This window comes from Pongo pygmaeus, chromosome 2, assembly GCF_028885625.2.
Source record: "Pongo pygmaeus isolate AG05252 chromosome 2, NHGRI_mPonPyg2-v2.0_pri, whole genome shotgun sequence".
Lineage (NCBI taxonomy): Eukaryota > Metazoa > Chordata > Mammalia > Primates > Hominidae > Pongo > Pongo pygmaeus.
Genome location: NC_085930.1, coordinates 84444994 through 84688786, shown reverse-complemented (window position 1 = coordinate 84688786; position 243793 = coordinate 84444994). Strand labels below are relative to the sequence as shown.

At 39.4% G+C, this 243793-nt stretch overlaps 1 protein-coding gene across 7 annotated transcripts; it reads right to left on the bottom strand.

Moving 5' to 3' along the window:
- Window positions 1-428: 428 nt before the first annotated feature.
- TAFA4 (TAFA chemokine like family member 4) lies at window positions 429-237267 on the bottom strand. Of its 7 annotated transcripts, XM_063661409.1 has the most exons (8): window positions 237039-237267; window positions 234687-234804; window positions 177122-177187; window positions 169366-169501; window positions 164950-165065; window positions 27522-27677; window positions 7732-7856; window positions 429-1799 (listed from the first exon to the last, which is right to left on the bottom strand). In XM_063661409.1, the coding sequence occupies exons 4-8, from the start codon at window positions 169377-169379 to the stop codon at window positions 1788-1790; spliced, it is 423 nt and encodes a 140-aa protein (XP_063517479.1). In that variant the 5' UTR covers window positions 169380-169501; window positions 177122-177187; window positions 234687-234804; window positions 237039-237267; the 3' UTR covers window positions 429-1787. The 7 variants fall into 7 exon arrangements, with proteins under 7 accessions (XP_063517479.1, XP_063517477.1, XP_063517478.1 ...); XM_063661407.1 differs by lacking the exons at window positions 177122-177187; window positions 234687-234804; window positions 237039-237267 and adding an exon at window positions 216359-216644; XM_063661408.1 differs by lacking the exons at window positions 177122-177187; window positions 234687-234804; window positions 237039-237267 and adding an exon at window positions 216441-216644.
- Window positions 237268-243793: the final 6526 nt, after the last annotated feature.

The following is a 243793-nucleotide window of genomic DNA, read 5'->3' as shown; positions in this document are numbered from 1 at the left end:
CCAGAGATGTACCTTAAGGTGAAGTACTGTCATAGTTACTTGATCTTATTTGGGGTACGAGATCAGACACATGGGCTAAAAAATTAAGTCACTGTTTCGTGTACCATAAAATTTCCATAAAATATATGTATATATTTTATACATATACACATATATATAAAGAAGCATACCTCTCTCTCCATACTAAAGGGAGCAAAGTAAAGTATGCATAAAACATCATGAGTGTGCCTAATCTTAATGCTACATAGGTTTGGGAAAAGAAACTAAGCCACCCAAATGTATGTGCCAACTTTGCCATATAGTTCACATCCCCAAAGTTAAGTGTTATTTTTAAAAGGAGTTTTTCACGTTTAAAATGTGCAAGCCTAGGTAGGATGTTAACACAAAGTCTTAAGGCGTATAATAATCACAAAAACATGTATGTTTTTGGATGAATTTTTTTACTTATTCATACGATCATAACAAATTTAGTAAGCATCTAGTCAAATTCAAAAATTTAGCCAATAAATCTTTCCATTCCATATGCAAGAATAAAATCAAATAACTTTTAGGCTATAAACAACATTAAAGTATTGATTTATTTTCCCCCAATAAATGTGAAAGGACAGGGATAATTAACTTGGTGCAGAAACTATGATTTTGGCATTTCTTAATATATAAAATTCATCCCATATTTTTACAGTAGTATGTACTTTAATAACATTATACATTTAAAATCTGGGTCAGTCATTCTTCATCTGTTTCATACGTTTCCGCCTGACAGCATTTGAGAATATGTGGAGACATGTCTGCTGCAACATCATTAAGCCAATCAGGACTCAGATTTTAAAGAAATAAGATGGCTAACACAGATGTAGGGAAACAGCTAAGTTAAGAAGAACTCATTTACAGTCTAAAAATTCAGCACTGAAAGACTCCTGTCTAGGAGTTAACATATTTTCATATAATTGGCATAAATTTGATCTAAGAAATAACCCTTGATCTAAATTGTTTGTTTTATATTTTAAATGATTTACCTACATGACTACACAAAAGCCATAAAAATTCCAGCAAGTTTTATAAATATGTTCTGATAGAGCTTTGGTTATAAAATATTGGAATTGATATGCTTCCTTAGCACTCAGTAAAATGGTACATTGAAGTTAAAATGCTCTCATTTTATCTCTGCTAACTGGACAATGGAAAGCAAAAAAAAGTAAAAATACAATGCACACACAATAATCCAACTATGTCCTTCTGTTCTTCAAGGGTTATAAAATAAACGTTCTTTACCAGTTAATCAGTTGATCTCTAGCAGTAATTTTCTTTGCCGTTGATCTACATCTGCAAATATGTTTTGCCAAAATCTTTTTAGACCCCTTTAAAACCACTTTAATACAAGGGCAAAAGGAAAAGTTCAAAAGAGGAACAGAATGAGGACCCTTTGGAACATACATCCAAGTTCTTTTGTAAAAGCAGAAAGAAAGTGAAGAATGAACATGCCCTTAGTGGTGATCCATTTTGAAGACTCTGATTTGCTCTTCTCGGATTTTGGAGGTATGCTCCTTGGGAATCCAGATAGGATGTCAAATGTGTGGTGGCTTGTGGTTATAATTCAATGAAATAAAATCACGAAGCAGAGAGGGCTGGGCCAGTTAAGTGAATGCCACCTCTCACAGCTCACATATACAAATATGAAGTTGCTGAAATCCTAGACAATTTTCTGCAAAGGGGCCAGGATGGGAATCCAAGCAAAAGCACTCCGCATCCTGCTGCCCCTCCAGGATTGAAGCACACCTCTCTCTTCGCTACCGTGTTACCTAAAACAAATCAAAATAAGGGAACATTCAACACTCCATATCCACCAAAATAACCATTCCTGCCCCCGACACCAATAAGGTCCTGACTGTGAATACTTCATCAGTTTGTACATTTACCTATAACCGACCTCACCAAATCAACTGTTCAAATTCTGCTTTGCAGCCTAAAAGCAAGAAATATAAAGAATACATGAACAAAGACTTCCATAAGAGGGTATTATGCAGTCTGGCTTTGTATTTGTGAGGTTATAAAAATCCCGTCTGATCAGGTACACTCATCACCCATCAATTCATGCATGCTGAGCATGCTTTGTTAATGGCACTAAAATTTTTTCAAATAAATGGTTGATTAAAATCAGTGCATGTCAAGATAAAAATGTTGCCTTTTTTATGTTATTTTTTATGCAGTTAACTTTCACTTTTGAAAATAGGTTATTTTATAAAACTGCTGTATTATCCATTAAAAAGGTAGTGGTTGTATTTTTCAGACATCCAGCCTCATTGCTTATGATCTAAGAAAATAGAACAGCAGTTTCTATAGTTGATTGGTCATGTAAGAAATTTTACTTGTTAGTCAATATACCAGCTCAGGTGGAAAAAAAAGCATAAGACTTTAACATGCCTACACCACAAAAATATTTTTTCAAAGCAAATTATTTGATAGTATAGTCACCATACCCGGGCTTTAGACCCAATCAGCTATGTATGCAAATGTCAGCCTTGCTATTAACTGACATATAGCCTTTATGTATTCAACAATATTACGCCCCTTTTGTTTGTGCTCGGTAACTACAGCAAACTAAACAAAAACCCTGCCCCCATGGAGCTTACCTTCTAGTGCAGGGGCTGGAAAACTCTTACTGGAAAGGACTCAATATGGTAAATATTTTCAGCTCTGCAGGCCATACAGTCACTATAGCAACTACTTAACCCTGCCTTTATTTCATTCACAAAAGTAGCCATAGAACAAAAGTAGCCATAGACAATAAATAAATGAATGGGCATTGCTTTGTTCCAGACTTTATGTATAGATGGTGAAATCTGAATTTCATATAATCTTCATGCGTTCTGAAATATTCTGTTTTTTATTTTTTCTAACTACTTAAAAATGTAAAACGCAGTCTTAGCTCATGGCCCATACAAAAGCAGGCCAAGGGCTGGATTTGGCCTGTAAGCCACAGTTTGCTGATCCCTATTCCAGAGGAAGAGGTTGGACAAACAGGTAAAATTAATAATATGGGCAATGGAGAAAAGTAAGGTAGTATAATAGAGGAAAGAAAGGCCGAGGCAGGGAGGGTAGAGGGCCGCTCTTCTATACAGGATGTCAAGGAAGGTTGAAGGAAGAGAGGAAGAGGTAAATGCAATGACTTTGGCCTTTTTCTGAGGTTCAAGAAAGAGATGAGGAATGCATGGCAAGACTGAACTGTCAACTTAAAGAGTTGTGACAAATAGAACAAAGATGTAAGAAAAAGAGGAATCAAGGACAATTCCAAGATCTTTGGCTTGAGCAACTGAATGATGGAGTTGGCCATGTTCTGTGATGGGGTAGATTGTCTCTCTTTGCCTTAGTTTCTTCATCTGCAAAATAGAGATAATAGTACCTGCTCCCGTCAGTTGTAGCAAAGAGTAAATAAAATATGTGACTTGAATGACACAGCCCAGTGGTTGACACATGGTTTGTACTCAGGGAATGGTGGCTATTGTGATGTCAGCTCTTTCTGGATCTATCAATCTACATCCAGGATGTAATTGTCAAAAGCATCTTCTTTGAGGCAACTTATTCCCCATGCCCAGCTCATTTTGGACAACTTCACTGAAGGTGGATGATAAAATGCTCTCAGACTTTTTTCCTTTAAAATTATTATTGTACTGATTACATGTGGAAGATTCATTGCTACTTCTGAATTTTGATGGATACAAGGCTACTAAGATGCCAATATTAGCTCTACTCCCATTCATCAGGGTACCCTGAGCATTTCAAGGCTGACTATAGAGATCAGGGAAGACGAGGGTAAAGGAGTCATCTGAGCTGGACATTAAAAGACAAGTGGAATTTTAGAAGGGGAAGGGGAAAAAGGAGGCAGCAATGGTATGGGGAAATACATGGCCTGTACAATGATTGGCAGTGAAGGCCCATTTAAGATGCTTATAATCTATATTTTGCATCAGTTTCCAATGGGGATCCATTGATGATCTCTCAACAGGGAGGGAACCTGGGCAGGGAGTTTACCTTTGATGCAGAGAAAGCGAGGTATAAGCCAATTAAAGGTGAGAACAGGTAGAGAGCTCAGTTAGACTAATGGTTCCCTCATACTGCCTGTTGATCACAATCACCCTAAGAACAACTTTTTTAAAAGCATGGTTTTCTAAGCCCTATCCCAGACTTACTATACCAGAATATCCTAGAGGTAGAGTTCAAAACTGTTTTTAACACGTTCCCATGATAGCATTAAATTATTATTATATTGACAATGACCCATGGTGATGGCCCAAGAGACAGACAAATTAGACAGCCATTTGAGGAAGATACTGAAGACAAAACTGTTGCTTCCATTCTGTAGAAATTTTCCAATATGAAATATTGGAAATATTTAGACAATAGAAACTTTGAAAAACAAAATGAAGTAAAAGAATCAAGTAGGAAGTTTGCAAAGAGCTACTGAAAAAAATATACTATTCTCTAAAGCAGCTTTTCAACCTTCATACTATTGACATTTGGGGTCAAATAATTGTTGTAGAGGCTGTCTGTGCTTTGTAGGATGTTTAGTAGCATCCCTGGCCTCTACCCACAAGATGCCAGTAGCATCCTCACAATGTGTAATGACCAGAAATATCCGAGACATTGCCAAATGTCTACTCGGGGGCAAAATTGCCTCTGGTTGAGAACTGCTACTCTAAACACATAGCTTTTAACCCTTAGTAGAGGATTCAAAAATAAGAACATTAAAAAGTCTAAAATGTCTCACGATTCAAAGTGATTTGCTTCTGCTCACAAACAAGATATGGCAAATGCTTGGCTTCGTTGCTAAGAAGATATCATACCCTTGTTAGAAGGCTTAAAATGGCAACCCCAGATAGTAAAAAACTCTTTAGCTCAGAGAATGCAGCAAAACCCAGATTTCAATTAAGAAAAAAAAAAATTAAGGCAGGTCCACAGAGAGAGTCATATTTTCCCAAAAGAAGCAGTAGCTGCATCCCCTCTAGAGACACTGAAAACTATGTCGGCAGAGTAAACTCAGTGCCAATATTTTATACCTGGAAAAGATGACTAGTTAGGGAATTATCCTCTCTCTTTTCATATATTCATCTAAAGCTATTAATATTCAAGTTAACTGCCAACTATTTTCATATTTGCATTTAAATGGAAAAAAAAATTCTGACATAGCTGGCTTACTGGAGACCATCTTACTTTAGCCTTTCTGTGTTTTGATGCTGCTGTGCATGAACTATTTAAAGAAAATGGAAAATATTTTGTTATATAGTTTAGTTAATACGTCCTCTAGGGAGACAATTGCTCTGCTTTTCTAGGACATCTGTCTTACCTGTGGTGTAAGGTCAGTAACAATTTTAAGAAAAAGATACTACTGGAAGCTAGTCACAGATCCACAAATGAATTTACTCTATGTGCATAAGATCCATAAAAGACATAAAATGTTTTATGCAGTTCAAGTAACACTGACTTGGATTAATAAAGGGAACAAAGTTTTATGACTTCAAGATTATTCTCGAGTGACATATCACTAAAAAAGCAGCCCAAGTATCATGATGGCTTGGGGAACTGTATTATCTTTCTACAACTTTTCAAAGTGCTAAATGAAATGTCACTACCATTGAGGATTTAGCTAGAGCAAACTTACATTCCCAGCACAGAGCCAAAATACCCCTAAAGGTTTGCTTCCTGCAAATGCCTTCTCTAACTACACATAAATAGAGAGCTGTTCTACCAAGAGAACTACAGTTGGCTTTTGCTCATGATCTTGTTTTATATTTATATATAAAAATCAATACAAATATAATCTTCCAAAATATTATTCCTTAGCCTACAAGAAATATGATGAAAGAAAATTTTTATCACTGATGGATGTAATACCCTAATTCATGGGTTACTCCAAGATTTTCACTTAGGAAGGAATTAGGAAAAAATAGCTGAAATGGACCAAGGGAAAGATAGGGAAATTATGTTAAGGCAGGGTTTGCTTAGCAAGCACGCTGGGTCTATATAGCATGGAAGTTTATTGGGAATGGCTTAGAATGATACGAGTGTTGACCTCCTTGCACCACCAATAAATGACTCCATGGACTTCTGCTGCTCTGGATATAAAAGCAGATATCAGGTCGTTATCCCAGTCATCTCAATATCACTAACAAGGATAAATTAGTTGACAATCGCAATTCATGTTGAAAATGGTCTGGTTTTACCTAGAGAATCAACTGACAACTATTCCATTGATAATATGGGGTATAATTTCAGCTAAAGTTCCCATTTAAAATGTATTGTAGAATCATATTTTCTACTATTTTGTTTTAGACTTAATATCTTTATATTTTAATATATTTTACAAAATCTTAATGTAAAAGTTCATGTTCACACTTAGAAGGAGAACGGCCTGTTTTTGACCTCCATGGCTGAAGGTGAATTACTAAACACTTAAGAGTTCTCAAAGTATTCATAAAGGGGATGACATAAGAAAGGCAAGAAGCCATTCACTGTATGTACTTCCTAAGGGATCAAAGCTCAATAGCAATGAGAACCAAAGAGTCACTCCATTCCAGTATGTCCAACTCTAATGATCTTAGAATGACCTTGGTCATGTCATTTTTCTTTCAAGAAATAGTTACCAAGGCATTCAGCTGGCTCTGGGACTAGCAGGGAAAGCAAAAACAAAGCCAGGGCCCAACATCAAAGCTCTCCCATCAGACAGAAAGCTCTAGGTATTAAGCAAAATATGGATAGCAATCTATGTAAAATGTAACCATAATAAATGCTCAGAGATACAGGGGGCATGAATTCAATCAGGAAAGAAGTCCCTGAAAAAATGATGATTAACCAGAAAAGAAAGGAGGGAAACATATTCTATGAAGAGGGAATAGCCCATGCAAAAGGACCAGGGTAAGAGGGACTGACAAAAGGCCAGGATGTTTAGAGCAGCAAGAAGGAAGCGGAGGTGGTTTGGCCATGTTACTCATTAAGGACCAGGCAGAGGCTAGTGGACCAATCACCAGAGGGTGCCAGTGGAATATTTTGAGGTGGACTAGCTTAGAGGATGTGCATTTTACAAAATTATTGTAGTCACTGTGTAGGGACCAGACTGGAAGGCAGCAATCTAGCGGTCTAGATGCATCTCCATATGAAGGAGTAAGCACAGTGTTGAAGAATCATGGAAAAGTTGGGTAGTAAAAATCCTAAGGACAATGTAAACCAACTGAACATAGGAAGAAGGTAGGTTTCTGGCTGGAGAACTGGGTAGACAATGGTGTTCTTCAGCAACAGTGAGAATTGAAAAGAGGACCATTTGGGGAGAAAAGTGTTGGCTTCTAAGTCTTGAATAACCATGAAATCTCCTTTAAAGCAATAGGTATTTCTACTTGAGTAAATCATCTGGATGTGGATTCTTGCCATGGTGTTTTGACACATTGGCCTGTCAACTCTGAAACTTTTACTTTAAATCGGGCTTGTGAAGAAGCTGAAATGAATTTAGTGGCCCTGCCTAAAATAATGAATTCTCCCACAAAATCACTGCCCTATAAAATCTGACACACATAATGATGCTGGTAAACGCGCTTTTCAAAAAGGCCAAAGCCCTAAGGTAGCACTGCCCAAGCAGGCTTATCAACACATAATAATGTGTTCTTGATGGCAGAATAAAATCAAGGGGAGAAAGCCCCATAGTTGACAACTTGTAAATTGTAGTTGCATTTTGTCTATACTTGCCTTCGTAGTTTTGACTTTATTGCCACTGCTACAGGACCAACCTGAGTAATCTGGCAGCACTTTACAGTCCTCTCCTTCCAAACACGGATTCATGTGACACCACCATTTCTGAATCACAATGGAAGCTGGAAAACAAAAGCCAAATAATATTTGTGACACTGTTTCTTCCTCCAAAGATGGACAAAATAAGACTCAATACAGAGTAGTACACTGAGTTCAAAGATTGCTATTAAATTTACTGTTAGTAAATTTAAGGAATCCAATCAGGCATATACTCTACAAAATATTTCATTTTTTATTAAAAATTTTAAAAGCAACAGATGTTGGTGACAACGCAGAGAAAAGGGAATGCTTATACACTGTTGGTGTGAAGGTAAATTAGTACAACCTCTATGGAAAACAGTATGGAGATTTCTCAAGGAACTAAAAATCAACCACTCAATCCAGCTATCCCACCCCTAGCTATCTACCCTAAGGAAAAGAGACAGTTATATCAAAAAGACACCTGCACTCATATGTTTATCGCAGCACTAGTAATAAATAGCAAAGTGAGGGAATCAACATGTGTCTATCAATGGAGGACTGGATAAAGAAAATGTGGTATAGATATGCTATCAAATACTACTGAGCCACAGAACAGCATGAAATCCTGTCTTTTACAGCAGCGTGGATGGAACTGGAGGTCATTATCTTAAGTGAAATAACCCAGAGACAAAGTCAAAAGTCAGTCATTTTCTCACTTATAAATGAGAGCTGAATAATGTGTACACAGAGACATAGAGTCATGGAACAACAGAAATTGGAGACTTGGAAGGGTGGGAAGGACGAGAAGTTACTTAAGGGGTACAAAGTACACTATTTGGGTGATGATGGCTACACTAAAAGCCCAGACTTCACCACTGTGTACCCTTAAATTTATACAAATATAAAACAGATCACTTTTGCAGTGGACTGCCCAGTTGTAAAATGTAGCTGGTGAGATCTCAGGCTTTGTGGTGGGCTTGCCTGGGTTTGAATCTGACTGTGCCATTGTCTAGATGAGACTAGTTCTCGGACTTCTCTTAGTGTCAGTTTCTTCATTTGAAAAGTAGATCCTCACCCCAGGATGTTAAGTGGATAAAGTTAATCCATGTGTGAAAGTCTTTGCTGACTTTGAGCCAGTCACAATAGTCTCAGAAGATGTCAGCTGTTAATATGGTCATCATCTTTGATTGCAGGTTACAATGGTATTGCAATTGGTTCTTAAGTTTGATGCTCTCTGTCAATAGCAAACACTAAAAGCACTAAAAATTTCCATCATACATGATATTCATCTCTCCATGCCATTCTAGTGAGTGGACAGCAGCCACTTAAAGTCAATTACAAGAAGCCACGGGACAGTGGGAGGGCCTGGCATTCCTTCACCTTTTCATATGCCTGTTAGTCATTTGTATGTCTTCCTTGGAAAAATATCAATTCCGCTCCTTTTCCTACTTTTTAATTAGAGTATTAATTTTTGGCAATTGAGCAGGTAGGTTTCTTTTATATTTTGGATCTTAACTCCTTATCAGATATATGGCTTGCAAATATTTTCTACCATTCTCTAGGCTGCTTTTTCATTTGATGTAGTCCCAATTGTTTATTTTTGCTTTTGTTGCCTGTACTTTTGGTGTCATAACTAAAATATCTAAGATCAATATCAAGGACCTTTTTCCCTATGTTTTCTTCTAGGAGTTTCATAGTTTCATTTCACAGATTACATTTACAACCTTTTCAAGTTAACTTTTCCATATGGTTTAAGTCACAGGTATAACTTCATTCTTTTGCATGGGAATATCTAATTTTCCCAGCACCCTTTATTGAGGAGTCTATCCTTTCCCCATTGGGTAGTCTTGTCACCCTGTCAAAGACTTGTCAACTATAAATGCATGGATTTATTTCTCAGTTGTCTATTCTGTTCCATGGGTCTACATGTCTATTTTTATGCCAGTGCCATAGTTTTGATAACTATAGCTTTGTAATGTAATTTGAATCGGGCTGTGTGCCTCCAACTCTGTTCTTCTTTTTCAAAATTGCTTTAGCTATTTGGGGTCTTTTGTGGTTCTCTATTAATTTTAGGACTGTTTGTCTATCTTTGTGGAAAATGCCATTGGAATTTTGTTAGGGATTGTATCTGTAGATTGCTTTGGAGAGTATGGACATTTTAACAATATTTTTCCAATCCATGAATACAGGATATTTTTCTGTTTCTTTCATTAATGTCTTACAGTTTTTAGTGTACAGATTTACCTCCTTGGTTAAATTGATTCTTAAGTATTTTATTCTTTTTGATGCTATTATAAAAATAGGATTGTTTCCTTAATTTCTTGGATTGTTCATTGTTAGCGAAATGCAACTGAGTTTTGGATGTAGATTTTGTATTCTGCAGCTTTACTGAATTTATTAGTACCTGGTATTTAAAGAAGAACTAGGCTGGGCACAGTGACTCATGCCTGGAGGCCCAGGCAGGCAGATCATGAGGTCAGGAGATGGAGACCATCCTGGATAACAAGGTGAAACCCCATCTCTACTAAAAAAAAGCCAGGCGTGGTGGCGGGCGCCTGTAGTCCCAAGCTACTTAGGAGGCTGAGGCAGGAGAATGGTGTGAACCCAGGAGATGGAGCTTGCAGTGAGCCGAGATCACACCAGTGCATTCCAGCCTGGGCAACAGAGCAAGACTCCGTCTCAAAAAAAAAAAAAAAAAAAGAAATAACTCTCCACTTTCTCTTCCAAAGAATCGAAGAAGAGAGAACACTTCCAAACTCATTTAACAATGCCAGCATTACCTTCATGCCAAAACCAGATTAGGACACTACAAAAAAGAAAATTATAGGCCAATATCCTTGATAAACATAGATCAAAAATCCTCAACAAAACACTAGCAAACTGAATTGAACGGCACATTAAGAGGATCCTCCACTATGATTAAATGGGATTTATCCTTGGGCTGCAAGAATGCTTAATCAATAAATGTGATACACCACATTAACAGAATGAAGGATAAAAATCATATGGTCATCTCCTGCAGAAAAATCATTTGACAAAATTCAACATCCCTTTATGATAAAAACTCTCAACAAAGATAATTTTATGCAGAAGGAATGTACTTCAACATAATAAAGGTCATATACGACAAGACATGGATATCTATGCTCACCATTTCTATTCAATAGAGTACCAAAAGTCTTAGTCAGAGCAAGCAGGCAAGAAAAAAATATAAAAGGTACTTAAATTAGAAAGGAAGAAGTTAAATTTTCTCTGCAGACAACATGGTCTTATATATAGGAAGCCCTGAAGACTTTCCTGATAGGTTTGACTCAAACTATGCTGCCTGTGAAGTCAGAAACTCTAGTTCAAACAAAGCTTTACAAATCCTAACAGCTACTTTTTATTGAGGGCCAGGCACCCTGCTAATTTCCTTCCTGCATTTTCTAATTTAAACCTCACTACAAACCTGAGGTTAAAAATTATTTTTCAGGGCAGGGAGGTGAGGGATAAAAGACTACACATGAGGTACAGTGTATACTGCTCAGGTGAGGGGTGCACCAATATCTCAAATTACCACTCAAGAACTTACCCATGTAATAGAAAACCACTTGTTCCCCAAAAACTTTTGAAATAAAAAATATGTTTAAAAACATTATCGTGTACTTCATCAAAATGAAAAAACCGAGGTCCAGGGGCCTTAAGTGACTAGGGCAAGGTCACAGAGTCTGAAAACAGTCAAACAAGCTCTTGAAGAGAGGCAGTCTAATGCTAGAGCCCAAGTGCTAATGCATCTACTAGAAACAAATCCTTGTATGGAAGGAGGCAGCCAGGGCATTCAAACTGTTCCCCAGACAAACACTATGTGGCATGATGAGAGCGCAGGACAATTTCATTATTCACTGAAGGGGCCAGACATTGTAGAATCTTCTCCACAAGTGGCCACATTGTCCCTGATTCTGGCCGAATATACTGAGCTACTATCTAGTGATATCCATCAAAACAAATAGTACCTAAGTCAGGTGGATTTGTGATCTAGGGTATCCACTTGTTATTTAAATCAGGCATTGCCAACACCAAGAAAGGAATCTAGCCAAATTGGTTATTTATTGTGCCAGAGACTGCCACTAAACTGGGATGGATGTACATAGCAGGTAAAGCCTAATAAAGTTATATTCTTGGCCAGGCGTGGTGCCTCACACCTGTAATCCCAGGACTTTGGAAGGCCTAGGCGGGCAGATCACTTGAGGTCAAGAGTTTGAGACCAGCCTGGCCAACGTGATGAAACCCCGCCTCTACTAAAAATGCAAAAATTCACCGGGCATGGTGGTGTGCACCTGTAGTTCCAGCTACTCAGGAGGCTGAGGCAGAAGAATCACTTGAGCCTGGGAGGAAGAGGTTGCAGTGAGCCGAGATCGCACCACTGCACTCCAGCCTGGGTGACAGGGCAAGACTCTGTCGTCTCAAAAAAAAAAAAAAAAAAAAGATATATTCTTTGCAGCCTCAAATATCATAACAATTTCCCCTTGCAACTTCATAGAGCTGTGTCACTTTCAAAGCACTTCTACTTACTGTTCCTCTTTTGATTGTCCCAACAACCTTCAGAAGCCAGAAAGGGGAGCCAAATGGTACCACAAATAAAAACCAGAGCTTCCCTCAGAGTTAGTAAAGGGGTGGAGGGTGGTACTAGAATCTAGAATTTCTTCTTCTCTCTCCAGTAGTCTTTCTACTGTATCACAATTTACAATAATATTTTAGATTAGGAAGTACTACATAGAGTTTTACTGTACTCATAGTGTTGACCATTCATTCTTGTCTGAATACCATGGATTGGTTCCAAGTGGATATAAAAATAAGAGATGGTCCCCAGACCTCAATTTAAAATACCATCTGCAGGACTAGAAAAGTTACATGAATGTTGACAGAGCTTAGTTGTATTTACATAGAATTAGAGCTGAATTTAAAATACTTTGTCTTCAAAACTCTTCCTTAGACTAACTTTCTTCCACCCAGGAGTGAGAACCCATGTACTTTGGAAAGGTATCAGAGCTTCATGAAAGATTCAAAAGCAGTCTTGACAGGTGGCCAGAGGTCCACAACTGAAGACAGGAGCGACCGTGACGGTTCCACCCGGAAGCCAGCAGACGCATGTGGCTGAAGTGAGAGATGGTCAGGGAAGACCTGGACACCCAGATTAGGAGGGTGTCTGGGAAGGAACCATTAGGGGCTCTCGAGGAAAAATCAAGATTAGACTTGGGTCTCTCAGCAGCAGACAGCCGGGGAAGGAGTCTGAGCCAAGTAGTGCAAAAAGGTAGAGAAAACTGGGTGCCAGAAGTTTGAGAAGAAAGAACTCTAAAACAGAAGAGCAACCGAGGTGGGAGTGAAGTGAGAAATTGCGGAATAAATTCCCTGCAGACAAAAAGAATGAATCAGATGATCTCAACCTTTCAGCAGATAAATGCCAGCCAGCACTTACTTACTGAACCCATGGGGACACAAGGTACTTCTCATGCCAAAACCTAGAAAAGGAGCTGGAGGGGGAAATAAAAATGACAGATCCGGATATATATCAAAGAACACTATGCCACTTCTTAACTACAGAAAAAAAATCAACATTTACCTAGTGTTTAGGGATTTAAATACAAAAAATTAAAAAGGAAGCCTGAAAGACCAAGACAAAACTCGTATGAGATTATCTACCAGGTTTTTCGTTTAATTGGAAAATATGGAGTGATGCTTTCTTCTAAAAACAGATTTGCTTCAGATTCCTTAAAATAGCAAGCTGCCCTGAAATGTAAAGGAGTCCTATTTGCACATATATATTTTCCTATCTCACAGAAGAACACATTGTGAGGTGCCCCTATTCGTCAATATGTTACCCATGATGGAGTTTCTTTGTGAAAGGCTTTATGGCAAGTGCTCTCTCAGAAATGACAGAAGTAGAAGGAAACACCACAATAATCAAAAGACACATTGCAAATTCCATTATGAGTTAAGGATTGACTAAGAAACTGACAGCAAAGGTAAGAACCCACTGAGGGCTCGACCTGACAGAGAATAAGGTGATTAAACAGCCAGGAAATCTAAGCTTCGAGTACACCTTCAGCCTCACTAGCAAGGACAAAGGACTCAGAAGTAGGATTTTATTAAAGTTACTGGTGAGAACATCTGCCCACTTTACTGAGCCTTGTCTCCACAGGAAAATAAGTTTGTAGGAGGCATAGATATTTTTTTCCTGTAACAAAATATCATAATACACTTTAAATGAGAAAGTGTCTTGTCACTTCTATTTTTAAAATAAAATTCGTTTAAAAGCCCCATGCTTCCTGACTTATGAAAACACATAATACCCCTATCTTCAAGCTGCCAACCTGTAATGAATTTCCAGTTTTATGCAGAAAGAAAGAAAAAAATAAAAAGACAGTGAAGCCCTCCCTGGTTTTGTGGTAGCAACTGATATAGTCTATAATGCTGTTGTCAAGGTGAAAATTTCATGTGATAATTAGCTGTTTTGCTTCTGGTACATTTTCCTTACTCTCTATTGTATAAAATGAGTTTTATTTTGTAAACATCACTCGGTTAAACAGAACACAATTATGTATTCATACAGTTACTTAGATAAGCCAGACTTCAAATTATAATAACCAAGAACATGCTCACTTTTCTTGAGTTGGACTCTTACTTGTTGATTTAGTTTAGCTGTATTTACATGGTGTGATGGTTAATATTAAGTGTCAACTTGATTTGATTAAAGGATGCAAAGTATTGTTCCTGGGTATGCCTGTGAGGGTGTTGTCAAAGGAGATTAACATTTGAGTTAGTAGACAAGGAAAGGCAGACCCACCCTTAATCTGGGTGCGCACTATCTAATCAGCTGCTAGCGCAGCTAGGATAAAAGCAGACGGAGGAACGGGATCTTTCTCCCGTGCTGGATGCTTCCTGCCCTCAAACATTAGGCTCCAAGTTCTTCAGCTTTTCGACTCTTGGAGTTACACCCGTGGTTTCCCAGGGGCTCTGGGCTCTCAGGTCTTCAGCCATGGGCTGAAGGCTGCACTGCTGGCTTCCCTACTTTTGAAGTTTTGGGTCTAGGACTGGCTTCCCGGCTCCTCAGCTTGCAGACAGCCAACTGTGGGAATTCACCTTGTTACTGTGTGAGTTAATACTCCTCATAAACTCTCCTTCATATATACATCTATCCTATTAGTCCTGTCCCTCTAGAGAACCCTAATACACGTGGTGAAAGATATTCTAAAGAAAAATGTATGTTTCTACTGCAACTATGAACAGAAAAACTAAGTAAACATCTTCCTATAATATATGCTTTATAGAATATGCTCCAAGATTTTAACACTTTGTGTCTTCAGTTATTTCAATCCATATTATTATTTCAAGACTCTGTGTTTTTTAAAAATTAAGCCATTAACTTTTATATTTCTTGTTAAGAAAAGAAGCCATACCAACTTGACCCAGCTAACAGGCATAAGAGCAGTAGTTAGAGCACTAACCATTTTTTTCAAGGAATCTTACTTATTCACACATTGTGCAAATAACACAATATTGTTAGTTCCACAAAGTACACAGAGTACTGAGTCAGTGCATGAGTACACATACATTGATCTTTTAGAATCTACATTTGTCCTCTCTACTAAATGCAGACCCACACAAGCATATCCACATACATTGGGAACCTCTAAGTCAGGGTTTCTCAACCTCAATGTCATTGACATTTGGACCTGGTTAATTCTTTATCGTGGCGGTCAATCCTGTGCATTGTAAGATGTAAGGCAGCACTTCCGGCCTCTACATGCTAGACACCAGTAGCACCCTCTCCCAGCTGTCTTGAGACAATGTCAAATATCCCCAAAGGGGCAAAATCGCCCCTGGTTGAGAAACTGATCTACAGTTTGAAGGCATACTAACTCAAAATGAGAGGTTGTGCTAGCTCATCAGACCTGCTCAAAGCTCTTACTTATGAAAATAATTCTAATCCATGATAAACACCATGCCACCTCTATTTTATGTCTTCCTTCTTGCCCCTACCATGGGCAATTCCATTAATTTAAAGTTTTTGCACACCCACTTGTGAGTTTTCTCTCTCTCTCAAACACACACACACTGATATGGTTTGGCTGTACCCCCACCCAAATCTCATCTTGAATTGTAGCTCATACAAGCCCCATGTTTCATGGGAGGACACGGTGCAAGGTATTTGAATCATGGGGGTGGGTTTTTTTTTTTCCCCATGCTGTTCTTCTGATAGTGAGTAAATCTCAGAAGATCTGATGGCTTTATAAAGGGTGGTTCCCCTGCACACACTCTCCTGCCTGCTGCCATTTAAGACAAGCCTTTGTTCCTCCTTCACCTTACACCATGATTGTGAGGCCTCCCCAGCCACATGGAATTGTGAGTCCATTAAATCTCTTTTGCTTTATAAATTACCCATTCTTGGGTGTGTCTTTATTAGCAGCGTGAGACTAATACACACACATGCATGCTCACACACACAAATCCTGACTGTGAGCTCACCATGAAACCTATGCTGACGAGGTGACCTGTCAAATTTAGGCATCACATTTTTCCTTCTCAGGAATCTTACAGTGCTTTATATAAATTTTGTTCATAATACTTCACACTCTTTCTTATTGGCACACTCTCTTAAAATGCAAATTCCCAGAAGGCAGGAATTAAATCCTAAAATTTGACTTATTCTAAGGCCTCTCACATCAAGGGTTCTGTTTACCTTTCCAGTTTTGTTTTCTACTGTTTCTAAGCCAGACCAAGCTACTTATAGTTTCCGAGTTAGCCCCACTCACTCTCATATGCTTTGTGCTGCCTTGTTCCCTAACTCCCTCCACCATCTTATCCTTCTACCTACTAAATTTAGACCCATTGCTTCTCAAGGGGCAGCACCCCTCGACCACCTCTCTGTTCTCTCTTTGAGTCCTTCATTAATAAAAGTTTGTTTCTCTGAACTAGTAAACTCTGAGTTCCTTGAAACCAGGACCTGAGTGTCCTTATCATGCTTCCATCTGGCATCTAGGGCAGGTCAGGCACAAAGGTGCCAAATTAAAATGATGAATGAACCAACATATACAATATACATATCCTCCCAACTCCCAAAGTGTTTTGGCAAAATCCTCTCTGTTATTCATGTGTCTGCACTGAGAAAAATACGTTTTAAGTGGAAGGAGAACATGCCCAATGAAAACACATTGTGAAGACAGACCCTATGTCTCATCACACAGCCCGTAAAGCCATGAAAGTTGGCTGCAGTCCACACGGTAACTCTCCTTCTTAACTACATGAATTAACATCTTGAAAAAGTGGGCCGGGTGCAGTGGCTCACACCTGTAATCCCAGCACTTTGGGAGGCCAAGGCGGGCGGATCACCAAGTCAGGAGATCGAGACCATTCTGGCTAAACCCCGTCTCTACTAAAAATACAAAAAAATTGGCCAGACATGGTGGCACGCACCTGTAGTCCCAGCTACTCAGGAGACTGAGACAGGAGAATCGGTTGAACCCGGGAGGCAGAGGTTGCCTTTAGCAGAGATCACGCCACTGCACTCCAGCCTGGGTGAAACAGCGAGACTCCGTCTCAAAAAAAAAAAAAAAAAAAAAAAAAAAAAGTGATAGAAATTGGGGCATCAAAAAATTTTTAAAATAGCTTTGAAAAGTAACTACTTTCCATTTCTGAGCTTTTGTTTTATTAATCTTTTAAACCCAATATTTAGAAACCATTTTGACAAAATAAACTTCCTTGTACTATACATTTGTCTCATTTTATCATAAAACCATTCAGCATTATCTCTAAGAGCAGTATTTTGATAAATGTGTAAAATATAGTTTCCACCATAAAACAGACCTGTATAAGCCAGCTGAAGATTCAAAAAGAAGAATGCTTACCAGCTGAATAGCTGTCTGTTTTAGGACCCAAGTAACCACACTCTCACAATCAAATAATTCCCTGTCCCGTCTCCCAAATCCCCAATGTATATTAAAGACCCACTTCAATAACTCAGGGGAGGTTTCATAAGTTAATTATAACAAAAAAGTTTGGTAGAAGGGGAACAGCTAATTATTTTCCCTGTTTATATAATATAATCTATGGTTTTACAGAAAAGCAATGAAAACACTAGATAAGTATCTGTGGTGTGGATTAACAGAAATGCAAAAGGATATTCCAGTTTCTATATCAGCATTAATTAGTGCCCCATGCCAACATCTTCTTGCCTTTGTTTTAATTTAAATGTAAATTCAGTTAAATTTTATATTTTAGATCCTTTCTATTCTTATTGACAAATAAGATAAGAGGAACATATCAGCAGAGAATAGGTCTTCGCACATTCCAATTAGTGCATGATACTGCATAATTATTATGGGATAAAGATTAAGCAGGTAAAGCTAAAAAGCCCTAATGGAAACATATCCAGATAAGGAAGAGATCAAAGAGAGATGAAATCAGACATACATCCCAACCAAAGCTTAAACTTCCTACACTTCTCAGTGACTTTGATCCAATAAACATTTATTGAACACCGACTGTTTGCCAGACAATGTTAGGTATAGGAGACACAAGTTGAAAGACATGATCTCACCTTTCAGGGTATTGGCACTCTCTGACCACAAATGTTACACTCAAGTTACACGTTTACATCAAGCATAACCTGCACTGTCCAATGTGAAGCTTTAAGCCACAAGTCCCTATTAAATCTAAATTTACACTAGCCACATTGCAAATGCTCCATAGCCATGGGTGGCTAATGGCTACTAGCCACACTGCACATATATATCATCACATATAGATATAGATATCTATCTACACAGGTTATCTCCATAAATATATATAGAGGGAACATGTGCATCACCACAGAACATTCTAGTAGACAGCACTGCATAGACTCTGCTCAGACGCTCCATGACTGGTCTGTATCACTGATCCTGTGACACTAGGGAAACCATTTAGTTAACCTGAGAGTCTGTTTGTTTTGCCATAAACACAACCAAAATGTCCATCAATAAAGGAATGGTGGCCAGGTGTAATGGCTCACACCTGTAATCCCAACACTTTGGGAGGCAGAGGTAAGAGGATTGCTTGAGCCCAGGAGTTCAAGGCAGCAGTGAGTTATGATCATGCAACTGCACTCCAACCTAGATGACACAGCAAGACCCTATCATTATTTTTTAAAAAGGAAGACGAATGGCTAAATAATTATGGCCTTTCCATACATGGAATGCTATGGAGCAATTGAAAACACCCAGTTAGATTAATATGTACCAGCACACAAAGATTTCTGCAACCTAATACTGACAGAAATAAAGCAGGATGAGTGAAATATCCAATGTGATAGCATTTGTGTAAAACACACACTCATATTGAAATCTACCACTGTTGGGGAGAAGCCAAGATGGCCAAATAGGAACAGCTCCGGTCCATAGCTCCCAGCGTGAGCGACGCAGAAGATGAGTGATTTCTGCATTTCCATCTGAGGTACCGTGTTCATCTCACTAGGGAGTGCCAGACAGTGGGCGCAGGTCAGTGGGTGAGCGCACCGTGCGCCAGCGGAAGCAGGGGAAAGGCATTGCCTCACTCGGGAAGCGCAAGGGGTCAGGGAGTTCCCTTTCCAGGGGTGACAGACGGCACCTGGAAAATGGGGCCGCTCCCACCCGAATACTGTGCTTTTCCGACAGGCTTAGGAAACAGTGCACCAGGAGATTATAGCCCGCACCTGGCTCAGAGGGTCCTATGCCCACGGAGTCTCGCTGATTGGTAGCACAGCAGTCTGAGATCAAACAGCAAGGCAGCAGCGAGGCTGGGGGAGGGGCGCCCGCCATTGCCCAGGCTCGCTTAGGTAAACAAAGCAGCTGGGAAGCTTGAACTGGGTGGAGCCCACCACAGCTCAAGGAGGCCTGCCTGCCTCTGTAGGCTCCACCTCTGGGGGCAGGGCACAGACAAACAAAAAGACAGCAGTAACCTCTGCAGATTTAAATGTCCCTGTCTGACAGCTTTGAGGAGAGCAGTGGTTCTCCCAGCACGCAGCTGGAGATCTGAGAACGGGCAGACTGCCTCCTCAAGTGGGTCCCTGACCCCTGACCCCCCAAGCAGCCTAACTGGGAGGCACCCCCCAGCAGGGGCAGACTGACACCTCACACGGCCAGCCTGGTACTCCAACAGACCTGCAGCTGAGGGTCCTGTCTGTTAGAAGAAAAACTAACAAACAGAAAGGACATCCACACCAAAAACCCATCTGTACATCACCATCATCAAAGACCAAAAGTAGATAAAACCACAAAGATGGGGAAAAAACAGAGCAGAAAAACTGGAAACTCTAAAAAGCAGAGTGCCTCTCCTCCTCCAAAGGAACGCAGTTCCTCACCAGCAACAGAACAAAGCTGGACGGAGAATGAGCTGAGAGAAGAAGGCTTCAGATGATCAAATTACTCCGAGCTACGGGAGGATATTCAAACCAAAGGCAAAGAAGCTGAAAACTTTGAAAAAAATTTAGAAGAATGTATAACTAGAATAACCAATACAGAGAAGTGCTTAAAGGAGCTGATGGAGCTGAAAACCAGGGCTCGAGAACTACATGAAGAATGCAGAAGCCTCAGGAGCCGATGCGATCAAATGGAAGAAAGGGTATCAGCCATGGAAGATGAAATGAATGAAATGAAGCGAGAAGGGAAGTTTAGAGAAAAAAGAATAAAAAGAAACGAGCAAAGCTTCCAAGAAATATGGGACTATGTGAAAAGACCAAATCTACATCTGACTGGTGTACCTGAAAGTGACGGGGAGAATGGAACCAAGTTGGAAAACAATCTGCAGGATATTATCCAGGAGAACTTCCCCAATCTAGCAAGGCAGGCCAACATTCAGATTCAGGAAATACAGAGAATACCACAAAGATACTCCTCGAGAAGAGCAACTCCAAGACACACAATTGTCAGATTCACCAAAGTTGAAATGAAGGAAAAAATGTTAAGGGCAGCCAGAGAGAAAGGTCGGGTTACCATCAAAGGGAAGCCCATCAGACTAACAGCAGATCTCTCGGCAGAAACCCTACAAGCCAGAAGAGAGTGGGGGCCAATATTCAACATTCTTAAAGAAAAGAATTTTCAACCCAGAATTTCATATCCAGCCAAACTAAGCTTCATAAGTGAAGGAGAAATAAAATCCTTTACAGACAAGCAAATGCTGAGAGATTTTGTCACCACCAGGCCTCCCCTAAAAGAGCTCCTGAAGGAAGCGCTAAACATGGAAAGGAAAAACCAGTACCAGCCACTGCAAAATCATGCCAAAATGTAAAGACCATCGAGACTAGGAGGAGACTGCATCAACTAACGAGCAAAATAACCAGCTGACATCATAATGACAGGATCAAATTCACACATAACAATATTAACTTTAAATGTAAATGGACTAAATGCTCCAATTAAAAGACACAGACTGGCAAATTGGATAAAGAGTCAAGACCCATCAGTGTGCTGTATTCAGGAAACCCATCTCACATACAGAGACACACATAGGCTCAAAATAAAAGGATGGAGGAAGATCTACCAAGCAAATGGGAAACAAAAAAAGGCAGGGGTTGCAATCCTAGTCTCTGACAAAACAGACTTTAAACCAACAAAGATCAAAAGAGACAAAGAAGGCCATTACATAATGGTAAAGGGATTAATTCAACAAGAAGAGCTAACTATCCTAAATATATATGCACCCAATACAGGAGCACCCAGATTCATAAAGCAAGTCCTGAGTGACCTACAAAGAGACTTAGACTCCCACACATTAATAATGGGAGACTTTAACACCCCACTGTCAACATTAGACAGATCAACGAGACAGAAAGTCAACAAGGATACCCAGGAATTGAACTCAGCTCTGCACCAAGCAGACCTAATAGACATCTACAGAACTCTCCACCCCAAATCAACAGAATATACATTTTTCTCAACACCACACCACACCTATTCCAAAATTGACCACATAGTTGGAAGTAAAGCTCTCCTCAGTAAATGTAAAAGAACAGAAATTATAACAAACTATCTCTCAGATCACAGTGCAATCAAGCTAGAACTCAGGATTAAGAATCTCCCTCAAAACCGCTCAACTACATGGAAACTGAACAACCTGCTCCTGAATGACTACTGGGTACATAACGAAATGAAGGCAGAAATAAAGATGTTCTTTGAAACCAACGAGAACCAAGACACAACATACCAGAATCTCTGGGATGCATTCAAAGCAGTGTGTAGAGGGAAATTTATAGCACTAAATGCCCATAAGAGAAAGCAGGAAAGATCCAAAATTGACACCCTAACATCATAATTAAAAGAACTAGAAAAGCAAGAGCAAACACATTCAAAAGCTAGCAGAAGGCAAGAAATAACTAAAATCAGAGCAGAACTGAAGGAAATAGAGACACAAAAAACCCTTCAAAAAATTAATGAATCCAGGAGCTGGTTTTTTGAAAGGATCAGCAAAATTGATAGACTGCTAGCAAGATTAATAAAGAAAAAAAGAGAGAAGAATCAAATAGATGCAATAAAAAATGATAAAGGGGATATCACCACCAATCCCACAGAAATACAAACTACCATCAGAGAATACTACCAACACCTCTATGCAAATAAACTAGAAAATCTAGAAGAAATGGATAAATTCCTCAACACATACACCCTCCCAAGACTAAACCAGGAAGAAGTTGAATCTCTGAATAGACCAATAACCGGAGCTGAAATTGTGGCAATAATCAACAGCTTACCAACCAAAAAAAGTCCAGGACCAGATGGGTTCACAGGCTAATTCTACCAGAGGTACAAGGAGGAGCTGGTACCATTCCTTCTGAAACTATTCCAATCAATAGAAAAAGAGGGAATCCTCCCTAACTCATTTTATGAGGCCAGCATCATCCTGATACCAAAGCCGGGCAGAGACACAACCAAAAAAGAGAATTTTAGACCAATATCCTTGATGAACATTGATGCAAAAATCCTCAATAAAATACTGGCAAACAGAATCCAGCAGCACATCAAAAAGCTTATCCACCATGATCAAGTGGGCTTCATCCCTGGGATGCAAGGCTGGTTCAATATACGCAAATCAATAAATGTAATCCAGCATATAAACAGAACCAAAGACAAAAACCACATGATTATGTCAATAGATGCAGAAAAGGCCTTTGACAAAATTCAACAACCCTTCATGCTAAAAACTCTCAATAAATTAGGTATTGATGGGATGTATCTCAAAATAATAAGAGCTATCTATGACAAACCCACAGCCAATATCATACTGAATGGGCAAAACCTGGAAGCATTCCCTTTGAAAACTGGCACAAGACAGGGATGCCCTCTCTCACCACTTCTATTCAACATAGTGTTGGAAGTTCTGGCCAGGGCAATTAGGCAGGAGAAGGAAATAAAGGGTATTCAGTTAGGAAAAGAGGAAGTCAAATTGTCCCTGTTTGCAGACGACATGATTGTATATCTAGAAAACCCCATTGTCTCAGCCCAAAATCTCCTTAAGCTGATAAGCAACTTCAGCAAAGTCTCAGGATATAAAATCAATGTACAAAAATCACAAGCATTCTTATACACCAAACAGACAGCCAAATCATGAGTGAACTCCCATTCACAATTGCTTCAAAGAGAATAAAATACCTAGGAATCCAACTTACAAGGGATGTGAAGGACCTCTTCAAGGAGAACTACAAACCACTGCTCAAGGAAATAAAAGAGGATACAAACAAATGGAAGAACATTCCATGCTCATGGGTAGGAAGAATCAATATCATGAAAATGGCCATCCTTCCCAAGGTAATTTACAGATTCAATGCCATCCCCATCAAGCTACCAATGACTTTCTTCACAGAATTGGAAAAAACTACTTTAAAGTTCATATGGAACCAAAAAAGAGCCTGCATTGCCAAGTCAATCCTAAGCCAAAAGAACAAAGCTGGAGGCATCACACTACCTGACTTCAAACTATACTACAAGACTACAGTAACCAAAACAGCATGGTACTGGTACCAAAAAAGAGATATAGATCAATGGAACAGAACAGAGCCCTCAGAAATAACGCCACATATCTACAACTATCTGATCTTTGACAAAACTGAGAAAAACAAGAAATGGGGAAAGGATTCACTATTTAATAAATGGTGCTGGGAAAACTGGCTAGCCATATGTAGAAAGCTGAAACTGGATCCCTTCCTTACACCTTATACAAAAATCAATTCAAGATGGATTAAAGACTTAAATGTTAGACCTAAAACCATAAAAACCCTAGAAGAAAACCTAGGCATTACCATTCAGGACATAGGCATGGGCAAGGACTTCATGTCTAAAATACCAAAAGCAATGGCAACAAAAGCCAAAATTGACAAATGGGATCTAATTAAACTAAAGAGCTTCTGCACAGCAAAAGAAACTACCATCAGAGTGAACAGGCAACCTACAAAATGGGAGAAAATTTTTGCAACCTACTCATCTGACAAAGGGCTAATATCCAGAATCTACAATGAACTCCAACAAATTTACAAGAAAAAAACAAACAACCCCATCAAAAAGTGGGCGAAGGACATGAACAGACACTTCTCAAAAGAAGACATTTATGCAGCCAAAAAATACATGAAAAAATGCTCACCATCACTGGCCATCAGAGAAATGCAAATCAAAACTACAATGAGATACCATCTCACACCAGTTAGAATGGCAATCATTAAAAAGTCAGGAAACAACAGGTGCTGGAGAGGATGTGGAGAAATAGGAACACTTTTACACTGTTGGTGGGACTGTAAACTAGTTTAACCCTTGTGGAAGTCAGTGTGGTGATTCCTCAGGGATCTAGAACTAGAAATTCCATTTGACCCAGCCATCCCATTACTGGGTATATACCCAAAGGATTATAAATCATGCTGCTATAAAGACACATGCACACGTATGTTTATTGCGGCATTATTCACAATAGCAAAGACTTGGAACCGACCCAAATGTCCAACAATGATAGACTGGATTAAGAAAATGTGGCACATATACATGGAATACTATGCAGCCATAAAAAATGATGAGTTCATGTCCTTCGTAGGGACATGGATGAAATTGGAAATCCAGAAATTGGAAATCATCATTCTCAGTAAACTATCGCAAAAACAAAAAAGCAAACACTGCATATTCTCACTCATAGGTGGGAATTGAACAATGAGAACACATGGACACAGGAAGGAGAACATCACACTTCGGGGACTGTTGTGGGGTGGGGGGGAGGGGGGAGGGATAGCATTGGGAGATATACCTAATGCTAGATGACGAGTTAGTGGGTGCAGCGCACCAGCATGGCACATGTATACATATGTAACTAACCTGCACATTGTGCACATGTACCATAAAACCTAAATAATAAAAAAAAAAAAAGAAATCTACCACTGTTTTCTACAAACCTATCTCCAAATACACAAATATACAGAAAAATATATTGACCAAACAGATAAATGTAGTTACTTCTAGAGTGGTGGTCAAAGGGGATTTGCCCATACATAAAATTTAAAACAAGATAGTTTGGGGTAAGGTATTCATATTTTCTTTACTAAGGTAAAGATACTAATAGTCATAACTGCCCTATCAGTACTTTTTAGGTACCAATAAACGTGCTTTGAATATTGTAAAACATTATTCTGGGTTAGACAGAATATAAAAAGAGTTTGTTAGAAGACGTTTGAGGCCTACAGAGGCAAGCAAACACATTGTCTGTAGAGAGCAATCTGTGATTAGCAAAGTCCATTCTCCACAGTACTAAAACTTGTTCGTGGGCCAGCCAATGGGGAAAGATGAAAGTAAGAGACCACATCCCTATCCACAAGCTGTTTACATACAACTGGAAGGCATACATTTTTACAATAACATGGGATGAATGTCATGAACTGGAAGTCCAGGGTGATGCAAGAACTTACAAGAGATTTGAAAGGAGAATAAGAAGAATTAAGCAGACCAGGTGTGTGTCATGGGGAGGAGGGCAATGATTCAGGCAAGGGATATAAATTAGTAATGTGCAGAAATGAAAAGAAATGGGAAGAACTCTGGATTGCCTAGGGTAGAATACTTGAAAGAGAATTGAGACACAGATCTTGCAGGACTCGGCAAGCTATGGTAAAGAACTCCTGGAGTTTATCTTAAAGACAGTGGGAAGCCACTAAAGTGTGGTTTTCAGTATGGGAGTGACATAATCCATTCTGTGTTTGTAGATCATTCAGGCTACAGGACTGAAAGTGGAAGGAGAGGTGTGGCACACTCAGCAAGATCTAAGGGTGGCCCCTAGACTGTGGACATAGCAGTGGGGATGGAGAAAAGTGGGCTGATTTGAGAGACAGCCAGCAGAAATAATGGTTGTCATGTGATTTGGATTCAATTAATAGAGATGATAAATACATTAGACTTCCCCAGCTGGAGGTATAGAAACTTAGCATATTTCTTTTAAATGCCTTTTTTTAAATGTTAAAGATCTTCATCTTTTTTTATAGGTTGACAATCCTTTATCAATAATCCCCAAATCCAAAAAGCTCTGGAAATTGAAAGGTTTTCTGTAAGATGACAGCAAAACCTGACTTGAATTAACATGAAGTTCTTTATTCAGCCTTATCCCATTCTGCATGAATATTCATACATTTTACTGCAGATATAGTTAATATTTCTGTGATTATGGGGTGCAAGTGGAGAGTACAGTAGGTCTGTAAGGTAATAGATGGTATATTTACTATGTTACCCACATAAAATATGAGCAAAGTCTGAATTCAGCAACACATTTGGCCCCCAAAGTTTCTGATAAAGAACTGTAGGTGGAAAATTTCCACTTTCACTTTCGTGTTTTACAGGTGGCTGAGATGGTGCTGATACATACCACTGTAACCACACAGCCCATATAGTTGTGTATGTCTATATGTGTGTTTGGTAGGGGGAATGGGATGCAGGTAAATCAGCCATTCTGTGATCTGGGGTCACTGTGCAGTATGATCTGGAGTTAAGAATGTGTGTGTCTTTTAACTGCTGACCTTTAGACATGCATCAAATGAGACTGGAAATGTTCATTTTCAGGGAGGTTTCATGACACTGCAGAGCAACTGCTAAAGGACTAACCCTGTGTATCTGTTCCCCTGGGGACTGACACTTGTTTCTAACATGGCATCTGCTGGAAGAAGCCAGGGGTATCAAAAGAAATCAATCCCAGGCCTCCACCTACAACCATCAACATTCATATATATTTTTTAACTATTGGCACAGCACTCTGCTAGGGGATTTGGAGATTACAAATGAATGATACATGATTCTAAACTATTCCCAGGGAAGTTGTTCCAAAGAGACTGTCCTATAAATGTCTGTTAAAATGATAAACTAGAAATAAAAGAGAGGATACTAACCTATAACACCAAGCACGAAGTGAGAAAGTCATGCTGCTAATTTTGAGTACAGAGTATAAGAGGAAGGAGAACAGGGCATCAGTGGAAACAATTGCTTTGGTGAGTGAGATTTGGAGACAGGTGGGCAAAAGGAATTGAAGCACATCTTCCCAACTGCCCTATAATATAACTCCCCATTGGTACCCCTTGTGGGACATTATTGAAGACTTATCTTACCATCAAGACATTTTTGGAGTTGTATTTATGTTCACTTTTGGATTGACACTGATCTCAAAGCAACCCTAGGTTTCTTTGGGTTGCAAAGACAGTAAAGTAGGGAAATTCCTGGTGGGTTTTGGCCTTTTTGAAATACCAGAGATACTGACCAGAGAGGTCTTACCTTCAACACAAGAAGGTTGAGCCCGAGTTGTGCCGGCCACCTGTCCCGGGAAGCAAGAGCACTTGACTGTTTGTGACCGCTCTTCTATGCGGTTCTTATTGCAGCACCTGTGCACGGCGACCACCTCACAGGTCCCTTGCTTGATTTGGTGGTGACCTAGTAGGTAATGGGGGAGAAAAACAAACCCAGTGCTGTTAGAAGGAAATGACACCACCGAAACCAAAATGATGCTATGATGACATTTTCCAACTTCCTGTGCTATGCTGATGAGTCTTTGTAACATTTTATTTTGATAACATATTATTTCAAATTTATATAAAGGTGGTGAGAAGAGTGCAAAAAACTTCTGTGAACCTGTGGTAGGCAGAAATGAGGCCTCCAGGATCTTCAACCCCTGGGGTCACACTCATGGTTATGTCACATTAATTACATGATAAAAGAGATTTTGCAGATGTGACTGAGATTGATAGACTTTCTCTTTTTTTTTGAGAGGGAATCTCACTCTGTCACTGAGACTGGAGTGCAGTGGCATGATCTCAGCTCATTGCAACCTCTACCTCCTGGATTCAAGCGATTTTCCTGCCTCAGCCTCCCGAGTAACTGGGATTACAGGTGTGTGCCACCATGCCCAGGTAATTTTTATATTTTTAGTAGAGACAGGGTTTCACCATGTTGGCCAGGCTGGTCTCAAACCCCTGACCTCAAGTAATCTGCCTGCCTCGGCCTCCCAAAGTGCTGGGATTATAGGTGTGAGCCACCGTGACTGGCCAACTGATTGATTTTAAGAGAGGGAGCGTAGCCTGGATTATCCAGGTCGGGCCATTCAGGGCTCAAATGAGCCCTGAAAAGCAGACAGATGAAGAGCTCCAGGTGCCATTGCTGGCTTGAAGATGGAGGGGCCACATGTCAAGGAAATGGAGATCTCAGTCCTACAACCTCAAGAGCTGCCAATAACCAGAGTGAGCCTGGATGCTCATTCTTCCCCAGAGCCTCCTCATAAAGGAATGCAGCCTGCTGATATCTTGAATTTAACCCAATGGTGAGACGCTGATCAGAGAATCCAGCCAGGCAGTGGTAGACTTCTGACCTGCAGAAACGTGGTGCTAAATGTGTGGTACTTTGTTATTAGTTGGCAACTGCTGCTGTAACAGACTTCACCGAGGTTCACCAGTTAATATGTGGCCCCATTTGCTTTATCATTCACTCTCTCATGTTTTTCTAAGCCATTTGAGAGTAAATTTCAGACATGGTACCCCTTTACCCCTAACTACTTCACTGTGTATTTTCTAAAAACAAAGACATAAGGTTACATAATGATTAAAGATAGAAAATTTGACATGATACAATGCTACTATGTAATATACAATCTATATTCAAATTTTGCCAATGTCCCAATAATGCCTTTTATAGCTATTTTCCCCCTGCTTAGAATCCAACCAAGGTGCATGCATTGCATTCAATTGTCACATTTCATTAGCCTCCTTTATTCAGAAACTCCTCCTCAGTCTTTCTTTCTTGATCTTGACATTTTTCAAGACTTACATGCCAATTATTTTGCAGAATGTCCCTCAGTATGGATTTGCGTGATGCTTCCTCTTGATAAGATTCAAGCAATGCATTTTTAGCAGATTGTCCCAGAAGTGATTCTATATTCTTAGTGCATCATATCAGGAAACACCCAATGTCCTTTCGTCCCATTATCAGTGCTATTACCTTTAATTAAATGGTTAGGATGATATCTGTCAGCCTTCTCCATTGTAAAGGTATTATTTTTCCCTTTATATTAGTAAGCATTTTGAGGGAGATATATTAGTGAGACTATGAATATATCCCATTCTTTATCAAACTTTCACCTACAGTTTTAGTACCCATTGATGATTTCCACCTGAATCAATTATCAATATGATAGTTGTAAGACTGATTCTGTGTTAATGTTCAAATTGTCCCAGATCTGAGCAGGAGGAGACCCTTCAAATTGTCCCAGATCTAGGTAGGAGGAGCTGTGTCATATTCTCATCATTCTTTGAGAACTTACTAACCTTCTGACCCTCAAGATGTTCCAGACTTACCTGGTATTTTCCCTGCCCCCATAATTTCTTCAAGAATCCTTGATTACTTTTCATGGGGCATCAGACTTAGAAACCCGAAGCTCAATGTGTAGGTTTACTCATTACAACTAGGGAGTGATTCAGGCCCTTTCAGCAAACAGGTCAAGGAAATATGTGTGCAGGTACAGCATAAGTACACACTGACATCTCCAATTCCAATCAGCACCACAGTTTCTTGCTACTCTCCCAACAACTCTCTATAACTCCCATCACCAACCACCTGAATTCCATCATCCTGTGATAAAATAGTTTCTGTATTGCACATGTACTTAAGGGTAATTTACACTGGAATCCATTTACCAATTAAGAGTCTTTTGTTAGAACAACAGAAACTGATTTGAGCTAACTTAATGCAAAGAAACTTTACTGGAAGATCAGGAGTTTGTAGAACAAAGAGTGAATGTAGCTAACCGTAAGTGGAACTACTCTCATGGCTCAACCTGAATGAGTAATTCCACTCCGAATCTGTCATTCTGCTCCACGTGTCAGTTCTAGGAAAGGGTGCATCTGACTGGCCTGGCTTAGGTCACATGTCAACTGTGGCTGCCACCTTCTAAGATGCTCCCCTGTCATCCCCACCACCAAGTATTCACACGTTTGTGCAGTCCCTTTGCACATGGTACCAGGGTTGGTCTATATGACCAAAAGCATGCAGCAGATGTGCTGGTTTGTCAAGTCCAAAATTAGGTGGCTGTCATCTCCAGGCCCTCAGATCACTCACTCAGGGGAAACCCTGGCACGAGCAGCCCTACAGACAGGCCCAGGTGGTAAGAAACTGAAGTGTCCCGGCAACAGCCGCATCAGTAAACTTGCAAACAGACTCCTTGCGCAGGCCCCTCCCACATTAAACCAGAGTTGGTCTGTGTGACAACAGCATACCACAGCAGAAGTGATGGTTTGCCATGTACACGATTAGTTGATAAGACAATGGCATGCTCACTCATGTGTTCATCATCTGTCCTGGGGAAACCATGTTGTGAGCAGCCCTATGCAGTGGCCTACATAGCCAGGAACTACAGTCTACTGCCATTGGTCACATGGATAAGTGTGGAAGTGGATCCTACAGCCCCAGCCAACAGCATAACTACACTCTCATGGGAAATCCTGAGCCAGAACCACCCAGCTAAGCCACTCCCAGATTCCTGATGTGCAGAAGCTGTGTGTGAGATAATAATGTCTGTTGATTGTTTTAGGTTTCCAAGATTTCGGGTAATTTGTTACACAGCAGTAGATAACCAATACACCAACTCTGGCTATACCAGGCTGGGAAGACTTACCTTTGCTCTGATAAAAATAACATAAACAAGATTGTAGAGGTTCTGTTCAGAAATTATATGTAAATGGATGTATCTGAAAATCATGAACACACTTGAGGGTACTTGAAAAAGTTATCTTTCCTTAATAAATTGTTATGTGAATAGTAAGCAATTTCATCTACTCATTGAAAGAGGTTTCCCCGCGGATTCCCACTGGTTAATGCTTTGCTTGGTTTCTGTTGGTGCATGTGTTTCAAAATAAAACCAATTTTAAAATATTCCATGATTCACACTTCTTATCCATAAAGACAGGCTTTCCAAACAATAACCTCGATATTATTCTGAATGTTTTCTGGACCATCCCTGTCATGCCATCTTCAATGTTGATGGCAGGAAAATTCAATTACTGGTGAGAACAAATGCTAAGGCGAAGTTTCGTTTGTAAAATGCACACAGACAGAACCAGTACCCAGAGAATCAAACTACCAGCAAGAGACAAAGTTTTCAATCTACTACTTAAGAAAGCATGAATATGGAGAAGTGATTTGAATGATAAACCTAATTAAATGTTCATAACAAGAGCGTTGATTTCCCATAGGTAGTTGTATACAATTGTAAAATTAAACAGTAATTATAATGTCAGTAAAGTCGTATGAAACTTTAGCACTGAGTGAGCAGAAAAGTAAGGGCTGGGAAAGGTTGGAGGGGAGATCCTGTCTTTGGTTTCCAAATGCAAATCAGCAACTTTCAGTCAAACATTCCCTGACAGCTAATGACTAGCAATGAGCAGGGGCCAGGATGATTCTTTCACAGTTATCTCTCAGGAAATGTCCTCCCATTGGTCATTGTCTCAGTCTGCTTGGGCTGCCATAACAAAATACCATAGACTTGGTGGCTTAAACAACAGAAATGTATTTTCTCACAGCTCTGGAGACAGAGTCCAAACTTAAGATGTCAGCCTGTCCAAATCTTGGTGAGAGCTCTCTTCCTGGCTTGCAGTCACCTTCTTGCTGTGTCCTCACATGGAGGACAGAACAAGCTCTGGTGTCTCTTCCTCTTTTTATAAGGACACTAGTCCTGTCAGATTAAGGCTATGCCCTTAAATGACCTCATTTACTCTTTATCACCACCTCACAGGCCCTCTCTCCAAATATAATCACATTTGGGGTTAGGACTTCAGCATATGAATTTTGAGAGGATACATTCAGTCCATTACAAACCATCATGCCTTGGTTAGATTACTAAATGACCCTTGAGAGTCTGTAATGAAAGCAGCTTTAAACCCCACTAAGAAAATGAAAAATATATGTGTCAGTAACTTCTTGGAGCAGTCAAGAAACGATCTGGATGTTCAGTAATGCTATGATTTACTTAGAACTCTGTTGCTATATAACCATCCACAAGTACAAATGGATTATTTTCTATTCAAACTTAGAACTGGGCCACAGTGCCCTCAATTATCAGCTTGCCTGATCCAGAATTTTAATTATTTATACAGCACCAACTATTGTATTTCACTTATTTTAAGATACATTTTTTTTTCACCTTTTAACATATCAGGAGGTAACATAACTAATAGCACCTTACAATTATAATTGACACTGCTTTTCCTTCTTAGGAATACACATTATAGTGGTATATCTCACAACTGATGGCATCTTAGATTTGATAAAATATAGGTTTTAGGTACTGTTTGAATTTTTTTTTTTTTTTTTTTTTACAAATATCCTGTGCAATCTTATAAAAATGCTATGGGGTAGGTACTATTTTTTAATCCGATTTTATCTTTAAGAAAATGTACAAAAATTAACTAATTCACCCAGGGCCTCATAACTAGAGATTGAGAAGAGGTGAGATTCAAACCAAAAGATGAAGGAAAGGTTCCCCTCTTGCTTTATAGCTTGTATTTTACCAAGTAGAGCCAAAAATGGCATCTCCACCTCAGCAAGTCATGGGACATAGCTCAGTTTCCCACTGACAACATCTTTTTCTATTTGATGACGGTGTTTGTGTGATTCCACAGTCTTTTTAGAAATTTGTGTATTGGTGACAGTGGACAATTGATGTGGTTTGACTGTGTCCCCACCCAAATCTCATCTTGAATCGAAGCTCCCACGATTCCCACCTGTCGTGGGAGGGACCTGATGGGAGGTAATTGACTCATGGGCATATGTCTTTCCCATGCTGTTCTTGTGATACTGAATAAGACTCATGAGATCTGGTGGTTTTATAAAGGGGAGTTCCCCTGCACACACTCTCTTGCCTGCTGCCACGTTAAGACGTGGCTTTGCTCCTCCTTCACCTTCTGCCATGATTGTGAGGCCTTCCCAGCCTTGTGGAACTGTGAGTCCATTAAACCTCTTTTCCTTTATAAATTACCTAGTTTTGGGTATGTCTTTATTAGCAGCATGAGAATGAACTAATGCAACTATGATCTTTGAATAAGGATATATTTTTATTTCTTTGTACTTTCCTGGCACAGGAGGTAGGTACTCGGCAACAGGTACTTAAAGTTGCTCAAAGCCTGATGGCAGAAAATAAGGATCCAGTGTGAATGGCGCATAGAAATTGCTGCTTATAACTGTTTGAGCAGCTCATGTTATAACATTGTATTAGTTAAGGTTCTCCAGAGAAATAAGACCAATTGGATGTACACATGGAGAAAAAGAGAAGTATTTTAAGGAATTGTCCCGTGCAATTATAGTAGTAGGCAAGTCCTAAGATCTGCAGTCTGCAAGATGGGGACTCAAGAGAGCCATCTGTCTAATTTCAGTCCAAGTCCAAAGGCCTGAGAACCAGGAGAGCCAATAGTGTCATTCCCATCTGAAGGTCAGCAGTCTTAAGACCCAGCAAAAGCCGATGTTTCAGTTCAAGTCTGAAGGCAGGAAAAGACTTATATCCCAGCTCAAAGGCAGTCAGGCAGGAAGAATTCTCTCTTACTCAGGGGTAGAGCAGCCTTTTTATTCTATTCAGGTCCTCAGCAGATTGGATGAGGCCCACCCACATTTGAAAGGGCCATCTGGTTTACTCAATCCATTGATTCAAATGTTAATCTCATCCAGAAACATCCTCCCAGATACACTGGGAATAATTTTTACCAAGTATCTGGGTACCTCATGGCCCAGTCAAGATAACACAGAAAAGTAACCATCACAGATCTCTTACAACCATGTATGACATATAGTATTGTAGGATGGGAGAAAAATAAAAGCTGAAACAGACAAGCAGCTGAAACTAGCAGCTCTTGTTATAAACTTAATTCTCTAAAAAGGTACAGGGGGGATGCCTTGTTCAATAAGCCTGGTACCAGAGAGTGGCCACTTCAAGTAAATTCACTTAAAACAAAGATGAATTTTTCCTCTAAAACAGCAGGGGAACATAATGGTGTGGCGATCCATCTTGAAAACTGAAGCTAAATATTGAGAACATAACATGAGGCCCATGCAGTAAGTGAGAAGTTGCAGATGAAACTTCTCATATGGAGTTTACTTTAAGTTTTGAAGTGTGAATTGGAGCAGGCAAGACTGCGTTATCCAGAAATGGGGCTGCTCCTAGGAGGGAAACTGGACAAAGCAAAAAACAAAACACTGTCCCCTTCATGCTGTTAATCCTTTCAGTGGCTAAGCTACTTCCCTTCTGGCTTTGTCTGGGTGGGCAGATGGGGGGTAGATGGGTAGGTACTTATTTCTATTTATTTTACCAACTCTTACGTACAGCATACTATATGCCAGAGACTGTTCTTGGTGCTCTTTGAGACATATTTTTTAAGTGGGGAAACTTGAAACTGTTACTCGATTCCTTTCCACACTTCTGAAATTGCAATCGGGTTGCATATTTTCTGTTCAAAAAAGAAGACTTAAAATACTGGCAGGGCTGTAACATGCGAGATGCCTGTTTCCTCATTCACCAGAATAGTTGATGTAGACACCATTAAAAGTGTTATGATAATCCTTACAACAAAAATTGATTGCTTCAGGACTGCTATAGAGGATGGATTAACTTTATCTGAAGAGTAAATAGCTTAAATACATATCTTTTTTTCTTATTAAATATACTTTTAAGAAAAGTTTCAAACAATAGAAAAAATAACCATTTGTCCCAGTGCAGACAGGGCTTTTCTATCGTGAAAGGGATAAAATACAAAACCACATCTGCAATAGAAGTTCTTCAGGTGAAACTACTTGAAAGCTAATAGAGACACAGAAAGCATCAGATTAGGGAGACTTTCTTTATGCTATTATTTCCCTTGCATCCTTCTCCTTTTGTTCAAATCCTTTATCCCCTTCCTCCTCCTGCCCAGCACTAGAAAATACACCCTCAAAGAGAAGTCTCACACTCCACTGATCTTCTTAGAAGGCATTTGTTTGATTTGAGTGTGGTTTTCTGTATGGCATTTTCAGCCTATCCTCTCCACGGGAGCAGAACAGAGGAAAAAGAAGGCTAAATACAAGATTTCACGAAATGAAAGCAGAAAATGAGGCCACGGATAGTGGCTTCCCTTGGCAAACATGCCCAGTATTCCTAGTTGCAGTTCTCTCGTAAATCTCAACTTTCTTCTCTTATCCCTATCCCAACTTGGCTTTTAATCAAGAAGGAAGACATCACAGTGTAGAAGACGATAGTAGCCATTTGATGGACAAACTTGGTAGTTTAGTTGTGAAGACAAATATCCACTGAGCCCTTACTATGTGCTAGGGCCTCTGCCAGGTGTTGAGGATAGGACAGTAGAAAAGAGAGACACCTGTGGTCTCAACAAGTAGAGATGCCAAATGGAATTATCTGACTGTTCTCCTAAGATGGAAGTGGATTTATCTTTACCTGCTGGTAACAAAAGACAGGGTATTGAACTTAAGAGTCAAAAGAACTGAGCTGGAATACTAGCTTCCAGACTTAGGTAATTTGATTAAGCCTTTCAATCTTGTATTTCGCATATGTAAGTAGTATATGACAATTATGAAGTTTAAATAAAGTGCTTAATGAACACAGTGAACTACTTGAAACACTGTAGATACTGAATAAATGCCTTTTGGCTTTTATTACATATTTATTCAATAATTATTTGCTAAAAATTTTCTCTTTGACAAGCACATGCTAACACTGAACAAAATCAGCAAAAAAAAATCATCTTCCTTGAAGATCTTTCATATTTTAGTGACAGAAAAAACACAAAGCAAGAAAGGTGCAATTTAAAATAAGAAGAGCCTAAGAAACTAACATTTGAATACTGAGTGAAACATTAAAGCTGTTGAAAAGAAAAAAGCCTTGCAAAATCTGAGGGGAAATGCCCTTGTGACTAGAGCTGTGTCAGAGAAGAAACAATAAGGAGATGATGCCAGAAAGATAATGAAAGGTGTGTGGATGATTACATGGGCCCCATGGATCACTATAGAGGCTAGGGCTTTTACTCAAAGTGGGGTGAGAAGCCACTGGATATTTTGAGCTTATAATGACTTAATGTGTCATATATTTTAAAAGAATCTACTGTGATCAGAGCAGATTAAAGAGGGGCAAGGATGGAAGAAGCAGCGACACCATCTCCTGCCACAGTAATCCCTGGAAAGCTGGTGGTGGCTTGGACCAATGCGGTAGCAGTGGAGGTAGGAAGAAGAGGTTGGATTCTGGATGTAGAGGCTTCTAGATGTGGAGATTCTGGATGTTAAGAGGCTAACTCCAAAGTTTCGGGTTTGAACAAGAAGAATGGGGTCATCCCTTAAATAAACCAGAGAAAACTAGGAGCTTGGTTGTTAAATTTCATATTTTAATTAGACACCTAACTGAGAGAAGTCCAGACATTTAAGTCTGGAGTTCAAGAGACAAGTCTGGCTTTAGGAAAGACAATTGCTCATTATTGGCATATGTATCTAGTATTAAAGCCATGAGACTAGATAAAATCCCAGAGGGAAAAACTGTAGCTAGAGGATAAAGAAAAAGATTACCTCTATGTTAAGAGCTGGGAAAGCCATTGGTAGCCTTAATTTTTTAAAAAAAAAAAAAAAAAAAAAAAGGTGGCAGAAGAATGGAGGTAAATCTTGATTGGAATGGGTTTGAGAGAGAGCAGAACTGAGAAATTGTAGACAATAACTATAATGACTATTTGAGAAATGGTGTTATCAAGGGAAGGAGAGAAATGAGAATGCCACCAATAGGATATACAGATGTTAGCTAGCATTTTTAAGATGTGGGAAATTACAGCATATGTGTATGCTATGGGGGAAAATCTCATCAAGATGTCTGAATAGGTAGAAGGCAATGGGTAGAGCATCAAAGGAAAGGCTTTATAGGAGCATAGATAGCTTATTTACAGTCTTCCTCTCCCCAGTTTTTGATACATTACACTTGCAGCAGCTGGTCTATTTGCAGGGTATGGTTTTTGCTATGCACTTCTTAAATTCATCAGAATAAAGTATGCCTTGCCCACATAAAACTAGTCCCCACTCAACAACAGGTGCTGTCCTGTTAAGTCTGTCTATCTCTCAGTGACTGTCTAAAATATCCTATGATGCAAATATTACAAAAGATGAAGAATCTCATAAAGTCAATAAAAGTGATGTTGGGGCCGGGCACAGTGGCTCACGCCTGTAATCTCAGCACTGTGGGAGACTGAGGCAGGCAGATCACTTGAGGCCAGGTATTCAAGACAAGCCTGGCCAATATGGCAAAACTCGTCCGTACTAAAAATATGAAAATTAGCCGGGTGTGATGGCACATGCCTGAAATCCCAGCTACTCAGGTGGCTAAGGCATGAGAATCACTTCAACCCAGGAGGTGGAGGTTGCAGGGAGCTGAGATCGTGCCACTGCACTCCTACCTGGGCAACAGAGTGAGGCTCCTTTTTTTCCTTTTTCTTTTCGAGACAGAATGATGTTTGAGAGCTGCTTGAACACCATTCGTAGCTATTAACTGAGAATTTGGCAGATTTAGGTCAACTATTGAAGATGAGAAAGTCAACTGAAATATTCCAAAGAGAGTGATTTAAGTAGCAAAGGCCTAAAGAGAGACCTTTAGGAAAATTGGTGAGGCTCTTGAATGCTTTTGTGAACATCTATGATCATGTGGCAAAAGGTAATTGTAAAACGGAGGATGATATATTAGACTATATTACATTATTTCCCCTGAAAAGCCATGTAGCAAAATCCAGTCTAAGAATTATATCCCAGCTCTCTTTCGCTTTTCCACTTAGAGCCTTCTTCCTACACCCAAAAGAAATAATGTATTTCCTAACTTTGATATATTTCAAGGAAAATTTCTCATCTGCTTGGAACACTGTCTTTGTGAGATTATTACTGTTCGATTCTAATAGATATTACAAGAAAAGTTATTCAATGGGTCAAAAATCAACACACAAAAAAATACTATATTCTAACCAACATTCCTCAGTCACTTACCTTACTTTTTAAGATATCTAAAAACCTCCCAAGCTCATCACTTCTGATAAGTCTTAAAATCTGTCTTCCCTTACTACTCAAAACACTACCTTTTCTAAGGACTTTCTTTTTGTCAGTTTTCTTAATCAGAAGTCCACTATCTGTTTACCACTTTTTTTCTAATAATATCATAGATTTGAAAGTTCATAATATCTCAAGATGATAAACACCATGGAATAAATTCTCTGAGAGGATCTCATCATTAGGTAAACCTTGGTCTTTAGTATGTATGACAGACTACACACACATACAAGCATGCATACACATGAACTAGAAATAGCTTCCTCTTTACAAGAGTTGATTTAAATAAATAACATATACTTTCAAATGTTATACTGAGATACAACTTACTTCTTAGTGAACCTAATCCACTTATATTTTGTAAATATTCCATCAAACTGTGTTATGAACTGTACTGAATTTGTCCCCTACAAATTCGTTATGTTGAAACCCTAGCCCTCAGTAGGACTGTATTTGGAGACAGAGCTTTAGGGGGGGTAATTAGGGTTAACTAGGTCATAATAGTGGTCCTAATCTGATAGCACAAGTGTCCTCAGGGGAAGAGACATCAGAGAGCTCATTCTTCCCCATACCCACACAGAGAAAGAGGCTATGTGAAAACATAGCAAAAAGACAACCGTCTGCAAGCTAGGAAGAGAGCCCCCACCAGAAACTGAACTGCCAGAGGTCCAAGATCAACAACTTCTTGAAGTTGTCAGACTTCTAGCCTCTAGAACTATAATAAGATAAATTTATTTTGTTTAAGCTGTCCAGACTGTGGTATTTACGGAAGCCCCCACTGACTAATACACTGTCATTTAGTAATTATAACTTCATAGGCTGAAAAAAGGTGAAATGCTGCATATTAGGGAGTATCACACTGGAAAAATAATTGAGCAAAACAAATCACTCATGTTTCTGAAAAGTCTCTCTCTGTGTGCTTATATATGTAGTAAATTGGCTTTTTAACCCAATTCATTGTAGATCACTGGGAAATATCAATAAGATATGATCTTTGTTTAAACCAAGTCTGCCTCAGTTTGTATCAACATAGATTATTACAATAGCAAGTTGTATTAGAAAATGGTCTTATTCTTGAAAAACGTATGTGGTTTGTCACTTACCTTCAAAAAATTCAGAAATAAAAGAAAGCTAGATAGGCAGATATGTAATTAGTAGTTCTAATATGGTAGAATGTAAACAAGTGGCAAATCTAGTAAGGAATATAAAGATGTTCATTGTACTTTTAATGTTTCTTTAAATTTGAGAAATTTCCAAATAAAGAGTTGGGGGAGAAAAGTTAACATTACAAAATATAGCTAGAAGCCATTATAAAAGTAAAGGCCCCAGGCTCCCCTGTTTAAATAGCTGGTCTGCCATCTCTGTACTTCTACAGGATTTTCAACAAGTGGTTTCACTTCTCTTTGCCTTGGTTTCCACAGCTGCAAAATAATAAACCTTAGAGGTCTGATGTGAGGGTAAAGACTAATATAGATAATATGCTGAAATGGCACCTGGTATGTAGTAAGTGCACAATAAATAGTAGAATAGTAATAAAATTAGTAATAAAAATATCACAACTATTATTACTATAAGCTATTTAAACTACTAAACTGGTAAGATCTGGAAATAAATATAAAAAGAATTTGATTCAATTGGTTGTTGTTGTTTATACTTCTCAGAATAAAGAAAAAGTAAATGCCTTCTAGGAGAAAAAAAAAATCAATATTACAATGGCCCCCTTACCCAACTGCTGCTCATTGAATTTAAGATTTGAGATAGTTGGCAATCTTTAATTTTTTTCCCCACCTGGTGCATTACTTCCTTTATTTCCCTCCCAGGTATTCAGTCAATGAATTAAACCCTCAGCTCTCTCACCAGAAGCCAACTCATGCCAAATTTAGGGTATCTCCAATGATATGATACGTCCAGACTGTGATATTTATGGAAGCCCCCACTGACTAATACACTGTCATTTAGTAATTATAACTTCATAGGCTGAAAAAAGGTGAAATGCTGCATATTAGGGAGTATCACACTGGAAAAATAATTGAGCAAAACAAATCACTCATGTTTCTGAAAAGTCTCTCTCTGTGTGCTTATATGTGTAGTAAATTGGCTTTTTAGCCCGATTCATTGTAGATCACTGGAAAATATCATGACTCTCATCCCTGTTGCAATGGACTGTACTGGGTACTCCAGTTCCTGTGTGTCTGGCTCTGGTTTTACTATTGCCTAGTGCTTGTAAAGGTTTCAAACTCAGCAGGGCCACTAGTGGAGAGGAAATCAAATGAAGTGGCTCCCCATGCTCAGTCCATCACAGTGAATACCTTGCTTCCGAGAGAGCATAGTTGCAAAGACGCAGAAAAGACTGCAAAAAACTCTCTATTTGGAGGCAGTTGACAAGCAGGGCACTGACACTGCCCTTCACTGGCATCCTCCCTCTTACCCTAATCATCCCCCTTTCCCAGCATCCCTGCAAAAGCAGAGTGACAGCCAAGCGTGTGGTTAACCAAAAGACAAAGAAGCCAGAAGGAGCAGTGAAATTGCTTGTGTTCAGTTTCAAAGAACTGTTAAAAACCTATATATATCATGTTTAGAATAAAGCCAAATGGAGAGTTAGAAGATAAAAATAAACAAAAGGACTTGTTTTAGTCCTTATAAGTCCTTTTCAATACGTGCATTTGTGATTTCAGCAACATTTTGTCCACAGTTGGATAGATTTCTTATTTGTTCTTCTACTAAATTTGTATGCAGGACCATCTCAGTGAAAAAAATAAATAAATCTCTGTATGTATAATGTAGAAATTGGTGATAAGTTTCTACTTGTACATTTTAAATATAAAAAGTATATTTGTATCGTTAACATTTTCCCTTAGGAAATTTTGTTCTATTTTAGCCCTAAGTAAAATAGGCTCCAGCAATAAGCTGCATTTTTTTTTATCATAACCTAAACAATATTTTAGGTGTTAAACTCTCTCTTACAAATGCTATTTTTGTTTACACACTATACATGTCATTAAGTATCTAAGTCCAGAATTAAAATATGAGAATGCTACTCTCATGTGGCACCATGAATCTCTCCTTAATAGCACTTAGCAGAACCAGATTTCAATTGATTTTTAAATTTCTAATTCTAGTTAAAGATGGCAGAGTAACCGCCTGTGTGTATCTTCTCTCTTTCCTAAGACCCCACTAAAACCAAAGAAAAGGAAAACATAAGATCTGAACTCAGAAGAGCAAAGTACAGAAGTGGACACATCAGCTGTTGACAGACATTTAATAGCCTTTTGGAGGATGGAAAGCAGGTGGATTAGGAGTGACTGACTGAGACAGGCAGAAGTGGATACTGAGGGGAAGAGACTGACTCACTTTAAAGGACCTCAATAGGTGCTTCAATGCATGGGGCTGACAGCAAGAGGCCTAGCTGACCATCAGTGTACTCAAAAATAAGTCCGTTAGTCACTATTCCTGTCCATATTCAGAGAGTCCATGCTTCCATAAAAAAGGTACAATGCTGGGAGAAAGTCTCCAATATGAAAGAGACCAAAATAAATAAACAGAAAAGATAGAACTAGAGAATGGAGAATCAATGACAAGGAACAGAAAAGCACCTAAGCATACCAATAATAGTAGTACTACTCAAAAAGGAGAGAAAGAGAAGGAGAAAGAGATAATGATTAGCACTTACAATATGCCAGGTACCTAAAGTTTATATATACTTCCTCATGAGTTTTATATATGTGAAATCAAATAGAGAATGAATACACTCACCTGCACACATACACACACATATATAGTCTCATTAAGTCTTTGATAATAGGGACAGTAAGGGAAAAAGACAAAGTTTCATAAGGTCATCGTCAAATACTCTTAAAAAAAATCTCACACATCAAATCCAGGTAATAAGGATTCTCAAACAATGCTGTTAACCTTTCTGCTATGATACTTCTCAGAGAGATGTATGTACAGATACTACAAATGCTATGATGAAAAAATCAATCAGACAATAATACAAAAGCATTCTTAAATTTTTTAATAGCTAAAATCAATTTTTCCTAAAAAAAAAAACTCAGAAAATTCCAAAAGCAAAGATAAAGAGATGGAAATTATGAAAGCAAACAGAAAATACTTAGAGAAACAATCCAGATGACCCCGAATCCTATTTCAGAGATAAAGAACAACTATAAAAAGCAGAGTAAAGATACCACCAAAGAAAGAATACATATCCAAGATCAGAAAGACTTGAATTCAGTTAGTGCCCAGAAACACAGGATGAAGAGCAGACCTACACCAAGGTGTTTACTCATGGAATTCAAATTTTTTGGGATAACAAAAAGAAAATTGTGAGAGCTTTGAAAAGCCAAGGGAAACAAATATTAACATGTGGAAAAAGAAATAAAACAATTTTATTATACTTATCAAAAGTAACACTGTATGCTAAAAACCAATGGACTCAGGCTTTTAAAAGTCTGAAAAAGATTTCCACACCCAACAAAACTATCAATAAAGCATGAGACTCTTAGCAAATATATCACATCCTGCCTAAAAACTTTTATTTTTTTGTTTTTAATATTTTATTTATTTCAATAGCTTTTGGAGTACAAATGGTTTTTGGTTACATGGGTGAATTGTATAGTGGTGAAGTCTAAGATTTTAGTGCACCCATCACCTAAGTACTGTACTCAAAACTTTTATTTTCATTAACACAATTATTTAAGAATTTGCCAGAGGATATGCTATAGCAAAATAAAAGGGTAGAGTTAGAGAGAGATACGGGACCCAGGAATCAAGGAATCCAATTCAAAAGAGTGGCGAAAGGAAGCCCCAGACTCAGTTTTTCAACTAGCCAGTACAGAAGAGAAAGCCGGAATAGAAAAGAAAGCCAGAATGGAAATGATCTCGGGAACGATAGGAAATTTCATAAAATGCATAAGCTACAAACATTTACGCATGCAAATAAAGCAGTTAGAAACAGAAAAACTATCCAAGAAAGGTAACACTATATATTAATAAGAGGTTATAAGTAAAATCTAAAGTTGATGTATCAATAAATTGCAATGTATAAATATTGATTAGAAATATGGTGTTAATATACAATATATAAAAAGAGAGCAGTAATTGCAACTGAACAGTGGAATTTGGGACACAGAAAGATGAGGGAGTTAATTTTTCAAATATATACCAGCATAATTTTGATAAATCTGATTATAGATTTCAAAATCTAACCAGACAGATAATTCTCAAGCCATAGTATCTTACATTCATAGGTAAGTCCTTATATGTATACATACAAATATATATATATTTCCACATATCACACATACATATGTGCACACACATATATGCATACACGCACAAGAATTGATTCCTTTGCATTTGATAAATATTTCTAAAAATCTGTACATTTTCTATCCTTAGTACTTTTTTTCCTATACTGCTAAGGTTATTTTCAGGTTAAAAAAAATCAAATCTTTATTTGCTACACTTTTCAGATTTACTTAAAGCAGCCAAACACCCACATGCACACACAACTTGTTATAAGAATACTGACTAACAATTGTTAAAACCTCCAAAATACAAGATCCCCAAAGCACAGGCAGGAAAAGCAAAAATAGATAAATAGGATTACATCAAACTAAAAGGCTTCCATGTAACAAAGGAAACAATCAGAGTGAAGAGATGACCGCAGAATGGGAGAAAATATTTGCAAACCATACATCTGATAAGGGGTAAGATCCAGAATATATAAGAAACTCAACTCAATAGTAAAAAAGGCAAATAATCCATTGAAAAATAGGCAAAAGACGTAAATAGACATTTCTCAAAAGATGACATACAAATGGCCAACAGGTATATGAAAAAATGCTCAGCATCACTAATCATCAGGAAAATGCAAATCAAAGCCACAATGAGACATCACCTCACTCCAGTTAGAATGCCTATTATCAAAAAGACAAAAAATAATAAATGCATGGCTGTGGAGAAAATGGAGTGGTTATACACTGTCAGTGGGAATGCAAACTAGTACAGCCATTATGGAAACCAGCATGGAGGTTCCTCAAAAAACTAAAAATGGAAGACTATCTCATGTTCTAGCAATCTCACTACCTGGTATGTATCCAAAAGAAATAAAATCATATGCCAAAAAAAATAGCTGCAGTGTTTATTGCAACAGCATGAAGAACCAAGATATGAAATCAACCTAAGTGTCCATCAGTGGATGAATGGGTAAATAAAATATCGTATATATACACAATGGCATCCTATTGGGTCATTTAAAAAAGTTAAATCCTGTCATTGGAGACAACATGGACGAATCTGGAAGACATTATGTTAAATGAAATAAACCAGGCACAGAAAGACAAATCCTGCATGATCTGACTCATATGTGCAATCTAACCATGCTGAACCCATAACAGTAAAACGGTGGGAACAAGAGCTAAGAACAGGAGAGGGGAGGAGGAGATGGGGAAGAGATTGGTCAGTGGCTACAAAGTTAGTTAGAGACGATAAATTCTGGTGTTCTATTGCAGGGGTCCCCAACCTCCAGCCATGAACAGGTACCAGTTTGTGGCCTGTTAGGAACTGGGCTACACGGCAGCGGGTAAGCGGCAGAAAAGTGCTTCATCTGTATTTACAGCTGCTCCCCATTGCTTGCATTACTGCCTGAGCTCTGCCTCCTGTCAGATCAGCAGCAGCATTAGATTCTCACAGGAGCACATGAATCCTACTGTAAACTGCACATGGGAGGGATCTAGGTTGCATGCTTCTTATGAGAATCTAATGCCTGATGATCTGTCACTGTCTCTACTCACTCCCAGATGGGACCAGCTAGTTGCTGGAAAACAAGCTCAGGGCTCCCACTGATTCTAGATTGTGGTGAGTTGTATAATTATTTCATTTTATAGTACAATGTAATAATAATAGAAATAAAGTACACAATAAATGTAATGTGCTTCAGGCATCCCCAAACCATCCTCCCACTCCAGTCCCTGGAAAAATCGAGTTCGATGAAACCAGTCCCTGGTGCCAAAAAGGTTGGGGACCACTGTTTTACTGCACAGTAGGGTGACTATGATTAACAGTAGTGTATATTTCAAAATAGCTAGAAGAAAAGATTTTGAGCATCTTTACTACAAGGAAATAATAAATGCATGAGGTGGTGGATACGCTACCATACCCTGATTTGATTTTTACACAATGTATACATGTATCGAAACATCACACTATACCCCATAAATATGTACAATTATTGTGTGTTAGTAAAAACCAAAAAATTCCCCCAAAAAATGCAGAAATCCCACCAAGTAGCATCCTTATAATATTTAATTGCTTAACAATCTTTTCTTGCACACCATCTCTTAGGCTGTAAGCTCTATAAGGGCAGGGAACACAACTCCTTTATTTGTGGATGGATCCCTGTAGTAAACAGTAAATTCTTTTCAAATTCAGGAATTAATCTTTTTAATCCTCTTTTTCATACATGGCTTACACTAACACAGAAAACAACTGCCACATAAAAGCTCTATCAATGGCCACAGAACTGCCAGGGGTACCTTACTATCATGAAAACCCAGGAAAAATATCCCTGTGTAGGACTGTGCCCAACCTCCAAGCTAGTCAGGAAATCAGATTCATGAAAAAAAAAAATCTAAATATAATCCCATCCAAATGCTAAATTTGTTACATCCCAGATTTTGGGTTGTGGGTTCATTTTTGTTTTCTGTTTGTTTTTAATGCAATTCTTGGGAAAAACACTTTGTCAAAAATACCTCCCTCCTAAAAACATGACTGCTTTAGGAATGATGCCAAAATTAGGTCAGTTGTAGGGGTTATGCATTTTACGTGCTGTTATAAGGGTAGAAAAGTTTGTGACAGCTCAGGACAGGCTGATGATAGCATGTTTTGAAATGCCCAGAAAGAGTCTAGCAGGAAATACCATTGCTGATAACAGTGATTATCTGTGAGGAATGAGACTGGGGAGAAAATTTCTGAAATAAAAATGGAAATAAACAAAGCAGAAGCTCTCTTAACCAATGCTCTAAAATACCAGTTTTCAAACTAGGGTATGTGAACCCCTAGAAATATACAAGGAATTTCCAAGGGATAGATCCACAGACAGTTTTTAAGGAATCAATCTCCAGATTATCCTTCATACATTTTTAAAAATTGGGATGATGATGGAGGCACATGCCAGCTCTCAAGACCCACCTCACCTTCTCCCACTTTATAAAGAAAATATTTTTTTGTGCAACCCATCTCTTACTGATATAGGAGGAGGGCAGGGAAGTGCCAGGTAGAGAAGAGTGGGGTCCCCGGCGAGGGCTCCACCCGCGGGCCTGTGCCCATGGACCTTAATGAAGACAGGCATTTCTGTTTTTGTGCCAAAAAGTTGCCTTTTGGCCTGCCATACTCCCATCCTGTTCCCGTAAAAGCCTGAGACCTAGAGGGCACACACACAAGCGGCTGGACATCAAGAGGAGCAGGCCACACCACCAGACACCGGCAGACCAACAACAGCAGAACGACTCGGACGCCAAGGGGAGTTTGGCTGGGGGCGGTTGAAGAAGAGTCCCTGGGTGGCCTGTCTCCAGGGAAAAATCACCTTCTCATTCCATCCCCCTTCTGGCTCCCCATCCATCTCACTGAGAGCTACCTCTACCACTCAATAAAACCTTGCACTCGTCCTCCAAGCCCACGTGTGACCTGATTTTTCTGGTACACTAGGGCAAGAACCCTGGGATACAGAGAGCCCTCTGTCCTTGTGATAAGGCAGAATGTCTAATTGAGCTGGTTAACACTAGCCGCCTGCAGACAGAAAAGTTGAAAGAACACACTGTAACACACATCCACTGGGGCTTCGGGAATCGCAGACATGACACCCCTAGACACTGCCATGGGACTGGAGCCCAAAAAGTGCTCCCCATGGCCTCTGTAGCTGCCCATCTGCATGCTCCCCTTTGGGGTTTGAGCAGTGGGGCACTGAAAATATGAGCCACACCCTGTCGCACTTCCTGTGAGGGGGATAAGGGAACACTCCCATCTCATTACTATGGAACTAGGAGTAAACATTTCCAGATTAAAACCCATCAAAAACAGTTTAAAAATTTGTATTATCAAAAGTACCACCCCTCCAAATTTATTTCATTAAAAGATGAAATTCCAGTAAAATTTTACTAATGCAGAAGAAGTTTAGATGTCAACTTAAAATGTGCAAACGGATTCAGAGGTGTGAAGACCACTAACCACCCAACGCCTTTCTAGAATATTCTAACAGAATGCCACAGTATAATGAATGCTCTCACATAGGAAGAGCAAGAGGTGAGCTTCATATTCACCAAAATTGTGTTACCAAACCTGCTTACATCATTTGTAGTAGCTGGAATTATGCAACCTAATTGAATATTGTGTAAGCAAGAGAATTGCTTCTTCAAAAAGAAATCCAAATGCTTGGTAAGACTCAAAAGCAAATTGTAAAAAAAATGCAACCAAATGAGGAATGGGCAAAATAAGTATAAAAGGGAGGGATAAAGATTTTTTTTTTAATTCTGTAAGGCTTCACAAGTGTCTAAGGCCTACACCTCATTTTAACCAGAAAACTTGAAATTCAGGGATGACATAAAATAGATGAGCTTTATGGAAGCAAGACCATATGGAATTCAGATTTTCAATCCATGTTCAACGAAGAGCCTTGATCTTACATCAAATGATTGGTAAATGAGTTCATTTATGGGTATTAAGTTCAAATAAAATATTAAGGCATGTGTGATGGTTAATTTTAGGTGTCAACTGGATATTAAGGAATACTTAAAAAGTTGGTAAATTATTACTTCTGGGTGTTTCTGTGAGAACATTTCCAGAGGGACCTGGCATGTGAGTCAGTGGACTGAGTAGGGAAGAGCCATCATTAAGGTGGGTGAGTGCCATCCAATTAGCTGGAGGCCCAGATAGAACAAAAAGGCAAAAGAAAGGTAAATTCTCTCCCTCACTCTCCTGGATCTGGGACACTCATCTTCTCCTGCCTATAGACATCAGAACTCCAGGCTGTCTGGTCTTTGGACTCTGGGGACTTAACACTAGCAGCCTTCAGCCTTGGACTGAGAGTTACACCATTGGCTTCCCTGGTTCCAAGGCATAGCTTCATGTTGGGGCAGGCCATCAGAAAGACTAAGCACAGGATTAGAGGGTTGGAACTTCCAGTGTCTGGATGGGTAGAGGGAGGGGAGCTGGACTTGGACTGAGACATGCTACCAGCATCCCAGGGTTTCCAGCTTGCAGACTGCCTGTCATTTCTTAGCCTCCATCATCACATGAGCCAGTTCCCCTAATAATCCCCTCTCATCCATCGATCCATCCGTCAATCCATCCATCCATCCATTCACTCATCCTATTGGTTCTGTCTCTCTGGAGAACTCTGAATAACACTGCATGTTTCATCTTTTTAAAACAATAATTCCTTTTCCAAATGACTTTTTCTGTTAATCAGACAACTAATGATCTCAATCATCTATATGAGAGAGCATCTATTAAAATTAAAAGTCATGACTAACTCCAGCTCAGTCATTCTCAAAAAGGTCCCCTATAATAGGGGATATTATAAGCAGCTGGAATTATGCAACCTAATTGAATATTGTGTAAATATTCAAGACTGACCCCACTTTAGATGTCAGGCCATCTGCACTTCTGACCAACTTGACTACAAATTCAGGGGTTCCCACAAGCCCCTCAGTTTTGATAATTCACTAGAATGACTCACTGAACTCAGCAAAGCTCTATATGTATAGTTGCAATTTTATTATAAAAGATACACATCAGGCAAGGTCTGGAAGGGTCCTAGATGTGGAGTGTCCATGCCCTCTCCCCTTGGATTCAGGGTACAACACCCTCCTGAAACATCAATGTGTTCACCAACCAGGAAGTTCCACCAAGCTTTGGTGTCCAAAGTTTTTATCAGGATTTCAATACTTAGGCATGATTGATTATATCACTGGCCATGTGATTAAACCCGATCTCCAGCTTCCCTCCTCTACCCACGCAGACACTGGAAGTTCCATCCCTCTAATCCTGTGCTTGGTCTTTCTGATGACCTGCCCCCACCTGAAGCTATGTAAGGATATGACTCACTGAGTCACCTCAGTGGCATATCAAAGACACTCCTATCACTCAGCAAATTCCAAGGGTTTTCAAAGCTCTGTCCCAGGAACCAGATACATTATTTATTATGCCACATCAGGTAAATTAAAATGGTGGAATGGTGACAGTTAAATTTCTAATAAAATTTTGGTTTGACAGATGAAGATTAAGAGCAGAGGCGCTTAAGAAGACATGAGAAGGACAGGGAAACAAGGAATAATGTGTGATGAAAACAGCAATAAAAAAAACTTATAGCAAGCGTGAGACTCACTCAAGCAGTAACCAACAGCCTAAGATCGGAACCATATTGTCAACATGTTTGTCAAAAGAGTAGTTTTCATTCAGAAACAAAGCCTCTGGAGCAAGAGACCAACCAGAAATGGACCTTCCTTCTTCATCCAGGAGATGAACTACAGCAGTCAAGCTAGGCCTGGGGGTAGGCATTAGAGAGGCTAACAATAAAAATAGGGATCTTCTCCCAAGCTCCAGTCCTAGGAGAGGTAGCAATACTTGGAAAGGTAGCCTCTGAAAGAAGTAGTTTACTCCTGGAAATACCTGCTAAGATCAATAGCAACAAACCCTGGAATTTATAAACAAGGCCAAACGTTTATAGTATAATGTTAATACTACTGAATTCTTTCATTCTGTTGCAAGCATTAGATAGATGGAAATTACCCCATACTTCTGTAAGAGACTACATTTTATTGACTATTTAATACACATTATCTCCTTTGAAATGGCTCTTGAACCAGAGGGAAAGAAAGATAAGACCATGAACACAGAGGCACTGCTTGTGGAAAGGAAAATTCTCTCCACACTCTCTACTCTCAAGCAACATCAGAAAGAAAATCAAGAAATACAATTAAATGGAATATCAGTAAACATTGAGCATTCCACCTGAATCTTGCCTTTTACTTTTTAATAGCACATATGAGAGAAGCAGTAGAACAAAGATGAATTAATCAACAAATGGTATTGGGTCAACTAGTAGCCACTTGGAAAGAAATAAATTTGAATTTATATAGCATTTTATATAAATGCTATATATCAAAATACACTCCAGGTGAATCAAGAATTTTAATGTAAAATAATAAACTGTAAATGCACTATGAGAAAACATGAGAGATCCTCTTTTCATTCTTTCATTTAGTAGTAAGAAAGCCCTTTCTAATCAAAACATGAAATCAGAGGCATAGGAGAAGAAAACTGTAAGTGACTCTGTGAAAAGGAAATTGTGTAGCTAAAATTTACAAAAATAAAAATAAAGTCAAAACATAGAAGGAGGCTCTACATTTGTTCTCGGGATATTAAAAAGCTGCAAAAAAGAAAGCTATTCCCATCATAACAACAAAAGCTAGATAATGTACAATATCTTAACTATCTTGAGACCCTCAGAAAGTAACAAAGAATGAGTAAACTAAATTCCAAAGAATGTGAGGATGTTAACTGACATTGTCAGACCAGGGGAAGAAACGGTAGCTGCTATACAGGCAGATAATCAGAAAACAACTCAGATTTTAGCTATTTGTTAAAGGCCTTGCGTGAGCTGGGAGCCTCTGACACAATAGGATTTGGGGGAATTTGTACTCACTCTTTTCCAATTTCCTCCACTGGGTGCTCATGAGAAAGCTTGGGGACAGTGCAAGAGAAGAGAGAGACAGACTCACTAGGCAGTGTAGGTTTAGACTGGAGATACGCTGTCACTGTAAAATAGGCACAAAACACAACGCTGGGGAGAGTAATGTGGCAGGAAACCTGTTCCCTCCCCAAACCACCTTACCACTACACATACAAGGGAAAAATTCAGCTGCCATGGAGAGAGTACCAGGAGCATTGAGAAAGCCCCACCCTTGGAAGCAGAAGAGCCAAGAAACAGTACCCCTGTTCCCAACTCAAGTATTGAACTTATTCACAAGCAACTCCAGCCTACCTTTAGGGAGGGGACAAGAGCAAAAAGAGAGACTTCTTCCATGTTGCAGGGTGTTCAGGGTTTGCTCAAAGCTGAGGGTGAAGCAGGAAATCTTAAAAATGTACTCTGGTAATACAGGTCCCATATTGACCACAAGTAGCAACACTCCAAAGCTGAAGGCAAGGGAAGGCTGTAGGGGACCCGGGCAATGATAGCAACAACCAAAAAGAAATCCAGCTTAACTGCTGGCTAGATTGACCCAACTCCTGGCCTGATAGCAGAAGAGCTAGGCCTGTTTCCTGTCATAAATCACAAATAATATTTACTTCAGTCTCCTGTTCCACACATACTGTCCAGCATTCAATAAAAAATGATGAGATTCACACAAGAAAGCAAGAAAAAATGACCCAGAAGACAATGGAGCAAGATCTCTGAAGTACTAAGAGGGAAAAAGCAAAAAACTGTCAACCCAAAATTTTATGTTTAAAAATGAAGGCAAAATATAGTACAAAAATTAAAGTAGAATTTCAAAAAGTATTCAAAAATGGCAGAGTAACAGAGGAATGGAGGGACATAAAAAGAGAGGCAGCAAGCAGAAAACAAAAAAATAACCCAGTAGACTCAAACCTAAACATAATAATAATTATAATCCAGTGTAACAAACTAAATAATTCAATTAAAAGGTAGAGACTGACTGTCAGAATAGACAAAAACAAGACCCAAATATATGCTATCTATAAGAGGTTCACTTTGAGAAACAGGAAAATTAAAAGTAAATGGATGAAAGAAAGATACACCATACAGAAAGTAAGCATAAAATGACTGGAATCACTATATTAGTAGTAGATAAAACACAGTTCCAAACAAAAGGCATTATGATGGATAAAGAGGAACATTTCATTATAACAAAAGGGTCAGTTTAACAGAAAGATATAGAAAGCCTGAAAGTGTATGCTGTAAAGCTTTAAAATATGTGAAACAAGTGTTAGAACTAAAGGGACAAAGAGACCACTCTACATCCATAGTTTGAGATCCCCCCTTCTCTCTGCAACTAATAGAATAACTAGACAATATTAACAACACCACCATCAATCACAGCAGAACTATCAACCAGCTGGACTTAATTACTATTTATGGAACAGTACAACCGACAACATCAGAATACACATTATTTTCAGCACGTGGTAAGTTTATCAGAATAGACCATATTGTGGACCATATTATAAGTCTCAGTAAATTTAAAACTATTAAAATCACAAAAAACATGATATCTAAACACAATTTAATTAAATTAGAAACCAATAATAAGAAAATCAGAAAAACCGTTTGGAAATTAAGCAACAAATTACTAAATAATCATCAAGTCAAAGAAGAAATAGCAAAACAAATTATAATATATTTTGGTGTGTATGATAATTTTTTAAAAGACAAAATGAAAACCTTCTTGGACCAACAAAAGCTAAATAAATTATTGTCAGCAACTCAGCACAATAAGAAATAATAAAGGCATTTCTTCAGGCAGAGCAGAAGGAATATGACACTGCATGGACATTTCAATATATATATATATATAAGGAAATAATGAGTGCTGGAAATTATAAAAATATGACAGATATTTTTCTTATTTTTAATCTCTCCATACTATAACTCACTGTCTAAAGCAAAATAATAATACACTATGGAATTTAAAGTAGTAGATAGAGGCATGAAACAAAAGCACACTGTGGGAACATATTTATGATATACATAAGGCAGTATATTATTTGAAGGTAGACTGTGAGACAAAGTGACATATTTTAAGCTTCAGGGTAGCACTGTCCAAGAAAACATTCTGTGTAGATAAAAATGTACCATATTTATACTGTCCAATATGGTAGCCACTAGCCAAATGTGGATACTACACACTTGAAATGTCATTAGATTACCTAAGGATATGAAATTTCAAGCATTTAACTGTAAATTAATTTAAAATTTAAATTTAAGCAGCTACATAGAGATAGTGCCTGCCTTATTGGACAGTAAAGCCCAAGAATAACCATTTTTAAAGAAAGTACAATTAGGAGGTATAGATAATTAGTAATAATGGTGGGAAAATGGAATCATAAAAACTACTCAATTCAAAAAAAAGGCAGAAAAACAAATTAAGAATATATAAAAGAAGTAGAAAACAAATAGTAATACGCAACGGTCAGGTGCTACATAATAATGTATCTGTCGGTGACAGACCACATAGACAACGGTGGAAGTATGACGTTATAATACTGTATCTTTTCTATGTTTAGACATACAAATACTTACCATTGTGTACAACTGGCTACAGTAATCAGTACCATAACATGCTGTCCAGGTTTGTAACTTAGAAGCAATAGCCCATACCATATACCCTAGGTGTGTAGTAGTCAATAACATCTAGGTTTATCTAACTATACTCTATGATACGTGCACAATGACAAAATTACCTAACAATATCTTTCTTAGAAAGCATCTCCATTGTTAAGCAACACACGACTATAGATTTCAATTTACCCATATCAAAAATTATGTTAAATGTAAATCATTTACACACATTAATTAGAAAGGCAGAGATTTTGGAATGAATAAGCAACAAAACTCAACTATTTGCTGTCTATAAGAAACCCACTTTAACTATAAAGATATACATTAATCAAAAGCAAAAGAATGAAAAATATATACCATGCAATCACTCATACAGGTAACTTTGAATGGCTACATTAATATTAAATTACAAAGTAAACATCAGAAAAGAGGATTATTACTAGAAGTAAAAACAGGAACTTCATAATCATAAAGAAGTCAATATATATCAAGATAACAACATAATCCTAAACAGGAATGTATCTAATACGAGAGTTTCAAAATACACAGAGCAAAAACTCATGGAACTAAAAGAAATAGACAAGCACACAATTATAGTTGGAGACTGATATGGTTTGGCTGTGCCCTCATCCAAATCTCATCTTGAATTCCAACGTATTATGGGAGGGACCCTGTGGGAGGTAATTGAATCACGGGGGTAGGTCTTTCCCATGCTGTTCTCATGACAGTGAATAAGTTTTACGAGATCTGATGGTTTTAAAAAGAGGTGTTCCCCTGCACAAGCTCTCTCTCATTCTCTCTTTGCCTGCTGCCATCCAAGTAAGACGGGACTTGCTCCTCCTTGCCTTCTGCCATGATTGTGAGGCTTCCCCAGCTATGTGGAACTGTAAATCCAATTGAACCTCTTTCTTTTATACATTGCCCAGTCTCGGGTATATCTTTAGCAGCAGCATGAAAACAGGCTAATACAATAAATTGGTACCAGTAGAGTGGGTGTTGCTGAAAAGATACCCAAAAATGTAGAAGTGATGTTGGAACTAGGTAACAGGCAGAGGTTGGAACAGTTTGGAGGGCTCAGAAGAAGACAGGAAAATGTGGGAAAGTTTGGAATTTCCTAAAGACTTGTTGAATGGCTTTGCCCAAAATGCTGATAGCATTATGGACAATAAAGTCCAGGTTGAGGTGGTCTCAGATGGAGATGAGGAACTTGTCAGGAACTAGAGGAAAAGTTACTCTTGCTATGTTTTAGCAATAAGAGTGGCAGCATTTTGCCCCTGCCCTAGAAATTTGTGGAACTTTGAACTTGAGAGAGATGATTTAGTGTATCTACTGCAAGAGATTTCTAAGAAGCAAAGCATTAAGGAGGTGACTTGGGTGTTCTTAAAGGCATTCAGGTTTAAAAGAGAAACAGCATAAACATTTGGAAAATTTGTAGCCTGACAATGAGATAGAAAAGAAAATCCCATTTTCTGAGGAGAAATTCAAGCCAGTTATAGAAATTTGCATAAGTAATGAGGAACCGAATGTTAATCACCAAGACAATGGGAAAATGTCTCCAGGGCCTGTCAGAGACCTTTGTGGCAGCCCCTCCCATCACAGGCCTGGAGGTTTAGGAGGAAAAAATGGTTTCATGAGCTGGGCCCAGGGTCCCTCTGCTGTGTGCAGTCTAGGGACTTAGTGCCCTGCATCCCAACTGCTCCAGCCATGACTAAAAGGGGCCAAGGTACAGCTGGGCTGTTGCTTCAGAGGGTTGAAGCCCCACGCCTTGGCAGCTTCCACATGATGTTGTGCCTGCAGCTGTACAGAAGTCAAGAACTGAGGTTTGAGAACTTCTGCCTAGATTTCAGAGGATGTATGGAAATGCCTGGATGCCCAGGCAGAAGTTTGCTGCAGGGGCGGGGCCCTCATGGAGAACCTCTGCTAGGACAGTGAAGAAGGAAAATGTGGGGTTGGAGTCCCCACACAGAGTCTCTACTGGGGCACCACCTAGTGGAGCTATGAGAAGAGGACCTCAGAATGGTAGATCCACCAACGGCTTGCACTGTGCTCCTGGAAAAGCTGCAGACACTCAATGCCAGCCCATGAAAGCAGCTGGGAGGGGGTTTATACCCTAAAAAGCTCCCACTGCCCAAGGCTGTGGGAGCCCACCTCTTGCATCAGCATGACCTTGATGTGAGACATGGAGTCAAAGGATATCATTTTGGAGCTTTAAGATTTGACTGACTCACTGAATTTAGGACTTGCATGAGGCCTGTAACCACTTTGTTTTGGCCAATTTCTCCCATTTGGAATGACTATATTTACCCAATGCATGTACCCCCATTGTATATAGGAAGTAACTAACTTGCTTTTGATTTTACAGGCTCATAGGCAGAAAGGACTTGCCTTGTCTCAGATGAGACAATGGACTGTGAACTTTTGAGTTAATGCTGAAATGAGTTAAGACTTTGGGAGACTATTGGGAAGGCATGATTGGTTTTGAAATGTGAGGACATGAGAATTGCAGGGGGGCCAGAGGTGGAATGATATAGTTTGGTTGTTTCCCACCCATATCTCATCTTCAATTCCTATGTATTGTGGGAGGGACCCTGTGGGAGGTAATTGAATCATGAGGGCAGGTCTTTCCTATGCTGTTCTTGTGGTAGTGAATAAGTCTTATGAGATCAGATGGTTTTAAAAAGAGGCATTCCCTGCACAAACTCTCTCATTCTCTCTTTGCCTGCTGCCATCAATGTAAAATGGGACTTGCTCATCCTTGCCTTCCACCATGATTGTGAGGCTTCCTCAGCCACATGGAACTGTAAATCTAATTCAAACTCTTTCTCTTGTAAATTGCCCATTCTCAGGTATGTCTTTATCAGCAGCATGAAAACAGACTAATACAGAGACCTTAAAACTTGACTCTCAGTAATTGATAAAACAAGGAAGCAAATAATCAGCAACTGGCTGGTATTTATGGAAAAAGTATGCCCAAAAACATCAGAATACATATTTTTAGTATAATATGGAATATTCATCAAGACAGATCATATTCTAGGACATAAAAAAAAAAAAACCTTGAAAACCTAAAAGCCATACTTGGCAGGTTCTTTATCTACAAAGGATTTACACTAAAAGTAAATAAAAGAACAGTATTTGGAGAAATCGAAACTATTGAAACGTAAACAATACATTCCTAAATAATTCATGGCTCAAAGGAGAAATCATAAAAGTATCTTAGAATATGTTTTAATACCATGAAAATAAAAATAGAACATATCAAAATTTGTGAGACATATCTAAAGCAGTGACCAAGGGAAATTTACAAAAATAGATCCTTATATTCAAAAACAAGAAAGGTCCTAAGTCAAAAACTTAAGATTCCATATAACTTAAAACTATATAAAGAAGAGCAAATTAAATCCAAAGCAAAAAATTGAAAAAAATAACATCAGCATGAAGCAATGAAAGAGAAAAGAGAAAAATAATTAAAAACAAGTAATGAAACAAGTCTGCTCTTTTCAAAAGGCCAGTTAAATTGATAAATCTCCCCAAATTAATCAAGAACAAAAGAGAAAAAATATGTATTACCAGTATTAATAACAAAAAGGGAAACATCACTACAGATTATATTGATAATAAAAGGAAAAATGGTATATTATGAGCAACTTCATGCCAATAAGTTTGATAACTTGTTTGAAAAATTCCTGAAAAACAAACTACCAAAGCTCATTCCAAAAGATACTGACAATATGAGTATCTCTATATCAAATAAATTAAAATTATAATTTAAAACCTTCCCACAAAGAAAACCACATGTCTAAAGACTTTATTGCTGAATTTTTCCTAACATTTAAAGAAGAATTAATATAAAATCTACACAAACTCTTCCAGAAAAAAGAATAGGAGGGAACATTTACTACCTCATTTTATGTGGCCAGCATTACTCTGATATGAAAATCAAAGACATTAAAAAAGAAAATTACAGACCAGTATCTCGCATAAAATAGATGCAAAAATCCTTTTAAACACAAGCAAATCAGTAAGAACTAAAACCACAAAAGTCTTAGAAAAAGGTATGGGGGTCAATCTTCATGACTTTGGATTTAGCAATGAATTCTTAGATGTTACACCAAAACAAAAGCAAAGAAACAAAACAAATAAGTAAATTGGACTTCATCAAAATTTAAAACTTTAAGTATCAAAGAATACTTTCAAGAATAGAAAAACAACAGAGAAAATGGGAGAAAATGTCTGGAAAATCTATATCTGATAAGGGTCTAGTATCCAGAATACATCAAAAACTCTTACAACTCAACAACAAAAAAAAAAGGACAAACAACCCAACTTATAAAGGGCCTGAATAGATATGTCTCCAAAGAAGATACCAAATGGTCAAGAAGCATATGAAAAGATGCTCAACATCATCAGTCTTTAGGAAAATGCAAATCAAAACCACAATGAGATAACACTTCACACCCAAGAGGATGGCTGTAAGCAGGAAAACATAAGTGTTGGCAAAGACGTGGAGAAATTGGAACCTTCATACATTTCTGATGGGGATGTAAAATGGTGCAAAACAGATGTTCAAACAAAAACTTATACACGAATGTTTATGGAGGAATTACTCAAAATAGCCAAAAGGTGAATACAATCCAAATGTCTATCAATGGATGAATGAATAAATAAAATGTGATATATTCATACAATAAATTATCCAGTGATTGAAAAAAAATTGAGTATTGATACATGCTACAACATGAATGAACCTTAAAAACATGATGCTAAGTGAAAAAAGAAAAAAGATAGACAAAAAGGCCACATGTTGTACAATTCCATTTATATGAAATGACCAAGACAGGCAAATCCATAGAGCAGAAAACAAACTAGTAATTGCCAGGGCTAAGGAGAGGGAGGGGGAATGGGGAGTAGCAGTTTAAAGCCTATGAGATTTCCCTTTGGGGTCATGAAGATAGTCTGGAACTAGACAGCCATGATGGTTGTACAACATTGTGACTGTACTAAGTACCACTGAATTGAACACCTTAAAGTTGTTTTAAAAATGTGTATTTTACAACAATAAAAAAGCAAATCAATTCCAGCAGTATATAAAAATAATAATATGTAATGACCAAGTAAGGTTTATCCAAGGAATGCAGTTGATTTAATGTTAAAAATAGATCAATGTAACTCACCAATATGACCATGTCAATAGATGCAGAAAAAATATTTGACAAAATTCAACATCCATTCATAAGAAATAAAATTCTCAGAAAACTAGAAATAGAAGGAAATCTCTTCAACCTAATAAAAGGCACATGCAGAAAACCTATAGCAAACATACACAACTATGAAGATCAAATGCATTCCCCCTAAGACTGGGAACAAAGCAGGAATATTTGCTCTTACCACTTCCATTCAACATTGAACTAGAGGTCCTAGCCAGTGAAAATTAGGCAAGAAAAAAAATAAAAAGCAAATAAACCCATTTCTATTTGCAGATTACATGGTCATTCATGTAGAAAATCCAAAACAAAGGCAGACAGTCTCAGAACCAGATAGACAAGCACAGAGGAGCTTCATCCAGCCTGGGGGCCTCAGCACTGTGACCAAAGACCAAACTGAGATGGGGAGAGGCCTTCGAAGAATAAATTTAGGAAAACAAGAAAAAGATATTTGTAAACACTGAGGACTTTTCTCAAAGAAAATGGAAAGGGGACAGTGATCCAAAAAATGATGGCTCTATCTGTTTCAGAGTTTCCCACCTAGTTTTTTTGACTCTCCAGATGGCTCCAGAGTTTGCAAGATAAACTTCAAAGAAAAATCACAGACACACACACACACAGAGAGAGAAAGAAACAAAGAAAAAGAGATGGACTGAATAGATACCAAAATAACAGCTGTGATTGTCACTACATAAAAAGACTGGTGAGACTTCAGTTTTCTTCTTTTTGCTTTTCAGGTTTTCCCAAGTTTATTTTTATAATGACCCTGTTTACTCTTGCAATAAATATTTGTCTTAAATGGAAAAAAAAGGTCAAAACACAAATGACAAATTAGGGAAAAGATGTGCAACAAGACAGATGCAGCTATGTTCTTCAATACATAAAGAGTTTTAAAAATCAATTAAGAAAATGTTAAGAATCCAAAGAGTCACGTGTGAACAGAAACAGATTGCTTGTCATCATATGAAAAGATGCTCAACCTCACTAATAATTAAAGAAGCAAAAATTAAAATAATTCTGACTGGCAATTTTGAAAAGCTTTACGATTCAAAGTATTAAGAGAGATTATGAGGCGAAGGCACAACTTTTCATGTAAATGGCTATATTGTGAAAATATTGCAATAAAATACTAGTGTGTCCAGAATTGGTGGGTTCTTGGTCTCACTGACTTCAAGAATGAAGCCGCGGACCCTCGCGGTGAGTGTTACAGCTCTTAAGGTGGCGCGTCTGGAGTTTGTTCCTTCTGATGTTCGGATGTGTTCCGAGTTTCTTCCTTCTGGTGGGTTCCTGGTCTCACTGGCTCAGGAGTGAAGCTGCGGACCTTCGCGGTGAGTGTTACAGCTCTTAAAGCTGCACCTCTGGAGTTGTCCGTTCCTCCGGGTGCGTTCGTGGTCTCGCTGGCTTCAGGAGTGAAGCTGCAGACCTTCGCGGTGAGTGTTACAGCTCATAAAGGCAGTGTGGACCCAAAGAGTGAGCAGCAGCAAGATTTATTGCAAAGAGCAAAAGAACAAAGCTTCCACAGCATGGAAGCGGACCCGAGTGGGTTGCCGCTGCAGGCTCCGGCAGCCTGCTTTCATTCTCTTATCTGGCCCCACCCACATCCTGCTGATTGGCAGAGCCAAGCGGTCTGTTTTGACAGGGCACTGATTGGTGCGTTTATAATCCCTGAGCTAGACACAAAGGTTCTCCACCTCCCCACCAGATTAGCTAGATACAGAGTGTGGACAGAAAGGTTCTCCAAGTCCCCACCAGAGTGGCTAGATACAGAGTGTCGATTGGTGCATTCACAAACCCTGAGCTAGACACAGGGTGCTGACTGGTGTGTTTACAACCCTTGAGCTAGATACAGAGTACCGACTGGTGTATTTACAATCCCCTAGCTAGACATAAAGGTTCTCCAAGTCCCCACGAGTCAGGAGCCCAGCTGCCTTCACCCAGTGGATCTCGCACCCGGGCTGCACGTGGAGCTGCCTGCTAGTCCTGCCGCAGTGCGCCCACATTCCTCAGCCCTTGGGTGGTCGATGGGACTGGGCGCCCTGGAGCAGGGGGCTGTGCTCTCGTCGGGGAGGCTCGGGCTGCACAGGAGCCCAGGGAGGAGTGGGGGAAGGCTCAGGCATGGTGGGCTGCAGGTCCTGAGCCCTGCCCCACAGGAAGGCAGCTAAGGCCCGGCGAGAAATTGAGCACAGCAGCTGCTGGCCCAGGTGCTAAGCCCCTCACCGCCCGGGGCGGCTGGGCCGGCGGACCGCTCCGAGTGCGGGGCCCGCTGAGCCCACGCCCACCTGGAACTCGCGCTGGCGCGCTGGCCCATAAGCACCGCGTGCAGCCCCGGTTCCCGCCGGCGCCTCTCCCTCCACACCTCCAGGCAAGCTGAGGGAGCTGGCTCCGGCCTTGGCCAGTCCAGAAAGGGGCTCCCACAGTGCAGCAGCGGGCTGAAGGGCTCCTCAAGTGCCACCAAAGTGGAAGTCCAGGCAGAGGAGGCGCTGAGAGTGAGCGAGAGTGAGCGAGGGCTGTGAGGACTGCCAGCACGCTGTCACCTCTCACTAGGGCACTTTTCTTAAGAGGCATCTAAATGTTAAATGCACACGCTCTTTAACTTAGCAATTCTACTTCTAGACATTTGTTCTACAGATGTATTTGCAAACATACACAATGATCATGTACAAGGCTGTTCAGTACTCTTTCAAAATACCAACAAGTGGAAACAACCCATATGTCCATCAATAGGGGACTGGTTAAATAAACTACGTTAAGTCCCCACAATGCAGGAAGGTGATCTATATGGCTTGATATCTAGAATTAAATTAATAAAGCAAATTGCTAGATGACATGGAGAGCATTCTCTACTTTGTGTTTTTTAAAAAAAGTAGATATAAGTTTAGAAAAGTACTGGAGGACACCAGGGCACACGTTTATCTATATAACAAACCTGCACATCCTGCACATGTATCCTGGAACTTTAAATTTTAAAAAAAGAAAATTACTGGAGGAAACACAAGAAAATAGTTAACTATGAGGCCAGGTGAGGTGGCATGTGCTTACAGTACCGGCTACCCAGGAGGCTGAGATGGGAGGATCAGGTGAGACCAAGAGTTTGAGGCTGCAGTGTGCTACAATCACACCTATGAGTAAACACTGCAGAATAGCCACTGCATTCCAGACTGGGCAACATAGAGAGACTCTATCTCTTCAAAGAAGGAAAGAGTTAACTATGGTTACCTCTAAGTAGGTAAATTTTTATATACACTTTGTACTGTTTGAAATCTTACCACATATAAGTATTAGCTTTTATAATCACTTAATCTTAATAATGTACTGTATCTTGGTTTTCTACCTTGTAAAATGGTAATAATTGTCTAGCTCATCTCAGAAGGTAATTGTGAATACCAAATGAGAAAATACAGATTGCATGAAAGCGATTTGTAAGCTTTATATGGGTGATCCACAAACTGCATATAAGTTAGGTATTATTGCTAATCATGATTATTTTTTCAGCTACAGGAAATCATTTTATCACTCAGGATTTACAATTGGTAGGTCTGAGAAAATTTTAATTTACTGGGGAAGGATAAATGAGAAATAAAGGCTAAGAACATTGCCACAAAATGTATTTGTGGAAGAAGGTTTTTGTCTTGTTTTGCCTTTAAGGACAGAGGAGAAAAAATAAAAAGAGTCAGGAAAAAATATACAAAGCTCATGCAGAAAGTTATTTCTGTGCTAAATAAAAATGTAATCCTATATAACATTTTTAGGTCCTTAAAAATGAAGATATAAAACCTCACATGAAGTTCCACAGGAGCCTCATAATTAAAGAAGAGTCAATTGAGGCCAAGGTGATCCAAAGAGAAATATGTCCCCTCCATGCTGAGTGAATTTTAAACAGGTGTTTGCAGGTATCAATAAAGCTAATGTTAAGGGGAAACAGAAAAACAAGGAGACCTCAGAGTATTCAGCGGAGACTGAAATTGCAACAAACTAACCCCCTACACTCACTATTAAAAGCTCATTAACTCCCAGCTGTTCATCCATTAGGCTGAGAAGAAGAAAAAGCACATGCCCTAGCTGTCACATATTTATACCAGAGGTTTTCATCTCATAAAGGGGAAAGAGAGGGGAGATAAGGAGAAGATAACAATCATAATTATATCACCAGGCTGTGGAGAAAGCTGTGCTAAATATAATAAGCCTCTCAGGCAATAAAGTCAGATGAATGTCCAAAGTATGCCATTGTAAAGAAGAAAGAAGGGAGGAGGGCGAATGTCCATCAGCATCATGGGACTCGTCCTTGAGCCACTTACAAATCGGAGCCCCTTGGCTCATCTCACCAGGTCACATCTGATCTACACCACAAGCAGCAACACTTGCAAATAAAATTATTTTCTCCTAATCATTCACTATGGTACACAGTCCCTGACTGCATCAAATTAAACAAAAGAAGGCATAAAGAATACAAATCAAATTTAAAGCAATCTATGCACAAACCATTATTTTCCTTAAAGAATGATGGATTGGAGCTGGATGTTGTGTAATAAAGCTTCTAGACGAGCCCTCAAAACTAGCAACTTGTAACCCGAATCCAACCCACAGGTGTTTCATTTGGCTCAAAGCTCTGAAAATGTTTTAGTTGTTAGTACTTAAAAATCAAGAGATGTAACTCAATCATCTCTCTCCAGTGTGTCCAGCAAAATTGGAAGATTGCAATGCTAGATGTGCATTTGCATATTTCTGTAAGAGATAAGACTAGTTCCTTTAGGTATTTGAGGGTTTTGATCCATTATAGCCCCAGAAGAGTAAACATTTAAAAATAAAATAGAGCTTTCTCTACATAAATCTTGCGCAGCGGTGTGTAACACGTGGCTATACTTTCTCACCTCATTTTCATGGCAGTATCTCTATAGCTCCAGCCTCAATCATCTGACTGTATTCCTTACCACCTTCTCCCTCACTACCCCGGCCACCCTACTGCTGCTCCTCAAACATGCCAATCACCTCTGCCTCAGGACAGCTGCCCTCACTGTCCCCTCACTTGGAACATTCTTACCCCAGATATCATCAGGGCTGGCTCCTTCATCTTCTGTGAATCTTTACTCCAACATTTCGTTTTTCGGAGAGGTCATCTCTGACTATGCTATTTAAAAGCACAAGTCTTTGCTGTGCAGAAACTTTTAGTTTGATGGAGTCTCCACTCATTTACTTTTTGCTTTTGTTGCCAGTGTTTTGGTGTCATAGCCAAAAAATCATTGACAAGACCAACATCATTGAGCTTTTCACCTATGTTTTCCTCTAGGAGTTTTACAGTTTTAGGCATTGTGTTTACATATGTTTTTTTTTTTTTTAAGAGACAGGGTCTCACGTTGTCACCCAAGCTGGAGTGCAGTGGCATGATCATAGATCACTGCAGCCTCCAACTCCTGGGCTCAAGCCATGCTCCTAGTTCAGCTTCCCAAGTAGCTGGGACTACAGGCACATGCCACCATACCTGGCTAAATTTTTATTTTATTTTTGTAGAGAAAGGATCTCACTATGTCACTCAGCTGCTCTTGAACTCCAGGGCTCAAGCTATCCTCCTACCCTGGCCTTCCAAGGCCCTGGGATTATATATAGGTGGGAGCCATCACACCCAGCCATGTTTAAATCTTTAATCCATTTGGGCCTGGCGTGGTGGCTCACGCCTGTAATCCCAGCACTTTGGGAGGCTGAGGCGGGTGGATCACGAGGTCAGGAGATCAAGGCCATCCTGGCTAACATGGTGAAACCCAGTCTCTACTAAAAATACAAAAAATTAGCCAGGCGTGGTGGCAGGTGCCTGTAGTCCCAGCTACTGGGGAGGCTGAGGCAGGAGAATGGTGTGAACCTGGGAGGCAGAGCTTGCAGTGAGCTGGGATCGCGCTACTGCACTCCAGCCTGGGCGACAGAGTGAGACTCCGTCTCAAAAAAAAAAAAAAAAAAAAAAAAATTTAATCCATTTGGAGTTGATTTTTGTCAAGCACTAGTTGACCATATATTCCAGGGTTTATTTCTGGGCTTTCTAGTCTGCTAGCCTATGCACTTCTTTTTATGGCTGTATCATACTGTTTTAATGACAAAGTTTGCTAAGAGAGTAGATCTTAAATACTCTTACCACACACATACACACACAGGTAACAATGTGAGGTGATGTTAGTTAGCTCAACTGTGGTAATCATTTCACAACATATATGTATATCAAAATATCACATTAGCCACCTTAAATATATGTAATTTTTATTTGTCAATTGTGCCTTAATAAAGCTGGGGAAGCACATCTCTGACCCCAGCTTTATTTTTACCCACAGAATTCATGACATATTATGCTTTATTTGCTTATTTACTGTCTATCCCCCTACACATGATGCTCAAGAAGGCAAAAAAAATTTTCTGATTCGTTCACTGCCATATAATTAGTTTCAACTAGTGCCTGACACGCAGTAGTCACTGTAAAAATATCCATTGGATGAATTAACTTTGTTTCTCATCAGAAAACAAAAGAAATGCACACATTTAACACATACTCACACACATCAATAAAACCGTGGTAACCTTTCACCTCTAAAATGAGGATATAACTCACTGGCAATAGAATTGCCCTACAAGAAATGCTAAAGGATATTCTTCAGGCTGAAGGGAAACCACATGAGAGGAAACTTGAAGGAAGAAAATCAATGGAGGAAGAACAACAAAAATCGTTAATATCTGGGTAAATATAGTCTATTTTTTGCCTCAAGTTCTTAAAAATATGTATAACTGTTGAAAGCAAAAATTATAACATTTTTGAATAGAGTTTTCAATGTATGTAGATGTAATATATATAATTATCATATAAAGGGAGGAGGATAAAGAGATCTATATGCTTGTGAGACTTTACGTTTTGCTCAGTGTCAAAATATTAACTCTAATGTAGACTTTGAAAGATCAGATATGTACATTTTAAGCCCTAGAGCAATCACTAAAAAAGAAAAAAAAAGAAATATAAAAAAGTCAATAAATAAATTGAAATGAAATACTAAAAATTATTCAAATAAAAGAAAGCAGGAAATGGGAACAAAGAAGCAAAAGGCAAAGGTGACAAACAGAAAACAATAAAATGGTAAACCTAAGTCAAAATATTTCAATAATTACATTAAATGTAAGTGATCTATGCATACAAATTAAAAGAGAGATTATCAGATTAGATAAAGTGAGAATACGCATAATTTAACAAAATAAATGGGGAAAAAGGACCATGCTGAGTATACTCAAATGAGTCATGTTATACAGTAAATTCTCAGGTAGAAGGTCAGCATCATATTCATATGGATATAAGAATCCCCTAAATTACTAGTGCAAATGACCTCAAATCAGACATTTGTGCAGAGGCATCCCAACCAGGGAACAAAGTGGGACAATGGCATAGTAACAAAGGAAAATGTGCCAAGTGGGGAGAACACAGGAGCAGTGAGGCGTGAAAGGACCTCTCCTACCTTTTGTACCACCCTTAGCACTAATGAAGGAAGGAAGCAAGTCTCAGGAACCCTACTTTGGCCATTTTTGCTCTCTGGCCCACTTCCTCAACATACTTATTTCCTTGCAAAGTATTTATGGCAACCCCCAATGTGTGTAGTAGGTCAGGGGAAGGATAAGGCAAAGATGGATGGATGCAAACTCTTACAAGCACATGTGACCAAACAGGAAGAAACATGGTAAAGAACTAAAACAGTCATGGAAGATAGAGTCATCTTTCTCCTATGGACTGATCTCAGGCCACCTGGTCCACAAAAGGGAACCACCTTAACTATCTGACCACACATGGCCCTGGGGCACTAGTCACACTGTCCATGCTCTCTGCACAACACAAGTATTAGAAGTTGAACTGTGTCCCATAGAAGATATGTTTAAGTCCTAATCCCTGTAAATGTGACCTTGTTTGGAAATAAGGTCTTTCCATGTGTAATCAAGTTAAGATGAAGTCTAATCTAACATGCTGGTGTCCTTGTAAGAAGAGGAAAATGTCATGTGAAGACAGAGGCAGAGGGAGTATGACAATGGGGGCCGAGATTGAAGTGCTCCAACTGCAAGCCAAGGAATGCCTGGGGCTACCAAATGCTGGAAGATGCAACAAGGATCCTCCTCTAAAGGATTCTGAGGGAGCGTAGCCCTGCCAACACCTTGATTTTAGACTTCTAGTCTCCAGAACTGTGAGAGAATAAATGTTTATTGTCTTAAACCACCCAGCTGTAGCACTTTGTTATGGCATCCTTAGGAAGCTGATACAGCAGAGGACTATATTTCTCTTTATAACGTATCATCACTTAAAGACAAAGAAAATAAGAAAATAAATGACTTTGTTTCTGTCAGGAAGCCCAAGAAATAAACCATACTGTGCCTCACTCTCTTGTCATGAAGCAGAGATCTCAAACTTCAAAGACTACAAGGTAAATAAGAAAGGCAGCTATGTAACCTAGTGGGACACAGAAGCAAAAGGGAGCCCTGTCCCAGAGGAGCAGCAGCTTTTCAGCTCTAGATATATGAAACTTTCGTTAGAAACTAGAAATTAGGACTTTGATGTGGTATTTCCAGAATCTAAAACACAGCACAGTGGGCCAAACCTGGCCCACAGGCCACCAGTTTATAATCCCTGCTCTCAAGCATACTCCTGTACCCTAAGGCAGAGATTTAGATTCTAAAAAAAAACTCTGAGACTGTCAGAAAATTCAGAGGACTTCCGATATGTAATGGCCTACTAATGCATTTCATTAGTTTTCTAGATTTTCTCAAATTATTAAACAATCTAATTGTTCTTAGAAACATGCCAACAGCACCCATCTTTGCAAGCTCATTTCACTCATTCACAAAATGAAAGGCTGAACTAATACTATATTATTAAATAGTACTTATCAAGAATTAAGAGGTTAGCAGACTAAAAAGTCCTTTCATCATTAGTGGAGGGACATCATCAATTATTAATTTTATTTCTATTTTTTGGTTGAGAAAATTAGCTATGATTATATATATGGACTCACCCATTGACAATCATGTTCTCCCTCAATGAGTCAGTGAAAATTTTTGGAAGAGAGAGAGGTGATGTCTCAAACTTGCAGGGACATACTATGATTTCATAGTCTGGGATATGACCTAGGTGTTCCGATTTTTAAAAGCTTCCCCAGTATCTTAGCATGCCGCACAGTTTGCAAACCTCCACAGTAGACAAAAAAAGAAGAAATTTTTCTAACATTAGTATAGTATTCTTTCTCTATTTCAGATACAAAATATGACACACACATACTCCAAAGATAATCCCCTCAAAGCTCTCAAAGTTTCAGAACAGACTGATTTATTCTATCTCTTGCCCTGCTGTTCGTTGACAAAAATCTCCTGTGTTCCTAAATTGGTCTGCAGTTGCACATGTAATTTTGTAATTATTGTTCATGCAGCAATAATTTTCATCTAAGATCTTTTCAAATTAACATTAAAAGAATGCCACTTATGAACAAAATACATTCTGAAGATAAAAACAACTTTGCTTCCATTCCTAATGAAACTCAGAACTTTCATCTTAAATTCAAGCAAAATCTCAAGCACTAAAATGAGTTTGATACTTTCATATTTCTATTAAATTGATGGCCATCTATGCAAAGGTAAAAAGCCTTCTTATTCTCTTCATGATCCTTATACAGCTGTGCTACTGCTTCTGTGAGATCAAGGAGTTATGTTGTCTCTTAATGGCGGGATTACATTTTTCCTATATTTCTGCTTTTATTATTCTTGAGTTCACAAAGCATCTCAATTTTGGCAGGCAAATATAGGCAGTTAATCACTCTCTGATTTCAGGGACATAGAAACTGATTTATCCAAATGTACCCTGGGAGATGGATCTTTGAGTGAGATCGTCTGATTCCATTCAGAAAAAAAGAAGATGGTTCACTGGCACGAGCCCAACATTTACTAAATAGAAAAGGAGAATGGAATATTGTTTTTAAATTCCACCAAGCAGACTGAAAAATTAAAAGAATATATGGCCAATAACTGCACTCAGATGGCTATTGCTCTATTGAAAACACCCTCCGTTTTAATTGTTTGCTTGTAATTCATTTCAGGGTTTGGTTTTGCAGCAAACTGCTTCAGATAAGCAATCCTATTTGGTGGTTCATAGCTAGGCAGCCCAATTTGGAAATCCAATTGCCGCTTATGCGATAATTAGTCAGAAAGCTAAATTGCAAAAATGGCACTTTAACTTTGAGCTTATATTTGAGCAACAGAACATTAAAAACATTTAGTATAAATCAATGCTCTCTCCTGTAACAGTTAACTGAACTTCATGAAGAGTAACAATTATGATCTTTCGTGAAAGGAATGAGTGAAACTTTGAGCTGGTTTTTTTAAAAGGGAGCTGCCATTTTTATTGCTGTGCTTGAGTTACGGACTTTAAAAACTGCTTCATGCATGCAAGTTTAATTCACCCCATAACAATGAATCAAATGTAGGTGCAGAAAGAGGAATCACATAGAGATAAAGCGAAATTCAGAAAATGCCATCCCTTTACCTGCCGGTCTATATAATAACTCAAGATGTAACCTTACTGTGTTTAATGGTGTAATCAAAAAATGTGTCAAGACACTGGAATTTTGAAGCTGTTCCACGTACAACCCATCCCTGAGGACTCATTTAAAAGTGGGCAGGTTGTCAGAATCAATGGGACATAAACACCTTCTATTCCCTGAGGAGCTTCGAGGATCCTGACCTGTGTAAACCCTGACTTTTTTCAAACTCCTGTCTTTAGAATAAAAGGTATTCTCGAAAATTCTAATATCTTTTTGCCAAGCTTTGGTAGATACATGAGGATTTATTTTGCCATTGATGAGAACATGGAATTCATGTTTTAAGAGTCATTGTCCACGAACCCAAGCTAAGGAAAGATTACACCAATTAATTTATGTCACTTTTTTCCCCTCTACTTAACCCTTCCTGCAGAACTAATCATTCACATGGGGAGGTCTGTTTTCTACTCTGGCTGTTTTCATTTCTCCTGTCATAATTTAAAAAGCCACAGGGTAAATAAAGATCACTGTATTTCACTCGTGTTAAATACATGCTGCATTATTACAAAGTAATCTAACACCTGGCTTTAAAGTCCCTTACTTTCAAATAAATATAAACAACAGGGACAGCTCTAGCCTTCAGATGACTTTCTCTCCTCTCCCGCACTATTCACAGCTGCTCAGCTCTCCCCTCTTCTTAGCACTTTCATATCGCTTCTATTTTCTGTGACTCCCTCTTTTCATCATATTGCTTTCAAAATTCCACACTGTGTAGTGATCTCACTAGTGAAGAGCTATGCCTACCTGCAGATGCCACAGTTGGCATCCCTGCCTGCAGCCCAATAAGCCAAGAAGACATCTCTGTGAATCATTTTGGTGGGGTAAAATATATACACTCCATACCTCAGAAAGCATGATGCAGCACCATTATTTAATATGACCCAACAATTCTGATTCCCTTTATTATTTCTAATAGCCATTCTATTAATACCACTAATGCAGAGAGATAAGTCATAGGAATTGCTCCCGTCAAAAAGACAAAAAGAAAAAAAAATACAGCTGTTGCAGAACCAAGAGTAGATACAGATGAAAAAACATACCCTACCAAGTGTAGAAAGCCTAAACTAAGGCTGTTTTTGAATCACATTTGTGTCTCAATAAACACACACACACACACACACACACAGAGAGAGAGAGAGTCTTTCTGTCCTCGGCACACAGTGTCTGAGAGATAAATAATACTTTAGATGCTTGTAAAATAAAGGACAGGTTCCATAGTTATTCAGATAAATTAGAGATTATTTTGTGCTGGGAGTTCAGTAGGAAAGACTCAAAGAGGTGAAGATCTTAGCTAGATCTTAAAGAGATTCAGATACTGATAACAGAGAGGGTACAACACATTCTAGATGGAGACAACTTTGACAATTGTTAGTTTGGGGCCATTTAGTATCCATTACCCTCCAATTTCCCTTTAATAAAACACCCTTCCCCCATTCTCAATCTTCTGGTTTACATGAGGCCCTACCTTCCAGCTTCAGCTACAGATCATATGACCCCAACCTAAGATGGCCAACGCCTTGCATTTACCCCTAGCCACAACCGCTGATTTAGTCACGAGTTATTGACTCAAGCTTACACAAGCAAGACCTCAGTTAGGGCTAACTCAGGGTGTTCTGCCATATTGACCAGAGTTCATTGCTCTATCCTGCTAAACCAAAACTTACAAGGATGTAATGCTTGAGCTACTATCATCATCTTGCCACCACATGGAACCCAAAAATAAATACAAAATCCAGAAGAAAGTAAAGGCAAAAGATAAAGAAAAACTGAATCCTCGAGCTACTGTTTGAAGCTCAAGCCCATTTGGTGAGGCCATGTTTTCCTGGACGGTGTTGGTGCTTGCAGATGTTCGTTGGTGTCTGAGCATTGATGGGTTAGTTATTTAATGTAGTATTTGCTGTCTGAGTTTGTTTGTACCTGTCCTCTTTTGGGAAGGCTTTCCAGGTATTCAAACAGATGCAGGTGTTGTGATCTAAGCCGTATCTGCATTATGGGGCACTCCAAGCCCAGTAACACCATGATTCTTGCACACTTGTAAAGTACCACCTTGGTGGTCTTGGAGAAGAGCTGGAAGAATTCTCTGGATTACCAAGCAGAGACTGTTGTTCTCTTCCCTTACTTTCTCCCAAATAAATGGAGTCTCTCTCTGTGCTGAGCTGCTTGGAGCTAGGGGTGGGGTGACACAAGCACCCCTGTGGCCATCACCACTGGACTGCACTGGGTTGCTAAAAACTCAGGGCAAGTTCTATAGACCCTAAATAAACCACTTGCTGGTTGCAGTGGGCATATATAACAATGATTAGGAAATAAAGCAATAAATGAAAAATTAGTGACAAACTGTAGAATAACAAACACCTGATTATAAGGCTCAGATTTAAAGAAATTATACACTACTATGGTATATATAATTCTAATATAGACAATATCTCTCAACTTTTAAAGGACAGAAGAAATCCTTTGGCCTTAGGAACCAAAAAGACACGGTGCATCTATATATATACTGGAATTATACATTCCAAAAGAATGTGGCAGGGTTGCTACTCACTATTTTTAAAATCTATATATGTAACTCTAAATGGATCAAAAACCTAAATGTAAGACCTAAAACTATAAACTCTTAGAAGAAACAGGGAAAAGCTTCATGACATTAGATTTGGCAGTAATTTCTTGGATATGACCAAAAGCATAAGCAACAAAAGAAAAAATAAACTGAACTACATCAAAGTTTAAAATTTCCATGCATCAAAAGACATAATTAACAGCTTGAAAAAGCAACCCACAGTTTGAGAGGAAGCATTTGCAAATCATGTCTCTGATAAGAGGTTAATATCCAGAATATATAAAGAATCCCTATAACTCAAAGACAAGGAATCAAACACCCCAATTTAAAAATGGCCAAAGGACTAGAATAGACATTTCTCCAAATATATACAAGTGGCCAACAAGCACATGAAAAGATGCTCAACATCACTAATCACAAGGGAAATGCAAGTCAATACCACAAAGAAAAACCTGCTCCCTTTCATTACAATGACTACTATCAAAAAAAAAGTAAATAAATAAAATAGAAAATAACAAGTGTTGTTGAGGATGTGGAGAAAACAGAACCTTTGTGCACTGCTGGCAGAAATGTAAAATGGTACAACTACTGTAGAAAACAATATGGCATTTCCTTAAAAAAGTAAAAACAGAATTACCACATGATCTGGTAATCCCACTTCTGGATATATATCCAAAAGAATTGAAGGCAAGGACCTGAACAGATATTTGTACAGCCATATTCATAGTGATATTATTGCAACAGCCAAAAGATGGAAGCAACCCAAATGCCCATCAACCAATGAATAAATAAACAAAATGTGGTATGTACATACAATGGAATGTCATTCAGGCTTAAAAAGGAAGACAGGGCCAGGCATGGTGGCTCACACCTGTAATCCCAACACTTTGGGAGGCTGAGGTGGGTGGATCATGAGGTCAAGAGATCAAGACCATCCTGGCTAACATGGTGAAACCCCGTCTCAACTAAAAATACAAAAAATTAGCCAGGCATCGTGGCACACACCCATAGTCCCAGCTAGTTGGGAGGCTGAGGGAGGACAATCACATGAACCTGGGAGACAGAGGTTGCAGTGAGCTGAGATCATGCCACTGCACTCCAGCCTGAGCAACAGAGTGAGACTCCATCTCAAAAAAAAAAAAAAAAAAAAAGGAAGGCAGTTCTGACACATGCTACAACATGGAAGAACATGAGGATATTATCTAAGTGAAATAAGCTGGTCACAAAAAGAAAAATACCATGTGAGGTACCTAGAGTAGTCAAATTCATAAAGACAGAAAGTAGAACGGTGGTTGTCAGAGGCTGATGTGACGAATACCATCACCCTCAGTTATTGTTTAATGGGTACAGAGTTTCAGCTTTGTAAAATGAAGAGCACTCCACAGATGGATCCGTAGCACAGCGATGTGAGTATACACAATGCCACCGAACTATACACTTAAAAATTGGTAAAATGGTAAATTCTATGCTTTGTGCATTTCACTACAATTTTTTAAATGTTTAATGAAATAGTTGATGATATACAATCATGTCATCTGCAAACAGGGACAGTTTGACTTCCTCTTTTCCTAACTGAATACCCTTTATTTCCTTCTCCTGCCTGATTGCCCTGGCCAGAACTTCCAACACTATGTTGAATAGGAGTGGTGAGAAAGGGCATCCCTGTCTTGTGCCAGTTTTTAAAGGGAATGCTTCCCATTTTTGCCCATTCAGTATGATATTGGCTGTGGGTTTGTCATAGATAGCTCTTATTATTTTGAGATACGTCCCATCGATACCTAATTTCTTGAGAGTTTTTAGCATGAAGGTTGTTGAATTTTGACAAAGGCCTTTTCTGCATCTATTGAGATAATCATGTGGTTTTTGTCTTTGGTTCTGTTTATATGCTGGATTACATTTATTGATTTGCGTATATTGAACCAGCCTTGCATCCCTGGGATGAAGCCCACTTGATCATGGTGGATAAGCTTTTTGATGTGCTGCTGGATTCTGTTTGCCAGTATTTTACTGAGGATTTTTGCATCAATGTTCATCAAGGATATTGGTCTAAAATTCTTTTTTGGTGGTGTCTCTGCCCAGCTTTGGTATCAGGATGATGCTGGCCTCATAAAATGAGTTAGGGAGGATTCCCTCTTTTTCTATTGATTGGAATAGTTTCAGAAGGAATGGTACCAGTTCCTCCTTGTACCTCTGGTAGAATTCGGCTGTGAATCCATCTGGTCCTGGACCCTTTTTGGTTGGTAAGCTATTGATGATTACCACAATTTCAGATCCTGTTACTGGTCTATTAAGAGAGTCAACTTCTTCCTGGTTTAGTCTTGGGAGGGTGTATGTATCAAGGAATTTATCCATTTCTACTAGATTTTCTAGTTTACTTGCGTAGAGGTCTTTGTAGTATTCTCTGATGGTAGTTTGTATTTCTGTGGGATCGGTGGTGATATCCCCTTTATCATTTTTTATTGCATCTATTTGATTCTTCTCTCTTTGTCTTGCTAGCGGTCTATCAATTTTGTTGATCCTTTCAAAAAACCAGCTCCTGGATTCATTAATTTTTTGAAGGGTTTTTTGTGTCTCTATTTCCTTCAGTTCTGCTCTAATTTTAGTTATTTCTTGCCTTCTGCTAGCTTTTGAATGTGTTTCCTCTTGCTTTTCTAGTTCTTTTAATTGTGATGTTAGGGTGTCAATTTTGGATCTTTCCTGCTTTCTCTTGTGGGCATTTATTGCTATAAATTTCCCGCTACACACTACTTTGAATGCATCCCAGAGATTCTGGTATGTTGTCTCTTTGTTCTCGTTGGTTTCAAAGAACATCTTTATTTCTGCCTTCATTTTGTTATGTACCCAGTAGTCATTCAGGAGCAGGTTGTTCAGTTTCCATGTAGTTGAGCGGTTTTGAGTGAGTTTCTTAACCCTGAGTTCTAGTTTGATTGCACTGTGGTCTGAGAGACAGTTTGTTATAATTTCTGATCTTTTACATTTGGTGAGGAGAGCTTTACTTCCAACTATGTGGTCAATTTTGGAATAGGTGTAGTGTGGTGCTGAAAAAAATGTATATTCTGTTGATTTGGGGTGGAGAGTTCTGTAGATGTCTATTAGGTCCACTTGGTGCAGAGCTGAGTTCAATTCCTAGGTATCCTTGTTAACTTTCTGTCTTGTTGATCTGTCTAATGTTGACAGTGGGGTGTTAAAGTCTCCCATTATTATTGTGTGGGAGTCTAAGTCTCTTTGTAGGTCACTCAGGACTTGCTTTATGAATCTGGGTGCTCCTGTATTGGGTGCATATATATTTAGGATAGTTAGCTCTTCTTGTTGAATTGTTCCCTTTACCATTACATAATGGCCTTGTCTCTTTTGATCTTTGTTGGTTTAAAGTCTGTTTTATCAGAGACTAGGATTGCAAACCCTGTCTTTTTTTGTTTTCCATTTGCTTGGTAGATCTTCCTCCATCCTTTTATTTTGAGCCTATGTGTGTCTCTACACGTGAGATGGGTTTCCTGAATACAGCACACTGATGGGTCTTGACTCTTTATCCAATTTGCCAGTCTGTGTCTTTTAATTGGAGAATTTAGTTCATTTACATTTAAAGTTAATATTGTTATGTGTGAATTTGATCCTGCCATTATGATGTTAGATGGTTATTTTGCTCGTTAGTTGATGCAGTTTCTTCCTTGCCTTGATGGTCTTTACAATTTGGCATGATTTTAAAGTGGCTGGTACCTGTTGTTCCTTTCCATGTTTAGTGCTTCCTTCAGGAGCTCTTTTAGGGCAGGCCTGGTGGTGACAAAATCTCTCAGCATTTGCTTGTCTGTAAAGGATTTTATTTCTCCTTCACTTATGAAGCTTAGTTTGGCTGGATATGAAATTCTGGTTTGAAAATTCTTTTCTTTAAGAATGTTGTTGGTGGGACTGTAAACTAGTTCAACCATTGTGGAAGTCAGTGTGGCAATTCCTCAGGGATCTAGAACTAGAAATACCATTTGACCCAGCCATCCCGTTACTGGGTATATACCCAAAGGACTATAAATCATGCTGCTATAAAGACACATGCACGCGTATGTTTATTGCAGCACTATTCACAATAGCAAAGACTTGGAACCAACCCAAATGTCCAACAATGATAGACTAGATTAAGAAAATGTGCCACATATACACCATGGAATACTATGCAGCCATAAAAAAATGATGAGTTCATGTCCTTTGTAGGGACATGGATGAAATTGGAAATCATCATTCTCAGTAAACTATCACAAGGACAAAAAAACCAAACACCGCATGTTCTCACTCATAGATGGGAATTGAACAATGAGAACACATGGACACAGGAAGGGGAACGTCACACGCTGGGGACTGTTGTGGGGTGCGGAGAGGGGGGAGGGATAGCATTAGGAGATATACCTAATGCTAAATGGTGTGTTAATGGGTGCAGCACACCAGCATGGCACACGTATACATTTGTAACTAACCTGCACATTGTGCACATACACCCTAAAACTTAAAGTACAATAATAATAAAAAAAAGAAAAAAAAAGAATGTTGAATATTGGCCCCCACTCTCTTCTGGCTTGTAGAGTTTCTGCCGAGAGATCCGCTGTTAGTCTGATGGGCTTCCCTTTGTGGGTAACCCGACCTTTCTCTCTGGCTGCCCTTAACATTTTTTCCTTCATTTCAACTTTGGTGAATCTGACAATTATGTGTCTTGGAGTTGCTCTTCTCAAGGAGTATCTTTGTGGCATTCTCTGTATTTCCTGAATCTGAAAGTTGGCCTACCTTGCTAGATTGGGGAAGTTCTCCTGGATAATATCCTGCAGAGTTTTTTCCAACTTGGTTCCATTCTCCCCGTCACTTTCCAGTACACCAATCAGACGTAGATTTGGTCTTTTCACATAGTCCCATATTTCTTGGAGGCTTTCTTCATTTCTTTTTATTCTTTTTTCTCTAAACTTCCCTTCTCACTTCATTTCATTCATTTCATCTTCCATCACTGATACCCTTTCTTCCGGTCAATCGCTTCAGCTCCTGAGGCTTCTGCATTCTTCACATAGTTCTCGAGCCTTGGCTTTCAGCTCCATCAGCTCCTTTAAGCACTTCTCTGTATTGGTTATTCTAGTTATACATTCTTCTAAATTTTTTTCAAAGTTTTTCAACTTCTTTGCCTTTGGTTTGAATATCCTCCCGTAGCTTGGAGTAGTTTGATCATCTGAAGACTTCTTCTCTCAACTCGTCAAAGTCATTCTCCATCCAGCTTTGTTCCGTTGCTGGTGAGGAGCTGCGTTCCTTTGGAGGAGGAGAGGCGCTCTGCTTTTTAGAGTTTCCAGTTTTTCTGCTCTGTTTTTTTCCCCATCTTTGTGGTTTTATCTACTTTTGGTCTTTGATGATGGTGATGTACAGATGGGTTTTTGGTGTGGATGTCCTTTCTGTTTGTTAGTTTTCTTTCTAACAGACAGGACCCTGTTTGCAGATGACATGATTGTATATCTAGAAAACCCCATCGTCTCAGCCCAAAATCTCCTTAAGCTGATAAGCAACTTCAGCAAAGTCTCAGGATACAAAATCAATGTACAAAAATCACAAGCATTCTTATACACCAATAACAGACAAACAGAGAGCCAAATCATGATTGAACTGCCATTCACAATTGCTTCAAAGAGAATGAAATACCTAGGAATCCAACTTACAAGGGACATGAAGGACCTCTTCAAGGAGAACTACAAACCACTGCTCAATGAAATAAAAGAGGATACAAACAAATGGAAGAACATTCCATGCTCATGGGTAGGAAGAATCAATATCATGAAAATGGCCATATTGCCCAAGGTAATTTATAGATTCAATGCCATCCCCATCAAGCCACCAATGACTTTCTTCACACAATTGGAAAAAACTACTTTAAAGTTCACATGGAACGAAAAAAGAGCCCGCATCACCAAGTCAATCCTAAGCCAAAAGAACAAAGCTGGAGGCATCACACTACCTGACTTCAAACTATACTACAAGGCTACAGTAACCAAAACAGCATGGTACTGGTACCAAAACAGAGATATAGATCAATGGAACACAACAGAGCCCTCAGAAAAAACGCCACATATCTACAACTATCTGATCTTTGACAAACCTGACAAAAACAAGCAATTGGGAAAGGATTCCCTATTTAATAAATGCTGCTGGGAAAACTGGCTAGCCATATGTAGAAAGCTGAAACTGTGTCCCTTCCTTACACCTTATACAAAAATTAATTCAAGATGGATTAAAGACTTAAACATTACACCTAAACCCATAAAAACCCTAGAAGAAAACCTAGGCATTACCATTCAGGACATAGGCAGGGGCAAGGACTTCATGTCTAAAACACCAAAACCAATGGCAACAAAAGTCAAAATTGACAAATGGGATCTAATTAAACTAAAGAGCTTTTGCACAGCAAAAGAAACTACCAACAGAGTGAACAGGCAACCTACAAAATGGGAGAAAATTTTCGCAACCTACTCATCTGACAAAGGGCTAATATCCAGAATCTACAATGAACTCAAACAAATTTACAAAACAAAAACAAACGACCCCATCAAAAAGTGGGCAAAGGACATGAACAGACACTTCTCAAAAGAAGACATTTATGCAGCCAAAACACACATGAAAAAATGCTCACCATCACTGGCCATCAGAGAAATGCAAATCAAAACCACAATGAGATGCCATCTCACACCAGTTAGAATGGCAATCATTAAAAAGTCAGGAAACAACAGGTGGTGGAGAGGATGTGGAGAAATAGGAACACTTTTACACTGTTGGTGGGACTGTAAACTAGTTCAACCATTGTGGAAGTCAGTGTGGCGATTCCTCAGGGATCTAGAACTAGAAATACCATTCGACCCAGCCATCCCATTACTGGGTATATACCCAAAGGACTATAAATCATGCTGCTATAAAGACACATGCACACGTATGTTTATTGCAGCACTATTCACAATAGCAAAGACTTGGAACCAACCCAAATGTCCAACAATGATAGACTGGATCAAGAAAATGTGGCATATATACACCATGGAATACTATGCAGCCATAAAAAATGATGAGTTCATGTCCTTTGTAGGGACATAGATGAAATTGGAAATCATCATTCTCAGTAAACTATCACAAGAACAAAAAACCAAACACCGCATATTCTTACTCATAGGTGGGAATTGAACAATGAGAACACATGGACACAGGAAGGGGAACATCACACTCTAGGGACTGTTGTGGGGTTGGGGGAGGGGAGAGGGATAGCTTTAGGAGATACACCTAATGCTAAATGACGAGTTAATGGGTGCAGCACACCAACATGGCACATGTATACATATGTAACTAATCTGCACATTGTGCACATGTACCCTAAAACTTAAAGTATAATAATAATAAGAAATAAAAATAAATTTAAAAAGTTTTTTTGAATAAAAAAAAGAAATAGTTGAAGAATGAACAACATGTTTCTCAAAAAGGATATAATATAGGTGTATCTTCATCCAGTTGTCATTCAACATCAAGGATTTCATCACACAGTATCTCACAAGAAAAACCTAGACCATCCTGTTTTTATTAAAATGTGGCATGGCAATATTCTTTCCTCTTTTATGATACTTAGGTACCAAAATTTACTTGATGCAATTGGTAAATGGAGATATGCTGAAGTCAGGTGGTGTGCACAAAGGTAAATGGAGGGAAAGAGATAATGCAGAAATGAAAAAATATTCACCCAATTTGTCATGTTAATTGGTGTTTATAAATCTAAAAATATAAGTGTCTTGTAATTATGGAGCAAAGAAAATGGCTTCCTCTCTTCAACAAAATTATGAGCCATCGATTTTTTCAAAAGCATGGTGTTTTGACAATATAAGTGCAAACAAAATTAAAATAACCAGAAGTAATAAGTAGAACCTATTAGAAATATATCTGGAATCTGGACTTAATTTTTATAAGAGGGATATGTTCCAGCTTCATGCATGGCAGCTGCTGAACATTTAGTTGCATTCAAGGGACACTGCTCATTTGGGGTATGCACACCATCAAGAGCACAAAAATATAAAATCATTTGTTGTTTAGATTCATATAAATGTGTGAATAACAGCTTGGGATATAATTCATATACCATACAATTAAGTCAAAGTGTACAATTCAGTGGTTTATGATATATTCGGAGTTGGGCTATGTTTAAATTCTTGTTAAAACTTGTAAAACTGTTTTTTACTAAAATAAAACTACATACAAGATAAAACCATCAACTAACTTTTTTAAGAGAAGCAGAACTAGTAAAATTGAGTCATACAAAATTTAAAAGGAACAAGAAAAAATAAAATATGCAAATTAAAATTTCAGCGTGGTCATTGCAATTGAGTTTAAATATGTCACTGGTAAATTAAGATGAAAAGGAAACTGCAATCTGTTTTATTGTAGTCCTGGTTTGTTTTATGTTAAAAGAAAGACATACCTTGAAAAATGCTTTACTTTCTAGGCAACAGGGAGCCACTGAAAAGTTTTTGAGCAGCAAAGTATCAGGAGTTTGTGTTAGACAGAATAATGTCCCCCCTCCCTCAAGATGTCCACGTCCTAATTGCCAGAATCTTATGAATGTGTTGCCTTACCTGGTATCTTAGTCCATTCAGGCTGCTGTAACAACGTATCATAATTTGAGTGGCTTATAAACAACAAACATGTATTTCTTACAGTTCTGGAGGCTGGGAAGTCCAAGATCAACGTGTCTGCAGAGGGCCTGATTCCTGGCCCTCTCTTCCTGGTGGAAGAGACTAGCTCTGCAGTCTCTTTCATAAGGGTACTCATCCCACTGATGAGGCCCGTGCCTTCATGACTGAATCACCTCCCAAAGACCCCACCTCTTAATACCATCACCTTAGGGGTTAGGATTTCGACACATGAATTTTGAGGGGGCCACAAACATTCAGACCATAGCACCTGGTAAAAGAGGCTTTGCAGTTGTGATTAAATCAAGGAGCCAAAGATGGGAAAGCTATCCCTGGTTAGCCACGTGGTCCCAATTTAATCCCATAGCTCCTTATAGGAAGAGGCAGGAGGATCAGTCAGGAAGAAGGCAATGTGACAAAGGAAGCAGGAGAAAAGGCAAAGAGATGAGAGGCCACGTGCTAAGGAAGGAAGATAGCCTCTAGAAGCTGAAAGGGGCAAAGAGATCGTGTCTCCCCTAGAGCAGGTGTCTCCAACCCCTGGGCCATTGACCAGTGCCTGTCTGTGGCTTGTTAGGAACCAGGCTGCACAGCAGGAGGTAAGTGGCCAGTGAGTGAGCAAAGCTTCATCTGTATTTACAGCCACTCGCCATCACTCATATTACAGCTTGAGCTCCGCCTCCTGTCAGATGAGCAGCAGCATTAGATTCTCATGGAAGTGTGAATCCTATTGTGAACTGCACATGTGGGGGGATCTAGGTTGCCCACTCCTTATGAGAATCTAATGCCTATTGATTTGTTACTGTCTCCCATTGCCCCCAAATGGGACTAATTGCAGGAAGATAAGCTCAAGACTCTTACTGATTCTGCATTATGGTGAGTTGTATAATTATTTCATTATATATTACAACATAATAACAGAAATAAAGTGCACAATAAATGTAATGCACTTGAATTATCCCAAAACCATCCTTCCATTCCCCAGTCCATGAAAAAAATGTCTTTCACAAAACTAGTCTCTGGTGCCAAAAATGTTGGGAACCACTGCCCTGGAGCATCCAGAAGGAACCAGCCCTGCCAATACTCCAGCACTATGAGATGATAAATTTGTGTTGTTTTGAGCAACTCAGTTTGTGGTCATCTGTTAAAACCGCAGTAGGAAATTAATACAGAGTAACAGTGCTGACCCTGAACCCCAGTGAGCACAAGAACAATCTGAGTATAAAACACATTTTCTTACAGGGATTCTATCCCAGTCACTTACAGAATCAAACTTGTCGAAACAGATAGAAACATGGAGTGGACCTTACCCAGCCCCTCAATTTTGCTTATGAAGAAAACTGAGCCACAGAGTGGCCAAGCAACTGCCCCAACTTAGAGAGTGTGAGTTCTCTGCCTTCCTGTCCACACTCACCTCCCTAACTGGTCTGCTCCACACTTGCTTCTCAGCTCGCCAGGGACTGGCACCAGAATGAGGAGACCACTCTTGAAGAATTTCATTAAGGCACGTTTGAAAGCTTGTCAAAACTTAGGAGAAAAGAAAGTCAAGTTCTTCTACGCATATTCCACAAATTTAATGAGAACATAAGCACTTGAAGAACTAAGCTGGAATCTTTATTAACAAGACAGGGAACTGAAAATGAGGCTAAGGAAAAGGCAAAGCTATGAGATCAAAATGATGGGACATCAGCTTTGTCACCAAAGCTGTGGGCAAGAGGCAGGAATTTAAGAAGAGAGAAGATGCCACCCCTTTGACTGCTGCAAAGCTAATTGGGCTTTCAAGTGTTGAATGGCCAACAGCTGCCTGGATGAAAAAGCCCATCATTAACTTGCAAAACTCCCTCCAGACTCCAGAACTTCACAGCCAGACTTCTGGATTTAAATCCCAAGAAAGTTCACCCACCATGCCAGGGCTATTTGTTTTATTTTTACAGAAATAAAAGATTTAATAAATATTGCTTTTCTGACGGTCATAGACATGTAAGTTTCCAAGTGAAACTCTCATCCATGTCCCCCAGGCCAAAATATCAGAAGGGATTATTGTTTCGCTGATGCATTCCTGTTTTATTCTGTCTTTGTCTAACTGGCCATCATAGCTTCGAACTAGCTCTAGAATCCCTGTGAATTTTGCTACAGCCTTTGGGGGAAATATATAGGTCCAGGTTAAGAACCACCTAAATCTCTTTTCCGCCAGATGGCTGTTCAGTGGCTTACATAAAAAGCTGGGATTAAGTAGCTTCTCAGTTCTTAAAGCATTTCCACACACGGCACAAATTGCAGTGGTGCTTTTCTTACTACAAATATCTGTTGACACAACATGAATGTGACCCAGAAAGGCATTTTTACCTACTACACATCTATCGAGGCAATTCATTTAGGTCTTATCACCATAATCTAGCTCAAGGGTTAGTGAACCTTTTCTTAAAAGACCAAACAGTAAATATTTTAGGCTTTAGAGGCCAAACTGCAAAATCAAGGCTGTTATATTGGTACAATCATTTTAAAAATGACCACTTAAAAATGTCAAGATTATTCTTAGCTCATGTGCCCTACAAAAAGATACAGTGGGTCAGATTTGACCAAAGTTTACCAACCTCTGATCAAGATAATTAAGAAAGCCTATTTATAGGTGGAAAAAAAATCATTAATTTGAATTTTGAACTTGTCCCCTAATCATTCAAATAATTTACACAAAATTCGATGTATTTTTTTTTTCCAGAATCTAGAAATCTACAGTGTGGTACAAGACGCAAGACAGCCACTGGTATCTTCAGATTTTTCTTCCAAGTAAATGCAGCAAAGGAATATTAATACACATCTATGTTCACTAAGTTTTTCAAAATAACAAAATGGAGGTTACATTAAATTTTTACTCTGTTACAAAATAATAATGGTGGTATTAAGCAATAGGAAAAACTGTTCTAATTGATATCACCAGTCAGCTAACTTTCATATGCAGTTTTGCCATCTCTAATTGACATTTTATAAATGGTATCTTTTTCTAAGTGTTCCATTTTGATTCATACCAATCTGTTGGCATTACACACAAACTGGAAGAAAATATGGAGCATTCTAATTCAAGTATCCTAATTTACATGCTAAATCAGAAGGTCAAAATCAATCTGTCATCTTTAGAACCTTGATCATTGGCCCAGAAATAAAAGGTAGCATGCTGATTTCTTTAGGGGGCGGGGGGCTGGCAGGAAGGATAATTGTTAAAAAAAAAAAAAAAAGTACCAAGTTTCAACATGAGTTTAGAACACCAAAATTTAGTGCACTACAAGATAAATACTATGAGAAGTGCTTTGGTATGGTGAGTATGGCTTTGTTGAAGTTGAAAATTGTTCTTCATTCTCTGATAGTAGTTGAGTGGCAGATGGCCTGAAGTTATCATAAATATGTAAGCCCTAGAAGTACTCTGCTTTGAAGAGCAGCCAAAACACAATAGTGCTGAACAACATAGAGCACACAGAGAACTGTCTGACACATATAAAAAAATGAGAATCTTTCCACCGCACAGTAACATTTCTAAGCATAGAACATCCAAGAAATCACCTTAGCTTCTCCATGTAGAATTAATGCATATAGCAACCCCGTTTTTTAAAGGTTACATGGTTAGGAAGTTGGCCTTTCAATTAAATTACCACATTTTCACAATATAGAACTTGAAGTGGAGCTTCGAGTGCTTTCTTCTTTGGCAATTTGCTGTCAAAATCCAAGCTTACAGGGATGCTGAGCTGTACAATGCAAGAGAGAACTCTAAGAAGACGGTTTGTTCTAGCTTTTTTACCCTTGTTCCCTTCTTCCTAATTGAGTACCTGAAATGCCATCCAAAATGATCTCTACTGAAAATGTCCTTCATTGCCAAATTACAAACGTAGCTCATTTTCTATCTACTGCAGCCAGTTATAATATCTTGTAGTTACCAGGCTTCAGTAAATAAATACATGTGAGAGCCATCTATCTATTTGTTAATGCCTATTATGTTCTGTGCTAGATAATGAGAAATAAATAGATGAATAATTTAAAGAGAACAATTCCTCTTTCTGTGTGTTTCTACAGAATGGGTTTGAAACTGCTGCCTGCTTGCACTTGCTCCTCCAAATGGGAAGAGGGAGATTTGATTTGATTGGTGAAATGACAAGAGTCTGACATCCACTGGTCCTTAATTCTGTCCTGGGCAAGGCTGATTTATTGCCAGTTGCTGTGTTTATGTGGCCTTGCTTTGTTCAAGGGACATGATGAAACCCATGATCAGACATGATCGTTCATAGGGGCCTGTTTTGCCACGTGTAAATCCCAAGGAGAAAACTCAAGGCAGGGAGGGAAGTACTAAGAAGTCCATCTAGGCTCAAGGGTTGATTCTCATTCTCTAACCCAGTTTTACCAGTGGTGAAACTGAAGTTTTGATTCCTCTCTGACTCTGTGTTTATTTTTCAATAGCTTCAGTAAGTGAGAAAAAAAGAGGGATGTGACTCATTGTCTTCCTAAAGCCCTACCAAATAAGATTCCTGCCCTCAAGAGGCTCGGGGCCTTCAAGGGTCTCTACATCTCTGATTCTTTGTTTTTTTTTTTTTTTTTTTTTGAGACAGAGTCTTGCTGTGTCACCTAGGCTAGAGGGCAGTGGTGTGATCTCGGCTCACTGCAACCTCCACCTCCCAGGTTCAAGTGATTCTCCTGCCTGGGATTACAGGCATGTGCCACCACACCTGGCTAATTTTTATATTTTTAGTAGAGATGGGGTTTCTCCATGTTGGCTAGGCTGGTCTCGAACTCCTAACCTCAGGTGATCCGCCTGCCTCAGCCTCCCAAAGTGCTAGGATTATAGGCGTGAGACATCATGCCCGGTCTATTTTTCAAACTTTACATAATTAAACCATAAGTAAGAAACAAGGTGTAGCCCACAGCTCCCGGAAACATCATGAATTCAATTCAACCCTTTAAGGAAAACATAAAAGTAAATCACCAATCCACACTTTTAAAGCATATCTGAATAAATCATTATATAAAAGGTATCAGTTACACATAAAACAACATAAACCACTGCTCAATGAAATAAAAGAGGATACAAACAAATGGAAGAACATTCCATGCTCATGGGTAGGAAGAATCAGTATCATGAAAATGGCCATACTGCCCAAGGTAATTTACAGATTCAATACCATCCCCATCAAGCTACCAATGACTTTCTTCACAGAACTGGAAAAAACTACTTTAAAGTTCATATGGAACCAAAAAAGAGCCTGCATTGCCAAGTTAATCCTCAGCCAAAAGAACAAAGCTGGAGGCATCACGCTACCTGACTTCAAACAATACTACAAGGCTACAGTAACCAAAACAGCATGGTGCTGGTACCAAAACAGACATATAGACCAATGGAACAAAACAGAGCCCTCAGAAATAATGCCTTATATCTACAACCATCTGATCTTTGACAAACCTGACAAAAACAAGAAATGGGGAAAGGATTCCCTATTTAATAAATGCTGCTGGGAAACCTGGCTAGCCATATGTAGAAAGCTGAAACTGGATCCCTTCCTTACACCTTATACAAAAATTAATTCAAGATGGATTAAAGACTTACATGTTAGACCTAAAACCATAAAAACCCTAGAAGAAAACCTAGGCAATACCATTCAGGACATAGGCATGGGCAAGGACTTCATGTCTAAAACACCAAAACCAATGGCAACAAAAGCCAAAATTGACAAATGGGATCTAATTAAACTAAAGAGCTTCTGTACAGCAAAAGAAACTACCAACAGAGTGAACAGGCAACCTACAAAATGGGAGAAAATGTTTGCAACCTACTCATCTGACAAAGGGCTAATATCCAGAATCTACAATGAACTCAAACAAATTTACAAAAAAAAACCAAACAACCCCATCAAAAAGTGGGTGAAGGATATGAACAGACACTTCTCAAAAGAAGACATTTATGCAGCCAAAAAACACATGAAAAAATGCTCATCATCACTGGCCATCAGAGAAATGCAAATCAAAACCACAATGAGATGCCATCTCACACCAGTTAGAATGGCGATCATTAAAAAGTCAGGAAACAACAGGTGCTGGAGAGGATGTGGAGAAATAGGAACACTTTTACACTGTTGGTGGGACTGTAAACTAGTTCAACCATTGTGGAAGTCGGTGTGGCGATTCCTCAGGGATCTAGAACTAGAAATACCATTTGACCCAGCCATCCCATTACTGGGTATATACCCAAAGGATTATAAATCATGCTGCTATAAAGACACATGCACATGTATGTTTATTGCAGCACTATTCACAATAGCAAAGACTTGGAACCAACCCAAATGTCCAACAATGATAGACTGGATTAAGAAAATGTTGCACATATACAACATGGAATACTATGCAGCCATAAAAAATGATGAGTTCATGTCCTTTGTAGGGACATGGATGAAACTGGAAACCATCATTCTCAGCAAACTATTTTAAGGACAAAAAACCAAACACTGCATGTTCTCACTCATAGATGGGAATTGAACAATGAGAACACATGGACACAGGAAGGGGAACATCACACTCCGGGAACTGTTGTGGGGTTGGGGGAGGGGGGAGGGATAGCATTAGGAGATATACCTAATGCTAAATGATGAGTTAATGGGTGCAGCATACCAACATGGCACATGTATACATATGTAACAAACCTGCACATTGTGCACATGTACCCTAAAATTTAAAGTAGAATAATAATAAAATTTTTTTTAAAAAGTATAAAACCAGAGAAGAAAAATAAATAAATAAATAAAAATAAATTCTTGGAAAATAACTCAAAAACAACAAATTGAGTACAAAAGTTGGGTCTTGAATTTGGGTGACTTTAAGTACCTGACAACATTGTGAACACTGTAAAAAGCAATATGCCAAGGACTTGGGCAGTATTTCATTTTATAGTTTATGCCTCAGTAGTCAGGAAACAGAAAAAAAAAATACTTTCCCTGAAGTCTGTGACATGGTATTTTCTTGTTAAGTAAGGAGAAAAAATAGTTTTCCTCAAATTTACTAGTAGGTAGAAAACACTCTTCTAGCAGTTTCCACACATTCTAATTGCCTGCTTTAAAAACTGTCAAAAGCAATAAACAAGAAAAATGTTTTAATTCAAATGATATTTCTAAGGAAGTACAAGTAAACCCAAGCCATTTAGTTTATCATTCTATGTTATATATTTATGTCATATATTATATACTCTATTGTTAAGCCTGTTGTAATAAAAGTTTTTACCCTAACTCTTTTACATACAAGAGTTGGTCAAGAGTATATAAGACAGCAATGATACACAAGTGTCACCAACATTCATTCAATAGTTGTTTACTGTTATGGACTAAATCTTTACATCCCCCACAATTCATATGTTGAAACCCTACCCCCTGCAATATGATGGTGGTAGAAGGTAGGACTTCTGGGAGCTAATTAGAATTAGATGAGGTCATGAGGATAGAGTCCTCATGAATGCGATCAGTGCCCTTATAGGAGTCATGATTGAACTTGCTTTCCCTTCTCTACTCTCTACCATGAGAAAAAAACAAGAAGTCTGCAGTCTGTCACCTAAAATCTGACCATGCTAGAATCCTAATATTGGCTTCCAGCCTCCAGAACTGTGAGAAATGAATTTCTGTCAAGCCACTCAGTTTATGGTATTCTGTTACAGCAGCCTGAAAGGACTAAGACATTTACTGAGTGCTAACATGTACCAGAAACTAGCCTAGGAGCTGGCAATAGGAGAATGAACCAAATGAAGTCCTGCCAATGCACTTCTACTTTACTGATGAACATGAATAACTAAGCATATCAGACATGTCCAGCATGAAGCATGCTAACTCCTTTTCTCTGCAAGCCTGCCCCTTGTTTGCCTCAGCTGATCAGTCTAGGGCAGCTAATCCACAGGCTGGCTAGTGACTTGAATCATGTGCCTGAAATTTCAAAAACAAAATCAAAACAAAACCTCACCATGTTGGGTTTATCCTCTTCCAGTGCTTAGAATTTGAACAAAGATTACCAAAAGACAAAGGCAATTAGCAAAAGAAACTGAAGCTGATAGTTCATGTCTGTCTATCTCTAGGGCGGACAGTAAGGCCTTGTTAAGGCATATGCAAGCTGATATTACCATGCAGTGGAAGCAATGATGAAGAGCAATAATTCCCAAATCCAAGCCAGACTGGCCACAAGTAGACATTTTTGAAACATGGGGCATTGTAGCTTGTCACAAGAATTGGGTAGACAATGACATTTGATATCTTACAACGCTCCTGGAGTCCTGCAAAATGAAGAATCATCCCAAAATCTTCACTATTCTTAATGACCTGCAGGGCATTCACATAGGCAAAAACATGCTTGTATTTATAAGAGCTTAGAGCCTGACTTGACTTTGCACCTGAATACAAAGTATGTTTATCTAGTGTTAGAAATCACTGTCTATTAAACTTAGGAGTGCCATTATGTCAATCCAGAGAGAGTTGTTTTGTTCAGAGCTTTATCAAGAGACACTCACTATTTCATGTAGCTGCATCACCTACATAAGATTGCTTTGTATTAAGTTCACCAACCTAACACACCTTTGCTGAGCTGCATTTGAAGCTGTGTCATTCACAAAGATTTGACATATAATTGCAAGTATCTGGTAACAACAATATGTCCTCTGATGTTGTCATGCCGGAGCATCTACATATTGAGCTACAGATTATTGTATGTGTTTTCTTTTGTGTCTCCCTTATAATACAGTAGAGCATTATATTGGAAGGGTGTTTAACATATGCATATAGATTATATTATGTGTAAAATTTAGCACAGAACAGTAAAGGAAGTGCTACAAAATGTTTATTAGAAAAAAATGGGGTTGGGTTTGATGAAGTTGAAAATCACTGAGATAGAAAAGAAAAGAAAGGGGTTAAGTTACTAGTCAGAATAGTGAAGAAGGAACACACAGGAAAGCAGAGTCTCACAAGACAGAATTGTTCACATACATGAGCAAGCCCCTAAAAACGACCCTTCCATTGGCAGTTTCCAGTTGGTCCTGGGCCCTCAACCCTCCCACCTGAGTCTAGCCATTGGAAAGCATCCTTTGTCTCCTGTCTCATCACCTCTCTAATCCATCCTTCTATCATAAAAGTTGTCCTAAATGAAGCAGTACTAATGTCTTCATCTTATGCAAAAGCTTTCCAAATTTCCAAATTATCTTCAAGTGTTGATTATCTAGACCCAACCTATCTTAAAAAGAAATCTACTGCCTTCTTAAACCCTCTGAATGAGCCACCATAGCCTACTTTTTTTCCTAATAGGTTATGAGCACTCCCAAATTCTATCTTCATACCTTTGACTTCTCTGATTTCCCCATGACAAATTCCATTCTTATCTCTAATACTCTAAACTCTAGACTTTCCTTTATGGTTCAATTCAATTTCCACATACACACACCCTTAGTGAGCATTTCTTCCTCTAAAAACCTGGAGATAACAATTAAGTGTGGCACAGCAGTCAGAATAGGTTAAGTTACACTGCAATAACAAAAAAGCCCAAAATATCAGGGGCTCACAACAAGGGTTTACTTCTGACTTAATGTCAAATGTCTACTGAAAATGAGCCATGTCATCCTCATTCTAGTACACAAATCAAGGGAGTAGGCTTTACCTGGAACATTGCTGCTTATCATGATAGTAGGAAAAGAACATAGAAACCCCCACTAACTTTACACTTTTGTCCAGGAGGTACACATGTCACTTCCACTCAGATTTCATTGGTTAAAGCAACTCACATGATCAAACATGTCAATGAGGCAGAAAAGGGAGGAGCAACAAATATTTTCAAAAAAAATTAAAATCTATAATAATCAAATCAACTTCATAGTTAACAACTGCTTCCAAGGAATGCCCTTATACCCTAGAACACAAGTTCAAGTTTCATGGTTAGCAACAATGAAAGCAACATTTACAGGTATTCTACTCAAATATGATGATAGAAGTGAGCTCACACATTTTAAAGTACAGATCAAAACACTGAAAGCACAGAATGAATCAAAATAAATGTTTCATTGAAGCCACCAGTTTTTAAATTTGGTTTACCAATGCAATGAAATTCCAGTATAACAAAATAACTTGAACATTAAAGTTCACTATAACAGTATGGGAATAGTTATTTGTCTACAAATATAATTTGTTGCCAATATGATTTGTTTGTGATTTTTTTTAGTTTTGAAATATGCAAATTTTAAATAGTGAAATCTAAAATATTATTAATGTCTCCACTATGTTGATTTTTTTTTTTGCTGTGCAGAAGTTCTCTAGTTTGATGTAATCTCCTTTTTCTATTTTTGCTTTTGTTGCCAGTGCTCTGGGATCACAGACAAAAAAAAATTATTGCCCAGATCAATGTCATAAAGCTTTTCCCTGTTTTTTCTTCTAGCAGGTTTATGGTTTCATAGTCTTATGTTTAACTCCATTTTGAGTTGATTTTTGTACATGGTGTGAGACAAGAATCTAATTTCATCCTTCTGCATGTGGATATCCAGTTCTCCCAGCACCATTTATTGAGAGAATGCCCTTTCCCCACTGTGGGTTGGCACTGTGTTTTGGCACCTTTGTCAAAAATCAATGGTCCGTAAATGTGTGGATTTATTTCTGGGCACTTTATTCTGTCCCCTTGGTCTATGTATCTGTTTTTATGCCAGTACCACGTTGTTTAATTACTTGTTTGTAGCAGATTTTCAAATCGGGTAACAGATTTTCTAATCATGATGCCTCTGGCTTTGTTCTTTTTGTTCAAGATTGCTTTGACTATTCAGGGTCTTTTGTGGTTCCACATGAATTTTAGAAGTGATTTTTTTATCTCTATAAAAAATGTGATTGAATTTTGATAAGGAATGCATGAAATCTGTACATTGCTTTGGGTAATGTGGACATTTAAACAATAGTAATCCTGGAGCTGTTCCTATTCGGCCATCTTGGCTCCAGTCTACAGCTCCCAGTGTGAGCGACACAGAAGATGGGTGATTTCTCCATTTCCAACTGAGGTAATGGGTTCATCTCACTGGGGAGTGTTGGACAGTGGGTGCAAGACAGTGGGTGCAGCGCACCAAGCATGAGCCAAAGCAGGGCGAGACATTGCCTCACCCAGGAAGCACAAGGCATCAGGGAATTCCCTTTCCTAGTCAAAGAAAGGGGTGACAGATGGCACCTGGAAAATCAGGTCACTCCCACCCTAATACTGCACTTTTCCAATGGTCTTCGCAAACGGCAGACCAGGAGATTATATCCCACGCCTGGCTCGGAGGATCCTACGCCCACAGAGCCTCGCTCATTGCTAGCACAGCAGTCTGAGATCAAACTGCAACGTGGCAGCGAGGCTGGCGGAGGGGCACCCGCCATTGCCGAGGCTTGAGTAGGTAAACAAAGCAGCCAGGAAGCTCGAACTGGGTGGAGCCCACCGCAGCTCAAGGAGGACTGTGTGCCTCTGTAGACTCCACCTCTGGGGGCAGCGCATAGCCAAACAAAAGGCAGCAGAAAACTCTGCAGACTTAAATGTCCCTGTCTGACAGCTTTGAACAGAGTAGTGATTCTCCCAGCACACAGATGGAGATCTGAGAACAGACAGACTGCCTCCTCAAGTGGGTCCCTGATCCCCGAGGAGCCTAACTGGGAGGCAACCCCCAGTAGGGGCAGACTGACACCTCACATAGCTGGGAACTCCTCTGAGACAAAACTTCCAGAGGAACGATCAGGCAGCAATATTTGCTGTTCACCAATATCCACTGTTCTGCAGCCTCTGCTGCTGATACCCAGGCAAACAGGCTCTGGAGTGGACCTCCAGCAAACTCCAACAGACCTGCAGCTGAGGGTCCTGACTCTTAGAAGGAAAACTAACAAACAGAAAGGACATCCACACCAAAACCCCATCTGTACATCACCATCATCAAAGACCAAAGGGTAGATAATACCACGAAGATGGAGAAAAAACAGAGCAGAAAAACTGGAAACTCTAAAAATCAGAGTGCCTCTCCTCCTCCAAAGGAACGCAGCTCCTCACCAGCAATGCAACAAAACTGGACAGCGAATGACTTTGACAAGTTGAGAGAAGAAGGCTTCAGATGATCAAACTACTCTGAGCTAAAGGAGGAAGTTCGAACCCATGGCAAAGGAGTTAAAAACCTTCAAAACAAAATTAGACAAATGGCTACCTAGAACAATCAATGCAGAGAAGTCCTTAAAGGACCTGATGGAGCTGAAAAACATGGCACGAGAGCTGCATGACAAATGCACAAACCTCAGTAGCAGATTCAATCAACTGGAAGAAAGGGTATCAGTGATGGAAGATCAAATGAATGAAATGAAGTGAGAAGAGAAGTTTAGAGAAAAAGGAATAAAAAGAAATGAACAAAGCCTCCAAGAAATATGGGACTACATGAAAAGACCAAATCTATGTCTGATTGGTGTACCTGAAATTGACGGGGAGAATGGAAACAAGTTGGAAAACACTCTGCAGGATATTATCCAGGAGAACTTCCCCAATCTAGCAAGGCAGGCCAACATTCAAATTCAGGAAATACAGAGAATGCCACAAAGATACTCCTCGAGAAGAGCAACTCCAAGACACATAATTGTCAGATTCACCAAAGTTGAAATGAAGAAAAAATGATAAGGGCAGCCAGAGAGAAAGGTCGGGTTACCCACAAAGGGAAGCCCATCAGACTAACAGCTGATCACTTGGCAAAAACTCTACAAGCCAGAAGAGAGTGGGGGCCAATATTCAACATTCTTAAAGAAAAGAATTTTCAACCCAGAATTTCATATCCAGCCAAACTAAGCTTCATAAGTGAAGGAGAAATAAAATCCTTTACAGACAAGCAAATGCTGAGAGATTTTGTCACCACCAGGCCTGCCCTAAAAGAGCTCCTGAAAGAAGCACTAAACATGGAAAGGAACAACCAGTACCAGCCACTGCAAAAACATGCCAACTTGTAAAGACCATGGAGCCAAGGAAGAAACTGCATCAACTAACGAGCAAAATAACCAGCTAATATCATAATGACAGGATCGAATTCACACATAACAATATTAACCTTAAATGTAAATGGGCTAAATGCTCCAATTAAAAGACACAGACTGGCAAATTGGATAAAGAGTTAAGACCCATCAGTGTTCTGTATTCAGGAAACCCATCTCACATGCAGACACACACATAGGCTCAAAATAAAAGGATGGAGGAAGATCTACCAAGCAAATGGAAAACAAAAAAAGGCAGGGGTTGCAATCCTAGTCTCTGATAAAACACACTTTAAACCAACAAAGATCAAAAGAGACAAAGAAGGCCATTACATAATGGTAAAGGGATCAATTTAACAAGAAGAGCTAACTATCTTAAATATATATGCACCCAATACAGGAGCACCCAGATTCATAAAGCAAGTCCTGAGTGACCTACAAAGAGACTTAGACTCCCACACAATAATAATGGGAGACTTTAACACCCCACTGTCAACATTAGACAGATCAATGAGACAGAAAGTTAACAAGCATATCCAGGAATTGAACTCAGCTCTGCACCAAGCAGACCTAATAGTCATCTACAGAACTCCCCACCCCAAATCAACACAATATACATTCTTTTCAGCACCACACAACACCTATTCCAAAATTGACTACATAGTTGGAACTAAAGCACGCCTCAGCAAATGTAAAAGAACAGAAATTATAACAAACTGTCTCTCAGACCACAGTGCAATCAAACTAGAACTCAGGATTAAAAAACTCACTCAAAACTGCTCAACTACATGGAAACGGAACAACCTGCTCCTGAATGACTACTGGGTACGTAACGAAATGAAGGCAGAAATAAAGATGTTCTTTGAAACCAACGAGAAAAAAGACACAACATACCAGAATCTCTGGGACACATTCAAAGCAGTGTGTAGAGGAAAATTTATAGCACTAAATGCCCATAAGAGAAAGCAGGAAAGATCTAAAATTGACACCCTAACATCACAATTAAAATAACTAGAGAAGCAAGAACAAACACACTCAAAAGCTAGCAGAAGGCAAGAAATAACTAAGATCAGAGCAGAACTGAAGGAGATAGAGACACAGAGAACCCTTCAAAAACTCAATGAATCCAGGAGCTGGTTTTTTGAAAAGATCAACAAAATTGATAAACCACCAGCAAGACTAATAAAGAAGAAAAGAGAGAAGAATCAAATAGACACAATAAAAAATGATAAAAGGGATATCACCACCAATCCCACAGAAATACAAACTACCATCAAAGAATACTATAAACACCTCTATGCAAATAAACTATAAAATCTAGAAGAAGTGGATAAATTCCTTGATACATACACCCTCCCAAGACTAAACCAGGAAGAAGTTGAATCTCTGAATAGACCAACAACAGGCTCTGAAATTGAGGCAATAATTAATAGCTTACCAACCAAAAAAAGTCCAGGACCAGATGGATTCACAGCCGAATTCTACCAGAGGTGCAAGGAGAAGCTGGTACCATTCCTTCTGAAACTATTCCTATCAATAGAAAAAGAAGGAATCCTCCCTAACTCATTTTATGAGGCCAGTATCATCCTGATACCAAAGCCTGGCAGAGACACAACAAAAAAAGAGAATTTTAGACCAATATCCCTGATGAACATCGATGCGAAAATCCTCAATAAAATACTGGCAAACCGAATCCAGCAGCACATCAAAAAGCTTATCCACCATGATCAAGTGGGCTTCATCCCTGGGATGCAAGGCTGGTTCAACATATGCAAATCAATAAATGTAATCCAGCATATAAACAGAACCAAAGACAAAAACCACATGATTATCTCAATACATGCAGAAAAGGCCTTTGACAAAATGCAACAACCCTTCATGCTAAAAACTCTCAAGAAATTAGGTATTGATGGGACGTATCTCAAAATAATAAGAGCTATCTATGACAAACCCACAGCCAATATCATACTGAACAGGCAAAAATGGGAAGTGTTCCCTTTGAAAACTGGCACAAGACAGGGATGGCCTCTCTCACCACTCCTAGTCAACATAGTGTTAGAAGTTCTGGCCAGGGCAATCAGGCAGGAGAAGGAAATAAAGGGTATTCAATTAGGAAAAGAGGAAGTCAAATTGTCCCTGTTTGCAGATGACATGATTGTATATCTAGAAAACCCCATCGTCTCAGCCCAAAATCATCTTAAGCTGATAAGCAACTTCAGCAAAGTCTCAGGATACAAAATCAGTGTGCAAAAATCACAAGCATTCTTATACACCAATAACAGACAAACAGACAGCCAAATCATGAGTGAACTCCCATTCACAATTGCCTCAAAGAGAATAAAATACCTAGGAATCCAACTTAAAAGGAATGTGAAGGACCTCTTCAAGGAGAACTACAAACCACTGCTCAATGAAATAAAAGAGGATACAAACAAATGGAAGAACATTCCATGCTCATGGGTAGGAAGAATCAATATCATGAAAATGGCCATACTGCCCAAGGTAATTTATAGATTCAATGACATCCCCATCAAGCTACCAATGACTTTCTTCACAGAATTGGAAAAAACTACTTTAAAGTTCATATGGAATCAAAAAAGAGCCTGCATCACCAAGTCAATCCTAAGCCAAAAGAACACAGCTGGAGGCATCAAGCTACCTGACTTCAAGCTATACTACAAGGCTATGGTAACCAAAAGAGCATGGTGCCAGTACCAAAACAGAGATATAGACCAATGGAACAAAACAGAGCCCTCAGAAATAATCCTACATATCTACAACTATCTGATCTTTGACAAACCTGACAAAAACAAGAAATGGGCAAAGGATTCCCTATTTAATAAATGGTGCTGGGAAAACTGGCTAGCCATATGTAGAAAGCTGAAACTAGATCCCTCCCTTACACCTTATACAAAAATTAATTCAAGATGGATTAAAGACTTACATGTTAGACCTAAAACCATAAAACCCCTAGAAGAAAACCTAGGCAATACCATTCAGGACATAGGCATGGGCAAGGACTTCATGTCTAAAACACCAAAACCAATGGCAACAAAAGCCAAAGTTGACAAATGGGATCTAATTAAACTAAAGAGCTTCTGCACAGCAAAAGAAACTACCATCAGAATGAACAGGCAACCTACAGAATGGGAGAAAATTTTTGCAATCTACTCATCTGACAAAGGGCTAATATCCAGAATCTACAGTGAACTCAAACAAATGTACAAGAAAAAAACAAACAACCCCATCAAAAAGTGGGCAAAGGACATGAAGAGACACTTCTCAAAAGAAGACATTTATGCAGCCAAAAAACACATGAAAAAATGCTCATCATCACTGGCCATCAGAGAAATGCAAATCAAAACCACAGTGAGATACCATCTCACACCAGTTAGAATGGCGATCATTAAAAAGTCAGGAAACAACAGGTGGTGGAGAGGATGTGGAGAAATAGGAACACTTTTACACTGTTGGTGGGACTGTAAACTAGTTCAACCATTGTGGAAGTCAGTGTGGCGATTCCTCAGTAATCTAGAACTAGAAATACCATTTGACACAGCAATCCCATTACTGGGTATATACCCAAAGGATTATAAATCGTGCTGCTATAAAGACACATGCACATGTATGTTGTTGTGGCACTATTCACAATAGCAAAGACTTGGAACCAACCCAAATGTCCAACAATGATAGACTGGATTAAGAAAATGTGGCACATATACACCATGGAACACTATGCAGCCATAAAGAAGGATGCGTTCATGTCCTTTGTAGGGACATGGATGAAACTGGAAACCATCATTCTCAGCAAACTATTGCAAGGACAAAAAACCAAACACCACATATTCTCACTCATAGGTGGGAAATGAACAATGAGAACACATGGACACAGGAAGGGGAACATCACACACGGGGCCTGTTGTGGAGTGGGGGGAGGGGGGAGGGATAGCATTAGGAGATATACCTAATGTTAAGTGACGAGTTAATGGGTGCAGCACAACATGGCACATGTATACATATGTAACAAACCTGCACGTTGTGCACATGTACCCTAAAACTTAATGTATAATAATAAAAAAAAATAGTAATTCTTCCAATCCACGAGCATGGGATATCTTTCCATTTATTTGCCACTTCTTCAAATTCTTTCATCAGCATTTTGTAGTTTCCAGTTGAAAAATCTTTTATGTACTTGAGTAAATTTATTCTTATATGTTTTTTGTAGCTACTATAAATGGGATTGTTTTCTTGATTTCTTTTCAGATGTGTTGCTACTGTACAGAAATGCTGATTTTTGTATGTTGATTTTTATTATGCAACTTTACTGAATTCATTTATTAGTTCTAATAGTTTTTATGGAATCCTCAGGGTTTTTCATATATAATATCATGTGATCTGCCAACAGAGACCATTTAACTTCTTCCTTTCTGACTTGGGTACCTTTTACAGGCATATCTCTGAGATATTGTAAGTTCAGTTTCAGACCACCAGAATATAGCAAATGTAGCAAGAAAGCAAGTCACACAGTTTTTATTTCCCAGTGCATATAAAAGTTATGTTTATACTCTACTGTAGTCTATTCAATAACTTTATGTCTAAAACACTCAATTGAAAAATACATTATTGCTAAAAAATGCTAACAATCACCTGAGCCTTCAACTTGTCATAATCTTTATGCTGGTGGAAGGTCTTGCCTTGATATTGGTGGCTGCTGACTGATCAAAATTGTGGTTGCCAAAGGCTGGGGTGGCTGTGGCAATTTCTTAAAATAAGACAATAATGAGGTTTGGTGCATCAATTAACTCTTTCATGAAAGATTTCTCTGTACCATGTGATGCTGTTTGAAAACATCTATCCACAGAACTTCTTTCAAAACTGAAGTCAATTATCTCAAACCCTGCATTTTATCAAATAATTTTATGTAATATGCTAAATCCTTTATTGTCATTTCAACAATGTTCACAGAATCTTCACAAAATTCCATCTCAGGAAACTACTTTCTTTATTCATCCATAAGAAGCAACCCCTCATCCGCTAATTTTATCATAAGATTACAGAAATTCAGTAACATCTTCAGACTCGACTTCTAATTCTCTTGCTATTTCTACTACATCTGCATTTACTTCCTCCACTGAAGTCTCAAATTCCTCGTGGTCATCCATGAGAGCTGGAATCAACTTCCTGCAAACTCCTGTTAATGTTGATCTTTTGACCTCCTCCCATAAATCATGAATGTTCTTGGTGTTATCTAGAATGGTGAATCATTTCCAGAAGGTTTTCAATTTCCTTTGGCTAGATCCATCAGAGAAAATAACTATATAAAGCAGCTATAATGCTATGAAATGTATTTCTTAAGTAATAAGACTTGTAAGTTGAAATTATTCCTTGGTCCATGGACTGCAGAATGGTTGTTGTGTTAACAGGCATGAAAACAACATTCATCTCCTTGTACATCTCCATCAGGCCTATTGGGTGACCAGGTGCATTGTCAATGAGCAGTAATATTTGAAAAGGAATTTCTTTTTTTTTCTGGGCAGTAGTTCTCAACAATGGGCTTAAAATACTCAGAAAACCATACTATAAAGATATGTGCTGTCATCCTGGCTCTACTCATAGGCAGAGTAGACTTAGCATAATTCTGAGGGCCCTAGGATTTTCAGGGTTGTAAATGAGCACTGGGTTCAACTTAAAGTCACCAGCTGCATTTGCCTGTAACAAGAGAGTCAGCCTGTTCTTTGAAGCTTTGGAGCCTAGCAGTGACTACTTTCTAGCTAGGAAAGTCCTAGATGGCAGTTTCTTCCCATATAAATCTGTTTTGTCTCCCTTGAAAATCTATTTTGTAGTGTAGCCACTTTCAGCAATGATCTTAGCTAGATCTTCTGGATAACTTCCTGCAGCTTCTATATCAGCACTTGCTACTTCATCCTGCAGTTTTCATGTTATGGAAATGGCTTCTTTCTTTAATCCTCAAACCTCTGCTACCTTCCAACTTCTCTTCTGGAGCTTCCTCACCTACCTTCAGCCTTCACAGAACTTAAGAGAGTTAGGGGTTTGCTTTGGATTAAGCATGTTACTTGAGTGTTGAGGCTGGTTTGATCTATCCAGATTAAACTTTCTCCATATATTCAATAAGGCTGTTTTGCTTCAAAAAGAAATCATTCATATGTTCACTGGTATGGCACTGTTAATTTCCTTCAGGAATTTTTCCCTTGCATCCACAACTTCACTGTTTGGTGCAAGAGGCCTAGCTTTCAGCATATCCCAGCATATTTCAAAATGCCTTTCTCACTAAGCTTAACCATCTGTAGCTTTTGATTCAAAAGGAGACACATGTGACTCTTCCTTTCACTTGAACACTTAGGAGCCAATGTAGGGTTATCAACTGGCCTAATTGTAATATTATTGTGTCTCAGGGAATAAGAAGGCCTAAAGAGGGTGAGAGAGATGGGAGAATGGCTGGTCAGTGGAGTAGTCAGAATACACACAATACTTATCAAATAAGTTCACCATCTTACCTGGGCACAGTGCATGGTGTACCCCAAAACAATTACAATAGTAATGTCAAAGATCACTGATCAAAGATCACCATAACAGATAATCATAATAATGAAAAGTTTTAAATATTATGAGAATTACCCAAATGGGACATAGATACATGAAATAAGCACATGCTGCTGGAAAAATGGCACTGATAGACTTGCTGGACATAGGGTTGCCACAAAACTTTAATTTGTAAAAATTGCAATATCTAGGCTGGGTATGGTGGCTCATGCCTATAATCCCAGCATTTTGGGAGGCCAAGGCAGGTGGATCACTCAAAGTCAGGAGCTCAAGACCAGCCTAGGCAACATGGCGAAAGCCCGTCTCTACAAAAACTGCAAAAATCAGCTGGGCATGGTGACACAAACCTGCAGTCCCAGCTATCTGAAGGCTGAGGTGGGAGAACCACTTGAGCCTGGAGGCGGAGGTTGCAGTGAGCTGAAATTGCACTACTGCACACCTGCCTAGGTGACAGAGTGAGACCCTGTCTTTAATTTAAAAACAAAAACAAAAACAAAAAAGCATCTGCAAAGCACAACAAAGCAAAGTGCAGTAAAACAAGGATGCCTGTATTTCTTTGTCTTGTCTAACTGCTCTGTCTACAACTCCAGTATTATGTTGAGTGAAAGCAATAAGTGTGGGCCTCCTTATCTTGTTCCTAATCTTAGAGGAAAAGCTTTCAACCTTTCACCATTCAGTTTGGGTATTTGTCATCTATGGCCTCTATTGTTCTGAGGGAAGAGACAACTAATGGATTGTATTTGCAAACCAAGAACCAGACAGGGAGCTAATAACCAAAATATATAAAGAACTCAAACAACTCAATAATAAGAAAACCTATAAGGCTGATTTTTTTAAATAGGCAAAGGACCTGAATAGATATTTCTCATATAAATGGCTGACAAGTCATTCTCACCATCATTAATCCTCACAGAAATGTAAATTAAAGCCACAATGAGATATCCCTTCACACCAGTTAGGACGGCTATTATCAAAAAGACAAAGGCTAAGTGTTGGTGAGGATGCAGAGAAAAGGGAACCCTTCCTCACTGTTGGTGGGGATGTAAATTAATAAAGCCATTATGGAAAACAGTATGACATTCCTTTAACAAAATTAAAAATAGAACTACCATGATTTGGCCATCCCACTACCAGATATGCATCCAAAGACTATGAAATCAGTATATCAGAGAGATACCTGTACTCCCACATTCATTGCAGCACTATTCACAATAGCCAAGACATGAAATCTACCTAAGTGTACATAAATGAATGAAGGAATAAAGAAAATGTGGCATATATACACAACGCAATACTATTCAGCCTTACAAAAGAAGAAAATCATGTCATTTGAAACAACACAGATGAACCTGGAGGACATTATGTTAAGTGAAATAAGTCAGGCACAAAAAGACAAATATTGTATGACCTCACTTATTTGTGGAATCTAAAAATGTTGAACTCATAGAAACAGAGAGTAAAATGGAGCTTGCCAGAGGTTGAAGGATAAGATATTTGTCAAATGACATAAAATTTCAGGGAGAATAAGTTCAAGAGATCTACTGCACATCATGGTGGCTACAGTTAATAACGATATATTACAGACTTAAAATTACTAGGCTGGGCACGTAGCTCATGCCTGCAATCTCAGCACTTTGGGAGGCTGAGGCAGGGGAATTTGAGATCAGGAGTTCAAGAGCAGCCTGAACAACATAGTGAAACCTCATCCTACCAAAAAAATAAAAAATTAGCTGGGCATGATGGCATGTGCCTATAATCCCACCTACTTGGAAGGATTACTTGAACCTAGGAGGTCAAGGCTGCAGTGAGCCATGATAGCACCACTGTACTCCAACCTGGGCAACAGAACAAGACCCTGTTTCAAAAAAGAAAAAGAAAATGGCTAAGAGAAATGATGTTAAGTGTTCTCATCACAAAAAAATGGTAAGTATGTGAGGGAATACCTATGTTACATAGCTTGATTTAGCCACTACACAACGTATAGCTATATCAAACATCATTTGTACACCATAAATACCTATGACTTTTACTTGTCAATTAAAAAAATTATTAAAGTCTCACATTATGCACAAAATTTTAAAAATGTAAATACACCATAATTTTAAAAAATGCAAAGAATTTTATTTCAAAATTGGTAAACCAAAGGAATTACAAACTGTTTATGCTGTACCACAAGGTGGTACCAAATGATGTAGTGTACAAATACCCATGGACTTAGGAGTATGGAAATGGATTCTGTAAATCATTTTAGTCACTATTGTGCTGTGTGTTTTAACAGCCAATACTCCCAGGTTAAAATCTTTTACAAATTCTATAATAATGTCATCCATACATTCAGTGATGCTGAAAAACATAACCAAAAATCAACAACTTTTGAACCACTGCCAAAATATACCATGCTGTTAATTTCAGTGCAGACTCACAGCTATTAGACATAATCCTAAGATATAAACACAGCATCAAAACAACAATAAGATACGATGGCTGTAGATTTATACACTATGTAGACAACTTCCCTGCTTTTTTTTTTTTTTAAGAGAAAACAGGTCCTGAATGATACGCTTTGTGAATTATATGAGTTCTTCAAGGCACTACCTTGGCAATAAACACCACTGCTACCCTGAATTTTCAACCTTGCCATAAAGAGTGAAGCCTGAAGGGCGCATTCCCAATTACTATACTTCTTTCAGGTGTTTTACCCTTACGTTACTTTTTATTCAAAGAAAAATGAGAAAATATTGATGTATTTAAACCACGGTAAGTATCTAACAGCTCTCTGTCTTCTATTTAAAGACTGTACTGCCAAATCCATCACTTAAAAAGGTATTTGTGAATGCTTCTCCGGTAATTCTGCGATGGAAACCGCCTGTAGAAAATCTCTACCGGTATTAATTTTGCAATCCTATTGAGCCTCATGTTAACAAAATAAAAATGTATTATGCTTGCTCTTTTTATATGGCAGGTGTGGACAGCTGTGAAGAGCTACTTGTTTACTTGTGGCTGCCACAGCTGCCTTTCTAAATTATCCAGTGAAAACAAATATTGACTTTTTTTAAAAAAATGTAACCCGAACAGTGAATGGGATATAAAATGTTATTGAGTCAAAACAATTTAACGAGCATTTGGATGCCTACTATGTGCAATGCCATAAGCCAGATATAAGCCTAAAACTTTCACCAAATGAGCTATTTGATATGCTCTCCAATAAGCTACCGTATTATGAACTCTGATTGAAGCTCAGTTGTGTGTCCTGCTGAGTGACAATGGCCAGCACAATCTACTTGGCCTTTTTTCTTATTCACTCCTGGACAAGAAATTTGTCTTATCCACTCATTTTTATCCAAAATTACCTCCAAGAGGCAACGTTGCTAAAATCTGTTTTTTTTTTTTCTGAGATAAAGTCATACTTTGTCACCCAGGCTAAAGTGCAGGGGTGCAATCATAGCTCACTGCAGCCTTGACCTCCCTGGGCTTAAGCGATCCTCCCACCTCAGCCTCCCGAGTAGATCGGACCACCGATGAGTGCCACCATGCCCAGTTAATTTTTGTCTTTTGTAGAGATGGAGTTTAACCATGTTTCAGGGAGGCTGGTTTCCAACTCCTGAACTCAAGCCATCCGCCCGCCTCAGCCTCCCAAAGTACCGGGATTGTAGGCATGAGCCACTGCACCTGTCTGCTAAAATTCTTATCATGCCATTTCTTTCATTGTGTTAATGCTTTCTAAGATGGAATTAATTTTACCTTCACCACTCTCTCTTCTACTCTAAAACTGTTTATTTGCTAACTCGTCTATCCTGGTAAGTCTGCTTTACAAATAACATTCCAAACTATGAAGCCCAAATAAACTCAGTTGAGTTTACAAGAATGGCTTTGGCATTTCCCAAATGAACAGGAGCAGTAATTTCCTCTTCCTAACAGTCCTATTGCCCTTTCAACCCCTAATGATTTATAGAATACCAACATCGACTCTTAATATAAGTATCAAGATCTTCAGTTTTCGCCATGATTTCTAGTGGTCTTTTCACAATGCCCCTGCCCGGGATTCAAACCTGAGGTCTTCAGGCTTGAGGGGGTCCACAGAATTTGGGGAAATGGGGTGCTGAACTTGGATAAGATAAAAAATTACATCTTTATTCCATTAACCTCCAACAAAATCTAACATTTCTTTCAACGATGAATACAAGCACTAAAATGCAGTAGTATTAGCAGTATCCACAAACTTGTCATCAAAAGAAATCGAATACATTCTTCATCTCACATCTCAGTTATTGCAGAAATGTTGAAATGTCATTGAATGCTCATCACTACTTCAAATTATGGTAGTTTTGAGGCCTAACACAGGATTTTTTAAATTTTTATCTTTAGTTCTGGGGTACATGTGCAGGACGTACAGGTTTGTTACATAGGTAAACATGTGCTCTGGTAGTTCACTACACCTATCAACCGACCACCTAGGTATTAAGCCCAGTATACATTAGCTAATTTTCCTAATGCTATCACTCCCCAAACCCCACCCTCCAACAGGCCCCAGTGTATGTTGTTCCCCTCCCTGTGTCCATGTGTTCTCATTGTTCAGCTCCCAATTATAAGTGAGGACATGCCGTGTTTGGTTTTCTGTTCCTGTGTTAGTTTGCTGAGGATAATGACTTCCAGCTTCATTCACGTCCCCACAAAGGACACTATCTCGTTCCTTTTTATGGCTGCATAGTATGCCCATCAACGATAGACCGTATAAGGAAAATGTGGTATAAGGAAAATGTGGTACATATACAAGATCTTTTTAAATGTGTTAATAAAGTACAAATATTACTCTATCACATTTGTATTTAATATCTGATCATTCTATTTCAATATAATTGGTCTCTTCTGTCCTATTTCTGATTTTATTTTGTAAGCATAATTATGAGAAAGGTCCATCAGCTTCACCATCCTGCCAAAGGGATCCATGACTCAGAGAAAGAACCCCAGTGGTATGCCACAGTGATCATGCCCAAGTACCAGGAAGGAAGCTGAAAGCTGGAGAGGCTAAATAACTGCCCTATTTAAAAAAAAAAAAAAATCATAACAACGACATAGATCATTTGTGAATACTTCCTATAATTTTTTCTATTACTGCTATAACAAGTTACCACAAATTTAGTGGCTTAAAATGATGTAAATTTATGATGGTTCTGCATGTCACAAGTCCAAAATGGGTTTAACTGGGCTAACCTCAAGGTGTCCACAGGGCTGCATGCCTTCTGGAGGCCCTAAGTGAAAATTATTTCTTCGCCTTTCCCAGCTTCTGAAACAGGCTGCCCATGTTGCTTGGCTGTGGCCCCGTTCCATCTTAAAAGTACATCACTCTGACCTCCGTTTCCATCATCATATCTCCTCTCTGATTCCACCTCTCCTGCCTCCTCCTTTCGTGTAAAAGGACCTTGGTGATGACAGTGTGTCTATTTACATAATCTAGGATCATTTCCCCATCTCAAGATCCTTCATTACATCTGCAAAGCCCTTTTCACCATGTAAGGTAAACATGCTCATAGGTTCCAAGGATTCAAATGTGCATCTGCTTAAGGGACCATTATTCTGCCTACCACACACTAAATACCAGAAATTAAGCTTTATGTGACACAGAATGCAATGTTTTTGGAAATATCTTCAGGCTCACAGATGACAATTTTGAAGCTCTGACTTCAGAATTCAAGGTCATGCAGGCAGCAAGGGGCAGAACTAGGATTCAGTCGTTTTAGCTACCTGACTCTAACGGCAGCTACTTTTAAGTACCTGCTATGAATTAGGCATTTTACGCGTACAGGATTTTCTTACCCTTTAATTTCTAAACTCGTTGTCCGATGCTTGCTTGGTCAACTCTCACTTACCTCTTGGGTGCAAAGTTTAATGCTTTTTTTAATTTTTATTAAGTTCTGGGGTACATGTACAGGATGTGCAGGTTTGTTACATAGGTAAACATGTGCCATGGTGATTTGCTGCATAGATCATCCCATCACCTAAGTATTAAGCCCAGCATGCATTAGCTATTTTTCTTGAGGCTTTCCCTCTCCCTGCTTCCTGACAGGCCCTAGCATGTGATGTTCCCCTCCCTGTGTCCATCTCTTCTCATTGTTCAGCTCCCACTTATAAGTGAGAACATGCAGTGTTTGGTTTTTCTGTTCCTGTGTTAGTTTGCTGAGGATAATGACCTCCAGCTCCATCCACATCCCTGCAAAGGACATGATCTCAGTCCTTTCTATGCTGCAAAGTATTCCATAACGTATATGTACTACATTTTCTTTTCCAGTCTATCATTGATGGGCATTTGGGTTGACTCCAACCTCATTACTGGGTATATACCCAAAGGAATATAAATTATTCTATTATAAAGATACAAGCACATGTATGTTCATTACAGCACTATTACAAAAGCAAAGTAACGCTTTCTTTAATGGGTTTCTGGGGCCTTCAGTGGAGTGTGTGCAGTCACTGAATTTTATTTTTATTTATCCAGTATTAACCTTACCTTAATGAACACATTTCATGATAGGGAGAATAAAAAGGAGAGGCTCACTGAGCAGTTTCTTTACTCTTTAATAAACCTAGTCTCCAGCATAACTCATAAGAATGAAAATGAAACCTTTGAAAGGACAGCTTTTCCCTATCTGTGAGGCCTTCCAAAGCATATCTCAGGTCAAATCTGTGATCATTCTGCCCTTCTATGCAAGGCTCCATCTTGGATTCTATTGAAGACACAAAGAGGTGTCTATCCCTCCTCTCAAACAGTTTATAACCTAAGGGATGTGAAGAGGGAATAAGTAAAACTTCATCGGTTCAAACATGACAGAGGCAGAGAGCAACACTGTCAGTTACCCAGGCCAAAGGTCAACATCACAACGAGGTTTTTCTTAATAAAATAAGCCAAACTAGGAGGACCCTCAGAACAAGCAAGGATGCTGCAGAGCTCTAGAGAATGAAGTGAGTTTTGCAAGGTGAGGGAGGGCTGTTAAGCATTAAATAAAAATTAAAAAGTACAGAGGCTGGAAATCATGGCACAGAGCAGGAAAGTTTTATTTGCACCAAAGGGAGAAGGTGCCATAAGAACACCGGACATGCAGTCAGAAGGCCCAGATTTGAGAAGCTACCTCTGCCACTACCTATGTAACCATAGGTATTTGGTTACACCAAGATTTCTCATGCATAAAAAGGGATAATAAGAAGGTTTACTTAGGGCCGGGCACAGTGGCTCACGCCTGTAATCCCAACACTTTGGGAGGCCAAGGCAGGCAGATCATGAGGTCAGCAGATTGAGACCATCCTGGCTAACACGGTGAAACCCTGTCTCTACTAAAAAGACAAAAAAATTGGCCGGGCATGGTGGTGGGAGCCTGTAGTCCCAGCTGCTTGGGAGGCTGAGGCAGGAGAATGGCATGAACCTGGGAGGCAGAGCTTGCAGTGAGCTGAGATCACGCCACTGCACTCCAGCCTGGGCAACAGAGCGAGACTCTGCCTCAAATGTAAAAGAACAGAAATTGTAACAAACTGTCTCTCAGATCACAGTGCAATCAAGCTAGAACTCAGGATTAAGAATCTCACTCAAAACCGCTCAACTACGTGGAAACTGAACAACCTGCTCCTGAATGACTACTGGGTACATAACGAAATGAAGGCAGAAATAAAGATGTTCTTTGAAACCAACGAGAACCAAGACACAACATACCAGAATCTCTGGGATGCATTCAAAGCAGTGTGTAGAGGGAAATTTATAGCACTAAATGCCCACAAGAGAAAGCAGGAAAGATCCAAAATTGACACCCTAACATCACAATTAAAAGAACTAGAAAAGCAAGAGCAAACACATTCAAAAGCTAGCAGAAGGCAAGAAATAACTAAAATCAGAGCAGAACTGAAGGAAATAGAGACACAAAAAACCCTTCAAAAAATCAATGAATCCAGGAGCTGGTTTTTTGAAAGGATCAACAAAATTGATAGACCGCTAGCAAGATTAATAAAGAAAACAAGAGAGAAGAATCAAATAGATGCAATAAAAAATGATAAAGGGGATATCACCACCGATCCCACAGAAATACAAACTACCATCAGAGAATATTACAAACACCTCTATGCAAATAAACTAGAAAATCTAGAAGAAATGGATAAATTCCTCAACACATACACCCTCCCAAGACTAAACCAGGAAGAAGTTGAATCTCTGAATAGACCAATAACAGGAGCTGAAATTGTGGCAATAATCAATAGCTTACCAACCAAAAAAAGTCCAGGACCAGATGGGTTCACAGCTGAATTCTACCAGAGGTACAAGGAGGAGCTGGTACCATTCCTTCTGAAACTATTCCAATCAATAGAAAAAGAGGGAATCCTCCCTAACTCATTTTATGAGGCCAGCATCATCCTGATACCAAAGCCTGGCAGAGACACAACAAAAAAAGAGAATTTTAGACCAATATCCTTGATGAACATTGATGCAAAAATCCTCAATAAGATACTGGCAAACAGAATCCAGCAGCACATCAAAAAGCTTATCCACCATGATCAAGTGGGCTTCATCCCTGGGATGCAAGGCTGGTTCAATATACGCAAATCAATAAATGTAATCCAGCATATAAACAGAACCAAAGACAAAAACCACATGATTATCTCAATAGATGCAGAAAAGGCCTTTGACAAAATTCAACAACCCTTCATGCTAAAAACTCTCAATAAATTAGGAATTGATGGGACGTACCTCAAAATAATAAGAGCTATTTATGACAAACCCACAGCCAATATCATACTGAATGGGCAAAAACTGGAAGCATTCCCTTTGAAAACTGGCACAAGACAGGGATGCCCTCTCTCACCACTTCTATTCAACATAGTGTTGGAAGTTCTGGCCAGGGCAATTAGGCAGGAGAAGGAAATAAAGGGTATTCAATTAGGAAAAGAGGAAGTCAAATTGTCCTTGTTTGCAGATGACATGATAGTATATCTAGAAAACCCCATTGTCTCAGCCCAAAATCTCCTTAAGCTGATAAGCAACTTCAGCAAAGTCTCAGGATACAAAATCAACGTGCAAAAATCACAAGCATTCTTATACATCAATAACAGAGAAACAGAGAGCCAAATCATGAGTGAACTCCCATTCATAATTGCTTCAAAGAGAATAAAATACCTAGGAATCCAACTTACAAGGGATGTGAAAGACCTCTTCAAGGAGAACTACAAACCACTGCTCAAGGAAATAAAAGAGGATACAAACAAATGGAAGAACATTCCATGCTCATGGGTAGGAAGAATCAATATCATGAAAATGGCCATCCTTCCCAAGGTAATTTACAGATTCAATGCCATCCCCATCAAGCTACCAATGACTTTCTTCACAGAATTGGAAAAAACTACTTTAAAGTTCATATGGAACCAAAAAAGAGCCCGCATCGCCAAGTCAATCCTAAGCCAAAAGAACAAAGCTGGAGGCATCACACTACCTGACTTCAAACTATACTACAAGGCTACAGTAACCAAAACAGCATGGTACTGGTACCAAAACAGAGATATAGATCAATGGAACAGAACAGAGCCGTCAGAAATAATGCCACATATCTACAAGTATCTGATCTTTGACAAACCTGACAAAAACAAGAAATGGGGAAAGGATTCCCTATTTAATAAATGGTGCTGGGAAAACTGGCTAGCCATATGTAGAAAGCTGAAACTGGATCCCTTCCTTACACCTTATACAAAAATCAATTCAAGATGGATTAAAGACTTAAATGTTAGACCTAAAACCATAAAAACCCTAGAAGAAAACCTAGGCATTACCATTCAGGACATAGGCATGGGCAAGGACTTCATGTCTAAAACACCAAAAGCAATGGCAACAAAAGCCAAAATTGACAAATGGGATCTAATTAAACTAAAGAGCTTCTGCACAGCAAAGGAAACTACCATCAGAGTGAACAGGCAACCTACAAAATGGGAGAACATTTTCGCAACCAACTCATCTGACAAAGGGCTAATATCCAGAATCTACAATGAACTCCAACAAATTTACAAGAAAAAAACAAACAACCCCATCAAAAAGTGGGCGAAGGACATGAACAGACACTTCTCAAAAGAAGACATTTATGCAGCCAAAAAACACATGAAAAAATGCTCACCATCACTGGCCATCAGAGAAATGCAAATCAAAACCACAATGAGATACCATCTCACACCAGTTAGAATGGCAATCATTAAAAAGTCAGGAAACAACAGGTGCTGGAGAGGATGTGGAGAAATAGGAACACTTTTACACTGTTGGTGGGACTGTAAACTAGTTCAACCCTTGTGGAAGTCAGTGTGGCGATTCCTCAGGGATCTAGAACTAGAAATTCCATTCGACCCAGCCATCCCATTACTGGGTATATACCCAAAGGACTATAAATCATGCTGCTATAAAGACACATGCACACGTATGTTTATTGCCGCATTATTCACAATAGCAAAGACTTGGAACCAACCCAAATGTCCAACAATGATAGACTGGATTAAGAAAATGTGGCACATATACACCATGGAATACTATGCAGCCATAAAAAATGATGAGTTCACGTCCTTTGTAGGGACATGGATGAAACTGGAAATCATCATTCTCAGTAAACTATCGCAAGAACAAAAAACCAAACACCGCATATTCTCACTCATAGGTGGGAATTGAACAATGAGAACACATGGACACAGGAAGGGGAACATCACACTTCGGGGACTGTTGTGGGGTGGGGGGAGGGGGGAGGGATAGCATTGGGAGATATACCTAATGCTAGATGACGAGTTGGTGGGTGCAGCGCACCAGCATGGCACATGTATACATATGTAACTTACCTGCACATTGCGCACATGTACCATAAAACCTAAAGTATAATAATGATAATAATAATAATAATAAAAGAAAGAAAGAAAAAAAAAAAAAAAAACAAAAAGAAGGGTAACTCAGAAAGATATTATGCAAAATAAGTAAAATAATGTAAGTGAGCATGCATAAATGTTCCTCTGAATTTGAGGGTAGAATAGTAGGCAGAAAGGATTACCTGGCGAGGAAGGGGAAGAGGAGGCACAAAATACTATTATAAACAATGGAAGGAGGCTCAAGAATGAGGAGAACCCACATTCCTTCTGAAACTTTAATACCTTTCTACTCCAACCTCTTCCTTACTCAGGAATATTACGAGAACAATTAGATATGAGAAGAAATAACAGATCTTGTATAATTTCAAAAAATTTCTATATTTTTATTATTATACTTTAAGTTCTAGGGTACATGTGCACAACATGCAGGTTTGTTACATAGGTATACATGTGCCATGTTGGTTTGCTGCACCCATCAACTCCTCATTTACATTAGGTATTTCTCCTAACGCTATCCCTCCCCCAGCCCCCCACCCCACAACAGGCCCCTGTGTGTGATGTTCCTCTTTCTGTGTCCATGTGTTCTCATTATTCAACTCCCACTTATAACTGAGAACATGTGGTGTTTGGTTTTCTGTCCTTGTGATACTTTGCTCAGAATGATGGTTTCCAGCTTCATCCATATCCCTGCAAAAGACATGAACTCATCTTTTTTATGGCTGCATAGTATTCCATGGTATATATGGGCCACATTTTCTTTATCCAGTCTATTATTGATGGACATTTGGGTTGGTTCCAAGTCTTTGCTATTATGAATAGTGCCACAATAAACATACGTGTGCATGTGTCTTTATAGTAGAATTATTTATAATCTTTGGGTATACACACAGTAATGGGATTGCTGGGTCAAATGGTATTTCTGGTTCTAGATCCTTGAGGAATTGCCACACTGTCTTCCACAATGGTTGAACTAATTTGCACTCCCACCAACAGTGTAAAAGCTTTCCTATTTCTCCATATCCTCTCCAGCATCTGTTGTTTCATGACTTTTTGATGATCGTCATTCCAACCGGTAGGAGATGGTATCTCATCGTGGTTTTGATTTGCATTTCTCTAATGGCCAGTGATGATGGGCTTTTTTTCATATGTTTGTTGGCCACATCAATCTCTTCTTTTCAGAAGTGTCTGTTCATATCCTTTGCCCACTTTTTAATGGGTTTTTTTTTTCTTTTAAATTTGTTTAAGTTCTTTGTAGATTCTGGATATTAGCCCTTGTCAGATGGATAGATTGCAAAAATTCTCTCCCATTCTGTAGGTTGCCTGTTCACTCTGATGATAGTTTCTTTTCCTGTGCAGAAGCTCTTTAGCTTAATTAGACCCCATTTGTCAATTTTGGCTTTTGTTGCCATTGCTTTTGGTGTTTTAGTCATGAAGTCCTTGCCCATGCCTATGTCCTGAATGGTAATGCCTAGGTTTTCTTCTAGGGTTTTTATGGTTTTAGGTCTTACATTTAAGTCTTTAATCCATCTTGAGTTAATTTTTGTGTAAGGTGTAAGAAAGGGATACAGTTTCAGCTTTCTACATATGGCTAGCCAGTCTTCCCAGCACCATTTGTTAAATAGGGAATCCTTTCCCCATTTCTTGTTTTTTGTCAGGTTTGTCAAAGACCACATGGTTGTGGATGTGTGTTGTTATTTCTGAGGCCTCTGTTCTGTTCCATTGGTCTATATATCTGTTTTGGTACCAGTACCATGCTGTTTTGGTTACTGTAGCCTTGTAGTATAGCTTGAAGTCAGGTAGCTTGATGCCTCCAGCTTTGTTTTTTGCTTAGAATTGTCTTGGCTATGCAGGCACTTTTTGGGTTTCATATGAACTTTAAAGTAGTTTTTTCCAATTCTGTGAAGTAAGTCAGTGGTAGCTTGATGGGGATAGCACTGAATCTATAAATTACCTTAGGCAGTATGGCCATTTCCACGATAATGATTCTTCCTATCCATGAGCATGGAATGTTCTTCCATTTGTTTGTGTCCTCTTTTATTTCATTGAGCAATGGTTTATAGTTATCTTTGAAGAGGTCTTTCACATTCCTTGTAATTTGGATTCCTAGGTATTTTATTCCCTTTGAGGCAATTGTGAATGGGAGTTCACTGATGATTTGGCTCTCTGTTTGTCTGTTATTGGTGTATAGAAATGCTTGTGATTTTTGCACATTGATTTTGTATCCTGAGACTCTGCTGAAGTTGCTTATCAGCTTAAGGAGATCTTGGGCTGAGATGATGGGGTTTTCTAAATATACAATCATGTCATCTGCAAAGAGGGACAATTTGACTTCCTCTTTTCCTAACTGAATATCCTTTATTTCTTTCTCTTGCCTGATTACCCTGGCCAGAACCTCCCATACTATGTTGACTAGGAGTGGTGAGAGAGGGCATCCGTGTCCTGTGCTGGTTTTCAAAGGGAATGCTTCCCATTTTTGCCCATTCAGTATGATATTGGCTGTGGGTTTGTCACAAATAGCTCTTATCATTTTGAGATACGTTCCATCAATACCTGGTTTATTGAGAGTTTTAAGCACGAAAAGCTGTTGAATTTTGTCGAAGGCGTTTTCTGCATCTATTGAAATAATCATGTGGTTTTTGTTGTCGGTTCTGTTTATGTGATGGATTACATTTATTGATTTGCATATGTTGAAGCAGCCTTGCATCCCAGGGATGAAGCCAACTTGATCTGGTGGATAAGTTTCTTGAAGTGCTGCTGGATTCGGTATGCGAGTATTTTATGGAGGATTTTCGCATCAATGTTCATCAGGGATATTGGTCTAAAATTCTCTTTTTTTGTTGTGTCTCTGCCCGGCTTTAGTGTCAGGATGATGCTGGCCTCAAAAAATTAGGGAGGATTCCCTCTTTTTCTATTGATTGAAATAGTTTCAGAAGGAATGGTACCTGGTCATCTTTGTACCTGTGGTAGAATTCAGCTTGAATCCATCTGGTCCTGGACTTTTTTGGTTGGTAGGCTATTAATTATTGCCTCAATTTCAGAGCCTGTTATTGGTCTATTCAGAGATTCAACTTCTTCCTGGTTTAGTCTTGGGAGGGTGTATGTGTCCAGGAATTTATCCATTTCTTCTAGATTTTCTAGTTTATTTGCATAGAGGTGTTTATAGCATTCTCTGATGGTAGTTTGTATTTCTGTGGGATCAGTGGTGATACCCCTTTTATCATGTTTTATTGCATCTAATTGATTCTTCTCTATTTTATTCTTTATTAGTCTTGCTAGTGGTCTATCAATTTTGTTGAGCTTTTCAAAAAACTAGCTCCTGGATTCATTGATTTTTTGAAGGGTGTTTTTGTGTCTCTATCTCCTTCAGTTCTGCTCTGATCTTAGTTATTTCTTGTCTTCTGCTAGCTTTTGAATATGTTTGCTCTTGCTTCTCTAGTTCTTTTCATTGTGATGTTAGGGTGTCAATTTTAGATCTTTCCTGCTTTCTCTTGTGGGCATTTAGTGCTATAAAGTTCCCTCAACATACTGCTAATAAATGTGTCCCAGAGATTCTGGTACATTGTGTCTTTGTTCTCATTGGTTTCAAAGAACACCTTTATTTCTGCCTTCATTTCTTTTCTTACCCAGTAGTCATTCAGGAGCAGGTTGTTCAGTTTCCATGTAGTTGAGTGGTTTTGAGTGAGTTTCTTAATCCTGAGTTCTAATTTGATTGCACTGTGGTCTGAGAGACAGTTTGTTGTGATTTCTGTTCTTTTACATTTGCTGGAGTGTTTTGCTTCCAATTATGTGGTCACTTTTAGAATAAGTGAGATGTAGTACTGAATGTATATTCCGTTGATTTGGGTGGAGAGTTCTGTAGAGGTCTACTAGGTCTGCTTCATCCAGAGCTGAGTTCTTGTCCTGAATATCCTTGTTAACTTTCTGTCTCATTGATCTGTCTAATATTGACAGTGAGGTGTTAAAGTCTCCCATTATTATTGTGTGGGAGTCTAAGTCTCTTTGTAGGTCTCTAAGGATTTGCTTTATGAATCTGGGTGTTCCCATATTGGGTGCATATATATTTAGGATAGTTAGCTCTTCTTGTTGAATTGATCCCTTTACCATTATGTAATGGCCTTCTTTGTCTCTTCTTATCTTTGTTGGTTTATAGTCTGTTTTATCAGAGACCAGGATTGCAACCCCTGTTTTTTTCTGCTTTCCATTTGCTTGGTAGATCTTCCTCCACGTCTTTATTTTGAGCCTATGTGTGTCTTTACACGTGAGATGGGTCTCCTGAATACAGCACACCAATGGGTCTTGACTCGTTATCCAATTTGCCAGTCTGTGTCTTTTAATAGGGGCATTTAGCCCATTTACATTTAAGGTTAATATTGTTATGTGTGAATTTGATCCTGTCATTATGATGTTAGCTGGTTATTTTGCTCATTAGTTGATGCAGTTTCTTCCTTGGCTCCATGGTCTTTACAAGTTGGCATGTTTTTGCAGTGGCTGGTACTGGTTGTTCCTTTCCATGTTTAGTGCTTCTTTCAGGAGCTCTTTTAGGGCAGGCCTGGTGGTGACAAAATCTCTCAGCATTTGCTTGTCTGTAAAGGATTTTATTTCTCCTTCACTTATGAAGCTTAGTGTGGCTGGATATGAAATTCTGGATTGAAAATTGTTCCTTTAAGAATGTTTAATATTGGCCCCCACTCTCTTCTGGATTGTAGGGTTTCTGCTGAGAGATCCGCTGTTAGTGTGATGGGCTTCCCTTTGTGGGTAACCCAACCTTTCTCTCTGTCTGCCCTTAACATTTTTTCCTTCATTTCAACCTTGGTGAATCTGACAATTATCTGTCTTGGGGTTGCTCTTCTTAAGGAGTATCTTTGTGGTATTCTCTGTATTTCCTGAATTTGAATGTTGGCCTCCCTTGCTAGGTTGGGGAAGTTCTCCTGGATAATATCCTGAAGAGTGTTTTCTAACTTGGTTCCATTCTCCCCATCACTTTCAGGTACACCAATCAAATGTAGATTTGTTCTTCTCACATAGTCCCATATTTCTTGGAGTCTTTGTTCGTTTCTTTTCATTCTTTCTTCTTTAATCTTGTCTTCTCACTTTATTTCATTAATTTGATCTTCAATCACTGATATCCTTTCTTCTGCTTGACCAAATTGACTACTGAAGCTTGTGTATGCTTCACGAAGTTGTCGTACTCTGGTTTTCACCTCCATCAGGTCATTTAAGCTCTTCTCTACACTGGTTATTCCAGCTAGCCATTTGTCTAACCTTTTTTCAAGGTTTTTAGCTTCCTTGCGATAGGTTAGAACATGCTCCTTTAGCTTGGAGGAGTTTGTTATTACCTACCTTCTGAAGCCTACTTCTGTCAACTCATCAAACTCATTCTCCGTCCAGTTTTGTTCCCTTGCTGGTGAGGAGTTGTGTTCCTTTGGAGGAGAAGAGGCATTCTGGTTTTTGGAATTTTCAGCCTTTCTGCTCTGGTTTCTCCCCATCTTTGTGGTTTTATCTACCTTTGGTCTTTGATGTTGGTGACCTACAGATGGGGTTTTGGTGTGGATGTCCTTTTTGTTGATGTTGATGCTATTCCTTTCTGTTTGTTAGTTTTCCTTCTAAGAGACAGGCCCCTCAACTGCAGGTCTGCTGGAGTTTGCTGGAGGTCCCCTCCATACCATGTTTGCCTGGGTATCACCAGCAGAGGCTGCAGAAAAGCAAATATTGCTGCCTGATCCTTCCTCTGGAAGCTTCATCCCAGAGGGGCACCCACCTGTATGAGGGTCTGTCAGCCCCTACTGGGAGGTGTCTCCCAGTCACGCTACATGGGGGTCAGGGACCCACTTGAGGAGGCAATCTGTCCATTCTCAAAGCTTGAATGCCATGCTGGGAGAAACACTGCTCTCTTCAGAGCTGCCAGGCAGTGACGTTTAAGTCTGCGGATGCTGTCTGCTGCCTTTTGTTCAGATATGCCCTGCCCTCAGAGGTGGAATCTAGAGAGGCAGTAGGCCTTGCTGAGCTGCAGTGGGCTCTGCCCAGTTCAAGCTCCCCTGCCACTTTGTTTACTCTGTGAACATAGAACCGCCTACTCAAGCCTCAGCAATGGTGGACGCCCCTTCCCCTGCCCATCTCTAGCATCCCAGGTCAATCTCAGACTGCTGTGCTACCAGCGAGCAAGGCTCCATGGGTGTGGGACCTGCCAAGCCAGGTACAGGAGGGAATCTCCTGGTCTACCTGTTGCAAAGACCATGGTAAAAGCATAGTATTTGGGCAGAGTGTACCATTCCTCCAGGTACAGTCACTCACGGCTTCCCTTGGCTAGGAAAGGGAAATCCCCCAAGCCCTTGCATCTGGGTGAGGCAACGCCCCACCCTGCTTCAGCTCACCCTCTGTGGGCTGCATCCACTGTCCAACCAGTCCCACTGATACCTCAGTTGGAAATGCAGAAATCACCCATCTTCTGTGTCGATCTCACTGGAAGCTGTAGACCGGAGCTGTTCCTATTCAGCCATCTCGGAAGCGACTATAAAAAATTTCTATTTTAAAGAAAGTTACCTATTCCTCAAAGCACCAAAGAATGCAGATTCAGTGAATGTACAGCCAGAGTCTAGAATCTTCCATGCATGAAAATGGAGTTTACATGAAATACAACACTTAACTTTATTGTAGCATGTCTGAGGAGCTCCAATAAAAGGACCAATATAAAGATTATTTTGACTACCTAAAGCATTTAGACACTTAGGGATAAAAGGTAAAAACAAGTTTTTCTAAAAATAAGTCCAATAAGAATGAACAGTCAATAGTCTTTTTAAACTTAAATAGCATGTAAATAGTTAATTTGGTTGGAAGAATCATTTTCTTTTTATAACTTTAAATAAAAGTTTTCTTAACTGACATCCACTCTTAGCAACCTATCCCCAACAAACACTTTCATGGATAAGTTTTAAAAATGAATGAATGAACTGATCACCCCTTTCAGTTTATTGTTTCATAAAGTATAGCAGAGGAACATGAGGCCAGTGTCAAAGGCATACTATGCTCTTACCACTCCAAGTTAGAAGATCTTAGGAAATTGCTATCTTTAAGTTTCAGTTGCCTCAATTGTAAAATGTTGACCAAAATGTGAAGATTCAGTGAAACAATTAGTGTAAAGCCCCTAACACTCAGTTGGAGGGGAGAGGCAGACACATATTCCCAACTCTTCATGCTCCATTAGCCAGAGTTGATGCTCACCCTGACTTCTCTCCCCAAACCTCAGGAGCCCCTCTGTAGAGTAAGAGGAATGACTTACATAATTGGTTGATTGGCAAGTTTGGAGAAAAGGAACCTAGCATTCAAAGATCACTCCCTGGTAGGATCCCTTTTAGGGTCTGCCTACTTGAGCAGAGGCTAACATTTTGATCTGTTCTGTTCCATGTAGTAAAGAACCTACCCTGCTAAGGACATCCTGAAAAAAACTGCTTTAGCCATGCCTGGTAGAACGACCAAGTCCACTTTCCCACATACCCAAAGCCATGGTCTCTACTCCTCCTATTATCAATTATACAGCTGAAATTCCAGCTCTCTATATAACATTTTTGTTAATTTATCTGTTGGTTGTAAACTCAGATATGGAAGAGTGTCATTTACTGTGCTCATAAAACCCAAACAATCGATACAAAATACTAATAGCTATTACTATCATTATCATCATCATCTTCTGTATCCTCCTACTTGATCTTTACCATCTTATATCTTTTTTGACATCTCCATTTGGATAGCTAACAGGCATTTCAACTCAACATATCCCATATCAAACTTCTGATTTCCTCTTTCACCTCCCACACCTATTCCTCCCATACACCTCCTCATCTCAGAAACAACAACCCCTTCTTTCTGGCTGCTCAAGCCAAAAAGACTGGCATCCTCCTTGATTCCACCTCTTTCTCTTACACTCTCCATCCCATCTGTCAACAGAATAGCACTGGCTCTATTTCACAACATTTTCACAATCTACTCCATTCTTACTACCTCTGCTGCTATTCCCTTTTTCCAACCCACCGTCACTTCCTGACAGGATTACTTTCAAAGCCTCCCAATGAGTCTCTGTTTCTGCTCTTGCCCTCCTATGTAAAGTGTAGGTCAGATTTTGTCGCCCCCTGCTCAAAACCCTCTAATATATGGTCATCCTACTCAGGATAGAAGCCAAAATCTTCACAATGGCCTACACTTGCAGGGGTGGGAAGTGCAGTATTCACTCCACTTAACACTCTGGCCTTATCACCTACTCCTTTCCCTCCTCCCTCATGGCCTCTGCACCTGCTGTGTCCTCCACCTGGAACACCTGGCCCCCAGTTAGCTTTAGTCTTTATCCAAATAGCATCTGCTCAGTAAGGCCTTCCCTGGCGACCTTATTTTAAATAGCAAACTCCCCCAGACCCACCTTGCTCCCTCAATTCCTTGACTCGGTGTTATTTTTCTCCTTAGAACTAATCAACATCTGACATTTACTTTTTTCTGTTTGTTCACTGTCTGCCTCCACTCACTAAGAGCTCCTTGAGGGCAAAGTATTTCCGCAGAAAAAGAACAGTACGTACCCGATGCACAGTCAGTATTCAAATATTTGCTGAATGAATGAATGAGGTAGAAGTACATGATAAAAACAAATGCATTTCTTCCTTGCTAGCTGGCTTCTAGAAGGCATAATAAATAATACATGCCATGAATAAATAAACCCCAAAATTGTAAAGTTATGATTTCTCCATCTAAGGTAAACTAGTCGGGTTAGTTGCTCAAGTGGAGCAGAGATAGATGTTTTTGTGAAAAATTTCACTACAAAGCCCAGATGCCATGTGGCTGTCTAACATGCAAAGTTGTGCAGCTTACAGGTGACATAATTAGGTCACTGGGGGCAAGAATGCCTAGAAATGATAAGGAAATCTGTATGACTTCCCAAATGAGTCTTTGTGTAGCTGCAGCAGATGTGCTTTCTTAGTTCCCAAGCATCAAATGCCAATTTCAGCCTTTCTGCAGCCTGCTTCCTCTAGATAATTTCACTTCAGGGCTGCCATTTTACTTGTCATCTTCACATATCTCTCTTTAAAATTATGTGTGATGTTTCAAACACACCTACCAAATTGCCCTTTCATTTTGTGTCGAAGAACTGTGTGCAAATTACAGTGTATTTTCTCATTATATGCAATATTATTACGAAGAAACCCACCTCGGCTAGGTCTGTGGATTTCAGTTTTTAAATCTCATGAAGTATTCTAAAATGAGAAACTACAGAGAAGAAAGAAGAAGGTATAATACCCAATCTCCTGCTTCGGGCCCCTTATGTTTTCTGGTGAGTGATGTAAGAATTGAATATTGGTTCTGTTTTGGAGGAACTCCCCATCACGAGGAGATGGTGTTTTTTCTGGATTCTCTTGCCTCAGGAATAATCCTCAATTCCTCCAGTCACCAGGATTGTTTGCCAAACCACAGCTTTACTCCAAATGCTGAGAAAAGAGTGGTGGCTCAAAATTAACAGGGGATAATAGCTGTTTGAAACCACAAGTAACATTTATGTCCCTATAAATGGTACTTATCAAACAGTTAAGTGAACTGCTGACTATGAAGAAGCCTGTGTGTAGGAAAGTCTGGCTTCTAGAACTTCCTCTAAGGGTCACTAAACTGTATCATTTGTTATATTACTTTACTCTGAAATCTTTTTGTAGAAAAATGCTATTACTAGAAGTCAGAAATCATAAAATAACCATTCATTCAATATATATTTATTAAGCACCTACTATATTCCAGGAACTCTTATAGGCAGTAGAAATCCAGAGAGAACTAAACATAAAAATCCCTGTTCTCATGGAAGTTACATTTCAGTAGTCCTTCAACAGAAAATTTATTTACAATAGTAAGATTTATTACTAATTTGGAACCCACTTTGTACAGAGAAAAAACACTCAGATTGGAGTCCAGGGGTCAGGGTTCAAGTCTTGACTATGCTACCAGGGTTCAAGTCTTGACTATGCTTGCTCCCAGATCTTTAGTTTTGTGTATTCTACTAGGATTCAAACGAATGAAATAAAGTACCCAGAAAATTACCTGTCGTGTGGAAAATGACTGATAACTCTGAGAACACTGATGATAACTGATATGGTTCTCTAACACAGGAATTGACAAATTATGGCCCACAGGCCAAATCCAACTGGCTATTTGTTTGAATAAATAAAGTGTGACTGGGACACAAGCACATGCATTCATCTGTGTATCATCTGCGGCTGCTTTCGCACTACAGTGGCAGAGTTGAGTAGTTGCAACAGAGGCTGTATGGCCCTCAAAGCCTAATAATTTTACTATGTGATCCCTTGAAGAAATAAAATTTACCAACTCTGGCTCTAATCTCTTGCTATGCTAAATGATGTCCAAGAGCAGGCATCATCAGCATCACCCAGCTGGCCTGTTGGAACTGCAGAATCTGAGGCCCCACTCCAGACCTGAATCAGAATCAACATTTTAACAAGATACCCAGGTGTGATCCATATGATCTCTGGAAGCCCAAGAAACACTGCCATGAAGTGTGCCCATGAGGACGTAAGTGATCTTGCTCTACACCAATATGGTCAATTTCAACCCTCCCCTTCCTTCCACTCCAGCCAATAGCTAAGTTCAGAATAATGATTGTTTTCCAACTGAGTAAACATCAGAATCACATATGGAGCTTTCTAAAAATATAAACTCCTGGCATCCCCCTGCCAGTGATTCTGATTCAATGAATCAGAAGTGGGGGGTCAAAGATTCCACATTTTTAAAACAAATACCCAAAGGAAATTCAAACACAAGTGACCTCTAGGATATCACTTTAGAAATATTATTTTTAAAAGTACACTTATATATTCTTTAGGATTGGGACAAAAATTAAGAAATATTCTGCATGTTCATCATTATTAATGTTTTTCTTTTGGATATATAAAATACCAATGGGAGATTTGTCAGCAACAGTTTATATTAATGACTTTTTTGTTTTGGCTTGTGTGTTTTTTAGTTCAAGATCTGTTTTTTATTATTTAATTCTTTTTTAATTGAAAAATTCAACTATATTTATGGTATACAACATTATGTTTTGAAAAAATGTATACATTGTGGAATCGCTAAGTCAAACTAATTAACACATGCATTGCCTCACATACTTATCATTTTGTGATGAGAACACTGAAAATCTACTCTCAGCAATTTTCAAGTATACAATATATTGTTAATAACTATAGTCACTGTATGACTATAGTTAATATAGTCACAACTATGTTGTATTAGGTTGGTGCAAAAGTATTGCAGTTTTTACCATAGAAAGTAACAGCAAAAAACCCAATAACTTTTGTACCAACCTAATAAAATAGCTCTATTGAACTCATTCGTCCTGTCTAACTGAAATTTTGTACAGTAATGATTTATGGTGCCTCCATGGCTAGATGTTAATTAAGTGTGCTAACTGAGCTACCAAAAATACTTTACCACAATTATTATTTTTAATGTCAAGAATACATTTTTATGTTTTCATTTCCTTATTCAAGAAATTATTGAACACCAAATGTTTTTGAAGCATCATTCTAGACAGAGCAAGGATCTAAGAAATAAAAAATAACCCTTGTAGAATACAAAATTGAGTGACTCAAGCAGCATTCTCATTCATTTGACAAGTATTTGGTGAGGACCTGCTCAACAGCCAGGCACTGTTCTAGGTCAGGGGTCAGCAGACATTTTCTGTGAAGGGCCAGACAGTAAATATTTTCGGGTTTGCAGGCCATGCATAGTTTTTGTCACATATTATTCTTTTAGGTTTTTTACCCCTTTGTTAACCCTTTAAAAATGTAAAAACCATTCTTCATTCTCAGTTAGTACAAAGACAAACTATAGGCCAGATTAAGCCTGTGGGTCATAGTTTGCCAACCCCTATTCAGGGTGACAGGGACACAGCAGGGAATAAAACATAAAAGTCCCTGCCTGCCAGGCGCAGTGATTCACGCCTCTAATCCCAGCACTTTGGGAGGCCAAGGCAGGTAGATCGCTTGAGCCCAGGAGTTTGAGACCAGCCTGGGCAACATGATGAAACCCTGTCTCCACAAAAAAAAACAAAAATTAGCCAGGTATGGTGATGCACACCTGTAGTCTCAGCTACCCAGGAGGCTGAGGTGGGAGAATCACTTGAGCCTAGGAGGTGGAGGCTTCAATGAGCCATGATTATGCCACTGAACTCCAGCCTGGGAGACAGAGCAAGACCTTGTCTCAAAGACGAACAACAACAACAAAAATTCTCTGCCCATGTGGAGATTATGTTCTAGCAGAGGGACACATACAATAAGCAAATAAATGCTGTAAAATGGGGAGCAATTGTGTCCTACAAAGGAAAATAGTAAGGGCATAAAAAATGATAGGAGAGAACTTTTAATAGAGGGTAGCCAAAGAAGGTGACATTTAAGCAAAGACCTGAATGAAGTGAGTAAATGAGCACTCTGGTTTCAGATACAGCAAGACTTGCTCAAGTTACATTATTATATGGGGAATAGTGTTAACACCATTTGAGCACATTAGAAATAATGTCCAAAACAACAATAACGAACAAACAAAAGTAATTCACAATAAAATGGCCTGCAATCCCCCAAATATTGCAGTCAAGGCAGGTATGACCCTCTGACTACATGATGTAAATGGGAAAGATTCCAACAGTTACTGGAAAAGACAGCATCTTCTCAAACTTCATTAACACCCAGATGCAATTCACAACCTTTTCACGCTGACAAACGTAAACCTGTCTCTTAAAAAATCATTCAAATTCCTCTTTTCCCTGACATATGGCCGGGAGCTCTGCTTTCCAACCTCTTCTTAATCCATTAGAGGAGTTAACTTTGAGATGAGTCGATCCTCACTACAGAAGTTTGTTGCAAAGGAGGTGCTGGGTCTCTGAGGATACAGCTAAAGGGGAAAGCGTAACGAGAGCAACTTGGTAAACTGGCTAGAAATTTCCAAGGTAGGATGGAGCAGCTGCTGGAGTAGGAACAGAGGCACTGGGCTAGGAGGAAAATGGGAGAGACCCTTGCTGGGTCTATCATGGAAATGAAGCACCAGCCACAGACAGATTTAATACACAGGCAGAAAGCTTTAGAGAGAAATGTGGCTGTCTTACGCCCTCCTCTTAACCTCCCTTGGGTTCCAGGGAGAAGTTGTCTATGCCACTGTCTTCTCTCCAAGGAGATGCCTTCGTTCCCTCAGGCTAAAGTCACCAGAAAAGATGGAGATGGTGAGACTCAAGGACCCCATAGCAAAGAGGGCTATGTCAGTGAGCATTCCCTGGACAGAAATCAAGGTGTTGACACTTTTGGTTGGTTGGTTGGTTGAATGATTGAATGACTGATTGATTTATGACAGGGTCTCACATTGTTGCCCAGGCTGTAGTGCGGTGGTGCAAACACAGCTCACTGCAGCCCTGACCTCCTGGGTTTAAGTGATCCCCCCACCTCAGCCCCCCCATGTAGCTGGGACCACAGGCATGTGCCACCATGCCCAACTAATTTTTGTATTTTTTGTAGAGATACGTTTCACCATGTTGCCCAGGCTAGTCTCGAACTTCTGAGCTCAAGCAATCTACCCACCTCAGCCTCCCAACGTGCTGGGACTGCAGGCATAAGCCACCATGCCCGCCCCACTTACTAGTTTTAGAAAAGTCATTTGTAACTAGTCTCCCTGAGAAATACTTAAGAAACACAAACACGTGCCTTTAGAAGGTAAATAAAAACTCTTATATTGTTTCCTTCAATACCCAAAGACAGAAGCTGGCTGATGACATTCACATATACAGAATACAGCCACGGAGAAGGAATAAAGCCCTGGCCCCTAATATATGGAAAAAGTACAGTTCCACAGCTAGTTTAGCAGTGAACTCTCTTCATGCATGGGGAACCCTTAGCGATTTGTCCTTGGGTAGCACCATGTCTGCCAAAGACCACACTGGGCTTACTGCGCTTGCCCATGGCTAGACTAACCAACCACTCTTGCTTCAGCTACTATTATTTTCTGTAATACTGAACTAAATGGAGTTTCTTTCTAACCCTGGACTTACCCTATCTCACATTCTGTACCTCTGCTACCAATACGCTAGCACTATAATCTGTGCAAAAATCTAACATCATTAAAAGGCTTCCATCTTTCCTCTACAAGGCTAAATAGAAGGGTGATATTAAAGAATAAAACCCACACACATTCTCCACAAAACTTTTAATTTGCATTAAGTCCCTGTGGTTTCACAATTGGCTGGCACTGTTCTTACCTTCTTTCCTGACAGGACAAGGCCACCTGACCCGCAGCTAAATCACAATGCGTGACTATCGCCCTACACAATTCATACACTGTCACCTCCAGTTGATTTACTAGAGGGGTTTAAGAGGAACTTTTTTTTCCAATTTTTTTTAAATTATACTTTAAGTTCTGGGATGCATGTGCAATTTGTTACATAGGTTTACATGTGTTGCTGCACCCATGAACCCATCATCTGTATTAGATATTTCTCCAGTACTATCCCTCCCCTACCCCTCAACCCCCTGACAGGCCCTAGTGTTGATGTTCCCCTCCCTGTGTCCATGTGTTCTCATTGTTCAACTCCCACTTATGAGTCAGAACATGCAGTGTTTGGTTTTCCATTCCTGTGTTACTTTGCTGAGAATGATGGTTTCCAGCTTCATCCATATCCCTGCAAAGGATATGAACTCATCCTTTTTTATGGCTGCATAGTATTCCATGGTGTATATGTGCCATATTTTCTTAATCCAGTCTATCATTGATGAGCATTTGGGTTGGTTCCAAGTCTTTGCTATTGTGAATAGTGTTACAAGAAACATATGTGTGCACGTGTCCTTATAGTAGAATAATTTATAATCCTTTGGGTATATACACAGTAATGAGATCACTGGGTCAAATGGTATTTCTGATTCTAGATCTTTGAGGAATTGCCACACTGTCTTCCACAGTGGTGGAACTAACACTCGCACCAACAGTGTAAAAGCGTTCCTATTTCTCCACATCCTCTCCAGCATCTGTTGTTTCCTGACTTTTTAATGATCACCATTCTAACTGGTAGGAGATGGTATCTCATTGTGGTTTTGATTTGCATTTCTCTAATGGCCAGTGATGATGAGCTTTTTTTTCAAATGTCTTTTGGCCACATCAATGTCTTCTTTTGAGAACTGTTTGTACATATCCTTCACCCACTCTTTGATGGAGTTGTTTTATTCTTGTAAATTTGTTTAAGCTCTTTGTGGATTCTGGATATTAGCCCTTTGTCAGATGGATAGATTGCAAAAATTTTCTTCCATTCTGTAGGCTGCCTGTCCACTCTGATGATAGTTTCTTTTCCTGTGCAGAAGCTCTTTAGTTTATTTAGATCCGATTTGTCAATTTTGGCTTTTGTTGCCATTGCTTTTGGTGCTTTAGCCATGAATTCTTTGTCCATGCCTATGTCCTGAATAGTATTGCCTAGGTTTTCTTCTAGGGTTTTTATGGTTTTAGGTCTTATGTTTAAGTCTTTAATCCATCTTGAGTTAATTTTTGTGTAAAGTGTAAGGAAGGGGTCCAGTTTCAGTTTTCTCCATATGGCTAGCCAGTTCTCCCGCCATTTATTAAATAGGGAATCCTTTCCCCACTGCTTATTTTTGTCAAGTTTGTCAAAGATCAGATGGTTTGGCGTTATTTCTGAGGGCTCTGTTCTGTTTCATTGGTCTATATATCTGTTTTGGTACCAGTACCATGCTGTTTTGGTTACTGTAGCCTTGGAGTGTAGTTTGAAGTCAGGTAGCATGATGCCTCCAGCTTTGTTCTTTTCACTTAGGATTGTCTTGGCTATATGGGCTCTTTTTCCGTTCCATATAAAATTTAAAGTACTTTTTTCTATTTCTGTGAAGAAAGTCAATGGTGGCTTGATGGGGATAGCACTGAATCTGTAATTACTTTGGGCAGTACAGCCATTTTCACAATATTGATTCTTCCTATCCATGAGCATGGAATGTTTTTCCATTTGTGTCCTCGCTTATTTCCTTGAGCAGTGGTTTGTAGTTCCCCATAAAGAGGTCCTTCACATCCCTTGTAAGTTATATTCCTAGGTATTTTATTCTCTTTGAGGCAATTGTGAATGGGAGTTCACTCATGATTTGGCTCTCTGTTTATCTATTATTGGTGTATAGTAATGCTTGTGATTTTTGCACATTGATTTTGTATCCTGAGACTTTACTGAATTATCAGCTGAAGGAGATTTTAGGCTGAGACAATAGGGTTTTCTAAATAGACAATCATGTCATCTGCAAACAGAGACAATCTGACTTCCTTTCTCCCTATTTGAATACCCTTTATTTCTTTCTCTTGCCTGATTGCCCCAGCCAGAACTTCCAATACTATGTTGAATAGGAGTGGTGAGAGAGGGCATCCTTGTCTTGTGCCAATTTTCAAGGGGAATGCTTCCACATTTTGCCCATTCAGCATGATATTGCTGTGGGTCTGTCATAAATAGCTCTTATTATTTTGAGATACGTTCCATCAATACCTAGTTTATTGAGAGTTTTTAGCACGAAGTGCTGTTGAATTTTGTCAAAGGCCTTTTCTGCATCTATTGAGATAATCGTGGTTTTTGTCATTGGTTCTGTTTAAGTGATGGAGTACAGTTATTGATTTGCATATGTTGAATCAGCCTTGCATCCCAGGGATGAAGCCAACTTGATTGTGGTGAATTAGCTTTTTGATGTGCTGCTGGATTTGGTTTGCCAGTATTTTATTGAGGATTTTTGCATCGATGTCCATCAGGGATAATGGCCTGAAATTTTCTTTTTTTGTTGTGTCTCTGCCAGGTTTTGGTATCGGGATGATACTGGCCTCATAAAATGAGTTAGGGAAGAGTCCCTCTTTTTCTATTTTTTGGAATAGTTTCAGAAGGAATGGTATCAGCTCCTCTTTGAACCTCTGGTAGAATTTAGCAGTGAATCCATCTGGTCCTGGGCTTTTTTTGGTTGGTAGGCTATTAATTCCTGCCTCAATTTCAGAACTTGTTATTGGTCTATTCAGGGATTTGACTTCTTCCTGGTTTAGTCTTGGGAGGGTGTATGTGTCCAGGAATTTATCCATTTCTTCTAGATTTTCTAGTTTATTTGCATAGAGGTGTTTGTAGTATTCTCTGATGGTAGTTTTTTTTTCTGTGGGATCGGTGGTGATATCCCCTTTATCACTTTTTATTGTGTCTATTTGATTCTTCCCTCTTTTCTTCTTTATTAGTCTGGATTGTAGTCTATCTATTTTGTTAATCTTTAAAAAAAAAACAGCTCCTGGATTCATTACTTTTTTGAAGGGTTTTTCATGTCTCTATCTCCTTCAGTTCTGCTCTGATCTTAGTTATTTCTTGTCTTCTGCTAGCTTTTGAATTTGTTTGCTCTTGCTTCTCTAGTTCTTTTAATTGTGATGTTAGGTGTTGATTTTAGATCTTTCCTACTTTCCCCTGTGGGCACTTAGTGGTATAAATTTTCCTCTGAACACTGCTTTAGCTGTGTCCCAGAGATTCTGGAATGTTGTGTCTTTGTTCTCATTGGTTTCAAAGAACTTGTTTATTTCTGCCTTAATTTTGTTATTTACCCAGTAGTGATTCAGGAGCAGGCTGTTCAGTTTCCATGCATTTGCGTGGTTTTGAGTGAGTTTCTTAATCGTGAGTTCTAATTTGATTGCACTGTGGTCTGATAGAATGTTTGTTACGATTTCCATTCTTTTGCATTTACTGAGGAGTGTTTTACTTCCAATTACATGATCAATTTTAGAATAAGTGCGATATGGTGCTGAGAAGAATGTGTATTCTGTTGATTTGGGGAGGAGAGTTCTGTAGAGATCTACTAGGTCTGCCTGGTCCAGAGCTGAGTTCAAGTTCTGAATATCCTTGTTAATTTTGTCTCGTTAATCTAAATTGACAGTGGGGTGTTAAAGTCTCCCACTATGATTGTGTGGGAGTCTAAGTCTCTTTGTAGGTTTCTAAGAACTTGCTTTATGGATCTGGGTGTTCCTTCAGTGGGTTCATATATATTTAGGATAGTTAGCTCTTCTTGCTGCATTGATCCCTTTACCATTATGTAATGCCCTTCTTTGTCTTTTTTTTTTTTTATCTTTGTTGATTTAAAGTCTGTTTTATCAGAGACTAGTATTGCAACCCCTACTTTTTTTTTTTTTTTTTGCTTTCCATTTACTTGGTAAGTATTCTTCCATTCCTTTATTTTGAGCCTATTTTGAACCTTTGAACCTTTGCACGTGAGATGGGTCTCCTGAATACAGCACACCAATGGGTCTTGACTCTTTATCCAATTTGCCAGTCTGTGTCTTTTAATTGGGGCATTTAGCCCATTTATATTTAAGGTTAATATTGTTATGTGTGAATTTGATCCTGTCATTATGATGCTAGCTGGTTATTTTGCCCATTAGTTGATGCGGTTTCTTCATAGTGTCAATGGTCTTTACAATTTGGCATGTTTATGCAGTGGCTGGTACCAGTTTTTCCTTTCCATGTTTAGTGCTTCCTTCAGGAGCTCTTGTAAGGCAGGCCTGCTGGTGACAAAATCTCTCAGCATTTGCTTGTCTGTAAAGGATTTCATTTCTCCTTCACTTATGAAGCTTAGTTTGGCTGAATGTGAAATTCTGGGTTGAAAATTCTTTTAAGAATGTTGAATATTGGCCCCCACTCTCTTCTGGATTATAGGGTTTCTGCTGAGAGATCCGCTGTTAGTCTGATGGGCTTCCCTTTGTGGGTAACCCGACATTTCTCTCTGGCTGCCCTTAACATTTTTTCCTTCATTTCAACTTTCGTGAATCTGGCAATTATGTGTCTTGGGGTTGCTCTTCTTGAGAAGTATCTTTGTGGTGTTCTCTGTATTTCCTGAACTTGAATGTGGCCTGTCTTGCTAGGTTGGGGAAGTTCTCCTGGATAATATCCTGAAGAGTGTTTCCCAGCTTGGTTCCATTCTCCCTGTCACTTTCAGGTACACCAATCAAATGTAGATTTGTTCTTCTCACATAGTCCCAGATTTCTTGGAGGCTTTGTTCATTCCTTTTCACTCTTTTTCCTCTAATGTTGTCTTCATGCTCTATTTCATTAAGTTGATCTTCAATCTCTGATAGCCTTTCTTCTGCTTGATTGATTCAGCTATTGATACTTGTGTATGCTTCAGGAAGTTCTCGTGCTGTGTTTTTCAGCTCCATCAGGTCATTTATGTTCTTCTCTAAACTGGTTATTCTAGTTAGCAATTCATCTAACCTTTTTTCAAGGTTCTTAGTCTTCCTTGCATTGTGTTAGAACATGTTCCTTTAGCTCGGAGGAGTCTGTTATTGCCCATCTTCTGAGGCCTACTTCTGTCAATTCGTCAAACTCATTCTCCATCCAGTTTTGTTCCGTTGCTGGCAAGGAGGTGTGATCCTTTGAAGGAGAAGAGGCATTCTGGTTTTTGGAATCTTCAGCCTTTTTACACTGGTTTTTCCTCATCTTCATGGATTTATCTACCTTTGGTCTTTGATGTTCATGACCTTTGGATGGGCTTTCTGTGTGGACGTCCTTTTTGTTGATGTTGATGCTATTGCTTTCTGTTTGTTAGTTTTCATTCTAACAGTCAGACCTCTCTGCTGCAGGTCTGCTGGAATTTGCTGGAGGTCCACTCCAGACCCTGTTTGCCTAGGTATCACCAGTGGAGGCTGCAGAACAGCAAAGATTGCTGCCTGTTCCTTCCTCTGGAAGCTTCATCCCAGAGGGGCACTTGCCAGATGCCAGCCAGAGCTCTCCTGCATGAGATGTCTGTTGACTCCTGCTGGGAGGTGTCTCCCAGTCAGGAGACATGGGGGTCAGGGACCCAGTTGAGGAGGCAGTCTGTCCCTTAGCAAAGCTCAAGCACTGTGCTGGTAGATCTGCTGCTCTCTTCAGAGCCAGCAGGCAGGAACGTTTAAATCTGCTGAAGCTGGGCCCACAGCCATCCCTTCCCCCAGGTGATCTGTCCCAGGAAGATGGAAGTTTTATCTATAAGCCCCTGACTGGGGCTGCTGCCTTTCTTACAGAGCTGCCCTGCCCAGAGAGAAGGAATCTAGAGAGGCAGTCTGGTTACAGTGGCTTTTCTGAGCTGCAGTGGGCCCCACCCAGTTTGAACATCCAGGCCACTTTGTTTACACTGTTAAGGGAAAACCGCCTACTCAAGCCGCAGTAATGACGGATGCCCCTCCTGCCACCAAGCTTGAGCATCCCAGGTCAACTTCAGACTGCTGTGCCGGCCGCGAGAATTTCAAGCCAGTGGATCTTAGCTTGCTGGGCTCCATCGGGGTGGGATCCACTGAACTAGACCACTTGGCTCCCTGGCTTTAGCCCCCTTTCCAGGGTAGTGAATGGTTCTCTCTCACTGATGTTCCAGGTGCCACTGGAGTATAGAAAAAAACTCCTGCAGTTAGCTCCGTGTCTACCCAAAGGGCTGCCCAGTTTTGTGCTTGAATCCCAGGGCCCTGGTGGCACAGGCACCCAAGGGAATCTCTTGGTCTGCAGGTTGAGAAGACCATGGGAAAAGCACAGTATCTGGGCCAGAGTACACTATCCAAGAGGAACGTTTTTTAAAGGCCACCAGTTACAAATTAGCAGATTTGAACACAGTAAGGTGTAAAACCACTTGGTCATAAAATCCATGGAAATTTCTCAGATGTATAGCATGTTTTAGAAACATTTACCACCCTTGTGGACAATCCCTGCTTTGAACATGCCCTCCAAAGGTTAAGTGAAATAAATCCATGCAGAATTCATTCATTAAACATTTTCAAGTTTCTACTTTGCGTCAAGACCTAATGCTAGGAACAGCTCTCGAAAAGATAAATATTACTGCTGCTAACAGCTATCACTTTTGTAGCATTTACTATATCCACTTTACATACAATAATGCATTTAATCCTCATAACTGTATTAAAAGGTAGATGCTATTATTATCTTCATTTTATAGTTGAGGAGTTTCCACAGCTATAAATAGCAGAACCAAGCTTGGAATACAGAGTCTGACTCCAGTGCCTGCAACATTAACTGTCACACTATACCACCTGGCAACACCTGTGAGAATCTATCTTCTCCATACTTAAGTAGAACACACACGAAATTAACCTGTCCAACATTTCCTGATGTCCTATCTCATATATGGTTCTAAGGCTAGGCATGGGATGAGAGACAATGAATCAGAGAGTGTGTTCTCTGCTCTTAGATAGCTATGTATCAATGAATAAAAAATGATGGTCTTGCTTTTATTTTTTAGTCCTTTAGACACAAGATATAACTGGAGTTTCCTGTGACCTACATGCCATTTTCCCCAGGAAGGAGGTATTCTTAAATCAATACAGTAAAAACTTCCAGCAGCCTTTTCAACCTACTTTACAGCCTTTCCAGGGACCATGGTTGATCAACTCACCTTGGTGGCAATGATACCATGCACTTGGATTAAAGGTATAAATGGACAAGTGTATTTCTTCCCAGTAGTCCCCATGCCCTTTTAACATTTCCCACATCCAGTACCAGTGGCTCAGACAGTAATTTCTGTTGCCAACTCCAGAGCAATAGAAATCTGTCCTGCACCACTTCCTACCCCAAAATAAAGTCCCTAGCCCCTCTGCCATGTCCTCCGGCATGACCATCTTGGAGTGGGAACATGCACAGCTCATGGTGCATGCAAAGTGACAGGCTGTCTCCTTTCCACCTCATTAGCTAACCCAACAAAAATCAACTTGATTCTTTGGAATGCTTCACCAAGGAGAATGCTAACTTTAAAAAAAAAAAGTACCTAGTGATAAAAATAAACACACTCCTCTGAAATTTCTCCCTAAAATAAATAGATTTCCTACACCTAGCATAAGCTATCCTTCTAGAATAAAATAAAAAAAATTCTTGCTGATAAAAATACAATGATAAATATAGAGTTTTCCACGATATATTTTTCTTTGGCTCTTCTAGCAGTAAGATCCTTGCCTAATAACACATATTTCCTTCTTCTCAGATCTCTTAAACTCTTTTTGTCCAGTAGATTGATGTAAAAGGTAGTAACTCATTGTGCCATATTTAAGATCGACACAAATTCTTCTATGCTTCTCTGATGAACACATGAGGTCTATACCCCCTTCCTTTGAATCTGAATGGGCTCTGTGAAAGGTTTGATTAATAGAATATGGCAGACATGACACTGTGCCCATTTATCGCCCAGGCTTCATGAGATAACAGGTTCCAATTCCTGGCTCTGGAATGCCTGTTCTTGAATCTTGAGCCACTAACAAGAAGTACAGTCACCCGGCTAGAGAGACTCTGTGAGAGGCCCTGAGACTACACAGATCAGCAGAGGCACCCAGCTGAGCCCAGCATTCCAGCTGTCCTTGACAAGGTAGCACAAATATGAGTAAAGCCATCTGGGACCCTTCGGACTAGCTAAGGTGTCAGCTGACTATCACCAAGCAACCCAGTCCCTATGGAGAACCACCACCTAACCAGCTCTGCCAGAATTCCCAATCTATAATCATGACATATAATACAACATTAAGTTATGAAGTTTTGGAGTGGTTGCTTACACAGCAATGAAACACTGAACACCAGCCCTTTCACAAAACCCCAGCCTTCATTCACATTGTATCTTACTCAGTTTCTTCTCTCACAAAGGATGCATTACTGAACAGTTCATTCAAGTTCAACAGCCCTCAACAGGTTCCTCTAATCGCATGCCAGCCCCATTCTTCAGTCCTTCAAAGGATTTTTTTCTTGCAGTTTTATTGAGGTATAATTGACAAGTAAAACTGTATAAATTTGAGATGTACAACATGATGATTTGATAAAGGTACATATTGAGAAATGATTACCACAGTCAGGGTTTTTGGCTTGCCAGTTGCCATTTACCACTGAGTTGCAAAATTGCCTTTTTCCCCATGAAACAACCGGAATCTATACCCTCCTCTTCCTCAAATACTACCTGACTCACAAAGCACTCTTAAACCTTCAAATAAATGCAACTCATTTATGCTAAACACTCAGGGGTAGGTATCATACAACAGTAATATTGCCTAAGGTAGGGAATTGAGGACTCCAGGCATTGTTTCAGTTGCTCATTTCTTTTCATTCATTCAACAATAACTACCAAGCATCCACAATGTACACATCACTGCTCTCAGGACAAGGGACACAGCAGGTAAATAAAATATAGCCCCTATCCCCATGGAGTATATGTCTTAGTGAGGGACAAAACAGACAATAAGTAAAATAAAAACATGAAAAATTCAAATTATGGTATTTCTGGTTCTAGATCTTAGAGGAATCACAATACTGTCTTCCACAATGGTTGAACTAATTTACACTCCCACCAACAGTGTAAAAGCATTCCTGTATTTCTGCAACCTCACCGGCATCCGTTTCTTGACTTTTTAATAATTGCCATTCTGACTGGTGTGAGATATTATCTCATTGCAGTTTTGATTTGCACTTTCTCTAATGATCAGTGATGTCTAGCTTTTTTTCATGTTTGTTAGCTACATGAATGCCTTCTTTTGAGAAGTGTTCATGTCCTTTGTCCATTTTTAACAGGGTTTTTTTTCTTGTATATTTATTTAAGTTCCTTGTAGATTCTGGGTATCAGACCTTTGACAGATGGACAGATTGCAAAAATTTTGTCCCACTCTGTAGGTTGCCTGTTCACTCTGATGATACTTCTTTTTCTGTGCAGGAGCTTTTTAGTTTAAATAGATCCCATTTGTCAATTTTTGCTTTTGTAGCAATTGCTTTCGGTAATTTTGTCATGAAATCTTTGCCCATGCCTATGTACTGAATGGTATTGTGTAGACTGGGTATATGCTCATGGGAATATAAATTATTCTATTACAAACATATATGTACCCATATGTTCACTGCAGCACTATTGACAATAGCAAAAACATGGAATCAACCCCAATGTCCACCAATGATAGACTGGATAAAGAAAATGTGGTATATATACACCATGGAATACTATGCAACCATAAAAAGGAATGAGATCATGTCCTTTACAGGGACATGGATGAAGCTGGAAGCCATTATCCTCAGCAAACTAATGCAGGAACAGAAAACCAAACACATGTTCTCACTTATAAGTGGGAGCTAAACAATGAAATTACATGGACATAGAGAGGGGAACAACACACACTAGAACTTGTCGGGGGGTGCAGTGTAGGGAGGGAGAACATTAGGAAAAATAGCTAAAGCATGCTGGACTTAACACCTAGGTGATGGGTTGATAGGTGCAGCAGACCACCGCGGCACACATTTATCTATGCCTGCACACGTACCCCAGAACTTAAAATAAAAATAATAAACATAAATTCAAATTATGCTACTATAAAGGACAGAGCATGGTGACCATAGAAACTGGATGAAAAGAGAGAGATATTTTAGCCAGGAAAGGCCTCCCTAAGGAAAATGCAGTTTTTATATACTTGCTAGGCAAATATTATCATCTATCAATATGCACACTCTCCCAGCCACAGATTACACAACTTGCCATTACCTGGTAGCTAATAGGATTAGAAATTGGAATTTCAAAATTCATTGAAAGGTTATAGTAGGTGGGAAAGAATCAAAGGAAGACAAGACCAGAGGAGGAAACAAAATGGGAGAGAGATCAATGAGGCTGTATCCTGGGATGGTGGTACCAGAAATGTAGGGAAACAAACTGTGGAGACAATATTGAGATCAGATCTATAGGACAAGGGTGAGCAAAGGTTAGCATGCCTCAGATGACCAGGAGGGCTCCTTAAAAGTACAGATTCCTGGGCTCCCACCAAGAGACTCTGACTCTATCTGTCTGGGTGGGAGCCCAGGAATATGTGTTTTAACAGCTCCCCAGTGATTCTGCTCCAAGTGGCCAAAGACCACACTTTAAGAGTCCCTACCTGAAGTCTTAACAACTGATAGGTGATGAAGATGAGAAGAAATGAAGAGTCCACACTGACTCTTGCATCTCAAGACTGAGGGAGGCCAATACAGAAAGAAGGAGATCTGTAGGAGCAAAGTTTGGAGAGAGAGGACTCTTTTGTGCCATGTAACGCTAAGAGGGACCACGCATCTAAAGGAGGAGTGATTGACAGAATTAATGAGTTTGGAGGATAAACTGAGCCCGGGACTTTTTCTCCCTCTTTAGGGCTTGCATTCCCAAAGCATACTCGTATATGGTCAGTTCTGAGCCAACTGGGGCCTATTCCTGTGTGGAGGCCTGTGGCTGCCTAGCTCTGCCAGCAACTAGGTATAAAAGTCCATCAAATTCCAGAGAGAAGCATTAGCGAGGCTCCTTGGCTGCAAACCTAAAGGCAGCCTGTTTCAACAGTGCCTAAAGTGATGTACTCACCTCCACCTACCTGACTCCATGACTGTCTCAACCAACTCAGGGGATGGAGAACCCAGGGTAGGGGGTGTAATTTACCAGGCCTCCCAAAACCCCAATTAAAAGTTTTGAGTTGAATTGGCCAAGTTTAGCTTCAGCATAAAAGTCAATACACACCCATAATTAATTTCTTTTCCAATTTACTACCCTTAAATCCTTAGTCATTGAAATTCACTAACAAAGTTCCCAAACATTATTATGTTACCCTTATCTTAGCATTGTCACCTACTAAAAATAAAATAATACATAAATAAAGCAAACCAATGAGACTGAAACCTTGGGATCCTGTGAGCACTGGAAAAAGAAAAAAGAAAAGAAAAAGAAAACCTACCTCATCTACCTCATCTCATATTCAAGAGCAGACTAGTTAATCCTTTTGGATTTAAAATCCTACATGTTTCCCAATAGTGTTCTGAAATAATTCCTCCTTAATAAACTCTTCTCCCTTCTCAGGAAAACTGAGGGTTCTTAAACAAGAAATGCAAAGGTTCAATTGTGATTCACTTGAATCATTTGCAAGAATGGAGTAATAAAGTACAAAGCAAGGATTCCTGAATAAGTAAATTATACTTCATGATGTCAGATAGATATAAACTTAGAGTGTCACAATGTTTATATCTTTATTAGCTTTAATTACTATTATTATCTACTATAGAGTTAAGGAAAACAACTTTTTTTTCTCTGCTAGTATTCTAAAAATAAATCTTCAAGTGTTAATAGACATGAGTCAGTTGCGTTTTGAATATGGGAAAGTGTGACTCCGTAATATCTATCTTCCTTCCCCTACCTTCAAATCTATTTTAAATAATATTTTAAATGCATGGTTTATCATTTATGATTAATTTTCCCCAAAATACCTACCTTTCCTCCTCTCTGCCCTACTGCTAGAGACTTGTTCTTAAAACCCAGGCAAGTCCCATGTCTCTTTTGAAGAAGGTCTGGGAAGGATGAGAGGATGGGTCTCTACCTTCCCTGGGTCACTCTCTTTGCTAATTCCTATCCTACTTCTCATTTATACAATACAGTTAGCACCCTTCTACATTTTCCTCCAGTGTCTTATCATCTGTTTTCCATAATATGCCCCCTTTATTAATTATTCATTTCAATGTAATAAATATTTACTGATTGTCTGCTAGAGGCAAAGAAAGGCACAACAAGGTAGCTAAAGGCAGGTAAGAAGGCCCCAAGTTGGAGGCATTCTGGATCTTCCACTTACTATCTGTGTGACTTTCGGCTAGCTGTTCAACTGCTGTGTCTCAGTTTCCTCGTCTGTGCACACAGAGATAATAGCAAGACCCACCTCTAAGGCTTTTTAAATAAATGAATACTTGCAAAGCACTTGGAACAGGGTCTAGAATATAGCAAGCCTTCATCAACATCAGCTGTTACTGTTATTATTATTGCTAAGCATATTCCTGGGCTCAGAGCATACAGAAATAAACAGGGCATGATGCCTGTCATATTTTCAAACTCATTCAGTGATTTAGCAACTATTTAATGAGCACCTATTATGTATGAGGTACAGGGAATATAATTAGGAAAATCCTCTTTCAATGAGAAACTAATAAATGAAAATATAATTATTTTCATTGGAAAAATAAATGAAAATATAATAGGATGTCATATAATTATGATTTATATCAAGAATTATAAAGCAGGAGTATGGGAGAGTGACTTGGTAGAAGAGGAGACACCTGAAGAGATGACATTTACATTTAAGCCAAGTTCTCGATGGAATGGAAGAATGACCATGAAAGAGGGCTCCAGGTGGAGGGAACACAGGCCTGAGACAAGAATGTTCTCTGAGGAACAGCAAGAAGGCTAGTATGGCTGAAACAAGGTGAACAAGAATAGAATGGCAGACGACATCAGGGATAGAGCCAGGACTCAGGCTGCACAGGGCCTTAGAGGTCATGGAAAAGACTACAGACTTTATTCTAAGGACTATGGGAGCCACTAGAGGATTGCAAGCAGGGGAGGTGACGTGATCAGCTAAGTGGAAAATGTTCTAGATTCATATACATTTTCACTAATGGTCAAAAGGCCATGTGTTCACAGCTGCTCTTATGAGTCATCTGAGCTCCTTTTTGGGCAGGCACCAAGTCTTAAGAGTCTTGAAACGTCATACAGTTCCACAGAATAAAGAACAAATATATGGTTAAAGCCTTACAAATTGGATGAGTGACCTTAGCCTCTTATATGACTTGGTTTTGTTTTTGTTATTTTTTTTCTAAATCACCAAGTACTCTCTAATACATTCTTCTCTCTGGTTGTGTATTTTATTAGTTTTTTTTTATTTGTTTGTTTCTTTACCTAACCAATTTGCAAAGACAGTTGAACAGTAATTCTACCTTCACAGAGGTGTGCTTTCCAACAACCTAAGGCTTCTCGAAAACAGACTTGAAAAACAGAAAAGAAACATTTTACTGAGTTCTCCAAAAATCAATCACAACTTCCCAACACAAAGCCTCTATATTTTACTTGTACCTGTCTGGATACACAGCAGTTCACTCTTAGTTAACATATAATTCTAACACCCTTGGTTCCAAACCCACAGCAGAGTAAAAATCGTAATAGGGGACAGTGGAACTCTTAGGGGCCAGAACGACAATGATAAATAAGAAATGACTATATGAAAGCTAGGTAAGAAATAAAAAATGTAAGTCACAACAGAACTATGCTGGCTTATACAACTCAACTCAAAACTAAATGTTTCTAAAGTAACCAACACCAAAGAGTTCAATTATGTTCTGTATCTTCTAATTTACAAAAAAGAAAAAATACAATCTAGATTACTTCCATGCAAAGTGGTTAAAATCAGCAAAGTTTTGGTATATAGTAAGAACATCTTGATTTATTCTTGTACTTTATACATAATGGGAAGACAATTTGATTTCGATAATGAAGCCCAATAAATTGCTAACACAGAACATATGTCAGGGAGTCAACTTTTCATTTAATTCCACAACTGTTATAAGAATGTACTTTCAAACATTCTGTGTAATAGTAAAAATTTAGCAAACCCAAAATGCCCATCAAGAGAATAAGGGTTAAATGCACTACAGTATACACAAACTATGGAAAAACAGCCGCTGCTGAAAAGAATGAAACTGATAAACATGTACTGACGTAGCATTTGATCCCTAAGACAAACTGATAAGTACGGGGAAAAAAAGTTATAGAACAATATGTAGAGTAGACGTCATATATCTTAAAAGACAGAGAGACTTCTATATGTATATATACATGTATATAAATTCACTGAAAACGACTGAGTAGATAAACAGACACAGATAAATGCCAACCCAACATCCCTTCTCCTCATCTTCACTGCAAGCAGAAACATGATTCATTCCAAAGTGGTCAAGTAACCCTGTTCTGACCACTGAATGTCGTCAGCTTTCACTGGGCATGACTTCCACAAAGCTACCATCCTCCTGACAGAAAGGGCCAAGCTCACTGCCATGTACCTGTTTTCCTTTGCCCTTTCCTATCTTTCTTCCTGGAATGCAGACACGATATTTAAAACTAGAGAGCTGCCTTCCCACCATGAGAACAAAAGTCCCAAACTAAGATGGTGAGGCAGAAAAGAAGATTGAGTGTGGATCCTTAATATTTGTACCAGTTCTGGACTACCCGTCCAGAGCTGGTACAACTACCCTCACCCAGACTCCTTGGTGTAAGGAAAAAACATGCTGATTTGGTTAAACTACTCAGTTGATTCCATGCAGATGAACACAACCCTAACTGATTAACAATCCAAACACAGTAGTGGTTACCCCTGAGGAGAAAACTAGGTAGGAGCACGGCAGGAGAGGAAGATTGAGAGGTCTAAGGCAGCTTTATCTACTTTCCAAAATGTTTTAAAATAAGAATGCTTTATTATTTGTGTCATTTTAAATTAATAGGCATGCCATTCTGAAATTCCATGTCTAAATGGCACAAAAGTGTAAGACAGGCACCACAATTGCCTTATACAACATTACTCTCCAAAGATTATATTCCCAAACATTTCACCTATTCCTTCTTAGAAAAGACTTCCAGAGTCTTTCAGTCTTCATCTTGGCCTATATTTTCAACTCATTAGGCAGCCTCTTGGGGTAACTTCAGCAAGCTCCATATGTACAATAACCTTCACGTGATCTTTAAATTAGCTCCATAATAGTGATAATGAGGCAGGAACCTTGAGCTAAAAAGCAGTTATTACAGGTTCCACTTTCACTTCTAGCACTAATGATTACATGGAAAGTCACTCAACCGAAGTTATAGCTTCCACATTCATATGGAAGGAATAACAACAAGAATTATACCTCACTCCTACTCAGGGACATGCAGGTAGGAACCACAACACAGAAACAAAACCTATCGCTGGAGCAGCAGTGTTGTATGGAGGGGAAGGATAAAGCTTTGGAAGAAAATGGGTACACCTGGAATCCAAGCTCCACCATCTGCTGGCTGGGTGACCTTGAGTTATACACAGAATGGGTCTGAGCCTCAACATAAACATGACAGGATAATAGAACAGACCTCCAGAATCAAGGATAAAGTCAAATGGGACAACACGCAGGGTAGAGGATTTGGCCCAGTGCCTGTTAATAATACTAAAATAATAATTACTATTAAACTTGTCATGTTTAAAACACTTTTCTTGAATTAAACTTAAATTTCCTGAGCATTCTTCTTATCCTTATATGTTTGAAATGTGGCAATCAGATTCCCTCTCACAATAGCATTTAACAGTTTCTCCCAATTTTTGCAAACTGCCAAATGTTGTCACGTAGGCTTTCTGAAAACATGCAGCTATCTGGGTGGCACAAATGTTAAACAATACAGCATGTCTAAAGGACAATAGTTCCTCTTAATAAGGGACTATCATGGCCTGTTGATTTGCTAAGTACATTAAGCACACATGGAACACTGCAAACATGGAAAAACAATGCCTGTACCCTAGAGAATGGAGATAATTGGAAAAGAAGATAAACAGGAAATAATGTTAGGTGTTAGGTAATGAGGACCAATGGATGGAAACTTTTGATCACTCAGAAAATGCTCTTAATTGCCATCAAAATGATTACAAATCATTGAAATTACAATCAGCTTTTTAAAACTATGAATACTTTACTAATTTATCATTATCTAAAGATACATGTAGAAATACACTGTGAAATGTAAATACATATACATATATTAAGGTGTTATTAATTTTCCTTGAATGTTACAACTCCTGAGATGAAGACCACTCTGACATAGCACTGGCCATCAGAAACGTAATTTCTTCCAAAGTGTTCAAGACTGTTCTGACCAATGAATGTAAGCAGATTTCACTGGACATGGCTTTAGCACCCAATAGCTTTGGAAACTAACATCATTCAAAACAAAAAAAAAGAGGAAGAAAAAGAAAGAAAAGAGGAGGTGGGAGAAAGCCATATTACCTGAAGAAATACAATATATTAAGCTCTGATTCTAGTTAAGAGAGGATGTAATGCCTAGAGCAGGCCAATTGACCTCCATCTCATCCCATCATTCAGTAATTTACATCTGATTTCTGGTTCTCCATCTGCTTATCAAACATCAAGTCTTCAATGAGAGTGGCCCTGCTTTTCCTCCCCTCTGTGGACTGTCAGATGCCACTCACTTCAGCAATCAGTATGGCAGTGTCACCATCTTTCCAGGTGGAGCTAGGGAGCCAGCACTTAAGTCATCCGATTCATCGCTTCTCCACCTTTTGGCTAAGATCAAGTGAAGTCATGTGATTCACTCGTAAGAAAGAAGGCTCACTCATGAGCAAATGCATCGTGGAAATGCATGGCATCCTTTCTACATGCACCATCCCCTCAAGTCTCTCTGCTATGAAAAACATCAGAACAGAATAGTATCCATCAGCTTACACAACTTGTTTTTTGTAGTTATTAATGCTGGAATGCAGATTAATAACACCATTAACCCAGTGTGCCTGCTATTTTAACGAATGTCTATGTAAAGCAAAATGTTACTTGCTTTTCCCAATTGATGGGAAAAGGAAGAGGAATCATCATTTTACTTACCAATTTTCTTTTTTGACCAACTGAAAATTCTTTTTCAACCAAATATAAAAATATTTGACAGGTTAGCATGTACTAGGTACTATTCCAAGTGACGTGTGTGTGTGTGTGTGTGTGTGTAAGGCGTATGCATTCACATAGATGCAAGTGGAATTCTCACAGCAACCACATAAAAATGTAAGTACAACTGTTGTCCCCTTTTAACTGAGGAAACTAGTGTTCAGAGAGGTTAAGTAACCTGTGTAAGGTCACACAGCGAGTCTGTGCAGAACCAGCACTTGATCCCTGGCTATTTTGACTCTAGAGCCCAAACTCGTAACCACTGTGTTCTAAGGTGACAAAGAAACTTGAAATTTGAAATATTATCTAATTATTTTTATCTTCATTCTGGAATATCTGAGTCAAAGGTCTCAAACTCACTTGCTTATACTGCAGGTTTAAGGGGTCAATGTAAATGAGAGAGACAGGCCTGAGGGTGACATAGAGAATGAAAAATATCCCATCTGCAAGAGTTGGGGTGGTGAGCTGGGGGGCAGCCAGAAGTCAGCTGCAGCGGACTGCTACAAAAAGAGAAATAATCTGTTATTATTTCAGTGTTGTGCCAAATTAGGATTATTATGTCAAATCTTGTGATTTTCAAACAATGCAACCAATTCAAAAAACAGTTATTAAACATAATCTGAGCCAAACAAAACATATCTGTGGGCCTACATTACCTATCGGCCACCACTTTGAGAGCTTTGCTTCAAACCAGGCCTTGAATGAATTTTTGGTGGAAAAATTATGTATCACTGACAATAAATAATTGGTAATATTCACATTTCATTGTAAATATCTGCTTGAGCAGCTCTGAAAAACTTGAATCCCTTCCTCCCCCTGAGACACTTAACCTGTTTCTTAATTCATGTCTTCTTGCTGCAAAGTTTTCCTTTGGTCAGGTAGAAAATGACCTTGCTAGTTCTGTTTATTGTTTAACAGAACTCAGTCTCAAAATCCCTGTCATAATCCATAATAAAACAGAGAGAGCAAAACTTAATCAGCTGTAAATGTACAGTAGTTAGCATTCACCGCAAAATGCTAATAATACTTCAAGAATACCATTTCTCTTCTGGCCTTTTGACCAAGTTGGTTAATGGACTGAGACTTGGGAAATAATGGAAATAATTTAGGCTGAGAACTTCTCAGCCATGCATCAACCTTGAATTGAATGCCATGCCAGGAAAGCAGCACTAAGGCTGTGGCCCAGGTTTGGCAAGGAGAGCTCACCAACCAGTATGGATACCCAGAATGCTAATAAAAGGAGGATCCAGTGTTTCAAACACAAATAGTAAATATCCACCAGTTGCATGCCTAGCAAGAGGTTTTCTTAGAATACTACAAAATTAAAATTGTATTCCTAATATTTAGGTAAGATCCTTGAATCCTGTGGTTTTAAAGAATTTTCTGCAAGATAGTTCAACTCTCAGTAACATGTACTCCATTGTACCTGTGACTTTTAGGAAGTGGGACCTTTCCTGAACATCTTAGAATGGGGAGTTGGCCTTAGGACCTAAGGTCTCAACTTAGTGTTGGAGCTTTTTAACCTAAGATATTGTTAATTATAACTGTCAAATTACAATTTGACAGAGTCAATTTGTAATTGTTTATCAATTTCCTTTTCCCTTGAAATAGTTCCTGGTAACCTGCTGAAATGTTCCCATTATTGTGTCATTAGTGTATCTATTTCTCTGAAAACAAAGTAAATTGATGAGGCGAAAGCTTGTTCCACATGGCACCTACCTAATGAACAGAAGGGTTTATTCACTTAATTATTAGTTATGAGTATCAAGTGCACTATTGTCACTCTTTAGGTTTTTACCTGTAAAACATTAAAAATCTAGCACACAAATGAATGTATTTGCTAATAAAACATTTAAAACCACAGTGGACTCTGAAATATCCAACCACCAAGCTGCTGGGTAACTTGGATGATGCAGCTATAATAATCTTTGTTAGGTAATGCTCCTTTTCCTCTCTCTCTCTCTGTTGAACTACCTATAGTAGGATGTTGGTAAATGGTCTTTTAAAAATAAAAACTTTAGATTAAAAGAAAACTGAATTCCTTCTATATTTTTATTACTAACAAATAATGCTTTTGTAAATTTGAATGGAAAACCACTTATATGTATTGCTACTGGGTTGCAGTTATGTTTTTGAGCTTAATTTAAAATACACTACTCAAAAATTTCATGAAAGATTAATTCTAAGAATCAAAAAAATCCATGTCAAAGCTAAAAATAAAATTAAATGAAAATATGAAAATTTTAAAATAAAAATAAAAGATAGTTCACGTCCACAGTACTTCTTTAACACATAGGTCCCTAACCCAATAAGCTAAATCACATCATCGTTGGGCTGTGACCCTGAAACTAAGTGAAGCAGAGAAATTATTTTCTAAAATATTTGACTTTAAATTTCTTCCTTTCAAAGAAGAAATCTCACATACAGTTTCTGGGACTGTAAAGTGGAATTGTCACTGTGGTCAGCCATCTGTTAGCATTTTGTCATGTTAAATATGCACCCTCCCCAGGACTCAGCAATCCTTCCCATCTGTACATCCCAGGAAAATTCCTGAACAGTTTCCTAAAGGGACACTTACATGGATGATCACCAAAGCATTTTTGTTGTTGCCGTTGTTTCCGTTTGTCTTTCTCTCAGGGGTAGTGGGGAACTGAAGCAACCTAAGTGTCCATTGCTAAGGGAATCCAGAAGTTACCTGCGATGAGTGTTCACTGTGGAGTATTCTGCAGCAACTGGAATCTTAGTACATCCTTCACTACCAAAAACTAACTTGGAAAAATCTTCCTATTTGTATATGAAAAACTGAGATGACAGGCTGCAGGAAAAATTACTTTAGGAAAGAATATGTCCTGTTTGATTCAATATTCTCTCATTCAGTTAGTTTTCATTTTTTTAATCTTCTTTTGCCAGGCATCTTATGAAACAAAACTAAGACACCTGCCCCTAATCTTTAGAAACTCTTGTCCAGGAAGGGAGACAGACACAAATGATTTTCTTCACATAATATTATAATAAAGACCACAAAAGATGCATGGACCCATGCAGTCAAAGCACACAAGGTGCTGCCTGTGCCGAAGACACAAAGAGAGGACGACATGGTTGAAGTCACCCCAGAGCAGAGTGAGCCAACCTCCCCAGCCCAGCTGAACACCCTCAGAGAAAAATACAACAGCCTTGGAAGACTTCAAAGATTCACTTACTTCTCACTCCACAAGCAGGGAGAAAATGGCAGTAGAAGGCAGTGGAAAATCAAGCCTCCTGTGACCCATCATTGGATTCTCAATGGCTGGAAATGCACACTGAGAAGACAAATGTGGGTAATGGACACGCGATTTACTAGACATAGTGTTGGGGAGAGGGGATATTGCCACAAAACCTTCAATAACATATCCCCACATCATTCACGTGCAAGCTCCGGGTCCCCACACTGCAATATTATGCAATTTGTTCCACATCTGCCTCCTGCTGACCATATTTCCTCTTCTCCCATTTTTCCAGCCACATAGGTAAGCTGGTGAACTTGAGGTTATGATAGGACAGCTTCCCAAGTGACCACCACATGCTTTCCCTGTGGGGAAATAGTTTTCCGATGATGCCGCTAGATGTCTGGGCCACCACTGACACTTAACAAGTTAGGGGACTTGCTAAAGGCGGGTAGGCTAAGATTTCCTGCAAATGCTCACAGCAGTTCTTCAATTTTTTATGCCATGGTGAAACCTATGAACTTCTTCTCAAAACACATATTGTAAGTGCATAAAACAAAATTCATAGGACTGAAAAGGAAATTGGTTACATTAAAACACTCCAAGTTAAGAATCTAAGCAATTTATAAATGCCACTTATAGGGTGATTGTGGGTAGACAAATGTGTTGCTGTTCGTGCCAACAAGCATTTAGCAGCATACCACATAATGGTTCTCACAAGGATGTCTCTTTTTAGCCTAATTAACCTGCTTATTAACATGTTCCTGAGCCTTTCCAGTTTAGCACATAACATAGGATAGTCATAGACAGAGATTCCTCTTCTACCCTTTCAGGAAGGCCTGAACTACAAATGTATTTCCAATAGTGATGTGCACCACCCTACCACCCTTGCCACCTTCTGAGCTATCAACGGCATGATTGAGCAGGGTGAGGACCACTGTCAAGGGCCTGGGAGCAGAGTCAAGTCATTTAAACCCCCTTGGGCTGGTACCGTCTGAGATGTGTAGAAACTGACATCTATCTCAGTGCTACTAACCCCACCACTAGCCACAACTGCTGAGCAATTTATTACATCATGGCCTCATTCAGCCTCCAAGCTTAAAAGAATTTTCACACACACACACACACACACACACACACACACACTCATTTTTCCAGAGGTTCCCCAGCCAAAAAGAGTAAGAATACATTTTACTAGTAAGAATAAAGTTCACGAGCCAGGTGCAGTGACCCATGCCTGTAATCCCAGCGCTGTGGGAGTCCAAGACTGACCAATCGCTTGAGAGCAGGAGTTCAAAACCAGACTGAGGAACATAGCAAAACCCCATCTCTACAAAAAAAAAAAAAAAAATTAGCCAGGCATGGTGGTACGTGCCCATAGTCCCAGCTAGCTACAAAACAGGCTCAGGTGGGAGGATCACTTGAGCCCGGGAAGGTGGGGGTTGCAGTGAGCTATGATCATACCACTGCACTCCAGCCTCCTAGGTGACAGAGTGAGACCCTGTCTCAAAAAAATAGATAGAAAAATAAGAATAAAGTTCACAGTATAGTTCCAGTAAGAAGGTAGTTGCATTCTTAAACACCGATTTCAAAAATGCATAAATGATACAGCATTGACAGGAAGTCATAAGTCCTTTTAAGTCTATTTGTATTTTTTCCATCAACATGCCATCAACACATGCTTGGAAAATGAGAAATGTATAGACAAGAGACACTTTATCCAATGCAGTAAATTATTCATCCCAAGATGGACATGAGGACTCTTAAGAATCTGCCCCATCCCTAAAAGTCCAAAGTCTACATGCTGTGAACTTAAAAATTCATCTAACTTCTGTGTTTTACAGCTGTAAAAACTGAGACCAAGAGAGTCAACAATTTGTTGTAGTAATTTTTCATAGTCTACACAACTATTGTGGAAGAAATGCCAGTCTTCCAGCTTCTGGGTTGATATTCTTATTATTCAGAGCTGCACAGATGCGATCTGTTTAAAATATTCTTATCAGAAAAGCTCTACGGCTGAAATTATTACACCCTTTATTTTAATTCACTAATTCAAACTAATTAGTCTGGGAATACCAATCTGACTTATTAAAATGCCTAAGGCATTTTAAAATAAATCTATTACTTTCAAGTATTCTCAGCAACTTCACCTAACAAGAGAACAATTTATAATGAGCAATTTTTTACCTACTAAAAATGCATTAAATGTGTTATATACAAAAATTAACTCAGAATAGATCACAGTCCTATATATAAAGCCAAAAACTAAAAACTGTCTCAAAGAAAACAGAAAACAACCTGTGTGATCTTTGATTGGGACAAATATTTCTAAGACACCAAAAGTAAAATACATAAAAGAACAAACTAGTATATTGGACTTTATCAAAACAAAAACTTCTGCTCCTCAAAAAACATTGTTAAGAGAGTGAAAAGATAAGCCACATACCGGGAGAAAATATTTGCAATTTGGTTATTTGATAAAGGAATTATATCAAGAATATATAAAGACCTCTCAAAACTCAATACTGAGCAAACAAACAATGTGACTTTAAAAAGTGGCCAAATAATTTGAACACACTTCACCAAAGAAGATAGACAGGTGACAAGCAAATGAAAAGATGTGCAACATTATTAGCCATTAGGTTGATGCAAATTAAATCTGCAATATGATATCACCACACACCTATTAAAAATGGCTAAAATTAAAGATACAGACAATACTTAGTGCTGGCAAGAATATGAAGGAACTGAAACTCTCATTCACTGCTGGTGAGCACGCATTGGTACACCACTTTAAAAATGTTTAACAGTTTCTTAAAAATCAAACATACACCTACCATATGAACCCAGCCATTCTTCTCCCAAGGTAGTTACCAAAGAAAAATGAAACCATATGTCTGTATAACAGTTGTACAAAATGTTCACAGCAGCTTTATTTGTAATACCCAAAGTTAGAAAAACTCCAAGTGTCTATCAACAAGTGAATGGATAAACGATGTGTGGTATATAATGGAATACTACTCAGCAATAAAAAGAAATGAGCTTGTGTGTCAACTTAAAATGTTTTAGTTAAAAAAAGAACCCATATACATGCAGCAACATGGAAGAATCATAGAACAATTAGGCAGAAAGAAACCAGATGAAAGAGAAAATTATCCCACAAACAAAATTCTAGAAAATGCAAACTCATCTACAGTGACCCAAAAAAAAAAAAAAAAAAAAATCTGTGGTTACCTAGGGATGGTGGAAAGGAAAGAGGAGCTGATTACAAAAGCGTATAAGGAAACTTTTGGGGTGAAGGGTTTATTCATTACTTTTATTATTAAGATGGTTTCATGGGTGTAAATAGGTTAAAATTTAACAAATTGTACACTTTCAAATTTGTGCAGTTTATTGTACGTCAGTTATACCTTAATAGAGCTGTTAAAAAACAAAAATAAAATATGTGCATTGACAATGGCAGAAGCAATCTGGCTTCACTCTATCCACAAGAAACCAAAAACAAACATGCAGCACTCGCATTATCCCCAGTAATATCCCACAATTTATTTTTTTTTTATTTTTCTTTAAACACTGGCTTTCTCTATGTTGCCCAGTGATATGGTTTGGCTTTGTCCCCAACCCAAAGCTCATCTTGAACTGTAGTTCCCATAATCCCCATGTGTCATGGGAGGGACCTGATGGAAGGTAACTGAATCATGGGGCCAGGTTTTTCCCTGTACTCTCTTCACAATAGTGAGTAAGTCTCACGAGATCTGATCATTTTATAAAGGGCAGTTTCCCAGCACATCTCTTTTGCCTGCCACCATGTAAAACATACCTTTTCTCCTCCTTTGCCTTCTGCCATGATTGTGAGGCCTCCCCAGTCATGTGGAACTGTGAGTCCGTTAAACCTCTTTTTCTTTATAAATTACCCTGTCTTGGGTATTTCTTCATAGCAGTATGAAAATGGATAAATACACTCAGTCTGGAATGCAGTGGCTATACATAGACATAATCATAGTGTGCTGCTGCTTCAAACTCTGGTCCTCAAGTGATCCTCCTGCCTCAGCTTCCAAAGTAGCTGGAACTATAGGCACATACCACACTAGCTACAGCTCAAATTTGAGGCTGAGATGTTCCCTGAAACCACAGAGAGGTGAAAAACTCCAGACAGACGGTAAGAGAAATGGACTTTTCTATCTGCATTGCACCTCCCTCAAATCTGCCAAGCACCATGTGCAAAAAAATTCACCCAGATTTATGATTTCTACACTGGAAAAAAGTGAGACTGAGGTGGACAGCCAGCTTCCAAACCATCTTGGGTTCTTGTGCAGGGAAACCATTCCTGTTTCAACCCACAGGAAACACAGCAAGTGCCTGTAGGGAGAAAATCCCCTGAGGGTGCTAGAAACAAATAGAGGGTGTAAGACTAGCAACCTCCCTAGCAACCTCAGCTCACAAAACTCAGCCCTTTATCTTAGCCAAAAAAGATGCCAAACTAGAGTGACTGTTCAGCAGCACCACACTGTAGAAGGCACATTCCACAGTTCTTCTGGGCATGAACCCCCTAGCTATACTTCTCACTCGGCAGGATATCCCCGTTGGAACCCACACTCCCATTTCAAGACTGGCAGAGCTCTGAACCTTAGTGAGAGTAGAGGCAAATCTGGGCTTAAGGCACCATCTAGTGCCAAAAAGGAAGCAGCAATCTAGGATTAAGGGAACTCAACAGGCAACTGCAAAGAACCTCTAAGAAAACATACCCCAGAAAGACCAAAACAAGCCAGGGAGCAAAGATGGAAATAAATAATTAACTCTTCCATACAAAGCAATAGACATATATTCACAAGAAACAACAGCAAACAAGGAATCACGAACTCCCTAAGCAGACAAAACAAGCAGCCAGGGATGAACCCTAATGAGATGGTGATGTGTGAGCTCTCAGATCAAGGATTCAAAATAGCAGTTCTAAAAAAAAAAAAAAAAGCTCTGCAAACTCACAAAAAAAACTCAGAAATGTATCAGATCAACAACAACAACAAAAAAAAAACAAATCCTGGAACTGAGAAATACATGTGTTGGACTGCAAAATGCATTAGAAGTTCTCAATAGCAGAATGAATAAAACCAGAAAAAAGTCTGTGAGCTCAAAGGCAGGCTATTTGAAAATATACAGTCAGAATAGAAAAAATAAAAAAAGAATGAAAAGGAACAAAGGACACCTACAGAATATGAGGAATTACCTCAAAAGAACAAATCTAAGAAATCACTGGTGTCTAAGAGGGAATTGAGAAAGAGCAAGGGGTAGTAGAAACCTTATTCAGAGAGATAATAACAGGAAATTTTCCAAACCTAGAGCAAGATATAAATATCCAGGTACAAGGATGTCAGAGATCACCAAATATAACCAACCCAAATAAGACTACCAAAAAAGCAAATAATAATCAAACTCTCAAAGGTCAAGGAAAAAGAGAGGATCCTAAAAGCAGCGTGAGGAAACAGCTAATAACATATTGAGGAGCTCTGAATTGTCTGGCAACAGACTTCTCAATGGAAACCACACAGGCCAGGAAAGATGGGACAACATATTCAAACTGCTAAAGAAAAAAACCATAAGCCAAGAATACTGCACCCAGAAAAGCTTTCTTTCAGACATGAAGGACAGATAAAGTCTTTCCCAGACAAACAAGAGCTGGGGGAATTCGGCACCACTAGACTTGTCTTACAAAAAATGTTAAATGGAGTTCTTCAATCTCAAAGAAAATAACAGTAATGTGCAAAAAAAAATTTGAAGGTAAAAAACTAACTGCTAAAGTAAGTACACAGATAAATTCAAAATATCCTAATACTGTAATTATAGTGTGTAACCCACTCACGTCACTAATATGAAAACTAAAAGACAAATCTATCAAAAATAACAATGACAACAGCAACTTATTAGGGATAGGCAATATTAAAAGATGTAAATTGAGACAACAAAAAGTCAAAATGTGGAAGGGATGAAGTTAAAGTGCAGGGTTTTTGTTTTTCATTTGTTGGTTTCTTTTCTTTGTAATCACTTATCGTTTATTTAAAATAACTTGTTATATCCATAAGATGTTTTCTGTAAGCCTCATGGTAACCCCTGCGAGGCAAAAACCTATAATAGATACAATAACAATGAAAAGAAACAAATTAAAACATACTACCAGAGAAAAAAATCATATAGCCACAGAGGAAGAAGATAGTAACAAAGGAAGAAAGAGAGGAGTTACAAAACAACCAGAAAATAACGATATGACAGTGGTAAGTACTTACATATCCAATAACAACCTTGAATGTAAATTGACTAAATTCTCCAATTAAAAGACATAGAGTGGCTGAGTAGATTTTTTAAAAACACAACCCAACTATATGCTGCCTACAAGAAATTCACTTCACCTATAAAGACACACATAGACTGAAAGTGAAAGGAAGGAAAGCTATTCCATGCAAGTGGAAATGAGAAAAGAGCAGGAGTAGCTAACCTTATACCAGATATAGGCTTCAAGTCAAAGGCTGTAAAAGAGACAAAGAAGTTCACTATATAATGATAAAGGGGTGAATTCAGCAAGAGGATATAACAACTGTAAATATATATGCACCCAACACCATGGAACCCAAACACATAAAGCAAACATTAACAGATCTAAAGAGAGAGAGACTAATACAGTAATAGTAGAGGACTTCAACACCCCCCTCTCAGTAATGTACAGATCATCCAGACAGAAAAATCAACAAAGAAACATCAGAGTTAAACTACACTCTAGACAAAATGGACCTGACATTTACAGAACATTTCATCCAGCTGCTGCAAAATACACCTTCTTCTCATCAGCATATGGAACATTCTCCAGGACAGGTCACATGTTGGGTGACAAAACAAGTCCCAACAAATTCAAAAAACTAAAAATGATATCAAGTATTTTTTTCTGACCACATTGGAATAAAAGTAGAAATCAGTAATAAGAGCTTTGGAAACTATATAAGCACATGGAAATTAAACAACATGTTCTTAAATGATCAATGGGAAAATGAAGCAATTAAGAAGAAAATTTAAAAATTCATGAAAGGAATGAAAATGTAAACAAACATCCCAAAATCTATGGGATACAGAAAAAGCAGCATTACAAGTGAAGATTATAGCAATAAATGCCTACTTCAAAAAAGCAGAACAATTTCAAATAAACAATGATACATCTCGGGAAACTAGAAGAGAACCAACTAAATCCAAAATTAGTAGAAGGAATGAAGTAATACCAGAGCAGAAATAATGAAATTGAAACTTTAAAAAATACAAAAGATTAACAAAAAGTTGTTTTTTTGAAAAGATAAAAAAATTGAAAAACCTTTAGCTAGACTAAGAATAAAAAGAGGGAAAACCCAAATAAATATAATCAGAAAGAAAAAAAAAGAAGACATAACAACTGATACCACAGAAATTCAAAGGATCACCAGCTATATGCCAACAAATTGGAAAAGCTAAAAGAAATGAGTAAATTCCTGGACACATACAACCTACCAAGATTAAACCAGGAAGAAATAGAAAACTCAAACAGATCAATAACAAATAATGAGATTAAGGCAGTCATAAAGCATCTCCCATCAAAGAAAAGCCCAGGACATGATGGCTTCACTGCTGAATTCCACCAAATATTTAAAGAACTACTTATAACACCAGTTATACTCAAACTATTCAAAAACATGAAAAAGAGGTAATACGTGCAAATTCACTCTACAAGCCCAGTATTGCCCTTACACCAAAACCAGATAAGGACACAATGAAAAGAAAACTACAAGCAAATATCCCTGATGAACACAGATGTAAACGTCCTCAACAAAACACTAGAAAACAAATTCAATGACACAATAAAAAGATCATTCACCATGATCAAATAATCAATGTCATCCCAGAGAGGCAAAGATGGTTCAACATATGCAAATCAATAAACATGATACATCAGATTAACAGAATCAAGGACAAAACCATACGATCATTTCAACAGATGTTTTAAAAGCATTCAACACAATTCAACGTTCTTTTATGATAAAAACTCTCAACAAATTGGGTACAGAAGGAACATACCTCAAAACAAAAATGGCCATACGTAACAAACCCACAGCTAACATACTGCTTGGGGGAAAATTGAAAGACATTTCCCTAAGATCTGGAATAAGACAAGGAATCACAAATTTACCACTTTTTTTCAACATAACATTTGAAGTTCTAGCCACAGCAATTAGACAAGAGAAAGAAACAAAGGGCATCCAAATTGGAAAGGAAGAAGACAAATCATTCTTGTTCATAGATGACATGACATTACATTTAGAAAAACCTAAAGATTCCAACAAAAAACACTTAGAACTGATAAGTGAATTCAGTAAATTTGCAGGATACAAAATTAACCTACAAAAATCCATAGCATTTATATGCAAAGAATCCGAAAAAGTAATCAAGGCACCAATACCATTTACAATAGACACAAAGAATATAAAATACCTAGAAATAAATTAAACCAGAGATGCAAAAAATCTCTACAAAGAAAACTATTAAACATTGATGAAAGTCAATGAAGAAGACACACAAAAAAAGAAACATGCCTATACTCATGGGTTAGAAGAATTAATATTGTTAAAATGACAATATTACCCAAAGTGGTCTATAGATTCAATGCAATCTCTATCAAAAACCAATAACATTCTTCACAAAAATTGAAAAAACAATGCTAAAATTCATGTGGAACCATAAAAGACCCAAAATAAACAAAACAATCCGAATTGGACAAAGAGAACAAAGCTGGAGGCATCACACTACTTGACTTCAAAATATACTATAAAGCCATAGTAATTAAAACAGCATGGTACTAGCATAAAAACAGACACATAGAGCAGTGGAACAGAATACAGAACCCAGAAATAAATCCACACATTTACAGCCAACTCATTTTTTTTTATTTTTAATTTACTTTTAAGTTCTGGGATACATGTGCAGAATGTGCAGGTTTGTTACATAGGTATACATGTGCCATGGTGGTTTGCTGCATCTATCAGCCAATTATCTAGGTTTCAAGCCCTGCATCCATTAGGTATTTGTCCTAATACTCTCCCTCCCTTTGTTCCCCACCCGACAGGCCCTGATGTGTGATGTTTCCCTTCCTGTATCAATGTGTTCTCATTGTTCAACTCCCACTTATGAGTGAGAACATGCGGTGTTTGGTTTTCTGTTCCTGTGTTAGTTTGCTGAGAATGATGGTTTCCAGCTTCATCCATGTCCCTGCAAAGGACATGAACTCATGCTTTTTTATGGCTGCATAGTATTCCATGGTGTATACATGCCACATTTTCTTTATCCAGTCTATCACTGATGGGTATTTGGGTTGGTTCCAAAATCTCACGCCAGTTAGAATGGCGATCATTAAAAAGTCAGGAAACAACAGATGCTGGCGAGGATGTGGAGAAATAGGAACGCTTTTACACTGTTGGTGGGAGTGTAAATTAGTTCAACTGTTGTGGAAGACAGTGTGGCAATTCCTCAAGGATCTAGAACCAGAAATACCATTTGACCCAGCAATCCCATTACTGAGTATATACCCAAATGATTATAAATCATTCTACTATAAAGACACATGCACACGAATGTTTATTGCAGTGCTATTTACAATACCAACTCATTTTTGACAAAGACACCAAGAACCTATATTGGGGAAAGGACAGTCTCTTCAAAAAATGGTGCTGGGAAAACTGAAAAACCATATGCAGAAGAACAAAGCTAGACCCCTATCACTCACTATATACAAAAATCAAATCAAAATGGAGTAAAGACTTAAATCTAACACCTGAAACTATGAAACTATTAGAAGCAAAAACTGGGGAAATGCTTCAAGATATTGGTCTGGGCAAAGATTTTTTTAGTAAGACTTCAAAAGCACAGGTCACAAAAGCCAAAATTTTCCGCATTGCAAAGGAAGCAATCAGCAAAGTGAAAAGATAACCTATGAAAAGGCCAAAAATATTTGCAAACTATCCATCCAACAATCAATTAATAAGCAGCATATATAAGGAACTCAAACAACTCAACAGCAAAAAAAAACCAATCCAGTTTTAAAATGGGCAAAAGAGTTGAATAAACATTTCTCAAAAGAAGACATACAAATGACCAACAGGTATATGAAAAAATGCTCAACATCACTAATCAACAGGGAAATGCAAGTCAAAACCACAATGAGATATCATCTCACCCCAGTCAAAACGGTTTTTATCAAAAAGACAAAAAATAACGGATGCTGGCAAGAACGTGGAGAAAGGAGAACACTCATACATCATTGGGGGAATGTAGATTAGTACAGCCACTATGGAAAACAGTATAGTGGTCCTTCAAAAACTAAAAATAAAAGGACCAAATGATCCAGCAATCCCACTGCTGGATATCTATCCAAAAGAAAGGAAACCAGAATATCAAGGAGATAACTATACTCCCATGTTTATTGCAGCACTATTTACAGCAGCCAAGATATGGGAACAACGTAAGTGTCCATCACTGGATGAATGGATAAAGCAAATGTGGTACATATATACAATGGAATATTATTCAGTCACAAAAAAGAATAAAATCCTGTCATTTGCAGCAATATGGATGTAACTGGAGGTCCTTATGTTAACTGAAATAAGCCAGGCACAGAATAAATACTGCATGCTCTCATTCATATATGAGAGCTTACAAAAGTAGATTTCATACTGGTAGAAAGTTGATTGGTGGTTACCAGGGGCTAGGAAGGGTTGGGAGGAGGGAGAGATGAACAGAGGTTAATAGTTAAAAAATACAGTTAGAAGAAATATGATGTAGTGTTCAATAGTATGGTACAGCAACTACAGTTAACAATAATTTAGTTTTAGTTCAAAATAGCTAGAGAAGAGGAATCACAATATTCCCAACATAAAGAAAGGGTGAACATTTAGGGTGATCGATGTTGCAACTGTCCTGGTTTGATCATTACACATTGTATATATGTATCAAAATATCACATGTACCCCAAAGATATGCACAACTATTATGTAGCAATAATAAATAAGAAAATGCATTAAATTCCAGACATAATACCAAGCTCTTTAGATAAATTGTCTCACTTCATGTCACAAAAATACTTCTAGGTAGGGGATGTTGTAATACTTCCAGGAAGAAGAAACTGAGGCTCAGAGAGATTACATAACTTTGCCCAGGGTCACATAGGTAGGACTTTCCAGAGAGAAGGCACAAGCATTTTGACTTCATGTTAAATAAATGCTTCCCAAAGCACTTGACAATTTTTTAAGATAACATGAACAGCTCCTTGGTAAATATATTTACACCATTTATTTGCTTAGCAAATCCCTTTTCATAGACAGCATGGGTAAATATCAGCCGTATCATCTCAAGGCTGATCTTTCATCACACATTCAATTACAAATTCTAAAATTAGTAGGGTTCAAATTCAGGTCTCAGTGACTTATAGAAACAATCCAGGTTCTGATGTGTCACACACCTATGAGGCATGAATCAGGCTCATTAGAAAACAAATTCCAGATCAGTACAACATAAGGTAGGAGAGGCTAACAACCTTGCTGTCACCTGGAGAGATCAAACAATGTCATACTTGTTTTCCAGGAGAAGACAAACAGAAACAGACACAGACACACACACAACAGACAGACACACACAGATATACATACACACACACACACCCCCCCGGGCCAGAAAAATGCTGACCTAGCCATTCTGTGAATGTTTCCAATTTCTAGATGGTATCCTCAAAGCACACTAACTAGACAAGTAATACATATTAATAGCTGCTCTCTCCCTTTCAATGTGGGCATTATTTCCTATTGGATATGTTTAGCCGGCAACAGCTCAAACATATAGACTATGCATAGTTAGAAATCACTGTCCTCCACGGGGCAACACTTACTTGAAAAGCCTGTAAAATGACCACAGGACACTTGCAGGGAGGGCAGAAAACAGCAACGTGTTCACATGTTCATTTCTCTAGCTCAAATCCAACCAGGCTTTGAAAGCTCCGCTTGAAAGAGAAGCCTTCCGCTATCTCTTGCAAATGCTTTCTAAACAACAAATAAGACTTTCCAGAGCAAAGGAGACTTTTCCAAAATCTGTAACTGTTTGACTTTGGGGAAGAAGACACACCTCTTGACTCCTTTGTGCACAACCAAATTCAGATTGCTTAAATCTCCCACACCCTTGGATGGCTGGTATTTATTCCCAACCCTTTCCCAGGTAGCTGTGCAATGCCGGTGATGAGCTACTGAAAAATTGCCTGCTGCTAACAACACTGTTGCTATTCAGTTATTTCATTTCATGCCTATATTATATTTTTCCTGAAACAAATTTCTCTATTGTTCCCTCTCTGCTTCTAGGATCCCATTACCCAATCCCCAACAGGTAATAAAAAAACAGAGCCCAGTTGGAGACACCCAACAACCTCAGGCCCTTCTAACCCTGTCAGACTTAGTTACAGTTCTTATCTGATTTCAGACACACCCTAAAATATAAGCATTGATGGTACTCGGCCTTAGTAGTCAAATTGTTTTTAACTCTTGCAAACACAGTCTTCTTACAATCAATCCTTTGTAATGGGTTTTTAAATGTCCCTTCAAAAATATTATTTCCAGTGTTCTATTCTGAGACTACCATATGGACCAAAATATTTAAAGCATCCAAGCAACACCTAGGAAAACACAAAATGTCATTTTTCTTCCTGCCCCATCTCTACCCCTGCTGTTTCTTTTTACCAAGGATTTTATTTTCCTTATATGGAACAAATGATTCCAATTTCCTCGTATAGCACTGGCATACAGATGAGGTATTGACCTGTAGCTTTTTAAACCCCAAATTGTAGGCTTTGTTTAGATGAGTCTAAGGCCGTGGCTTGAAAGAAGAAAAAGGGAAGTTTCTTCTCAAGGGTAAGCAGAATCTTTTCCGAAACTACCCAAGGAACTCTTCAAAAACAGTTACCTGTTCTGCCTTAAAGACTCAAAGAAGGAAGGGTGAAAAAGCCTGCTCTGCCAAGTAGGATGGCTCACAAGCTCATTTGAGGAACTGAAATTCTTTACTCCCGTCAGTAATACACCCCTTTCTTTCCACACACACATACACACACAAAGGATGTAAAGCATGCTCATTTGTCAGACATTTCGCAAAGCTGAACTTGCCAGTGGCACTGGGACTTGAACTTGCAGCGGCACTGGGACTTGAACTTGCAGCTGAGGAGGTGAGAAGAAGCCGAATATTAACACCTCATATAATGTGTTCCTTTCCCTTCTTATTAAAAGCTGAGCCCATCAAAATGGCACTGAAGAAATATAATATGGGGTACAAGGGAGGCTAGTGGAATCCCTCACGATGGAAGCTTTTAGCATTCAAAAAGCTGAGCTGGCACAAAACGAGTAAGTATTTTCACAGTCCTTCCCAAGAGGTGGAAATGGAGGTCACCTTGACAGGGTGACACCTCTCCTCAGCCTAACCGTGTCATAGCAAGACTGAAATGGAGACTTAACACCACTCAGATCAAACTGTACCTTGACAGGAGCTAGAGTCAAACTTCCAGTTTTTGGGTTGTTTTTTTTTTTTTTAACTTCTGAATCATTGGTTCTCATCTTTGGCTGCAGGTCTGAGTAATCAATAGTACGGTTGTTAAATAATACAGGTGCCTGCATTCTACTTTGTAAGGTTCAGATAGAATCTAGCCGCACTGGGCCCTCTGTGTTTTTAGTGAAAAAACTCCCCAGGGAGAGAATAAAGTAACCACTATCTCATGGATGCCTTTTTCCATTGCTACCAAAACATAGGCCCTTTAAACCATTCCACAGTCTTTTCTTTTTCTTGCTCATAAAATAGAGTATGTTGTTGCAGAGTTGCCTACATGGCAATACATCCATAGATTTACTGAAATAACCATTCACTGGAAGTGGGACAGGAAGAAGGAAGACAGAGAAAAGTACAGGAGAAACCATAATAAAACGGTATCATCAGGTTTCACTTACCCCAGTGGGTAAGTGCTCATTATTGATCAAAATAAGTTTGCTAGTGGGTAACTTTAAGACTTAATAGTTGATATCACATGCATAAACACACACACACTGTCAAATTACTTTTGCCACTTTCCTCTCCCTAAAAATATGCTCTTGCAGAGAATAATAGCATAACCTATTCATCAGGAAGCAGAACTCTTCCCCATTCTTTATTACTTGAGGTTACAAATCCCACTTACCTGGTACTTTTTCTAAATTTAGTAGTCATTTGTTTAAAAAACAAAAAAAAAAGAGAGAACTAAATAACTAAATAAAACATAAAAGAAATTAAGCGAAATAAAGAGAGATAAAACAATGTGCTCTATGACTGACCCATGAAAATTAAAATAACCCATAATTCCAATCTTTAAAAAAGCAACATTAAGACCTAACTCATTATTAGTTCATGGTACTTATAGTAGGCTCTAACCACATGTGGCTATTGAGCACTTGAAATGTGGCTAGGGTCACATGTTAAAATGATAATATTTTGAATATATTGGGTTAAATAAAATGTGTTAGTAAAATTAATTTCCTCTGTTGCCTTTTACTTTTTTCAGCGCGGCTTTATAACATGCAAAATTGCATGTGGCTCTATTTAGCTACGATAAGCCTTGCCTACCCCCTAGTGTCAGAACTTAGGCAATGCAGGCAAATCATTTTTCAAACTCATCTGTGTTAAGTACAATTCATTTCTGCCGGCAAAGTACAAATAGCCGCCTGTACATACAATTTTATCATTTTCACAAATGTTATCTCAAATGTAAGCCTCAGAGAGACTCCTGTAGTAGATGTTACATGCCCCACTCAATTAGTATTTTTGAAATTACCAGGTTTATTGTAGAAAATTAGAACTAAAACAGTCCATCCAGTCAAGAGTATTTGCAGGGTTCCTATAAATTTCAGCCATCATAGGGGACAGAAAACATGGGCTCAAACTTGGATGCAACAACTGCTCTTCAAAAAATTTACCCTAAGTTAAAAATAACATAAACCACCAAAACACACAATCACAACATGCATATTTTGCATAATCATTTATAACAGAAAAAAAAAAACAGAAAACCTAAATTTCCATAAATTTGAACAGTACAGAACCTCTACAAAACAGATAACATTCAAAAGAAGAAGACAGGTCTAAATAAGGATAACTAGCATTTGAGCACTCACTAAGCAAACACAGTTCTCAGCATTTCCCAGGTATTAATTGATTCCTTATTATAACCGTGAGGTTTATTTTTTATTATTTTTATTATTCTCATTTTACATAGAAAGAGGCTGAGTCCCGAAGAGGTTTCATAACTTGCCCAAGAATGAAAGAAGAACTGAAGCAAAACTGAAGCTCATGCTGCTTCCTGTGCCATGAGTAATAAAATCTTTTGTCTCGGGCTGGGCGCAGTGGCTCAGGCCTGTAATCCCAGCACTTTGGGAGGCCGAGGTGGGTGGATCACTTGAGGTCAGGAGTTTGAGACCAGCCTGGATGACATGGTGAAAGCCCATCTCTACTAAAAATACAAAAATTGGCTGGGCGCTGTGGCAGGCGCCTCTAATCCCAGCTACTCAGGAGGCTGAGGCAGGAGAATCACTTGAACCTGGGAGGCAGAGGTTGCAGTGAGCCGAGACTGTGCCACTGTACTCCAGCATAAGAGACAGAGGGAGACTCCATCTCAAAAAATTATATGATTAATTAAAATAAAATTAAATCTTTTGTCTCTGACCCAAGCATCTCATGCCTTCTGCCCAGCATCCACAAAACTATGACCAGCTAACCTACTAGCTTGCGAGGAGGGTAAAAGCTCAGACCCTTCACAATTCTTGACATCTAACTACTTCCCAATCAGTGAGACATCCTCTCTACGGCAGATTTAGGTCAAGGCCAGCAAATAAAAGGGCTCTCAACACCCTTCTGGGTCACTCTGTTCCCCAGCTTGTTGAAGCCTTTGTCTCCTTAAGGTTGAGCTGAAACCTGAGTCTTCATAAAGCGACTTCCTTTGCCACGGTCAGCTTACTAGAACAATGAAAAAACAAGCCTTTTTCTCTTATACATGAGAAATCTTCAAACCCTGAAGGCTCTGACCACATCTACCTACCCATGCTCACAGTCTTCAGCCGTTCCTGGAATGCGAACCTTTCCACACTCATTCTAGATGCCTCCAAATGTGAAAATAGCTGCTATTTATGGAATGTTTACTATGTGCTAATCCCTTCACCTACTTTTCCTTATCTAGTTATCCCAATAACTCCAAATAAAATAGGCATGGATATCATTCCATTTTTACAGATGATAAAACACGTTCAGAGAGGTTAAGTGGCCTGGATAAGGCCACACAGCCAGGATGTACCAGAACCAGAATTAGGTTTGACTTTAGACCCCCCCAACATTTGATTTCCTCCCCTGCCTCATTTCCAGGTGTGTCCCTGTTTTTCCAGGGACTTTATGCCAACACATTATATTAAATAAGCACCACAACATTTTGTGGAATTTAAATAGTGCAGTCCAGGTTATATTCAAAGTTCTCTAGGGAAATGGAACTATTAAAGTGAACGTATAAATCAATAGCACCCAAGTTCTCAACTCTCTCAGCTCCGTCAGAAAACTAGCTATGGTTCCATCTTTAAAGGACAAAAATCTGAATTTTTGAAGTCTCCTAGTATTCCCAGGAATAAATCTTAAAGTTGTAAGGTGCTTTCTGTCCAAACCACTCGTGTCTACACCAGACGAAATTTCTAGGAAGATCCCTAAATCTTTAATTCCACAGGAGTCGAGTTTCAGAAACTTCCTTCCAGATGGCATCTTTCCACTGCAGAAAACATATCTGCTGCCCTCTTGTGGGGAAATGATGCACTGCTTACAGCCAAAAAAAAAAAAAAGAACAAAAGGACAAATTGCTAGTTGAAGAAATAACAAGAGTTAGCCCTGGCGTCCTTTTAAAAGAAACGAACCTGCCAATTGGCCCCTTCACCTTTTCTACAGCTTGAAGCTACATAGTCCTATATGTGTATGTGATCTCCTGCTCAATTATGATGGAAAATAGACTTTAAAAACAACAAAAGCAGTCTTTTGTGGTTTTTAGTTGCTTAAAAATACTGCTTCTGGATTCTGTGGAAATGTATTAATGCCATTTGTCTTCAAGAAAGAGTCTCACCACCCAACCTGTGAAAATTAGGTGGCTTTTTATTTTGGTTTTTTTAATGCTTAAACTAAAATTAAATCTTTGATACACACCTACCATAACACCCATCTCCCAAAACTGGGGGGAGATTCCCACCTTGTTTCTTCTGTGTCTCTTAGCCAGGTAGGTGGAGATAGGGTTGTAAAATACCTCTTTGTTTACACACAGCAATCAACATCCACTCTTCTAATCCAAGCCATAAAAAGCATCCAACTTCTAACTACGGTTTCCTAGTGCCACCATTTCTTTAATTGGCCAGCACTAACCATGAAGCCCATGGGACAGTGCCAGGAGCCTCTCTGGACACTCAGACACAGCCATCTGCAGGTAACACTCTGCAACTTGCTCCCGCTGTCAGACTTCCTATAATATACCCACAGTAGAGTGAAAATCTGACCAGAGTTTCTCAGGATCTCGGTGCACTGCCCCAATTAATTCTGGTGATCCTGAGTTCTCCATCAGCTGAGCACTAAATTGGGACAAAAATGCCACATAGACATTGCAAGGATCATGGACTTTCATTCCCTGAAGATCATTAGAGAAAATTTATAGTATGAATGGGAGTGGGTGGTAATCCCACTGAAATGGTTCACCTGTCAACTAATCTGACTCTTAAACTCCACTCAAGAAAAAAGATAAGATTGAGGACCTCAAACACTATCCTTGTGAACAAACTCATAAAAATAGGCACAGCACAATAACCAACTAGCTGTGGGCACTTCACAGCAGCCAAATGGTATTGATTTTATGCTGATTTGCTGAAACTTCAATCATTATTTTTCTCATCTTCTTGGAACTGTCACTTGAGGAGGGAAAATTTAGTTGTGTGAGATTTTAAAAATTATCTTGAGCCTTAAATTATGACTAACCTTAAAATATCAGAATAACAAAGTGGAAAGTATGACATATTATATATTTGGTGGCAAGAATATCTCATGAACTTTCCATACACAAGACCTTTGGAGACAGAATTTATAATTCTGACCCATATGTGATTTAGGGTTCAGGCATCACCCTTTCCCAAAGAAGTCAAAACATTTCTGGCACTGCCATGCCTCAGATTACCAAAGCTGAGAGAGTAAATTAATTGACAACAAGTCCATTGACACATATGAATTATTCAGGAAAACACAATTTACTGGGGAGTTTCCACTGTGTCACTTTAAACGTTGATGTAAGAAAGAAAAGACAGAAACACACACACAAAAAGAACACACAAACTGATCGGTAGCTGATGGTTTTGATCTCACCTTTAAAAATCAGCAATGCAGAGATATGAGTTTCACTAGAAGTTATCCAAATGACTGCCTCTAAATCTTTAGACACCACCCATTTTAAGTCCCTTATGAAAGTTACCACAGCTTTCTCTCTTTTCTTTTTTTAAAAAATCATATAGCATATTTTCTCCATATCTCTCAAAAAGATCTTAAATTATCTGACTATTCCCTTCACTAAAGCCCTGTAAGTGTTAGTTTAAGTTTATCATGAAGATGTTCTACTTCTAAGGAAGTTGCAAGAGTAGATGATGGATGGATGGGCAGATGGACTGACATGTATGCACACACACACACACACACGCCAACCCCACAAATTGCTGCTGGTTTTCTGGGATTCCTTGAGAAAAACTGCTATAAAAATAAGTGTGCCCAAGAAAACAAAAGTTTTTAAAAGCCTGAAAAATATTTTTAAAGGACTCTCAAAGCACTAAACCATTTAACTGTGTTACTCTGCCATATTTCATGCTTCCTCTAGTTATTTACACACCATCAGAAGCTCACATCAGTTATCTGTGTCTAAAATCTGGACTCTGACGTTTGGAGGGGTTTTATTATCTCAGCAGTGCATAATGAGCTTAAAAGGCTTACCTGCATGTCCCCGGAGGTGCTGGCTTGAGGCGGACATCAGCTTACAGCACACCATTAACACGTAGGCTAGAAAGAGCCAGTGCGACAGCAACACTGACTTAGCACAGACTCTCATCCTGGAGGAAAAGCAGGGCTGGAGTCAGTGAGGGCTGAGGAAGGCCAGACTCCCTCGCAAGCACCATCCTAGGAAGGCGGGAGAAAGCAGGGGCAGATCCCTGGAGCTGGAATTCCTTTCTCCCAAGAAAACAGAAGACCAATCAAACCTTATTTGCACTGAGTATTAACTAAATTTTCAATAAAAACCTTTGATAATTAAGAGTTTTCCAAGTTAGCACTATGCATCAGTGAGAAGCTTATTTATGAATCTGCAAGTTGTTGCTTGAGTTACCCTAATAGATCATGGGGATTTTATTCTATTTTATACCATGAGATGTAAAAGCAACACACTTAGAGACAGATCCAAATAAAATATATATGGTTTCTGGATCTGAAAGAATCCATGGAGATTTTGCACATGTGGTCCAAGAACTTTCTCCTGGTTTCTCTGACTGTACACTAAGGCTTTTTGGTCTGGAAGACTAGGTTCATAGTTGATTAAACCAATCTCAACTCCTCCTTTGGTGAGGATTATGGGCAAATACAGGTGAATATAAAATAAATTTAACTTCATATGATGGACAGTATCACAACAGTTGCTCAAAGACAATTCAGTTCACATTATGGTTGCATGGTCTATTCTAAAACAAAAGATTAAAAAAAGGAAGATACCAAAAACATTATTCCCAGCTGCCTAATTTTCTGCCGTTTTATAACATCAGAAGGGAATTAAGTAGATAGAACTTGATTAACTCTTTTTGTTTGCTTTTTTTATATTAACTTTTGAAACAAAAGTCACTGCATTTGGCATCTGAAATTCCGGTGATATTAGGTTCTTCTTCACACATGCCTCATGGCATCTATTATTACCACAATGGATCAAAGAAACTCCCATTTAATATATGCAAATGTATACACACTTATGAGCCAACAATAAAAACATGGTACCTGAGTTTGGCTTCTATGCCTGAATCACACTATAGGCAAGACTCCTAAGGAAGTCCTCTAAGGAAGCATCTCCAGCTCCCAGCAACCTAGCAATGCCTCTACGAAAGTCCCAGTTCCCTACTCCAGGAAAACACATCAAAGCCTCAGGGGAACTGCATGCCCATACCATACTCCGAGGCACACACATGTTCTGCTGCCAACCTTCTCTCTCCGCAACCTCTCACATTCAGTCAAATAGATCTTGTTAAAGGGTGTATTGCTTATTGATTTGAGATTTGGTCTGCTTTTTAAGCAGCCAGGCCAATCATCTTTGAAGAACTTGGTGTTAAAGGTAACAAAAAGCATTGGCTTCTTTTTGCCCTTTTAAACTTTTTCAAAATGGTTTTAAACGGCTATGTTGGGTAATTTGCAATGCAGCAATAGAAAATTCATCTTTCATTTATGTGATGCCTTGAAATTGTCCCTTTTGGGGCAACTAATTATGACAAATTGGAAGCCAGGGTATCTGATCCAGGCTGCAAATGTGTTTTGTTTGATCTGTGCTTTTTAAAAAAAATAAATTGAATTGGTTGCCAACACATAAAATGTCCAGATTGCACATCAGAATCCAGATTCTCTTGAAAAATTATTCCTGGCCTCCCTGGGCTCACATTTCCACATGGGAGTAACAGGCTGGCGTGGTCGCAGCTGCCCCTAGAAGGGTCTCCACAGTCCCTCCCAATACTCAGCACCTTGGGCCCAACCAGCCCAACTCATTTACATGTGGCCATTTGAACTTCTGATCCTTGGGTAAGAGGAATAAGCCTTTGTAACAAATAGATCAATAGCTGATACTGGGGTAATAACTGGAATTTTAAAACATTATGTGTGAGACAGAGTGTCCATTAACAAAAAAAAATCATCAAATACTGGAATTTGAGCCTTTGGACTTCCCCCAAATTATGTGATTGATAATAGCATCTAGAACTCAGGTAAGATCCACATATTATTTTCTTTGCCAACTTTCAAGCTGTTTCTAGAGTTTCTGTCCCCTGCATGTGTGTACACTGAGGTGGAGATGGAAGGCATGCTTTGAGAAACTAAAGACCCTTCAAAGCAGAGAGGCTCCATGTTTCTGTGTAAGTTTAGAATGTTAGCAATGTCTGAAGCAAATTACCAAACTTAGAAGTTTAAAACAACAATCTATAGCCATACTACCCTCAACCCACCTGATCTCAGAAGCTAAGCAGGGTCGGGCCTAGTTAGTGCTTGGACAGGAGCAGTTTGAAACAACACCAATATATTATCTCATAGTTTCTGTAAGTCAGGAGTCTGGCATGTTCTGGCTGGGTCTTCTGCTCAGAAACTCACAGGCTAAAATCAAGGTGTCAGCTGGGTGTGTCCTCAACTGGAGGCTCAACTGGGGAAGGATCACTTCCAAGTGCTCTCAGGTTGTTGGCAAAAGCCATTTTCTTGGGACTCTCTGTATTCCCCGTATTCTTGCTATCGACCAGGAACTGCTCTCAAGCCCTTCATGTCTTTGCCACATGGCCCCTGCACGTGCTCCTTCATGGTTTGAATCTCTTCCTCCAGGAAAGGCTCAGTCCCCTTTTAGGGCTTATCTGATTAGGTCAGCCCCACCCAGGATAGTCTCTCTTTTGATTAACTAAATTCAGTGTATGTAGAACCTTAAAAACACCTGTGAAATCCCTTCCTCTATGCCTTACAGGTGTAATTTAATCAAAGATGTGAAACTCATCAAAACCACAATGCCACCCACACTCAAAGGAAAGCAATTAAAATATTTAAAATAATGTCCCACTGTTGGCAATAACTGAACGAAATATCTCTAATACAAAGAGAAAGGGTTTAACTCAATGAAACCATAAATTGATCGATAATTTGATCATGTGTGTCAAACGTTTACAATCCAGCAGATCACTTATAGGATTTAACCCTAAAGAAATAACCAGCAATGTACGGGACTTTTTTTATTGTTTATACTATTGAAAATGATCTGGCCACGCATGGTGGCTCATGCCTGTAATCCCAGCACACTGGGAGACTGAGGTGGAAGGAATGATTGAGGCCAGGAATTCAAGGCAGGAGTGAGCTATGATTATACCACTGCACTCCAGCCTGAGCAAAGAGTGAGACCCTGTCTCAAAAAAAGAAGGCAGGGAGGCAGGGAGGGAAAGACAAAAAAAATCATGATCCAAATGTTTAACAGTATGACACTGGTTAAACAAATTATGACACAGCCATGAGATGGGATGTTCTTCAGTAATGAAAGTGATATTATAAAATGAAAATAAACAAAAGTTTATTAAAAAGAAACAAAAGTTTATTTTAAATATATGAATTATATGACAGCCTGGGCCTGTTTTGCCTTCAGATCCATTCTTCCCCCTTCCCCTGTATTGAGGGCTGTAGGGCCCTCTAGGCTGCATTTCCCAGGCTCCCAGGTCAGCTGGTTACTAGCTGGGTTCAGTCAAGGAAAGGCAACAGCTGGAGCCTGGAGAATAGGAAAAGGGATAGGCCAGGACATTTCTCCCTGCCTTCTCTGTCTTTGGCAGGATCTGTGGGGTGGCCATTTCTCCACCATGGCGCCAGTTCCTGCCAGAAGGGCCCACTGTGGTTCTAGCTTCCACTCTAGTTTCCTTCTTCTAGGCACTGCTTCCCCACGGACTAACTGCTTCCATGGTCCCCAGCTGGGGGATGGCAGTGGCTTCCTGTGTATCTTCTGCTCAGTTTCTCTGACTCTCCCATCATATGTATAACCAGTCTCCTGAATTCACTTCCCATTGGACAAAAATGGAAGTCGGAGATAATTCATTCCCAAGACATGCAATTTACCCAAGCTCACGGAGCAGTGAAAAAGCCAGCAGAATGGTTTCTGTTTTCCTGGTTGGATTCCAACAACAAATGCCTTAAATCAAAAGTCTCAAGGGCACACATTCCAAATCCTGGACAATGATCCCTAATCTATCTTCTTCTTACGTGGACAATTCTATGTAACAAGTTGCTGGGTGAGTAGCAATAAGTTCCCAGTCCCTAAAACAAGGATTCACTTAACAATAGCTCAACAACCATTCCCCCAGAGAAATGCCAGGTCAGAGTGGTAGGGGTGGGGCCAGAAAGCTACTCAGCAATAGATTTGTATTTCCTCATCTTTTCCCCTACCGAATAAACCAAAGTACTATTTTGCAAACTGAAATAATTTTCATTTCACAGATGAAAGCTAAAATGAAAAGATGAACATTTCCCCAAATTCCCATAAAGTGTAAAAGCAGGCTTCTAAAAAGGACCATCAACTCCAGGATACTCACTTTTGCTAAATTCTCAATACTTTGTAAAGACATCATGTCCAGGTGAATGTTAAAATAATCTTACCTTGGGGACCTCATAAGATTTGGTTCTAGTCAAACACAATTATTCCAGGATATATTTCAGAGTGACTCCAAATTCCCATCTGTTGCCAGAACCAATCATTTCTGCCGTTCCAAAAAATTATTGTAGCTCAGAAGACCTATGTTAAAAAGGCCAAAAAAAAAGGAATCAATTAGCATTTTAATGTTAAAATGAAACTAATTTCCAGTAGCAAAATAATGGTTTTTAACCATGACACCTGCAGTTTCAGGCAAGTGGCAGAGAGCCAAACATATCCATAGTCGTAAGGTGTCCTACTATTAGGGAAGAAAAGATACAGAATTCTACAGTCATTAACTAGCCACATATTAGTTAACACAATATAGTTTTAAAGAACTTCCTGCAGCAGGAAGGTATTCAAAATTTAACAGAGGGTCCCAAATCATTTGAAATGCACAAATTTCACTCTCACATTTCATTGACCATCAGGAAAAATGGAAGTTGGAGATAATGCATTCCCAAGACATGCAATTTGCCCAAGCCCATGGAGCAGTGGAAAAGCCAGCACGAAGATCTGAATTCTTAGATTTGTGTGACATAAGCCTGAAGATGATGCTAGATAATCTACAAGGTTGCTTTTTGAAAAAATATTAATAGGACACCAAGAGAAAAAGTGTTTCCAATATAATCCACCATACCAAAATATAAAGAACACTTGTGAATACTGTTGTAGTTGACACTCCCTCAAAGCATAAACCTAAAAGGATTTTTCTACTTAGTGAACACATTTGCAAAAGGACTCAGATGACCCTTTAGGGTCTTTGCTTTAGCAAAGACATCTTAAGAAAAAACTAGAACATGAAACTATACCGTTTGTAATGATGCTAAGTTAAATACATCCCTCCCAGTGGTAGAGATCAGAGAAAAATTATGATATGCGTTAATAAATGTTCAAGTTGCAAATATAACATAAAAATGATTTTTGAAATGCAGTCTAATTACTTTAGAATCCTGTAGAACCAATTAAGAATCCACCACCAAGCACAACTGAGATTTTTCTCTTAGATAACCCAAAGATAACTCCACAAGTTTGATTAGAGAACACTTTTGGTGATAAATTTGAAGACTCACCACTTTGGGGCTGCATGTAAGAGAGTATGGGCCTTGAGTAATTAGTTCAACAAGAGGGAAATGGCTTTAAATAACTGTATAAACATGAGTTGCTCAGAAAAAACCAACTTAAAAATGTTCATCTCCCAGATCCTCCAACTTTATTAAGTATGTTTGTCCTTACGTCCACCCAACGGCATGATGTGACCTTCTGCTATCAGAAAGAACTACACAATATAATTTATCAGAACCCATCATAATGAACTCCCCACATATTGGAAACCAAAATGACCTTTCCTGGCTAATATTTATCTTATTTTCTTCACACAAAAGGAACCACTGGGTATTCTTTTCTCAATTCATTAAAAAAATAGATCCATCAGTGGAAAGTAATGTGATCTAATAGTTCATACGCCAGACAAGAAGCCAGGAGTTTAATTTTAGGCTGAGCAGTAACTCATTCAGTCATATTTTCTCAGAGTGTACCTGAGGCACTTACTTGAAAGAATTAACTCTTTCTTGTCATGTCTTAGTCTGTTTTCTGCCGCTGTAACAGAACAGAAATTGAGTAATTTACAAAGAAATTTATTTCTCACAGTTCTAGGGGCTAGGAAGTCCAATAGCACAAAGGCAATTAAATTTCAACATGAGTTTTGGAGGAGACATTCAAGCCATAACATTCCACCACTGGCCTCCCAAAACTCATGTTCTTCTCACATACAAAATATATTCATTCCATCTCAATAGCCCAAAAGCATCAATTCAAGAGCCCAATGTCCAGAGTTCCACCTAAATCAGATATGAGACTCAAGATTCATCTCACCTCAAATGTCCTCCAGCTGTGAGCCTATAAAATCAAAACAATTTATCTACTTCAAAACAGACATTCCCATTCCAAAAGGGAGAAATAGGAAAAGAAAAGAAGTAACTGGTTCCCAGTATGTCCAAAACCCAACAGGTAAAACAACATCAAGTCTTAAAGCTAGAGAATAATGTCCTTTGGCTCTGTATGTCCTGTATCCTGGACATGCTACAGCAGGAATTAGGTAGCCAATGCCATGGGCAGCCCTGCCCCTGTGGCTTTGCTGGACCCGATCCACTCAGCAGCTCTCTTGGGTTGGAGTCTTATGCCTGCGGCTCTCCCAGGCTGGAGGTGTACACCGGCAGCTCTACATTTCGGGAGTCTCTGAGGCAGCCTCACTCCCATGGCTCCACCTAAGGACTGCCCCCTAGTACGTGCTCTCTGTGGTGGGTCCTCCCTTGTAACAAGTTTCTGCCAGGACCCCAGACTGTCTGATACATCCTTTGGAATCTATGTGGAGGTGACTATTGCCCCATCATGCACTCTGAACTTCCACAGGATCAGCACCATGAGGACACCATCAAGGCATACCACTTGTGCCCTCTGAAGCTCTGGCACTAGCTGTACCTGGGCCTGCTTGAGGGGTGCTGCATTGGAATTTGGGGAGAATTCCAAGGCTGCATAGGGCATTCAATGCTGAGGTCCCACAGATACCCCTCTTGAAATCTTGCCCTCAAGGTGCTAGATTGCCTGAAAGATCTCTGAAATATCATCAGGGTAATTTTCTCATTGTCTTGAACAGCACCTGGCTCCATTCCAGCTGTATCAATCACTTTAGCAATCTCTTTTGCCTGACCACACCCTTAGTATTCTCTCCCAAATATGCTGTTTTATTCTTCACATGGCCAGGCAGAGACTCTTCCAAATCTTTCTGTTCTGCTTCCCTTTTAATTGTAAATTCTGTCTTTAAATAATTTCTCTATTCACTCATTTTACTGTAATCACCCAAAAGAAGCCATGCAGCACCTTGAACACTCTCCTGCCACATATCCTAGATCATTGCTCTTAAATTCCATCTTCTAATGGAATCTTCTGAAACACTTCCATCTTCTAAAACCTTAGTGCATGGACACAATTCAGCCAAATTCTTTACCATGTTAAAACAAGGATTGCCTTTACTCTGGTTTCCAATACATGTTTCTCATTTCTGTTTGAGACTTCATCAGAATGGCCCTTACCATCCATATTTGTATCAACATTCTGATCACAACCTCTTAAGTGATCTCTAAGAAGTCTCAGACTTTCCCTACAGCTATTCTCTCCTGAGCCCTCACCAGAGCTACCCTTAACACTCCATTCACAGCAATACAGTTTTTCAGCATTTACTTCAAAACTGTTCCAGCCTCTACCCATTACCCAACTCCAAAGCTGCTTCCGCATTTTCAAGTATTTGTTATAGCAATAACCCCACTCTCTGTACCAATTTTTTGCCTTAGTCTGTTTTCTTCTGCTGTAACAGAATACCTGAAACTGAAACAGAATATCTTTTAAAAAATCTATTTCTCATAGTTCCAGAACTGGGAAGTCTAATATCAAGGTGCCAGCATCTGGTGAGGGTCTTCTTGCTACCTTATCCCATGGCAGAAGATGGAAGGGAAAGAGTGCTCAAGAGAGCGAGAAAGGGCTGAACTTGCTTGGATAACAATCCACTCTCACAATAAGGAACGCAGCCCTCGAGATAATGACATTAATCTATTCATGAGGGTCGAGGCCTTATGACCTAATCCACCTCTTAATAATCCTACCTCTTAATACCATCACAATGACAATTAAATTTCAACATGAGTTTTGGAAGGCACATTTAAACCAAACTGTGTCACTTCTAACTTCAGTACATTCAAGATCAATAACTTTGTGCATGGCACCAAAAGAAAGCATTTACTTGCAATCATTTTATTCTTCTGTTGTTCCCAACTATAACACAGTCGTTTCTATCAGTCTGCTTCAAAAGTCATTTGTTTTTAAAGAGTCTCAGTGTTTTCAATGATGAAAGACATTGCCCATATCTAGACTAAGAAAATTTTTTTAGAACATGTCTGGTCATTCTCGGAATGAACTAAAAAGATGGTGGATGCTGGGCTGCATTTTTCATCTTCTGCCTGATGTGTGGGTATTATGTGGAGACAGTTACTGATTTACTACAAAAGAGCAGAAAGCCTATTTATGTCTCCCAGTACCAAGAAACTTTGAGGTTCCCAGGCAGAAGAGACCATTCTTCAGATGTTTAATTTATTTCCATGTTACACAAGAAAGAATTCTACCTACACTTGATTTCTTATCAAGGAAAATAGAGAGGCTGTGCCTTCCTTGTCTCTTGATCTACTTGCCTCCATTATTGGTGGGGCGAATTCCCTCAGAGAACTATTCTTTCAGAATACAGCCATTCACTTGTAGATGAGCACCTTCAGAATACCTCTTCTGTCTGCTCCACCCACCTCACTCCACATGTGAATCTGCAGGGCATCACATTTCCCCCATCTTTTCACTCTAAAACTCTATGATGATTAAATACCAGTTCCTCTTAAAATTGAAAGACACACTGACCTTAAACCTGGATCTAACTATGAGGAAAATCAGATGAACTCAAATTTGAGAAACATCCTGCAACATAATTTCTCTGCATTCTTAAATAGTATCAAGGTCATGAAATACAAAAAAAAATTAAAATAACCATGAGAATTTTCTCAAATAAAGACAAGAAACATGGCAACCAAATGCAACTGTGATCTTACATTGGATCTTGAACCAGGAAAAAATAGTCATTCTCAGAATGAACTGTACACCCACACAAAAACAAGGACACATATACGTAGCCATAAAGGACATTATTGAGAAAATCAACAGTATCTGAATACAGCCTGTAGATTGCATTACAGTGTTCTATCAACATTAAATTTCCTGATTTTGATTCTCACACTGTAGTTAAGAAAGAAAATGCCCTTGTTATTAAATACACCCTGAAATATTTAAGAATAAAGAGGCAAATGCCTCCCATTTATTTTCAAATGACTTTAGGAAAACATGGGCAGGAAGAAGTTAAGAGGAAAGAGAGAGAGAAAAGAGCAGGATAGAAGGAACGAAGAAGAGAGAGGGAATTAATGAATGCAAAAACTAATAAGCAAAAGGTAAGCAATTGGTGAATCAGGGCACAAGGTATATGGGAATTCTTTGTACTCTTCTAGGAACTTTTCATTAAGTTGGAAATTATACCAAATTAAGACATTACATACGTACTTAAAAGCCTTCAGTTTATAAAATATACTAAAATGATTGAGAGCTTATTGACAATTCTAAGCAATAAGGAGAGTGAAAGTTTGAATGTTCTGGTTAATTCAACTCTCTCAGCATTCACCCAAGCCTCCAGAGAAGGTTTATTTGTTTTTATTTTAAAAACACTGACATAGCGCCTGCTAGGAACCATGCACTTGTTAGTCATTTTGAAATATAAACTTACTTTAAAAGAAGGATTTATTTACAACACGGTATGGCATAGGTAGAAGTGGCTTGTCCAAGCTCACTTAGCTAGTAAGTGGCTGAGCCAAGATTCTAATTTAAGCTGTCTGGTACCAAGGTACCTACAGTTTCAGTTCTAGTAAAAGTATTTCCAAAAAATATCAGTCCCTTTTCATGCTTTAGTAAACAGGAGGAAAATAAATCTGTCTTTCTTCAGGACTTGAAGACATTGGTCATCAATCTGACATCAAAAATTCTGTCTGTGGCTGAATTTGTGTAGACAATTGGACTGAATTTGTTAGCAGATGCTCAGATTGTGCCTATGATGGTTTACATTAATGCCTAAATAAATATTGCCTAATCTCTGAAAAGCTAGTGAAAAACAGTAGCACAGGCTTCTCATTTGCTACAGATTTATTAAAGGTTAACTAATGTCATTTCCCAAATTAAGACCAAGTATGCAAGAATTATATACAGCTTGAGTGCCTTCACCACCATTTTTTTAAACAGATGGAAAACAGCTGCACTTCTGAATAGAACTCTCTAAAACATTTCAGTGAAGATATACCAGAGCCAAAACATCATACATGAAGGCTAAATTACTTCGTTTGATATCTATGAAGGAATTCAGCACCAAAACATTAAAAATGGATTTTTGTCTGTGCATCCACTCAAACTCATCTGCTAACACATTCAAATTCAAAAGCATTTTCACAACAGTACACAGCAAAACAGAATCTGCTTAATAACAAACAAATAGCCCAAGTGCTACTAAACCACACTGCCCTTTCCTGCCTGCCCACTCACCAGGGAAATCTCCAAGCGCATCTTGCATCACCTCCACAGTGAGGAGGTTTGGATAATTAGCTATTTCCAGACTCACCATCAGTTCATCTCTAACCTCCTGGGCTGGGATCTACCGGGATAGCCTGGTGCCTTCTGTACTCAGCCCCTTGGGTACTGGGGCACAAGTAGGAATAATTTTTTCAGCTAATGATGTAAGAGGTGACACCCAAAAGAGTTTAGACATTGTGGTAAATCATTTTTTCACACTAATTTCCACCCAGACAGAAGATGAAGGAAGTGAGAAATCTTTCAGAAAGCAGCAATCTGGGTTTGGGGAGTAACTAGAGGGTTTTATGAGTGGAAGGGTAGGGATGGGGGGAGACTATCCCACTAAGTGATGTCTTTCCATTCTGGGATAATCAATAGAAATCTCGAAGCAGAACTTGCCTACATAAAACCATTCATCATCTCTCTAGACAGAAATGAGGTAAGATGTTTCCATTTCCAGTTGCTTAAATAACACAATCACATTGAATTGTCTTTAGAAATCTGCAAACAGCTTTTCCACCAAAGCATGCACAATGAAATGTAACTTCTCTCTTGACAAATGTATCCTGAAATAAGGCAGGGATTAATGTTCTTCTTATATTAAAGAGTGTGCCGATGAAAGTAAATGTGCTTAACAGGCTACCAACGTTTATGTGAATATATTTCAAGCACTGATACATGGCAGAACCTCCGCTGAGCCATCATTTATAATTATCACATATGCGGAATTACTTCTGTAATTTAGAGAATATTCACTGTCATATGTTAAAGCAGACATGTTTTTCCACCAATATGTGGTATATACCTGTCATAAATTGCTTTTTATTGCTTCCTTAAAAACATCAGTGAAGAATTTACTACTGAACCGTTTTACAACATGCTAAAGCATGTTGTAAATGAGCCATTAAAGACAATAACTGTCTATTAAATATTAAAGAATTTTATAAATGGCATTTTAATTTCAAGTGTTACCAATACCATCTCATCTAAATTAGGTGGTAGAGAGTTGTTTTAGAAGAGTGAGAAGGTGGGAGGGCGCCGGATGATGACAAATCAGTTAATGGGTACAATGTACATTAATCAGGTGATGGATATACTAAAAGCCCTGCCTTGACCACTATACAATCTATACATGTAACAAAACTGTACATGTGCCCATAAATATGTACAAAGAAAGAAATAAGATTCTTCTCCCATTTTTAAAAAAGGCTCTTCTAGTCAGAGATGATTTAAATAAATAGACATGCTATGTTTATATATGGTTTACACTGTCACTTTAAGAACTGAGAAATTTCTTAAAACCACACAGCATCTTCATTTAAGTGCACTGATAAATTCCTTCCTAATGGATATATGGTCAAACCACGCATTTCGTTAATGAAGAAAAACTCTAGCCTTCAAGTGACCATGAAGTAAAAAGTACAAAAGCAATCATTGCTAAGTAATAACGGATAATTGAGATCCGGTATACACGAAACTGAAAACATAGCTGGCAAGTTACATAAAATAAAATGGGCTCACCAAAATCAGCAGCACCTAGCATGGCTCCACAGCTTGTTGTCCAAGTGAAATTGCCCAGGTCTGGGGCTGAACAAATGTAAACGGTAACGACAATTTAGCCATAAATCTCTCAAGGCCCAATTATCCTTACTGCAGAGGGTTTATTTCTTTTAATTAGACCAATTTTTAATTGGAAATTTTCCTCTCATTTCTCATTTTTCAAATATTCAAAACAGAATGTCTAAGGATTTTATTTAACATTATCAATAGCCAACGTAAATTTTGGAGATTATCTACAAGTTGCCAAGTACTTAAATTTTATCTGAAAAGTTTTTACATGATAGGATCTAACTCCTACATAAAAAATGTTCGTAAACGTTAAACTATGGGTCTTCTAATACTATCATCATTACTATGGGCAGGTGGGAGTCTATTTACTTATAACCAGAATGTAAAGTCCTTGAGGGGAGGATAATGTCTTATTTCTCTTCTACCCCAACTGCTAGTATAATATCTTGCATACCGTGGAAGTTAAATATGTTTTGTTAATAAGTTAATAAATGTAAGCCCCCAGTTTCACTCCCAAATGAATGGTCATTTAACCTCTATGCTCCCCAAATTCCTCATCTGTAAACAAATATAGTTTAACTGGATAACCTCCAAGGTGCCTTCCAGCTGTAACAATAACTCACAGAGCATTTTAGGAAAAGTACAGTGTGATTTAGCTACTGTTAACAAACAGCTCACGGACCTATATACACAGTAAATTCAGCCATGAGTGGATTACATGGCAAGACAAAGCCTGTCGCAGACAATATTGGCCATTCTAATCTATTAGTAGGATAAAGGCTTCTTAAAAGCTTAATCTAAACCTGTATTACATTTCAACCTTAAAATCATCTTTTGTTTGACAATGGTGCCCTCCTGTGGGCAAAACAAGGAAATCTTTTGATCATGCTAACACTTTAACTGGTTACAATATGCATGTTTTTATTATAATAATTACACCTTTAAATTTTTAATAAAGCCATATTTATAAATAGAATGCAGACTCTCTTTAAATAAACAAAAGATATAATTTAAATAACATTATCACACTAAATAGTATTACCAAAAGAAAAAGTTAAATCAAAATATACTAACAGCTTCTAAATAAAATGGTAATTATTTCTATGGAATACTAATAAATGCAGGCTTAATGGGATTCAGTATTTGTTGGTTCTTCCTGTTACTTTTTTTTTTTTGAGACAGAGTCACTCTGTCACCCAGATGGGAGTACAGGGGCACAATCAGGGGTCACTGCGTCCTTCATCTCCGGGACTCATGTGATCCTCCCACCTCAGTTTCCTGGGTAGCCGGGATGATAGGTGCACATCCCCATGCCTGGCTCATTTGTTGTATTTTTAGTAGAGACGGTTTTGCCATGTTGCCCAGGCTGGTCTCGAACTCCTGGGCTCAAGTGATCCTCCTGCCTTGGGCTCCCAAAGAACTGGCATGAGCCACCACGCCTGGCCTTGTTACTTCTATAACACAAGTCTATGCTACGAACTATCAAACGTCCTAAGCTATTTAAAGATGTTCAAACACCCAGCCTGTGTGTACTGAAAGCAGACTCAGCACTGGCATTATACTGGGACATGCTGGGGGAAATTAAGAAGACTGATTCTTGTCAATTCAAGACAAATTTAACTGGAAAAGACAAAAACACACAAGGAGCAGCCAACAGAGTAGGCCACTCAATATTTAGCAGTGTGTTTTAGCATAATGAAAACAAAGACTTTAACCATATGGAAAAGAGTAAGATCACTGGGGACTGCTGTAATCCAGGAAACCTTCCTGGAAGAGGCAACAGCACACTACAGTAAAAGTAAAGATGGAAAGGAGTAAAGAGAAGTTTGAGGGTGTTTTTGGTTTTGTTTTGTTGTTTGTTTTTTGTAACAGAGTTTCACTCTTGTTGCCCAGGCTTGAGTGCAATGGTGTGGTCTCCACTCACTGCAACATCCACCTCCCGGGTTCAAGCAATTCTCCTGCCTCAGCCTCCCAAGTAGCTGGGACTACAGGTGCGTACAACCATGCTGGGCTAATTTTTTTTTTTTTTTTTTTTTTTTTAGATGGAGTCTCACTCTATCACCCAGGCTTGGCTCACTGCAACCTCTGCCTCCCCAGTTCAAGCAATTCTCCTGCCTCAGCCTCCTGAGTAGCTGGGATTACAGGCGCCCGCCACCATGCCCAGCTAATTTTTGTATTTTTAGTAGAGACAGGGTTTCACCATGTTGGCCAAGCTGGTCTCAAACTTCTGACCTCAGGTGATCCGCCTGCCTCAGCCTCCAAAAGTGCTGGGATTACAGGCATGAGCCACCGGGCCCAGCCTTAATTTTTGTATTTTTAGTAGAGACGAGGTTTCACCATGTTGGCCAGGCTGGTCGCAAACTCCTGACCTCAGGTGATCCACCCACCTTGGCCTCCCAAAGTGCTGGGATTACAAGGGTGAGCCACCGTGCCCAGCTGTTTTTGGTTTTGTTTGTTGTTCTTTAGGATGCGAAAGGTCTGTCTATGTGCATGGGTTTGTTTTGTTTCGAGTTGATTAGGTGGGGGAAGTGGAAGAGCCACTAAAGGAAACCACAGAACTCATGTAGAGAAAAGAGGAGGGGAGATAGAGTGGGTAGGGGGAATTAGCTATACACAGGGAAGTTAGACAGAAGAGCTAGCACAGCCTCCATGCTCTATTTCTGTGTTCAATGGGTCACCTCTGCATGATTCATTCAACAAGGATTTTTTTGTTTTGTTTTCTTTTTTTTTATCAACTCTCTGTGCCAGAGCCTGTGCCGAGTACTGGACACAGAGGATAGACAAGGTCCCCAGTGTCCTGGAGCTTGCATTATAGTATGTGGGGACGAACAGGTAAACAGGCATAAATAAGGTAACTGTGGACTGAGAGAAGCATTACAGAGAAAACAAAAGTGAACAATGTGATGGAGACTAGCTGAGCTTGGAGGAAAAGAGGTTAGCTACTTGGACTGGGTGTTCAGAGATGGCCTGGCTTCACTGAGGTGACTGTGACATCATGGTGAATTACATAATGTGACCTTCCAAGGGAAGTATATTCCAGGTAAATAGACAGCACAAAGGGCCTGAAGCTAAAATAAGCTTGGTGTGTTCAGGAGCGGAGAGGTAGCTAGGGCAGCTAGAGGGGAGTAAGCAAGGCAAAGAGAGGTAGGAGGTAATGTTAGGTAGCAGGTGATGGCAGAGAGGTATCCAGGGACAGACCAGACAGAAGCTTGTAGGCCATAGTGTGCTGTTAGAATTTTATTCCAAATGTGGTATGAGAGTTTTAAGCAGAAGAGAAACAGGAGATGATTTAGGTTTTCACAAGAGCCCTCCAGCTGCTGGGTGGGGAATGTCCTGATGTGGGGGCAGGATCAGAAACAGGGAGTCTACTGCAGCCATCCAAGCAAGAGATGGTGATGGCTTGGAGCAGGATGGTGACAACACAGCCCAATAAAAACTGATCTTCCAAGGCCAAACGTAGCACCGAGCACACAACAGGTTCTCAATAAATCTGTAAATGAATGAATGCTTGAGTAAGTGAGCAAAATGTTATTACCAGTCTTGCAATATGCCATTGGTTTTTTAACCTCTCTCTAGAGCTGGTGTCTGTCTCATGGTCAAATACAACAAATACTGACATAGATGGCCTCAAGAGAAGAAAAAGTGGCAAAACACCTTATTGACTGCTTGTTCGCAGACTAAGTTGTGACAAGAAGTACAGGAGAATGAATTTGGTCAGCTATCTGGAGAGTAGGGTACCTATGAAGCCCAGACCTCGAAATAGGGTCCTCTCACATCCCTGCTGGGTATCTCAGACAGTCCATGTGGGAGCAAACTACCATATGGGAGCAAACTACTGAACTAACTATAAGGTCCAAGTTTCAATAATACTCATTTTTTTCTTATGGACACTGTACTTCATACAATCTGTTGTTTTTGTTTAGTTTTGTTTTTATTGAGACGAAGTCTCAGTCTGTCACCCAGGCTGGAGTACAGGGGCGCGATCTCGGCTCCCTGCAACCTCCGCCTCCCAGGTTTAAGTGATTCTCCTGCCTCAGGCCCCCGAGTAGCTGGGACTACAGGCACACGCCACCATGCCTGGCTAATTTTTGTATTTTAGTAGAGACGGGGTTTTGCCATGTTGGCCAGGCTGGTCTCGAACTCATGACCTCAAGTGATCCACCCGCCTCGACCTTCCAAAGTGCTGGGATTACAGGTGTGAGCCACCGGGCCCGGCCTAATCTATTGTTTTTTACTCTTCACTTTGGCTACTAGGAAGCTGACAGCCAAATTTATAGTTCATCTTCAGTAAGTGAACAGGACCTTTCACCACGCCTTTTATATGCTAATCTTATGCTTAATTTTGCATATCCTTATTTTTGGCCAGATACAGTGGCTCATGCCTATAATCCTAGCACTTTGGGAGGCCAAGGAAGGCAGATCACCTGAGACCAGGAGGTCGAGACCAGTCTGACCAACATGGTGAAACCCCATCTCTACTAAAAATACAAAAATTAGCCGGGCATGGTGGTACATGCCTGTAATCCCAGCTACTTGGGAGGCTGAGGCAGAAGAATTGCTTGAACCCAGGAGGCAGAGGTTGCAGTGAGCTGAGATCATGCCATTGCACTCCATTCTGGGCAACAAAAGTGAAACTCCATCTCAAAAAAAAAAAAAAAAATACTTATTTTTCCCTTTATCTCTCATTTCAATGATTATTCTTTAAGTCGCTCTCAAATCTGTTTTGATGAAGACATACACAAATAAATATGAATATATCAACAAGACACCACATGCTGCAACCAGTCCAAAGTTCAGATTGTCCTAAGAGTCTCTTCATTGACTCTCTTTTTCTTTACCCATCCTACTTGCCAGAACAAAACTCAAAACTTCCCCCTTGACATGGTTACCTCAGGTGAAAGCATTCTTTCCAAATGAAAAATGTTACCCAGACCGTACATCACAGAAAGTCACAGACAACAGGTCACACTGGGATTCATTGACCGATTTCCTGGTAGATAGCAAGGTTGTAAGGGAATGAGACAAAGGACTGGTCAGGTTTGGTTTAAGGTAAATACGAATGGGAGGAACAAGGTCCAGGACATGTGGCACAGGGAAGTGAGTACAATCAGGACAGCTGGAGAAGGACAAGGTGAAAAGGCGGTGAGATGGGAAGGGACCCTAAGGAGATACATTTTATAGCTTGAGCAAAGGTCAGTCTTGACCAGCAGTGATTCAGAACCAGTCGCTTCATCTAAGATTAAAATCAACTTGTTATGTGTGATCCAAGAATCCAGAAAAGTTTTCACAGGCCCTAGAAAATATTGAAAGGCATATCTGATTGTTTTGCCCTCGTGTTTAAGTCAAGGGAAGAGAATCAAAGAATCTGTTATCATGTTAATGATTTAGCATATGTGGGCCAGGCCCCGTGGCTCATGCCTGTAATCCCAGCACTTTGGGATGCCAAGGTGGGTGAATCACCTGAGGTCAGGAGACCAGCCTGGCCAACATAGTGAAAACCCATCTCTACTAAAAATACAAAATTAGCCAGGCGTAGTGGCGTGCACCTATAGTCCCAGCTACTAGGGAAGCCAAGGCAGGAGAATGGCTTGAACCTGGGAGGCAGAGGTTGCAGTGAACCAAGATCGTGCCACTGCACTCAAACCTGGGTGACAGAATGAGATTCCATCTCAAAAAAATAATAATAATAATTTAGCAGATGTGTACTCTGGGTCAAATATTGGACCAATCAAGCACTTTATCTGTCATCTTGTTGAATCCTTAGAATAACCCTGTAAGGAAGTCTGTTTTGTTTACATCTCTGTTTAACAGGGGAGAAAATAAGTAAACCCATTTACTTACCCAAGTATACAATATAAGTGGTAGACTCAGGATTCCAAACTAGGCTGGGAGATTCCACTACCTGGGAAGAAAAGGGAGTGTCGACCAGAAAAAAAGCTTGAGAAAACAAGAGGAGGAATTGAAGTAGGGTAGTAAGTGGTCAGCCAAGACCTTCTGAAGACTGAAGTTTGGACACTACAGAAAGCCCAACTCAGAATATTTCTCGGGTTGAGGATGCAGTTGTTAAAGATGGAGTCTTCCCAAAACTGGCCATAGTTGCGTAGGAAATACATCACATAAATTTCAGCCACATATCTACTTTTTCATGTGTAAACTTTATGAAATAAATGAAATACCTTTAAAATATTTCCAATGAAAATTTAGCATCCAAACTGAGATGCTAAGTGTAAAATACACACCAAATCTTAAAGCCTTAGTAGAAAAAAGAACTACCTCATTAATAATTTTTAATATTCCATGTAGAAATATTATTTTAGACATAGCCAGCTAAATATATAATATGAAAATTAAACATAAAATTCAGGCACACTGGTATAACCAAAAGTGGTTTTCCACAGACAATAATATACCCTGGATTTTGTTTTTTTCTTCATTTCAAAAAAAAGTTTTGGCATTTACGGAAGGCTTCTTAAACTTCTTCCATGGTTTGACATCACTGACTCAGATAAGGGCCTAGGAAGCCATTCCTCCTATTCAGGATCTAAAAAAGCAGCAGCTCACATTTATAATGCATTACAACCAGAACCTGAGGCCTAATAAATTTCTATGTCGAGTCCACAGTTCCAAACACAAATTCACTCATCAAGGCTTTGTTCAGGCATCAGGGAAACATCCTGGCAGCAAGTATACCTATATAAGGAAATATTAGGTCACGATCCCGTAACTCCAACACACAAGAGATGCACCACACACTTTAGGAGACTTCTAAAGCAGAAAAACACAAGAGACTAGGGAGAATGACCTCTCTTCCTAGTTTATGCCTTCAAGGTATTAAATGTACTATTCATCCCCAAAAGAAGAAATGCATATAAAAACTCAGATCACCATAATATGCAGTGTAACATAAAAATTAATATCTGGAAAGCAAGTTTATTTTCACCACCTAAAAGACATTTAACCTTTAATTAAAATAATAGGCCTGGCATGGTAGTTCACACCTGTAATCCTAGCACTTTTAGAGGCTGAGACAGGGGATTGCCTGAGCTCAGGAGTTCAAGACCAGCCTGGGCAACATGGCAAAACCCCATCTCTATACACACACACACAAAAACACAAAAATTAGCTGGGTGTGGTGATCCCAGGTACTGGGGAGGCTGAGACATGAGAATCACTTGAACCTGGGAAGCACAGGTTGCAGTAAGCCGAGATTGCCCCACTGTTCTTCAGCCTGGGTGACAGAGCGAGACTCTCTCTTAATAATAATAATAATAATAATAATAATAATAATAAAGCTGCCTGGAAACCATTAATTCCAAAGTAACTTTGATAACTGGGGCCAGAAGGAACAGAAGCAAGATAATTCCAATAGTATCCAGCTTTTTCCAGCCTTCCTGCCACAGGGTCTTTGCACATGGCAGTCCTTCTGTTCAGAGGCAAACACATTCTTCTGTCCACCACTAAGTTAACTCCTACTCATCCTTCATATCTCAGGGCAAATATTACTGCCTCAGAGAAGCACTCTCTACTCACTAGCTAAAATCCCAAATTTTAGTCTTTTCTTCTTGGTACTCTCTAGAACTGCCTTTTTATACTCATGTGAGAATTCCCTATCAGACTGGAGCTCTATGAGGGCAAAGATCTGGCCTCTTCTCTCAATATTGTTTCTCATCTCTAGCCCTTAACAGAGCAAGTTCAAAGCACTCAACAAATACTTGCTGAATCAATGAATGAATTTGAACACCTAAACTTAATCAGGCTATCCCATTTCCTTTACCTAATAAATCTGGTTTTGCAATCACAGTTTCCACCTTGCAGTGAAATTTTTAACCAAAGATACTTTCCTAGACATTGACCCAATTCACAATCACTGCTTTCACTAAGGAACATCCCCAGCCCCCATCAAACCTTCTAAGAAAGGACAGGGCAACATGGTTTGCTATGTAGTTCAGCCACCCATGGCTAATTCAAGCCAAGCCAACGGAAGTTTCCTCTTCCTGCAACTTAGAATTGAGATTGAGAAACAGCTAATAATTCCAGAATTAACTGTCAAGGGAGAAATATATAAATTTAGGAGGTATGAGGTGGCCAGCTTTCCCTCATCCATGCAGGGGGTACAAAGAAAGCCAGACTTCACAGAGACAAGAGTGACACAGATGCACACAAAACAGAAATGAGACTAGAAGAGGATGATCCAGGTCCCTGAAGGTCATTCTAATTTTAGTTCCAAGACTTTCCTTGGCCTGCCTTTGTGCCATCCCTTGAATTCCTCAAGAACTCCTACAGCTATTTCACTTAAAAAAAAATCTTATCTTTGCTTGGCCTCGCTGGAGTTCTGTATTGATCTAAATAGAATTAGCCCATTTCATAGATAGGAAGAAATGAGCCCTCAGAAATTACCTTCCTAAAGTTACAAAGCTAATTAGTTGTAGAGCTGGGCTTTATACCCAATCCTTCTGAGACAAGGGAAACTCTGTATACGCTACCCAATTAGTAGCTACTAACCATACGTGACTATTTAAATTTAAATTTAGGTAAAATTAAAAATCAAGTTCGTCAGTTCCAGGAACCATATATCAAGTGCTCAATAGCTCCATATGGTAATATTGTCATACTGGACAGTACCGTCCTAGAACATCTATTTCTACTATTGCAGAAAGTTATATTGAATAGCACTAGATCCTTGAAGGATAAGCCCTCTCTATTTGTAAAATCTGAAACAAACTGCAAAAGCTGACTTTGGCTGATACCAAACACAGTGGAACACATGGAAGGAGGGCAGATCTTGCCACGCCAAGGCTTGGGTTCTTGTCCTCACTCTTTACATCCTTTCAGTGGGCAAATCATTAGACCTCTCTGAACCTCAAGCTCTTTATGTGAAAATAGATTTGGAAATAACTACCTGGGTCACTCCAATGTTCAAATGAGGCATGGTACAGTGAAGGGCCCTGTAAATTGCACCTGTACTAACAATAGTTGTTATCATTAATAACAGCAGCAGCTAAAATCATTTCTAGAGCCTATATAAGAACTCTGCTATAAGAACTTTCAACGCATTAACTCATTTAATCCCCTCTAATGTACTTTGAGGCAGTTGCTATCAGTATCCCCATTTTACAAAGAAGGATATTTGGAGGCAGAGAGGTGATGTGATTTGTCCAAGGTCAGCTACCAAGTGGCAAAGCTAGAATCTGAACCCAGGTTCCCAAGTCTGCCCTCTTAACCATCGGGCAACTCTGTCTTTCTAAGATCTCAAAGCGGGTATTCCGCAATCAATGCATTCACTCCTGCCTCTCTTTTACCCATACCACCATTTTCTTTCAGATAATACCTATATCATTCACTTTTTTTTTTTGGAGACAGGGTCTTGCTCCGTTGCTCAGGCTGGAGTGCAGTGGCATGATCATGGCTCACTGCAGCCTTGAACTCCCAGGACCAAGTGATCTTCCCATCTCAGCCTCCAGAATAGCTGAGACTACAGGCACATGCTACCATGCCTGATAAATTTTTGTATTTTTTGTAAAGACAGGGTTTCACCATGTTTCCCAGGCTGGTCTCGAATTCCTGGGCTCAAGCAATCCACCTACCACAGGCTCCCAAAGTGCTAGGATTATAGACGTGAGCCACTGTGTCCGGCGTCATTCATATTTTGTATGCACACTCTAGTTACAACCTTGTCTTTTGGTCTTCCTCTTTTAACATGTTTCCCTTATATGTATATATTTTTGTACATGGGTATGAGAAACAACCAGAACCTTACAGGACATGAAAACACTTGACACCCAAACAAGAAGCAGGCCTGTTCATCCTACAACATTATGCAAAGTAGCAATCAGCAAACAGATCCTGCTTGAGAAAACCTGACAACCCAAATTAGTAAAATCACTTTCCAAAGTATTTTCAATCTAATAAGTAATTTCAGACATCATCAGTTCTCCCAATCAATGGCCATTTCTATAATAGATGAAAGGAACCGAAAAAATAAATAAAAACAATCAGGGACAGGACTCTGGAGAGCATCCCAGCACCCTCCCTCTTCTTGTTAACATTTATCTGTCCTGTAACAATGGCAGGCACAGTGCTAGCCAGTGCTTTTACTCATCAACCAACGTCTTCCTTACTAGTATCTCTTGGTAGTCAGAAGCTGGAGCAAAGGGTCACCCACCCACCTAGAAAACAGGAGCTTCAGCACAGGCTATAAAGCAACTGCCAACCTCGAAAATGGGATTCTGAACCTGGGGTCCTTGCACAGAATCAGGGGTCCATAAACTGGGATGAGAAAAAAATGACATCTTAATATTTATGAGCCTCTATTTGAAATTCATCTGTTCCTTCAATTATAAATGTCAGCAACAAACCATTTAGCAGTTCCTATGACTTGGCCACAAATAGAAATAGTAGGTATTTTCAAATCTCATTAATCAGCAAGAGCTCAAAATGTGTGTCCATCAACAACCTCATAATTATATGTAGTTAATGGGCTTGCTTGAAGATCATGTTGTTAAATGAATACAGAAGCACACATATTCTATATCATAAAATGTTTTAATGTTTTAACCACTACATTTCCATATAATGGCTTCCTTTGAAATCCAATGAATTTTGTTTAATGTGGGTTTTTTAAACTTTCATTTTAGGTTCAGGGGTGTATGCACAGGTTTGTTATATAGGTAGATTGTGTGTCACAGGGGTTTGGTGTACAGATTATTTCATCACCCTGTTTTATGTGTTTTTAAAACATTATTATGAGACAGGATCCACTGGCTTCACCAAATTCCCAAAGGGACTGATGGCACAGAAAAGGTTCAGGACTCTCCGTCCTTGGAGGTGACAAAACTATACCTTTGATGTGCAATATCACAGCTGCCTCCTCCCTCTTTCCTCCTTCCCATCCCATGTGAGCCTAACCTATAACCCATTAATTCTTCCGGAAGTTGGAAAGAAAACTGACAGATGATGCAATGACTTCTGTATAAGGCATACACCAGTCATAAAAGCACCAGAAAACTGTTGCAGAATGGTTTTCAGAAAGTTAAAAAAAAAAAAAAAAAAACAATTTGCCATGTATAGAAAGCTCTATCGTTTCAAGTGCCTCTTGCAACCACTATCCTATAATGTATTCCAACTTGCTACTGTAGAAATGGCCTCATTATCCCCACAGAGGTCCTTCAGAAAGCCTATTTCAAAGCAAGCACCTCTGAAAGTTAGCCCACAATCTAAAAGCCTGTGCTATAAATACGCATGCCCTGGGAAGGCAACAACAAGCTTGATTCCGTAATTGCATCTTTAAGAAGGAAACCGGGAGAGCCATAGGCCAGCGAGTTGCTCAGTAAACAGCTGTGAGAAAAAGGAGATGACGTTTCTAAGATATTTAGGATGACAGGTGTCAGAAGTCCACAGACAAAGAGATCTTTGTCGTTATGAAAGATAAAATGTATAAGCAGGCAAATAATAGTAAAGAGGTTCATAAAAGTTTCCCAATTTATATTGCAAGTGTCTATGCAGGCTATGACAAAGGACAGGTAACAATGAAGTGAAATTATCAATATGAATGGGGTCTTAGGGTAGGTTTTCCCCAAAGCAGAGCCTGGGACAAGGACTTAACACAAGAATACATGATCAAGACTGCTGATATGAGCAACGGAAGCTGGATGCCAACAGGGGCTCCCAAGAAGCATAGAGATGCTCCCAGAATCATCCACCGAAGGACAGGAGGTAAGGCCATTTATTTATCAACTCCTCACTTCTGCCGATTCAGGGGCATTAACTTCCAGGTTAATGGCAGTTAACTCATGGGCTACTTTTGCTGGTCCACCAGTGCCCTGGGGAATGCCCAGTGAGGAAGTTGGCAAGAGAATTGGTGAATGCTAGGGATGGGAACTGGCCTTGCAGCTGTGGCCAAAATCAGTGGAGGCTGAAGAGATGTGACACGAGGTAACACAGGTGGCTGCTACCCATAACCAAATGCGGAACGTAAGCTTTTTTTCCTCTATAGCAGCTCCCCCTGCATTAAATTTTAAAATCCATCCACTCTCCAAATATTTTTGAGCCTCAACTACGTGCTACACACTACCTCCAGACACTGGGACACCACAATGACCAAGCCAGGCAAGATTTCTGCCTTTTTTTTTTTTTTTTTTTTGTGAGACAGTCTTGCTCTGTCACCAGGCTAGAGTGCAAGTGGTGCGATCTCGGCTCACTGCAACCTCCACCTCCCGCCTTCCAGGTTAAAGCAATTCTCCTGCCTCAGCTTCCCAAGTACTTGGGACTACTGGTGCTTGCCACTACACCTAGCTAATTTTTTGTATTTTAGTAGAGACGGGGTTTCACCATGTTGGCCAGGATGGTCTCGATCTCCTGACCTCGTGATCCACCCGCCTTGGCCTCCCAAAGTATTTGGATTACAGATGTGAGCCACTGCGCCCGGCCGGTCTCTGCTTTCATACTCCTTAAATTCATAAAAAATCAATATGTCAGATATTGATTTTAAAATTAGATCAAAGAAAGAGTGATGAGGAAAGGGAAGCACACAGAGAGGATAATTTAGCAAGGGGAGTCAGGGATTGTCATTTTCGGTTGGAGCCTGAATGACAAGGAGGAGACAGACCAGGGACAAGTGGAAGAAAAGCATTTAAGCAGTGGGAACAGCATGTTCAAAGGCCCTGAGGTGTAAAGATCACTAGTCAGTGCAATCTCCCACAAGGTAGGGAGAAGGGAACATCTGTTATAACCAGGAGTTCTCATTGGTCAGGGGGTAAACGTACCATGGAAATTTATTTTCAGATGGTGATAAGATCTGTACAAGAAACAGGGTCCTCTCCTGGAGCAGGCTTCCAAGCAAGCCAAAGCTTTTACTGCTTTCTTTGTTTCTTGCTAAAATGCCATCCATGGATCACTGAACTTGAAGTTTCAATGTGTTAACTGGGCCTAAACTGAAGTGAAAATCCCAAATTGCCTGAGTCCCAGGGCATTTAAGAAAGAAAAAAGCAAAAGTAAACAATAAAGTAAATTCCCATCTGAGGAAGAAAAGGAGCAAGTGGGAATGCATAGACATGAAGTGAAATAATGTTGTATGCACACAGCAGGTCAGATGTGGAAGCAGGATGTGGAGTAGACATTCTTCAAAGGAACAAGTGTCCTTCCTCAAAATGGCAAAGCTGGCACTGCCTCTCTGTCCCTTGTTCACGTTCTGGGCGATGATACATTGATTGGCATAACAGAAAATCAGGTATTGATTTCACATGTCCCTCCCTGGGCATTAGAATTGAAGATCTTGCCTGTTGACTGCTCTTTAATTTCAATTATTTGGGGTCTTTTAACCTTGAGGGACTCGGTATGCAAATAATAAGAGCTGCTATGAGACAGCTTTTATTTAGCACTAACAATGTACCAAATACTATGTTGAAAACTTGTTTACATTAGTTCATTTGAATCTTGCAACAGCCTTCTGAGACAGGGACTCCCTAAGAGACAGAGAGGTTAATAATTTGGGAAAGGTTGCAAAACTGATAAGTAGGTAAGCTGGGATTTAAACCTGTGAGGGTCTGGCTCCAGAGTCGTCCTCTTATCAACAGCTCTAGGGCTTTGTTAAATCAGTGTCAACCAGAGAGTGGACTTTCCATGGCACTGGTGTTTTAAAGGTGCTGCCTTTAAAACTTGCCTGTATGTAGACAGCACCCTTTATCTTGTACAGAACTCACTGTCATCTGGGCCAGGCATGGTGTGTAATCTCAGCACTTTGGGAGGCCAAGGAGGGTGGATCACCTGAGTGGGGGAGTTTGAGAGCAGCCTGGGCAAAATGAAGAAACCCCATCTCTTCCAAAAATACAAAATATTAGCTGGGCATGGTGGCGCATACCTGTGGTCTCAGTTACTTGGGAGGCTGAGGTGGGAAGATCACTTGAGCCTGGGAGGTGGAGGCTGCAGTGAGCCAAGATTGCACCACTGCACTCCAACCTGGGTGACAAGAGTGAGACCCCGTGTCAAAAAAACAAAAAACCCCGGGGGTGGGAGGAGAGAAAGAACTCATTACTGTCTAAAAACCAGTTTCCACGGTACATTACACCCATCATGAAAAGGTTGCAATAAAGTGATTTTAGCGAAGAGGGAGGGAAGCAAAAAAGCAAGGGAGAGAAGATTTAAAGAAATTGATTCTCTGCTAATATCCAAAGTAGCCAAAGAAATTAATGCTCGTTGTCCAAAGAGAAGGTGGAGGCAAAGATATGCACCAACTGTCATTCTCAGTAGAATAGTTTTCTTTCTAGCCAGCTCTTTAAAGTCATCTGCTTTGGAGAATGCCTCGATCCTCATATGAAAATTCTTCAGCTGCTGATACAAGTGTCAGGAAGGCAAAAGGCTAGAATGAGCCGAGCCTGGCAGAAAACGCAAAGAGCTACAAAAGGGCTATTTTTGTTATGCTCAGGACAAGGAGAACAACAAGACGACATAGGTCTGCCGCCTGGAGAGGGTGGTGTGATACTAACAGTGACAGCAAGTGCAATTACTCAGCCTCCGGTCTGCATCTGTGTTCCCTCAAGATAGAGGAGATGCTTTCCATAGAGGGGAGAGGGGACACTCTTTCAGGGAATTGAGATTCAAAATAAGGTGCCACGATTGTCAGAGTGCCTGCCCTCTCTAAATAAGTCTGAGGCTCCTGGCCCTGATGAATTAAAGCCCAGGCTGCTCATGGCATGAAGTCCGAAGTAGCCACAACATCGGTGGTAAACTCTAAAGAATCCAGGAGAATAGGAGATGTACCAGCAAATAAAAAGGAATAAAAATACAAGTTGTGCCAATCATATATCAGTAAGCATCATGCCAATCCCAGACAGACTGCTGTAATGCATTATTAACACGGGGGACAGGGTGAACACTCAATGCAGCAATGATTACTTGGAATCAGCATGGATTCGCTAAAAATAATACATACCAGGCAATGCTCATTCCATTTTTTCATACTCACTGAAGCTGGTGATCAAGAGATTACTATGGTTATAAAATATGGAATTCAGCAAGGCATTTTGACTAAGTTTTTCATATAACTAACTCCAATGCAAAAATATTTTGAAATGTAGACTGGACGTAATGAAAATAGGTAGACTAAACAACCCTCTAAAAGTACTGATTAACCATAGCTACATCAATTTAGAATGTCCCTCTTAGGGACTACCTAAGAGACAGAGAGGTTAATATTTTGGGAAAGGTTACAAAGCTGGTAAGTAGGGAAGCTGGGATTTAAACCTGTGAGGGTCTGCCTCCAGAGTCCTTCTCCTAACAACAGCTCTAGGGCTTTGTTAAATCAGCCCTAATCTCTAGTGGGAAGCCACGAGGCTCTATCCAGAGCCTGTCCTATTCACCTTCTTATCAATAACTCAGATGGTGATATTGCCATCATTCCACTAAATTTGGGAATGACCTGAAGCTAAGAAGGGAAACAGCCACTCTAAAATATCAGAAGCAAAACTGAAAAAAAAAAAATCCATCAAGGTGACCAATTCACTGAAAGTAAGATGGAATTCTCCGAGGTAAATGCAAAACATTAAGCATGAGTTTAACACTATAAGTGGACAAACAGTGGAGAGAAGAAACACTGCTCTCCACATGGAAAAGGACTGCACATAAAATGTCTTGATGGTAAATTCCAGATGAGTAAGTCATACAATATGGCTGGTAAAAACATTCATCTTATGTTTCATTAACAAAAGTATACTACACAAAACTAGAGAAGGGATAGTTCAGTTATACTCTGAAGTAGATTGACCAAAATCAACCATACCCTATTTTTCAGTTCCATTTAATAAGCATGACAGCAATCCAGGGTTCATTCAGCATCCATGGCCCAGATGGTCAAAGAGCCAGACCAGCCCCATCTGACAGCGCTTCCCACCACAATGAAACATTCTCTGTCTCCAATGCAATAGTCACTACCCACATGTAGCTACTGAGCTCCTGATACATAACTAGTGTAGCTGAGGAACTGAATTTTTAGTTTTGTTTAATTCTAATTCATTTAAATTTATGTATCTGCTTGTAGCTTGGGGCTACCAAGTTGGGCTGCACAGCTCTAGACAACGCCATATGCCAAATGGTGGAAGTAACTCAAAGGATGGCAAACCCAAAAAAAAAAAAAAAGGGGGATTTGGGGACAAAATGACAACACAATTTAGTATCTGAAGTTCTGTCTTGTGGAAGAGGAATTAGAAATATTGTTTGCAACCCACCGGGCAGAATTAGGACTTAGAGAAATTACAGTAAGAGAATATCCATGGCACTGAAGAAGTAACAGCTTAACAGTTACAACAATGTCAGTTCTATGAGGGCAGGACCTGTCGTCACCATACTCACCACCTAGCACCTAGCACAGTGCCTGGCACCAAGTAGTCCCTCAGTAAATATATCTACTGAATGAGTGAATGGCTCAGTCAACCCATGAAATAGGAAAGTGTCCAAATGGAACATAAATACCTCAAAAGACTATGAATTCCCCCCCTCCCCAATCTGGAGGAGCCCCAAGGAGCTAGCTGACAACTTGCTAGGGATACTATTGAAGATCCAGGCTCCACCAAAAGGTAGCTGGACTAAATGGCTTTTAAGTGCTTTCCAGATCTGCTAAAAGCCTTTTGCCTCTACTATCAGATGGGACTGGGTTCAAATCCTGACATGTAATTCACATGACTGTGTTACTTATCTAATGCTGCATAATGGATTATATGCACTTAGTGACGTCAAGTAATACACATTTGTTATCTCACAGTTTCTTTGGGTCGGAAGTCTGCGCATGGCTTATCTAGATGCTTTGTTTAGGGTCTCAAGAAGCTGCACTCAAGGCACCGGGAAGGCCTGGTTTCTCACCTAGAGGCTTGGGGGAGGAAGACTTCCATACTCACAGGGTTGTCGGCAGTATTCAGTCCTTCATCCTTGTGACTGTAGGACTGAGAGCTTCAGGGGTTTTTGCTGGCTCTGAGCCAGAGGTTAAGCTCTTCCTAAAGGTCATCTGCAGTCCTTTACCACATAGGCATCCCCAACACACACATTCACTTCTTCAAGCCATCGTAGAGTCTCTAGAGCTAGGCAGCTAGCAAGGCAGAGTTTTATATAACATAATCATAGAAGTGACATTCTATCACCTTTGCTGTATTCTATTGGTTAGAAGCAAGTCAGGTTCCACCCATCTCAAGGGGAGGCGATTATACAAATGTGAGAACACTCAGATGTAGGGATCATAGGGGCCCACCCTGGTATCTGTCTGTGACAGGGACCTTAGCAAGTCACATAACACACTCCAGCTTCTCATCTATAAAAATGAGGCAACTAATAGTACAGTGGAATCATGATAGGCACTCTTAATATGCAAACTCACTTTAAGGATGTAACCAGAGTCAGGTCTGTCTCCACAATAGCACTGAAACCTCACAACAACAAATATAGTAAGATAGATTTAGGTTAAAGAGGCTTAAGATTAAAAGAGAGGCGAGCCAACCCTTTAAGCCAGAGATATACTTAAGAATTCTCAAGCCATCATCCACTCTATAGAACTTTGATAGAAGCAGAATTCATTCAACATTCATTTATTCAACAAATTTGAATGCCCAGACTTCTGCACGTAGACATTCCTTTTGTTCCTTCCTGTGGACTAGCTCAGCAATTCTCAAACTTTAGGGCTAAGAATTCTTCTAGAGGGTTGTACACAAAAATATTTTATGGGATTTAGCAGGGAGTTATTCTGACTATATATGATTTTTCTTTGCATAATTCAGCACCAAATCTCATGTGCAATCAGATTCCATTGTATCAACCTCATAGGTTTGTTCTAATAAAACATCAATAAAAGGTTAACACAATGCTTGGTACTTAATTAAGTGCTTGATAAATATCAACTCTTACCTCCTATTAAACTACAAAGCATGTAAAAAAGATATGATAGATTTTGCCTGAAATATTAGTTCATTTTAATTTTGCACTTTCCAAAAGAGGGTCAAACTTTGAATTTTTCTCTTCTGCTGAATTTACATTTCAATAACCGTAGCCCCAAAACACGTTAAGGGCACTGTTCACATTCAAACAGCTCACTGCTGAAAGCAAAGACACTGCTGACGTTTGGGAGGAGAGCAATTATGCCAAGCCACTCGATAAAATGAACTGTAAAGATGAATCCTCCATAATCCATTTTTTTTCCTATAAAAGACTGCATTTGGAGACTTAACAGCTTTCCCCTATGTTTCGATCATTTTCTCATAAGGCAAAGACAAAACATCAACCACAGAAAGCTGCTGTCCAATTAGAATCAAATGTTCTTTTCCAAGAGATTTACATTCCCTGTGTATTTTGATGGAAAGGACACTAACAAAGACTTATGCGTCAAGCACTGTGCTCAACAAGGTCCCATGCTAGCTCATTTACACCTCACACACCCCAGGTGATGAGTATGATCAACTCAGATAGAGAAACAGAAGCTGTGAGAGAGGTTAAATGATTTGCTCAAGGCCACACAAATCCCCCAAACCAATCATTTGTTCAAAAAATATTTGAGTCTTCTATGGGCTAGACACCACCAGCCACTGCATGGCTTATACCTAAATCAGAGAACAAATCAAGAAGGGAGACACAAAAATACAAGTTCACCTGTAACCTTGAGTTAGCAGGGAGGGTATAAGGAGGAAAAACTGCTTAATTTAAGTCGGTATGTCAGAAAAGGTGAAACAAAAATAAAATGCCACAAACCTTCCTAGGGAGGTTGTGCATATGTTTGGGTGTGCATCAGCCAGTGGGGCTGCCTGGGCTCAAAGCTCTTATTAGTGGTAATATGTTTCCAACCCACACAGAGGGCTCTAGTGCCCAGATCATCAGCCCAAGCGCTGGGAAATCATTTCAATTCTCCACACCTCACCTCTGAAGCATCACTCCCCTCATAAGCCCCCTTGGATCAATGCTTCATCCTCTGCATTCCAGTGAATCACTGATCCTTCTCCATTCTTTGGGTCTGAGCTCACAGAATATTTCCCATACTTTTGTTCTGTTTTTCACCTGACACCACCCCCCCAACTCACTGGGAGAGTCATTCTGTTATTTTCCCCATTGTCTATATCCCACGAAAGAGGAGCCCACTCCTAAAGGGGAATATGAGCCAGTTTTGCTTTTCTACACCTGCCAGGGCCCCTTTAATCATGAAACCACAGGGAAGACCTGAAAACCAAAATCCCCCTTCCACTTTTACCAGTCTCATCTAATCTGGGTCTTTTTATTTGCTTGCAGAATAGTACATCAAAAGAAAGATTGGGGAGAAGGGGGAAAATAGCCATGATTAAAAGACTGCTGCAGCTCAAGGACAGAACCAAAATGTTAGATGCCTGACTTCACTACTGGCCGCTAATTAAATGCAAAACAGGAGCATTAATTTGAAATGGGATGAGCCACACTATATTGGGTTTTTATTTTTTGCTGCAAAATGAGCCCCACCTTGGCTCCCTCCCCGATCCTGCCGTGTTTTCGAAGTGTTGGGGACCAGAGGAGTGAGCGAGTGGCATGCTGTTAATCAAGTCTTACTCATCTGTGTGTGCCACTGCATTCAAAGAGAAATAATAACGGGCTTAGCTGAAAACTGGGAGGACCAAGGTGCTGCTGGCTCCTGTTCAAGTGCTCCCAGATTCGTGGCTGTTCTTTTAAGCCCCAAGAGATCAAACTCAGTTTTACTTCTGTGATCGCTTGAAAATTGCAAAGCCCCAAGAATACGCTCTCTGGGGCTTCAGAAAACCACTGAAGAGCAACAAAGTCAAAAGAAAAAAACTGAGTTTTCTAGTACTTTCCTCTAGGTGGAAGTTAATAAAAAGTAAGATACAGATTTTATTCTAAGGCTCAAGGTGTTTACCCAGGATCCTGAATAGAGGATGGCTGCTGGAAGAAGTGTTACTGAAGGTGATGAAGGGGTAGGAATTCTGCCCCAAAATATTTCCCCAACTGGGTTATACTGTTAGAGATCAATTCTTTGGGGTTATTTAGGAAATGCCTGTCCTAGAGGAATTAACACGAAAAGACTTTCAGCTGCTAATTCATTTAAACTGCCCTAATTACTTATATGAATAACCACCAAAATAAATAATGAATGCAATGGCTGCTTCTACCTAATGAAAACTTCCTGTGTCAAAACACTGTGCTGTGTGCTGTACATGCATCTTCCATCTAATCCTCACCTGTTATTTTCTTCCTTTTACAGAGGATACCTGAAAGAGCTAACATTATTTGCCCAGGGTTGCACAGATAAGACTCAAGCCAAGATTTAAATCCAGGGGAGAGTGACTCCAGAGCCAGTTTTCTAAAGGCCACTCAGTTCCACCTCCTTGTGTACCTGGGTGGCTGGGCGGAGTTGCAAAATAAAGCTGGCCATCAGGGAACAGAAAGGAGGGCATGGAGGAGGTGGCACCGCCAGCTAGGGCAGCAAAGTGCCCAAGGAGAAGGGGAAAGATGTGATGGAAGAGGCAGGGAAAGGCTGCCAAAGACAAAATGTGTTTTATTTAGCAGAATGGTTAAAAGCAGAGCCTTTGAAGCAGGACCACCTGGGTTCCAATGGCAGTTCGAGTCGTGAGCTGCTGGTATTCAATTTACAGTGCTGTTTGTTCCTTGCTTACCCTCTCTCCAGCATGCAGTCCTACAGAATGAGAACCATTTGGAGAAATTATCTGTTACTAATCTGATCAACATCTGAAAGACAGTCTCAATTAAAGACAGAGAGAGAAAGAAATTTGAGCTCTAGAACTCACTAGGTGTGATCCTGGCAAAATACCTCATCATTTTATACCTCAGTTTCCTCACCTATAAAATGAAGACAATAATCCTATCGATCCCAATTAAGTGTGTTAATATATCTAAAGGATTTTAAATAGTGCTTGGCATAAAATAAGTGCTATATATGTGGTAGCTGTGTTTTCTTTTAATTATCAATTCTGGCAAGAAGTAGTCCTGACTCCAACAGTCTGAAAAAAACAAGGATGTGCAACAAAAACAAGGATGTGCTTACATCTGCCAAAAACATGTATGAGAATGTTCACAGAAGCTTTATTCATAGTAGCCAAAACCTCGGGAAAAAAAATAGATGTTCAACACTAGAATAAAGTAGCCTATTCTTACAATGAAATACCATGCAACAATGAAGAAGAACTGCTATTACAGGTAACAGCAGACATAGCGTTGGGCAAAAAACTTAGGGAAGAATATAAACTGTATATTTCCATTTATAAGAAGCTATCAAAGAGAAAAACTAAGTTCTACTGGTAGTAGTGTGTATGACTAGGAGGGTTACAAAGGACCCATATGGGTGCTGGAAATTCTGCATCCTATATGAGTTGTGGTTTCATGACTGTGTACCTATGTGAACATTCACTAAGCTCTAGTAATTAAGATTTGGACACTTTATTGTAAATTGCACCTCAATTTTTTTAATTAGCAAAAGGTATTAAATCAGTATATGTGATGTGACCTTATGTGTAAAGTTAGTAACTAAGAGTTTTAAAGTTTATTTAAATTGTGATGCATTAGTGATGCATTTCATCAATTAAGCCAGAACATCAAACTCGCTATTAAGATGAGACCAATATGTCTACTTCACTAAGCATATTTAATAAATAATGCAGTAAAAAAACCATGGAAGTGGTGTGCAAATTAGTGACATTTGGACTTCACTAGACTATGGAGAAGGGGGCACACAGTCCTTTATTCCAGCAGGGATCAACAAACTTTGTCCATGGGCCAAATCCAGCCCACTGCATGGTTTTGTACACCCTGTAAACTGAGAATCGTGTTGACCTTCCCAAATGGTTGGGGAAAAAAAAGAATAGTATTTATTGATACATGAAAGTTAAATAAAATTCAAATTTCATTACTCATAAAATGCTATTAGAACACGGTCATGCAACATTCATTTACATGCCATCCCAGGCTTTTTCTCACTATAACAGTAGCTATAACAGAGTTCATGGGGCCACAAAGTATAAATATTTACTACATAGCCATTTATAGAAAAAGTTTGTCAACCCCTGCTGCTCAAGTGGATACCTTTCATCATTGTCAGTGATGCGGTCCCATAAAGTCACCTCCCTGTTCTAATTGTTTCGTACTAAGAGGCTATTCTCAAATACCCACCATGATTAACTCTTTGGCTCCAAATTCTGAAGCCCAGTGAGTGTCCAAGCTCTGAGTTCTTAGGACAAGCTCTGGCCCAATGGCAACTAGAACACTATTACAAGATCTTTGCCAAAAAAGACAATACAATTACAAACTATCACAAGCAAACATTTTAAGTTAGTCTCTTGCATCACATTGAAAAAGTGTCCTTTTTTTCTGGAATTTTTACTGTGCCCTCAAGTTAGTTCTTGCTTTAAAACCAACCAACTGTAGAGTCCTATTCTATGTTTTCAAGTCATTACTACATCCTTTAAGTAGAAACATTTAGGGTCATTATTGGAAATGTACAGATAGAAAATAATTGGGCTCCTAATTAGGTGATAAGAAAATTTAACTCTCAAAATGGTGATGGAAGGTGAATTTTCCCACCTCTGAACTTTCAATAGGCTTCAGAATTTGGATCCAAGGAGTTAATCATGGTGGGTATTTGAGAATAGCCTCTTAGTAAGAATTAGAACAGGGAGGTGACTTTATGGGACCACATTTTTTTCCTCCACATGGGAATATCCTTCCTCCTGTCTCCATTGTAGCTAAATCTCCCTTACTAAACTGATAGTTCACTGAATATGAAATCCATATTACAGTTAATAATCACACCCAGTCCGCCACTTTGTGCAAAACGGGCACTTAAGATACACATGAAGAAAAATTTATAAGAGAAATTTCTATCTCCATTCAATAAATATTGAATTGACCAAGATATGCTGAATTTATCTGCTCATCTCCTTAGACTTTAAGTGACTATTTTTCTATCTGCAAAGGCAATAACTATTTTTGACAGACAAGTTCAAAACCTACCAGTGTGAATGTGTACTTTTGGAAATAGGGTAAATACCTTACAATTGTGAGAAATTCTTTCTTGTGGAATGCTGTTTAAGAAAAGTTGTGAGGTTCCCACTGACTCCATCTAATGTTAATCATTTATGAAATACTGCAGTTCAGAGCTCAGCAATTGAAGTCATTTCAGGCAGTAAATATACATTTCCTGTCAAAACATATCAAACGGATAAGACTTCAATTTATTTGAGAATAAGTTGTAACTCACTTCAATACTGGCAATTTGGAGGATTCTCTGATGGCTTTTAACAGCCTTGATAGTTTTCTTCTTCTTGCCCCCAAACCACTGAGTATCTCTCCATTTGATCCTTCCCAGAAATGGCCCTCAGTATCTATCTTCGTAGTATCCATCCCTCCAATTCCAAATCCATTGTGTGGTTTCCCTTCCCATCACTCAGATTTTACAGAACTCAAGTTAGATCTACATGTAACTTGAAGTATTCTGGATTTACAGATTATTACCTCATTAAAACTAAGGTCCCAACTTCGTTTATCACTGCATTCTGCCTGTATCATTTCACCCCACATGTAACAATACCCTAAAAAATAAAAGCTTTGATACAAAATATTGTTCTTTTTGCAAAAATTAAGCCCAGTGGTAGAATGGTCAAGGCAGGTACTTCGGCACCACAGAATCACCAGGGCCTCAGGCAGCTTCTGTCTTTCTGTTCTGCCTTTTCCCCTTCTGCCTCTTATCCTCAAGGTCACTTCATAGCCCAAAATAGCTGTTGGAGAACCAACTATTACATCACATTTCAGGACTTAGAAAGGAGGAAGATCCAGAAAGGGCTCTACCCCTGGATTTTAGAAGACTCACCAGAAATAACCACTCAAAACTTCTACATATATCTCCTATGGCTACCCTGGTGTAAGAGAGTCTGTAAAACATAATCCTGATTCTGTACAGCTTGTATCTCACTAGAAATCAGGGTTCCATTACTAAGGAAGGGGGAAGAATAGATGTGACGTACGCAGCTAGCATCTCTTCCACCCTGTATTGCATATATCCATTTTGTATAGATGGACCACCAACAATTAAATAATTGAAAGAAATATAGAAATGTCTCCAGCATGGGCCCTTTCATCACCTAAGGGAACCTTCCAGAAGGTTCCACCCCAACCTCTTGGAGGGCAACTTTCACCACTAGTGAAGAAACATTGATGTACTTCTCAGATTGGACATGGGGGTGTATTTCATACTTCCTCATCAGGTTAATGTAATGACAGATTTCAGATATAAACAGCACCTCAACTGCACTTACTGTGAGACTGTGGTGGTTCTATGGTTTGAGTTTTTAGGGCTTTAAAATATCACAGGTGTTTCTACATCTTCCAAGCCCAAGAGCAGAATCAGAGACCTCCGCCCCTGTGTGTCAGTGTGGAACAGATTGAAAGTTCCCAGGAACAACTGGGCATGGTGGCTGACACCTGTAATCCCAGCACTTTGGGAGGCTGAGGCAGGCAGATCATGAGGTCAGGAGTTCGAGACCAGCCTGACCAATATGGTGATACCCCGTCTCTACTACAAACACAAAAAATTAGCCGGGCGTGGTGGCGCATTCCTGTAATCCCAGCTACTCGGGAGGCTGAGGCAGGAGAATCACTTGAACTTGAGAGAAAGAGGTTGCAGTGAGCTGAGATCGCGCCACTGTACTCCAGCCTGGGCGACAGAGCGAGACTCTGTCTCAAAAAAAAAAAAGAAGCAAGCAAGCTCCCAGGAACAATGGTATTTACCTAGGACCAAGTAGGAAGGTAGAAACCTAAGCTCTGAATTTAACACTTCTGAGTTTTCACTCTGACACCCAGTTTATGGACGATCAGGACAAGTTGGTATATGGCAACGTGGCTTCTGGCAGATCTTTAGGAATAATGATAATGTGCGTTTATACAATTAGCTATAGTTTTCGAAGCATTTTCACATAGTCATCAATTGGAAACTCCCACCAGTACTTTATAGCAGGCCAGATCGTTGTAGCTTTGAGTAGGTTAGGGATTTATTACTTAAGGTTTTCTCTTATGAGACAACATTTGAGACTTCAATAATGAGAGGAAGCCAGACACACATACACACACACACACACACACACACACACACACACACACATACACAAACACATTTCACATTCCAGGGAAAGGAAATCAGGTACAGAGCTACTGAACAAGGAAGGAACACATTCACTGTATGGTAAGAAATGAGAGATGGTCAGTGTCGTTACCTCAGAGGAAAGGGGAGAGGTCGCAAATGACACTGGAGAAAAAATCAGTGCACTGGCAACCGTCATCCTCTGATCCTACTTCTAATATAACTTTTGCTTGTCCTACCTCCAGATAGATTTTCAACATGGGAATCTTATCCATCTTCTGCCTCTGTCATCCTCACTCAATCTACTTCTAAAAATGTCTTTCAAGAAATGAAAAAGAAGCTATTGTTTTCATTGCAAGCTATGTCTAATTTTAAAATATATACAAAATTCCTAAATTATAAAACTTCATTTGATTTTTGTTTTCTCCAGACAGGGTCTTGCTCTGTCACCCAAGTGGGAATGCACTGGTGCAATCACGGGTCACTGCAGCCTTGACCTCCTTGGTTCAAGCAATCCTCCCATCTCAGCCACCTAAGTAGCTGGCACTACATGCATGCATCTAACTTCTGTATTTTTTTTGTACAGACAGGGTTTCACCATGTTGCCCAGATTGGTCTCAAACTCCTGGGCTCAAGAAATCTGCCCACTTTGGCCTCCCAAAGTGCTGGGATCACAGGTGTGAGCCACCATGCCCAGCCTCTTCCATTTGCTTTAAAACCAGGTTTTCTATAAACTTTCTGTAATCAGCACTTTCAAATTGCAATTCACTTTGTGTGTTTTTAAAAAATACCATATACACAGACATATACAGCATCCTATTTCCTGTATACCAAGAGTAAACCTTCAAAATATCCCTCTGTAAGAACGAAATTCCAAACCCCTGCCATAGGATTCACACTTAGTAGGCCTTCAATTCTGTCTGCTTCCCTGCAGCTTCCCAAGTCCACTGCTTCAAACAGTTAGGAAAAACAATTTTTATAAAACATCTTGGCATCCATCAACCAGCATTTTCAAGGGCAAGAAAACAGCAGCGCCCAAGGAGCTGTCTGAGGTGCTTAAGGTTAATGGCTGTATTTACATAGCCATCAATTCACTTTACAAAGAACTGCCCCAGTAGGACTGTGCAGCTCCAGCAGGCGGCCCCCGTCAGGACAGAGCAGACAGGAGTCTCTAAATAAGGAGGAAAATGCCTGATAAATCTTAATGACATCGTCTTGTTTTCATTCACTTACTTATCACCTTATTTTCAGCTCAAGAGTCTTGAGCCCCTGATTGAACAAAATACACTACACTTCCATTTCTCCATGAGTCACTCTCTAAAACTTTTTGGGACTGTAGTAAATTACAATGGCCTTACCTTTTATGATGATGCATACCTTGCACCAGCGCTGTCCGATCGGGCAGCCACTACACATTCATGGCTACTTAAGTTTAAAGCTAAATTAATTAAAATTAAAGAAAATTTAAAATTTGCTTCTTGAGTCACATTAACCACATTTCAAGTACTCAAAAGTGACATGTTGCTTAGTGGCTCTCACAGTGAACAGCAAGAAGTTTGGAACATTTCCACCATCACAGGGAAGTTCTATTGAAACATACAGGAATTTGTAAGAGTCTACTTACAGATTTTATTGTTAATGTCTAGGACTTGACCTGTTCTGGAGTTAACATATCTTAATTCCAAGAGAACATAATGATAAGAGACTTTCTGCAGTCCCCACGTTTTCCAGACACATTCCCAAGCCACTGGTGCATTGGTGTTTTTAATGCCCTAAAACACACCCTCTGACAAGGCAATTACACTTCTACCCTAGAAAAATGCAAACACATGGGTACCAAGAGACTGTAATTATGAGAAGGCTTTAAACAGTAAACACTGCATCTCAGTTAACACCATATATGACTTTGTTCAAGAATGGTATCATCATACTCTCTATAGTAGAAAAAACTGGGAAAAATCTGAATGCCCATCTGTAGGCAAACAGCTAAATAAAATGCAGTACATTCATAGTGGAACACTATATGGTAGTTAAAGGAATGAGTGAGACCTGTGTGTGTATAAACGTGGATAATCTCCAAGACACCAGTAAGCAAAAAAATACAAACTATAGAATCAGATGTATAAAATGACACTACTTAAGTGAAAAAATTCACACACAAGACTGTATATTTAGTAACCATACATAACTAACATAAATAGCAAAGTTTAATATATTTTGATATTTTCACATTATACTTTTTAAATAAAGTTAAATGCCAAATATGCTTCCTATTTCTGTTGATTAGTTGGCATTGATACAAATCAACTTCAAATGATAAGAGAGAATCTACCAGGTCTTCATCAGTCCATTCTTCCTGCTCATGTTTGGATTTCTTTGAAACATAATGTATACTAAATATTTTAAATATGTGCAGAAGGATAGAGCCCAAACTCTTCATAGTATCTGAGAAGGGAGAGATAGAAATAGGTTGTAGAGAGAGTTAGAAGTGATTTTTACTTTTTCTCTAATTTTTTTTTTTTTTTTACAACTTGTGTATTCCCTGCAGGGGTTCTACAAAGTCACTGTCACCCTGTATTATGACCAGTGGCACCACTATCCCCTACAATGCAGCCTGAGTAGCTGTAATAACAGAAAGCAGCCATTCCCAGCCAGCAGACAGTACCACCCACACATGCCATGTTCTACAGTAAATCAAAGACCATGGTTTTCTAAAAGTAGATATTGTTCTTAAAAAAAATTAGGACAATTTTGTTGTTTGGATGCTTCTGCTGTTTAGTCTTCCATAGAAGCCATCTCCAGCAGGGCCTTCGTCTGCCACTCAACTTGGAAACCTCATCTTCTAACTGTATGGGGTTGAGTGCTAGGGGGACAAAGGCCAAAAGGGTCAGCAGCCAGGGAGGAGAACTGTAGCATCTTGACAGTTGGGCAGAGATGACCAACGTGAAAACCTGCCGAGGGGACAACAGTGACTGATGGGTCCTAAGGAAGTGTTAGTACAAACCTAGTCACACGCAACACCCTGCTGCCCGCAAGAGGGGATCACAGTTCCACAAACCAGCTATGTAATTAAAACACAGCTCTGGAGAAGAAGGAGGTTAAATGACTCTGACCCAGTCCACCCTCTCTGCTTGTTGGTTGCCAATTCTAACCTTTCTGCCAACACCCACACATTTCTATAACTCAGATTACCTCCAAAATATTTCACAAACTTCCAATTTTTTTAAACAAGTGAAGAAAAAAAAGCAAGCTCTTTACATGTGTTTTCTTATTCAAAAGAGACTTCAGTTTGCAAACTTTTAATTTTTTTAGACAGTGCAAGACAAAGTAAAATCCACTGAAGCCTTTTCATTTAAGCAAATGCAGAAGATAATTTATTCCTCCAAGTGGCAGGAGAAAGCAATAAGCCAGGCATCTGTGCAAAAACTTTCCATACCCCCTCAAGTCCTATAATTCTGTCTACAACTCCATCTTCTGGTCCTGACTAAATCTTCGATTATTCCCAGAACGGATGAAACCTTAAATCCACATCAGCTTTTAACATCTGCTGAGTCTTAACTATACAGGAACAAAACAGAAATTCCTGTATGTCACCTGCCGATAGGATTACAATTTAAATCAGACTCAAAAGTATATGGAAATCGAAGCCATGTTTTTTCCTAGTCCAATGTAGACATCAGTCAGATGACGGAAGTTGGCAATAGGCTGGTTACATGCTACTTACAGCAAACCTGCCTCAACATTCATTTAAACAACTATGCAATTCTTATTTTAAAAGGCCTCAACTACGGAAAACGCATCTTATGCTCTAAAAGAAATGTCAAGACATTATCAAAATCAGTTTCTCAGGTACAACACTGATCCAACGAACATTTAATTTTTCCTTTGGTTCAGTAATTTAAATCAACCTTCTGAATGATACTATTTAGACAAGCTTACCAACATATGACAAAATGAGAAACTCTCAATCTAATCAAAACAACCTTATTTTTATAAAAATCTCTGTATTAAATTTTTAAACTCTGAAAAATGTATTGTGTAAGAAAGTGTTATACAAAGTGTGGTCCAAAGCTTGGAAGCATCAGCACCTCATGGGAGCCTACTGGAAACAGAAATTCATAGGCCTCATCCCAGACTTATTGAATCACGAACTCTGAAGATGAGGCCAGGTTTTTAACAAGCCTTCCAGGTGCTCCAGCACTGGTCTAAAGGATAATATTAGGAATGTCAAGAATACTGGAATTTGGGGACTGGTATACCAAACAAGATTGATCATGTAAAATCAATTTTTAAAATCCAACAAAATTCAGAATTTGCAGAGGACAAAAAAAAATTGCAATCAGCATAAACCCTACATTCATCTCCCTTCCTTCCTTATTTCTAAGTAAATGAGGATCATGAAACTTACATATGGATATAGTCAATTGCTTGTAAGTTCATGTCTATTTATGCTGTGCACATCAAATATTTGCACATCAAACCAGAATCTGAGTTTACCCTTGGGATCCTGAGTCTTTTGTAAATGTGAAAAGAGTAAATTTGGTATCAAAATGTCTTGAAGAAACAGTTTTCTAGGAATCCTGCCAGTCCTTTTTCTCAGGATGACCTTAACTTTCAGTCTTGAGGAATTTTTTCCTTTCCTGATTAATACTTCATAGGATGATTAGTATATTTTGTACATGTGTACATCAGGACAAGCTGGCTCGTGACTTTTCCCCTACTATTGAGAACACCAGAGCTTGGTGCTCCATTGTAAAAGGATTAACTAATATGCTAGGCCAGTATCAATGGCAGAGCTTACTGGCACTGTCTGCTCCCCCGACTTACCCATGAGGAACATGGTTCTAACCATCGCCATTTTCCTTTAAAATAGCAAAGAAACCTGGCAAATAGACTACACACATCTGACTCAGGATTCCATGAGGCCCAGCTCTCCCACTCCCCTTCCCCATACAGGCTTATTTCTGGGTCTTTAGAATCAAATTAGAACACCCTGTCAGACACCTATTTGTGCAAACGTTAATTTCAAGTGTATTTAAATGTCTTCACATCTTGCTATTGCGCATCACATCAAGCACAGCTGCTTCCACTGTGTAATCACAATAATGAATAAACATGGGGTGCTTAGAAAGGACTGAGGCACCACAAAACTGATCAATTGTTAATTCTATAAAGTGACTAAATGTGCCTTCCTTTGCAATAACTCCATCAAGCTGTGTTTTGGGTGGGAAGGATGCCCATGTCCTCTGCCTACTGTCTCTGTAAAACGAAAATGCAATCATCGGTCAGATCCCACCTAAGGCTTATCTTAATCTTGATTATTTCCCCATATTGTCTCAACCCACCTCTCCCCCGCAACTCCAACGAGAAGCAGAAATTGTCATGGCATTTAAAAAACCATGAGCTGCATGATTATTAATCGACAAAGGATTTGAGGCAGCACTAATATTAACAGCCTCAATAGCCACAGTGTGTATTTATTGCCTGTTATTATTTTGATAAAATACCAATTTCGCAATGAACATCTGACCCACAGGAACTCCAAATCTCAGTGAAATTCCTTTGTGTGGCAGAAGGAGGACTGTTAGAGCTTCTCCTTAGGGTAAACACACTTGTTATTTACCTCTTCTTCCCAACCATCCCTGGGCCATATGCATGAGGAGTTTGTCCAACCTTTCTTGAGTTCAAAGAATGAATAATCTACTAAGAGTTGTGTCTCTGGACCACACTGCTTGGGTTCAAACTGCATCTCTGCCACAAACTACCAGTGCGGCTTCCATCCTGAGTGCTTCATTTTTCTCATGCAAAGAAGGCAGATGATTGATTGTGTCTACCTTGTAGGACTTCAGGAGAATTAAATCAGATAGCACAAAAATATTCTTAGTACAATAAAATGGCACAGCCACCATAGAAAAACAGCATGGTGGTTCCTCAAAAAATTAAACACAGAATTATCATCCAATCCAGCAACTCCACTTCTGGGTATAGACTCAAAAGAACTAAAGGCAGAACTAAAAGCATCTTGAACAGACGTTTGTATACCTATGTTCATAGCAGCATGACGTGCAATAGCCAAAAGGTGGAAAAAAACAAATGTCCATTGAAGGACAAATAAAAAATAAAGTGTGGGCTATACATGCAGTGGATTATTCAGCCTTAAAAAGGAAATTCTGACACATGCTACAACATGGATGAACCTTGAAGACATTATGCTAAGTGAGATAAGACAGACACAAAAGAATGAATAATGTATGTCTCCATTTATATAAGGTACCTAGAGGAGTGAAAATCAGAGAGACAGGAAGTAGAAAGTTGGTTGTCAGGAACTAGAAGGGGGAAATGGGAAATTCATGTTTCATGGGTACAGAGTTCAGTTTTGCACCATGAAAAGGGTTCTGTGGATGGACTGGGCAATGGTAGCTTAACAATGTGAATGTACTTAATGCCACCGAAATATACACTTAAAAACAGTTAAAATGATAAATTTTATGTTTTTTACCCAAACTGAAACAAAAATGCTTAGTATAACACCCAGCAACATCCTTACTCAACAAATGATAACTATTGTTACTATTATAATTTTTTTAAAGCTCAACAAGGCAAATATTAACAAACATTCTCTAACGTAAAAATGGCCAGCATCCAGAGAAAGCTCTGATGAAAGAGACACTTGCTAAGTAAGGTCCAATTCCATTTAAACATCTCCTTACCCACTCCCCACTGCCTCTCTAACCCCCACTGGTAGGTACTCCTTGACCTTAATGGGGATGTTTAAATGTTAACCAATGAGTTTTCTAAATCTCCTCAGCTGCATATCAGCACCTAAGTTTTGAGGTGGAGGAAATTCCGCATACAAGGAGAATGAGATTGGTACCAAGGGGCAGACTCACAGCCATCCTCTGCCTTGCTTAATGGAGTTCCGTGCTTCTAAGCAGACCTAGAGTCTGCAAAGAGCAGGACAGAGTGCAAAGAAGATGTGAATTTTTTATCCTGGGAGGACTGAGCCCATGGTAACCAATTTTATGGCTCTTTTGATTTGTGCCCATAGATATCTCTGTGTGTGCGTGTGTGTGAGTGTGTGTTGAGAAGGAATTAATCCAAAAATACAGATGAAGAAAGCTGCGTCTCTGATGTGAAGCCGAGTTGCATAATCAGTTCTGAAGGCAGAGAAAAGGTAACAGATGTTTACATTACAATCTGGCTCCTACTGGAAGAGCTGCCAAATGATTTAAATAGTAACAAAGATTACTATTCCAGTGATTTGTTGCCCCCAACAATACATACAGAGAAGAATTCACCCCAGTAATTTTTTCTTTGGATGGCTTTAATTAAACATCGCACTGTACAAAATATTTATGGCTTTCAAACTACTTAAAATCTTAAACCAGACACCACTTTAAAAGGTACAATTGAAGGACTTACTCCATTACTGACATATGAAACTTGATGTCTGGTAAACAGGATGCATTACAAAGAAACTCAAAATCGCTTTTAACTTTTGGATGTTTTATGACTAATATTAAGATAAATTTTTAGGTAGAATAACATATAGCCATGAAAAAGAATGACATATAGCTCTTCGCTGATTTCTCATCTTTCCTGGAATCACTCCAGAGCACATCTGGGTCTCATGTAAAATGATCACCACAACGTAGGAGGTCTCTACAGGCAAGGAATGTCGGCCTCCTTCCCTAGCCACAGGTGCATCAAAAGCCCTCTAATGGGCCTTTGCTGAGTAAACAAAGCAGGACACAGATCATATGATGTATGAACCCCGTTATTCAAAATTGTCAGGTCTAAGCCGGGCACAGTGGCTCATGCCTGTAATCCCAGTACTTCGGGAGGCGGAGGCAGCCAGATTACTTGAGGTCAGGAGTTCAAGACCAGCCTGGTCAACATGGTGAAACCCCGTCTCTACTAAAAATACAAAAATTAGCCAGGCATGGTGGCGCACGCCTGTACTCCCAGCTACTCAGGAGGCTGAGGCAGAATTGCTTTAACCCAGGAGGGGGAGGTTGCAGTGAGCTGAGATCACGCCACTGCACTCCAGCCTGGGCGACAGAGACTCTGTCTCCAAAAAAAAAAAAAATCAGGTTTAAATATATGTGAATAAAAGTAGCAGGAGGGAATTGGAAATAGGTTTACCAAAGTTTAAAAAGGAATTGTCTCTGGGTGGCAAAATTGGGTGGGTTTTTTTTTTTTAATTTTCCTTTTTATATTTTTCTGCAATGTTTGAATTTTTCTACCCCAGGTATGTACTATTTTTATAAATTAAGAAAAGAAATTTTCAAAACAGAAGCCTAGGGTGATGAAAAGAACTGTGGCCTATTCATCAAGATACTTGGGTTCCCTGAGAGAAATAAAGAGCTGCAGACATTGGATAAGACACTTTTCACTACTCTTGACCTTAAAAGTTGCCATTAGAGCAGAGTTTCTCAACTGCAGCATTCCTGACATTTTGAATCAAATAATTCTTTGCGGCCGGGCGTGGTGGCTCAGGCCTGTAATCCCAGCACTCTGGGAGGCTGAAGTGGGCAGATCACCTGAGGTCAGAAGTTTGAGAATAGCCTGGCCAACGAGGTGAAACCCGTCTCTACAGAAATACAAAAATTAGCCAGGCATGGTGGCAGGTACCTGTAATCCCAGCTACTGAGGAGTCTGAGGTGAGAGAATCGCTTGAACCTGGAAGGCGGAGGTTGCAGTGAGCCAAGATTCCACCATTGCACTCCAGCCTGGGTGACAGAGCAAGAATCCGTCTCAAAAAATAAATAAATAAAAAATAATAATTCTTTGCTGTGGGAGCTGCCCTGTGCACCACAGGATGTTTATTTAGCCAGTATTCCTGCCCTCTACCCATGAGAGACTGCTCTCCCATACCATCCTGCCCCAAATTGTAACAATCAAAAAAATGTCTCCAGACATTGCCAAAACTCCTCTGGGGAGCAAAACTGCCCTCCATTGGAGCAATTTTAACTTTCCCCTGCACTTCGTGGTCTGTAAGTTTCTTCCTTGCTGAAAACCTTTGTTAATTTTTAGAAGCAGTATTTAAAGTCTGTGGTTTTAGGCCCAATGATTCCCAGGTTAGTAACTACAGTGTACCTCAGACTTATCAATATTTTCATCACACTAGAGAAAAAGATGAAATGGAAATGAAGAAAATCAAGAAATAAAACTACTAATTTTCAGAGAAAACTTTAGAACACATGGCACAGATGTGAAACTAAAAGAATCCAAGCAGACACAGTGGTCATTAAAAAAAAAATGAATAAATAATAACTCTAGCTTTTGACAGCTCCACCTTTTGTTAAGGTAACTGAAATACTGTAGAATGTTCTATTGCTTTCTAGTTTAAAATGAACTTATAGCACTAGCAAAGCCAACAGAGTAGTTTATGTGTATTGCCATATTTTTATCTTTTTAAAAAAAGCTTAGTGTTTTCTCTTTACTTCAGAAGAAATACAAGGATAGCCAGGCACAGTAGCTCATGCCTGTAATGTCAACACTTTGAGAGGCTGAGACAGGAGGGTTGCTTTAGCCCAGGAGTTCGACACCAGCCTGGGGAACATGCTGAGACTCTGTCTCTAGAAAAAATAAAAAATTAGCTGGGCGTGGTGGTGCACACCTGTAGTTCTAGCTACTCAGGAGGCTGAGGCAGAAGGATTGCTTTAGCCCAGGAGGTCAAGTTTGCAGAGAGCTGTGATCACACCACTGCACTCCAGCCTGGGTAACAGAGACCCCATCTCAAAAAAAAAAAAAAAAAAAGAAAAAAGAAATACAATGATATCTTCCTATTTTTCCAAAAAGGATATTTTACTCTTCTGGATTAACAATACCACAATCTCATAAGAGGAAACAAATTACCCATGTCTTTATTATCTTTCTAAATGGTGTCTTATTTGTCATTTTATAACAAGAACTCCCTAATATTTGATGGTACCATACTTCAGAATTAAAATTATTTATGTTTGTGTTAATGATTTGCTACTCTAAGATCCTGACAGCTTTTGAATTAAAAAGAATGACTAAAAAAGATTCAATGTTGCCTTAGATTCATAACTCTGAAAATCAGTAGTTCATCCATATAGAGAAAGCCATCTAGTAACCAGAATGTTTCCATAACATCAACACTCTACAGCTGGCACATACTGAGTGTTCAACAAATGTAGGGTACCATTATCATTACTCACAACCATGCCAGAAAATAATGTTATACCAAATTATTGGCTAGTACCGGCTTTTATAGCAACTAAAAGGCACTAAGTATGAAAGGGCAGCCTATCACTTAATAGATTAATATTCTGAGTTCTTTCACAAATAAACCATAAATCATTATCTTAAACTACCTGACCATCATTTTAACATCCATTTCTCTCCATGTGTTCAGTTAGGTTCAAACTGAGTCACCCTGCCCAATCCTCTTCCATCGCCAGCTCCCCTTTAAACCTTTTGTTTATAACTGTGGATACTGTCGCAGCTACTAGGAAGTAACCCAAGCTAGCTGGTGCATACAGCTGTCCAATCCTTGAGCTGGGCTCAACCAGCATGGTAGTCCAGCAAACTGATGGTGCAAGATGCCAATGTGGCCCTCCTCCGCAGAGACAGCCAAGGGAAGGGGTCCCACCACATCACAGGAGTCATTCTCTCCCAGTCTTCACTGGAAAGTCCACTGGGCTAGGAATTAGGACTCCGGGATTCTAATCCCAGGTTTTTTAAATAACATACTAGATCCAAGGTACAACAACACCTCCTACCCCTGATCTTCTAGAAAGGTGAAATCTGAGGTACTTTCTAGATTTGAAATTCTTTGAGCGTTTCCTTAAACCAGATTTTACAATTAAGTTTATTTAAAAAAAAAAAAAAAGAGCCCTTTTGACTGACTGAAGGGAAATGAATTGAATAGCAACTGTAAAACAGGAAAAGTTTCTCTTATTTTTCAGCAGATATCAAATAGATGGGAAGTCAAAGTCAATTTTATCTTATGAGAGGTGGGTTGCAGGAGATCACAAATTGAGTGAGGCATTACCAAGCGCAATGCCATACTACAGCTTAAGTCTCTAAGTCAGGGCTGCCATACCATACTTAAGTCTCGAAGTCAGGGCTGTCTAGGTTCTGACATGGCTTTTAGAAATAACATTTTCAAAACAAGTAATTATGAAGTGATTAATGTGGCCAAGATCACTTCACCAATAAATACCTTTGTGGATATCTTTGTTTCCTATTGCCTGAATCCTGAATCATGTTTCCTAGTGCCTCAATCCCCCACCCTCAATCCTGAATCTTGACAAATTAGGATCAATACACTGTATGGCCTCCCAATCATTTATGATTGATTGGCTTCAGAACTTTAAGTCATCTTGCTAATCCTGACTGATTTATAGCCAACACCTGAAGAAATGAATGCACGTACTCAAACAAATTAGCCCATCATCTACATGGCTATCTCTAGGACAAAAAATAAAAGCAAAAGATTAGTCCATTTACTATGATGTCTTTACATATTTGTGAAGAAACAGAGCCAGAACACAGGGTGAAAAACTCCCAAAGAGGAAGAAAGCATAAGGGGGAAAACCTACTTATGCAAATTCTAAAGAGATCTATAAAACTGCAATCTGAGAATTTTATTATTAAGCTAAGCCTCTTAGTATAGAAATACCCAAAACTCTCAAACTGAGCAGCTAATGGAGAGTTAGAAAGCACCAAAAAGACTTCCTTCTTTCTCTCATTCATCACAGGCAATATAGAATCACTTGCTCAATATGATAATGTGACTTTTGTCAATGCATGTTCAAATCAGATCAAGGATTGGCTGCTGATGATGTCATATCCAATGGTTAATCCCCAGTGAATGCAGTTTTAATATCATATGCATCAACACGCCATTTACATAGCAAAGTATTATATTAAGTGTAACAATAAATGAGTGGTGCAGAAAAAAGCAGCTATTAGGAAAAGGCTACGTACCACTGAAAAGGAGGTGGTGGCAGGGAGCAAAGGAGTTTCTTCTTTTTCTTTTTTAATTACTAAATGGAACTAGGTCATCAAACAATACACATGTCTAAAAAGATCAGAAAATGAATACTGAAATTCAAGTGACCCAGAACATTCTAGTACTAGAAATATAAAAACGGTTGCCTTCAATGAAAAATATCCAATAATCGAGCAGAGATATTTGTAGGGGTTTTTGTGTGTGCTAAGGGAACAAGTAATACAATTAAAGTCATTCAAAGATAGAGAAATTGGCAGCCACTGCTTTTCTGAACAGGGCAACTTACTTATCTTTAGCAGGGAAAACTGGCCAAGTCAAATTGTGACTTGAAGCCTTATAATAAATTTTAAAGTGTCAAAAGGCAGTTAAGATGGTAGTGAGGGATGAAACCGAAGTCACACAAAGCAGAACAATGAGACAGAAGAACTTAGGAAGGGAACCTTGAAATATGGCTTTCTGCTATGAGAATACTGATTAAGAAATGTCCACTCATATGAAGAAAGCTTCTTCCACAAATGAGCCATGCCAACTCACTCGGTCATTTTGGGAGGACACAAGCCATCATTAGTCATAATGATTCTGAAAACTGCTCTCACACTACCTTATTAAGGCCTGTATTTCCCATCTAAAGGAAGTGTTGGGCTTTCACACTATGACTATAAACTTAGCAGAAATTCTTCTCACTATAAAACCCACGCGAGCTATTGAAGAATTCTTCAAGTCACACATTTGTTCTCAGTGACTGAGTGGAAACACTAATTATATTGCAAAATGGCTGTTCCTAAATTACTTTAGCTTTTAAAAAAATCCAAGGCCTTCCTGAACTGGGCTCAGACACAAACTGCCCCCACCTCTTCCCTCCTCAGCGAGTGTTCTAGAGGGGGCCAAACGAAGATGCGTGTGATTAGGAAGCTAGGCCATCAGTATACACAAGTTTGGGTGACCGAGTCTGCAGGTGGCAGCTCCGGGTTATGGTGGACAAGCTTCATGCCAAGGATATTAGAGACAGAAACAGACCAAGGCTTCGAAGACGCCCATCCCCACACACGGGGATCGCCTGTCACATCACATCAAACTTGCTTGTCTCAGAGGGAAGACCATTGAAAAGTTAAAAGGGAAAAGAGTTCAGGGATAAAGACGTTACACCAAAGGGGGTCCCTGAATCTCGGTGAGGGGGGATGGGCACCAGGCTAGGTGTCGGTGAGTCTGTGAACCCGTGCATGTACCTACTGCTTAGGAGCTGATTCACAGCTTTACTAAGGCTCCGTGGAGCCCCTAAACGTTAAATGATGCTGATTCCAGAAGAAAACGCACCAGCGGCACTGGGTCTGACTTGGGCAGCCTCCCCAGGTGCAGCAGATCAAGCTTTCCAGTTCCAATCCTCCCCCGAGCTCCTTGCTTAGGGTCAAGGATTCCCTCTCTTCTAGTAGCGGATTAACAGGGCAAAGAGGGAAAACGAGCGAAAGAAATGTAGAGATGCCGCCTTGGTGGGCAAATCTGAGACGCCTTCCGCGGAAAGAGACGCAACTTTCAGACCCGCTCCAGTTCTCCACTTGGGCGGGAAGCTTTGCGCTCCCAGCTGGAAGACGCGTCCCGAGCGCTCGCGGCGCCCTTCAAGCAAGATCCTAGCAACCAGAGCTTCAGGGTGGGGGCGGGGGGACGCTGACCGGCTCCCACCTGCTTGCTCCTAGAAAGATCCTAGCTCAGATTAAAGGGATGAAGAGCTAAGGTCGGCTTGTCCAGAAAAGAGCTCACGGTGAGTTCACCACCCCCTATACCAATTCATCGAGTGGCCTCCTCCGCATCAGCAGAGCACCCCCAGGGATTCTGTCAGACACGAACCCCGAAACTGGAAGCGGCCGCTGCCTCTCTCCAGCCACACATCCTTACTTCGGAGCGCCGCTTCCAACTTCGGGTTGCACGCCGACCTCAGCACAGGCAGTCTCCCCAGCGTCCCCAGAGAGCCGGGATGAGGGGAGCTGCACCGAGCTGAGTTAAGTCAGTACCAGCCCGAGAGGCAGGGGCTGTCCACGAGACAACACCTAAATACAGCGTCCAAATCCACCCCCACCCCATCCTCTCGCCCCTCCTTATCCCTTCCAACTCTTCTTACTCGACTAGAGCCGGCATCCAAGTCTGACCCGCGCGTCCGGAACTAGGCACTGATCTCCGCACCGGAGCCCGAGGACGCTCACCGTGCCGCCTCCCTGCGGGAGCCCCGGGAGCGGCCCATCACCTCTGCAGCCTCGCCAGGAGAAGAAAAGTTCCCACGTCTCTACCAAGAGAAGCCCGAAGCTCCTGCTGGAGAAGCGGCGGCTGAGGCAGGACTCCCGATGTTCGCCCGCAGCCGCGCGCGCAGTCGGTGCGCCCCGTCCAGGGCGGCGCGCAGCTAGCAGTGCGGGGCCGAGCCCAGCTAGCGCGCTGACCAGGAGGGGCCGGGCCCGCCGCGGAACGCGCTGATTGGCCGGGCCGGCAGGCTGCTCCTGCCCCTGCCTGGCCCCGCGGTCCACGTGGGCCGGCCCTCTCCCCGCCCTGCACCTCTGCTCAGCCGGCGCGCCCCCACTGCCGGCCTCCAGGCGCCTCTCCCGAGCGCCTCGCTGTGGCCACCACTCCGCAGGTGTTGAGCAAAAGGTATTCTTCCTGAATACCTGAGAGTCGCATTGAGCTCCGCATAAGGAAGAGGGATTTAGGGTTCGGCTCTCAGTCGAAACCATTCTCCACGCAGGACCCAAAGCAGTTTGCAAGCAGGATTTCTTAGCCACCCTGTGCTGTAGCACATTCATGAACTAATCTGGCTTCGCGTGAAATGTGCTTGTATGAGAGAGGAGAAAACTCGGCTCACGTATCAATACCTAAATACTTCTCTTATTTAATGTATAAAATACAGCTGGGGTCGGGCGCGGTGGCTCACGCCTGTAATCCCAGCACTTTGGGAGGCTGAGGCGGGTGGATCATGAGGTCGGGAGATCGAGACCATCCTGGCTAACACGGTGAAACCCTGTCTCTACTAAAAATACAAAAATTAGCCAGGCGTGGTGGCGGGCGCCTGTAGCTACTCGTGAGGCTGAGGCAAGAGAATGGCGTGAACCGGGGAGGCGGAGCTTGCAGTGAGCCAAGATCGCACCACTGCACTCACTCCAGCCTGGGCGACAGAGCGAGACTCTGTCTCAAAAAAAAAAAAAAAAAATACAGCTAAGATCTTTGACTCCCTCCTCCCACCCCATCCCCAGTCATGCCCTCCACTCTTCCGCAAGTGATGTAACAGATAATCAATGACACTTAATGGTATTCATTTTACTGGGATTACTTCATCTGATCTCTATTTTATAGATGAGATAACTGAAGCACAGAGAAGTTAAATCGTTTACTGAAGATTACACAGGTAACTAGTAAATCCATGCTCTTTAGTATTCAAAGCATGGCTTCGTAGAGCCGTCCCTTGAGAACACGTTAGAACTGCAGACTTTCAGGCCCCACCCCAGAACTAGAATCTTCATTTTAACAAGATGCCCAAGTGGCTGGTACATGCATAAAGTTAGAAAACTTTGCTCTGTACCACTATGCTGCTCACTGTCATTGGCTTGGCTTATCATCTTCTGGTCCTTTTACTCTGCATTGACATACAATTATGTGCCATCCTGCCCCTGCTGCACTCCAAAGTATATTCGCCCTTCTCTGAGTCTACCCCTTGAACTAACCTATGGCAGGCCTTCTGCTTCTGTTCCCCATACCACACATAGCATAGCACATTTTACTTGTTAAACAGTTTCAATCTCTTACTCTCTTATTATTAAAATGGGGGTTCTACATTCAAAGGCAATTTGTTATCAAGATGTCACCAGTTTAAGAGAGAATTCAAGCTTTGGAGATCGGGGCTTGATCTTTGAGATTTCCTTTAAAGACTAGCATTGAAATTCTGTGACGGCCAAGGGGAGATCCAAGCAAAACCTGAAATAGCATGCCAGAAGATTCCAGAGCTCTTTCTCAACAGCATTCATTCATTCATTCATTCACTCAGCAAAACTGAGGGCCTACTCTGTGTCAGGCGCTGTAACAAGTGCTGGTACGTACATACAGAAGGAAACACAACAGTGAAAAGTTCCTGAGTTCATGGAACTTATCTTCTAGTAGGGAGAGATGGGCAATTAACATGACAAATAAGTGAATTACAGAGTTTGATAGAAAGTGGTCAGTGTTACAGAGAGAAAGAAAGTAAGAGAAAAGAAGGTGAGTACTGGGGAGATGGTGGTTCTAAGAATAGTAGTTAGGCTAGTTCCCACTGAGAAGATAATATCTGAACCAAGACTTGGAAGAAGTGAGGGAGCAAGTCATTTAGAAAAAGAAGTCCACATTCATTTTTTCACCAAATATTTGTTGCTTCCATACTGTGTGACAAACATGGTTCTGGCAAAGATCTGCGTGTTTACTTAAGCCCTGTTTTTCATATCTCCAATTTTCCTGCACTGGGGGCTTCTTGTCCTGGTGAGGAAAACCAAAACGTAAGCAACTGTGTTTGGCTCAACCTCATACCATGTTCTTCCATCCTGGATGTTCAGTACTGTTAGGGGTTCAACTTTGTCTCCCTAAAATTTATATGTTTAAGTCTTAACCCCCAGTACCACAGAATGTGACATTGTTTGGAGATATGGTCTTTATGAAATTAAATTAAATGAGGTCTTTAGAATGAGACCGAATCCAGTATGACTGTGTCCTTATAAAATGGGGAAATTCGGAGACAGACCTGCACACAGGAAGAACACCATGTAAAAATCAGGGCAGAGACGGAGTGATACTTCCATAAGCTAAGGAATGCCAAAGATTGCCAGCAAACCACCTAGGGAGAAGAGAGGCATGGAACAAATTCTTTGCAGCCCTCAGAAGGAACCAACCCTGCTAACACCTTAACCTTGGACTTCTAGCCTCCAGAACTGTAAGACAAGAAATTTCTGTTGTTTAAGCCACCTAGTTTTTGGTATTTGTAAGGCAGCCCTAGCAAATTCATACAAGCATAAAAGTGTGTTTGTTTCTAAAGTAAGATAGTACAGTTAAGGGACTCATCTGTAAGTTTCCAATGACCTGATGTCTCTTGTGCAGTAGCAAGAAGCCAGAATGATCTGATAAATTGAGATTTACTAACCAAATCACCACAAAAAAGGCAAGCTATGTTAAAAAAAAAAAAAATAGCCACTAAGCCCCAATTATCCAATTGTTTCCTCATTCAGCTATTTATCAAGTGCCCGCTGTGAGCCAGGCTCTAGGATATGGTGACAAACAAGGCACATGTGACTTGCGTGTATTCTTTTGGGGGAAGGTTGGACAGTAAATAATTCAACAAATATATGAATAAGGTAATTTCAGAGCAGAATAAGTGCTAAAAGAAAATAAAAGAAGGCTAGAGCGTTAGAAGGATATGAGGATGGGTTTAATTTAGATTGGCTGCCTAGGGAAGGTCCCTATGAGGTAGTGATGCTTGAGTCAAGACCTAACTGACAAAAAGCCATCCAGGCGAATATCTGGGCAAAAATTGTTCCAGGCAGAGATAGCAGTTCCTCTTATAAGAAAACATTCCTGTCATTCATTCGGTAACATTCTTTCTCTCTCTCTTTGCGACCCATTTTGCATCCTTTGAGGTTGTATAAAATCAATCAACGTGTTTCCTAAAAATGGGGTCAAATGATTTATTTTCTTACGTAAGAACCTGTGAAGGTCACGCCAACAGTATTTTGCACACACCACACATTCACAGAACACCCCTGGACGTGCCTCTGTATTTGTAGGTAGTGACACCACGTGACTTGGACATTGTGTTTACTTTCCTCATTTGTATAACATCCACAACACTACTGGCATGTCCTGGTGCTTAATCAATATGTGCTGATGACTGACTATGCCTGAAAGGAACATCCTGACTCTCCTGGGCTTGTGTAAAAGATCCTCTTGTTTCTAGCGAAGCTTCAGTTTTAAAATTTTGCAACACAATTTTGCACGTAGTAATTTTTCTGAGGAGACTAATAAGAATGATAGCTAACTTAATTGGAGGCTTGTGTGTGGCTCACTATACTAACTACTTCACACGGATTATCATCTTTATAATCCATGTAAACATAAGTAAAGGTAAATACAAGGTAAATTCTCTTATAATCTCCGTATTACAGATGAGAAAACTGACACTCAAAAAACGCTAATACGCCCATGGTTGAAACCACCTTTAAATGGCTGACTTATGCCTTGAAACAGTCTCGCTTACTGTCAGCCCTGTGCTCTAGTGGTTGAATAGTGAAACAAGTGAAGAAAGAACACAGAAAAAGCAAAAAGCATCTGTCTGGGTACACATGGACATACTATGTAGAATAATAGGCATTGAAGACTACAAAATGTGGGAGGGTGGGAGCGGGGTGAGGGCTAAAAAATTCCCCATTGGGTACAGTGTTCACTATTCAAGTGATGGGTACATGACAAGCCCAGAGTTTACCACCATGCAACATATCCATGTAAGAAACTTGCCCTTGTGCCTCCTAAATATATAAAAATAAATTTAAATGTTTTAAAAGCATCTGTCTATTCCTTTACATTTGTCTTTGAAATTTTCAAAGCACCGTTTTCTAACTTTTTTTATTTACCCCAGCCTTCTAGCTTTCAAGTACACTTTTCTAGCCGGATATTTGCTTTGTTTTCCCTTGCTTCAAACTAGGAACTGCAGGGACTTTATAAATGAAACAACTGATATATATAATTTTTTTTTGTTTTCAGCCTGTCTGTTCTTCAACACCCTCTAAGGAAATGTAAGTCCAGCTTCTTAGCGCTCAGCCTACTTTGACAGACATCCTATCTCATACATTGACAGTGCCCCAACACTAAGGGGTCCCTCCCCTTATTCAAATAGTAAAGAACATCACGTCCCTTGCCAGACCAAATGCTATACACAATTTTGCAATGCCAGCTCTGGCCCGCTTTACACAGATACTAATAGATCCTCCTGCCTGAGAGTGAACATCTAAAAATGGCTTCGGCCAGTCTTTGTGAATAACTTTCTATTCTCGTGGCTTCCCCACAGTCCCGATCAGGGAAAAAGCCCAGAGAACTTGCAACAGTGAAAAGATGTGAGGCTTCTCTTGTTGCATCCTGGATTCCCCCACCTTGCCCAGGAAGTGGGTAGCTGTTTTAGCCATTAAATGACTTCCTGCCTTGGATGGCTTGGTCAGACTTGTTTTAGACTTCTGGAACTCAGACAAGGTGTCTGGATATTTGCTTTGGAAGGCTCAGGTGGGTTTCACTATCATTCCCTTCGCTGACCACAACTGCTTCAATAATTTATGCCCTGGAATAGATCAGCCCTTCAGGGCAAATTAGCATAAGAAGGATTTATGAAACCACAGTGGGAGGGCACTTTTAGAAATCATACAAGAGCTGTTGCACAGAGCAATACAAGCTAGATTCCAAGCAGGACCAACCCCAGATAGAATCATCAAAGAAATAATGCTCCTTTTGGTACCCTGTCTTCTGTCCATCCCTCCCACTCCAGCGTCTCCCAATATGGTCGTATAGCACTCAGCTACACAGAAGGCTGGTGATGTCATTCATTAATTTATTTTCATTGATTCTTTTGCTAATTTGTTTAAACATGATGTTTGTTAAAGAGATATTTGTACACCCACATTCATAGCAACATTACTTTTTGGAAAGAAGCAACCCAAGTGTCCATCAATAGATGAACAAATAAAATGTGATATATACATGCATGCAATGGAATGTAATTCAACCTTTAAAAGGAGGGCTATTCTGACACATGATGCAAAACAGATGAACCTTGGAGACATCATGCTAAGTGAGATACGCCATTCACAAAAAGACAAATACTGTATGATTTCATTTATGTGAGGTACTGAGACTAGTCAAATGTATAAAGACAGAAAGTGGAATCATGTGACTCATGCCTATAATCCCAGCACTTCAGGAAGCCAATGCAGGAGGATCACTTGAGCCCTGGAGTTCTAAACTAGCCTGGGTAACATAGTGGGACCCCATCTCTACAAAAAACAATTTAAAAATTTAGCCAGGCATGACGGTGCTCATCTATAGTTCCAGCTACTTGGGAGGCTGAGGTGGGAGTATTGTTTGAGCCCAGGAGGTCGAGGCTGCAGTGAGCCATGATCATGCTATTGTACTACAGCCTGGGTGACAGTGAGACCTTGTCTCAAAAAAGAAAAAAGAAAGTATAATGGTGGTTGCCAGGGGCTAGAGCAGGGGTGTCCAATCTTGGCTTCCCTGGGCCACATTGGAAGAAGAAGAATTGTCTTGGGCCACCCATAAAATACACTAACACTAATGATAGCTGATGGGCTTTTTAAAAAATCACAAAACATCTCATAATGTTTTAGGAAGGTTAACAATTTGTGTTGGGCCACATTCAAAGCCATCCTGGGCCATATGCGGCCCACAGGCCACGTGTTGGATGAGTTTGGATTAGAGGAAGGAAAGAACGGAAAGTTAGTGTTTAATGGATATAGTTTCCATTTTGCAAAATGGAGTTCAGGGATGGATGAAGTGATGGTAGCCCAATAGTTTGACTGTACTTAATGACACTGAACTGTACACTTAAAAATCATTAAGCTGGTACATTTTATTACTAAGTGCATTTCACCACAATTTAAAATAACTTTTAAAAACTAATGGAAGTTCTTGTAAATGTCTAAAATATCAAATTTTTAAAGCTGAAAATGGAGATGTGATTCAATTTGTATCACAAATTACCAAACTTAGACTAAACGTATTTTGGTCAAAAAAAATTTTTAATTTTGTTTGCATGTGCTAGATATTGTATGAGGTACTTGAGATGCAGTTGTAAAAGAAAAATCCATAATCCTAGACCTCAAAGAACTTACAAATATGTACCACAATGACCTGGATGAGACTCTATTCAGCTCATACCTTCTTCCTCCAACAAATATTTAATGAGTGCCTACTGTGTGCCAGTCTCTCTGCTACCTACAAGCCCACATTAGTGAACAAGGTGGATACAGATTGCACTCTCACAGGACTGGCAGTCTAGCAAGGAAAAAAGATAATAAACAAAAAATTCTTGTTTCCCTAGGCCAGGGTGCGGTGGCCTACGCCTGTAATCCCAGCAATATGGGAGGCTGAGGCGGGCAGATCACTTGAGGTCAGGAGTTTGAGACCAGCCTGGCCAACATGATGAAACCCCATCTCTACTTTAAAAATACAAAAATTAGCCAGACATGGTGGTGCGTGCCTGTAGTCCCAGTTACTCGGGAGGCTGACGCAGGAGAATCACTTGAACCCAGGAAGCAGAGGTTGCAATGAGTCAAGATCGAGCCACTGCGTTCCAGCCTGGGCAACAGAGTGAGACCCCATCTCAAGAAAAAAAAAAAAAAAAAGAAAGAAATTATTGTTTCTCTAACCCCTATTTGCTCCATCAAAATTTACTGCTTCTCTGTACCTTCACCTTCTAGACTGTAACAGGTGACCGTATCAAATCTGCTAATGATTTCCAGATATAAATAAAGTTTCTAACTGTTATCCCTCCCACATTTGTAGCATGTCTGTGTGGTAACACAAGAAACAATATATTAACCCAGTATTCTCCAAAATATGGTTTTTATTCCACAGATGGGTTGCAAAATGACTTTACCTGAGATGCAAAAGAATTTTTTAATAGTTTTAATTGTTTTAATGTACATCAGGAAAAAGTTAAGTGAGAATATCAAACCTGTGGTTTCATGGATATTGCTATTTGGAATGAGGCTAAATTCAAAGGTGATTCCAATTAAAGAAAAATATATGGATAATAATTTAAGTAAATGGCAAAATTGGAAAGGTGGGGCATAACACAATCAGAAGGGGGCTGAGATTTATGAAAATAGGAGTGACTTCTTTGGCAGAAGTGGCTGATGAGAATGCTATTCTAAAGAAACACAGGATTTGTAGTGCCTTCATATTCCACCATGGGCCTAGCCTGACTCCATCCTTAATGTTCTCTTCTCTCTCTAGCTCTGCAACCCTAAGGGGCAGCCACTCTGCCTCACACTGAATGATGATGTATACTGAGAATTTCTTCCTTCCCTGTTCACCAACTCAGCTTCCCCTGAAATGACTCAATCTAGTGAGGATGGTAGCAAAGATGGGCTGACAGTTAAATATCTTTGAAACTTGGGTTCCGAGCATGCTGAGTTTGTGTCTTGCAAGTTGATATTGTGACAAAATAAAGGTGGAAAGAGAAACCATGCTGGCGGTCATTACCTGTCCTATCTACTCTCCTAGAATTCTAGTGCAAAGTTTTGGAGAAAACAGAAAAATGAGAGTTGGGTTTTATTCCAGTTTTTTTTTCTATCTATCATATTCTAACACATGCAACAAAAACCACATGCCATTTGACTTTTATTTTTGGACTTCAGTGTTTTGCCTCTATCTTGGAACAACATTATTGTGTAAAAGGTCATGAATGTTAAAGTAGCACTTAAGAGGCTTCACTTGGACATCTGACATTTGAAATACTCTCAATCAGGGACTTTCTCACCAGGGAAGTTAAATCTATCCATAGACCTCAAATCCCATGGGATTTCAAGCTGGATTCAGTATTAGACATTTGCCTGCCTGCCAAGCATCTCCCGAGAAAGCATCCTAGCCAAAACCCTTGATTGCAGGTGACAGAAACCCAACACAACTGGCATAGGCAAAAAGGGACAGCTATCTGCTCACAGAACTGAGAAGTTCCAGAAGTGTGATTGGATATTAGTACTCAGGGAAGGAATGTATGTGTATGTATATCTTCCCCATCTCTTGGCTTTTTTTTTCTTTTTTTTATTGTTGCCTCATTCTCTTACCAAGAAGAGGCTACGTCCAAAAAGCAGGGGAAATGTTATTCAATAATCCCAAGCTATTCCCTTCCAGCCATGTGACCCTAAAGGCAACAAGAATTCTCCTCTGACTTCAGTTTTTTAAAAATCTAGCCCAGATTGTTTCACAAGTCTATGCCCATGCCCAGGTTGGGCAAGGAGGGGGTGAATGGCAGCCCCACTATCATTACATGGTTATAAATTCCTAGGAAAGAAGGAATGCTGGACAATGTTCACTAGTGTCCATTGCAGGAATCTGCCCTACACACTGCCCTGACTGAACAACTAACCAGGTTCCGTATTACCCAACCCACGTGGTAACAGCTAAATAAATTATGTTTGAGGTCCTAAGCCAAGTACAATTCATCTATCCAATGCCTCTGATTTGTGTGGCCTGGCTGGAAAAGTGGCATGAGCCAAACAGACTTTTCTTCCTGGAATTTGAAAATGGGGGCCCTAGAAACTGAGTCATTTGGTTGGGGCAGTTGAACTAAATGTTATAATAAAGTAGAAGACATGATAGACAATTGTGGACGATGTGCAATTGAAGATACGAAGAAGCCAGTCTACAGAGTTGGAGATCTGAGACCACAGCAACTCTAAAAGAGATATTCAGGAAGTAGCTGACTCAATTTACTGGGAGCTTCAGTGCTTGAAAATTTTGTGTTTGAGTAGAATATCTAGGTAAGAAAAGGCTAACATATTTAGTGATTTTACCCACATTGTCTTATTTCCTTTTTGCAGTAACTCCATTAGAAGCTACTTATTTTCTCCATTTTTACCAATGAATAAACTGAGGCTCAGAGAACATATTTGATGTTTCTTAGTGTGACTTGTTTCAAGCTAGAAAGTCTCTAAGTCAAGAATGCTTTTCCCCTACTCCAAGTTGCCTCAGAACCTTGAGTGGTAGAGATCTGGGCTGGAGACATGGATTTGGAAATCATCTGCTTAGATGCTTAGAGGTACTCATTGCAGCCACAGACGGGAATGAGGCTGTCAAGTGAAAGTACACAGTTAGGGAATTACTGTGATAGCCTCATCTATTGGACACTCACTCTGTGCAAGGCTCTACACATTATATACCAATAATGACTAATTGTATGTGTTGAATTAACTGGGCCACAGCATGCCCAGATATCTGGTTAAACATACTATCTGGGTATGTCCATGAAGGTATTTCTGAAAGAGATTCATATCTGAATAGGTAAACTAAGTAAAAAACAGACGGCCCTCCCCAACGAGAGAGGGCATTACCCAATTCATTGAGGCCCTGAATAGAATAAAAAGGCAGAAAAAGTTTGAATTCACTCTCTGGCTGACTGTTTGAGCTGGGACATCGATATTCTCCTGCCTTCAGCACTCCTGGTTCTCAGGTTTTTAGATTTGGATTGGAATCTACACCATCAGCTATGGAGCTCTCAGGGTTTTGAGCTACACCCCTGGCTTTCCTGAGTTTCCAGCTTGCAGATTGCAGATCATGGAGTCTCAGCTTCTGCAACTGCATGACCCAATTACCTTACAACAAATCTCATGTTTGTTATACATATAAATAATGTATATTTATATTTATATATAATATATATTTATATTTACTTTTATATAATTTGTATTTAAATTTTTTTATATAATTTATGTTTATATTTATTTACATAAGCTATACTTATAATTTATATATATAATTTATATTCATATTTATTTCTATATATATCCTATTGATTCTGTTTTTGTGAAGAACACTGACTCTTTAGTATTCTATCAACAGAAGCAAGATTGAGGTAGAGTTTACAGAGGTTCACAGTGACCATGCTTCTAGCTGTCATGAGATGGAAGGAACCTCAAGCAGTTTGTGTTCTAGGATTCGGTCATTTTCCTGCCATGTTCACGTTCCATTACCCTCATAGTATGCCTGGTCTGAAAAATTCAATCTGCCTTAGCCATTTGAATCTCTAAACAAACCTTGCAAATTAATACAAGTCTGAAGGACCAGGCTGAAGAGAACGAGATGGGATCTGGAGAATATCAAAAAGTGGGTATCAGCTGGGCGCCATAGCTCATGCCTGTATTCTCAACATTTTGGGAGGACAAGGCAAGAGGATCGCTTGAGGCCAGCAAATGGGAAGACTAGCCTGGGAAAAATAATGAGACCCTGTCTTTACAAGAAATTTAAAAATTAGCTAGGCGTCATGGCAGGCACCTGTAGTTCCAGCTACTCACGAGGCTAAAGCAGGAGGATAACTTTAGCCCAGCAGTTCGAGGCTGCCGTGAGCTATGATTGGGCAACTGTAGTCTAGCCTAGATGACAGAGCGAGACCTTATCTCTTTAAAAAAAAAAAAAAAAAGTGGGTATCAGGTTGAATATGGTGACACCCCAAAGTGACACTTCCACCCAGTCTTGATAAACAAGGTTCCAAATTGAGTCAATTTTGCCCCTAGCAAATTCAAAACATTCTAACATTTTCATAAGATTCTTAACAAAAACAAAAAAAGTAATGTGTGATTCATTATGTCAGCATTTTATTTTTTAAGGTTATTAGCACACACTGACATACATTTTAAATAATAAATAAATGCACTGAGATGATTTTTTTAAATATTCTCTTGTACTTCCTTTTACTCCATGCCCCTTCTTTCCTTCTTGCACTCAACAAATTGCAGCAGCTAAACAGTATGCTTACAGCCCTAGGGAAAAAAATACCAAAGCAAAACTCCGAGAACAAAGAGACAAAGCCATGGCTTATGAGTTTCAAAATAGGCTGCTGAAACCCACACCAGAGATAATAGTTTTGAAAGGGTTTCTGAGCCCCAGAAGCCAGGCTTTTGAATATCAAAAAGCCACAGCATATCCTGAACAATAGATTGGGGAAAATAGCCTCCCCTCTAGCTTTAGACTGGGTACAGACTCCACGGGCTGAGTGCAAGAGAAGACAGTTTGAAGACAAGAAAGTCAGGTGGGGGTGAGGGTTACCTGGAGAGACCATTGTGGACAAATCTCCTTTAGCCTTCAGCCCTTGTTCATGAGACCAACAACAGAGGTTTGACCTAGGAGGAAATGCTCAGGGTTCTCAACCTCAGCACTATTGACATTTTGGCCAGATAATTCTTTACTGTGGGAGGCTTCCCTGTGCACTGTAGGGTGTTTAGCAGTATCCCTGGTCTCTTCCCACTAAACACCAATAGCATTTCACAGTTGTGACAATCAAAAATAGCCCCAAACATTGCCAAACATTCGCTGGGGGTGGGGATGGGGCTCAAAACTAGCCCCAGTTGGAAGTCAATGAGACATAGATATATATTACACACATACGTGTATATCTTTCTAATAAAAATGTTATATGTGCTTTATATAGAAAACTTCAAAAATACAGAAAATCCCCCTCAAAATAAAAAGTCAACCCTCAGAGCTAAACATTAATGTTTTATCTATTTCCACTTTTTCCTATATATTTTATTTCAACAAACCAAAAGTTGGGGTTATATAATAAAATACTGTTTCATATTCTGCAATTTTTTGCAGATCACATGTTGTGAAACTTCATAGAGGTATGGTTTTCCTTACTATAGCCATAACATAATCTATTTTGACAACCTGTTATTGTTGGATATTTAGATTAGTCCCAATATTGCACCATCATTGGTAATGTTTTGATGAATATCTTCATATATTTCTTTGATTGTTTTATTACCAAAAATTTCTAATGTTGGGGTTTGGATCTGTAATATTTACTATCTCAGTGGTGTAAGTCAGTTTTCTGACTTAAAATACACTTTTATTTCTCTAGTGCTTTTAACTTTCCACAGTACTTTCCACCTTACCAAGCATGCAGGGCAGCTACCAATTGTTCCCATTTTACTGTTGAGAAAACTGATGTCATAGAAGTTAGACAGCTTGCCTATGGCAACATAATTATTTTACAAGAACGTTAAAACCCATCTTGCTTGAGTCCTGGGCTTTTTGCTATCAGTGCTTACTTTGGCAGCATGTATACCGCCAAAATTGACATAATCCGGAGAAAGAAGATTAGTATATTATGCCCCTGCTCACAAATGACATGCAAATTTGTGAGCACTGTGGTGTTAAGAAAATTTTAAATTATGAGTCCTATTTCTAAGTACAATTTTCTATAAATTTCAGAGGTCCCAAAATGTAATCAAAGCTATGAACCTCAGATGGGTGAATCTACCAGTTCCCATGAAAAATTCCACAACCAATCTTGTCTCCAAATGCTGATTTGGAGGGTTACTATCTAAAGTGCTAATTCCAACATCTGCTTCTTTCTTATCCCTAAAGCCAAATTAAGTTGGCACAGTCTGTTTTTACTTCCAGCTTCCCTGTAATACAGATTTATTACCAATTAATTTCTTATCGAGGAAAAACAATCCCATCATAAGTATTTTAGATAATGACATCTAAGTATTTTATATTGCTTTAAATCTGAACAGTTAGAATAGAGTGCATCCAATGTTCATTACCTCTTAATGCTTGCATTCTTTTTTCATGTTTTGATTCACCAAAAAAAAAAGAAAGAAAGAAAATGCTACCCACTGCTTCGACTCTTTTTTAGGTTTAATGAGATTAAATAAATTCTGGGGAGGGGGGAGAAGAGTACAGCTTACTAATGTTTTAAGTGGTTTATGGAAATATTCCTACCATGGGCACAATTTTAAACCAAAGCCAGCTTCTGCAGTGCTATTGAAGGCTAATGAATGCCTTAATAACACGCAGAGGAAAATGTGATGAGTTGATTAGATACAGACATATTCTAGACCTCTGAAATATAGTTAGAAAAACAACTCAATTGTACTCAGAGACAGAATTCATGACAAAGAATTATCTTAACTTCCTAGTGATCCATTTCACCACTCATTAATAATAAGTGATCTTCTTGGCAGTGTATGTTGAGGTAATTGACACTGATTTGAGGTTTAGACTTTAAAGCTCCAGATAAACCTTGAACCAATTCCTCTCAGTTATAAAACTTGGAAAATTTAGAACATCATATAACTTTTCTATTTCCTAGAACCTAGTTGTTGCCAGTCCTTCTTTCAGTTAATTAAAATTCTTTTGCAGGGATATACTTTTTAAAAATGAATTATTTGACATACTCTTCTGGAAATTTTATTTTTCTTTTCCCAGTTGCCTATGTAGTCTTTGAAATGGTTCTGTATGTCTATCTGTGTGTGTGTGTGTGTATGTGTGTATGTGTGTGTGTGTGTAAGATTGTTACTTTCAAATAGACTTGTTTCCTAATCATTAGACATCCAATTATAGAAGTGTATATTACATAAAGCTGAAATACACAGTGTTTTTTAGAGTCTGGCAAATTCCAATAGGGTTGTTATTTGATCTTTGGAGTCTTGAGCAATAGGATACAGGAGATGTCACACTGCTTGGACAAAGAAGGCAAATATCAGATAACAGAGGCCATCTGAACACATAGGCAGTTAGGGAGCTCTCAAAGAATGTGAAGGACAAGTAGACAGAAAAAAACATGCAGAGCAACAGTAAAAAGTTATTTTAAAAAAACTCATAGATGGACCAGGCATGGCAGCTCATGCCTGTAATACCAGCATTTTGGGAGGCTGAGGTAGGTGGATCACTTGAGGTCAGGAATTCTAGACTACCCTGGCCAACAGGGTGAAACCTCAGCTCTACTGAAAAAAAGAAAAAAATACAAAAAATTAGCTGGGTGTGGGGGTGGGCGCCTGTAGTCCCAGCTACTCCGGAGGCTGAGGCAGGAGAATCACTTGAACCTGGGAGACGGAGGCTGCAGTGAGCCAAGACCACACCACTGCACTCCAGCCTGGGCGAAAGAGTGAGACTCCGTCTCAAAAAAAAAGATACATTCTCCAACATAGATGAGTCTTGAAAACATTTTGCTCAATGAAATAAGCCAATCACAAAAGACTACACATTGTGTGATTTCATTTCTGTGAAATATCCAGAATAAGCAAATCTACAGAGAGAGGAAAGAAACTAGTAGCCAGGAGATGGGGAAAGGAGACTGGAGAGTGATTGCTTATTACAGTTTCTTAATATACACAGGGTTTCTTTTTGGGGTGAAGACAATTTTCTAAAATTAAGTAGTGATGATGGCTGCCCAACTCTGTCAATATATTGAAGCCACTGAACTGTACACTTTAAAGGGGGTGAATTTTATGGTATGTGAATTATAGCTCAATAAAGTTGTTTTAAAAAAAAGGCAGAGACACAATTAAAGAGTTAGAATAAAAAAACCAAGAGCCTGAGACGGACATAGGATTCCATCATTAGAAGAAGCTTTTTTCCTCACTGGTTTAAGTTGGCTAATGAGGTTTCCAGACAACTTTGATGTGACTAATTGGAAATGTTTTAAAAAGCAAGTTAAAATCAACATTTGGCTTGTGCCAGCCAGATTCAGCAAATATTGACCAGGCACCTACTATGCACTAGCCACTTAAAATATAAAGAGACCATGGCCCTTTTGGAGTGATAAGCTTTTAACTAAAAAGTAAAATATTTTTGGCTGGGCACAGTGGCTTATGCCTGTAATCCCAGCACTTTGGGAGGCCAAGGTGGGAGGATCAGTCAAACCCAGGAGTTTGAGACCAGCCTGGGCAACATAATGAGATCCTGTCTCTAGAAAAAATTTTAAAATTATGCATAGAGGGAGAATCACTTGAGTCCAGGAGGCCTAGGCTGCAGTGAGCTGTGATCATGCCAATAAGCTCCAGCCTGTGCAACAGAGTGAGATTCTGTCTCAGAAAAAAAAAACCAAGAATATTTTTTGAAAGAAAGGAAGTACACATACTAAGAATGAGTTTTTTTAAGTGATGAAATTATGAGTATTTTTTCCAGTAGTCTAGAATATAATGACTTTTGTATTATAAAGAAGGAGAAATACATTTTTAAAGGAAAAAGTATTACAGTGTGATATAATGCTCTATGAAAGCACACAGGAAGGAGAAAGAAGTTGGGCCTGAGGAAGGAAGGTCAGAGAAAGCTTGACAGGCAATTATTTGATATTAACCCCAAGAGATGGGAATCATAGGCTTGAAAAGGACTGAGGATGTTCCTCCATCCTTCAAGCCACCACCCTGACCCCAGCCCCTCTCCGGGGAACTGAGAGGCTGATGCTGCATGCTCAGGTCCAGGGAAATGTCCTCCCTTCTCTGTGGCCTCCACCCATGATCAGGGCCTCCCTTTTGCTTCAGTAAGGACAGGAAGACTGGTAACAAAAAGTCATTAGGAAGGAATTCACTTCTGGGTTTGGGCCAGTGGGTACCCCTTCAGACTCTTATTGTTGCCAAAGCACATAATATGGCAAGACAATTGCTCTATCGCTGCAGAAGTTAGTGTCAGGGGCTTTACTCTTAATGCCCACACAGCATGTGGCCAACAGGTAGAGTAAAGCCTCTGTCAGTTCAATTATTCTGAAGGAGAGAGGGTCACCTTTCCAAAGCTGATGCAGAGTTCATTTTTCACGGGGAGCTGTGTTCATCACGGCAGCTCTGATCCCATCCTCCTTTGCAGTTCTTGTGGTTATCCCAGCCTTCTCTGATGGAACGAAAGAAGATGGTAAAAACTACACTGGCTCAAACCCATGGGCCATCCCCTCATACATTCTGAGTATGTCACAGGGAGGAAGTCTACTATGATAAAATAGCACAGGTTTTGGAGTTAGGCATCAGGATTTGAATCCTGGCTCAATTGACTCAGCAGCTAACTGGCTTTGGGAAAGTTATTCCAGCTCTCTGGTGCTTCCTGTCTTCCTCTATAAAGTGAGAATAGTATTAAAACTTCCCTCATAGGGTGGTTGAAAAATATACATACAGTCACCTGGCACCAAAGGTACTGAACAAATTTAAAGTCACTTTTATCAGTTTTTGGGGGTTTTTTGGTGTGTGTATGTGTGAGATGGAGTCTCAGTCTGTCATCAGGCTGAAGTGCAGTGGCACGATCTTGGCTCACCGCAACCTCCACCTCCCGGGCTCAAGCAATTCTCCTGCCTCAGCCTCCCGAGTAGTTGCGACTACAGGTGCATGCCACCATGCCCAGCTAATTTTTGTATTTTTAGTAGAGATGGGGTTTCACCATGTTGGCCAGGATGGTCTCGATCTCTTGAGCTCATGATTCCCCCACCTCAGCCTCCCAAAGTGCTGGGATTACAGACGTGAGCCAACGCGCCCGGCCTTATTAGTTTTTCTAATGAGAGACTTCCTATAGCAATGTCTATACAAGTTTAACAACATTACCTATGAATTCTATCACTTTTCTTCCTTATTTAGCTAATGAATATATATTTGTGTACATATATACAATATACATAAATATATACATATATGTGTGTGTGTATATATATATGTATTAGTCCATTCTCATACTGCTATAAAGAACTACCGGAGACTGGGTAATTCATAAAGAAAAAGGGTTTAATTAACTCACAGTTCTGCAAGCTGTACAGGAAGCATGGCTGGAAGGCCTCAGGAAACTTAAAATCATGGTGGAAGATGAAGGTGAAGCAATTACCTCTTACCATGGCAGAGGAGGAAAGGGAGAGTGTATGAAGGGGGAGGTGCTATACACTTTTAAACCAGATCTAGTGAGAACTCACTCACTATCATGAGAACAGCAAGGGGCAAATCTGCCCTCATGATTTAGACACCTCCCATCAGATCCCTCTCCCAACACTGGGAAGTACAACAGGACATGAGATTTGAGTGAGGACATAGAGCCAAGTCATATCAATATACATATCTATATCTATATGTTATCTCTTTTATTAGAATTGTCTTGGTTGCAAATAACAGAAATTCAATGTTACTGGCTTAGAGACTCTCCCAAAAATAAGAGAATATTTATTGATTCACATATATGAAAACCCAGGGCAGTTTAGTTTCAAGCACAGCCATATCCTGTTACCCAAATAATACCATCACAAACTGGTCTCTCTTCAGGTTTTAATCTTTGTTTTTCTGTGTGGTTAAAATGAGTTAACATACATAACATGCTTAGAATAGTGCTTAGCTCATAATAAGCACTATATAAATATTTGCTACTATTATTTCATTTAATCCTCCCTACCATCCTATGAAGCATGTACTACTATTATTCTATTTTTACAGGTACAGAAACTGAGGTGATACAGCTATTCAATAATGGAGCTGGGTCAGGCAGTCTGATTCAGAAGGCTTTTCTTGACCAATTCTCCAACCGTCTCCTCATTAGGCTAGAAAGGAAGGTTGAGCCTTGATTGGAAAGGGCTAGGAAACACAACCCCTAAAGGACAGATTCTTTAAAAAGAAAGCATTCAAGCAAGAAAGCCTGGGCCCTTTGCCCCCTGAAGGATAGGTACCATCCTCTCAAATCCGTTTTTTTCTTTTTGAAAGTGAAAATAAGTTTCTACTTTTATAATTCATGCATGAATCCTATTAATCCTTCACAAAGGCAGTTTTACCCCCTCAAAAATTCCAGAGACAGGGCCGGGCATGGTGGCTCACACCTGTAATCCTTTGGGAGGCTGAGGTGGGTGGATCACTTGAGGTCAAGAGTTCCAGACCAGCCTGGCCAACATGGTGAAACCTCATCTCTACTAAAAATACAAAAATTACCTGGGTGTGGTGGCAGGCACCTGTAATCCCAGCTACCCAGGAGGCTGAGGCAGGAGAATCACTTGAATCCAGGAGGCAGAGGTTGTAGTGAGCTGAGATTGCGCCATTGCACTCCAGCCTGGGTGACAGAGCAAAAAGTCCGTCTCAAGGAAAAAAATATATATATATATATATATATCCACAGACAGGAAGTAATTGGAATATGGGTCCTTGAATTGGTTATTCTTTGTTGACAACTCCATCTCCCAACTCTAATCTATTTTCTGCTCTTGCCTGTGCTTCTGCTTGGCTCTGTGTCCTCTGGAGCTGACGGACTGAACCTCTAGATTCCCTCACCCCTGGTTTCTAACTGGGTTTGGCCAGTGAGGGGTCTTCTCTTGTGGCTTCAGGCCCACAGGTGGTGATAGCTTCCCATGATTTCTAACCCCTAAGGGCTTCACCGCCCCTTCCTAGTTTTCTTCACTCAAGCCGTGCCTTTGCAAAGAGCCCCTTTGCATCATTCTCTTCCACTAAAATCTTAGAGTTTGCCATCAGTTTCCAGGCCTACATCATGGCTGTTGTGGGCCCTTGGCACTCCTACTTACATGAATTCCTCCTCTATAAAAAAGTTGTTGAAAATAAAAAATAAAAAAAGAACTTTTTAAAGCTATTGAAAATTATATTTTATGATTGTATTGATATAAAGACATGTCACCCAGACTGGATTATAATCATTTTTTTTCCAATTTCAAAAGAAATTAAAATATTCCATGGGCCCTAGGCACTGCACCTACTGTGCCTAATGGAGAAGTTGGCTCCAGTTATTTTCTACAGGAGGCCATTCTAATGGATGCATCCTCTTCAACCCACAGGCCTAACTGACAGAAAATGAACAGGAGCTCCCTGGAAGGTGGGCTACTATCAAGTTAAAATCATGATCCTTGGATCAAATTTCCCAAACAGCTTGTTTCCATTACAGTAAGCTCAGCATCCTTGTCCCTAAGTAGATCCTATTTCCAAGTCACAGCTATGATGACAAGATAATAGAAAAAAATGGTGTATCTACTGTTGAATTAATGCCTAATTCATTTACTACTCACCACATTCCAGTGATGGGAGGCACACCAATCACACAGTTCATTAATAATTCTCCATTTCCTCTATGTAAATATATCACTCTATACCTGGGAAGGAGAGAACATTTTCCATATGTTCTCTGCTCAGAAAGATCCTTTTTTTTTTTTTTAAGAAAGATCCCATTTTTGCTCCCAGTTGAAATTTGTTTTGTTCTTAAACAAGATCTGAAAAGTTTTTGAATGACGAATACTGCCTTTAATTGGCAATTTGTTAAGTATCGATGATACTGAAGGTTGTATTTAAGATTCTATTTGTTCACCCGGCCCGCAGTCTGTGGCCGTCTCATAGACCAGGCAGAAAGTAATGGAAAATGTGAAATTACACTGGGAAGAAGACAAAGCTAGACAGCAGAAGTACTTTTAAATCTAAAATCAGCTGTTATTGATTTTCTGTTGGAGGTAAACATCTCATACTCTACCCAAATGTGGGACTGATGCTACTTCAGATTGTTTCTTTGCCTTTTTAAAAACTTCATTTCTAATTGCAAGTTAATGCCGAATTTAAATCTCTAAGCCCCTGAATTTTTCTGCCCTTCTTCCCAGTTGGTTCTCTGATTGACTGGAGGAATGAGGTTCTGCAAAGGACAAGGGAAGCTGAGAGTTTGCCCCTCAGCACCCTAAATATCAACCATAAAACTAATGAACTGTGGCAACTGAATTGTCTAAGTTCATTCCAAATTATGTCTTGGTAAAGTTCATCCTTGTTTTCAATTATCATCCTGGAATCATAAATGTCGAATCCAGCTTCTCAGCTCTTTGAGTCTTGTTTGCATTCTTCTTACCGTTAAGCCTATGCAGTGGGTATGTTGTGGCCCACTGCACTGGATACCCAAGGCAATGGGTACAAGTCCTCTTCTTAAAAATATCAACTTCTTTTTAAAGGAACAAATCTGAAACAGTCTCTGAAAAAAATTGCCGTGATTCAATGAATCTACATTTTCGACATGTCGCTAAGGATCGTGTTTTTAAGTATATCCTCTTTAACTATTCATAACCCAGTTATAAATCTTTTTTTCTTCATTCTCTTATGACTACATAACATTTACCCTGATAAGTTTATAAAGAATATTGAGATTGATACTTGCTGGTCTTAGTAGAAATTAATCAAAATCCATCTGTTCCCTTCTCAGCCTGGACATTTTCATTACAACTAAACCAGGGATTATAGGAGTCTTAGATCTTCTTTTTTTCCCTACACAGTTCAGTTGATTTAGAAACAATGATTAAAGCTGCTTACTTTAAGGAAGATTGTTTCCAATCTTCCCTTCTTGCAAGGCAGAGAAAGATGAAAGTGTCTCGATCCTGAAATATTTATATCTAAGGCTGGAAATCTGTATCAGAGGCATGACGAATGATTACAGCCAAAGACTTTTTTATTTTAAAGTTATATTTCTTATCTTTACACTTTCACTTTCCTTACAAGTTTGAGGAAATAAACGCCAAATTCATTCACTGCCCCCCACCTCAAGTAGATAGATTTTCTACCTTTATTTAATTCTAAGTCCAGTGTGACATAATAAAGAGACATGCAGAGAAAGATTACCTTTCTGACACTAACTATTTATAGGGATAAATATCAGTTATCCTTATGTGGCCTTAGAATGACTGCTTTCAAAGGAATGGAGAACACAAATTAGGGAGAATGAATGTAAGCCTCCCACAAGGGGATACCTTGATCTGGGATTGAAGAAATCTTAAGAATTAGAAGTGATTACTAGAGAGTAATTCTAGGTTTACCCAGCCTCAGACAGGTGCTCTAATTAACTATTCTCATTCTTCTTCTTTTTTTCTACCTAGTTTTCATGCTTTTTTCCCCTCTCATGCCCTTATAATTGAGGTAAAATGCTCGGATGAGCATTGACAAATGTATACACCCATGCAACCACACCCCAGTCAGGATCTAGAACATTCCGTACTCAATTTTGGGGGAGCTGTTTTTAAAAATGAGTATTATTACAGTCCTCTGCTAGTAGGAATGAACTCCTCTCTAAATGCCAGAAAAAAAATAAAATAAAACCAAAGGACTGTGAGTTGGTCCCCTACGGAGCCAAATGCTGTTTGAAACCAGTCCGTGTCATGGGCCTTTTAACAACATAACAAAAAGAGGAACTGATCTTGACCAGCAGGCAAAGGGGTTGGCGTCATGGCCCAAACATCAGATTAGAAACACAATGATTCCCTGGGACTGGACACTAAATCCTGGCAGACAACGCAGCCTTTCATCTTCTAAAATGGATAAATTGAATGAAGCAAGGCCAATTCTGGGCCAAGCTGTTGGATGAGACTTTTTTTTTTTTAAGTTCCTAACTGTTCTACATAGACATTAAAACGTCCATTACAGCAGACCTAGAAATTGTCCTTCTGTCCTTGACATTTCCTCCTTCCTCACTGGTTCCTTTGTAACAGGAAGCCAGCTATTTGCCTTAGTTCCTAGCTCTCTGTTCACTGCACCTCAGGGGTGCTTCCTTTTACGGCAGGATCCCCCTAGATAAAAGGAAAATTATAAACACTCATCCTTAGAAATTTGGAAGGGAATATATATACAGCCTAAGGAGTGCAAAAGGCTCTGCACTTCATTCAGCTATCGCTGCTCAGGGACTCTAAGTACAAAAATAAAGATGAACTGGCTGGAAAGTATAATAAAGGGAGCTGAATTACAGGGAGTTGTTTTTGTTTTTTAACAAGAGTTCTGTACTGGCAAGTTTTATTGTCACCGTACTGTGATACCACACTGGACTGAAGGATCTCTGAAGCCAGGCTATTTGGGTTCAAGTCCTGACCCTGCCACACCTCTGATACATGACTTGGAACAAACTATTTATTTTTCTGTGCTTTTATTTTCACTTCTGTAATGTGGACAGTAATAATACCTAGCTCAAGGGTCAATGAACTTTTTCTGTAAAATGCCAGACACGAAATACCTTAGACTTTGTAGGCCATGGGCTCAGTGGCAACTGTTCAGCTCCATCTCATAGCATGAAGCAGCCACAGGCAATATGTAAGCCAGTGGGTGTGGACATGTCCCACTCAAACTTGACGAATAGACTCTGACATTTGAATCTCATATCATATTCACTTGTCAATAAATATCCTTGTTTTGATCTTTTTTTCAACCACTTAAAAATGTAAACAATATTCTTAGCTCACAGGTTGTACAAAAACAAGTAGTAGCCACATTTGGCCATTGGGCCATATCAAGCTGGTCAGCTCCTGATGTAGTCTGCAAGTTTGAGTATAACACATGTAAGGCTCTTAGATAAGTGCCTGATACAACACAAGCGCTACTTCCATGTTGTTATTTATTATCATTATCTAGTGGACCATGATGAATGCTACACTCTCCAGAGATCTGGTATCAGTATTATTTCCCAGAAAGTCAACCTTATGGGCTTCTAGTTTTGAGAAAAAGAGATGGCGGTCCTAAGAGAGAAAATGATCTTAGTGTCTTCCTCCAATATCTAAGAAAGATATAGTGAACACTCTCCCCAGATATGGATCCAACATACAGAGTGTGCCATTGTATAGATCTCATCATTTGGGGAATGATTTTTTAAAGCCATTGCTGTCCATTTTTGCACATTAAATCCCACAAAGAGATTTATTTACAACATTAAATCATTTCTTTGTGCTGCCTGGCTACATTTTTAACTATTAAAATATTCATCACACACTCTAAGAACCTAATGCCAAGTGTTTTATGACCTTTTAAAGGATGGCTTCTTTAAAAAATCACCTTCAAATGTGGATGTCAGTTTCCAAGTGGGGCTAAGGAAGAGCAGTCTATTGTCAAATATCAAGGGGATAAACAAGAGATCATTGCCCATAAAAATATCACCAGAGATGGGCTGATCAAACAGAAATGTACGTAATGTGTAAAGCTGTGGATTAGGGAGGTAGGGATGGGAAGTGAGGAGGAGTTTGGGCAAAATTTGTTTGCTCTTTAGAATGAGAAACACACTCGACGGTCCACAGCAATGGTTCTCAATAGAGGGCAATTTGGGGCCCTAGGAGACATTTGGCAATGTCTGTAGACATTTTTGATTGTCAGGGGTTACTGCTGGCACCTAGTGGGTAGAGGTCAGAGATGCTGCTAAACATCTTGCAATGCACAGCACAGCCTCCACAAGAGGGAATTATCTGGCCCAAAATGGTCAATAGTGCCAAAGCAGAAAAATCTTATAGACTCAGGAAATACCACGGCTGACCCCCAACTCACACCTGACTTTATTTTGCTGTTACTTCGAATTTGCTATTACAGGCATGTGTCAAACAACTAAACACTAGAAGGCATCCCTCGATATGTTCCTCTGAAGGATCACAATTCAATTTGAACTCTCCATCCACCCACTTTTTCAAAGGCATCGTGATGGAAAAATTGCAAGATTGGTGTTCATTTAAACTACACAAATTAATTCAATTACCCTGAAGAAAACTGGTACCAAATCACCAAATTGCTGAGCAACTGATGCTAATTTTGTAATTCAATTTACTAATGAGGTAATGTGACAAATGTTTAAAAGCTAGTCATCTGTAGCTAGAACCAAGTCATCCAAGGAAGTTCGTACCTGCTGTGTATTTGGATACAAATCTCCTTGTTCTTGACCAAAATGAATCTGTTCAATTTCCTTAAGTAAATAAAGCTCTTTAGACCAACACAAGGTGAAAGAAGAGGTGAAAATGAACTTCCATTCTTTTTCAAAGAATCAAAATACTAAATAAGCAGAAAAAACTAATGAAAAGCTTCTGAATCAACTTATGGAGAGTTAAAATAATTCTGATTAATCTTAACTTAAAATTATAAGTACGCTAATTAATGTATATTTAACACTGTTTTAAAACTTCATCAGTTTAAAACTTTTGTTTTATAATGAAATTCTATTTATTCTATTTAAATTAAACTTAAATATTTAAACTTAAAATGTAGAGTGCTTTACAATTCTATTTAAATTCATCTATATTTGTAGAGTGCTTTATAATTTATGAAGTGCATTCACATATATTACCTCACTTGAGCCCGAAAATAGTTCTGAGAAGCAAGGATGACACGTATTATTATCCTTGATTTACAGATGGAAACACGGGTTTGAATACATCATATAGGTCTTTTTGGCTTAACAGAGGACTCTACTGATGCTATAACGTTTTACAAAATTGGATTACGAGGGAATATGGTACAAACAACTGTTTCTCTTCTCTGTTGCTGAGTAAACAACCCGACACTCAGTGATTTAAAACAACAAACATTTTGTTGTGTTTCACAACTTAGTGGGGCATGAATTCAGGCAGAGCTCCGATAAGCAAATCTTGTGCTCCATATGGCGACTGTTGACTGGGACCACAGGAATTGCTCTGTGGTGTTCAGCTGGTAGCTGGTTTGGAGGGTCAAGACAGCTTTACTCACACATCTGGTGCCCTGGTGAGACAGCTGGAAGGCTAGGCTCAATTGGGTCTCTCTCTCTACATGGGTCCAAGGGCCACATAGTCTCTCCAGCAGGGTAGTCAGATTTCTCAATGGCGGCTCGGGCACCAACAGCAAATACTCGAAACAACAGGAATGGGAAGCTGCCAGTCTTTTGATGCCTGAGCCTGGGTACTGGCCCAGGGTCACTTCTGCCGTATTGAATTGGTGAAAGCATCCGTGGAGCCCTCCAAGAATTAAGATGTGGGAGGGCAAGAAATACACTCCACCTGTACATGGAAAGAATGTCAAGAAATTTATAGCTGTCTTTAATCTGCCACTTGACCTTAAGAATTTCTTCCAGCTCAGATATCGAATGATAGCCCAATGACACTGGTTTCTTCCCTGACCTTGGGAGTGATTCTTCTCAAAAAAAAAAACTTATACCAGGGGAAAGTCCAAACCAGAGAGGGCTGATGTAAGCAGTGCTCAGCACCTGTGTGTTCACCTGTATTCTTTGTTGATTTACTGCTGTCTTTGATCCTATCCACTCCTGTGGCTTCAGCTACCATTTCTATGCCCATGACATCCATTCTCCTGAGCTCCAAGACTGAGTTCACCAGAAATATTCATTTGGATACCTCACAGGCACCTCAAATTCAGCACATCCCAAATGGAACTTGCCATCTTTCCTTCCAAACCTGCCTCGCTTTTGCCTTTGCTATCTCAGCAAGCTATGCAACCATCCACCATGTTTTCCAAATCTGTACCCTGAGTAGCATCCTTATCTCCTACTTCTCCCTCTCCCTCTGCAGCCAACTGATAACAAAGGCCTATCAATTCTAACTGCTATTATCTACCACATTATTCTGTCCTCGCTGTCACTCTTCTGCTTCATGGACTTCTACACTCTTCTCCTTACTATTTCCCCTACAGTCCAGAGTGACCTTTCTAAAATCCAAATATGATTATGTTGCTTCCCATTTTAGTTGGAAGGCATACTGTTGAAGATAAAATCTAAACTCCTTAATGTGATTTATAAGTGTTGTTCTTGTGTGATTTGATTTAAAGACACCAAATGCCCTCCTGCCCCACACATTTCTCTCCCTAGCATTGCCAATAAAATGTCCATATTATCCATTCCTTCTAGTTAAGGCACCTGAAGTCCTTGTTAATTGCAAATGGTATCTGAGAGGCATGGCCCCAGTTAACCCGTTAGCAGCCGTTAACTCATTTATGCCATTCATGAAGTATCCTTTGTGGCTATTCAGTCCTTTTGAAACTGGTCATAGGATAGATAAGTTTCCAAAAAAGGCAAAGGTTGTCTAAGTTAGTGTCTGGAGCCATTTGTGATATATTCAAATAAAAATAATTTGCTGGTGAACATAAAATATACAAGCATCTGGAAAGATTCTGTATTGTGAAATTATTCTGTATGCCATTTTTTTGATGAAGAATTAAAAAGTTATTGATATCAGTAAAAAAAGAAAAAAGAAGAAGAAGGAGGTGGCCAGTGGCCAGTGTAAATAGCCATTTAGGATCCAAAATTTCAAAATAATTTAGCCAGTTTCATTTGATAAGATTAGCATAATGGAGTACCAATTAAATCCCCCCAAAACTAAATTCCAAGGGATGACTTAAATATATCGGTCACATATAAATTTGTGATATCAATCATTTCTGGAAGTGAGGGATCCATCAGGCAAGACTTAAAAATTCTTTCCCTATATAGCTCAACTTCTCCATTATAATAGTATTTATTACTATGATAGAATTTGACCTTTAACAGAATTTAACATTTGTGAAACTCAAGTTCTGTCTCCTCCTCGTCAATCTTCCACTGACGTTTCACTTCCCCAAGTTCTTATCCTATTGCCTAGAAGCAGAACACTGACAAGTGACCACCATCATCAGACACTCACGTCCTTACTCTCCCCCATGCCTGAACGTTGGCTGTCTGCGCTGACGCTCCTTCATCATGTGTATTTTAATTCACCCATCTTTTTCAAATACATCTGCCACATTTTCCATCTTCATCTCTCCCAGCAGCTTCTTAAGCCCCCACATCTTTTTTTTTCCAGGCTTGAAATTTTTGATATTTTGCTTTTTTTTTTAATTTCAATAGTTCTTGAAGAACAAGTGATGTCTGGTTGCATGGAAAAGTTCTTTAGTGGTGATTTCTGCGATGTTGGTGCATCCGTCACCTAAGCAGTGTACACTGTACCTAAAGTGTAGTCTTTTATCCCTCACTCCCCCTCCTGCCCTTCCCCCTGAGTCCCCAAAGTCCATTGTATCATTCTTATGCCTTTGCATCCTCATAGCTTAGCTCCTACTTATAAGCAAGAACGTACAATTTTTGGTTTTCCATTTCTGAGTTACTTCACTTAGAATAATGGTCTCCAACTCCAACCAGGTTTCTGCGAATGCCATTATATTGTTCATTTTTATGGTTAAGCCCCTACATCTTATTACTCTACTTTTCAATTCTCCTGTGTCATTTACCTATAAAATTTGAATTCCAATGATGATAATGGCAATGACGATTATTTAGATTATTTAAACTTTTTTATCACTTTGATGTTATGTTATCTTGA

Excerpts from the sequence above, each read along its gene's own strand:
- TAFA4 (XM_054481588.2), bottom strand. Across the intron at positions 7,857-27,521 it reads TCAACCTTCTTGTGTTGAAG|CTTCCATTGTGATTCAGAAA; the intron begins GTAAGACCTCTC and ends TTTGTTTTCCAG. Across the intron at positions 1,800-7,772 it reads AGTGCTGCCAGATTACTCAG|GTAACACGGTAGCGAAGAGA; the intron begins GTTGGTCCTGTA and ends GATTTGTTTTAG.